At 37.5% G+C, this 288,358-nt stretch overlaps 13 protein-coding genes and 1 long non-coding RNA gene across 31 annotated transcripts in view; 6 read left to right on the plus strand and 8 right to left on the minus strand.

The window, feature by feature from the left end:
• The first annotated feature begins 9,291 nt into the window (after window positions 1-9,291).
• Window positions 9,292-44,055, plus strand: sev (receptor protein-tyrosine kinase sevenless). Of its 2 annotated transcripts, none has more exons than XM_011639346.2 (20): window positions 9,292-10,740; window positions 21,234-21,293; window positions 28,132-28,191; window positions 28,345-28,435; window positions 30,896-31,128; window positions 31,498-31,737; window positions 32,617-32,764; window positions 33,125-33,621; window positions 33,903-34,192; window positions 34,474-34,827; window positions 35,076-35,379; window positions 35,614-35,937; window positions 36,097-36,698; window positions 36,837-37,493; window positions 37,750-39,167; window positions 39,298-39,726; window positions 39,893-40,116; window positions 40,298-40,771; window positions 40,993-41,356; window positions 42,197-44,055. In XM_011639346.2, the coding sequence occupies exons 1-20, from the start codon at window positions 10,588-10,590 to the stop codon at window positions 43,084-43,086; spliced, it is 7,812 nt and encodes a 2,603-aa protein (XP_011637648.2). In that variant the 5' UTR covers window positions 9,292-10,587; the 3' UTR covers window positions 43,087-44,055. The 2 variants fall into 2 exon arrangements, with proteins under 2 accessions (XP_011637648.2, XP_011637649.2); XM_011639347.2 differs by having other exon boundaries at window positions 9,293-10,740; window positions 39,896-40,116.
• LOC112552675 (cAMP-dependent protein kinase catalytic subunit beta) lies at window positions 28,805-30,586 on the minus strand. Its single transcript, XM_025218407.2, has 2 exons — window positions 30,260-30,586; window positions 28,805-29,711 (listed from the first exon to the last, which is right to left on the minus strand). Exons 1-2 carry the CDS (start codon window positions 30,584-30,586, stop codon window positions 28,992-28,994), a joined length of 1,047 nt encoding a protein of 348 aa, XP_025074192.2. The 3' UTR covers window positions 28,805-28,991.
• On the minus strand, window positions 44,015-45,873 carry LOC105427567 (smad nuclear-interacting protein 1). Its single transcript, XM_011639349.2, has 2 exons — window positions 44,674-45,873; window positions 44,015-44,411 (listed from the first exon to the last, which is right to left on the minus strand). Exon 1 carries the CDS (start codon window positions 45,565-45,567, stop codon window positions 44,674-44,676), a length of 894 nt encoding a protein of 297 aa, XP_011637651.2. The 5' UTR covers window positions 45,568-45,873; the 3' UTR covers window positions 44,015-44,411.
• Window positions 45,874-47,796: 1,923 nt separating this feature from the next.
• On the minus strand, window positions 47,797-59,311 carry LOC105427563 (uncharacterized). The gene is made up of 3 exons (XM_025218403.2): window positions 53,243-59,311; window positions 48,731-51,906; window positions 47,797-48,092 (listed from the first exon to the last, which is right to left on the minus strand). Exons 1-3 carry the CDS (start codon window positions 53,324-53,326, stop codon window positions 47,924-47,926), a joined length of 3,429 nt encoding a protein of 1,142 aa, XP_025074188.2. The 5' UTR covers window positions 53,327-59,311; the 3' UTR covers window positions 47,797-47,923.
• LOC105427562 (methyltransferase-like protein 25B) lies at window positions 59,307-63,049 on the plus strand. The gene is made up of 8 exons (XM_011639344.2): window positions 59,307-59,491; window positions 59,677-59,786; window positions 61,047-61,314; window positions 61,407-61,555; window positions 61,682-61,987; window positions 62,259-62,412; window positions 62,480-62,592; window positions 62,669-63,049. The coding sequence occupies exons 1-8, from the start codon at window positions 59,375-59,377 to the stop codon at window positions 62,943-62,945; spliced, it is 1,494 nt and encodes a 497-aa protein (XP_011637646.2). The 5' UTR covers window positions 59,307-59,374; the 3' UTR covers window positions 62,946-63,049.
• A 683-nt stretch (window positions 63,050-63,732) lies between these two features.
• Window positions 63,733-225,906, plus strand: sm (heterogeneous nuclear ribonucleoprotein L). 2 transcript variants are annotated; one of them, XM_011639537.3, is made up of 11 exons: window positions 63,735-64,220; window positions 87,228-87,271; window positions 89,633-89,702; window positions 124,177-124,262; window positions 125,637-125,733; window positions 169,039-169,102; window positions 204,252-204,344; window positions 206,786-207,084; window positions 207,810-208,033; window positions 211,320-211,579; window positions 212,496-225,906. In XM_011639537.3, the coding sequence occupies exons 1-11, from the start codon at window positions 64,158-64,160 to the stop codon at window positions 212,633-212,635; spliced, it is 1,440 nt and encodes a 479-aa protein (XP_011637839.3). In that variant the 5' UTR covers window positions 63,735-64,157; the 3' UTR covers window positions 212,636-225,906. The 2 variants fall into 2 exon arrangements, with proteins under 2 accessions (XP_088932068.1, XP_011637839.3); XM_089075942.1 differs by lacking the exon at window positions 204,252-204,344 and having other exon boundaries at window positions 63,733-64,220.
• Window positions 225,907-228,870: 2,964 nt separating this feature from the next.
• On the minus strand, window positions 228,871-259,476 carry stum (mechanosensory transduction mediator stumble). 3 transcript variants are annotated; one of them, XM_089075938.1, is made up of 9 exons: window positions 258,575-259,476; window positions 249,965-250,018; window positions 249,028-249,410; window positions 246,802-248,563; window positions 232,784-233,047; window positions 231,719-231,959; window positions 231,115-231,241; window positions 230,801-230,995; window positions 228,871-230,430 (listed from the first exon to the last, which is right to left on the minus strand). In XM_089075938.1, exons 3-9 carry the CDS (start codon window positions 249,392-249,394, stop codon window positions 230,303-230,305), a joined length of 3,084 nt encoding a protein of 1,027 aa, XP_088932064.1. In that variant the 5' UTR covers window positions 249,395-249,410; window positions 249,965-250,018; window positions 258,575-259,476; the 3' UTR covers window positions 228,871-230,302. The 3 variants fall into 3 exon arrangements, with proteins under 3 accessions (XP_088932064.1, XP_088932065.1, XP_088932066.1); XM_089075939.1 differs by lacking the exon at window positions 258,575-259,476 and adding an exon at window positions 256,594-257,171; XM_089075940.1 differs by lacking the exon at window positions 258,575-259,476 and adding an exon at window positions 250,768-250,859.
• Window positions 259,477-260,922: 1,446 nt separating this feature from the next.
• LOC105427560 (uncharacterized) lies at window positions 260,923-269,049 on the minus strand. Of its 2 annotated transcripts, none has more exons than XM_011639342.3 (4): window positions 268,531-269,049; window positions 267,037-267,432; window positions 266,784-266,867; window positions 260,923-266,181 (listed from the first exon to the last, which is right to left on the minus strand). In XM_011639342.3, exons 1-4 carry the CDS (start codon window positions 268,546-268,548, stop codon window positions 264,139-264,141), a joined length of 2,541 nt encoding a protein of 846 aa, XP_011637644.2. In that variant the 5' UTR covers window positions 268,549-269,049; the 3' UTR covers window positions 260,923-264,138. The 2 variants fall into 2 exon arrangements, with proteins under 2 accessions (XP_011637644.2, XP_011637645.2); XM_011639343.3 differs by lacking the exon at window positions 268,531-269,049 and adding an exon at window positions 267,953-268,207.
• On the plus strand, window positions 268,218-278,218 carry LOC148936629 (uncharacterized). Its single transcript, XR_016139011.1, has 2 exons — window positions 268,218-268,577; window positions 277,575-278,218. It is a non-coding gene; the product is annotated as an uncharacterized LOC148936629 (long non-coding RNA).
• Window positions 270,158-280,118, minus strand: LOC105429907 (uncharacterized). Of its 4 annotated transcripts, none has more exons than XM_011643160.3 (3): window positions 279,961-280,118; window positions 278,288-279,000; window positions 270,158-277,919 (listed from the first exon to the last, which is right to left on the minus strand). In XM_011643160.3, the coding sequence occupies exons 2-3, from the start codon at window positions 278,735-278,737 to the stop codon at window positions 277,563-277,565; spliced, it is 807 nt and encodes a 268-aa protein (XP_011641462.1). In that variant the 5' UTR covers window positions 278,738-279,000; window positions 279,961-280,118; the 3' UTR covers window positions 270,158-277,562. The 4 variants fall into 4 exon arrangements, with proteins under 4 accessions (XP_011641462.1, XP_011641461.1, XP_088932070.1 ...); XM_011643159.2 differs by having other exon boundaries at window positions 279,888-280,029; XM_089075944.1 differs by lacking the exon at window positions 279,961-280,118 and adding an exon at window positions 279,727-279,841.
• Window positions 280,119-280,644: 526 nt separating this feature from the next.
• Ak6 (adenylate kinase isoenzyme 6) lies at window positions 280,645-281,911 on the plus strand. Its single transcript, XM_089075954.1, has 3 exons — window positions 280,645-280,859; window positions 280,985-281,136; window positions 281,273-281,911. Exons 1-3 carry the CDS (start codon window positions 280,817-280,819, stop codon window positions 281,612-281,614), a joined length of 537 nt encoding a protein of 178 aa, XP_088932080.1. The 5' UTR covers window positions 280,645-280,816; the 3' UTR covers window positions 281,615-281,911.
• Window positions 281,611-283,713, minus strand: Hsc20 (iron-sulfur cluster co-chaperone protein HscB-like protein, mitochondrial). Of its 10 annotated transcripts, none has more exons than XM_089075949.1 (5): window positions 283,230-283,368; window positions 282,798-282,880; window positions 282,502-282,602; window positions 282,108-282,364; window positions 281,611-282,022 (listed from the first exon to the last, which is right to left on the minus strand). In XM_089075949.1, exons 2-5 carry the CDS (start codon window positions 282,856-282,858, stop codon window positions 281,893-281,895), a joined length of 549 nt encoding a protein of 182 aa, XP_088932075.1. In that variant the 5' UTR covers window positions 282,859-282,880; window positions 283,230-283,368; the 3' UTR covers window positions 281,611-281,892. The 10 variants fall into 10 exon arrangements, with proteins under 10 accessions (XP_088932075.1, XP_088932076.1, XP_011641470.2 ...); XM_089075950.1 differs by having other exon boundaries at window positions 283,204-283,344; XM_011643168.3 differs by having other exon boundaries at window positions 282,693-282,880; window positions 283,204-283,344.
• Window positions 283,714-284,098: 385 nt separating this feature from the next.
• hook (hook microtubule tethering protein) lies at window positions 284,099-287,676 on the plus strand. Its single transcript, XM_011643162.3, has one exon. The coding sequence runs from the start codon at window positions 284,099-284,101 to the stop codon at window positions 286,187-286,189; it is 2,091 nt and encodes a 696-aa protein (XP_011641464.2). The 3' UTR covers window positions 286,190-287,676.
• Dhdds (Dehydrodolichyl diphosphate synthase subunit) overlaps window positions 287,343-288,358 on the minus strand; it is a 3,107-nt gene continuing 2,091 nt past the window's right edge. The window contains exon 5 of the mRNA XM_011643170.3: window positions 287,343-288,358. This exon is cut by the window's right edge and continues 376 nt beyond it. The gene's annotated coding sequence lies outside the window, so the exon portion shown is untranslated.

The raw sequence follows: 288,358 nt of genomic DNA on the forward strand, positions 1-288,358 counted from the left end.
GAAGGCCCTCCCCATTATCCTCACCAATTTTGATTGGCGGTCCTCTTTTTTTGCACGCATGTTTTAATTTATTTTAATATTTATTAATTATATACAATTAACAATTTTGGTACCAAACAATACAATACAAAGTTATACATTTTTAATGCATTATTTACAATTAAAGAAATCAATACAATAAACCGAGAATATATTTAAAGAACAGAATATAATAGATAGATTTATATATATATATATATATATATATATATACACATATCACGAAGTTAAATTCAGAAAAGAAAATTATTAAGCGTTTAAAATACCAACCGAATGTTATTCATTATATTTTGTTCTTTTTATAATTAATAGTTTAAAGATTTACAAATTTTTAAATTATTAAATTAAATAAATTCTTAAACTATTATCTTACCTACTCGAATTTTTTAGTATCCCTACCTACCCGATTAAAGATTTTATATCCCTACCTACCCTAGTATTATATTTAATTAACGTTAAATTAATGTTTAATTAACATTTATTAATTTTTTATAATTACATTTAAATATAATTGTATAATATAATAATAATATATAATATATATAATATATAATATAATATAATAAAAAAATATAATAATAAATATAATTCTATGATAAATTTATTTAAATAAAATTAATTAAATTAATAAAATTATTTATCATAGAATTATTAATGTTTAAACTATAATATTGCTTTATTTGTTTTAATTCTTTCCCACCCAAATTCTTACTCACCCAAATTTAAATAGAGCTATTAGATAATACTATAGTACTGTCTGTAGATGGTATTACAGAACTATCTATAGATAGTATAGTACTATTTATAGTGCAGATATAGAGAGCACTCTATCATTCCCCGTCAATTACGTAAAATCGCACGTATAAAAATCTTATTAAGTACTTTTTTGTGGTTGTTATATAAACTAACTTTATGTGACTCTTCAGGCCAGATTGAACTTACCTTTCGTTGCTTCTGGCCACGTTGCTCCATCATCGACTTGGCCACATAGCCAGAACTTCTGGCCACATACAGAGATAAGGAGGAAGGAGATACACTTCTTCAATTACCGGCTAATTATGCCGATAGATTCTTTATTCAACGCGCATACGACGATCGTACAATTGTGTCGATCGCATTAATAAAATATGAAATTTGTGATAAAATCTTATAAAATTTACATAAAATTTTGGAAGCTAATTTAATACCGTGTTTTCGCATAGTATGCGTAATTAGTCTTTGATTTAAAATAAAGAAACTCAATTACATTTGATAAAAAGAATTTAAGAAAATTGAATAAAAAAAATATTGCAAAAATAAAAATAGAAAACTAAAAATAAAAACGATTGTGATCTACATAATTAATATATATATTCAAAGAAAAATATATTCAATGAAAAGAAAAAATCTAAGGCCCATATGATTCGTCCATATTATTCGCGTACGATCGAAACAGTTTATTTAAATCTCACCACACAGAGAGAATGATTTCTTTGGATTTAATAAATTTTATTAGATTCAAAGATATTTATTTTTTTAAATAGTCGGGCCTCGAGATTTACTATGATTTTTAAGACATAGTAATTCAACTTAGAAAGTCATAGTTTATACATAACATCATTTTATGTCTGCATTTATATTGAAAAATATATATCATAAAAATATTTAAAATGAAAATTTAATGCTTTTGAAAGATATTAATTTAACTAAATTTCTTTTGTGCTGTTTCCATTATTGTTAAATATTTATTCCAAAAATTTAATAAATTTAATAAAATCTATATATTAATATATTTCCAAAAAATACTTAATAAATTAATTAAACTATTATTTTTAAATTATCTATATTATTTGATATGTTACATATGTATTTAATTTCTTAAAACAATTAAATTATATTATAAAAATAATAAATATTAAATTATACTTTCTTGCGAGATTATTTGATAATTTTTGAGCAATTTATACATTTCGCAAATAAAATATGAAAAACAATAAAATAATCAAACATTGATACAAAAAACTCTATTTTCTGAACTCTTTGTGTTTGTACAAGCATTGTAATAAATCGATAAATAGTGTAATACCAGGATTAAATATACAATCCCAGACTGTTTAAATCTATTCATTTTAGGGCAACAAATCTGTGAAAACATATCCAATCACAATACTTTAATAATAAATATATAAAAATAGTCTAATATAAGCTTCACAGATTTGTCACCCCAATGTAAAAAATTTGTCACTCACCGACCCGATGCGCAACAGCGGAGTTAATCTGCAACGTAGCTACGATGAGTCTGTAACAGACAAACAGATGCAAATTATAATAGTGTTCGAAACAATAAATATTTTAAAAAGTAATTCTTATGCGTATAGTCTATTTACTTTTTTATTAGATATTTATTAAAATAAATATATAATTTTTCAAAAAAGATCATTATAGAAATAAATTCGTATAAAACTTGACATTTTTTGCTTTTCTTTTCGGAATTATAAATTTTAAATTATTTAAATTTAATGATCCAAATAAATGAGAAAACAATTAATTTAATATTGACAAGAAGTATATACTTACCGCAAGGTTGCTCCGCCGATGCCCGATGCCTCTCCTAGGCCTCCTCCTCCTCCTCTCGGAGGTGTCGGGTCGTCGGATGTCACTGCAGCACAGGACACTCACGGAAAAACACTCGCGAATTATTATAACCGCGCGCGGATTAACTTTCAATAAAAGTCTTTCGCGCGATACTTGACGGCACTTCGCGTTTAATTGTTTAATGAAAATATCAAGTTCCGTCGGTCCAATCAGCACCCGAGTCGGTGAGCTTTTCGAGACACACCTCCTTCGGGTACTTCCTCAAGCAAAGATTAGGACCGAAGCGGAAGAAGACGAATCAACTGACTTGAATCCGACGTCTCTTGTTTCTTAGAAATCACGTCTAAAATGGGCATTGGCTCAACCATCGCATAGCCAACGTTCAGGTCGAATCACCAGGACGGATACCATACACGTGATATCAAAAGTCACCCGGGCTATCGAGAAGGTAGATGTGACGAGAGAGAAGGGTACCTATCGCCGATCTAACAATCTAGACAATCGGACAATTGGGATCCAGTCTCTCGGCACACGCAATAACCGCCCGAATTAAGTTCTGATCGAGTCAGATTATATTATATATATGCGATTTGTTTAGGAAGGGGAAGGGTAAAGTATCAAGGAAGAGAAAATAAAGTTCGTTGACGATTAAATAATTGCACGCGCCACATGGAGCGCTTTCACGACTCGTGACAATGCTGTGTTGAAAATAAGAAATCAAGCGACGAAAACAAGTCAGCCGATTGAAATCTTGCCGATTGAGACCGAACCACTTGTCGAAGACAGAGCGTGTTCTCAATCAACCATTTAATGCAGGTTGCAACTGTGCGAAACACATCAAGCGATAGCGAGTAACATTCACAGCCGGCATCACCAATGCGCCGCGGCGCACGTGGCGTGAAGACGTAGCCGACTACGCCTCAATGAAATCCCGCACTCCCTGCACCCCTTGACAATGCAACTCGACCGATTCGAACTATGATATTTCCCCCTCGAAGGGGAAAAATCTCTCAGTTCGATCACTCCCGAAGCAAACGCGCGACGCGACGAACTGGTTGCAGTTCGTTCATTCACAATTAAATCGGCGGCGGAATGTCGGTTAAAAACCGACGATTAATGCGTCAAATGCATTAATTAAGTTTGCCACGTAAGAGCCATTTCACGACTCGTGGCTATGCTGTGTTAGTATGTTATTAATAACATTAATATTATTTAACGTTAATATTAATGTTACTAATAACAGTGCAATGAGTACTGGTTAGCTTCTTCGTCTTTGGGGTGTATACCCAAGTAGCACAAGTTAATCGGTAAACCATTTCGCCGATTAATAGTACTGCTTAGATAACCCCTCGGAATACTGAGTTCCTCTGTCACGTCAAGGCCGTACTCTTTAGAGGGGTAAATGTTTACAAAAAAATCATGAACTTCAAAGAAATAAGTCACTTGATGTATATATATATATATATATATATTTCATTAGAGAATTATTTCGATATGTAAATATTTTATAAATCGTTAATCAGATCGATTAATAAGTATTATTGTATTAGCTATAAGATAGAGCAACGTTTGATATCATTCAGTGCCAAAGAAATGCGAAGAAATTCGGAGCAGCGAGTTTTGCTATCTGCCGGTACGAACGCCGATGAATGAATGATAGCACGTGGACCGCTCTATTCGCGCTTGTAAACACATGACATACTAGCCGCGGCGCGTAAACACAACTCAAGGCTATAACAATACAACAACTACGACTACAATATTCAACAATTACGAACAAAATTACGAACACAATTACGAAATATTCAACAATTACGAACAAAATTTATTTTCTACGTTACATCTTTCGATAATGGACCTTTAAATAATATAATTGTTACATTTTAAATAATTATTGAATAATCTGTATCGTACAGTTGCAATTTCATTTAGGATGCGTTCGTTTTCGGCGCTCACGCACTGTAGATATTATATTCTGTCTTTGGCCTGTAATGAATAATAAAGATAGAAGATGGTACTTATAGCGCGTGAGCGTCCAAAGCAAACACACCCTTATAGACTCATTATCATTTATTTAGCATTACAATTTATTTTATTTAGATAGATATATGTATATTATGTATATTATTTGTTACAATAAATGATCGTTATACGTATTACAAAATAGTATGCAAATTATATTTAAATCTGTAGACAGTTTAAAATGCTCAACGTTATAATATTCGGATTCGAAATATTCGGATTAGACTATTATTAAAAACCCTTCAAGGTATGCAGCTTTTATTATTTAACATTAATACTAATGTTATTAGTAATGATGTAACGAGTACTTTGTTTCTTCATCTTTGGGGTTGCGGAATCCCTCGGAGTACTTCCGCCACGTCAAGGTCGTACTCATCGGAGGAGTTTATCATACAAAAAGTTACAAATCTCAGAGGAATAAGTTATGCGACATATGTACGTAGTTTATTAAAAAGGCATTTGTTTTGATCTGTTTGCAAATCACTAATCAATCGTTAATGTAAGTATTTAGCGTTATATTTGTGTTGATACAGCAATGTTTGGTATCACTCAGCATTGAAAAAAGTGCGGGACGGAACGACGCGCACCTGCTACCCGCTCGTGTGAATGGTGATTAGTGAATGGTAGCACGCGGAGGTACACGTAAAGGTGTAAATTACTACATTGTCGCGAGACGACCTCAGTGGAGAGGTCGAGGAATTGGCGTTTCGGGGGCGCGATGCGAGCAGATCCAGAGCGCAAGCTATGCTATGCTGTGTTATGAGACGATAGCACAGATTCGCGGCACGTTCAGTTGGAAACTCAATGGCGGTTACAGGTTACCTAGGGGCTTCCTGCGGAAATGGCCAATATACACCTCCGACCTCCAACTCACTCAGCGCCGATCGCGCTTGAGCGCGAGCGTACTCGAATCGCGCTCCTGTCGTACATACGTATGCATACGGAACCCCCGTGTTCCCCCTCCCCTCCCTTCCCCCCCCCCCTCCCGCCCTGCGCGTACGATCGTCCCGCCGCTCGCTCGACACGCACTCGTTACGGCTCATCATCGTGATCTATGCGCCTACAACAAACGCTATATCCTTAATCCGTTCTAGTTAGGTCAATCCTACCGCGCGTGCTAGGTTGAAAAACTAACGGCGTTGTCCGTCCGTCGTTTCTCCCTCCGAGGAAAATTCTCTTGTCTGTAATACGATTTTAAAATTAAAACTTCTGTTGCCAGTTTGTTTGATATTTAAACAAAGGAAATAATTTGAACAGCCACTTATTTGATATTATAGTGGAACCCTTCTTTTATTAATAGACGAATTACAAAAAAATTTATCTTTTATATATATATATATATATATATATATATGTATATAATATTACAACAAATTCATATTTGTGTGTACATACACACATACACACACACACACACACACACACACACACACACACACACACACACACACAGAAATATAAATTTGCTGTAATATAAAATTAAAGTAAATAATATTCAAATGCATTGAAACCATTGTTACTTTAGCAAATTAAGAAACAATTTGGTATATAAATATCAAACATTAATGATTTGTGTTCTTGCAAAATTATATTTAATAAACAAAATTAATAATTGATAAAAGTTGTAACGATAGTTGGCACAAAATACTTTGCACAAAATCAATGCATCAACAGATTACAGACAACAAATCTAATCTAAGCGTTGTAATTATTATATTCTGAATCTGTGATAAAAAATTGATAATTATTTATTACTGATGTCAAAGTTTTTTTTATCATTTTTTTGATAGAAACTTTTTTTAGCTTGTGAATCGAAGTTGTGTAGACAAATAGTATATATTTCTGGACGTAGCAGATATATGACGTACCTAGACCAAGAATTCACATATGTCCCGTCTGCTGTGAAGTCAAGCAACGACCGAGACATTAACACGTTAAGACATTAACGTAGATCTAAGCTGGACTTTTTCACATGATCAGCTCACATTCATATCGCATAGCTTTCCTCCTTACACTGGTTAGTCGTTGTCTTTAGATTTGAAAAGCTTTTATCTTGGCGTGCCTCAATATTTTATTTATTAGCACACTATGTGTAGCACACGAGATAGACTTACGACAAGATTTTGATATTTATTTATTTAAAAAAATATTGAATTTACAAATATAATTGCGTATATATGCACAAGAAGGATATGAAATGTTTTAAATACGAAGAAAGCAGAGATATGGAAATATAATACAAATTGACAAAAAATTTTAATTTTTCTTCTTACATTCATCTTAACTATTTTCTTTGATGTGGCTTTTTGATTGTTTTTATTCTATTATTTACTATATTTTAATAATTTATGTATTATTATTTATTTGTTATGTAAAACCTTTAGTTTATTTATTTCACAACTGAAGAAGACTCATAGACGAAAAATATACCATTAATCTAACTTTCATAATAAATTGGAATTATTTGCATTTCTTTACTTTTATTCATATAAGTAAGAAATATTACACTTATTTTCATAATAACGATGAAAAAATTATGAAAAACTTACAGATTATTATAAATCGCATTTAAAAGTAATATAAACAACTTTGCGATGTTTTAAAACCTAGATAAAAATAATTTAAATAAATAAATAAAAGTATGTTCTAATAGAAATGTAATTAAGAAATAATGATAAAAATATTAATTTTTTATATAAGTAAATAAATAATTTTTAATTTTTAAATACTTTAAACATTTAAAATTATTTATGTAAAATTCAGTGCAGAAATTATGCAGTTGTTCTGTAAATAAATTTAATTTTATTTATACCACCATTTCATTTGTACTCTTAGTAAAAATTCAATTTTTATCTGCAAAACTAATCTCTGTAATCGCAATGAAACTTGATATAAAGTATCTTGAATACTTAAAAGGTTTATAATTTTTTTATTATAAATAAAAATATGTGAAATATATCTTTAAATCTTTTTTTATTGCTTTACTCTTTGAGCTTTAAGAAATGAGCTTTTAATTTCCTTTATTGTCTTAAATATATATGCACTTTTCTTTTGCCAATGGCGTTTTCATAAAGAAAGTTTTTTGAAATCGATGAATACGAGTCAAAGATCGACTCGATCATTTAAATATGCGTTCTCGAGGAAGCCTTTCATCGTGAAGAAAGAAGCGTCGTGCTGTTAACAATGGCATCACAAATACTGACTGACTCTTGTTGTCCGCAGATTTAATCTGTCGAAATGAATCATCATTTTGAGCTCACAGCTAACAAACATGTTCACGAGAATAACAGTCGATGAAGAACTAAAGGGTTCGCAGAAGTGCAAGACCGATCCTAAATTCATCGACATTAATAGATATTATAATTCTTCTTCTGTAAAGCGCGTCAAAAGCAATGAGCAAGAAGAAAGCAGCATTACAGCTTACATTGCCACTCAATAAAATTGATACAAAAATAAATATTTTTCTAACATTTAACATTTTCCTAAAAATTAAAAATGTAAAAATTTTCTAATAAAAATACTTTATTAAATGAAATTCACAAACTGACAATTCGCAAACTCAATTGCATCTCTTCGAAAAGGGGCTTTGTTTCAGAATTACAATTTTTTTTAAGACAATCGAAGTAATGTCATTAACAACTCCTAGGCGTTAAAGCGCGCGTGTACATAGATTTTAGAGTGATGCATTCTTTCCTGAAGGATTCAAATGAAAGAATTTCGTTTAACGTTTGTTGAGCGTTCAAATTTACTTTGTATCGCTGGCGACACGAATCAAAAGAATAAAAATTACCTTCACTCAACAATAAGATATATGTGATATTAAATATTGTTTCAAAACATTAACGTGTTACCGAATATTTTTTTAGAAAAAAAAAACTCTTTTAAAAAGAGATTTACCTTATATTATAATTATCGAATTGCGAAAGAAATGGACTCTATGTTATGTCGGAAATCGATATAAAAAAAGTAATTTTCAATATTTTAGGAGAACAACTTTTATTATTTGTGCTTTCGAGCTTTCGTTTTGTAAAAAAAATAAACAAAATATAAGTAATGTGTGTGTGTGTGTGTGTGTGTGTGTGTGTGTGTGTGTGTGTGTGTGTATTAAGATTTAATTTTTGGATACATATTGATTTAAAATCAATTTTTACAACTTAAGATACAAATTAATGGTAAATCACGAAGGATATTAACTCTCTATAACTCAAATTTCTTTTTGTACTTAAAAAATACATATTAATTAACAAATGTTTTTAAATATTTGCAAATATTTTATAAAACCAAACTTCTGATACATAAAATTCCTGATTTCTATTTATTATAAAATCAAGCTACTTGATTACCAAAGAATAACAACTGTAAAATGCTGTACTGCATTATGCTAAAAACAGAACAAGACTTAATAATATAGATGAATATATGACTTCAAATTTACATGATATTAAGGGAGGGGGGGGGGGAGAGGATTGAAAGCGTTTTTCCCGGTTGTCTTCCGTATCTCGAGTGTCAATTACGCTTCTCATAGAGATTCTCATAAGATAACTATTGGCTGCTAGCTAGCTAGGGGCACGTGCGAATGGATGAATGAAAGTTTACGAGGATAGTAAGAACAGGTCAATCTGCCAATTGACCAGTCAGCCAGTGGACCGTACGAACTGATGGCAGAATCCTCCGGATTCGTTCTTCTCTTGTGCTCCCGGCACCCACACAAAGAGCGGCGGAGTACCTTCGCCGAGGAGAATTGACCGCAAACGGAGTGCAGGGCAGATAAGGGTGCTCACACCCGTGGTGGGGGATGGTTGACTCTGGAGTGGCCATTCGGAGTCAGTTGCTCTTATGCTCGCCAGCCACGAACAGCGTGATCGCGTTGCGCGCCGCTCGCCTCGAACCCGCGTGACACGAACGTCACAGACCGTGTCGAGAAACGAACGACGAGAAACGAACGGCGGATACCAAAGCCAAACACGTGTGGTGATGCAACAATTGCAACAATCGTACGCGGTAATTTTTCGCGAGGCAAAAAATTTGAAAAAAAATCGGCGTCGGATTGACAGCGAATCTTTGCACCTGAATCGACGAAGGATCAAAAAATTGGCTTTGGAGAACATTTTACAGTGCTAAACTCGTAGATCGAGTACGTGGACTTTGTGCCTGGTGTCGCGAAAGTTTTCGATCGACGTAGTTTGCCCGAGCGACGATCATTGCCCGTTTCTTATCGCTCGATCGTTTTGCTGTTCGAACATCAAAAGAAACTGCGGAAGAGGACTGATTATTCTGGCGCGTATTACTACCTTTGGTGCAACCGGATTCACGTGCGTCATCAATATCCAGGAGAAAAACTTTGTAGTTATTTGCTTATCGATAGCATTCCATAATTTGATCGTGAGAAAGAGATCGTGAGAAAGAGATAATCTTGGAGAACAACATCGGGAGATAGAGATTCGCTACTCGTATGAACCGAGTGCGTGGAGAACAGTTTTTTCCCGATAGCTTGAGAAAAATTAACAGCAGCATCCGCGCGTGTGTGTTCGCCACGCGAACAATTCCACGCTCTAGACTTCATTGTCATTCAAATAATTCGATAACAACGTCTATTTACTCACGATAATTGCGCAACCTGTGCCCTCCTGGGAGGCCCGCTTGGCATTGTCGTTTCGTTTTCCAAATTTTTAACGGAAGTCGAAAAATTTGTTCGCAAACTTCCGACGCATCTGCTTGATGCTCGGTACGTGATTCCGCGACGGCGACGGCGATAACGACAACGGGCGTCGCGACGCATCTCGTAGGATCCGGCGAGAGACCATGCAGAGGCATCGATTCGATTAGCGAATCCACGGATCATCGAGAGGATCGAGGGGAGCGATGACCATCGTAGGATAGGATTGCCGCCGACAGGGAATCACGCGGAAGCTGATCGAGCGCAAGGTTCTACCGGGGGGGGAGGGGATTATTATGTTAGGAACAGGATTATGCTCTCTGCTGAAGGTGTTGGTGCTGGCGGGAGCGGCCATCGCGCTTCTGCCAGAGGAACTGGAGGACCACGTCCCTCCGGTCAGTCTCCAGAAGGAATGCGCTTCCAAATGCCCGAACTTGGACCTCACGCAGGTAGGCGTCTTTCTTTGTGCGATAAGACAAGGCTAGATATTAGTGCAAGTAAACAGTTCGCTTCTATAACCGAACAACGCTAAAAGGTTTCTCGTGTCAGGAGGATAAAAATGTAAAGTTTGAGGAAAGTAGTCTCTTTTTGTCACTCCCGGTGAAAGCCGGGAGTCGATTCCGCCAGCATAAAAAATATGTTAAATCGCGATCTCTAACATCCGGATAGGTCTGTTTTTATTGAGATAAGAAATTGAGCGAATGTGCATTTTCGCGCGAAATGAGAACTGACGACAAATAACTGATGAGAATTTTGATAACAAGATGGCAGTTTTATTTATTTGTAGTGTATATTAAAAAAAAAAAAAAAAACCGAACTAAACGATAAGTTACAATGTTTTGCGATTACGAATTGATCATTATATTTTTAGTCTATACCGAATATTTGGTCGCGTTTATCAATGTTATTTATGATTACTTAATCATATCATATTGTCTTACGAAAAAAATGCATGTTTTACTTTAGATAATGTATAATTTTTTATTAATTTAAGTATACTATAAAAAAATTAATTTCTTTAAGTTATCATACAAGCTCCGGTATCTACTTATTTTTGAAAAATTTAGATATAATTTTTTCAACAATTTTATGACCATTATCACAAATATATTCTTCAACTTTGTAGACATTTTCTCGGTAAAAAATAGTAAAAACGTTTTGCGCGTTTACCAAGTGCTTTCCACTTGCCATCTAATCGGCTTTCACGTCGAGTGCGAGTATCATCGTTGACGCGATGTGTTAATTAATGAGGATTGTTTAAAGAGCGTGGCGCAGTTTGCGGTCCTCGAAATTTATATCACTGAGTCGATTTATCGCACCGGCGACCCAGTTGCATTCCTCAACGATGCAACGCACGTACGCGCATCCTTGCCGTCGTGACGCAATTTTTTTCTATCGAATTGCCAATTTGACGAAAGCGTAAGAAAATCGCGTACTTTGAATGAGCAGGCTTGAAATTAACAGAATCATGACATTTCAATTCGTTCGAATACCGATACCGTTGGTCATTCTCATCAAACACGTAGATCTCTTACAGCATTGGCATTTATTAATAATTAAATTGTTATTTATTTGTCATTTATTAATAATTAAATTGTTAAAATGTTAACAAATTTTTAACAAATTTCTAAGCAAATACAATAGTAAGAAAGGATATTTCGTAAAATTATTTTAATATTCTTCTTCCGAGGAATATATTTTGCCTTCCGAACGCTTTTTAACGATGCTTAAATGATATAAAAAATGAAATTACAGTTGTAAAATGTTCAGTTTAAAAAGAAAAGATGCATTATCGATGCACTTGATCCTCAGCATCCCCGGTTGTGAGTCGCGCGGCGACGGCGGCGGCGGCGGCGGCGGCATGAAAATGGCTGTGCGCGAGCGGCGAAGGACGTATCAATTTAAGTCCACTCTCCAGCCCGACTGTACCATTCATTAATTAACTTAACTACACGACGGCGCATCATGGCAGCCCATAAGCATAGCGTCGAGGATGAAAGACGAGCACGTAACGGATACAGGGCCATCTAATCCCTTTCTTTACGAAGAAAGACGAAAAACGTTCGTTCTTTCGCGCGCCGCCTTCATCGACTTGAATTATTACATATTAATTATGCGAATTATATGATCGCATGTCATATCGCGCGTCGCAAGCTCTACGCATGATCTAAATTTCTGGAAATCTTTTATTATTTCTTAAATTCAAATATACAATTTTGATAACTTTTAACAAAAAAAGGCTATTTATATATTTATTAATTTTTATAAGAAAATTATATATATAAAATGAAACCGTTAATAAAGAGCACGGTTAAAATTTTGGAAATGTGATTTGTTACATTTTTTTGTAATATGTATTACGTTGGTTTTATGTGATAATTAATGTCGTAAATGAAAAACACAACTTTTTAAAAAGCCAAAATTATACACATTTGAACTTTCCAAAGAGATATTATTTAAAACAATCAAATATTATTTTTACTTTTAAGCATCGAAGTAAATCTGGTCCATTACGATAGCGTGTGAAAGATCTGCGCCTGAAAAAGGTTTTAATCTGTGCGTTTGACAATCGAGGAGAACGGAATTGGTACCAATTATCAATTTAACTCTCTTCAAAAAGATCGCCGCCAACGCTTCTTTTGGTATCAGATCATCGCTCAATTTTGTGCGATCTAGAAAGACTCTACTCACTCATGTATCGTTTAAAATTCCTCGCGTATCAATTATATCAGACAAATGGATACTTTTTTCTCTTTATACATTATATAACAATTACTAAGAGACCCATGAACATATTGTTATTAAAATAAAAAGCAACGCATTTTTCGTGCAATTACAGTGCGTTGCAGATTTTGTTAAGTTCGATTTTGTCAAGTTTTCTCCTTCCAGTAAGCGCATGGAAGAGACTTTGTGAAGACGGAGCCGGCAGCGGCGTACGTACATACATATTACGAAAACATGCGAACGTGCCGACATGATGAGATATGCTTGAGGCATAAACAAATACATATACATTATAAACAAAACAAAATATAAAAATCCAGTGTTACAATACTGAGCGCGCCGCTTGAATGTCGCACAATTGGTTGCCGCAATTGGCTTTGTCAAGTTCCAGCTGACTTGACAAAATCGGCAACGCACTGTACTGACAACGTTTAACACAAAAAATAGCTACATAAAAAAATAATCTTAAAAGATTGCAAGTAAATAATAAAGAATACGTCTACAAACTAATTTTTAATTATTAAATTGAATACACAATTTTATGTATAGCGACTCGATTTTTCGTTCTTTCTCGATGAGTAGATACGAGCTGCGTGTGGAAGAATTAATTTTTACTAATTAATTTTATGATAGTTGCTCGATTATAAGTCATCGAACTCGTCTCGCAACCCTTCCTCGTCTGCGTGCTAACAAATCAATTATCCCGCCGTCGCCAGATAAAGGGAAATGTGGTCCAGAAAAAAAGAATCACTTTCTTCGATCCATTATCTACAGTGCATAATTCATTTTTTTACTGCGTGATTGACTTTTCCCCTTTCGCCTTCAAATGATTGAAATAGCGTAGCAATGTGATAATAATCTTAGCTTTTTCTTTTCCAGGTAGAAACATGAAATAATAATTTATCGTTTCTAATTATGGTTCTTATGATGTTTCATTAAATTTATATTAAAAATTGAAAGATCAGTACTAAAAAAATGTATAAATTGGGAAAAATTTGTTTTTTTAAGAGCATTTTCAAATTAAGTAAAAATAAATATTTTTGCCATCTTTAAGTTATCGAATGTTTAACCTTTGTGATAAATATGAATAAATATAGAATGTTTTAATTACGCAATACGCTATATCCTTATTGTTCATGTATATATATTATACAGTAATATTATATGCTTGTAGCATTATAAAATTGTGTTAAATGTTAAGTATATAATGTGTGTGTGTGTGTGTGTGTGTGTGTGTGTGTGTGTGTGTGTGTGTGGTGTGTGTGGTGTGTGGTGTGTGTGGTGTGTGTGGTGTGTGTGTGTGATGTGTGTGTGTGTGTGTGTGTGTGTGTGTGTGTGTGTGTGTGTGTGTGCGTGTTTAGCGCGTTTTTAAGAAACATAAACATAATTACTAACTTTAAAACGTGAGAACGAGGAAAAATTTTCTTATATAAGAATGACGGAATGAGTTTACATATTTTATGTTGCTTAACCTTGAAAAATATTAATATTCTAAAATTTTTAAAGCAGTTTAGTCGATTAAAAATAATGAGTAAGTTTACTCGGTTAAAAGTAATGAGTAATGCGGCGCAAAGACGCCGCATTATTTACTAAATACATGAGTATTAGTAGTAAAATTCTTATCTCTCAGGGTGATGTTTAGAAGATAACCTTAAGCTTGCGTAACATCCACATGGAATATTCTTCAAGCGTCATCTCTTGAAGAGCCCTGACATTCTAATCTCGAATTTACGATATAACTCTTATTTTACGTAATAAATAATTTATCGTTCCTCGATATCGCACATGATTTGTCTAGTTGTAAGTCTAAATATATCGACCTTAAATTTAAATACATTGCATTATTGTAGGTATTGCCTCATTGCCTCATTATTGGAGATAACTGATCAAAATAGGAATGTATCTCATTATTTATTTAGAGATTACCATAAATGAAAGCAAAAAAGATTCTAAACAATCTAAATAATATTAAAAAAATTAATTATTCAACATGCGCGATCTTGTAATAGAAATTAATGAATTATGTGTACTTAAATATTAAATATATAATTAATTAATATTAATTTAAATTTTTTATTTTTATATTATTATAGTATTTAATAATTTTAACAATAATGAAATTATACAACAAAAAAATATAATATATAAAATTGTTAAATATTATAATATTATAATATAAAAATAATTTAAATTAGTACAAATTTAAAACACAATAGTTATCCACTGACATGATCTATTTACTATGTACATAATTATTGCATATTTACATACTTATCATGCAATACATACTTATATTATGCATTACATACTTATTATGCGTATTTATTTATGTATTTATTCCACATATTGCATTAACAGTCCGTAAACAAGTCTTTGAATACAACTTACTTTGATATAAATTATAATAATTATAATAACAATAATAATTAATTATAATTATAATTAATCAAGAGATAGATAAAATTGATACGAGAATTTAACAAATTTTCTTTTTTTGATTAAAATTGCTTTCTGCAAGGATATATATATAATCTTCCCAAAATAAATATTGGCATGAATAATAATAATAATAATAAATAATATATTCCTATGTTCCAAATATGACATATTAAGTGAGATTTTCCGGATTTTCGCGCGACGAGCCTGATGTTACGTCGAATATGCAGGATCGTCCGGCATGCAACATTATATGTGTAGCCATATACAATGAACTTCCTGCCGGCCACATCCTCTCACCTACAATGATAGGGGTTCACCTCACGACATCGATAATCGTGCGAATTTCACCATTAATCGTAACGTAAATCTGGAGTATGGAGACTATTTACATTATTAGTCTAATTTCATGCACAGAATTTATATTTTTGTATAAAAAGATATTGCATAAATTATTTCCCAATTGACGAAAGATAAGAGAATTTGAACATCAGTATTTTCGCGAATCGAGAAATGTTGTGCGAATTAGACTTTTGCTAATCCAACAAATGAGCGTTGGCACGGTAGAACATCTTCCCAATTTTATTAATTAGCTCTAAGGCCAAAAGTTAACTTAAAAACTTCAGCTGCAACTCGTTACCCGCTCGAACTGGTCACGTCTATCGTATATATGTCAACGTATATATACGCGTTTTAATTGGAATGACGTCAGTTGAGAACGGTTGGCGCCGTGCTTCCCAGGATTTGTTTGCATTAAGAAACATAATGCAAAAGAACAAGCAAAATGTATTTTAACTATAACTATAAAGAACTATGAAAAAAATTGAACCATGAAACGTTCATTTATAAATGAGGAGAGAATATTTTAAATTATTATTCGACGCAGTCAAACATTTAATTGATTAGCCCCCAACTCTATTGACATTTATCAATAGAATAGGTGCAGATCATTGTCAAATGACTGATATTTTAATGGAAACATCTCACTGTTTCCTCGGATAAGAATCTGTGATCTATCGCAGGCAAGACGTAACGGATCGTCAATTCAACTTTTATGAGGGTTACATATCTCTACAAAGTTTTTTCCCTCCGTGGTAACTTCACGAAAAACGTCCCGAACTTTAGTAAAATGGATGTGGGTGGACCCGTATGCAACTGCAGTCGGATGCATTAGAGCAAATACCACGGAAGATTAATCGCATATAATGGGAAAGGGGACGACAGCTCTTTTCTCAGAAACTCCTCCGTGATAGGGTGTCTTAATATTTTACATTAATAATTATATTAAGAGATCACCGCCGTTCAGGGAATGAAAAATCGCTGAGCGCAAAAGTGCATTTTCGACGACGGCATGTTTCGTGCGATCGCATTAGGATTAGCGATGTAGGACTGCGATGTACTTAAGGTCAACGATAACGCAGATTCTCATCTCGTGCGACTTAAACGAGGTCGACCGTCGCGGCAACGTCATCGTCGATTTTTATTTCACTCCGTTCAATTCACGTCGCGCCAACGTTGCAGATTTCATTCACGGGAAATGATCGCCGGAATACAATTTTCGTCGAGACGCATTAGTCATGCCAGGACGCATATAAACACCTAATCGCTTCCACAATTCGAATCGTCGAATTGACTCGAGAGGAAGGGTTCTCAGTCAGTTTTTCGTATCATAAAGCTTGTCTCTTTATGTGACTATAAAATAATAATTCAATATTATATATTACAATAAAATCGGCTTTGTGATATTTTCTGATATTTTGAAAAACAGGAGTTATCTTTTACACTGCGTACAACTTTGTTGTTATATATGTATATATGTGAAGATAAATGTATTTATTTAAATTTTATTTAAGTTTTCTATTCTGCTTATCAAATTGCTGCGCAGATAAAATAAATGTAAACGAGTAATTATTTTGAATTTTAACATGTGAAACTTAGATAATATAAGTATTAAATAGTATAATCGGGAATAATTAAAATGCGCGTGATGATTACGAAATCGAAGCTGGGAGAACTTCCTGGTCGTTACATTAATAATTGCAGTTTCAACGTGATGTCCATTCTTTCAATTTCCGACGTAATATGAGAATAATTGACTTAGTTCATAGAAGAAAACGTTTGCGTGCATTTGAATGATACTGCCGGCGTCTTTTTAACAAACAAGAAATAGGAAGAATCTCAGAAAATGAGATAACGAGCAAAGCGGTTTCAATCGCCCTATTAAAAAAAAATGCATCTACAAAAAAATCACAATATTGCAAATGAGAAGATTAGCGTTCAATTAAAAAAAAAAAAAAAACTTATAACATATTCTTCTCTTGTTTCGAATTTGCTTATTTTTTTCTTCTAATTTACTCATATATTAAAAAATATTAGTCTTCTTATTCTCTCAATTTCAAAATTTTTTATATTTTTAAGTATTCATGCGAATAATATTTCATGATGACAGATGAATGCTTCACATTTTTTCACTATGGAATCCGCTAATATTCAGGACCTTGCATCTTCGTCCTTCCTTTCGCATCGGCGATTTGATCGTCGAAAGCAATGCTCGATCTTAGGCTCTGTTGTTCCAATCGAGTGGACCTCGGCCGGTATACATCCAACACCGTGCGACCACCGTGCACGTTGGTGACCGCAGAAAAAATCCGACACCTTTTACCTTAAACTTGAAACAACACGCCGCGCGCATGCAAAATAACGTCATGTCCATGTCGTATTATTTCTACGACGGATATCAAGTGGCCAACGTTCCTTTCAGACCCATCGTAAGAGCTATATTTTGAAGATTTTCCTTGAATCTCAGCGGCCTTCTTTATTATAACATTATATTCTGCGATCTTCCACTTTTTTAAAAATCTATATTTTCATCTCCGCTTTACGAGTAAAGAAGAAAGATAGTTACAACAATAACAATCTGTCAGATTTATTCGTTACAATGTTGTTTATTGGCATTGTTAAAAATTAGCAGACAAGATAAGACAAGAAATTCATACAGCACAAATTTTGCATATTTAATTTAAATATATAAATATTTGAACTGAACAAATTTAATCTAGTTTAGTAGGTAGTAATTTAATCTAGTTGAAAAATTTAGTCAAGTTAACAACTTTTTTTCTCAATGTAAGGAAATCTTTTTCTCAGAGTAGCTATAAGATCTGCGCTGTATGGAAAGAAACAAAAGTCTACGATACGAATGTAGGAACACAGGTAGAAAAAACAAATGAAAAAATAAAGAAAAAAATAAAAGAACAAGAAACAAATGAAAAAAAAGAGATGAACAAGTAAACATACAAGTATGCATACTGTGTATAATTATAGGTAATAAAAGGAAGGGAGAGAGTATTTCTTAAAATGTCCAAGAATGTTCATGGAATCCTAGCGCCATTCACTGAGTAGCGAATGAGCATTTCCGTGTGGTAGAACTTTCCGTGTTCAGTACCCGTTGTTATTTCCGTCTTGAAGATTATGTCGGGTCAGCGGCGGGAAGACGCAACAGTTGGCCGGCGTCTTCGAGCGTGACGAAGACGTTGGATATGACGGAAGGACGTACGGAAGGACGGGCACCTATGCATTAGCCGATTATCTTAGATCAGATAAAACCGTTCTCTGGTGAACAGGTGATTTGATGTTTCTTTTTTTTTTTTTTTTTTTTTTTAAATAAATTTCGTTAGAACTCGCAGTGAGAACGGAAGCACTCGCGAAAAAGAAGTCGAGTTAACGAGGGATCGCCCGTTTGGAATTAATTGAAGAGGGAAACTAATCACGAAGGGAACTAATCACGAAGAAGCCAAATCATTCCGCCAAATTGCTCTCGCGATCGAAGAGAGCAACGTTTTCTAGGAATTGTTTGCCAAGAGAAATGATTGTTCTATTAACTGCTTTCTGCAAAACTTCCTTTTGGATGAAAAACTGTTTGACATGCAACGCAGAATCTCAATTATCTTAATTAGAAATCAAATAGAAAGTTTTGTTAAAAGCATAAGTATAAGTAAAAGTATAAATTATACATTAGTACATAATTTAATACATTAATGTAGTAATATGAGTAAAATTTTGAAATAAAGAACATCGAATCAAAATTAAAAGGGACAAGAATTAATTTGTAAATTTCACTTATCTCCTCGTATACATTATCTATATTTCATATTTCATTTTCGTATCGTTCTTGTTCTTTTTAAAAAAGTCCGAAATAATTTGCGATGTGGTAAACGAGAGAATCGACGATTAGGATTACAATTAAATTGGTGTGAACTTGACGCGATGTCCCTGAGATACGTCAAAGATGCATTGCAGAAAACGAAAAATAAATTCAGCAATGAGATATTTAATAAGATAGATAAAATAGATAGAGCGTTGAAGTGCGGCGACAAGAGATCTCTGGATGACGTGCAAAGCGGGGATTGATTAATCGAGTGCAAAGTTAAACGACGCCGAGAACATACTTCCACGAGACGCAAAAGCTGCGAGTGGAATGAAAAAAAAAAAAAAATTCATCGTAAAATTGATACATCCACGAGAGAGGCGAGATAGTACACGAAAACACTGTCTCTCCCTCCCCTGGTTCACCCCTTATCTGTTGAACTCGCGTCGATGCTCGCTGGTTTGTAACGCGCGAGAAAAACACGCGGCGGAGAGCCGCACACACGTACGCGGTTTGCGATTATCGTCGTTTCTGCGGAAATTTCAGTTCGCGGCAATTCTGCGACGTGCGCATTATCCAATTACGGAAATTCGAAGTTGAGCGTACTGCATGTGAGACACACCGCGCGGCTGTACCCTCGCGAGAGATGCACGCATGTATTTGCGCGTGTCTCTTTTGCGAAGAATAGCGAAGATACTTAATTTTAAAGCCTGAAGCCGTAACGTTTAATTTGCGATAAATCGCGTTTTACGTAACGGCACTCTGCTCGACCAATCAAAAATTACGTAAATGAATATTTACGACTATCGACGGCCGCGTAAGAAAAAAAAAAAAAAAAAAAAAATTTGCCGCGCGCAATTTCAGCGCATGTGATATTTCTGTATTTGAAATTTATATATTTTTTTTTCGTCATTAATTAATGACGAAAATGGAGAGATCGAGCTACGCGTGAAAAATCCCTCGGCGAGCGTTCTCACAGCAATACGAATTTATATTCCGCAGGTGGGACTCTATGAGTTAAAATGCATTATGATAATTAGATGACGATTAAACAAATCAAACGGCCAAAATTCCCATAGTGGTGACTACGGCGACTACGGTTCGCTTCGCACCCCACAACGATACACTCGCGCTTCCCCTCTCCCTCCGCCGATCTCGACCACTGGGTCTTTTCCAATTACTCTCGCTTCCATCAAGAACCGGACGTGCACCTGTGCCTCGGAAATGCGTAACGTACTACAGGTGCAGTAACGAGCGCGCGTTATCTATGACGTTGGCAGGGAGAGGGGAAGGACCGAGTACCTTGGGGACGATTATATTCGGCGATTCATTCTGGCCGCGTCAAACGCACGCACCGGGGGGAGGGAGGGGGGAGGGTGTCAATTGAACCGGATGGAACAGTTTAACGTCTTTTAAAGACGGCAAGCGATTCAATTTATTTCCCTACGCGTAACATAATCGCGCTCCGCTCACGCTTTCGTCGCGTTCAACATCTCTTTTTTTTTATCGCGTTCGTTTATCTCGGAAGGCAACAAATCTAACGTACCGCAGAGATTTTCGTTTAATTTTCTAACGATGAGACTCGTAAATTATTATTATCTTGGTACTTTGTTTAAAAGAGTGCGATCTTGATTTCAGAATCGGACGGACGACCTGAGCTCGGAGGTAGGATGCGGCGCGAGATGCAAGATCGATCAAGTAAGTAACCTCATGTCTAATCATTTGCATCAAACCTCCGGGATGTATGTATGAACTCTCTTTAGAGCTCTGTGTGGGGGTATCAATCCAATTCGCCCGTTTGCCGCTACCATATGGGATGAATTCAGAATCATTGGCTTTTGATCAGTAACAAGTTGTATGACTTTATAATTATCATATAACAAAGGGAATAAACGGGAATGTAATCGGGAATATAAGGGAACGAAGTTAGATGAAAGGGTATCGGGATATCAGCGGTCAGAGGTCTGACATCTTTAAAAGGGTATCTTGTTCTCTTGTTCTCTTGTTGTCTTGTTCTCCACCTCGGTGACGTCTAATCGCATGTGATGATCGCGACGAAGTTCGGGGCAACAATCGGTGGGATGCGCGAATGACCGGTGCGGACGTCGGAGACAAAAATGAAGGGACGGCGGTCCCTCGCCACAATGAAAGTACTTCCGCTGGTGCCCCCAGGGGGCCCCGCCGCTTCTAACTCGCGGCGACGGCGGAGATGGTCGAATGGCAAATAAAAAAAAACAACGCACGGCCGATGAATGGGACCGACGTACGAAACGTATCGCGCGCGACGAATGAAAGAATGGCCCGGGGACTCCCTGTTTCTCTCTCTCTCTCTCTCTCTCTCTCTCTCTCTCTCTCTCTCTCTTTAGTACGGCTTCGTACTGTTAAATTGGATCGCGTACAAGTGCGACCTATGGCGGATGTCGCCAAATTACCGTGCGACTCCGGATTCACTCTCTCGTGCTTCATCCATGGCACTGCCGCTCTCTTTCCGTTTCTCTCTCGGTTCCTCTCCGCCCCGAAACGGAAGTGCGAATGGGGAAAAACGGAGAAATTGGGAGAGCGACTGGAGCCGCGCGCGTGTCCTGTTTCCGGTTTAAGCACGGACGGAATAAATAAGTTTGACTGATCCTCTGTCAGCATTTCTAAAAAGAGAGATCAGTTAAACTGCAGTTAAAGTTAACGGCCAATAAAGAAGACGGATCTAAATATGTACTAATAAATCAAATCTAACGAAAGCACAATTATTCCGTTGTAGAGAAAATTTTGGACATTTGGTCTTTTTATAAAATTAATAGAAAAAAAATAAAAAGAATAAAGAATTATAAAAATAGGGATGTATCCAGAAAGCTACATGTCATGGTGATCGTAAGAATTGAATGGAAACGTAAAACACCTTGTACTAACAACTAGACTTAGCCCGATTAATAGAAATTATCTTTGTCTCCTTTGTCATTAGCTCAACATTTAAAAGTCATCAAGAGTATACATTCCAATGAGAATGAAACAATGAAAGGACCCTCGAGGCGCCGGAAGGATATCCAGCAACGCGTGTCTCCAGGATAGGGAACGAGCGGGGTAATTAACCCCACGAGGAGGGGACAAAACAGGATTCTGGCGTGCCTAATTGTCGTGTCTTCAAAAAAAAAAAAAAAAAAAAAAAAAAAACGCGGTAGTCAATGAGTCGGACTTGTTCGTGTCGTTCAGGATATCGCACGCGGCACAACGTTCGTTACACGCGTTGCGAAGCGAGGCTTGGAAAGTGAATTACCGCGCGAACTGCGCTTAAAACGATTTCCTCCCTCGGCTCGTTTCACGGTTCGTAAGTCACCAGTAACGCGTACGTGTAACGGATTGGGGCGACGTAGATGGAGGAAGACGCTTCGCTGAACTAGCTGATCCTAGTTGAACATTTACGCGCTTCGGCGCGACCCATTTTCAGCCTTTGTCTATCGCTCTTTTGTCTTGCAAAGAAATTTAACTTTTAATAATTTATAATTTAATAATTTAGATAAATTCGATGGTAGGCACAAAGTGATACATGAAAAATTGTGTAATCTATATATACATATATACACACACACACACACACACACACACACACACACACATATATATATATATATATATATATATATATATAGATTACATAATCTTTCATGTATCACTTTGTGCCTACCATCGAATTTATCTTAAATTATTTTTTAAATTTTTATAGAAAATTACGAAAATTAATTTAAAAATTACAACGCCTAGTTTTATTTTATTTGATTATAAAAAGCAAAATGTTTATCATAAAAAGCAAACTATTTTCTATTTTTATAATCCAGTGCGTAGTTGATTTATCTAATTAATCGATATGTAATATACCATAGCCGTTTGCTATCGCTCTCGACGTTCACAAACGGATTGACTTTACGTCTCTTCCGGTAATTTCACAGGTCGATAACGACGAATTAATACCACTGGAATTTCTTTTGTCCAACGCCCTCTCATTTTTTTGGTTCGTTCTCGGATATTAATGTAGCCTTGCATCCCCTGCTCGCCTCCGGAAATATCCGTCGATGACTACTTCCGATTCCTACGGACAGCTTATGATTAATAAATTGCAACCGTTAATCGAAGTAAAACATATAAAAAGAATGCTTCTTGTAGTACAATAATAAACAAAACATCAAGATAAATTATACAAACTCAGAATGGATTTTTACATTATTAAATTGAAATCTACGAATACAAATTTACTTAAAATACATATTTCAAACATTTTTCATGCTTTACATGGCATACTTTAGCTTACGTATCGAAAGATACACATAAACCACAAACGAACGATAAACATTTGCTTCCGTGTATCGCGAGCCACGAAACCAGACGGACGAGTATGTTTGTCTGACGTGCACTAAAGTGGAGGACCACTGACAGCGAGATATCCATACAAATGTCCTTTCTTGATAGTGACTACTGCCAGAAGCCACTTCGACTTGAAAATTGCTGCTGTAAATGTAAAGACTGCCAGATGCTAGAGATTGTAACCCACTACAAAGTAATAAGTGGAAAGAAAACTTTAAAATACTTTAATACTGTATAACGGAAATTTTTAATAACAATTATTAATTATTAATAATAATTATTAACCCATTATTATTACTTTTAAAAATTATTGAAATTGTATAGATATTAATATATCCAAGAATTGTTAAAAAGTATCAATAAATAAATATAAAAATCTAATCTCTTATACTACAATATGTTTTTTAAATATTCCAACAAGCTGCTAAACGTAGATGCAATAAAAAAATTACCAGATCAATGCAATCAATGCGAGACAAGACAAGGTAATCTATTAATGTCAGAATGTATTGAAAGATCTGACATCGGTAATTGGTTACGCGTAAATTAGCAGCTCGTTATAAAGACATTACTTAAAGAAGACTGTTCGAGGCGCCGTACTCGTTATCCTTTTCTCTTTTCTACTCGTCTATGGTCGCGAAGCCAGACTGAAAGTAGTAAATGGGGTTAAAGCGAAACGAGGAGAGGACAGATGCTCGTCCGTGATAGGATGAAGATCTATGGGGAGTCGTGCGTGTGGAGGGAGGGCCCAGCTGGGGGCATAATACGCTGAGGATTTAATGAGGAAGTGAGAAATTAGCGGCCGCTGAGCCGAGCCGCTCGGCTCGACCATTTTCTACTGTCTGATAGTTTTGTCAACCCCCCCTATTGTAGATGGCTAGATCGTTAAAAAAAAAAAAAACCTATGTTTGAGGCACGTCGAATTAAAGCGCCCAGATGTTCGTTTAAGCGAATTAAACTTCGGGATCTCATGCATCCTCTCGTAGAAGACATAGGGTACATATTTACATTCTCTAAGAAAGAAAAAAAATAAAACTGATAACGATCGATCTGCTAAAAAAGAAATTGTAAATTAATCGGAATTATCAAAAAGGGCGAGGAGTCGTATAACGATGATTTCGTCGTGGCCGTAAATTAGATATTTTATAGATAGACGTTAATCAACAATTTTTTTCAATACTACTCGCGCGATAAGGAGGCGTAAATAAAATAAGCGCTTTATATTTCTGCGTGGACCTTAAACAGAATCGCAAAACAAATCTTGCTATCAAATATGTAATATGTAATATTGTTTGAATATTTATATATACATACACACACACACACACACACACACACACACACACATCAATTAATTGAACGACTTAAATTATTTTGGTAAAAATCAATAAAAATAAATCCATTTTAATAATTTTTTAATATATTAAAATTATTAAATATTGCTGAATTAAGTATTTCTGCGATTAACAAAAACAATGTTAATATTTATGGCAAATTAATGAGTACGCTTTGAGTTATGTGAGATATGACACTCGTGTCTCGATGATTTACTAGGATTGTCGTAGAGTTTCACCGTCAAATGATTATTAATAACATTTATCTGCCGCTGAAGGTTCCTTTCCACAGACTTTTCGACGAGCTGACCTATGTGATACCCTTAGACACCACCATATATGCACGCGTTATTATGATCATTATTATAATACGACGTCTCGAAAGATCGTTCACAGCCCGCGTTAAAGACTTGCAACTTTTTTAAATACAAACATATGATAGCAATTGCTTGTTAAAACCTTAATATGTTCGTAAAATATATATATATATATATATATGTTGATAAAAGAAACAATAATATTAATTAAGATTCAACAAATCTGTTGTCGAAAAGTTATCCGATTACGTTTGGATTTTTAATTATTTAGACTTTTAATCCGCGATTATTTAATCCGCAATTTCTCTTTTATCGAAAATATATGGAATTTCAATATTTAGATGATTATAACTTTGTCCAGAGAATTCATAAATACCTCGTTCGTATATATCTTAACAGCAAATGTGTACATGATGTAAGACAGCGACAAAAAAATATCAGTTGAGAAACAATGTCATATCTCAATCCGTCTTTTTTTTCTTTTTTCGTAATTAAATTTTATTCTTTGAGTGTGGTTATTGTATTTTTCTCAAAAAAAAACAACAGAACTGGCGTTAAATTAAAGTATTTAATGTAAATCAATTTCCAACAAAGTTTTAATTAATTTGAATAGTAGAACTAGATCAATGATAGGAATACGTTACAATTTTGTTCAAGGAAATTAGGTTTCTCGTACGATGTGATTTGCTTATTATTCCGCAATGCCGAGTGCAGTATTATTTATATGCGGCGTCTCTCGAACTAAAGCGGTATGTCAGTCTGCCAATTGCTAAATAGCACCTCTTGTATCCGGACATTAAAATAGATCTTCTGCTATACATTACAAAATTACACTTATTTATTAAGACAGATGAAATTGTGGCACTGGAATAAAAAGAAAACTACAACGGCAGAAACTACGAAATTATCAAAAATTCATTATGTAGCACAAGTTCAAAAAAGTGACGGCGATGATCGAAATGTTTCAAATGTTTATGAATCTATCAAGACTTGCTCTCTCAAGCCACTTGAAATGAATTGCTTCTGTGTATTTATACTACCAGTTACATTTGAATGCATTTTTATTCTAATGTTGTCTTTAAAAACTCAACGGCACTTATATATATAAATGCCTGTTTGAAACATTACGAAAGAAATTTCTCACGTTGAAAAAGAAAAAAATAATCAGCATAATCCAAAGCAAAATTGCAAGTAATACAGTAATATTAAAAAAAAGAATCATTCATCAAATCTGCTTTTCATCATTAATTCTTTTCTCTAATTAATAATTATTTCTTTATATGTGTATATAGTAATTTTTTAAAACTCACAAATTTTAGAAAAATAAACAAATGAAATAAAGTTAATATATCAATAAATGCGTTAATATATTGCACGTCGTCAGATGTTAATTAAATTGATTTAAAGTGGCTTAGAGAAGCTTTACATTTTTATTTGATATTAAGAGGGAGGGATAGGGTTTTTCTTTTTGAGATTACTCTCAAGAGAGTTTCATGGTCGTATGAGTTGCATCGATAAACCACAAGGTAAACAACGTGCATTGACGCAGTTGAAGCTGCGCCGTACGCGTCCTCGGCTACCACTAGCTTGTTGTCGACGACAAATGCCCACATCCTCTCGCGCAGAAAGTTAATGCGTTAAACTTCAGTTCGCAAATCCATGCTCGACATGGATGGTACCACGCAACGAACGTCTTATGAACGTGGGCGTTACTTGAGACACGTGCCATGCAGCCCGAGATCGGACGCGGCCACGAAAAATTACGGTTTCGCCACGCAGCCGCACGAGTTATGTCACGTCGCTCCGGATAACGTGACCCATTGTTCGGCCACTTCCGGAGCTGTATTTTAGCGAATTGTAGAAAACGCTCGACGACCTTCGATGGGAGGATGCGCGTCGGACAGACTCGATTTTCGACAAATCCAACATCCAACACCGCGTGGAGTGATTCATCCGAGACATGAAATGTTCAAGACGTGAAATACGAACGTGCGAGATGACGAAACGTTGTAAATCTTTGCGAAGTATTAAAACACTTGTCGTTTTAAAGAAGAACGTAAATTCTTTGAAGGTTTGTCCTCTGAAGATTTGTTAAATTAGACGTTGCGATACGATAATAATAAGATAAGTAAGGTATCTTACTCATGCTCATCACCTTTCAAAAGACAATTCATATTGTCTTCAGTATGACTTGTATAAAGATAAAATTTTTCTCGTATATTTAAAAAAAATATATTATCTTACGTATTATCTAGCATGTAATTAAAACGAAACCTATTCACACGAGAACAACAATGTGTGTTCGAAAAATTAAATTAGATTCTCATAAGACGAAATCAATGAGAAAAACACGATGCATTTGCTGGATTTGGTGTTTTACCGGAAAGAAGATCAAATATGTGCTATGTTCTACATTTTTGATACAGAATTCTTGCGAGATGTAGAAAGTCTGGATTCGCTCCTTTCTCGAATATGTGATATTGTCTTTATTGTTTTATTTTCTTTATTTTCTTATCTTTATGCTTATTGTTGCAGTGTACGAAAGGCTGCGAAGCATGGGAACAGGCGCTCGAGACAAGCTGCCAAGCTGTTTGCGTTAGTATCGCTGCCATTTTTATGATATTTATTATCGAACTAAACTTACATAAAGCCGTATTAACGTAGTTTTTTTACATAGCTGTTTTATGTAATGTTTTTCTAATTCTGAGAGAAATAAATGCGTAACATTAGCTCGATGTATGTTTGCAGAACGGAACGCAAGAATTGCTACCGCCGAAGGAATTATACTGCGTTTTAGGCTGTCACGATGCGTTAAATCGTTATTTTCAGCAGCTCAAAGGTAAACCACGTCTTTCACGCGATAGTAATTTATAAATTATAAATTGCTCACACAAATTATCCGATAATAATATACCTATTATGTAGGTATAGAAAAATTATTGCTGAATAGAACATTTTTATTTATTATTAACGCAAGACAATATTTTCTCAAACTTATAGTTAAATGTCACTCTTAGAATGCAATCAAGCTATGTTTATATAAAACAATAAGAAGAGAAATAATATATATATATTAACGATTAGAAATAATATATATATTAACGATTAGGTATTATATATATATATTATATATATATATATATATATATATATATATATATAATACCTAAATTCTTAGAAACGCGTATAGATTATGTGTTATTATCTCTATTTCTTTCTCTCTTTTTAAACTATGTTTCCCATATTTGAAGAATTATCGTCAAACTAAACTAACTTTCTAAACTTAAAAAGATAGTTAAATATATTTCCACGCGTGATATATAAGAATTATCTTTTATGTGATTATTTTCAATCTCTGATCTTTTTATATTTTTTTATGTAAGCGCCAGCTGTTTTTAGAAATTCTCGAATTCTTTATTATACTGATCAAAAGAGGAGATCTCAAGCGGTACTTCATCATAAATGTCGAAATTGCTTGTGTCACCGCTATTACTGCACTGGGGAATGAAACTCGGTTGCACCTTCTGATGATAGATCTCGATCCAGTTGATGGACTGGAACCAGCGATGCTTCTTAATGTCCATGCTGCCCTCCTTCAGATTGCCGTATCTTCTTGTCAGATCCACCTGCAAGATGTTCTTCAATATGTCCCTCAACTCCTCACCGAAGTGATGCGCGAACTTGTATTTGCCCGCGACAATCTTCTCGTAGATCTTCATGGGATCGTGCGCGTAGAACGGCGGATATCCCGCGTTCATCTCGTAAATCAGCACGCCAAAGCTCCACCAATCGACGGCCTTGCCGTAACCTTTCGACTGGATCACTTCCGGTGCCAGATAGTCCGGTGTGCCGCACAACGTCCATGTGCGACCGTTTACCATCTTGCAGAAACCGAAATCAGTCACCGTGATGTAGCCGGAATTCTGTATCAAAATATTTTCTGGCTTCAAGTCTCGATAGATCAGGCTGCAATGGTGCAGATATTCCAAGGCTAAGACAACTTGAGCAGCGTAGAATCTTGCCAGCGATTCATCAAATTTCCCCATACGTCTGAGATGAGTGAACATCTCGCCACCTTGAACGAACGGCATTACCATGTACACGTACGAATTATCCTTGAAGATTAAAATACAACACATTTATGTCTTACAGAAATATTTTGAATGTTTATTAAATATACACAGAAAAAAATTAGTAAATTAAGATAGATATTCTCATATATAAGCAAAAATATTATAATCTTCTTGGAAAAATTGTAGGTTTGATTAAACTTGTGTTAGTGTAAATATATATATATATATATATATATATATATATATATATATTTTTATGTATAAGTAAAAATATTATAATTTTCATACAGAAGATTTTTAATCTTGAATTGAGCAAAAGTACTTACTTGTGTATGTCAATACAAATTTAATCAAATCAGAAGATTATGAGATTATTTCAATTTTCTAAGAATAATATTTTTGAATTATAATATTCTTGCTTATATAAGAGAAATTTGTCTTAATTTAATACTAACTTTTTTTCTGTGTAGGAATAGACAATTTAATTTTTTTTAAAGACAGTTTGTCAAAAAAAATCAATCTGCTTGATGTGTTCCATATATATTTATAAGATTCAAAGGATCAATAATATCGCTTTTAGCGATCCTTACCTTGAAGAAGAAATGCATAAAGACCATAAAAGGAAAGTTGATGCACTGTAGAATACGCTTTTCGTTACGTGTATGGTCTACTTGCTTCATCTTCACAAGGTCCGTTTTATCGAGAATCTTCATGGCATAGTACGCGGATGTTGATTTATGTTTGACGAGAACAACGCGACCGAAGGCACCGGCGCCGAGGGTTCGAAAACGATCGAAATCCTCTAGTTTCGCATTGTTATTTACTTTCGTCTTCCACTTCTCCAAAAACGTCTCTTTTAGATTATCTAGAATCTCGTTGTACTCTTTGAACATCCGTTCTCTTTCGGTGTCGACCATTTATGTATTGGGTATTTAAATTTAATTCTTCAATCTTCGAACCGCAGGGTTAAGGCGACACGAGATGACAGAACATATCGCTTTAACATTGCTCTGTTTATGATGATCGTATATTGTTTTTTATGATGCAATTGCGAGCATTGCGTTATAGCTTGCTTTTCTATATTATCACAATTAAAAATTAAATTCTCTTCTAAAATTGTTTACACGGACGTACAAATACGATAAAAATAGAAATATCTACTGACTCTTTTTGTCATTGTATAAAATTCTCTATAAGCCATGCGAGAAAATCTTTTTGACAAACAGCGGAAATTGGCACTCCACCGGCGCCGGCGTTGGTCGCGGATTCCTTGACGGCGACCTCGCTCAGTCTCGAATGGAAAGGGGTAGACATAGACAGACGCGCCGGAGGCATTTCATACCTGGTTCAATGGAGATACGAAGAATTAGCTGAGACATGGCAGTACTGTCGGAATCAGTCATGGGGCGAAGGTGATCAAATATTAGTCGAGAATTTGCAGCCATACACCAAGTACAGGGTATGTAAAAGTGAGGAAAAAAAACATGAGGAGAAAGAGACGAAGATATTATATCTGAGATAAACCGCAGATAAATTACAAGCAGAACGATCTTTCTTATTCCGTTCGCTGTATGTAATATAATGTAATAATACATAGATCTAAGTGAATCAGATAGAATTAATGAAATAAAATAAAATGCCCATAATGAAATAATTCCCAAGAGATTCCATCCACGCACATTATAATCTTAGACCCGACTGTAGACTTTAGGTGAAATGCACTTAAACTGTTGAATCGTTTCTCTCCCTGTGGGGGGTGTAACGATCTTCACTGGGGGGGGGGGGGGGGGAAAAAAAAGAGAGAAAAAAACAACGCTGGCGTTTGCAGTTTCGCGTAGCGCTGCTCCTGAAATCGTCGCAGCACAATCCGGAGCCGATCGTGTCAGCGCCGAGCGTGGTAATTTTAACGTACGCGGACGGTCTACCGACATCAGCACCGGTAATTGTAAGAGCGGCGGCGGTAGACAGCTACCGGGTGTCTGTGTCTTGGGAACCGGGCCCATTCCCGAATGGGCCACTTTTGTCCTATGTCCTGCGTCTGCAAGGGGTTGAACACTCGCAGCTTAAGGTACACGCCACGCCAGAATCGTATATATATATATATATATAGAGAGAGCTTAGAGACACTTTTTATCCTACAGCCAAACTATATTTTGGCATGTGAAGTTTCTTTCACGTGCCTCTATGTATATACGAGCACTTCTTCTTTTCTTGTGCACCGCAGTTGACGCGTTCGCGATGTGCGTCGACATCGTTTTGCTTTGCTGTAATATCTAACTGTTGTTTGTAGAAAAGCAATTCGCAACTGGTTCTGCAAGGTAGACTCCGTTACCCTGTACCTCTGAAGAGAATTCATTGGCATTAATTGAGTTTTAATCGTAAATCGTGACATTGCAATGAAAATATGTTGCCATAGCATTACAAAATTAAAATTTGATAAATATTCTTCTTGTTATACAATCCGAAAAATTAAAGATTGCCAATGAATTTTTTTGTCGCTTTTTACGTGTCGCGTACTAACATTAATTTAAAGAGAATGCACGCTTTGGAATATCAAATATTGTTAGTGCATGTGTATTTAATAACTTAAATTGTTTTAAAAGTACATTATTTAAATAATGTACATTTTATTTACTTGGTTTAATTATTTTATTTTGCGGAAGAATCGCATGTCGGAAAATCTTTTCACGAATGTGATCGCATTTTTAAATTTTTGGTATTAATTATACGTTTGCTGCTTTAATAATGAATATCTGTCGCATCTATTTGTTACTTATGTTAATCTCTAACATCAGTTTGACAACTTGCACGAACCAGATTATTTGCGAAATCACAAATTTCTGGCTTGGCGTTTTTTTCTATTTTCTTAATTGCATATCTATTTCCTAGCAAGAAATTTAATAGGAATTTTACAAATGATGTAATATACGTTATATTTTATCGACAGGATATTCCAGTCTCCGAGAATACCGATCATTACATGTTTCAAAATCTCGAACCTAATCAGAATTACTCTGTCAGTGTAACTATGAGAAATAGTGTCGGCGAAGGTCCACCTGCAATTACCAATATTTGTACCTTCTCAAAACCTACTAGTACGTAAGAAAACCAATATATTTTTTAATTTAAAAATATCTACTACACGAGACCGTGACGATAATTCAATTTCTCAAGAAAATAGAAAATTTTTCAATAGTAAAAAGAATTTCGTTCTTTGTAAAAAAAAAACACACACACAAAGAATAGAAAATTATTCGAGATAAAAATTGTCAGTCTTACTATTTTAAATTGCAAATTTTAATCTTTTTAATAGATATTTGGTCTATTTTTATATTGTAAGTTTTAAAAAATCAAAATGCTGACTACCGATTTTCAGACTTTGTAATTTATCATCTATAATCAATGAGATCAAAATTCAAGTTTCGGAATGATAAATAATAAGATAAATTTTTTAGTCAAGGACACGAAACAACCGAGTCTTATCCTGAGTGGTGAGCACAAGATCATGAAGCAGGGTGCCAATATGTTGGACGATCCCAGCATCATTTATCAGACCAACGATGTGATTCGCGGAGTTGCGATACATGTGGCGTCCGCTCAGCTATTTATCTCCACTTCGGAGGGTTGCGTCTATCGAATTTCAATCAACGAGCAATCCGCGCCGGAAGTTATTTTGAGCCCCGGTGGAGTGAACTTCAAACCTTTGAGTCTTTCCATCGATTGGCTGAATCTTCACCTGTATATCTTGGGAGAAGTTGAACATGCGACGACAGTGTGGCAGATAGCCAGATGCAACCTGGATGGCAAGAGCTTGACGGTGGCCATGGCTGGATTTTTAACTCGACCCTCGCACATCGAGGTTGATCCTTACAACGGATACCTTTTTTGGGTCACTAAAGCGGGATTGTTTAGATTAGATTTGGCCGATATCAGCAACGGTGTGAAACACGAGGTATCAATTATTTCTATTTACTATTGTGCGTTATTATGCGAGGCTTTTTTATTATTATTATTTTTATCAAAATTTAAGAGTGCAAAATTTTTGCATATTTAAAACTGATTTAATATACCTTAACTGTTTTAATATACTTTTACAATATTAATATTAATTTTTAATTTTTTGTGAATAAAATAATTTTTGATGAAGCTTTGTTACAAAGACATTTTGATTTGTTACGACAAAAATAATGATTATCTTTTAAAAAAATCGTTTAATGGAACTTTTTTTTCTAGGTTCAACCATATTTAATTCTCGACGATGCTCATTTAGGTGCTTTTATGGTAGACCATACGAATTTTCGATTACTTGTCCCTCATCACACTCAAAACACAGTGATATCCGTATCGTTGGACGGTCGCGAGATTGTTAATCTTCGTCCCAATACGCAAAAACCGAAATTCAATAACGTGGTTTCACTAGCCATGGCAAATGGATTATTTTATTGGACTAGTGGTGAAGAAGTTCTTACCGAAGTCTATCATTCTGGTCAAAACAGATACTTCCACAATTCCTATCCAGACAAGTAATTTTCTTTCTAAAAGATTTCAGAGATTTTTCTAAAAAAAATTATATTAGAAGTTTTTAAATTTGACTAAGAAATTTAAAAAAATTAATTATAAATTAAGCATATTTTAATGAAAATTAAAATAGTAAAAAGTAAAAAACTTATATTTTATATAATTCTTTTAACATGTAATATCTGCATGTATATTATTTTCTAAAAACAAACTGGTACAAACTCTTATAATATGTTTGTTAAAATCTGCATTAATAGTAACACTGCGAAAATATTTTCTTCTTCAGGTCTGACATCTTCGTGAGCGTGACTGTGTTTACGAACGCAAGTCAGCCCGTTCCTGTCCCAGTGAATCCACCCACAGGAGTGCAAGCTGTTCTGGGGGCGGAAAGGGCTAAAGTTTCCTGGCAAGCTCCTCATCTACTGGGCGGTCAAGGAAAAGGCGCTTGGCAAAATTGGTCATATGAGCTCGAAATCAAGGACGAATCTACCGGCGAAACTATCTATCAGAGAGGTATTTCCGGATCATCTCACACCGTTCATAATTTGCGAGAAAGATCAGAATATTCGATCAAAGCTGCGGCCTACACCAGCGCCGGTAGAGGACCGTGGTCTACGGAGTTTCGAGGAAGAACCTTAAGGTAAATAAATAATTTTATTTGGTTAATAAACTTAATAGATAATAAATTTGATTTATTGAATCAATCTGATCAAATTGATTTTCAGCACTTTTAAACTTTTTTTAAAAGAATTACATTTTTTATACAATGTTCCTCTATTATATATCTTTTTCTAAATTTTTACATGTGCAAGATTTATATATTTACAAAATATTTTTTATTTTGCGCAAATTATTTTAATTATTAATTAAATGAAAATGTACATTTAGAAATGGCTCACATGCGTCTATCTTATGGTCATCGAACGAAGGGATTTTAAGAAGTGACGTAACTGGCGAAAATATCGACACGCTAGTTAACAAGGCGACTCTGAAGGAGTCCGAAAACGAATTTCATATCGTCGACGTTAGTTGGTATAAGGATGTGCTGTACATTGTAGGAAATAATTCCGCTTTGTATCGTTATAATATTAGCAGCCATCAAAAAACGAAACTCAACATACATTCGGTAGGAAGTGTCGCCGTAGACTGGGTATCGAAGAAGCTGTATTGGGCAAATCCAAAACAACAGATAGTAAGAAATTATTAGTTTAACATTTTTAATTTAATTTAATTTTAATTTAATTCTAATTTAAGTTAAAATTAATTATTAAACTTTATTTTTTGCATTTTTCAATCAGATTGAAAACAAGAATATTTGAAATAGAATACGATCGTTACTCAAATCTTTGATAGTTGTAAAATTTTCATATATATTTTTTTATATTTTATGAAGTAATATATAAAAAAAAATATGTTCGTTGTATAGATAACAAGGGCAAATCTGAATGGATCTCAACAAGAGCCAATGTCTATCCTGGCAATTGTAAAGGAACTCATGATTGATTCTCTCGAAGCGTACTTGTATTGGTCTACTGGCCACGCCGTTGAAGTTGCACGATTGAATGGACAAGACAGAAGATATTATCATTTGGATGAAATTTTTAATGGCAAGCAAGTGATGGGATTAACTCTTGACACTGAAAATAGATATGTCTATTGGATCGTACGAAGTTACGAAAGTGGATCCATCGTCTATCGTGCTCCTACGTCCGAAAGAATTCCGATGAATCATAAAATTATTCCGGAAAAGGTTACTTTATGCATTAATTTTTACAGGTGTCATTATTTTTTTTAGCAAATAATGAAATCATAAATCTCACGCGCGTCAAAAATTTCAATTTATACACCTTAATAAAATAGATAATTAAAAATCAAAGCAATTATATGAATAATTAATTTTTAATTTAAGGTTTCTGTTTTGCAATATCCAAACATGCAAGGACCTCTGTGTTATTTTTCCGAGCATCTGCTATGGCTGCAAGACGATAGAAACGCAGTGATCGGCGATCTCTTTGGCCAGAATACCGCTGTGATCAACGGAATTACTCTGTCCGGTTTATACATGGTAGCTGTTATGGATCCCGCGCTTCATCATTATCCGAAAAATCTGACATCGGAAACCGTGGTAGTTTTGCCAAACGCGGTCGATTTCGATAGTATAAGAGTCGAAGGGACCTGGCGGAACTTCAACATATCATGGGATCCCGTGAAGAATATCAACTACGGCACGGTTTTTTATGAAGTAAAATTCGCGGATTATATTAATACGAATTCGAATCCGGAAATCACGATCGAAACGACAATGTTTTACAACAATTCGGATCAAATCGTGCCCTATTCCGTCCTGGAAGTCACCGTGAAGGCTTTTACTTACTGGGAAACGGCGCACCATTCTCGAAAGATCTTGAGATCTCCGGAGAGTGAGCCGAGTCAACCAACGTCTCCCAGAGCATTCGTGGAATTTTACAAAAAACTTCTAAGCAATGATATCGACATTTTTACGATATTTAGGTACAAAATTTAGATCTGTAATGCAGATTTTCACCGTTTTAAAGATATACATATATATATGTGTGTAAGGCTTTACTTTGTTACTAATTTGCAGGAAATAGATACTAAAGAATTTAATTTGTTTTTTTTTTTTTAAAGATGGAATCAACCTGAATTTACGAACGGAGTGATCCAAGGGTACACGGTTCAGTGTTGGTACATCGATAACCAGAAGGAAATGTCAATCTGCGACGATTACGGCATCCCAGCTACAATATTGGAGTTTACGGTGCATAATTTAAGCCCCAATACGACCTATTACTTCAAGGTACGAGCGTATACCAAAATCGGTGCTGGCCCTTACACGGAGCCGATTAGTGTATCGACCACGTATGAGAATCCGGTGCCTGAATTACTGGTCGCCACAACGGACGCCGTGAGGATATCAGATCTTGACAGGGAGGCCAACTATACGCTCACCAGGCACGTCGCGACGGAGGTCAATTACTTGACAGCGGAGAACAAAATTTACTGGATCAGCGAGATGCGGGAGCTGGTGACGTCGGATATGAACGGGGCCAACGCAACGAAAATACTTGCTTTAAACAATACCGCGCACAGTCTCTGCGTCGATTGGGTAGCAAGAAATCTGTATTGGGTGGAATACGAATATAATAAAGACGAACCGTGGAAAATCAGCAGCAGCTACATCATGAAACTAGATTTAATAATGTGGCAAGCAGGCACAGTTAAACATGAGATCATCGTGAGGAGGGGAGGACGCATTCCGATTTTAGATCTTCTACCATCTTTGGGGTACTCTAATATTTATTTGTCTAAAATATCTCTTTATAAATATGTATTATAAACATATTTTAAAATTATTTTTTTAAACTATCGACCTATATATCGACTAAAATGATAAATTAATAATAACATTAAATAATAAAATAGTATATAAAGTTGTAAAAAGTATATATAGTTTTGTAAGAAAATATATTTGTTTTAAAAGAAAACAATTTGTTTTAGAATTGTAACATAATAATAATAGAATAATACAAATATTTTCCAGATTTTTATATTGGATTGAGACAAATGAGGGAGGTACAATAATGCAATCGGATCTGAATGGAAAATATGTGCAGTACTTTTTCGGAAACAATGATAGCTCATGTTCTTGTCCACACAGACCGTCATTAATATCCACGCTAACGGTTGATAAAACTGACATTGAAAAACCGATGATGTATTGGATATCATCGGATGGACGTTTAAATGTGGCTGATATTCACAGTTGTTCATGCAACGTGATATTACGAGCGAGCTTTAAAACTGCTGGTCTCACATTTCTCACAGTCGACAAAATGAACATTTACTGGTCCAACGAAACAAAAGACCAAATCTATTTCGTGAGAAAAGAGCATTCTTTCGATAAGGAAAACGCATCGCCGGAGCCGGAGCCGGAGGTAAAAAGCTTCTACCTGCCCAACGTACGTCGGATCAGAGCCCTGAGCAAGTCTTTGCAACCCTATCCCATCGCGAAGTGCCTGATACCTCGTCAAACGGGCTACGTCGTCGAGAGACTGAGCGAAACGCCGAACAGTATCGTCGTCAGTCTTCCGGAACCGAATTCTGAGCGTGATTGTGAGAATTACAGTTTACCTACCACGCTGTACACCATCCAGGTGTCCCGCTGTCCGAGGAACAATTCCGACAAGTGCGAGGTGACCAGAGTGCAGACGTACGAGCGGCGTCACGAGATCCAGAATCTGATGCCATTCACGGAATACACGCTGAGATTGGCGCTGAGCAATTTCTACGGTAATCTGCTGACGACGAAGCTGGAATTCGGGGCGGAAGTGGTGCTGAAGACCACCGCGGGCAGACCCAGCAAGCCGGAGAACGTCACGGTGCAGGTTCTGACGCCAACGTTGGCGGCGGTCTATTGGATGCCGCCCAAGATGCTGAACTCCGCGGTGGTTCATTACGAGGTGCACTGGAGATCGATCCTCCTGCTGAACGGCATGCGGCAAAAAGGCGAACAGTTGATCAAAGAGCCCGAGCGCACGACGGACGGCAGGTTTTTCACGACGTTGCAGCCGTTGCTCCCTGGACAGAACTATCTGGTGTACGTGCGCGTATATCCTGCCAATTTCAACGATTACTACAACGAGAGCCTCAGCCAGCTCATCCGTATGTACTCCGAGCCGAACAATCTGACGGTGAACGGGATCACTGTGAACAGCATGAACATCTCTTGGATTCCGAGCGTTAATCTAACGGTCGGTTATATGCTGGAGTACAAAGACGTCGCGATGGAGGAATGGCAAATTGCCCGAAATATCGAGGTGAAGGAGGATCAAGTGATGTATTACATAGAAGGTTTACAGCCGCGTACTTTGTACAAGTTCCGCTTGAGACTGAAGTACCCTGAGTATAAGGAGGACTTTGTATGGCCGTCTGATGGGAGATTCACATTCCAAACACTTGGTAAGCATGAAAATATATGTTTCGATATTATTACAGAAATAAAAGGAACGGGAGTTAACAAGAAAATTTCAAATAGAGAGCAAATAAAGAGAATTTGAATTATAATAATTAATTAATTTATATAATAAAGGTGACGTCCCGAGCGCTCCGGGAATGCCTACGATAACGAGACTCCGAAATTCTGTCTATCAATTAAATTGGGAACCCGCGCAAGCTCATGGCTCGCAGGTGACTCTGTATCGTCTGGAGGGTTTGGTCATCGACGACAATTATAAGGAGAACGATGCGAATAACGAAAATAACGAGCATTGGAATTTGTATTATAACGGAACAGACAATTATTGGATAATTCCCGGAGACGTGGATCAGAAATATCAGTTTCGCGTGCAAGCCAAAAATGCCTATGGTTTCGGTGCTTGGAGTAAATTAAGCGCGATCGTTGATCTGACAGAGTCCACCGGAGGGATATTGGCTACACAACAGCATCTACCGCTGATGTTAGGCCTGATCGCCTCAGTCGTTTTTATCGTAATGTTGGCGGGCTCGTGTTACTTTTTCCGTAAGTATACTTTTTTTATGTTTTCACCACACTTTTAATTGCAAATTAATTTCGATAGAAAGACAGATTGTTAAATTAAACTTATTAATGGAAGATAATTTGGATTTAATTACATTTACGTGATAATGCGCGATCAGACGAGTGTAACGATTGTAACGTTATCCAGCAGTGTATCGACAACATAAAGAAGACAAAAAGGCAGTTTTGCCTCCGATAGTGTCCGATGTCGAGTTAGCGACTCTCCGCGAAATTCCTCGCGGGAACTTTGTTCAGTCTAACGCGCTTTACGCCTCTACGTTGCAAAATGATCCGGATGATTCTGCGCTGCCCAAAATCAGACAAGAACAAATCACACTGGCAAAGTTCTTAGGTAGCGGGGCATTCGGAAAGGTGAGATCTAATTTTAGGAAAAATTTTGGCAATCTACAGAAATACGACAATTAGAATCAAGAGAAAAAAATAAAATTGTTACTTTTTGTCATGTTAAAACAGACTTAAACGCAATAAAAGGATACTCTCATCGATATCAAAATCTTATTTACAAAATTTATTAAATCCAAATATTTTCCAGGTATATCAGGGCATTGCCAAGGATTTAGAAGGATCGGGTATAAAGACACCCGTCGCCATAAAGATGCTGCGAAAGGATGCTTCTTCTCAAGAGAAAACGGAATTCTTACAAGAGGCCAGGCTTATGAGCCATTTTCGCCATAAACATGTGCTGAGATTGCTAGGCGTTTGCTTGGACACGGATCCTCCGTTACTCGTGCTGGAATTAATGGAGGCTGGTGATCTGCTAAGTTATCTGAGAGAGAGTCGGTCTTTGCAATTCACAGATCCGCACGCTTTGCGTCTCCAGGATCTACTCGCCATGTGCGAGGACGTCGCACGGGGCTGTCGTTATCTGGAAGAGTTGCATTTCGTGCACAGAGATCTCGCATGTCGAAACTGTTTGGTATCCGCGAGGGATCGCGAGAATCGCGTCGTGAAAATCGGCGACTTTGGATTGGCCAGAGATATTTACAAGAATGACTATTATCGCAAGGTACAATACAATATTTTGAGAAAGATAAAGAAAGTTTTGTAAGTTCTGTTCCCCCCCCCCCTTGTTTATCTCTAAGCGCAAGCGAAGTTTAAAAAACAATAATTATCTCTGTTTATTTTGAGCGAAAGATAAGCGAACGTTATTGCATGATTTAACGCCTTGTCTTCTTTAAAGATAAATACGATTCGAGTTAAAGAATTAACTCGCTGTTGAAATTTCAGGAAGGGGAAGGTTTGCTTCCCGTTCGTTGGATGGCACCGGAATCCTTGGTGGACGGTGTTTTCACTTCGCAGAGTGACGTCTGGGCGTTCGGGGTGTTAATGTGGGAAATAACGTCATTGGGACAGCAACCCTATCCTGCCAGGACCAATCTAGAGGTGTTACATTATGTGCGTGCTGGCGGCAGATTGCCGAAGCCTCTTAACTGCCCGTCAACGTTACACCAGCTGATGTTGCGTTGTTGGAGCGCAGCGGACGCCAGGCCGAGCTTCAAGATTTGTCTCGAGAGTATCATCGTCCTGAGAAGTCATATAGAAGACGCGGTGCTGAACCCTGTGCACGCTGGGCACTTCCTGGCACGCAGAGGTGAATTACTATTAATTTTTACTTGTGCGCATGTGACTGCTTGGAGCAAAGAATTTTTTACAAATGAATAGAATTCTAAATAAAATTATGCAATTTTTTACTCTCGCATTATACAAAACAATATAACCATGAACCATTCGTTCCGTTATCAAGTGCATAAATTGTTTATTACGAATTTGCATATAATGCATCGTTTGCATACAATAAGGTGCGAAATATTTCATTAGAAAAGCACACGTATATTTACGCATGCATCCAAGAATAAATAACTGGCAATAAATAAAAAAAATCATCATTACCTCATAAATTATATGAATGCCTCAAAATGAAGAATGTACGAAGAAAAAAAAAATAAGCATGTTTCTCATACATTCGCATAATTCGACATTGTTAAATTATAAAATTCGTTTTTCATCGTGAACTTCAGCTCTAAAATGTACTGGAATATTATTCTGCTTGAATACATATTGATCATTGCATGGCTCGTGCTTGCAGGCGTGTCTAACATGGCTTACTTTGCTGACGAGAATCAGAATCATAATAATTCAGGTAGGTCTTAACAAACATCATCTGCCTACATTGTCATTCTACCATTTCCAGAAGATGTTATTTCTTTCATTCTTCATCGAGCATATTTTTCCAATCATTGCATTTAACCCGTTACGCAATACGATTCGCAATCTCTGGGTATCTGCAATAAATAGAAATCATGTAACAAACATCATATACACACGTACGAGATCATATGATATATAAAGTAAAATTCTTAGTGTTTTGCATTTCAGTTACGTTAAGAAAGTTAACTTGTTCACTGTAAATCATAATCTTTACTTTGTATAGGAAATTCCTGGAAATCTAGTAGCTCCGAAGGAAGTCGGGACATGCAACCTTTTCTGCAAAACTCGAACAACGCCACGCTCAGCCCACAATCCAGTGAGGCTCCGAAGTATCTAGAGTTATTAGCAGACAACGAAGATGTTGTTTTAAGGGAGAATCCTACGAATGGCTACGAAGTACCTCGTTCGATCCACATCTCGGATCAGAATCTAGCGAATATAAGCAGCATCAGTTGCACGAGTCACGATCGGAAGAGCAGTCTGCCTGTGGAAATAACGGAAAAACGCAAGGAAAGTACAGCGGAGGGACAAAAGCAGTCCGATAGAAAGCTATATAAAAGATCATCGATCGCTAGTCTAAACTTGCCAGATCGAAAGGGCACGTCGATTTCGGAGATACCGGAAAAGTGCAACACGTTGGACGGCTCGAAATCGGTGAACTCAATCGCAAGGGCAACTCTGAAGAGGGATTCTTTCTCGTCTTTGAACGGCCAGCGGAAGTACAAGACCAGCTTGAACGAGCGAAGAGACTCCGAGGTGAGCATCGGGAACAGGAGCTGTAGCTCGCACAGCCTGGCGCCTTCCACGCGTCCTAGTTCGTCCTTGATCAATTCGCAGACGATCCTACCCACGTGTCTGAAGGGCAACGTCATCATGACGAATGTCGCCGTAAACGGGGAAGTGCCTTCGAACGAGAACACTGTGGCAAAGAATACGTTGCCGAAGGTTCAAAGGACTTCGAACTTGCAGAATGGCAAGGCGAATATACCACTCGTGATAAACAGCGCATTGCTGAATCTATTACGCAGGCAGACGCCCGTCGTCGAGGACGGCAGCAATATCGTCACTTATACAAATATAAATGCGGACGCGGTCAAAGTGAACGGATCATAAATTGTCGAGCTTTAAATTAATAGTAGATTTTAAACATTCGTATGAATCATAATATAAAGACGGCGAGATTCATACGAATTACTTTTGAACTTGAACGACATTAATCAAGGCAATTAAATATTCCAATATTTATCAAATATGAGAATAGATTTCACTCATTTCATACATTATACGTACTATTTTTGACGCAATTTTTTAAGTGATTCGTACAGTAGAGTTATTCTTCTTTAAAAAAATCCAGAATTGTCTTGTAGTTTGGTAGAAAATTCCTTGATATATAGTCGCTACGATTTTGCTCAAATTTCTTGTTTCTCTTCGTTTGTTTTTTTTTTCTTTTTATTCTAAAGTGATGCCTTAAATATCAAACTATACACATTCATTAAGCTTATATCATTAATGTCAAAGTATTTTGTACCTACAGAAAATTGCAGAATATGAGGAGCAGAGTTGAGAATATAGCTTTAAACTGCCATTTTAATGTACATACATAAACTTTTATACTCAAAAATTTGTTACGCAGATATGGCAGATCCTTTTGGGACATATGAATTTTGCAACTTTAGTGATGATCATGAAACTGTTATTTAATGTAGGAATATATTGATATAGAAAATGATAAATATGAAATATATATATAGAGTTTAATTTTATAATTATGATTTTAAATAACATATTTATTGAATCTGTGAAGTTTTTCACTGATCATTGTACAAATTTTATATTCGATGATAACTAAGCACAAATATGGAAATCAATATAAGAAATTGTTAAGTTTTCTATGTAGTTTTAATGATACAAAAAATGTAATTTTATTGCTAAGATAAATTAGAATGTATATAATTTTATGAAGTTTATGGACTGACTATACTTGAAATATTTTCAAGTAGCTTTATAAGATAAATTATGGATCAGTGAATGTTACAGATAATAATTGTAAATAATATATTACAAATAATATACAAGATTAAACTTTCAATTATTTTTAACCTACAAAATACATACACGATATACTTTAAACTCTTTTTATGTTAGTCACAAAAAATATGCAAAAGGAAATAAGATCTATGTTCTATTATGTTCTCAGTTAATCCTAAATTTACATATTTTCAAAAAATTTACTATTTTATACATATACAATAGTAATATGGATTAAAAAGGATTTCAAGAAAGATTTTAAAGATTAAGAGGATTTTGTATCTACATATATACTGGAACTTGCTCTTCACCATATAGATACCCTTTGTTTCTCTTGATTTTTACAGCTTGTAATTTTTTTATCAGTCTTCATACATAGACATCTCTAAACATTCTTTAAAATTAGATTCCTAAAATTAAAAAAATACAAATTTTAATTTATATATTAAAAATAGTAATACAGAGCCACATATAATAAGAAAAAATTAAAAAAACTATTATTTTGATATATTTGTCGCCAACACAAAAAAAAATTAGGCTTTTTATAATTATAAAATATCTGGAATAACTTTAAATCTTTATTATCTATATCTTATTTTATAGTGTCTCTATTGTATTCCTGTAAGTATATAATACAATAATGATAATATAACAGGGAAAGTATAGATTTACCTAAGTTGTACTTGTAAGAGGTACATCATCATCGAAGGAATCATCTTTACTATGTTCATGTAACAGAACATATTCCCTGGTACTAAAGCCAAATCGTATCACATCTTTTTCCAATAATTCATGATATCTCCTTGGTTCCAATTTTACATTATTTACAAAGGTACCATTTGCAGACTCTAAGTCAATGATATATGGTCGTATTCTTCGACCCTCAATACCTCCTTCCTTTTGATAAGATACCAGGCGATATTGCAGAGCGGCATGTTGCTTAGAGCACGAGGGATGATCCAGAGGTATATCAGCTACTTTACGATCCCTACCCATGAGATATGCTGATTGTCGATGAATGTACAATGTGGGCAATGCCTTCTCGCCTTTAAAAGGATACAATCTCCATCTACGTTTGGGTTTCTTGGCATCCTGTGGTTCCGAATATTTTATAATCACACCATTGACAGTATTCATGTCCTCTGTCAATTTTCCTGACAGTTCAAAGTTGGGCTTATCCTTATCCTCTTTCACAGTCGGCTTTCCCCAGTCCGCGGAAGATTCCTTTTTTATTTTCGTTTCTTCTGGACTTCTCCTCTGTTTCTGCTGATCGTTGCGTCTTCTGCCAGAATCATCCTTCCTGTCTCTACTCCGACTTCTCTCGCTCCGTTCCCTATGCCTGGGATGACTGTTCTCTCTCCTCGACGGCGATCTCTCGTGCTTCCTCTTCTCGCTCTGCTTTTCATCGTCCCTCCTGGAGTGATCGCGTCTTCTGTGATCTCTATCTCTGCTTCTCTGCGATCTGTCCCTGTGTGCCTCATTACTTCTATCGCGCCGGTTCTCCCGATTATTTTTGTGTGTGTCTCGTCGGTCGATATTGCCGTGACTCGACCGCCAATTTGACATATTTCCCAAAGTTTATTCGCGAATCAAATCCCAAATTGATAAACGAGCGTAAATCGGCGATCCTAACCTAACTCGCTCGATTCAGCTCGATTATCAACTCGAATCGCAGCGGAATCGTAGCGAGTCACAATATTGCACGAGCGATATCGACGATTTCACAGCGAGAACAATGGCATGTAAATTTTCGTGCGATTTGTCAAAAAAATAATCCGACTTCACGATTTTACCGCGAGTCAACAATATAATTTAAAATCACACAGAGAATCTTCCGACACGCCATAAGCGTCAATGTTCGTGGCGCTCTCTGATTTGAACATTTCGAAGCATGATTTCCGACTAGCCGACTAAAACATGCCGTGTGTTAGTGATAAAACATGAAAGCGGCTAAATCCCGGTTTTTCTCGTAAGATCATCAAAGTTCTATATATTATGTCATTACTATTGAATTTAAAAATGCGTGATTACATGCCGATAAATTTGCATTCTGGCGCATATCCGTATTGCATCTATAATTCATGGTTCAAGAATATATTTATATATATATATTTATATATTTATATAATTACTTCCGCATTTTTTTTATTGATTAAAGTATTGATTAACATAGTATATATATATATATATATATATATATATTTATCAATATATTTATATTTATATATGTCATATAGTGTGAATATTACAAAAAAGATTTTCTCTTTTAACGAAGTAATTATATTAAAATAAAATGTTATGTTATGTCATGTTCTTTTCATAAGATAATTAAATATGAAAAGAATATTGATAAATACATATGTTAATGTTAAAATGAATTAGTATTTTATTTTCCAACAAAAAAAATTACGTGAAATTGGCACGATGTTCAATTTTTAAAAAACGATAGTTTCAATAATATTTTTATGCTAGTATTCATAGTTTTATTTAAGATCGTCTTAAGTAAGCTTGTACGATTACCTTATTGGTTGAAATATAATCTTAAGACGATCTTAAATATAAGAACTGACTATGAATATCGCCCATAGTCAGTTGTTATATTTAAGATCGTCTTAAGATAATATTTCAATCAATAGGATAGCTGTATGAGTTTATTTAAAACAATCTTAAATATAAGAACTGACTATAAATACCAGCCTTAGAGTTCTTTTTAAAGTATAACTCTACCACTATTATAAAACCACTCTAAAAGGAGTTAGATAAGTTTGAGAAGTTTTTATTTTAAATTTAAATTTAAATAATGCGAAGATGTATAATTATGTAAGTATATTCTTGACCCATGAATTATGAATATAGCACGGACGCGTACCAGAATGCAACTTTATCAGCAATCGAAAAATGGATATAGTTACAATTTAGAATATAGATCCAAATTCAAAAAATATTGGCAGTAATATACACAGGATATTTTAACATTCCCACGAAAAAGACCGTGATGGTCATTGTCAGGTTTCTCTTTAGTACGCTAATGTCTCGACGCCAATGCCTCATATTTCTGGGAAAGCGAGAAATTTTTGATTAGCTAACGTGTCACACACTTCTTATACGCGTTCTGTGTGCGAGAGTTATAAAAATATATCTCCTTTTTTATTATAATAGAAAATATAGAATATAAAATGCTTTGCGATACTTTATCTTCTGTCAAATATGATGCTTTCCTCTGTTTTATTATTCTTTTTCTTTTATTATTTTAAATTTTCAAAAATTTTCCACAGATTTTAATGTTATATTACATAATTTTAATTTAAAATATTATAAATTTTAAATATAAACATTGTAAAACATTTTTCTTATCTATCTATCTATCTATTTGGCAACTTTGACTGTATAAAATGCACTGTGCAAACATAAAAAGATTGCGTTTTATTTCGTATAAAAAGTACAAAATTATTTTTATATGTACATAATAATACATAGTTGGAATATCTACAAGGATACTCGAAATAATTTGCCATTTTTGCGATATTTCATCTCACTCCGAAATCCTTAAACTCTCCTATTTCTATCCAAATCACATAAAGGAATGCCTCGTAGCGTTTGAATTTGACATCGTGGAAAATTCATCGCTTTTTTTTTTACACTATTTTTCATTGATATTCGCATAGCCAATATATTGATCTAAATATCCGAGTTTTTTTTCCTCGTCACGAAGCAATAAAAAGTTTAATTTGATTTAATCAAAGCCACTTGAGAAATATGTTACATGTTTACGATACAAAAAGAGACTTTTTTATCCCCCAACAGGATCTTGATTATTATTAGTGTGTTGCAGAGCTCTATGAAAAAGGAATTTCTGCACTTCCGGCCATGGATTAAATATTTTTAAATATTTCAAAGAAAACTTTCTTTACGAGAATTTAAGTTAATACGTCGAGAAGGTAGAGTCGTCAATGGAATCAGTGCCGTCGGAGTTGCTTTCGGCAGCGTCCACGAAGGCCGTCGAGAGATCACCGGCCAGCTTGCTGACGGAACCGGAGGTCACATCGTACATGAAGATTTCCTTGTCACCCTGATCGTCACCGTCTTTCGGCCTAAAACATTGCAGTGAATCCAAGTGAAAGCGCGCAGCCTCATGAACTCCTTGACTTTCAAGCAGATTCACGAGACGGGCATTATAATACGTGACAAAAGAATCATATCAAAAAATTAATAAAGCGTATGGTCAATCGGCTCGTACACGTAAATAAAGATAAAGAAAAACGTAATTATGAACAATAGTCGTTATAATGAAATTAAGAACTTGAGAAGAAGAATTTAAAATTAAAATTATTTGCAATCGGGTGACAAACAAAAGAAATGTAAAAGATAAATTTAAATAGTTAGATTTATACAAATTTAAAAAATAAATAAAGATAGTTCAGAATTACGCACTAACAAAAAATAAAGACATTTTTTTTTTGTTTAATCAGTACACGATAATCGTTTTAAGTAATTTAAAAGTAATGCTTAAATTTAATATTATATTACATTATATTACATTATCAACACGAGTATAGACGCAAAGTGATGTAATATATCAATTTTAGAAAGCGGCATCGGAAGAAGCGGCGGAAGAAACTAAATGTCTAAAAGTGCCTGAAGCGTTAAAGGAAAACGAATCACGCGACAATCCTATTACGTGCACGCGTTACCGCGTAGGCGGATGGTCGGATGGCAGGATGGTACTTACATGGTCACCAGGAGCACGACGGATTGCCTCTGCGGCTCGGTGCGGCTCTCCTGCTCGAGCCACTTCTTGTAGTTTTCAGCGGTAGGCTTCTTCATGAGCTGCTTGAGAGTGTCACCGGCGAGAAATCTGACCGGCTGCGCGTCGCCGCCGGCCTTCCTGCCGCGCCGCTGCGATTCCGCGATCTCCCTCTCCTCGCCGGGAAAGTCGTAGTCAACGGGCGCCAACACCACGACGCTCGAGATCTTACGGCCGTTGAGCTCCGGCACGTCCGGTATCGGAAAGGACGCGCCGCTCACTTTGAGCGGCAGGTAACGATTGTACTGTGCGGTGTCGCCGCGCGCTCCCACGGTCACCGGTTCGAGCCGGGTCGCGTCGTCCCGTATGTGCTGCTCCGCCACGGCCCGGCCTTGCTCCGTATTCGGATCGAAGCGTACTACTTTCATCTCCACGCCGCCGGGCCGCAAGGTGGCCTGCTCGAACTTGGTCGAGTTGCCGCCGCCGGAGTTGGCGGAGGCGGTGATCGCCTTCTTCGTCTGCTGCGTCGTCTTCGAAGGTGGCCTTTTGACGATCGCCGGCACGGGCTCGCTGCCGGCGGCAATCGCCGCCCCACCCCCGGCACCATAAAAATTCGCCAGGGCTTCCGGTGGCAGTTTCTCGATCGGTATATCGCCAATTTTGTCATAATCGAGAATCTGAATGTCGGCATTTCCCAAAATACCGGAACTCAACAGCTGCTCCCTGATATCGTCCGGCACCTCGTCCGGCAGATTCGCGATGTTCTCTTTGATCTTGGCCGCCTTTTTCGGAGAGAGCGTCGTCGTGGTTGGCGCCTCAGTGGTCGTGGTGGTCGTAGTTGTGGTAGTCGTCGTTGTAGTCGTCGTGGTCGGTAAGAATGTTCTAATAGTCGACGGCGAGCTGAAATCCTCAGAGGGGCTGACTGGCGTTGCATAGATCTTCTGCGAGGGATTGTTCTGGAACAACGGCCGACCCCATATCGAGTGCTGCTGAGAGGAAGTGGTCTGCGATCGTTGTGGCGATGTCGGAAGATTCTGCGAGAAGAAGTCCTGCGGGCTATTCTGATAAGATTGATGCTTTGTTAGTTGGTATTGTTGCTGTTGTTGCTGTTGTTGCTGTGGACCGTCAGAGATAAAGTGATTTGACGGATTTCCGGAGAGTCGCTGGGAATTGGGGAGAACGTTAAGCGACTGCGCGGATACAAACTGATTCTGAGAGAGTTCGGGTAACGCCGTTGGTTGTACCAACGTGGGATTCGGTGGGAACGGGCCGGGATGAAGAGGATTCTCTCGGATCGCGTAATGCTGCTCCAACTTCGGTACAGCCTTGAAGATTTCACCCGCCGGTCGTTGCGGTGATAATTGAGGCGGTAATTGTGGTTGCAATTGCGACTGCAATTGTGGTTGCAATTGCGGTTGCTGAAGCTGCGCTTGATTATATTTGAGTTGTGCGCGATACCGTTGTTGTTCCTGAAGGAACTTGAGTTCCTGTTCTTGTTTTCGTCTGCGTTGCTCTTGTAAACGTTGCAACTCTTGCAATCGCTGTTGTTCCTGCAAGCGCTGTTGCTCTTGTAATCGCTGCTGCTCTTGTAATCGCTGCTGCTCTTGAAGTCTCTGATGCTCTTGTTGCCTTTGATGTTCCTGCTGTCTCTGTTGTTCCAACAGTCTCTGTTGCTCGATCTGTCTCTGCTGCTCCAGGAATCGCTGATGTTCTTGATGCCGCTGCTGCTCATGCTGTCGTTGATGCTCTCTTTGCTTCAACAGTTCCTGTTGTCGTCGTTGCTCGTGATAACGTTGCTTCTCCAATTCTTGCTGCTTGAACGGAGGTAATGACTGCGGTGGAAGCTCCGCGTTGAAGCTATTCGGTCTGGATAACAGTTGCTGCGGCGGCTCCGCATTAAAGTTACCAGGTCTACTCGATGGCGGTTGCTGCGGTGGTTCCGCATTAAAGCCACTAGGTCTGATCGGCGGCGATTGCTGGGGCGGTTCCGCGAAGTTATTCTGTGGCAATTGCAACGGCTGGGTCTGCAAGTGAACACTTTGATGCGACACCGACAACGCGGGCGGAAATCCCGGTTGTTGCGGGTGATTAATGTTAACGCGATGCTGCGGGAGACCGAAATTGTTGAAAGGCGCGCGTTGCTGCACTTCCGGAAGGCTTTGAATCGTTATAGGATGTCGCTGCAATGGTCTCGATGGAGGTAGCGGTGGTGGTGGTGGTGGTGGTGGCGGTGGCGGATTTCTCAAGGATTGTTGAGGCGGAAACGCCTGATGATGCGGCAGTGGTTGCTGCTGCTGTTGCTGCTGTTGCAAGAACGTTGTCGCCTGCGATTGCGGCGGGAACGAGTTAATGATACGCTGCTGCGGGAATGCAGGCGGTACTCGCGGCGGTGGCACTGGTGGCTGCAACGGCTGATACGGTCCGTGCTGTCTCTTCGGTGCTCCTGGCGACGTCGTCGGCTTGCTGATATGCTGCTGCGTACTACCTCCAGGCGTCTCTAAATCGCTACGTTTGCTGTGACTATTAGGTGGCACTTGCTCGGTGCCGAAGGTCACGCGGATGCCGCTGCTACCAGAGTGGTACACCTCGCTGTCGGGTCGAATAATAGCGCGCAAGGTCGTCGACGGTTCCGGAGGTGGTGCCGGTGTCACCGTATGTCTTGGTTCTTCCGTATACGGCACCGAGTTGTCTGATTTGATTTCTTCGTGCTCCTCCACCGGCGTTAGCGCGGGAATCGGTGGATCGTACACGACGCGAGTCTTATCTCCATAACCCTTCTTCTTTTCGTATTTCACATAAAAAACTTGAATAGGTTCCTTCGTCGGTCGCGGTTGAGGAGGAAGAGATGGTGGCACCGGGGTCGGAAGAGACTCGTTGGATTCTTTGATAATAATCTCGATGATTGGCTCAGGTTCTGTCGGGTAATAGCTCAATGGGGTTTCCTCATACAGATCATCGTTCTTCGGGCTCGCCAAGGGATTATATAATGGATCTCTCTGAGAGTATTGCACTATCGGTTCCATTTGCACGGCATACGGCGGCAGACGACCACCCTTTCGCAGGTGCAAGGTGAGCTGCTGACGTTTGTCGCGATTCTTCGACGATGGACTCTCCTCCTTGGCGATGGTTGCGACGACGAGGAGCGTCGCCGCCAGAAATGTCTGAAAAAGAGATCGGCGCGTGACACATCCTTTTATATCGCTAACTATATTTATATAAAATTGACATTTGTTAAATTTTTTAGTAATATGACAAATATGATTTTTTTCAGGCATTAATTTGAAATAGAGTCATCTTTTCGACAATAAAATTTTCTCAGAAATGGTACATCGATTCTCGTAATCTAACCGGTTGACGATGTCAGCATTTCAAGCTGAACATAGCATTAACATAGTAGACGAAAATATAAATATAAGAAGGGAGATTCAACGCGCTCTGATAACCGAGTAACCCGTTTAATAACCAGAAAACTCATCCAAGACCTTAACGGGCTTCGAATCGATTGGTATGCTAGCAAGAATCGAGAAACAGTTAGCCTGATAAGTGATTCCCAGTTGTAATCGCGTTCTCGATATGGCGAGGTCGACTCTTGCGACATTTCTCGTTTCTCTGAAATCATTCGGTTCCCAAACTTCTACTGCCGGGAGGCTGTGAACTTCCGTGTGCTCGGCTGATTGTCTTGTCAAAATTAAATAACGTATGTATCTATTTTCTTGACTAAACATGCATTACAATAACATAAATATTTAATGAATAAGTAAAAACTGCTTAATTTTTCTCACATTTTAATTCTTATTTAACTAAAATTTTTCTAATATATTAGAAATGTTATATTTAATAACAATAATTTAATATTCTTCAATCAAATCAATAAGAGTACTACTTTAAGACTATCGCATTAATTCTATCGTGATCAAATTAAAACGTTACTCAAATTTGGATCGTTAATTAAGTTCTCATAATTCTAAAGATATACATTGCTATGCAATGAATTAGAATACGCCTCGATATATCCTCGATGAATCCTTTAAAGTCCATCGAGAAGTGGGTGAAGGAGAAAGAGAAAGAGAATCAAAGTTTAAGACCGGCGTCGCGTTTCACCTCGAGAATTCGGTGCCTCTCTCGGTGCTGGTTAGCATATTCGAATGAGGCCCCCGGAGTGCCTCTTTTTACTTGAGACGGCCGCCTCGAGCGCCGCAAGGCCGACCGAGAGAAAAGCGATTCCGAACGATGAGACGATGTCGCGATTGAACGACCATCAATCTCCGCGGCCGACGATTAGCGGCCGTATCGTTGCCGGTCGCGTCTGCCGCGATTTATTAGCGCACTTTCCCCCGCGTGCGTGAGAGCCGATACGCTCGCTGATTACAAATGATAGAACACCGAGGGGGGTCTCGGGATCGCGAGCGAGACGTCTATTACAATGAAAGTACAAGCGCCTTCGTCAAAACGCATCCATCCGCCCTCCTCGCGGATGCGCCCCCCCGTTATAATTACCAGCTTGGCGAACCGCATGCTGCGATCGTGCTTCTTCGTCCTCTTCCTCGTGTCAGCGTGGGGCAGATTCATATACACACACATACACGTCTCACGCCCGGCCGATTCCTCACGTTAGAGGCGGCTGACTCGCGACATGACACCGCTCGAGACAATCGGACGTGCCTTGGCTGAACGATACCGAGCGGAACCTCGCATGGAAACTGAGGACAGAATCGGACCCAGGGGCCCGTTTCTCCCTACTCGATGCCACCACCACTGGCGGCCACCGCTCTTCAAGAAGCTCCTCTCTAATATCGAAGACGGTGGAGCAGCACCTTTCTCCGGGGTCCCCCTCGATGTACGCTCTCGCCTCGTTAGTGTTCGTGTCCGTCGTACACGTGGAGGCATATGTAAATGGAAGCGGTGGAGGGGAAAAAAAAAAAAAAACAAAAAGAAAGAAAGAAAGAGAGAAGATGCGCGGCATGCGATGCATATCTTCCTCGCGCACGACAACTTTCTTCAAATCCGTCCCACCGCGCGATCGGGCGTAGAGGGAACGATTATACTAAGCGTCCTCACTTTTCCGCGACCTCCAAGGCCCATCGAAACCGAAACTAGCCTTTCCTCCTCTTCTCAACGAGGACTATTCGGTGAAAGAGCGTGATGGAGTCTTAATGCCGCGAGCCCCGAAGGGGATTACTTTCGCTACGGTACTAAGCTTCGCTATAAGCCATGACTTCCTCAAGATAAGTGATCGCTTCCGATCTGTTTAGTAATCCTGTTGTCCATGAGAAAGGATATATCGATCGATTCGGATCGGATTACTATGCGAGTCGCACAACAACTGATTGTTCGAACTGGACGTTCTTCTTGCCCACGAACGGTCCTCTTGATGAACGGATGCAATTAAGGCGGCTGCAATTATAATATCATTAGCATTTCTAGTCTCCGACTTTAATACGGGCCTTGCCTCTTTCGGAATAATCATTGCGCCGACTTTCGTGAACGTACGCAGCAGGCGACTTGCACGTTGCATTCTCCGAAAACGATGCAATCTTCGTTGATTTCGCGGAGATACAAGGGCTTCTTCTATTCTTCGTGTAGAATGTATTTCACAATAGCGCACGATATTATGAGCGGATTGATAAAGCGGATTGATCGCGCGATACAACGTGCGCAACTAATTTTTTTCTGTTCTCTTTTACATTTTAAAAAATATATTTTTAAAAGTTTCTTATACATGTGAATAATTATATTTTTCAAAAAGTATAGTATATAAAATAAATTGCTCTTAAGTATATAATAGAAGTTGCTCTTTCATAAATATTACTTCAAATAGCATGCGATATCTCCCGCGCACAGAAGCCTCTTACAGAAAACTCCGTGTAACGCAAGACATCATTCAGATCTTCTTACATCAACGTATGACGGATTCTGATTCTGATCTGATAAATTACACGGAACATTTTTCCGAGTGTGATGTCGAAGCTGCGAGATGTGGTAAGATGTTCTCGCAAGAAATCACACACAGGAGATTGTATATAAGTCATGTTCGTCGTTGCGAAAGGCGCAGATTCAGTGGAGCAATTGAACGAGATGACCCGCTAGAGACCTCCCCCAGTTGCAAAAGTGCTCCGCAAACGCTCCGCGGGCATCTCGTGTTTCGCACTTGCGCAATCCGCTTCGTTCCAGCTCGGCCGGATCATCAGAGCCGATGATTTTCTATCGTCCCTCTTGACCCTCTTAGAGAGAGGCCGGCCTTCGATACCACGGGGGAGCGGGAAGGAATCGGGGAGAAAACCCTCTCACGGGACCGATGACAGGCGAGTCGCATAATTTCGAAAGTTCGCGAGGGAATCCGTGATCGGAGTCGGATTTCTTTTTTTCTCGCATTTCCTATATATATATATATATATATATATATATCGGCACTCAATCAATTTCGGCACTAGCCGATGTCCGGCACCGGGCGATTTGAGTCTCCGGGCGTCGAGATTGGACGTCGCTTGTCCTACTTGCAAACTTTCACTTACACGTTGGCGTAAGAGGCTGTCCAAATAACAGCCGGCAGACTCGAAGATGATGAATACAGGATTCATCCGTCCACGCGGGACGGTCAGTGATCCGCGAGCCAAGGCGATATTTCACGCTGACTTATCGCCACTTCGCCGGGAAAACGATATCGTTCTTAGACGTCCTCCTAAGCGTGTATAATTTCGCACGCGAGAACGATTTATCACTTTTCCGCGGTACCACGATGGATGAAGCGACGGTATATTTACCTCTAATCTGTTTCTACTTCGGTGAGGAAGCTCTTTCTCCTCTTTTTTTCAGAATGTGACAAACGTATATCATCAACGTCCAACCCTGTCCAACTTTCTTCTGATTATAAATTAATTATTTAGTTTCCAATATTCCAAAATAGTTTTATAATTCGATCATAAGATATAAATCTCAGAATCAATTAAAAGTAGCTACTTTTAAAAGTAGCTACTCGGAGTAAAGCTTGAAGAACACGAGCACGCTATTTTCGAAATTTTTATCCTATTTCCAATTAAATATTAAAACAATACAACTATATTTGATTCGTCTAACGATTGAAATCGCATTATCTATCGATACACGATATATCTCGTCGAGTGTTAAACACCGGAAATGTTGTACAACAAGAGCTAAACATCTGCTTAGTAGAAAAACTGTGTTTGTGGAAACGATACTTTCTAATCCGTTTCCTACAATACGACCACCACAATTAACTTTATCTAATTAAATACTTATCGTTAAATTTAAAATTAGCTTTTGCAGAAATTTGTAGCAACGCTTCATCGTCGCGCAATTTACACGATTTACGTGTTACGTGCAGGTCTTATGTTATAAGTTACATCTAATTGCATCTGCTATCGAGCCGTGTATTCAGGTGCGAAGAGCGTGGAAACTCCCTCCGAAGCCGGGAAACGACGTCTGTCACGCGGTCTCCACGATTGCGAGACTGATCCCCGTAACAGCAATGGCAAAAGATTGCGAATTTGATTCTCCCAGTTCTCATGAAAGTGCGAAGGATACGATCCTTCTTGTAATACGAGCGCTAACTACATACAGTTCTTCGAGAGCAGTCCGCTCATGAGCAATAACGTAACTGTTGAAGAGTGAAAGTGGTATCCGTAAAGTGGGACGCCACGGGAATAGCGCTCGCTTTTATAATTAATAAACAAAGCCTACCAACAATTCTCATCGTCCATGCGACTTTGCATTCAATGCGACATTTTTTTTATGAGACCTTGTCGAGCGCTGTTATCCATCTCCGGTCGATGATCGAGACCTTTCTCACGCTCGCTTTTTATTCAGGAATCTTGCGCGACGGTTACGGAAAATAACGATCCAATTATGAAAATTCTTTATTTAAGTCATAGTTGTTAGAAATTAATAAAACGCTTCAGGACGCCGTTTTTTAAATATTTGTACGCATTCTGCTTGTAAAAAAAATTCAAATCGTTTTACATGTTAAAAAGTGTATTTTTTCAACAGCAAATAAGACAATTGACCAGCCAAATTCGAGCAAATAAGGAAATATAACAAATAAAACAAATTAGTCATATAATATTTTAAAATGTTTTTGATAAACAGATGATTTTATTATAGATTATTTAAAAATGTTATTTATTTTGGTTATTTATATATTATTGTTATCTGTTCCCTTTTCTAATTATATCGTGATATATTATATATTAAAACGTTGATTACGTTTTATTATCTTCTTCTATTTTATATGTTCTACGGTTTTTTCAATTTTATTATATTGATGCTAATAAAGACTACATTAAGTTCGAAACATTAAAAAAAAACATCTTAAAATATTATCTCAAACGATATAAATGATCATTATGAAATAAAAAAATGTTTTCAGATAATTCAAAAAGAATTCTATAGAAATGTACATTTTAACTTCTGTGACATGTCAAATCAAAGTTCTTTTTCTTATTTGTAATAAATTTGAAGAGAGTCGCCGAATCCACGAATAGTACATAATAGATGAAAACGCGGTTGAGTTCCATTTCTCGTTAACTAAAAATCATACGAGATAGAATAAAAGGCTATACTACATTTATAAGATTTTTTAATCACGTTCTAATGTGAAGTAATGATGAAGTGAGCCCAGAGATCGCATTCTTGATAATGCTTTGAAGATAAACCTGTAAAATTGGTTCTTGGGAAAAATAAAGTTGATAGTACATACAATTTCATTTAGTTCTGTGTAACAATTAATTTAGAGACATAATATTTCTCTGAAAGATATATTTGCTATTCGTTAGATATACCATCTAAAAACTATTTCGATTTCATTGCGAATTCTTACATGTTTATAAAGATTATAAAAAGATTTCTTTTTGTATTTGAAAAAGAACTTAGAACTGACATAAAAAATGAAATTTTGTGACTCTTATAAATATTTTCAGAAATTAAGATCAGAAATGAGATGAGAGAATAATACATTTCATAATTTAGGGATTTAAAATAAATTATTTTTTGAATTTTCTATGCTATGCTATGCTATGCTATGTAACTATGTAATTTATCTCATATATGTATATGTCTTCACTTATTCGCTTGAATTTGGTCTGCTAATTCTCTCTTTGCTGCTACAAAACAACGAGCTTACAATTTTATTTACTTTTTACTTAAATATATTTTTTTCTTAATAAGTTTCAGAACAGATTTCGAACGAAAAGCAAGAAATAAAATTACCTTGAAAATAATAGCAGCATTAAATTATCTTATAAATATTATTTTTTAATTTTATATTGTGATTCAATCATTTATTTATTTCTGATTATTCATAGTTTCTTTCATTTCTGCGTTCAAGTAGTGTGTGTGTGTTTCATTTTCAATGAACTGATCATCAGATCTCCAGGCTGCTGATCTGCAGTGACCCAATTCATAAATGTGGAAAATTCTCACTCGTGTTTTCCAGCGTGAGAAAAATATTTTATAAGCTACAAGAGAGTTGCATGTGCATTAATCCATATCTTAACTAATTAAGAAACAGAACCGACCGAAACCAACACGTGATATAATATATCGTAATTTACGCGGTGACATTTATTTTCAAAGAGATTTATAGGACAATAAACGTTAGTGCGATTTTTTTTTTTAAATTGGAATTTAAAATGCCAGCTTCTCCATACGTCTCAAGGAGAAGGCTTTTAACAGTCGATGTCCGGGTGTTCGCCGGGACATCGACTGTATAAGCGGAAAACTGCATAACTGCGTTATATAATTACATACTGCGGGCCGTATCAGACGAAAAATTGCCTGTAATTGATGTTACGCCCGATGCACTTTCTATTTCAGGTGCAGCGGATTGGCACTTCGCGCCCGCCGCAATCGGCGCCGAGAGTCTCTTCAGATCGAGAAAAAAGAAAAAGAAAAGGGAAAGAAAAGAAAATCGCTTTCCATTATCTTCTCCAATCGATTAAAAATGTAAGATAGCAATTTTCCGAGTGCCGCGGCGTTATCACGGTCAATTTAATAAATCATAAAGAAGCGTGAAGAATAATAAGCATTAACTTTCTCCTCGACTAAATCACTCGCGTCACCACTGACGTGTTTATATTAGCAAGGGCCCCGGCTCGTGCGAGTCGTCACAAATGGCTGTACGTTCGTTACTTTTTATGAGATTGTAATAAATTGTAGGTGCCCGCGTATTGGAAAATTTGTAAATACTAACGCAAAATTCATGCTATACTTTCCATTTCATGTACAATAAATCAGCCATCTTTCATATGTCCATGCGTGAGAGTGTGCGTGGCGCACGCACATTCGACTTTCTAATAAATAATTTCCGATAATAATAGATCAAAAAGATAGGAGATATATATGGACGATATATATATATATATATATATATATATATATATTTATAGTTGAATTTTAACACAATCTGAGCAGAAAATTATGATTTAATAACATGAATTCAATAACATAACAGCATTATTAGCATAAATGGATAAATAAACGATAGAAGAAATAAATTTGCATATTTAATTCATAAGTTTTAACGATTTTTAATGAAGAAGGAAAAATATATCGCCTGCCCAATCAGCGTGTCACAGAAAGCCATTCCGATTACACTGTCCACTTCGAGACACAACAATGGCCGCTCTCGTCGGTACGTGCACATGCAGGACTTGCTCGAAGGCTCGAATGACAATCGAGAGAATCTTCAACTTATTAGACGCATACGGCTGGTTGTTAGATTCGTATGTGGTGGTACGTAATTTAATAAAGATAGCCTCGGTGTCGCACAGCATTCCGAGCTTTTTTTGCCCCGCATTCTCTCTCATATGTGTAGTGGTGGACACACGTAGTACAATACATGTCTTTCGTCTTTCATCTTTCACTTTATTTCTCATGAACAACGTATCGACCTCAAAATCTGGCGAATCACATTGCAGGATTTCTTCCAAGAGCAACTATGGGAGAGACTACCGGACAATTGGAAGACCGTTCTGCAAACCGTGTCACCCGAGGAGTTTGGAAAATGGCTAGCCGGAGACATCTCATGGTAAGTGCATGATTTAATCTCGATTGATAAATGCCAGAGGCATTATTTTACCGATTGAGTAACGACTATGAGCGCAAATTAGCGATTAATTCAACACCGATAGAATTGCTTCGAGCAAAATTTCTAACTGTATGATCTTTTTCTCCGTGCATTACAACATAAATAACAAAAAATTAATTTTATCTGTTTCAACAAAATAGCAAAATTATTATTTGATAAAATAAACAATTAAGACTCTGCTCTCTCGTAGTCACATTGGTTTTACAACGAGAAATGATGTTTTATAGGCGAGAAATGATGCGCATAATTATAGATTGCAAATTTTTTGCGAACTATATCTATAACTATATCTATAACTATTATTTTTTCCTTGAAAATCATAATAGTTTTGTAATCTTGAAATCTGTAAATTATGCAGCAAATTGAAATGTCTCTGGGCGTGGTCAACTTGATGCTACAAATGCTTTGAAGCAATTTTTTGATTGGCCAATTGATAAAAATTTTTATTCTGATTGGTCAATTAAACTTTTTGAAGTATTTGTAATAAGATTTTGACCGTATTCTCTGTCCAATAGAATCGTAAAATAATTCCTGAATTAACAAGTCATATTTCAATCATGTTCAAGTGGCCATAACAATTGAGTATGACTGAAAATAATTCATTATTTTAAACATTATTTATATTATATAGATACAGACATCTCAGTTTGTTGCATATTTTCTAGGTTTCAGGATTACGAAACTTATATTTCTCAGGAAAAACTGAAGAATAAAGATATATTTATATCACAAAGAACTTTCTGCATGTCATTCTTGTTTATGACATGGCAAAGTAGTCGAAACTTAAATTGATTGGAATTTGATAAAAATTATTTTAATTTATCAAATAATATCCATATGATTTATTTTTTTTTATTATATAAATAACTATAATTTATAATAAACTATATTATAAATTATATTATAAATAAACTATATTATAAATTATATTAAAATTTTTTTATTATATAATTTTATTATATATTATAATTATTAGATGAGTAAATATTTAAAAACGAATTATAGATTGTAATTTTATTATAAATTCTAATTTATTTTGTTAGTTGAGTTAATTGATTTTGAATTAAAGTCTCGTTTTGATGATTTCGTTGATCTTTTTCCTAAGACTCGAATCTGACGCAAGTACATTATAGAAATTTGGCCGTGCAATGTATTTGTAAGCTCATTGTCTGTAATTTAACAGTGTATTTCGTCTTTTAGCTCACGCATATGGCCGTTGTCACTGCTCGCACTCCGACAAGCTGCAAAATATTTGCAGCTAAACAGAGATCATCGAAGTGATGAGAGTGCTTGGCGATGTGACAGAGGAAAGAAGTTTGAATGCAATTCGGAAAATTTTGTCTTGGAAAATAAAAATAAGGAACCGCACGATACATCTCATCAAACATCCGCTTTAAACAAACATAATAATCTCTTCCTGAAACATATCAAAATAAAAAAACAACATGAGATACAACAGATAGCGCGGGTATAAATTTTGAAATATTAATTTAGATTAGGTGCGAATATTTAGAATTCCTCTAAGAGGAATCTTAATCTTAATCTTTTATCTTTACACAGATTTGCGCGGATTGCGCGCAAGAGTCCAACACAAAATGCATTGTAGATGTGGGAGCGGGCGTGGGTCATCTAGCCCGATCTTTAGCGTTTAAATATGGCCTACGCGTGATATGCATCGAACAAGATGCATTATTATCACAGCAGGCCAGGTAGTTTACCGTTAGATCATCGGCTTCTTTATTTCTTTTTTTAATCTTAACAAACTTACTATATTCATTACCTATCATCTCTTCAATATTTTTGCTATTCGAAAATTAGTTTTTTGAAAATTATAGGAAACGGGATAAAGAACTATTAATATCCCTATCTAAACATTTGCCCGACTTGATAGTAGATGTACCGCAACACGTATCAATTAGGCTGGAAAATAATAACTCCGATCAATCAAAGACAGTCGAGGACATGCAACAAATTTTCTACGATAACTTCAATTTGAATGAAGAGAAATTCAGATTTGGCATTGTAGGGCTGCATCCATGTGGAGATCTCGCAGCCACGTTACTGAGACTTTATACGTCTCGATGCGAGACAAAATTTATTTGCATCGTGGGATGCTGTTACATGAAGCTGACACAGTCGCAGTACGTCTGTGAGATACTATAAGAGTTTAGATGCAATGGATGGGAATAAGGAATAAGAAATTAAATATAAAAAATTTGGACAGAAAATTATTTTTGATCAATAAGAAAACCTTGATATTTCTTGATTGTATATTGAAGTATATATCGAAATTTAATTTTCTGTTCCTAATTCTCTTTTAGTTTTTAATTTTTTTATTCCTTTTATTATGTCTGAACTCTAAGCGTCATATTTGCGAAATTACGATCGCACTAAATAATGAAATGCATTTAGATATACAAAGGATATTTTAAATGGATACCCGCTCAGTAAATATCTGTCGTCATTTGCAAAACATAAATTGTCCTATACAGCCTTAGAAGTGGCATGCCACGCTATTGAAAATTACTGCGACAAACTGATGACTGGGAATTATGAAGATTTAATAGTTGAGTATTATATGCTATATAACTTATATAAATTTATTACTATCAAATTAAACAATTTCTTTTTAGGTTCATGCATATAGAGCCATTCTAGAAACTATTTTAATTAAACGAAACAGCCACCTACGTCACACACAAGTGAAGAATGTTAAAGTGACGAAATCTCTTTCAACATTTCAACAGTTTAGTACAATTTTTTCAATGTGATATTTCAAGTATTATTGTAGGAATAATCGATCGCGCTTGTATTTGTTTTAGATACTGCATGGCCGCAACCGCAGATTTCGAACCAAATTTCCGGCCTGAGGATTCAGATTTTCAAAATCCGCAACTAAAGCTTTATCTAAATCAGTGGCAGCAGATCGTGATATTCGGAGCGTTACGTACTATGTTGGCGCCATTAGTAGAGACTGTAGTATTGTTGGACAGATTTCTGTATTTATCTGAACATAATTTGTCTCCCATATTGAAGCCTATTTTTGACGCTAGATTATCTCCTCGCAATTTTTTACTATTTTCAATGAAAATTGAATGAACAATCGTTTTGTTAATTATATCTAAATATTTTTTATATATTTCTTTATAGAATAAATATACCGATGAGAGGAATTTGCTCCGATGATCTTAATCTTGATATAATGTTGTTAACGTTATGATCCTAAATAATGTTCATGATCCTAAAAAGTAAAATTAGCTTTGAATTTTATTTTTAAAAGCATATTTGTCATTCCTTTCAACAGTTGTTAAACCGTGTTTTTTCTGCCTAAAAAAGTCTTCACCTCACATGCCTTGTATGGCTACTTACTGACTGTCAGGAAGAAAAAGAATAACTTATGTTCATTTTTTAAAATATTTTTAAAGCGATCTTGTTATTTTGTTTTATCTATATTTTTTTTATTAAATGGCATGCAAGAAACTTTAATATATATCATTGTTCGCGTATCACGATTCCAATGGCTGCATTCAGCAGAGAAAGCAGATCAGTGAGCGTTCAGCAGTGATTCTTTATTATGATTGATTTCTATACTTCATTCAACGAAGATCTAAAGGCAAGGCCAATCATATTGAAAAATCACTGAGCGCTCACTGATCTGCTTTCTCTGCTGAACGCAGCCTATGGCAACGTAGACTCAAGAGCCTTAATGTTACATGAAAATTCAATAAAGTTGCAACTTCCAATAGGAACAAGCGACACGCTGCGCGATCGAGTAATAGGTCCAATCGGAGCATGACTCTCGACGGGAACTCGGCGCGCGCATGACGATGGCTTAACGATGGCCACGAAAAGGCGCTTTGTGGCGCCACCGGTAGAGCGCGTCGCGATAGCCGGTCACCAGTTCGCACGAAACGTTGACGTTCCTCCGGCGAGATCCAGTTTCCTTTAAGCCGCTCTCGCGCGTTTGTCTGTTCTCGTCGCGTCGTGCGTCCTACCGATTATTATTTTCTCCTCCTCCCCCCTTTCCCGTCCGCGCGCACGAGATCGTCGGCACGGTGTTAGAGGTATCGCGGGCGGTATACACAACTCGCTCGTGTCGCCGTCGTCATCATTGTCGTATCGTCGTCGTCGTCGTCGTTGTCGTCGCTGCCGCCGCCGCCGCCGCCGCCGCCGCCGCCGCCGCCGCCGCCGCCGCCGTCGTCGCCGCCGTCGTCGTCGTCGTCATCATCGTCGTTGTCATTGTCGCCCTTGCCGTCGTGCAGCGTCAAGTGTCCCCGAGTTCAAACGTATTCGCCCAGTGTACAACGGAGAATGGCATTTAACGGAGACGGCCCGCACTCCAAAAGGCAGCGGCTCGAAGAATCCGGACACAGGGTGAGTGCGCGCGGCAGCTATCACGCTATCACGCTGTCTCTCCCTTTCGCGTCTCGCACCGTCGTTCCGGCTTTCCGAGCGTTTCCCATCGCGGCCTCTCCTCACCCGCTCGTCGACGACACGACGTGCATTACCGCGGCCGCCCGCTCTCGGCTCGCGGCCGCGACAACGGGGAAAGAAGCCGCGTCGCCATTTATCGGCGTAATGATCGCGACGCGATGCGCGCGTGTTCGCCGCGCGCCATCGGAGTTTTCGTAGCAACGCGCGGGGCGCCATTTACCCGCGGGTCCCGACATACGGTCACGGCGTGTAATCGTATGTGCAGCGTGACGCGACGCGACGCGACGCGACGCAGCGCGCGTCGCCGGTACGATCGTTCGCGATAACAATGGGATCGCGATCGCTTCGCCGGTGACGACAGTCGCGAAGCGTTTCGACGCGACCAGACAATCGCCGCTTCGCTTGGCTATCGGTCGCTCCATTGAATACGAGAATATCGCAATGTCGCCTCCCCCTTCCCCTTTCCCCTCCTGCCGCCGCTGCGAAAGACGAGGGGACCGATAATTCGCGGGTTAATATGTCCGTCGATCTTTTAAAACTCCCGGGACTTTATTCGATCGAGTATCGCGTCGAAAAGAATTATATTAGGTTTGTTTTTTGTTCCTGCATTAAAACTTTTTATCTCACCTCTGTCAAACTTCAAATATATATTTTATTTCAAGTACGACGAGTGTGTGCTGGTTTAGCTACAAAAAACAAACCAATTATCTCGACATTCGAGATTCGTAGGGAGCGTTATTTCTTCGTTACTTGCGCTTCCGGATTCAAATTATACGATTTTTTTTAATAATGCTAATAAATAAATCGAGATTTGCGAAGATTTTTATATTTTTTAACAATGAATTATGACGTTCTTGTCGAAATAATTAACCGTTTTGAACAAAAACGAATTGAATTCTTTTTATCGAAAAGAAACGTTTTTACTACTAATGTATCTTGTAGTTATTTTTTAGTTACCTTTACGTATAGCAAATATGATGAAAGAGGGAAAACACCCTCTGAAAATGCCACGAGATCTCGAACGATCTCATAAATTTGATGGAGAGAATTTTGTTGTTGAAAGTTGCGATCGGAAAATAGAAAGCGACTTCTGCACGTCAAACGGTGCGCTCGATTCAATTTTCATCTTATCTAAAAGATACACGTACACACAAAGGCATATTGTCGCATATTCTTTTATTCATGTATTCTTTCGCAAAACTGAAAGTCAAGTTTCTCTTAACCAAGTTTTTCGCAGCTTGTACGAGTAACAAACAATGAAGAGAGAACGATAAGCTATTATCGAGAGTTACATTTAAATGTGCAAACAGATAAAAATTTTTTTTCAATTCATTCTAAGAAAAATAAATACCGATTGATTTTTGCTATCGAAAAATTGATCTCAGATTGGTTGTGAAAACATCTGTAATCTATTATGAAATTATTATGTTGTGTGTTCGAGGAATTCGCTATTAGCGCATTTATCTATCACATCGTTCTATCTTTATCACTTATTAGATGTAAATCAAGAATAAAATGACGCGCTAATAACGTGTTTCCCGAACGCTGTAAGCGAGAATATTTTTCTTATATTATTTAGGGTGGGTTGTTCCATCTTTCGATAAATCTCCACTTACTCTCACTCTTTCGCGTTCTCTTTTTCTTATTCACAGCTTTATCCATTAAATTCCATTTATTCGAAAGTGGAACAACCCTTAGAATGATATTAAAACCGACCCTTAGAATGATATTAAAAAATGATATTAAAAAATGATATTAAAAAATGATATTAAAAACAATCATGATTGGGTTGCCATGCTGTTTCGTATTTTAATTAAAAATTATTGTAGATTATTTATGAGAGATAACAGAGTTACGTATATACAAGAATTTGACTTTTACGAAGTTTCGTATTTATTAGCTCGCTATATTCCACGTATATCCGTATTTCGATATCACTTGAAATATTCATTAGCGCGGTTTACCTTGTTTACTCCCACGCTTCGTTATGCATATAACGGACAGAATAATTTTGCTTTAACTAACGTTTCCCGGCTTAGCTACTTTGTAAAAGCTCTCAAAAATTATCAACTCGCGTAAAACTTAACGTTACAGAGAGCAAAGCTCTTGTGAAATCTATTGTCGAGTTTAAAATTTAATATTGTATACGGACATATTTATCGTACGGCACGAACGCTAAAATCGCGAGTACAATCCGAGTTGTCAGACTTGACTTCACGACTTGTCCATTACGCCAATCACGCTAATCACTAGTATTCGCTCATTGGCTCCGAAATACCCGAGTTTTCGGAGCATGACTGATGGGAGCCTCGAGAACTCCCTCCCCCCCCCCCCCCAGCCATGTTTTCAAGACACGTCGGCGTCGCGAGGGCAACCTGTTATCTGCCACATTTCTCGACGATGTCGGCAGGACGCATTATTCTCGTCACTAATGAATAGTGCGAAGATGATGCACGTTCGAAACAAAGCTTGCACGCGCGCTACGATGATCGATAATTCCGGACGCGTTATCAGCGCGCGGTGCACGGACATCGCGACGGACGCTCCCTCGAGAGATAATCGTGACGAGAAATGTCGCATGTATACGAGCCTCTCAGAAATCAAATCATTGGAACGCGATTTTATTTTCAAACATTTTGTCTCTCGAGAGTCGATACACATGATCATAATTTTTATCAATTTCCCGCGTTTTTTTATCTCGCGCAATCGATCGATTTGACTTTCGTGGGGCTCATACGGAAAGTACGGGAGCTTCCCATTTATTTTCGCGACGTAAAATTCTCGTACTATCGATAGCTGATAGCCACGAAGAATTCATGTGGTTCGTACTTCATCAAACACTCTCTCTCTCTCTCTCTCTCTCTCTCTCTCTCTCTCTCTCTCTCTCTCTCTCTCTCTCTCTCTCTCTCTCTCTATCATCCCCGTTTTTCTTTTACGTCTTTTACGTATAATTTATCTTTATTTCGCGACTGTGTATGATCGTCAATTTTTCCTGCGCTGCGTTTTATCGCGCGCCTCACAAACGTGTTGAGACGCGATACGTGCGTAAACGCTGAGAGGGGTTCATCCCCCTTCAGCACTTTGCAGCTTTGTCCACACGTCGAGTTTCGAGTGCATCTCGTCAGTGCGACAACTCGGGCCGCGCTCGGCAAGTAATCGAATCGAGTTTACGATCCGGTTACACGAATCGACTTTCGTTCGCGCCGTTACTGGGCGCGACACGGGGTCAATGGACCTTTTATGTCAGATGCAACTAGTCCATGTATATGCACCGACCGTATTGCGGATCGAATGTATAGATAATAACGTATACGCGGAAAATAAATATATCATTCGCTCTATCGCAAAATCGAATGAAGATTCAGTTGCGCCACGCTTAGAGGCTCATTAGCAGTATGTAAATCCTTCGTTTGCACACACATCGGGATATCGAAGAGAATTCTCGAGTAACATAAAATCATTTCGTGTAAGATCGAATATAACGTTTAATCTTCAATATTTAATCCGATACGATAAGCCAATTTTTATGCACCCTTTTAATACTTTGTTCTGAAAAGAAAATACATTTCTAAGAACAATAAATACGGTTTAACCGGTAAATCAGGTTATTATTATATAGTTTGTTACGCAAACTAGATCGCTTATAGAAGCTTAAGATAATGCATAGTCCGCCATAACATAGCTTTAAATATAAAGGTATCATAACGGTAGCGTTATCAAGGGAAGATTATGGACTTGCATAAATGTATTAGATTACTAACTTGTGTACCCAGCGGGATCAACAGGGATTTGCAAACTATTCATCTATTTAACGCTTCCAATGAACTGCTTGTTCTGTAATCTCTTCTGTTATTTTCTGTAAAAAAAAAAAAAAGCGAACTTTATATATATATATATATATATATATATATATATATATTTTTGTAATCCTAAGAATACTTAACATTAAAACGTCTATCGTTAGCTCGATATTAAATTAAACGATATTAAATAAGTTTTAAATGGATCTTTTGTTTACGACTAAGGATTCACCTCTCCAGAATTATCCAAAATCGATGATCATCATTTTATTTATTCTATTTTTATCCAAATTCCTCTGCTCGAGAATTTCGGCGAAGAATAATTCGAATGCAAATCGATAGAATATAGCGTTATGCTCTCGATCGTTAGTCTATGACTTCGGATACGCAAGCAAGATCATTATTATATACTACTATCTCCCGATCTTCCTCAGTTACCGTTACTATCGATAATCATTGGGAAGATCGATGCACACGTAACGTCTTACGTATGCATGTGCAGATCTGCTGACATTTGAGTGCGCCACGTGCTGTTACACGCGCATTTGGTTTATCGACTCACGGCTTTCCGATCACACCGTGTCGTTCTAGAATTCTCATCTTTAACTCTACGACACTCGCAGAGTGAGAAAGATGGATCGATCGCCGATAGTCAGAGAGAAGTTCTATATTTTGATATTGAAAGAAAATAAGTCTAACTCGTCGATCCCGTTTACTTTTTTTTATTTTTTTTTATTTTATTTTTTTTTTAGAATACGAGGTTATGCCCCTACTTTGATTAAACGCAGATGATTTGCTCGTTACCGCGGTGACCATTCTATGAGATATTCTACGAAATTCTGATAGAATTAATATTTCTGCTGCCGTTTCCGATTTCATTTTTATAAATATGGAATGGAAATATAGAATAATTGCTGCAGTCTAATGATATCGCTGGACCGATAATCGTTACAACTTTACGTATCAACCTTTTTTAATGTGTTTAAAAATGGCTTGGAAATCACCTGAATTAAATCGGTTTCTCTATTGTCAAATGTTGATGATACGGGAATTCTGACACGAACTGATTGTCTCGATGTCGTTCCTGCTCCGTTTATTAATATTTCATCTCCCCTGATATCGCTCGAAGTTATAATTCACTCGGCGTATAGATTGACATTTCATTATTATTTCTATTTGAATAATTTATCAAGCAATTGGAGAAATAGAAAGAATAATTTTATCGGGACGAGTAGTCGTGTGCATGATTCACCGGAAAAGAAAACACGAGCATAGTCTTTCATTACCTCCAGTTATTTTCCACGTTCTCCAAATTTTCTTACCGCGGTACATTTAAATATTGATCTTGTTCTATAATTGTTTATTTTTGCGCAGCAAAAATATTTCTCTTTCCCCAAAATTGATGCCAGCTCGATAAATTCCTCATCTTCCGATAGCCTCATATTCATCTGAAAAAAGAGTGGCGAATAAATATTTGCCACTGCGACCCTCGCGTACTCCGGAGAAGATTTGATGTCGATCGTTCCTTGCGAGACATACGGAAACTCGCAGTGTTAGCACAATCGGACGAAAGTAGATCGTGAAGGCAAATTTACTTGCTCGAAAGCTTGAACTTTGGCATAAACCTCCAGAGTGGCAAATCGATTCTCTTGTTTAAACTCACTGCACGTTATATACCATTTTAATCTTCAGTCTGACGTAAAATGATAGCGTATTAAATTACTATTATCTTTCTTTGTATTTTTACGATAATGATCTTTAATGCATTTTGCTTTCTTCATATTTTTTTCGATACTTGGTATTTTTACATGGAAAAAAAAAAAGATTTAAAAAATGACCACATTTTATAGACGTCCATTATTTCTTGAAAAAAAAAGAGCTCAAAAATTACATGAACATTAATTAATCATCATTAGTTGCAATTAAGTCTGTTTGATACAAGTGAAAATTTTATATGTAAAACATATATTATACACAAAATGTGGCATATATTATACACAAAATCATATCTTTACACGCAGGTTGTCATGTTGAGCCTTAAGATAGTTGACCTTGTTGTGTGCTTTCGATCATTCAACTAATTTTTTTCTGATGAAGAATCGCTTGACATATGTATGACGGAAGCATAAATTTTCAATGCGCCGTATGTGCATGTATGTGTGTGCGTGTATGTATTTGTAGCGGGTAGTCACGATATTTCTCTGAAGCGAATCCGCTCTTTCGCTCTTCGTCGCCAGCTTTTGCGAGCGACATCATTCGGTAGTAGCTGCGTTTCGCATATAGTCGCAACTTTTTCAGCTGTCTGCGCCGCTCTTCGTATCGTTTTACCTATTCGTCGCATGTACAAAATATTCTGGGGGAATATGCTTCCGGCTTTCGCGCGGATTCGTATTTGAAGAACTCGGAAAAAATCAATAGCAGACTCGCCTATCTCTGAATAACTTTTGAATTTTTCCTGAATGAAAATTTCTTTCAAGTGAGATTTAAACTACTGGTCTAGTGTCTATTAAAAGATATTCTGGGTCTTTGTTTTAAAATAAAAATACATTTTTGGTCTCTTTCTGATACTCTGGCTTTTGTTTTTCTTTTAGTTCACAATGCATTAAGTGAGTAAAAATACACATATATATATTTTTTTTTTTTCAAAGATATTGAAATGCATTAATCGTCATTACTTATTTGTTGAATTAATTATTTTATGTTTTAAAAGATATGTTAAATAATATATCTTTTTATAATTTAAATGACAAAAGATGAGCACTTGTAATTTTACAATATCACTCACGTTAAATTTTTAGAACAAAACGTAAAACACTAATCAAAATTCTATTTTATCCTTTTTTTATCCGATTATCCAGTTGTTTGTGTTCAATTTTATATTGACTAATACAGAGAAAAATTTTCATCGATAAGCAGCGAATCCGAAGAACAAACGTAAAAGTAAGCATACATATTTTGACCTTATGCTAAAGCTTCTATTTCTGGAAGTAGCGGCCGCGTTTGAACACCTGAACGAATGGGGGCCGACCTCACATTTGTCACATGTTCACTCTACCCTATCGAATGAATAAAAATACGATTACCCAAAGAGAGGGATGGTAACCGTATTTATCACTTGTCCGCTTCTCTCCGCGTCGAGCGTTCAGGAGGCATCGATATCTAAAAGTAGCGGTCGCGCATCTCTGCGCCCGAGCGAAATCGCGGTATCGGTCAAGTCTGCCAGCGCGAGGTCTGCCGTCTCTCAAACTCGACCGGTACTGTTCTTTCGTTTTACAAGCTTCTCGGTGTGTGTCATGACGACCGAAATATCTTTACTTCGAGTATACTCACACACGTGCGTTTCGTGCTACCAACGACGAACGCCGAACAGCGCAGCCTCAAAGTAACTCCGTATGATGATGTATCTCACGTGGAAAGACCGATGCTTCGTCACCGTGGCGAATGTTTGAAATCGGAGTACACAGAGCGAGTCTCTCTCTCTCGCTTTGTGCATTCTCACTTTGCTCTCGTTAATCCGCGATGCGAAACAGCGTTGGATACTTCTGCCGAGCGTGGCGCGATTTGCTTGATTTCCGTGCACATTAATTCGCCACGGTTGCAAGACAACGAATGGTTACATATTTTCAAGTGCTTCATTAATGATCTACTAATGATAGAGTTTAATTAAAGAAAGAAATTAAATTATGACTTTGCTAATAACACTCGATGAGGATATATTTTTTTGATCGCCATATTTCTCGCATCATTTGTAACTTTTATAATATTATTAATTTTTTTATTAATTTTCTGCTTGAAAAGTTTGTTGGACCTTTTAAGGCTTCTGATTAATCACCGCAGTCGAATCGTGACCGAGGAAAGACATAGGTTTTTTTACATCATTTGCAAATAAAGAGATATTTGGATAAAACAACACTTGAGATCGCTTTAAGACATTTGTGAAAGTGGACAAGAGTGAACGGCAAGAATTCTATTGCAACTTCTTACTTCTTACTTCAAAACAGGATAAATTAACAGGCATGAGAAGTGATATGTGACAATGATTGTCAATGAAATTTTTTATTGCACAATTTTTTATCGCATATTCATTATTAATTGTGCAGATGTGACTTGTCTTTACTTATCAAATTCGTAAAAATGACGGCGACTAAAGTTACTTTTAAGTTTTAGATATAAAAGTATATTTTTTTCACTTCTTTCAATAGCTGTCAAACCGTGTGTTTTTCTTCCTGAATAGACTTCATTTCACGCATCTTTTACGGCTATTTATTGACTGTCAAGAGAGAGAAGGATAATAGCCGTCCATTTTCACAAGTGTCTAAAAGCCATCTCAAATGTTATTCAGATATCTCTTTATTTTCAGATAACATGCGATAAATTTTACTGTCATTTTTCACGTATGTCACGATTTCAATATAACTGCGGCGACTAGTCAATTATAAAAAAAATTTGCTTTGCAAAAACTAGCACAATTAACACAAATTATCACAAAGACTACAAATTATTATCAGACTGTCTAATTGAATTATTACGAATGTCGCGTGTAAATATCTTTGGTCAGTAGTCCGCGATATTATGACGTGCATTCACGAAGGTATGAAAACAATGCGTCGAGCGCAAATAATCGAAATGATACGTCACGCATGAGATTCTCGCGAGAGATTAATGAAGTATCCGTCGGCTGCGGAGGGGCGACAAATTTCCCATCACGTGGAAATAATCTCGCGTTCCGGAGCTACGAGCGGCCCAATAAATTCCCAGCCTACTACCTCTCGTCTCTACCGGAACATCGCATTTGGCGAACTCGTGCCACGGAATTGCAAATGAACGATGACTCGGGTGCACGCGCGCGCGCGCAAACCCACCGTTTTCTCGACGCAACGCAAATGTGGCTTTTACCCTGCTTCGTTAGACAAATGTCCCGCTCGGTTGCCGCAGGATAAGAAAAGGCAATCCGTACAGTCTCGCGTTTCTTCCGCTATTAGACGATGCATCTCGTGTTGCTAACGAGAGCAGAGTCAACTTCGGATATTGGGCTTTGATAAATTTTAGTTTATTTGTTTCCCCTCGCGAGAACGAAAAATTGCCATTTGTTATTATCGTTATCGGTTGAAATTGAACGCTGAACGAAATTTTATGCTGAAGACATAATATAGTGTTATATAATGTAGTAACAAGTTTGCAATTGTGGAAGTTGCGGTAGCCTTAAAGCCTGATCCTGCTGGTGTGTTGCTCAGTCAGGGGTCTTTTTAATTACGAAGGGTTAATCTTTTGCGGGGCGCATTATGTCTGGATGTAGGTCATGTTAATTGGAATTATTTGGAAACAAGCGAAACAGGACGTATATCCTGTTATAAGGAACAGAAAATTTAATAGTAAAACGAAATTTCATGGAAATTTATTATATTCATGAATTTTAATAATTTTATTCATCGTACATTTTTGATATTCGTAACTGGATCATGAAGGAATTTAATTGCTTAACGATATTCTCTATTTTTTTTTTATACATTTTTTTATACATTTTTTATACATTTGCTATGAAATGCTGCTGGAAATGATTGGTCGTCGTTAGAATTACTCAAGAATCTAAATTCGTTACGTAAGATGGAAAGGAGCGTATCGACACAGGCTGAAATCACGCTTTTGCGCGAATTGCGTGAATTTCGTCGGACACGCTATTTCGAGGCGGAAGTACGTATTTTTTTTCCGCGCGCCTTCTCGTTGCTACATTTATTTCAGTACTTTACGCAGCCCGAAATAACCGCACCGAAATAAAGTCACTCACTCCCATTAACGAACCGCATCTTTCAAGACCAGTTTCTTTAAAACCGGCATTGCGCAACGATCGATGGCGTGTAATCGCCGGAAATCTGTCTGCTCCTCTTTCGTCTTCATTAAGAAAATTTCCGGCAACGATGAGGTGGATACGTTTTATTAATCATTCTTAATTTGAAACGTTAATTAAAGACGAAAAAAAAATTTTCTGGCGACCTCAGTCACTTTTCTGTATATATATATATATATATAAAACATAACGTGGTGTCACGCATGTCTGTCCATCATGATCTTCTATTGGAACGTTTCGAACATGATGTATCGGATTTTTTTTTCTTTCTTTGACGATGCGCACAGGGCTTTAGCACGTTCTTAATCCGGCTTTAAACATCGAGACCGGCTTTAAAATCGATCGATGATCAACAGCACAGCGGGACAGATTTTACATTCAGCGGCGTTCGCTCGTACAGATCGTGAAACGCGAGAGCCAGATGTCCGTTTGTAATCAATAGAGGCGCTCAAACTGCGATATGGCGTCGAGAATTTTAATCGCGCGGGACGAGCGTGTCTCCGCATGCGAATTACTCGCTCGAGCATTTCCGCGAATGCAAATCTGATTTTGCCGCGTGTCCTACATTCGGGCGTCTTCTTTTGATTCCAGTCGCCAGTGTCGGAATCAGATGCACCGCCCGCAGCAACTTGATGCATCTTTTCAAATTTGCAATTCGATTAGCATGCGTAAGGCGAAATCTCTAGAACAGATAGGACGTGTAGAAATGGGACTTTGTCTAACCTAAATATGCGGGCTGAAAATGTCCTAAAAGCCTGGAGGTCAAAAACACTGCGTCTTTTTACGCAGATTACATTATTATCTCTTCTTAGTTTCCTTTGGCTGTATACTTTTTCGATATCTTAACGGATGATTAAACTACAATACTGGTGAACTAGCTTGCATGAATAATTGGATGCTTTTTGCGCTTAATAAGCTAAGAGGCAAACTGCTTTGAGCTATCGCATAAGGTTAATGAGGCAATATATACTATGATAACAAGATGTAGCATTGTTTTTTTTCCCTTTTACTACGTAATTCAATGTAATTTTTTTGTGATTCGGTTGCAGAAACTTCAAACACAAGACGGATGTTTTCTTATTACGTATCACCGCGTACGATTATTCAGATTATACGATTATTAGAATCTTTCGGAATTCACGGGCGGCTCTTTATGTCGCGCAATTGTATAACTCTTGACATTTCGGGTTACAATCCCAGAGAGAAATTGACGTTTAAGGACAATTCGGTATCGCGCGTGTGTGTCTCGGCCGTATCGCGGATGCTGTGTAATGTCTTTTCGTTTCCGAGAAATCCGCACCTGACGATAGATGTTCCCGTTACGGAAGGCGAGAAATTGCGACCGTTCGCTTATCGTCCGCCGGCCGCGATATTTCTGTCATTTCACCGAGAAGTATTGCTCTTCCCGCGGAAATCATCGCTTAAACTCCTTATCAATGGATTCTCATCGGCACGAAACAATCGAGTCGACTTTGCAATGCCCTCGTCAGATGCGCAATATTATTTCCGCATCGTTCGTTACGTTTAGCGTTTTCCTTCGCACTTCGAAAAGCCTCGCGCGATTTTCCCCCCCAAGACAGAATAACTTAAAGTTAACTTAATAACCTAAAGTTTCACATGAAACTCGCGAATTTGCGAAATGTTTCACCATTGAGCGTGTTGTTCTATGAGCGGTTTGAAGTTTGATAAGGTTTTCATAAGCGAAAAGTTCTTGCGCACCACTATTCATGCCGTTATGAGGGAGATGTCTTTATTAATGGCGAGAGATGACGGGCTTTTCGCAACAAATGAATTAAAGAAAGATCACTTCATAACCATTGCGATAACAATAGAAACGAAAACAATAACTAAATTACATTACGTAACAGCCGAGCGAGTTTCACTGAAAAGTTCTTATTTCGCTCCTTTACCTTTTCCCATTTTCATTAGTAAGGAAATGTGAGACATAGAATCATTCACGATAAAAGCAGCGAATTGTAGTTGCAAAGTCGTTTCAAGAAGAGAAACCCAAATTGCTAAAAGTATTTTATTTTAAAAGTTTAAAATTTTATATGTTTTACTTTAATTTTGTTATCTATCGAAAGGAACGTCAATCTAAATCACCCTGACGTCGAAATTAATTAAATTAATTAACTAGAGTTTTTCAAAGAAATAAATGTCAAACCTCAAAATTAATTATAACGGCTCAACATTTAATGATTGATGATTTTAATAAATTGTCTATTTTCAGTTTATTTTTTTCTTTATTTTAAATCTTTACAACGATTTAAAATTCGCGAAGTGTATCAATATGCAGACGGCGTCGTATTTTGAAGATGTACACGATTTAAACGTCGTGATTCAACAAGGATTCGCGCGAGGTGGAATCGTGTTAGCTCCGATATCGGATCCTGTATTCTGCGCGAAAATTGCGCGAAGACTCTCTCCTTTCTTCTCTCTCTTTCGTCCTCCACGTTCGTCCGACGTCTCCTTTATCGTCCCGGGACGAACGTGCGCGCGTTACATCATACAAGTTTGCTCCGCTTTCAGGGGTATTGCATTGCGCCGTCTCGGATGGACGCAGCCAAATAACAACCGTGTTTATATCCGCATCGCGGAAGTTTTCGCTTCTCTTTCGAAGCGCCGCCAGCCGCGAATCGCGAATAATATCCATCTACATATTTATGCGACGTGCGGCGCGCAATCACCGCGGCAGCGGAATGCATCGAATTTCGAAAGAACGTACGTCGCACTCTCGCGGACATACAGCGCCGCAGGTGCCTCTCATTCGATTGTATTAAATTTATATATTTGTCGACTTTTTGTCTTTGCATGCATTTTTTCAATAATTTTTTGTTCCTTTTTTTTTCACTGTGCCATAAAAGATTCCATCTTGTTGGATAAATTGAATATCCTCTGCCGTGATTTTTTTTATTATTGAAAAAAAAAAAACTTAATGAGAAGATTTTAATTAAGTTTAAGAGATTTTAGTTCTGAAAATTAATTAAAAAGAAGAACGATAAAGATACCAAGATAATTACTGTGTTGTATCGAAAAAACATCCGCAGCATCCAACACTCGCAGAGAATTCTCGAAAACGCGAAGAGCAATCCACTCCCACGTGCTGAAATGAAATTTTTTGGTGGAATTATTTTTGGCGGCGGCGGGATCGGTCTATTATTTTTCTTTTTCTTTTTTTGTGTGTGTGTGTGTTTAAATCGCCTCTAGCGATATGTAGATTATCGCGAGGCGAAACCCTGAACTCCGTCATCGTCGTATCTCGTTATCGTCTGTTTACACGAACGCCTTCTCCCGGATGAGGCGAGGCGGGGCGCGGCGCGTGCACACGGCCAACATCGCGTATACACGGTGTGAAAATTTACGGCATCGAGTTAAACGGAATTAAGGCCGCCGCGAGAAGTTGGAGCGAAATTAGAACGGCGAGGCCGCCGCGCCACGCCGCGCCGCGCGCGTTCGGCACTTAATGATATTCGCTTTTCCCCGTTTTCGATTTTCCGTCGCACCGAAACGCGCCGTTGCGTCACCGAGATTTCCTTCAAAGCGAGATACGAATGACTGATACTTCGAGAGAGACACGATTAATTGTAAGATCCACCTTACGTCAAACGCGGACATATTTCTCTCGGACACGTGGCGATATTGTGAAAACAATATTTTTCATATATTTTTTCTGATATGTTGTTGTTTTAAAATCTTGACTAAGAATAATGATACGAAATAATTTTTGCAGCATGAGGAAATGAATGATAAAAAAGGATCGTGATTTGACAAAATTTAACGGAATTAAAAATTTAGTCAGCAAACGCACTCGTATTACTTTCTATGTATCAAATATCCGTAAATTAAAATTGAAAATAAATTTTTATTGAAGGTTTTCAATTAATTATACAATAATAGATAACTTTTTGTTATCTATATCTTTCGTTCTTATTGTTTTTTGAAAATTTTTTTTTAATTCTGTAATTTTAAAAAGAATTTATTTTGTTAAAGATTACCGAAGATTACATTTTTGTTACATTATAATAATAATAATATAAATACTACTATAATAAATATAATATTATAAATATTTTACATATTTTATATTTTTCAGAGCAATTTTATTTTAATGAATATAATTGTATTGTTAATTACATTACAACAATTATAATTTACAATGAATATAAAAGATAAAAATTAGACTAATTGCTAGAATTAATATTGATTTATACAGCAAAATTTTGTAATATATGATCTTTTATAATGTGTTTTTTAAAGACTATATATGAAAGAATTAGATAAGCGTTAAATCTGATAATACATTCGCCCGCTTCGGAGATCATTATCGCAATTCATCTATATTTCAACCATAATCTAATTATTGCGTCATAACAATCTAATAATTGACCGAATTATCATTTCACCGAACTACGCAAACACAGTAATTTAATAAAGCTGATAATAATAACGATATTATCATTCTATAATAATCCTTTGAATTGCCATCGTTTTTTAATTTCGTTTATTTTTTCCGTTATATTTTTTTCACCTTTTTTAATAAATTTTTTTACAATAAATATTATTATAGTAATATTAAAATTTAATGCTTTTTCCTTTAATAAAACGAAGAGATATTTACCTTTATAAAAAATATCTTTGAAATGTATGGATTAATTAATTTATTATGAAAATATTTTTTTTACTCGATGAAATACTCTCATAATTAATGAAATCAATAATATTGTAAAGACGATTTTTTATTATTATCAAGCTTGCGAATCATTCGCTTGCTTTTTGATTTCTCTTTACAAAATAATTGAGACAGTTGCATGCTGACACATACAACAAAAAAAAAATATATATATATATATTTGAACATAGGGCATTGCATTTTCCAATGTGTTGCAAGTCGGTCAGAAGACATGAAAATAGAAGGTGCATCGCGTGTAGGGTTTAAAAACGCACAATACACTGTTGGAAAAAATGTGTTGAATTTAACATAAATCGCATGTCCCAAACGGTCCACTCAAAATTTTGTGTTAATTTAACATAATATGGATGTGTTAAATAGTAACACCGACACTATGTTAATATTTGAATAAAAAAGAAATGTACTCTTGATCTTAATTTGAAGTTAATTGTGTGATACAATTAACATAATTTTTATGATAAAATAACATGTCGAGACGCGTCAAAATTCAAGACTGTGCCGAAACCACACAAAGAATAATAACAAGTCATCCCCACTCCTGTTATAGAGTAAAACCAATATTTTTTTTTTGTGTAAACTTTAACATATTGAATAAATACGTACGAATTGTGTTATTTTTAACACATTTCTTAAATTCTCATTTTAATAATTTTACATTTTATATTTCTTAAGGTCAGTCAACATAGTAGACATGTGTTTTAAATTTACATATCAATATGTAGGTTATTTTATTTAACACAAAAATTTTAACAAGGATCAATTTTAACACAAATACAAAATGTTTTTTACTGTGTAGAAAGGATTGACGCGTTTTCGCGCAAACACGCGGCACGGATGCACGCGAGGCGTGTCTGAAATATTTCCGAGCGGTCTTAAGAGCCAGAAAACATCGTTCGACGACGGACGGATTCTGTCTTGTACATCGGAGCCGGCCGGCATTCGAGAAAAAGAGAAATTAACCTGGTCCGGCACGCATGCATGTTGGCGACGCGCATTGTTCTGCTCTAATAATTGCGTTCAAAATCAATTTGCCGTGACGAAATAGTCTCGCGCGGTTGGATATGATTTAGAATCATCCAAACTGTTCGTTTAGCGAATTTAGGCTTGCAGACGAAGCGGGTTTTCTTTGTATTTTTAGTAATAGCAGCGATCACCTTTTTTTTTTACAAGCACAAAATTTAAATATTTCTTTTTGCCCGCAAATTGCATTTGGAATTGACTTATCGCGAAGTTTGGAGGTCTAGAAACAAATAATTTAGATCAAATAATTTGACAAGCTAAAGTCAGCTTATATAGACAAATCTTGTGAACGGTAGAAAATTGGTTCCTACAGTTGGTTCATAGAAGAACGAGTGTAAACGTTCCACGATCTTTGTCTTACTCTTAAGAATCACGATCAAATTTAAATATCCGGATAAAAACTTGAATTTCGAGAGAGAGAACAAAAATCTCGATAGGAGCTGAAAGTTTAAGGGCGTATTAGAAATCGCGACATGACACGCGACAAGGAGCGCAAAATGGTGGTGGATTAAAAGCGCCGCGAAATCGCGGGAATTTTTCATGTTACGACCTACGTAAGAATGCTGGTGGTGTCTTTTTGGGAGGGTAAGTTCGCGCGCTTCTCTATCCCCGTCGGGCCCCGGAAATGTGAGAAGACACCAGCTGCTCGGTTGCGAAATTAACGCGAAATGCACGAAAAGTTTCGTCCTGCCGAGGATGCCGACGTGGCGGAAGGTCGGTACGTAATTCATAGCCGACAAGATAATTGGGGCAGCGATTGCGCGCGCGCACACACACAACACACACACACACACACACACACACACACACACACACACACTGCGCGTGCGTAGGGAATTTGCGCGAGTAGTCGACATAACCGTTTAACCAGTTTGCTTATGCGTTTTCCAAGAAATCGCATGCTGCATATTAGCGTTTACCCCGTCGATTCATTAACTTGTATTACGTTCATATTACGCTTTATTACGTGTTAATTCACCTCCGAGAAATGCATTACATTTGAACAAATATGGCAGATTGATAATATAAACTAAATAATAAATATTTTATGTTTATGTACGCGTTTTGTACAGTTAAACGCGTACTATATACAATCAGTGAGTTTCAATGTGTAATGAGTTTATTTGTGTAAAAGACACGAATATTGAATAACTTTGAATAATATTTAAACGAATTGAATAAACACGTAAGTTTGTTAGTATTATTATTCTTAGGAATTATATCATATTTTATATCGCTTTGCGTGTTAAGAATAATTATTGCATGAATATGAAAAGTTATCGAGAACTTTTTTAAGAAAATTTTAGGTTCTTAAAAAATAATTTTTTAGTCCACGTTCTTGCGTAAAATTGAAATGCATAAATATCGGCGGTTTTCTTATATCAGGAATTCCAGACTTCTTTGAGGAGCCAGAATCAAAATTCGGAAGATGAAATACTAGATATGAAATACTAGAAATACTAGAAATGCAGAAATCAAGGAAATTGCGCAATTTCGCGATTAGTCATTACGATTGAAAACGAAATTCTCGAAACGTGAATCAGATAGAGTGACACGCGAGTATTTGTATCTCGTAAGTTTTACAAAACATCATTGCGAAGTGTGAAACTTCTTAAAGCGTCACTTATCGGAATTTTGATAACACATCCGTGAGAGCGAGCGTTTCGAAGAAGACGAGAGAGGATGCAAACTTGCTTAAGGTTTCTTAGTAAATTTCATTCCTTAGGAAAGTTCACATTGCTCTTTTGTACTCGCAGATCTGAAAAATTAAAATTAAATTAAAATTAAAATTAAATTAAATGTTAACAATTCTTACAAAGGCGAACGTGGATTCTCCCATCATACGGTTACTCCCTTTTTTTTATACATAATTAAGTGGAAAAGTTATAGCTTCCCTGCTTACCTCCGTCTAAATCAAGAACATCACAAGATGGGAAAATTACCCTTCAATATTAATGTTACTTTTCGTTGTTTGCTTTTTATCGATAATCTCCCGGTATAGACGAATAGAATAAAATATCAGTGAAATCGGTGGAGAATCGGTCAAACTTCGCTTAACTCTAATTTACCTTAATGGAAGCGATTCTGTTTGCTGAAGTGATGATGTATCATCGCGAACCACTCGATATTTCGTAAATTGACTGAACTGTCGTTCGAACAATATTGACATACACATTGGCGTGTGTGTATGCGCGCACGCGCGCGCGCGTTTACGCTATTAGAGAGTCTATTCTCTTCCCGGTCAATGCTCTAACCGATCCGGAGTGGTGGCTAAAGCAAATCGAAGTGAACCTCAGCAGACGGATAGGTCGCCGCTCTACGGTCGAGGAGAAAGTCAATTGGCCGCTTGCCAGCCACGTGCTGATAAAGAGATTACAAACAGGAGCAACGTCTCCGCAACGAGCTCTTTGCGTTCCTGCGTGTCCAGAAACGAACAAGTTGTCGGCGATATTGCATTGCACGCATTCTGTATATTTTATCTTTAATCTGGTTGTCCAAAGACAGCCTAGAGACTTTTACGTTGGTTCCATTTGAAATTTCAAATAGAAACGTTGACGTTCAGGAAATCGTTATCATTTAGAAAATGATTATCAAAACTTGACGTTCGCTCGCGATGCACTAAAGTGACATAATTTTTTTTACATATCGCTCATGCATAATCGATTTCCTCGCAGGAATGTGTAATTGCGTTTGAGAGAATGTATTCGGTCTCGTCTTGGAATTTAAAAAAGTTACACAGTAATTTTTATGCAGATGTTTTACATAAAGGAGATCGCTTTGGCGAACGCTTTGTATGCAAACGCGATATAATAAAGATAAGAAAAATTTGTTGTTAGATATAAGAGAGAAAAAGACATAGAATAATATAAATATCTAAATAGATTACGATTCATGATATTAGTAATTTTTTAATTATTATAAAATTAAATTAAAATTATTATTAAATTAATATAATATTAATATAATATATCAGATTATTTGAAATAAGCAAAACTTGGAATTTTTTAATAAAGTAAATGTGATACTGTCGTACTTTCTCATATGTAATATATAAAAATAATTAATTTTAGAAAGAGAAAATGTTCTTGTATTATTATTTTTTAAAAACAATCTACAAAACTTCAATGCTCAAGACTATTCAACTGTTGATAAATTGGAGAATGCTTTATTAAGTTGAAGCGATAAGTAAGCAGACGAGATGTCTTGAATCTTATCATCTTTCATTGTAACATGCATAGAATGCGGAGAAAATTGGCCCAATGTCTCGTCTTCTCGTTTGCCGAACGGTCAACTCGATAGTCATTTGACAGATGGACATGAGCCGGTGGAAACGATCCCAATTTTATATCGGGGACACATGACACGTTTCAAAGATGTCTCGGATCTGGGTATTATGTATTTAGAATAATAAGATCCTGTCGCAACAAGTGTAGATGTATCAAAACGTTTCATTACTTTGATCATTCATACCAACAGCAGATTTGTTGTTAAAATACATAAACGTGCAAAAACGCAGGACAGTGGCAACTGAATTAAAAAATTGTATATCGCTACATTTTTATTCTAACTTTGCGATATCCTCGCGCAAAAAATTATTTCCCTTATCTACTCTGATATCTAATAATTATTTCGCACACACTTTTCCTCTTTTACGACTTAGAAATTAGAAAAAAAAATTTGGAAAAGAAAAAAATGAACTGCTTTCTTAAAATTATCATTTTTGTTGGAGTGTCAAAAACGTCAAAAACGAATTCGATGTATTTTACTGTGCGTGAAAATATCTTTTGTCGTTCTCTGCCTCTTTGACCGTACGATAGATCTCGCGTGATCTCAGCCCAGCGATTTTTTTCTCCGACGACCAGCGCGGCACCCATTCAGCGCGAAAGCACGTGGTTGGTCGCGCGCCAGTGGGCAGTTATGTTTATAACAACGTATGACAGATCCCCGCGGTATTCTGCCTCGTAACGGTGATGCTATGCGTAAGCTATAGGACGTTCGTGACGACGGAGATCTCTTGGACGCGGCGCATCGGACATTACGCAGAATCGCCCCTCGGGAGACTCCCCGGCCGGCTTGGCCGTCCGCCCGGGCGGATTCTTACCGCTTTCGCATTGCGTTCTTTTTCGGGGGCCGTTCAGCCGCATTTCGCAAGTCACGGACGCGACGCCGCGGCGACGAATAATTAACGAGAACGATCGTCGGCGATAAATCATTAAGCGGGGCGACACCGCTCGAATTGTTGACTCGCTCGCGAATCCATCGCCCAACGGTGGACGCGCATCGTTCCGGCTGGATGCTTCCCTTCTCGGGATATTACGGGATTTATTGGAAGTAGATCGGTCCAATCCGCGTCTCTATAAACGTCAGGGGTATTATGGAATTGTTCGGAATAGATTCCGAAATTGTTTTGGTTGCTTTTCCAGATTTCTATCATATTTTCTGGGAAAAATAGAATAATCTCCATCGGAATCTATTCCAGACAGTTCCATAATACGTACCCAGATGTAAACGCGGAGTAAATGTAAAACTGCATTAAATAAAGAAGATGAGAATGTTTAACGACAGTTTATAGTTTCGATCATTAGGCATTTTCATCTGAAAAATATTATTTTCTTTCCGTACGATTTAACTAACGTCTAGTATTCTGTATGTTTTACTAAAGATGACATTTTTAATTCATGCTGCGTGTTTTTATTTATACTCAAGATTCGTAATTGTTGTTGGGCGACAAGAAGAATAGACGCTCATTAAAACCGCCGGTTCCATTGCGTGTTCATTATTCAATGAAACGTCCCTGTGAATGATATGAAGAAGAAGATACAATGATATTGCTCAGACAATACGCTACTAATAGCTGTAATACTAATAACAAATATGACGAATGATGTGTGGTTCGTAATGAAGTTGACAGGAAGAATTGATAGATCTAACTGGTAATAAGAATTCTATCAATTCCTTGTTTGATGATAAATATTCATGTTTAACACTCGCATTCTCTCGACAGGGGAGAATAAAAAACGCTCGTTAATCTCACCGCGTATTCCTCACGGTTTCATTATTTAGCTGGACACTTCGCGAACGCGATACACCTCAAATGTCTCTTGGCTTACGCGCAAAACGTAGCAGTCACTTTTACCATTCAGGCTAATTTCGTAACCGGATCATTAGCGACGCACAGATTCATGCACAATTGCGTGAGTTTCATTACGTCTCTTCTTTGTTCGCGTTTTGCGTCGTCGTTGCCTCTTCTTTGTTCGCGTTTTGCGTGCGTCGTCTTGTATTGTAATCAGCACTGTAATATTAGCGGAAAATCGCAAAAAAATATAATTTAATTTTTATAACATTGAAAGATTAAGAAATATCTATTAGGGCTGTCGTATTTATTCATTTTTCAATAAATTTTTTCAATCTTAATTTAAGATGCTGATTAGAATATATTTTGACTACACGAAATAAAAGATTTATTCTGAATTTAGAATATTATTTTTATAGATATACAATGATTGAAAGCATAGAACAGCGCAGTGCATAATAAGTTTCGTCGAAAACATTTATTTCTTTGCTTCTCTCTGTTTCCTTACCTACAAAACCAATACTTCTTATTAATCTATTAATAATAAAGTGAAAAAAATTAATGTATACGAAGAAAAAAAAATAACTGCATTTATTTTTAAATTAAATCATCTGTTTTTCGGAGAGCGATCGTATTTGCAAAATCAGTTTTTTTTTTTTATCTGGAAAAGCGTGCTAACTTCTATTTGAAAATTTTCCCGTTATACCTCGCGGGATTGCCGCAATATGTAAGTTGTTTTCAACCCAGATTTTACCCAGAGTTACCAGATAATGTGGTATTGATAATTGGATCCGTGAATACTCGGATTTCATTTGTTTCGCGGTTGCGGAAAATGCGAATGAATTATTTAGCCGCGACAAGCGACACGTCACTCCGACGTACAAATGCGCCGCGCTTCATGTTTTATTCATCATGCCCACTGCGCATTACGCGATATGAAGCGACTAGACGCTTAGGGATTGACATTCGCGCGCGGTTTCACAAGGCGGATTATGTTCGGGGACACACACAATGGCGAGCCATGTCGCAGAACGGTATGAAAAATAGATAAATCTCCGCTATAATTTCGTCACAAGTCTTCGTATTGGTATTTCCGCATTGAAATCCAATGCTCGAACCGATATATTTCGAGATCTACTTCTTAAAGGAGAATACTTTAGATCTTGGTGAAGTTATTATTCTGTTTTCAGACTTCCGATATTATTGACATCAAGAGAATTTCGACAATTTCTTAAAGAAAGAGTTATAAGTATCAGAGATGTGTAAACAAGTTCGAATCGAATCGAATTGATCCACAGTGAATTCGATTCGAGTCGTTTTTGAATCTGAAAGATTCGAAATCGAATAGCTCGAAAATTTTGAATCATTAGTTCGATTTCGAATCAATCGTCTATTTTGATCGCTTCATTTATATCTCCCACGCAATAAATTTTGTATCTTATATTACTGTGCATGCTGGAAATATTAAGCACTAAAATTCTGCTATGACTGTTGTGAGCTGTAACTAAAAATATCAATTTACTGTTATAAATATTTTTAGAATTATATAAATAATGGATGCTATATCAAATCAAATACTAACTGTGTGTAAAAATTTATTTTATTCAGTAATATCCGTTTTAATATTAATCTAACATGCATTAAATACAATCAACGAATGAGTTAATAGATGATTAACGAACTCTTTCCACACTTCCTTCCAAATTTGCTATAAAAATCATTTTGGATGTCGTAATCATTTAATAATATAAATCCAGAAAAATTTGATTCGAACTTCGTATTTAAATCGAAAAGATTCGATTCGATTCGACCTTGCAAATGCTTGATTCGGCATTTTTAATAAATATTAAAAATATGAAAAAAATAAAATATAAAAAAAAAATAATAAAATATACATAACGATATACTTAACGATGGAATTTATACTCGGACTTATTAGTTTCACTGTAAATTATAAATAGTTAAATATTTCTCCTTAACTCGAGAAAGGGGATTGCGAATTTTGCTTCCTTAATTATGCGATCCAGATTGGGTCTCAAGAATTTACCTAAGCGGTCAATACGTCACGGTCCCTAAGATGTCCCGCTGGCACTATTTCCGTCGCTTTGGGTGCCATGGGTAAAAAGACGCGTGCCACGTGTATTAATAGACTGACCGTGCACGACACATCCGTGATGACGTCACCGCGCACCATCGAAATTCAGCCAAAACCGCCGTGCAAATTTGTCTTGCGCGATTTCCTTACGATGGTAGACGGTGGCACGTGTTGCTACAAGGTGAGCACACAGAAAGGGGAAACCGTGTCGCTCGGGAAATCCGTACTTTCGACTTGCGAGTAGTTACGAGATAGTCGCATTTTCGAGAGAACTTGCCGACCGCACGGTCTTGCGCAGATGGCAAAGTGAATGATGTCGGTCGGACGAAGCGAAGCCATTAACGGCGTTTCTCCACGCGAATTTATTATCCACGATGAAAAAAAGTTATTAACCACGTTGCTCGTTTCTTTTTTTTGTTACAGAATCACGAATATGGCGGGTACGGAGACGAGCCACGGCGAAAAAGGTGAGGACATCTGCATACGTTTATGTTTTATTCGCGCGAATTGATAATTATTTTTTGTATGCAATACGAAACCGATTGTGATGATTGCACGTGCATTAATAAAGAAGTGAGAAATTAAACTACAAAATTGGAGTACTTTCTGAATTTATATATACAAAAAAATTGAAAATTATTAAAATAGTAATTTCATTGTTTCGTCCATTGAGATGCTTCAATAGTCAAATCAGCGACGACCGGCGGCTGCTATCTTATCGCCGACAAATCGTTTATATTGTACAGTATTTTCTTACGTTGTAAAATTATTATGATCGATGACCATCGAGACTTTCACTCATGCATTGTTTTGAATTCCTGACGGGATTATCAATCGTGCACCATCGCATTTCTCCGACTTGTTAACTTTCGCGACACTTGCGATGAGACAATGAGCTCTGCGATTCATGGCGCCATTCGATCGTCTCGTATATCATATTGCATAAACAAGTTATTGAAATCAATCGCAGGCAATTCGTTCACTCGATCGTTCTCAATAAAACTGTCGATGATAACATGATTTTATATAATTTGTATAAAATATTGATATTGCAGTTGATTTAAATTTTTACTATATTTTTTTATCAATTTCATATTTTATATTAATTTTATATTTTATATTTTTAATTTTATAACACGATTTTCCTCAATTAACTCTTTTATTCCTCTTTGAATGGAAATGCAAATGTGATTCCAGGCTCTCTCTTCCAGATTCTTATTTGTGCGCTATTATATCAATGACACGCCATTAAGAGAACGTTCGAGCGTGGAATTGGATGCCTGATAAGCGCCAAGACGCAGTTCTATACATTTCGCGACGGCGAAAATTAATTAAAACGACGCAGCCGGTCGTCACGAAGTTTGACCCTACTGCCGCTGTCCTATAGTTCAAGTTCTAATAATAAGAAGTTAAGTCGAGCATTAAGCGTGATTCAATCCAGCGGAGGCAATCGGATAGCGAGCGATATCTACTTCACGAAACTCGCGATAACTCTTTGGTAAAGTGAATTCGAGCCGGCACACCGTTGAGTGGTCGCAGATGCAGATATCGGTGTTAGATAATCGACAAGACAAGAGTCGGGAACGATATAAGACCGAAACGATATTTATCTGTTATTTCGCGAATCCCATATTTTCAAAATCTACGATCTTTGTTCTCAACCGAGAGAGAAACGCGTTTTGTGCGTGAACCTTTGAGCTTTAGATTTCTTTATTAAAGGTATTACCGAGAAAGAGGTTGAAGCACTATATAATTGCAGATGCATTTCTGTCCATTTCGAGATATCCCATACAAATAATAAGCCGCATCATAAACACGAGAGCCCGATAAAAATGAGCTACGAATAACAATGATCGTGACAAGTAATTCAATTTGTATCGATCCTTAGAATTGGATGTTCCATTACAACAGCGTTCTCGCTATTTTGCTTGTGGAAAAATTACGGCGATTGATTTTTATTGCTGGGTGCAAGTCACGAAGAAGAGATGTATATACCAATATCAACTGTGAAAAATGTATCGCGCCGCGTCCATCACCGGTTGGTTGCTTTGCTATACAACACGTGAGCATGTCAAATCTCGGCTGGAGATTACTCCATTCGCTTTTCTCTCGACCGAGAATGCGAGATACCTATCTTCCTACTTCTGACGTTATAATTCTTTATGATGCGCATGTGCAATCCACGTTTTTCACGGATCAAAAATATTTTTTTAAAATTATGAGAAATTTTGTATAAGGTATTTCTATGTATAAATGTGAAAATTGTATGTATAAATATGAAAATTATTTATACAAAATTTGTACGAGATTCATAATTAAAATGTATATATGCGTAATAATATTGTCTATAAAATTAATTTATTAATATCGACATTCGCGGACAAAAAAGTATGACAAACATTTTAATTTCATGAATATGATGTTCAATATCGAGATAGTGGATGTTATTAATGGAGTTTGTGGAAATTAATTTTTTTTTTTTTTTTCAAGTCTGCGCGAAAAAACGAAACCGAGATAATAATTCTAGTTTCAACGGGTGCAATCAATGCGATTTTGCACCGCATCAGCAAGACGTCCGTACCGCAGTCAACGAAGAATGAATTATTATTTGGCGAACTAGTTTTTGCGAACTCGGCGATAATCCAGGCCTCGTTTTCGAGCAGGTTTCCGTAATTGAATTTTCAAATAATTGGAGCGTCTCTTAACGAGGACAAATGATAGAAATTTGCGATTTTATCGATCGCGCACTTATGCTTTAGGGCAAACTTTAGCAAATAAAGTCCCCTGTGCGTTCGCTAGAATAATACGTATGTCAATTAATGTTTCAGAGAAGACAATAATAAACCGAACCACGTCCTCCTCTTCACAATCATCAATCCAGTTTACCCCATCACTGTGGTAAGTGTCCTTCATCAATTTATCAATTTACGCTGGCATGACTAAGCTTTTTGCTTTTTTATTTTATGTCTTCACAATTTTGAATCTATAACATTTTGAATCTATAAGGAGTATGTATACAAGTTACATAATAGTTCTGTCTTGTGTCTTGAAAATTCTCGTACAAATAGGAAAACATAATATAATTCATAAATTATTTCTTACTTGAGGATTAAACGTTTTAAGAGGTAGTGTAACAAAGCTGCAAATAATGCACAAGTCGCAAATGCACAATAATTGTTATATATGTGGTCCACTTTTTGTTTTTTTTTTTTGTTTTTTTTTTTTTTTTTACATGTATTAATTCATAGTGGCCAGAATGGAAAAGTGGTGCAATTCCGCGACGCGGACTATAACGCGGGATTGAAAATATTGAAGCCAAAGCCGCAGAGAACAAAAGTTGGCAGCACGTCAGCCTCGTAGATTTCACAGGCCGTCGCACTGCATTTTATTTCTGTTTTGCGCCAATAATAGATGAGCTTTGAGCTCCTCCCGTTTCTCTCCACCGCCCGCGCCGGTGGTCGGGTCGATGTCATTCGACATTGTTTGCGCTGCTTCTGTTCGGGCGCTCACATAGCTATCCGGTCACACAAAGCTCGTTTTCTTGCGCCTCTCCCGCGATCGAACCGCTAATTAAAAAGTCGATTGAAGGCTTCTTGCTTGCGCGATAATCGAAAGTGCTAACAATACTGGCACTACACATCGAAAGCGTGTCTGCATTGCAGCGCGAGTACAATGCTGCTCTTGCTTTATATCGTTCTGAAATTATCTTGATTCCAGTTATCAAACTTGGAGAACTTTTACCCGCATTAATTGATAACAAAAAAATTATCAATAGCAAAAAATGTTACGTTATTATCTTGTAACGATAAAGGAATGGAAAGGAAAATTGTATCGTCTCTTTACGCGAGTTGCATAATAAAATCGTTACGTATAAATTGTCACGAATAAAAAGGCTAACCTGTCGGAATTTTAAACCGTGCAAAATACGAGTAGTAATACGAAGTATCTGCTCTGTTAATATTTATTATAGAACATTACGGTATTATTACGATACGGTTGTATAATGGACAATTCATCTTTTGAAAAAAAATGCGATAAAAATGCGGTAAAAAGAAAAATTAGTATTTTGCGATGTGTACAAGTACCCGTTAATTTCAAGTATACCCGAAACGCGACTTCATATTCCATTAACGGCTCATCTTCTCAATTTAATTAAAAGCTCATATAGCTAAAGCTTCCTCGAAGGTTTAAGCTCTCAAGCACGCTCTTAGCTCTTTCTCCGTCCTCGTTTCCTTTCTCTGGCATCCTCTGTTTTTCAGTAAAGCAATTATTCGTCTAACATTCTACAGTTTACCTCGTCTTGAAAATCGTATAACAAATGAATTGCCATATCTGCTATCCATTAAAATAAATTAATCGCTGCATTTGCCTTCCTGTTTCGCGGATTATTTTTTATTTTCTCTCCTCGCGAGGACCTTTGTATATTTAATCAGCAAATGCGTCGATCGATATTTCATTTTATTCGAAAACATACCGCCGTTTCGATTTCCGGCTTTTTCATCCACTAGGCAAACATTTATCCAGCGAAAACACTCCGTCCATAGGCGTATTTTACTGGACGTATTTGTGAGCACTAATTGAAAAATTGTTATTTTCGTAAAGTATAATAAATTTTTAGTTCGACGCGCATAATCAAAGACTTTGATCGTGTATATCAACGTAACGGTGACATAGTTGCAGCTGGAAGTAGTCGATGTAAATCTAGGTTATTATGTTGGACTGCCAATATTTCGTCGACACATGGTTGGCGTTATAAGCGAATTTGCTTTTACGAGGTGCAAGGCAAATTGAACTAAATATCATGTTTATTGCGGAACTTCCCGGATAGAGCGCCCGATACGATCGCCAAACGGTCTATATTTGTCATTGCGACGTTTATTGATCCGTTATCGAATTATATTATTCTCTGTCGATTTGTCTAGTATAAATTAAAGGAGCATTTTAATTCTTAAAATTTTATTTACGCGCCACGTAAGAGAACGCTAAGAATTAAAAACGAAATAATATAAAGTAAAAATCAAGAGGAATCAAATGAAATGTCAAGGAGCTCCTGGTTATTATTATTGCTCGTTAAGTATCTCGTGAGCATCTTATTTATAAACTATTCGTAACAAGAGCTTGTTTCATTGTGACCAGGTTACACCTGTTGGTGTAATCCTGCTCCGTCCGTTTGAGATCGTAAGACGAGAAACCGAAGTATCTCTCGCTCCCGCGACTCCCGCAACTTGCATCAATCACAGAGATGTGACGTTAATTCGGGTTATCGCGATACAATATTGCGAGCGTGTCGCGCTACGGTTGCCAATATTTCGCGCCTGAAGTGGCGATGATGGCGTTGGAAATGGTGCACCTCGTATCTATTTTATCGCGATGCACGTGTGTGTGTGTGTGTGTGTGTGTGTGTGTGTGTGTGTGTGTGTGTGTGTGTGTGTGTGTGTGTGTGTGTGTGTGTGTGTGTGTGTGTATGTGTGTGTGTGTGTGTGTGTGTGTGTGTGTGTGTGTGTGTGGGTGGGTGGGTGGGTGGGTCGGTGGGTGGGTGGTGTGTCACGAACAGATAAATGTCAAATGCAGCTAACGACGTATTCTTGCGTCGCGTCGCAATGAACTGAGTATGCGGGGATTCTGAGTAACAGATTTCATTTTCGAACTCTCGTAATATAATTAAGATGGAATCGATTTTCCTTTACAACTTTAACGACAATTTATACATGCATTTGATCCGTTTAGTTGCGATCGAAACTTTTCTAATACACGCCACTATACCAACCGTCTTTCTTTTGCTCTTTATATTGAGTTAAAATTTTTTTTAAGAGAATTGTAATATATTATGTTTTTTATTAATATTTGGACGTTCCTTTTATATGAAAAAAAAAGTTAAAATAAAATTTGTTTTACTATTCACATAAAATGAATGCGGAGAATGCAGAAAATTTTTTATTTATAACAATCACAAATTTTTTAGTTATAACATGTAACAAATATACAGAAACGCGTTATTAAGCATTGAATAAAACTCGATAAATAAACCTGGATAAAAGGACTCGATATTACATTGCAGCGCAATGGGAAAGGACGGATATTTCGAGATGTCTCATCGAATCGCGTGGGAGAGTTGGAAGAAACATTGACCTTACAAAATACAAAAGCTTTTGTGCGGGTCCGGGATGTATATGTGTTCAAATGTAAATTCGAACGCGGCATCGGTCTTTAAATAGTTGCATCGCGCGTGTATGCAATGTATGTATGAATTGTATTGAAATTCGAAATAATGAAATAAACATCTAACGAAATTGTCTCAGTTTGTAATTGTTTTATAATGTGTGAATTTAATGATTATATGTAATTTAGGTATTGAAAAATGTGGATAATAATTTTATGTATAGATGCATATTTTTATTTTATTAAAAATTATATTGGAAATATTGGAAATTTTTTTCTAACTTTCTTTGCCAACTTTTTTGAGTGACATATTCGTAAGTTTGTATATTTGACAGATAAAAAAATTTATTTACATAACAGATTGGATAATTTTTAGCAATATATGATTTGATCTATTAAAATATTATTAAAATATATTGGATATTAATTTTTATAAATATTTTTATTAAATATTTTAATAATATTTGTAAATTAATAGTCTTGCTTAAGAAAATTAGTTATGTTGCATTTTTGAAAAAAATTTCAACATTATTCTTTTAATATTGAGTTTCAACAAAATTACAAAGGCATCAAATTTATATCTACCGTAACTGCAAACATTCTATGTTTTCTGCGTTAAGTCGCGTGTGTCTGAATATGTTTGTGTGTTCAGCAACTTGTTACATAGAATGTAGAAATAAATTTTCACACGCTTTGACTTTGGCAATAACATACACGATGATGCGCGACAGTCTGCTGGATTTAGATTAATGAAGTAGTTATTTCAAGATTCTCGATTCCGATTCTCGACCCGGAATTCGTAATTCGATCTTGACATATGTTTCTGTCTAGCTATCTGGCAAAATTGAATGAGAATATAAAAAATTATTTTGCAGTGTATCACATTTCTTCAACGAGTTAACAGTTCAATCCAACTGAAATGTACAAAATAATAATGAATTAATCGGAAATCTCTTCAGCGGAAATCCGGATATTGATTCGAAGACAAATCACAGTATTTATAGTGTTATTTAGCCGCGATGTGTGAAATAAAGGTGATGCTTTTATTGGTTTAATTACACATTTCTGAACAAATTGAGATAAATTATTCTGCATCACGATTTAATTATTCGAAAAGCCACGATGCGAGTGATATTAATTTATATTTTATTATTACCATAACTTCATCTAATTTTAGCGTTGAAGAAAAATCAATGGGGGAACATACATATTCCATAAAAAGTGTTGCATGCCATACTGGGGAACAATAAAATTGTCGGGTGACGAAGTACGCCATAAACCAGCGTTATCCAAATTTTTCTCGACACGTAAAAAACATGACATTTTTATAGCAAACCACTGAAGCTTTAAAAGCCTATTTTACTTTGAAGAAAGAGTACTCTCGCTAAAAAAGATAAATGACACTAGTCACGTTGCTATAGAAAATTTAGGAATAATCCTAAAAAATCTAGTTCTACACATCCTAAAATTTTTTACATGTGAAGAAATATTTGAAGAGCATTATTGTCTCTCGGAGATTAATTTTTTATATATTGTTGTTATTATGTAATTCCCTAAAAACAAGTGTTTTAGATGAGTTTACACGAAGTTTTGACGCAAATCTCACAATAGATTTAAAATATATAGCAACTTAGACGAACATAAATCGATTCGTTAGAGTTGGCTAAAAATCTCCTGAGATTTTCCTATGAGTGAAAACTTTTCGGCGACCTGTCTTTGCTTTGGGACATTAACTTTAGCCTAAATAACTTTAACCCGACAGTCAACCGGAAATATTTCGTTGTTGAGATGTCGTCGTATGCACGATACTCCTGAGCTTTACGCGTGGATTTGCATCTTATCGTCACATAATTTCTCCGTTCACGGTTTCGCGTTCGCGTCCGGATAATTTTCAGCAAACAAACTTGGGGCGATGGGACGGTCACATATCCCGAGATGGAGTTCTTCCTTTCCAGAAACGACACGTGGAATTATATTCCCACATGGGGCGACGGTGCGAAGTTTCGCGCCACGGTTTTGGGGCGCGACACGCGCGTGAACGTCTAACGTATTTAATAAATCGCGACCTACTTCTCTTGTCTCCGGAGAGAAAGTCCGTCTAAATCTCCATCTCTCCCGTATGTTCCCATTCTCCCCCTTCCCCCCCCCCCTCTCTCTCTCTCTCTCAATCTCCGTCTCTTTCTCTTGCTACGAATTCAAAACTAAATCAAACATCCCCATTTTTTTCAGAGAACATCTTTATTTATTTTCGCGCCTTAAAGTCTTTACTCCCCATGTGTTTATTTTGACCTCACGAAAGAAAGATCATCATACGCAAGTTTCATTTCAATTGCATTCCTGCGAGCTCAACGTACTAGCTGTTGAAAAATTTATATGAATGATAGGATTGTTGGAGCGAGTCGAGAATCCAACTCAGCCGTTGGTGCAACATTTTTTTGTCTGAAACACTGTTGCACGCATATAAAGCCGGTTTATTCTCGCTGTCATTATTTCAAGATGCCCATCCGTCTCATGGTTCTCGCATGCATTAATCGCGATATTTTGAGCCGCGAATCTACCGTAGCGCAATGTCTCAAAATAATATGTCACATTCCTACTATCAAGAATAAACTCGTGTACACGTCGGCACGCACACGTGTCACAATAGTCCGACGCGCGTTCTTCTGAAAGGTATTTCTATGCAACGTGTTTATAAACGTATCCGGGAATGTCGCCGGTACGTTCTGCGGAATGATTCATCTTGGAAATCCGCCGATCCATCTTTCGTATGTAATGTCCCGAGAAAAATGCGTTTCTTTAATTTCCTGCTTTCTTACTTGCGGTTTTCCACCGCAATGAAATTTATTTGCATTTGTTGAAGATGTTACGAACAAATTATTTTGATTTATATGATTAGCTGAGATTTATATGATTAAATAAATAAGGTTATTGCACATTATTTTCATGAAAAAAGATTTTAAAAGTGAGAAAATTATACATATTTTTGAACTAATTTGATTTGTCGACTTCTGATAAAAGAAATAATAAAGTGATAAATAAATATTAGAATGCGTTAAAATAAATAAAAGTTAGTAATTAAATAATAAAGTGATTATTATGTGTCTGGATGTTAATCATGCCGTTAAATCTATATACAGGTTCGACGTGGCGCAATTTAAATAGAAATTTGAACGTGTGTGTGTGTGTGTGTGTGTGTGTGTGTGTGTGTGTGTGTGTGTGTGTGTGTGTGTGTGTGTGTGTGTGTGTGTGTGTGGTGGGGGGTGGGGGGTGTGATCCGATTTCTGGGGGAAAGAGCGAGTAACATTATCGTCTAGTTTTGATAACCATTCGACGGTCATACTAAACGCAATGAACGATGACGTCTGCAGTACAGTTGCATGTTATTGCTCGGATCATTGCCTACATTTAACTGTATATATTCATTTTGCTAATTAACATCTGTACCGTATCGTATCTCCAAATTGATATGGTTAAGTCACAAACTGGTTTAGCCATTTTCATTGAATTTTCGGAAAAATGCAAAAACTGTCTCTCGCCTACCGACATGCAAAAGTCATGAATACTGAACGCACTACATTTTGTTTTATCTCACATGTGAACAATTAAAAGAGCATGTGTGTATTGTTTTAATTCTATCTTTTTTTGTAGAACTTCATAAAGATTTTTTTTTTCCTAAGATAAAAAGTCGGTTATATCTTTCATTAATTTTATTTTCATTAACTTTTCTCATTTTCTCTTATAATTATAATACATGAGAAAGATATTCTTCTTATTTTCATTTCTTTCTTCTTTTAAAGTTTAATGTGAAGTCATATCGCACATTAGATTGCACCAAGTAAAAATTTATAATCTAAAATCACATTTCTGATATCAAGTGAAAAAACTGTATTTTAGATTTAGATTTAAGAAGACATGGAATCCGAATGTAATTTAAAAATTCAATTAATGATCTAAAAAGATATTATAGTAAGTTACTATAGTAAATTACTGTAAGTATTTCTCAACATGTAGTAAATATAGTCGAGATCTGAATTATTGTATGTGTCGCAATTTAAGATAGGAGTTATTTTAATATATAGTCGCAGGCTTGTCTAGACACATTGTACTGTGTCCAAATAATATAACAATAGTAGTCATTCTAAGACTCGGTATTATCCTGCAAAATCCGAGAATACCTCTTATTTCAATTTTATCTTTTAGCTTAAAATATATAATTCTTCAACAGTCGAAGACATTTTTAGCATTTTTTCCTTTAAAATATATTAATATAGACTAACTATAGACACTATTCCCTTAAAATTATTTTAATTTAAATATTTTAATCACATTCTTCATGTTTATTCTTCTTTACATCGCTTAATGATTTTTGCATGGCTTTTTTGATTTTATTACAGAAAACTTTAGTGTTTCAATATTACAATCCATCTTTTACAATGCTATTAACTTTCCTATACTTATTTTTCTTCACACATTTTCCAACTCTCACGATAATGTTAATGCACGTCATTAAAAAGTGAAGTGTCGTCAAGGAGGATTTGATACGCGAGATTTGATAAAATAGACGATGAGTATCGAATTGTAAGAGAGAGGATCTTAAAGATACTTGGTGTCGTATTCTCGGATCAGTTTTCTAACAGTTCGAAAGTGTCGGAGAAGCGCAAAAGAAAAAAAAACATCATCGAATGATAGGCTCTAACGCTTTCACATTTCCTCGCTCGACTCACTTCTGCAAACAACTTTTCAAGATATTTCAATGTCTGTAATGTAAGATAAATTACATTTCCATGCGCGAGACGCTAATTCATGAAAATATAACTACCGCATATTTTCAAAAAAAAAATTTTCAAGAGTGATTTTTTCAAATAACAATTTTTAAATAAAATTGTATTAATATTATACTTTTTTAATGTACGAAATATATTTATATACATATATAACGAAATAATAAGTTGGATAGTAACGTAATAGTGGGATAGATGACTTAAATATATTTTACATAACGTGGCTCGTATCGCGCGACGAAAGTTATTCCAAGTGCAGAGATATTTATTCGCGATAAATCATTACGAGAACACTTGCTCCGTGAGAAAATCGCGATGCTTTTCGCATAGCGCATTTAAATGGACGATGGTTCTGCCGGTCGTGCCATAAATCAATCGCAGCCGGTGAGAATAATTCATCGGTTAATTCCGATCCAGGGAGCCTCGATCGAATTTCGTACTTGATTGGCAATGTCGAGCGAGCTGCTTTCCACCGATTTTCGATTTGCATAATTCCATCAGGTTGACACGTGTGCTGCAATTTCTAAAATGGATAATTTCTAAATCCGTCGAGTGACGTTTGATTGCGTTAACAAAGCCTTGTTAACTTCATGCTCTTCGTGCTTGCAGTATTGATTTAAATATTACAGCAAAAAAAGAAGAAGGAATATAACGGCGCTTTTTTTTCTTTGTTTTATATAAAGTTGCGGAGAAACATTTGTAACGTTGCAGTTACATTGTTACGTTTCTACGGTAATTCTACAGTATATCCAAACTTGTGGAGCGCATGAAAGCATTGATACATGATCAGTTTTTTTTATATGCACATACATCTCTCCTTTTCAGTATCCGCTAACGTGAAACAACGTGTTTTTTGTGCGGAGAAATTTGCAGCTTCGGATATTTAGCCGCGATAGCTGCTTAACAATGCACGCCAAAAGTTTCGCCACATTTCGGACGGGTAATCCATTGTCGGGCGGAGCAGATAATCCATTGTTGACCGAAGTCGAGTGGATTCGGATCTCTTTCTCCGGATCGATCATTCGCACACAGTCACGGTCTCCGGAGGCGGAGATAGCCGGTCTTCTCTTCGTTTTAACCACTCTCACGGAGTGGCCGCGATGGGGTGTGGTTCGCGAGTAGAGTAGGCGAAAGTGGTAGGCCGTGTTTGAATCCATCAAAGCCTGCTCTTTTTCCGGCTCCAGCCGATAATCGATAGAAAGCCCTAACCCTCCCCTTCCTCTTGAGCCATCCACGCCGGTCTCCTTCTTCACACATCCCCAGGTCCTTCGTCGTCGGCGCGCGCCCGGAGGCGTCTATCTAGCGGCGTTTCTTCTCTCGCGAACATCCCGTAAGATTCGTCATAAATCCAGGAGTGCTACCACCCACTATCTCGCCGCGCCGCTGCATGATATATCGTGATAACTTTTATTTACGACTCTGTACCCTTCGCTCCGAAAGAGGAATTGCGAGCCGCGCTGTAAAAACCGCGCGGTACTCTCGCGATTCTTATCGCGGGTGATCGTCGGTGCTTTTCCCGTTTCTCAATTTACAGCTATGACACTCACGATATATTTTTAAAAACTTCTCTTAATTGCCCCAGCAGTTAATTCACCATTAAAGGTAAAAGGTAAAAATGCGCTTCATCTTTCCAGATATTTATACTACAGATTATACAACTTGTACAAAACTTGTTAATGTTTGTATGTATCATGTATAAAGCGATATTTTTGTCGAACTTTGATGAAAAATATTTCTTTTTTAACTTCTTAATTACAATTATAATTTATAATGACTATTTTCTTTTCTACATTATATCACGACTTATGTAAAGAATTTTTTTAAAGATTTATGTGTAAAGAAGAAGGACATTCTTAATAAAAAAAAAAGAAACGATGATTAATGTAAAATTATAGTGTGCTAAAACCAGTTTTGCAACTTTCTAGGATTATTATTGATATTTCTTCAGCATATAATTTAATATTATTAAATATTGATTCGTAGAATGGTATTACTGTGAATTTACATAGTTTTCATATATTTGATGGTGTCCTAATTTTGTCACAGGAAGTCGATACCATAAATTTGGACCTGCTCGGAAATGAACAATTGTAGAGTGTATCAAAGATTCAACTAAACTGTATGAAACGTTTTTTGGGAATTGATATACGTTGAAACTCAATTTCGAAAGATCGTGGTTGGTGTAGAATCTAAAATTCTAGCACTCTCGTGAAATATTTTCAAACGTTTCAGCTAGAAAGGTATGTTTTGCGCTTTTTGTAAAGAAAACATATTGCAGAATTTGTAGGACGGAACCTCTGCTATTCAATGTAGGGCGAAAAAAAGTTTGTATTTTTTTCTATAACATATTTGTATTGGGATTTTACTGTATCTTATCATTTAATCCATATATTCGGAAAAATTATCGATTGATACCAAATATATATTCAAAAATCATTTTTGCATGAAATTTTAAGCAACGGTTGTGATATAAAATATTTTATTACATTTTCATCTTTACGATTTTGTTATATTTTGTTTTATAAAGTTTATAAAAACATAGTATAATTATGACGTTTTTTAAATTATTATTATTTTACTAACTAATAGTTAAATCTAAATTTTTTGTATTTTCTTTTCGAGGGCAAATGTTTGCAATGCACTATTCCGCGACGATGCAGACTTGCAGTGAAATCAGCCGTGAGTTTTCCGTAGCTCTCGACGATGAGTCCGCCGCGTCTCTACGAAATATTGATTTTTTTTTATACACTACTATCGCCGTGAGTCCGGTGACATTAATGGCGGATTGCCGAGTGTATGGCTGGACGACAGTTCGAATACCATCGGAAGATGCATAACTGTTTGAAATTTAAGTGCCGTTGGTGTTGTGACAGGTCCAACCAGCCGGCACTCATGTGTCTTCGTGACGCCGTGTCAGGTATATTATCGGACGGATTATGGACTCTCATGTGTGCGAGTATATGTGTGCGCGCGCGTACACACACACACACACACACACACACACACACATACACATACACGTGCGCGCGCGTACTGCGTGTCACTGCTGAATTCGAAATGCGATGGATTATCGTGGTATGGGCGCAACGCGAACTATCTCGAACTGTTGAGATCGCTTATTCTCGAAAGTCGATCTCGAAAGTGATGCAGCTTCGATCGGGGAACTATTTATCTGTAACGACCCTTAAATAAATTGATCATATGTAGAAAGAAAAATTAATTTTAAATCAAAATTACAATTATTCTCGTATATAAGCAAATATATCATAATATTAGAAGAATTTTAGTCTTGATTTGATAGAATTTACATCGATGCAGATATAGATATTCTTATATATAAATGAGAATATAATCTTATATACAAGATGTTATAATCTTTATATACAAGATTTTTAGTCTCGAATTGAGTAAAAGTAATACAATAAAACAAATATAAAAAATAAAGTAAATAAAAATAAAAAAACAAAAAAAAATAAATACAAATAAAACCAAGAATACTATTTTTAAAAAGATTATAATATTCTTGCTTATATATATATATATATATATATATATATATATAAATAGTATTCTTGGTTTTATTGAATTTGTATTTATTTTTATTTACTTTTATTTATTTTTTTATTTTTTATATTTTATATATATAAAAATGTCTGTTCTGATACTAATTTTTGTTTTGGCGTGTAAAGGCATACAGTGCATTTTAGAAAAATATGCTTTATCGATTTTTAAACCAATACTTTTATTCTTATCAACCGTGATTTTTTTACCAACTGAATTTTTTCAGCATTGAACACTTTGATAAACTTTTAAATCGCAAGTTGTTTAATATGAAATCCACTTGAAAAAAATACCCTAACCCTAAATATTTGTACGAGGTAGAAGACAATATTTGCGTTGAATTCGGTAAAATAAATCGCGCACGGTTTTTAACGTTTATGAATTTTAATCTCTTTTTCAATAGGTTTGAAAACAAATTGATCAGAAAAAAGATGAAAAATCGACAAGTTTAGTTACAACGCTAATTAATTTTGTTACGGCACGCATCGTTATATCGACACCAACAAGCGATTGTTAATTAACGCTAATAAAATTCCTTTGAACATAATTTTTTTTATCGTTATACATCGCGCGCGTTTCTAATTGCGTCATTAGCCGTTCGCTGACTGCACGCTGTAATTATTATTATTGCCATTATTATCTTCCGATACATTGCTTTAATTTAGATACGCACAGGTGTGTCGCGTTCGTTACCGAAATTATATTGTCAACGAACGGTAATAAAGTCCTGGCTGGGCGAGATGCTTTTTCCGGCGGTCATGTCTCTCGCGAACCTTCCAGCCTGCCGTGTTTGTCGCGTGGACGGTTATTATTGTCCTCCGATTATTATGCATATGCAACGTAGCATTGCAGCGGATTGCAAGATCCGCGCGTGTCCGTTGCGTGGACGCGCTATTGTGCCCGTAATTGCGTCACGCGCGCGATGTATCTCGCAAATTGTAAAATATGAGAAACCGCTGGAAACTATAGACAAAGGTCACAGTTATATTTTTCAAGTAGATTTCCGTTAAAAAAATGCGGTTTACGTGGAAATTATTTTCCTAGCGTATATTTTCGAGGAGAAAGTTTTGTAAATATATTTTCTTTCCACCGATGAGTTATAATTGCTTTGAGAAATTGCTCTAAAATTTAAATTTTTATAACGACGAGATATCTGATAAATTTGTTACACTAGTAGTTTTTAATTTACTATATTATTTTGTTAATATAAGCTACCGAGAAAAGCTTTATTCTCTCACAAGAAGTATATTTTTTATGAAGAAATCGATTTTTTTGTCGCGAAAATGTAAGTCTCCTTTATGATATAATTATTATGTAAGAAAAAAAGGGAGATTTCTGTCACACTGTAATAGTAAATGAATTATTGTGTAAAATATTGAAATATATAAACGAGTAAAATAATGTTACGATAAAATTGAGGTAAATTTATCTCGTGCTTTTAATTAAAAGGTATAATAAATGTGACGAATGGTATCTCACATTTATATTGACTACGCGTCGCCAGCGCTAACAGTTGGTTACCGGTGTGCCAATCTATATATAAAACACGCGAGATTAAGCGCGGTACTAAATACGAATGCGGGAGCACGTGGTTCCGCATTCTGTGCCGCGGCGAAATAGTCCGCCACGTCTCATTCCGCGCTAAATCTCAATTAAAAACAGATCTGCATTTGTGACGCTGCAAATTTATACATCTCGGTAGACTGGACTAATCTTTTACACGCGTGATATTCGTTCAAATTCATTCCAGCTTCACGCACCTCGTGCGTACCAATTCTTGGCGATCTTTTGAAAATCTTACTCTCGTTTCCATCTGAATGCGTTTCTCGTCCGACGTCTATCCGGTGGAAGAAAATATAAAAATTTATTAGAGAATAATATAAATATTTATTAGAGAATTTACTTAAGTAAAATCCAATCAATATTAATCGAGGTAGAATTAAGCCTCAAATTTTTTTTTTTTATTTTGTTCAATTTATTATTCAAATTCTAACGAATTTAGTATTGAAACTTTTGAAAGATACAAATCTCGTTTGTTAAATTTCTTTTGCCAATCTTCAAAGTTTCATCTATTCAACTTGTGGCGCGCTACAATGTGAAATATGAATATATTCATTGAAAAGTCAGGCGCATATGAAAAGTCGGACGCACAATTTTACTTTTATTTAAAGAGAAAAAAATCTAATTTTCTTTTTTTTTTTATTCTCGCGTTCTAATGTCCTTTCTCATCATTCTTTCTCCGGCCGCGGTTCGTGAAATTTTTTTTATCGGTGGCGATGCATTATCCGACGTCCGGGACAGTGAGCGCGTTGTATATCAAGGGAATTTTATTATCACAGGGAACGGAATATCAACTGTACTTTGAATTTGGACGATTAATCACAATCGCCTGACGCTGCATACATCGCCTATATACGCTGCTTTTCGTGCGATATCGATCCCCGACAAATGCAGCTTGATCGTGTAGGTGGTGGCACGCCGTTTCGCTTTCAGACTCTTAAAGGATCACATGGCTACTGGAACACGAATTTCCAGTACCGGATTATGCATAATACGAAACCAATTTTGTCGCAATTAAGGAGACCTACCGAAAGGACGATGTATTTCACATTTCAGAGAGAACTATTGTAATTCAAAACATAATTATTAAACATAATGGTTACTAAAATAGTACAATTATATTTAGCTCTCTCTCTCTCTCTCTCTCTCTCTCTCTCTCTCTCTCTCTCTCTCTCTCTCTCTCTCCTCTTTTTGTTAAACGTCATTATTAGTCAAAAATAACAAGATGAATTACATTGAAAATTAAAATTGTAAAAATATTCTATTATATAAAAATTTAAGTTGTGATTATATAAATATAAAATCATATAAAATCAACTTAAATTTTTATATAATAGAATATTTTTACAATTTTAATTTTCAATGTAATTCATCTTGTTATTTTTGACTAATAATGACGTTTAACAAAAAGAGGGAGAGAGAGAGAGAGAGAGAGAGAGAGAGAGGAAGAGAGGAAGAGAAAATATCATAACTTATGCTTGCAATTTCCGGGATTTTCCGTTAATTATACTTGCAATAAATGCAGCCATTCCCGCATCCCCTATCCCACATTTCGTTCGTCGATGTATGCAAATCTAAGCAGTGAACCGTATTTTGAAATCGTGATAAACGAGCGAGAATAGGTTTTTGCACACGAAAGCTAGGTCATATAGTCTGTTATCTGTGTTTTCTGCAGAAGAAAAACTTCGATACGGTAGTCACATTTTACTGTCACCTAACGGAGAAAATGTGTTTCGCAGGATAAGACTTATAACTTTTTACGCGAGGATAATAATTCTTCATTTCCATTTTTACCAACGATGTTTGCATCGTATATCGTTATATTATAAAGCGACTGGAAAGATTTTTATTTATGATTGAATTATAGTCGAGCTTAAGGCTCTTTTACAAAAATGACATACCGTGACATTTTTTTCTTGATTATTTTTTTTTAATAATTTTTACACTCTCTTCGTTATCAACGGAATTATACGTTGTCACGAAGGGATGAAACTATCTCCATACCAGTTTTATGGTGACATAACGCATCGCGAGTAATGTTCGCAAAGGTCGGTTTATTAGACAACTCATGATATACCATTTTGTGTTAGCAACACAAAGGGAGAACTGTAACTATATGTTCACAAATATGTCCCGAGTTATCTTGCGGCGGGCACATGTGAGTCGTGATTGTATCTTGAATATTTTATACTCCCGCTGCGAATTACCGTCGTGATTTATAGCATACTAAATAAGTAGAAAATATCCGTGCTCAGCGTCACGAGCTTTTCTACGATCGACGAACAAAAAGATCATGCATAAGGAATTGGATAAATTGTTAAGATGTTTCCTGAATTTTTCCAAACGTTCTTTGATTTTGTTTACCTCTCTTCGACTTACATTGAGTCACAGTAAAAAAAAAAAAATATATATATATATATATATATATCCATCACCATTTGCTCGTTAACGCGTTACAGTAACGTAAATCCACTTTATTTCGTAAATAAAAACTCTCATAGATTGAAAACTGGAGGAGCCAAGAGAATTTCTTTTTCACACTTACGTGATTGCGCGCGATATCGTTCGTTTCGGGATAATACATACGGTGTGAAAAACACCCGCAAAGCAGCTGCCTTCGTAGATATTTGAAGCGCAGCATTCTTCAAATTTCATCGCGAACGTGTACGAGCCGCGAAATAATCTGAATGTTTCAAGATGTGTGTCTGGCAAACATATTATGGATAAAGGCGCGCGATTTGTGCCGCTGTATTTTTCATTCGATGGGATTTTCATTTCGACCAAAGGTCAGAGATCATATACGAATGGCGGGTTTTCGCCGATTAACAGCACTGGATTTTTGATATTTGTGCTCACGCTCGAGATATCCGATAATCGAATATTGGAAACTAATAAAGTATACCAAGAAATATTGCCGAGGGACGTGATTGAAATGTTTTGCTTCGGCCGGCCGCAAAGTGAAGATAATTTTTATAACCGGAAATATAAGAACCATCATCCCTTTTTGAAATCATGAAATCGCACGGGTGAAATGTGCAGTATCGGAGAACGGGTTGAAATTTACTCGAAGAGATTTAAACGTACGAATTCTCGATCTCATACGAAATATTTCAATGAAATTGGAAGAGCTGTCACTATAAACTAGAGTACTCGTATTGAAATTCTTTTGTATCATTTTTATCAAAATATCAAGCAAAGCAGAGAGGAAGGAAGAAAAAAAACTACGAAACAGAAGCGAAGACAGCTTGCTTGGTTTGGAGGCATTAATATTCCCGAAACGCTTCGAGGAATTTTTGAATCGTGATAGATTCTCCGCTCCTGGAAACATATTACGGCGAAAGATAACGCGGTCTTCTATCATCGCATTCACCCACCTGTTCGACGTATCAATTTTATGCAGATACGACCGCGGGAGAGTGTTCATGGCTTTCACCGTTCTTATCCGCAAACTTCTTCCGTGATGCATTTTGTTGGCAAACTGCATTCTCGCCGGCGCGAGTAAATCTTCGGCAGAATCCACGGTTTCCGCGAATTTAACACGGCACACTCACACACACACACACACACGCACACGCGCGCGCGCGCGCGCGCGCACACACACACACACACACACACACACACACACACGTCACGCACTGGGAACGTATTTTATTACATCTCGCGTACATCTTACTTGAGTGTCTTTGTGCTAACATTTAGATGCCGCTCTACGGCGCAATTCTAAGTGTAACTTTGCAACCGGCGTTGCAAAGAGACATCTCGCTCAAAGAGACGTCGAGGCTTTGCGTTGCGTGACGTCAGTCAGACTTTAGCAAAAGCAAGCTCCTCATGATTATGAGGACACAGACATGATGTACATACGGAATGCGCGCACTAGATATGTTCACCATTGTACGCTCGCGATGGTATACAGCTCGGCGATATTTCGCGCCATATAAATTCACCATAACGAAATAATTATATCAGCGGTATGCTAGTTGAAAAGTATTCACTTTGGGAGATGAAAGTCAACGGAGAGTGGATATGTGTGATATGTTGTCACACAATCGGCCATAATTTTTGCTTTTTTTCATATTACTTGTGAAGAAATTCTCGATATTTCGTGCGGCAATACTGCAACAGAACTGGAGAAGATTTCATTGTTATACAAAATAGCGAGGTAAATGCAGTTTGTATATAATATTTCTGCGACTTTGATGGAAAGCCGTACACACTTATTTTGCTGTTTGTGAAAACGCTCGACGTTGCCCGGTGGTATCATTTAATAAAACCGGGTTTAAGTGCGGCGAAGCACGCTCCTCGGAATATTCATAAAGCGTTGCTAGCAGCGAGATTCGCGGAAAAATACAGATGTATTATTTGAGGACAAAATGCAGCGTGCACCGGAATATTTGAGCCGCCATTGCGATTCTAGTAGTTGGGAAAAACGAATTTCCGTTAGTATCCAGCAAATGGCTTTTGCAATTCACATTACTAATTCTTGTAATTTTCTTGTGTGTAATTGAAGAGTATTCTCAGTTTGAATCAATAAAGCGTCAGAGATTTTTATTTTATTTTATAATTAATTTTAAAATAATGTCCATCTGTGATAAGTGAGATTTTTTTTTTGAACATTATTTATATAAAGTGGAATCTTTGGTTTTCATTAAATTCACGAATACGAATATATCTCAATTGCGCTCGAAACCTCACGCTGTAATTCAAATTATAAGAGCCATTCTTCGCATTTACACGCGCGTCAAGCCACGATTTAGGGGCTTAGAGAAGCTTACGACTTATAGCGTAAGTTACAACGTAATTAACTTGCCATGATGATGCAGCGCCGTTCGTAATTTACATCCCATGCGCCTTATTTAAGCGCATTCCGGAGCGGAAAAAGGCAACAAAGTTGCGCACTTATCGAATCGTGTTCTTGAATTTGTGAGCGTTTCTAATTTACATGGGAATATTCCGCGCGATAGTCGGCTTTTTGCGAGGTCGCTTATTGCATCGGCGATTCAGGCCGAAAGTATGAATGTTTTCGGCGGTTCTGCTGCCGAGTTTTATGGACAATGGCGTAATTAATTCGCCGGGCAAATAGAACGGGGCGAGTAGTACACTCGCCGCGAGTTGAATTTACCTGTGACCTCAATATAACACGTGAAGAAATAAATTTGTTTATATTTACAAAATTCACAAGAGCATTTATCATATGAATAAAAAAAATTTTTTTTAAATAATAAGTTAACTTTCTTTCTCCGACTACGCGTAACAAAAGCTGGCATTTATAGTCGTTACGTGAATTTTGTAAAGTAAAAAATGTATTGGGAGAGATACGGAGTAAAGTTTTGTAACTTAATACATAATAGTCACATTTTTATTAGAAATCAATTGAGGATATTCCATTGATTGTAATAAGCGAGATGATTATTCCCGTGAAACTTGATGTTATTATGATGTTATTAGCGTGCGAAACACTTGGCAACATCACAAATGCGATGAGATAATTAAACAATTCACGTTTATTAAACATTTATGTTTCAAGTGATAATACAGTTACGTTATCAATCTATAAAGATTGGTAGACTATGAAAAATTAAAATAGAATTGGCTTGTTTATTATACAGATGTAATAACTTCAACGCGCATAATTGAGATTATGATCGCATGTATTAATTGTCAGAATAGAATAATTGCATGCACGCTTCGTTATATTGCATATTGCATCGCGAAACTGCATCCGATTAACGATTAATGCGAAAAAAAGCGATATCACGAAGCTCTACAATCTATTAATTTTATCAATTAATAATTTTATCAATTAACAATGAAGGAAATCTCGTGCAGTAGAAAATTCTAATGAATCACCATACAAACGATATACCAAATTTGTTATGCCAAATGCTATAATAAAATACAAACTTATAATGTATGATTGTATTTATTTTAATTAATTATTTTATTTTAATTAGCTGCACTCAAATGCAGCTCAATCTAAAGTCCAAAGCAAATCATGTTCGTACCAACGGAAAAATTTAAAATACAACGCGAAACTTTATATTCGACTTTAAGTATCATTGGAAAAATTATTTAAAAAAAAATTACTTGCGATCTTTATTCTTTGTCGTTCGATTATAAAATGGGTCAAGCGTTAAAATGAAAACGTTAAAACTTGCACCGGTAATCAATACATTTACCGTCGTTAAGTCGCAGGAGTTGATTGACTGCACGAGTTGACAGTTACTAATTGTTTATAAAAAATAATAAACATTTCTCTGGACGATATGCGATGACACGCACAGCGATTCATACTGCTTCTTGCCTCTAACTCGAGTTTCAGGCAAATGTTAATGTGGCGCGGTTTTGTGTACTTATAAAACGCGCATACGTACTATCAAAATAAACATCAAGATCAGAGTCAGCCTTATTACTTTGACAGCGTGTCTGCTATCCGAAAAAACTTAGAAAATCTAGAATTCTCAGAGAATTGAAAATTCAGAGAATTCTCAAGGAATTTGAAAGATTGAAAATGAGGGAATTTTTGTGAACTTATTCTTTTTAATATTTTATTTTTATTTTATGATAATTGGGACTTTATCGATTGAACAATAACAGTGAACGCACACATTTTAAACGTTAAAAACGCACTGATTTTGACGATCAATATTGAAAATAACGATTTTGTTTAATAAGGATGAATATTTATTTTAATAATTTCATAAAAGTTGAATTTTGTTAACAATTATATGCATTATATAATTTTTTGTTTGTAACTTTTGAAAATAAAATTTGAAAATTTTATGCAATATAAAACATTTATTTTTTATTTAAAATCAGTTTTTTTTTAAATTTTTCACACTTAATATTATTGAAACACACTTATTGAAACTCAAGTGATTCTTAATTCTTTTAATGATTTATGAAAAATATTAAGGATTTTGCACAATAAATATATATTTATTTTAAAGATATATTTAAAAATACTTTCGTTATCTGGAATTTTTAATAAATTGTTTCGAAAACCAGGAATTATCAGGGAATTTTTTTTCTGGATTTGAATAAACTCTATTTGATATTTATTTTTATTTTTATTTTTTTATTTTTTAAAATAAATATACATTAAATATTCCATTGCATTTTCGAGTTGATTAACAATATGCAATTGATATAATTTTCTCGGCTCCTCCTTCGAAAGATGCGATCTGGCGATTTGCATATTATTCCGCGTTATCGATCTCGGAACGGTAGGCGAGACCGACAAACAAAAGTTCAAAGCGCGATGCGGAATATATACGGTGAATTTGAAAGCATTATCGAGAAAGTAAGTATCGAATGAATATCGTGAAATGGCAATTTGTATTTTCCATTCTCCATTGTTTCATCTCCACCGATCCATTCTAAGTAAATTAACGCGAGATATCGGCGATATGATCCGGCAAGTAGCTTAGGTACGAATCCAGGCTAATAATCGCTTATCGTAATAACTGTTAGATGCAATGGCGTTTGGTATCTCCTGGTACTTGACGCGATCGCATTTCGAGAGATAAGGCGACAACAAACTGAGTTGGCATTACGCGAATGATAATACAGCACGCAGTGGCTTTGTCGGAAAAACAAACATCAACGTGGCCAAACAATCAACGTATTATGAAATAAACGTACGCTAAATATTTTATTTTCTGTTTTAATTTAATTGAATAATTTATTTCGTGCTGTTTTATTTATATGTTGTTTTATTCGCACCGTTTTATGTCAATGGTGTCGTCTATGATTAAATCCGTTTAGTAATAAACAATTAAAGAAGCATTTTAAAACAAAAATATTGTCATATAAAATATATATTTTTGATTTTAAGTTTTTAAGATGACAAAATTTATTTTTTTAGTTTCTGTCTAAAGATTACATTTCATTATGTAATTAGAAAGAATTAGGAAGGTAGTAATTTCCATAAATATGATAAGCTTAAATTTTTTGTTCACTTGTATCTTAAAATAAAGAAAGATAATTTTCTGATTATTTGATAAAACATGCAATTTAATATTTTTTCGTCGAAACAGCTCTCTGATTTACGATATTTTCATCCCTCCAGTAGATATTATCATTTTTTTTTTTTCTTTATCATCTTATTATTCTCAAGCTTATATAATCGCGATTTCGCACTTTGTCACCGGTGACATACGTCACCTCGTATTAGGACGGTAGATAAAACTCTTATTTCCGGCGACAACGTTACGAGCCCTTCGAAGGACTCTCAATCTCTCTCCGTTGCAGTAGCAAGGTCGACAATTTCCCATAAACACACACGCGCACATAAAATGTGGGGGATGTATCGATTCTCTTTCAGCTGTGCGACTTTTAATATTTATTTATCTCAAAACTATCGATATAGCGAGACCTATATAGCTGGTCCAGATATAGCTGGCCGGGAGTTCGATACGCGAGTTTGGAGATAGGTATGATGGATCTATGTTCTTGTAAATTTTCGAGAGAGTTAATCGCTGCGAAATTTCTAGTCACTTTGAATATAGTTTTGAAGATAAGCATTCGGCAGATCTGAAGATAGCCTTTAAATATCAGTGCTTTCAAAGATTTAAAGAGAGTTTGAAAAACCCTCCCTTTTCTTCTCCCCCCCCTCCTTCTCTTCCTTTCTTTCTCTTGAAAATTTACAACAAAGCCCCGTCAGAATATATTTTAAGAATTACAGAATATATTTTAAGAATTCACTTCAAATTTTACGTTTTAGAATATAAGAGGAAAATTTATGGAAATTTTATGTAAGTTAACAACACGCAGATTAAATTTGCATTTAAAAGTAATGAGTAATATTTATGCAACTATCTGAATTTTCATGAATTTAGAGTATTCCGTGTTACTGTTTATATTATAGTAATACAAATAGCATACTGCAATCTGGATTAACTCTACGGTTAATTTCAGCTTTTTCACGAAAAACGTATTTAATCTTGCCAATTTTATATAATTCAACGTTTCATTCGGTTTTTAAATCCTACTTAACCCAATTCGTAGAGTAAAGCATTTAAGAGCCACAATAACCCTCTCTGGGTTTGTGGTACGCAGTATACGCGCAAAGCTGTCTCATAAAGATAAATCAGTATCTCGCGATGCGACAGCTGCGGTTACTTCGGATACAAAAGAAGAAATCCATTTAACTTCCCGCAAAGAAAGTTGATGCAAATTTTCAACTCCGTGGATTAGCAGCTCCCCCGCCGAGAGATTCGCGCGCGCGCATTAAAACCTAATATATCTTGCGATATATAATTCTCCATGACCTTTAAACTTCTCTATCTCGTAATGACGCGTTCTTCAAGCGAAATGGGATCGCGCGTTTAAAATGCATTGCGTGTTTGAACGGGGGGGGCGAGGCGGGGCGGAGGTTTACGATTAAAAGGGAACAACATCGGGTCGGATATCGAACGTCGATGACACTCTCGTCGATCGATAACCGGCGAGGTGAAGCTCTTTACAACAGAGCGCCCCGAATGATCAAGCGGGATGAAATCCGGATTTTCGGAAAGCTATATGGAGAGGTACGGGGAGAACACCCTACGTGTTCAACCGCCGCCGTTGTTACCACCGCTCGTTAAATCCACCATCGTGGGTTGCAACTTCCATTACGCAAAGCATCCGCTGCATTGGAAGAGCAGGAGAGAGAGAGAGAGAGAGAGAGAGAGAGAGAGAGAGAGAGAGAGAGAGAGAGAGAGAGAGAGAGAGAGAGTGTATGGTTGCTTTATGGGTATTTCGCGGAAGGGCCCGCCCACCCGTTTTACGGCACGCGATTATAATCGGCCAGTTGCTACTTGTTGAGCAACAATTTCGTTCGTCTGACGCCCAACGCGGTGGATACCGAAGTAGCTAACTTCGCGCAGCCGTTCGTTAACTATTTCCTATACTGCATCATTAACTACTCCGAGCTGCAAGAAGGAATTTCCTGGCGCACGATCAGCGAAATGATATTCTGCGCGTTAATCTTAAGAGAGAAACGATTTGTTAATATCGTGCTAAAATTTTTCTACTTGTAAAAATATTTTAGGACGATATTGACAAATTTGATATTTTTTGTGTGCTGATATTAAATAAAATATATATTATATATGAATTTGGGAGGGAGATTTTGTTGATTTTAAATTTAATTATTTAAATATTTATTGAAATAGCTTTGAGCTGCTGCTGTCGTAAGTCTGTTAAAAATAACGATATACTTCGTGATGTAAGCAGTTAGTTCCGAATTTATATATTATAAAAATTTAATAAAAAAATTGTCAGACTCCTGAGATCGAGCTCGCCAAGTCGTTGCGTTCTCCATTCTAATATTTGAAACTTAGCTCGGCATATTATATTGTATTGTTTAAAATATATATGATTTATGAGCCCTTTTCTGAAAACATATTCTTGGAATGCACGTTTCTAACAAGATTGTTGATTTTTACGGCCCCTGGAACGCACGTGAACGTGCGCGAAAGGTCGCGGCAGTTAATTTATCGGCTTTCAAAATGGCCAAGCGTTACACACGCGGCACGCTTGCTGTTCGTTAATTATGAATTTTTAGTATCGCGGAATTAATGGAAACGCCGAGGCGAAGTAATAATTGTCTGTAGTTACCGCTTGTTGGACAGCAAAGCCCACGGCTTCCATGCAGTTACCGCGATAACTTCTTGAATTTCTCAGGCCATTAGCTATCCCGTTAGCAGGCTATTAATTTGCGTGACACGCTGAATTAGGATCCGAGCGGGATCCAATTTAGAAACTCGGATACAAAGTGGTACGTAGGCGAATCTACTCGCCCATCCTCTACGCGCAATTCCTGCGCGCTCTCCTCCTTCCCGCGAAGCCTTTGAATGCCTTTAAATCTCTTTTCGTTTAAGCCGACCTAATTGGCCCGGGGCAATGGAAATCGACGATATGCCAAATTTGCGACGGGGTCGTATCTTGCGCTGGCCTTAATAGGCTTGCCTCCTCCCCCCCTTCCCCCCGTGTACGAGCTCTCGTATTTGGCGATACGAGGGTTTACCTCTTTGTACGACCTCCGCTCGCGATAAGGTGCACCCGATGTTACTCCGAAATACATAACCGGCTCTTCAGATAAGCCTGTGCGCCTCCTCTCTTCCGGGTATGATACAGCATTACCGTTGGATGCATCGACACCGGTTACTGGATGGCGTATTGTTGCCTTCGAAGGATAATGACGGTCCCATACGGGTTCCTTTTTTTTCCTCACGACACGCTCGCGTTTATCGTGACGGTACGATTATTATTATTTTTTTTTTTCCTTTTTTTTTCATTGAAAACTATTTTCATTTGTGTATTTCGCTAAATCGCGTGTCCTACATTTTACCGCGTTGTATTTCAATGAAAGGTCATACGGCCAACTTAGAGTCGACTCGGTTCTCCTTTGGTGAAAATAGAGAAAATCGAGAGCAGGATCATTTATTGCTTTCCAAGCTTTCTCCTGCTTTGATATTATTTATCGAACGAACTCGACTTCTTATTATTACCGTAATAAAGATAAATACAATTGAAAGAAAAAAAAAAAAAACTAAAAGATTTTACTGTATCTTCGTAAGTTTTATCTTTCTCGAAATTTGAAAATTGTTTATTACTATTTGTTTGCATTACTAGATTCGCGTCGTTCTACGAATGATTAATCGTATGGGACAGGTGGATCTTTCTCAAAAACACATGTCGCACAACGGCGGAGCTTTCAGAAGTGCACAAAATAATGTAATGCCAGGAAGAACGGGTCTCCCATGGGTTTCTTCTAGAAAATACAAAGCAGGTCCTCCTTGCAGCACGGACCCACGTCACTCTGGAGCTTCCGCTTCTCGACTTTTTTCCTGACCCGCGTCACGTGCCGCTCGTTGGAAAGTTTTCCATATTCTCCTTCCGCTTGATACGACACGGAACAACCTTCTCGCGTATGCAGGCCAAGCGTTAGAAAAGCATCTTCCCAGGAATGGCTTAATTACCAGAAGGCTTTGCTCTCTATATCCGTGAGATATGTTTATTAACAAATGCGGTCGGTTGGTTCGCATGGTCTTTAATTCCCAACTCCTAACTTTTTACATTACTTTGCGAAATATCTCCAGATGCTCGGAACTCTCTTTAAACTTCTTTTGCTTTTTACGACAATTACCGCTTAAATTATCGGTGTTCAATAGCGTTTATGTTATATGATATTTTATGTTATCATGAAAAGGAAAAAATACTAGGTTTTTTTTCTTTCTCTTAGGATTATATAAATATAAATCAGGAATAAGCATATATATTGATGCATTAACTGAGATATTTTTCATAAAATATTTCCGAATGTTTGAGATTCTTTGAACGATCTTTAAATATTCAAAATGGTTTAATTCATCCCAGATCAGAATTTCCCTTGCAAATATTCTTCTGGTAAAAAGATTTAATAGGTCAATCTTCATTCAGACTCATTCCGCAATCTGTAGGATCTATCCATATGATTTAATATCAAAATTCCTCGATTTCCGAATAGCCAATCTTAAGTTATTTTCTTCTGCAAATATTAGGCCGCTGAATATGAAATGTCACATTTCTAAAATTTGTGTCTGATCTTTGTATAAAATGCCCTTACGAAGCAAATATTCTCGAGTAATGGATCACTGCGTGTCACGTGAAAATCTTGGAACTTGTTGAATTTTCTCGAAAAACAACATTGAAAATGCGAACGAAATCCCGGGGGAGGGGGGGGGGGGAATTTGAAGAATGGATGATTACAGTTATTTTATTATTTATAAACTTCGCGTAACTAACTTTAACGTAGGTTGGCTAATTAACGTAAGTACTTTAACGGGGAATTAAGTAGAGATTTACCGCGCTATTTAATATTGAAACTTGGCAAATTGCGGAATAAAGTCCCACGAAAGCGTGAGAACGCCGTATTTCACCTCTTTTCGGCAGGCGATGCCGCGTACATCAAACGTCGCGGCGGCATCAACGTAACTCTACCTTTTCAATTTCCCCGGAATTATCCGGAAGATCGTAGACGTAAAACCGATGTTTCACGTGCAACATTGTAATACCTTCAACATCGAAACAATGACCGCCGGACGAAATGCGCTCCGTATATAGCCCCGTCGAGAGAGACTCCAGTGATTCCGCTTACGGCCGAAAAGTAGTGAGTGCGCGTTGACCTTAATCGTTTCGCCGTGTGTACGTGTGTACGTGTGTAGGAAAACGAATGATTACGGCCAGTGGCATTCCACTAGAACACTAAGATGAAGTCTTACCTTCTTAAAGGAGCAACAGGGATCTGTGAAATTGGGCGCCACGCGCAGACATAAGAGATCACTTTAACCCCCGTATCGCTTGCGTGGGGTGGTTAAAGTGATCTCTTACGTCCCTGAATTTTTCTTGCATCTTCGGTTACTTTGGATAAGATAACACGACAGCTACATGCTGAGTTATTGAAAAATGTTATGTAAAAGAAGGTTCAAATTGTGTATTCATGAATAAATAAATATTCTGTAATATGGATTTTAGATTTTAGTTATAAGTGGTATAAACGAAATTATTACAGAAAAATATGTCGGATGTTGTTTTTAAACATGAGATATATTTCTATAACTTAGCGTTATTTCTGTTTTTATATATTATTACTTGAGAATTCTCCGTACATCATGTCCTTTAAATAAATTTTCACACTCATAAATATATTTTATAATCTTTCTCATAGCTTCTTTATAATTTATTTTAGCGCCTCTTTTTATCGCGAAATTTTTTAAAATAATAGGCGTAACATTTTTAAAGTTTAAAGTTTTACACGTCGAAATATGTTACGCGGAATTGTCACATTTACTGCAAAATGTATATGGAGATGACACGAACCGTGGAGTTTTCCCATCCGGGTTGCTCGCGTGATATTTTATATTCGTAAAAGAGAGACGAGGACGGAAAGGGATGGGAAAGGGTAGCGCGGTAGGTCAGTTATGACGCCAGATTTCAGTAAGGCCGAAAAAATGAGCTGACGTTCCCGGCGGCATTCCGCCACTGTTCTCAACGGAGAGAAAAAGAGAGAAAAAGAGAGAAAGAGAAAGAGGCTTCGTCTCTCGCCTCGCACGACACCCATTTGTCTTTTCCTCGTAACCGACACTCTCGTCTTTTTCTTCTCTCCGCGGAGCGCGACGTGCACCGCCGCCGCGGTCCGCGATACAAACGCGTGCGGAAGAGTAATGCGTGCGAGACGGCATCTCGCACTTCCCGGGGATCGTTCTCGCGAGGCGATATCCCGTCCGTATCATCCGACGAATTTCCCCCGAGAAATTGGCAGCAGAAATTGAGACTTCTTTCGTCGACTATTGCTCGCCCCGGCGTGTTCCCGGCACTCGCATTTCGTACACTTTTGTATCCGCGCCTCTCCTCCTCCCTCCCTCCCCTCTTGCTCACATGTTCAATTAATGTCCCGTGCTGCTGCTCCGAGAGTTTCCCCGCCGTGCCGATCCCGCTAGATTTTCCAAGTGGATCCGCCGGAAATTGGATTTTCGACGACCTCCACTGTTCGAAAAAATTACTCGGAATGAGCGCAATTTAATTTCGGTTCTCTTTAAATAAGAAATAAATAAACGTTCCTGTTGCAGCGGGACAAGCGCGTATCACTCCGCGCAAATAATTCTAATTATACTTTGATGCTTATGAGTCACGATTGATAACGTAATCGAAAAATCGATACGCATGTTCATGGATACTCCATTAACTTTTTACGAACTGCTCCGTGCCGATAAGCAGCGCGGTATTAAAAATCAATCGTATATCGACGTAAGCATTAAGATACGCGCTTGACTATTTTAATAAAGGCAACATTTCGTCCTTGATTACATGAATGAATATTTGATCGAAATACGAAAATGGTACCTCCAGTATTTTTACATAGGAATCACGATATATACTCTTTACTGTTTATTAATGAAACGTTAATGCAATGTGAACGGTTTTACGACGCTAAAACAGAATATTTTTGGAGTTTATTTCTTTTTTATCATTCATCCTCCACGAAAATAGCGAATTCGCTGATAAAATGCATCTTGGATCTGTAAAGCGTAACATCTGATGGGTTTATTTACCGTCAATATTCGTGAAATAATCATATAAATTACTGTGAGTTGAGAATTTACAGTTCGAATTTAGGGGATGTAGGTTGTTACATGAAAGTTTGCGAGTTGAGAACTTGGAGTTTAGAGATTAGAGACGAGAGTGTGTTAAGATTGAAATCACGAGTTGAGAGTCAAGTTTACCTATGTACATCAGAATTTGAGTGCATTTAACATTTGCAATAATTCGGGAGATTTCAGTTATTATATTACAATTGAATCCTTCGACACAATACGGGACAAATGTTTTATACAAAATATCCTAAAGAATTTTATCCTAAAATCTTATTCTAAATCTTTATTCTAATAAAATTGTATCCTTTTTAGGGTTGCTCTTTCGCTAAATCTCTGCTTACTCTTACTCTTTTCCTTTTCTTATTCGCAATTTTGTCCGCTAGATAAATTTATCCAAACGAACAACCGCCCCTAAACATATCCTAAAAAAATGGAGTGGCTCGACATTTTATTAAACCTATATATATTTTTCCACCTACAAAACTGTGTACAGCTTTTGTCGAGTAAAAAGATGTACGAATATATCTGTCTTTTTTATGCGTCGCGTTTTTGTCATTCTTTAATTCGTCTGTCGTGTCTGTCGTCGCGCAAGTGCTACTTATTAGACTTACGCGCGAATGTATGTACCGAATGCACCCCGACGGAGTATGCCAACATTGCACTCGGGGGAAATACCCCAGTTTTCAGATGCATCCCCGGCGCGCGTTGTCTTTGTATTCGATTGTGATCTCCTGCTCTCATGTTGGGCAAATTGATGTCGTAATTGCGGGCGCTTCATCACTTTTTCACGCGCTTTCGGTCTCGCACGAATGGGATTGGGGCGAGATTAGAAGCGGGACATTACGCTGCCCGTAAATTCAACCCCCTTACATGCCCCCAATGGCATCGAAAGATCGTTGCGCGGCAAGATTCTCCAAAAGATTTTATCGTTTTTTTCACGAAAATTCGTCGAACGACATCCCCTTCGAATCTTCGAAGGGATGAAAGGTTCTTCGCGAATAGTGTCGCTTACATGCGGGTCCAAGAAATGTAGCTTTCTTCCTGAAAATTTATCCGCGCAATTTTGACGTCTCCCATATAGTCGAGATCTTGCAGTTTTAAATTGGGGAAATCTGTAAAGATAAGAATAAAATTTGCCATCATTTATTTTGATTTACAATGCAAATTTTGTAAATATAATATAATATAATTTTGTAAATTTATCTTTATTTCTGTACGCGAGTTTGTCATTTTCGTGAAATTAGCGAAATTTCCGAAATTTATGACTACTTTGAAACTCTCTCTTCATTTCGTCATTTACGACGTTTATGATGCATTAATGAGTGCTGTGTTCCACGATGGACATTTGTTTCGTGTCCCATTTAATTAATACGCGACATCGCCGCGGCATTTCTGTTTTTTGCGGTCGGCGGATCGAGCTTTGAGGTGGCTTTCGCTGCCGGTACAAAGCGAGCATTATGCCCGGAACCATCTGGCATCGAGGAGGCGAAAGAGCTGGGAGTGGAATATTTATCAACAACCCGGAAAGAGCGGCGGAATATCTCGCGGCGAGATATCTTTCCGTCGGAGAAACGTCGCTATAAATCACGGGCTCGCTTTTCAAAGTCGATTGTGTTTTATAAACGAAGAACGGATTAGCCGTATTAACACGCCCGGAGATACATGGGAATACCGATGAATTAAATAAGACGATACGGCATGCCTTTCACCCCCCCTCTCCCTCCGCATGCGCGCGCGCGCGCGCGCGCTGATTGATGCCCTCCGACGAAGCAGATCTATTATTACTGTCTGACCTGCTCAAGAACGAGGATTAAACCCCTCAGCTCTCCTACCGGCAAACTGCACTGTCATCTGATCCGAGAATGCAAACGCGGGACTCGTCCGTAGACCCCCAAGCGGATAATTCCTGTCTGCACTTTGTTGCTTCGTAAATACAGCTTGCGTCCCCCTTTCGAAGTTGATTCTCATCATTTACCGTCCGCTGATCTAAGAAACACAAAATTCTTGTAAAATAATAACAACGTCTACATTTTATCATTTGTATCATTTCCTCAAGACATCTATCCATTATCGAGAACGTTTCTTCGTTTCTAATATAATTTGTTAGCCAAATAGCCGACTAGTTTATGAAATTTATTATTCCCATCAGGACTTTAATAGGACTTTCTTTATCCCGTAATACAAAGCCTTTAGTCGTTCCGGATATATCGATTCTGACAATGCTAGAAAGCGGTCCTCCTTCGCGCCTGACGTTTTTCCATCGCGAGAACGCGGCAGATAAGCTTCGGTAAATCACGTTTGCACCGGCACGCGGCGGTTCAATGCAGCTCGCCCGGGCGAATGCATCTTCGCCCGGGACAAAAGGATTACGTGCTCTTCTTATCGCGATCTCTCGCGCGAAGCTCCGCTTTATGCGTCGCGGAAGTGTCCGCTCCTGAATTTATACCGTTGCCCGGTGGTCTCCCCGAAGGATTTCTCCTGCCGTCACGCGGCATCGTATCTCTCGCATGGCCACAAAAGGAGGGTCGTCGACCTCGAGGACGAGGCAACACCCCGGACAATTAGGTTCGAGTGCACGATTCCCCGGCGGTGGCGCCTGATTTCGCTTCGCGAAAAAAAGAAAACAAAGAGTCAACGCGAGCCGAACCGGACGACGGCGCGGCGGTGGTGACGCGCGCGAATTCTCGCTCCTATTCATAAGCCAAATCTGAAATGCAACGGATCATACATATTACATGGCGCACGTTGGATGCAGCGGCGACTGGCGCATAAAAATTTACCGGCCGTTCGCGGATACGGCGACGATTTTACATAATCCAGTGTATCTTGAGTTTTTTTTTTTTTTTTTTTTTTTCAATTAAGCCACGAAACAATTTAATTATTGTTTCGATTGTTCGATCGTTTTTACTATGTTTGTTTGTTTGTTTGTTTTGTTTTTTTTCTGTTTTTTTTTTTTTTTTTTTTTTTTTTTGAGAAAATCGAAATTCAATTTTTATTTTACCATCGCTGTGTAATATTTTATACTCGCGCAAGAAATCAAGCTGCTCTGTGAGTCTTGCACGATCACGCGCAGAATGCGTACATTTAATATAGAATTAGATTAACGAGCTCGAGTCGCATGAATGATTAACAGAAAGATCCCGAAAGCCAGGTTAATTTGTCTTTCTCCCGCGTGTGAATTGAATAATTGAGACAAAATATTCCTCAAAATTCGATATGTTCGAATTTCGAGTAATCGAATAATCAAGTCTCGATCGTGTTTGAGCGGATGAAAGATCGGTCTTTAATCCCATCTCATTCGGGGATTATCGTGAAATTTATATGATCACCGTGGCGTGATCGCGCACGAGACCGTTCCCCTTTCGACCCTTATTCAGACGTTGCAGATTCCGTTCCTGCACGATGGCATGACTAATGCGACTAATCGCGAGCCATGATATAATACATACGTACGTCGGCCCGTCTCGCGCATTCAGACTGCAGCATTTGAGCGGCGCGACGAACTGTATTTTTTGCCGAATAAACGGCGTGACTCACTGGACGGACGGACTCCACTAGTTGCGTGTTTTCTGGTCTAGTCGCGCGGGAAAGAGATGAGCTGCCGCGACGGAGAAGTCGCAGGGAGGCTACTTTGGCAGCGAGCCACGTCGTGTCATCGCTCATGCCGTGGAAACTCGAGATTTCTTCGGCTGGCGTCACGACAGGTAAACACTCGTCCCGCTGCTAAATGCTCTCAATTATCGACCATCTTGAAATAAAATGTGTCGCGGTCCGTCCACATCCCTGCGCGACACTTAACAGCCTCCTTGATCGCCAGCGTCGCCAGCGCCTAACGATCGCAACTTATCGCTGAAAGACACTCGACTCTGTTGTCTTGTCTGTCTGTCTGTGTGTGTTTTATTCACATTTTCCTGTAAAGATGCGCGTGCGCGCGCGCGCGCACACACACATACACACACACACACACACACACACACACACACACACATTCGAAAAGTGACAAAGAACAATTAATTTAGCCACGAAGAAGATTAAGAATTACATGCTGCTTGATGTTGTAAATTATGTTAACATTATTGATACAATGTTAACATTTTATTGGTGTAAAATGGTAATCTTCCACGGTATGTCCTCGTTACTTGCGCCATACCCGTGATTAAGGATTAAGGATTAAATTAGAGAGTGCTAATTGCAATGTAAATCACTGCCAGCCGAACATGTTGCAATTCTGTTTTCTCTCTAATTTATCCTATAGTCTGTCCTGTGTCTAGTTTGCTTAATTCCGAAGTAATTCTCTCAGGCTATACGATGTTTGATAAATCCGTGTCACATGATTATTTTATTTAAGTCGCACAACATTGATCATTATGTTGAAATTGAATACTGTGAAAGCATGATATATTTTATATATCAATTATTAATAGATTTGCATTAAATTAAAACAAGATTCCACAAAATATATTTAAATTTCAAATTATCGAATTCATTAATTCAATCACATTATCTAATAATTGAATAATTAAGTTTGCTTTGATAAAAATGTATGCAGTTTTTCTAAACATTCATCCAGTCTCTAGTATTATCACATTCTCATTTCTTGTTAGTTGTACGCAATATTGCATAGAAAATAGAACTTGATAGAATTTTATTCAGCGATCAACGGTTTTTCTGAAAAAAATATAAAATATGTGTAATTTGTGTAAAAGAAACTTGTCCAGTTATTATCAGCAGGCCTGTTTATTAATCAATTAAATAGTTTATTTATTATTTTTTTTTTTCAATAAATGATTTGGGTTTCGCACATTTTTTGTACACAGTAACTGCAGATAAAATGTTACATTTTGATTAGGATTTCAAGTAGGTTATTTTTCAATTACTATGACAGAAGTTAATATAACTGTTCAGTAATTTCTCAAAAATTAAAATTTCTAAATTTTGCCAGAGTAAATTTTTGAAATTTTTTTATTTTTCTATTTCTATTTTTATTTTTCAAATTTTTAAATTTTACCGAGGTAAATTTCGAAAAAATTTTATTTTTATTTTTATTTAAAAAATTTTTAAATTTTACCAGGGTAAATTTTTTAAATAAAGGATATTATAATTAAACTCAACTAGAAAGAGATATTGTTTATTCCAAGTTTTGAATTGCGATTGTGAGGCGTTTGATGAGGGCGAAATGATGTGCCGAGTGAAAAATAGTTGCGGTAAGATCGATTTTTTTCACCGAGGAAATTCGAAATTGTCGATACGTATATCGCCGTGTGTAACCCGTGGATGGGCTCAAATGCAGTTTATCATTTGTCTCGCGTCGCTCTCTGACCTCTCGATTCTCAACCATGCCACGCCGCGGAAACTTTCTGTTTGGATCTGTTGCGAGTATCGTATGAGGGCACTCGAATTTATACCGAACGACTCGCATATGTTGTTGCACATTGGATACCCTGGAGAACGCACCATGTAAACTTCGTTCGATTTGCAGCGCATGATATACGATGTGCATCGATCATGTGCCTGAAATAGGTTAACGGAAATACGAGGTGCTTCAGAACTATCGCCGCTCCTCTTAACGACAGGTTTCAATGACGGACCAAGAAGAATGATGATTGTTTCGACGTCGAGACGTTAGCGATTTTTGAAGCGAGTAATTGGACAGTTTTATACTAAATTGCAAGTGCGTGTCAATAAATTTAATCGATATTCGTATATAATTGACAATGGACGACGTGGAAGAAAGTGAGATAACTTAATCGAAAGGCTGCATAAAGGTTTAAAAAAAAGTAAATATAAATTTATCACGAATGCAGATAATTGTAATTAAATTTATTTAATTATTTAAATATAACGGCATTAACAATTCTTGTGAAATCTGACGTTACTTTTTCCTTTTTTCTTTAAGTAGAGGTTCTCCGTAAAACAAAAAACGTGCGTGAAATGTTGATTGAAATATTTTATTTATACCTCTCCTCTAAATTCTTAGCTCGCTCTGCATACGCACTTCTTTTTCGGTTGCTTAACTTGGAACTCGAGATGTGTTTAATTAAAGATTAATATCCACATATCTCGGCTTTCAAGCTCCCTTCGGGGAACTCACCCGAGAAACGATGCACCATCGCCTAAATCAACAAAGCGCGGAAATGTTCTCCTAAAATATCCTCATGCGCATCTGTTAAAGTTCATTCCTCTTTTCTGTTGCAGGAAGTGTTGCACACTATCAGCGCGCCCAGTGGGCAGGTTCAGCGCATCGTGATCTTTAAGAAAAACGGCGTCCAGGCCATGGTTGAATATCCTTTGCAATACATCTCGCTCCGGTCTTTATTGCGCGCCGACGATCGCGAGGCTCCTCGATTTACGTATCAACGATTCTCGGAAGAGAATACCGCGTAATTCTCAATAAATTAACACTTTGAATTCAGTTATGTTCGCAGTAAATCGTCGCAGTAAATTACGTTGAAGTTGAAACCGCTAATGCTCCCGTTTGCTACGCGCACTACTGTTTTACAACTGCAGATGTTCCGCGTTGCGTAAAGGATTAATAAAATCGTTTATTATATTGCCGCTTGGGTTCACCTCGTCGGAACTTGGGTTAGTTTTCAACATCGACCGAAGTATCTCCGTTATTCTAAACTTTACCGAAAATTTGAATTTTAAAAATGTAATTTAAATTTGTCAAAGAACTGAGATTTTCGCGAACGACAGGGCATTTTATTTTAAAACGCGCGAGGGAGAAGGGTGTCTTTGGGTTTGACGGTACATTCGGAACAATGCCGCCGGGAAAGGATTTATTTTACGCGAGTAAAACCGTTGCGTTTTTCCGCATGAATTTGATTTACACGATAACTTCGGGGCAACAAGCGCGTCGAGCACGCGAGAGTCAAGGGTCACCTTCGGCGAACTCAAAGCCCGCGGGATCAACTCTCCGTCCGACACGCTTTCCTAAGCCGGGGAAACTTTGTCAAGACATGCACTGCCATTACGGCGTAATGAAGATTTATGACTGGGATTCGGGATGACGAGAGAGACTCGAGTCTTTTCGCCGCAAACTCTTTCGCCGTGCATTCTGTACGCGAAAAAATCCGCCTTGACTTCGGGAATAGCATTTTCGGTGAATCTCCGCCTGAGTGGAATACATTCCGGACTACTATTACGATCCAAATAATAGTCGAGCCGCGTCCCGCGTGACTATAAATTCGTTAGAACTTTGCGTTATATCGGATTTTATTGCCGTTTATACCTAGGCCGCTTTACGGGAAAGTAACAGTTGTGAACTTTGTGAAATTTCCATCTTGTCAGAAACGCTTCTATCGCGTAAAATTTGGTGAAACGTTATAGTTCATATAATTTAACTTGTGTGGTCATTTTACTCGAGGATATCCATTGGATATCTTCTCATTCTTTATTTATAATGCTACTAAAAAAATATAAATGTTTTACATAAGACTGAGTGATCTCAAACTTGATTATTAATTATTTGTCACACGAACAAAAAGGTAGAAATTGTATGACAAATTTCACGTGTTACTGTCAAATTTTTATAAATGTGAAAATTTTATAATTTGAATCAATTTTGAAATTTATATGTTTATTTATTTATTTTTTTTTTTGTACAAATCACTACAAATTAGTATATATTCTTAACCGATCGTTGTGGTCATCACGTTCGATTCGGTGGAATCAGCAACCAGAGCAAAGGAAACGCTACATGGAGCAGATATATACTCCGGCTGCTGCACACTAAAAATCGACTTTGCGAAGGTGAGTACGTCAGCAATCTTCCGCAATTATCTTCCTATTTTGAAAGAAAATTTTATGCGAATTTAGATACGAATTTAGGTAAATCTTGAAAAACGAGACGAATTGCTTTCACCGACTTTACAAAACGATGAAAAACCGCTTTTAAAATCGTCTCGAGCATTTTTATAATATTACTCGCGCTCACATGTTGGAAAAATCTATTTGAACAATTCATTTTGCATAACTCGTTATCAATTCGAATTAGCAACACCACGAGTGTTTATGAGATAAAATTCTACTTAATATTTGCAATTCACTAGCGGCATTTTGTTTAAGTACAGCGATGCGTTGATAAAATCGATTTAAATGCACTCACGGTATATTTATAATGATAAATCATACATAACTGCGTGAGAGACATAAATTATGCTAAATTATACAGGTTTCGGAGCTGTCGTATTTTCTTTCCAGCTATGAATTATTTGACGAACGTAAAATTTAATCTTTCGTTAAATTTAAAATGGAATCTAAATACAGAATTACTAAAATAAAGTAGAACGAAGGGATTTAATTTGATATTTATCAAGATGTTTTATGTTAAAAATTAAAAAGCCGCGACGGTTAATGGCTTTTGATTGAATTTCCTTTCATAATAATACATTCCAAATTTATCAGAGAATATTAATAGCGAAATATTGATTAATTTGTACCGAATGTTTCCATGAGAGTATTCAATCTGTTTAAAAAAAAAAAAAAATCTCTTTGATTTGTATAATTGTGATTTAATTCAGAATGACTTAGAGAATTTATTGACGCTATAACAGCTTCATATTCACTTGAGTGAGACGTGTATATCTTGCACGTGACAAGCAAAGTACGTATATATTTTTCACGCGTGATATAATGATGATATAACGACGAGACGATGCGTTTCTATAATTACGCGGCTCTCTCTCGTCGTTGTCGTAGATTGAATCTGAGTCAGCAAAAACTTAAATCGGCAATTTAAGCAACTTATCGTAATCAATGCACCCGACACTGTCGTAAATCTTGTAATTTAACGGTTGTAACAAACGAGCGCGACACAAGATGGATTAACCGGTTTTTATCTGATTCTACCTACCGCGCGCATTAGCGTGACACGGCAAACAGCTGCACTCTTTCACGCCTTTGTCGCGACTTTCACGCGAGAGGAATTAAGCCCCGTTCATACACAACGCCGCCATTGAACGAGCAAACATATTCCTTGCCTAAATTGCCCCCCGAAGAGAATCACTTTGACTAATTTTTTTTAAAATTACTTATCATATTTTTTCGAAACTTACACGACTGACTACTACAGGGTGTTTCACAGGTGGAGGTCAATCGCACGGAAGGTGATTGGGGGCACAAAAACAAGAAAAAAAAGTTGGTGTGAAGAAACGTAGAGATGCGTTGTTTTTTGAATTATTTCGTAATTTTTATGTTGAAATTTCAAATTGCTTTGTTTTCGAATTTTTTGTGGAAAAATTAGAAGAAGAGATGAGTCTTTTATGAGTTTTATAATTAAAGTTAAATAAAAGTTGTAGGCTGCTTTAGCGTTACACAGGATGCACCACCATGTGGAGATGCTCGCTTGACATTTCTTGGCGGAAATCAGGACTCCATAGTTGTGCAAAGATAAAACTCATAAAGATCATTTCTTTTAATTTTAACAAAAAAATCAAAAGCAAAGCAATTCCAACGTAAAAATGCGATAACTCGAAAACAATGCATTTTACCTCAAATCATATCAATTTTCTTGTTTTCGTATTCCCATTTATCTCCCGAGTGATCGACCTCGACTTATGGAACACCCTGCATTTCGATCAACGCGATCAACTTTTTTTCAACTTTTTCGTCAAACAGTAAGCTCGTATGCTTTATAAATCAGTTTCCTTTTTATTTGCACTTTTCCGTTAGGCGTCGTCAGCTTTAGCCCCACAAAGTCATGATTGGTTCCCGCTTTTTGCAAGGGATGCGATGTCAGCTCGCGATAGAGATGTTGAAAGGAACACCCGGCGCATTAGGCCCGTGGCGATGGTGGTAGGGAGAGAGAAGGCTGATGCCGCGCACAAAAGCACGTCTCTTCAGCGTGAACACGCTATTGTGCCTCAGAAAAACAGACGAAAAATGAACGGCGGAATATTAACGAGGCGCAACATTACACAATCGCTCGCTAATGAAAACGCGCGCCCCGCATCGGGATGCATCGAATATCGTTATCCTGCGAGTTTCAATAGTCCGGTGCAACGGTCTTCTCACGTTAGTTCGTGCTGATAAAATATTTTCGAAAGAAAGAAGAGAAGAATTCATAGGAAAAGAATCACGAAGGAATTTCTACGGAAGTCTGTATATCACTTGCCGATAAAAAGAGTCCCAAAATTTAATCAGTTTGAAATCCATTTATCTCTCTAGTGGGAAATGTCACTTTTTTTCAACGTTCCTTTTTACCTTTTCAACTTCAGGACTTCCTTTGTCCCGGACTAACTCCCTTTAAAACAGCCATCCGGTTTCTTCTTGCATAACAGAATTTAATTATGGCATAGCTCAAATAATGATAACGACAACGGTCAGCGATAACATTATTTTCTTGCTTGCTCGAGCAGGCAATTCGGAATTACTTCGATTCGCTGTTATCCTGCTCGATCGCTTCCTTGCCATCGACCGTGCGAGTCATATTGGAAAATGTTAGATATTTATTGTCGAAGGCCACTGTATTTTCCATTGGAATATCGCGCGCAGCTGCTTCTTCTGCAAGCTTTGGTAGTAACTTGAAATCATAAAGTATGATTAATCGACACCTTGATTTCTTTATAACGGACGATTTGATTTTTATTTTAGAAAAATTAAAGATAATCGTTTAATACAAAAATATTTACAATGAGCAAATATAATCAGATTACACAATTTTTTTCTCGGGAAGAAACGACGTTAAACACGTCAGAAGACATCAACCGAAGCAATACATAATAAATCACAATATGGTGAACTCGAAACTCGTTGTTAGATAAAAAAAAAAAAAGAAGAAATTATATAAATACCAATGATAAAAATTTAATAAAGCCGGATTATAATTCGGAGACAACTTGTATAATCCGAATAATATAAGACAAAGTCGCGGATGGAAAACGTCGCAGAAATTTGTCGGCAAAAATTTGGAATGGAAGGTATGCGCATACCAGAAAAACTCTAGAGGCGACGAGCTCATGCTAGAGCGACAAGCGAAAATAGAGTCGAAGGCAGAACCGAAAGCTCGAAATTGGATTTCAAGGCGGAGCCTGTCACAGGGTCTTACCCACTCCTTATCTCCTCATTGCCAATGGAAAGGTCTGCCAAATAGCTTGTTGGGAAGCGCGCGTCGGAAGCTTCCGTACGCTACGCATGAGCCACGTGAATCATGCGACGGATCTATGCGGATCCGCACGCGGGGATTCGATATCGCAGATGTATCGGATACATCGGAGGAACATATTTGAACAACTCCCCGTACTCACATCCCCCGCAAATCCCCCAAGCGTCGCGCCGACCCGCGTCCGCGAGTTCTGCCAAGAGTTCTCCAAGGGAGCTTTTCGTAAGAACAAACGTGGCCAGAATGACAATGTCGTATATCGATTACGATGCCGATCTTGCGGAGATTGCTCGGCGCATCCGCGTATGGAAATCTTCCGCGCGTTTAGAAAACGCGTGCTCTCTCTCGTCTGGAAGTTCAACATTCGCCTTTGAAAGCTACGGCGCAGCACTTCCCGAGCCCTTCCTTTTTTCATGATACAGACTCTTCTTTTCCAGAACAATCGATTTCCCATTCTCGCAACTATCATGAAGACTATGCCAATCTGTGGTGCGCCTTGGTTTCTCTTTCTCGATTTTTTTTTTTTTTTTTTTTTTTTTTTATAACTTTTTAAACATATGCAATTTTTTTAGTGAACATTTTTTTTTTTATATCTTTTCTCTCTTTGGAATTTGTTATTCTTGCTCAGGGACGTCATTAGTGATCTCGAAACATTCGTGGAATTAGCATGTTCCACCCATTGTTCCATTGTTCGACCGCCTTCTTTCTCTTTTCTTTTCTGAAATTTCTCCGCCTCGAGTTTCGTATTGCTGGCGCTGCAACTCGCATGATGTGTAAAACGTGCTTCCCCTTTACTCCATAACGCCCATGTTATCTCCGTGCTTCTCCTTTACTCCATAACGCCCACGTTATCTCCGTTCCTCGAGAGCAATGCAATATTCAAAGTTTCATTATTAAACTTTTGTTCGCCGCGAATCGGCGAAGAAACGAGACTGTTTATCGAAGTTGAAAAAGCCGATAGAGTCATTTGTTATTTAGACGGCAGTGAGTCGTCGATGTAACAGCTGTACTTTTTAATTACCCCATTTTTACTACGGAGCGTGAAGTCAGATTAATTTGAATGTCACGCGGCCGTTATCGCGCGACCGTCGCGCCGCTTCCGGGAGAACTTTAAACCGAATTAATTCCTTCTCGTCGCCGTATCATAATTCTCGGGATAACGATAAGACGAACGTGGCGCGAATCGCCGCGGCGAGAGGTCTTCATTCGGCGAGTACCTCGCAAAGGATGTCGACAGGTTGACAAAGTTGCTGCCGGCTCACCCCCACCCCCTCTCTCTCTCTCTCTCGCAAAACCGTTCGCGAATTTATCGCCAGGAATTGAAAGTATTTACCCACCATCGGGGGCGACATTAACGACGTGACGGCGCGAATGCGCGCGCCCGACTCATGTTTTACGAGATCCCCTAAAATCCAAAAGAGAGAGAAAGAGGAGACGAGGAGCGCGAAGAAAAAGAACGGCGAGAAGTGTCGAGTTCATGTAGAATATACGTCGGGACGATTGCCAACCCTTTAATCCGGGATTTCTTGATCAACCCGACTTTATGTCAACGCTAATTCGCTTAAACGTTGATTCGTTTTTTTTTTGTTGTTTTTTTTTTACAATTTGACTCCTTTTACTTCCGACGTTACAACTGTCTGGGTATCTGAGAGTCAGCTACATCGTACAAATTTTTACCCTTTGCTAAAGTGCACGCGAGAAAAATTTTAATTTCAAAGTGTATTTGCCACGCATATCATTAATGCTAAATGCGAAAGAGAATAATGTCCCCCTTGATTACATCGTACGAATTCTATTTTTTACTTATTTGTTTTGCATGACGTTGCGGTTCCCACCCGCGCAAATGGAAGAATGCAAATTTCGTAATTACTCATGGGGTATTACTCCATGTCGGACACTTCTTTCTGTATGAGGGAAATAACAGAGCACACTGCAGAAAACGAAGGCATAAAAAACAATTACTGGCTAGGTAAAAAAGGGCGGGATTTTGAAGATAATTTTCGCGTAATTTTCGGCAACTTTGTGGATTACTACCGTGGTTTCCGCGCGTTAGAGTACGCCATTGCAATCTTAAAATTACATTTTCAGGCAAGTGAATACGCCGCATTTCACTCATACCAATGGATTATCTCACTACCCATACTGGAGAATACCATACCGCTTTTGTTATATTTCGAAAAAACCGCGGTAATCAACATTTATATTAATTAAGGCTTCTTATCTTAAAGAGGCTGTACTTATTTTCGCGCTCGAGTTTTCGTTTAACGAAGGAAAATCCTGTTTTATATCGAGTCTTCTTTTTTCCACTTTGCTTTGTAAGAATATTAACAACCATTCATTTTGAAAACGTGTCAACGGACCGGTTTTACGCATATATTATGATACATTTTGGGGCTTCCGCCGGATCGTTTGTTATCATTATTGTAATTACTCGTCATTAAGTTCGCTACATGTTACATTGTAGCGACACGGTGCAACGTTTTAGTTATATCTCTTCGTTGTTCCCGCTGTTCTTCTATATGCCCCGTGTAATGGGCGGCAGTCACTGCATTTTATCCCCGTCTCCCGTATGCGAATGCACGCTTTTACTCCGAAGGCGGACATTATTGTTATTTCTGCCGTGTCATTTCGCGTGCGAATAACTACCTGGAATTACGACGTGAAATTGTGAAATTGCCGGATTACAAGTGCCCTAATGGAACGAACCTATACGCGTCGCGCCTGTAATATCGCAGTAATGTAATGCCATACTGTTACGCTGTAACCGCGCCGCGGTTGTTATTATTCTACATTTAGCCGTCACACCTTAACGCTTTATCATCTAATGCACTTTAACCCTCGGCTAATAAGAGCATTTAAACTCTCGTACGCAGCATTTTTGTGGAAATTTTTTCGCTCAAACAAGATATAAAGCCCCCAAGGGCTAAAATTGAATGTCGCGTAACGGGGGAATTTTTTTCTCGGATAATTCAATGCCTTGATAAAGCATGGAATAAGAAGGGAGGATGTGCGTCACGGCGGGGCCCGAACCAGTCGTGAAAACTCGTAATTATTTTGCGAAAAAATACCACCTCGGCCAGGAATCGAATCTGGATCTCCTGCTTACCGGACAGGCATCTTATCCCTTCGACTACCGAGGCATGTGATGATATTTATCGCAAATAACGTGTTTAAAATAACACGTCAACAATACAATGATACACACATATATATATATATATATTACGATATACATATATACATCTATTCTCTCGAATCCCCACCCGTACTCCAGAGAGATTATGGTCCTATTCTCTCGATGGATGCAGGTCGGACTACGGCGGCGACACCATCCAACGCCATTGGCAAATATACAAATAATCCTCCTGGAGCACGACAGGAGAGATTGCATGGCTCAAGTCCCCGAATGGAGAAAAAACCAAGGGAGGGAGGGTAAATTATGAGTATGAATAAAGATTTCACATATCCGTAGATTTCCAATCGTCGGCCATTTAATTTAGGAATTTGAATTTTGCAGGGAAGAAATAATCACGCGATTTTACGTGTCTCGTGAAAATGACAAACTCGTTAGCCGGCGTACTGTTTTATATGTTAATATAAATGCAAAATTATGTAATTATGTAGAAAATGTCATTATGTAATGTGACGTGATGCGTTTCTGCGCGTTAAATTGGATGCTTCACGTGGAAATTTATTAACGGCGCTTATTAACATTATTAATTATAATTGACTTTACCGATCGATATAAATATTCTTTATTATAAATGATCCAATGACTGAAATAATTATACAAATTAGCTGCATACGTTTCTACTTTAGGATCTCGTTCCAATGAGCTCGCTTCCACGAAACGAAATGTTAATTGTCCCCTTTTTACGGGAATTTTGAATTGCAAATTAACGGGAAACCGGGGGAATAAAAGAAGGAAACTTTACTTTCTAAGGCGCCGACGTCATTCGAGCCATTTCGGCCTTACGATCGCGACATTAAACGCCGCGTGAATTCGTTCCTCGTTAATATGCACCGATTAATTCGGTCACGAGTTATCGGTGTTAAATTCCGAAACGCGGCTGGCATGTGTCAGTCCGCGTGTCGGTGTGCGCGGGATGTCGGGAAATCTTACTTTTCGCTTTGAATTGCAAATTGCGCCGGCGAAACGGTCCGATTGCTCGTGGTTCTGCCGCGGATACAAGACGGAGCTTGGAAGTTTCTTCCGCGGGAAAAAGTATCCGGACTTGGTCGATTTGCCGCTCGCAGAAATGCGCATCATCAATCATCCCTCGTTCTCTCGACGACGAGCAACAAATCGAAAAATTATCTTATCGCAATAGCGAATCGCCGCGGATCATATTCAAATCGCTCGAAAATTCGAGGCTATTTATCCTCTCGAAAAAAAATTCGATTTGTTGATAACATAATAATATTTGATGTTGATATTAGAACTTCTTTTGACCTTTTTTTTTTTTACATTTAAATAAGCGGCATCAATCAGTTTATCTTTGAAGGCTCGGAATAGCTTAATTTATCACTGTCTTTCGAGAAGTGATTACGTCTACTTTAAAAGAAACTTGAAGCTGCTGAAAGATTTAAATTTAAATTTTTGAAATACAGCGAATATACGGAGCATCTCGGTAAATGAATCCGCCAGCTTTTCACTTGTACCGGAAGATTATTATATTTGATTTTGTCGTTATAATTAGAGTAATAGAAATTCCGTAGCATATATTTGCTTTTGGCAAATAACCCTTACACATTATTTGTATTAAACTCTTGCGGTTGGGTAATGGGAAGAGCCGTAAATTACGTGTACAGAGAAATTCCGTGAAATTATTCGGAATAGTACAGAGTAGCAACTCTGAATTAGATTTCTGTGAAATTAAGCAAATTTTATTATCATTTCGAATGCTATCTGGAATTGAAGGATGAGCCTTTATATATGGATAATATAAAATTATATATGCGTTATGGTAATCATAATTGGAAGGCAAATCTTCTCTCTCTTATTTCAATGTGCATAAGCGCCCAACGATAAATGTTAAGATTACATTGAATAAAATAGCATACGATTACTAGAGAACCCCGCCATGCTATATGCTGCTTTACTGCAGCTTTTCTAACGCGTAAATACGTAAAGATACGTAAAGGTATAAGCTTAAGAGCACTAACGGCGAACCGGATGGTGCATTACATTTCGTGGTACGTGACATAACTTGACACACTTTTACGTATTGCTAAAAGATAAGAATAACAAAAATATTACGATTTTAATGTCAGTTGTCTTGAAGATTAAGTTCAGTTGAGGAACCTTATCAAAATGTTAAAGTTACAATAATTCTCATATTATATGCGTGAACAAAATTAGTCAATAATAGTTAAGAATTTACACAGGTCAAATCCATAACTGCATCTATACACATACCAATTTGTTATCTATTATTGATTTTTATAACTAAAATAATAGAATGATGAATGATTTTCATTATACATTTTGACTAATTATACATTTTGAATTTTATATCTAGAAGTTGTAATGCAATTATTACTTGATATTAACAAATTGATAGTTGAACATTTTAATTGTTATATAAAGAGTTACTCAACTTTTGTTAAAAAAAAAAAGTTCAGAGAATTATTCCACTTATTTAAAAAAAAAAAATCATCTATTAAATCTAACTAGTTTGACAACGTCATTTTGTGATCGGAAACTAGAAAGTAATTTATTACTACCATTATTTTCCCGGAAATTTTTACATTTTAAAAAGCGTAAAGTCATGCGATTTTATTAAAGCGCAAAAATAAATTGTCATTTTTTGTGATAATTTAAATTCCATCTTCTTGACGTATTAAAATCGCGAAGATTTATTGAAATATCGCAATGAAATATCGGAACGTAAAAATTTGGGAAAAGATCTTGATATAATATTAAAGATTATCAATTATAATTTTTAATTTGCACGAATTATTCGACGTGAGAACGGAAGTATAAATTTTATTCTTGAAATAAATGTTAATGTACATTTATTGTCATTTGAGGCCACAAGTAGCAGAATTTTCAGAGCGTGAATCTGTTTTGTACGATACGACGAATATTTTTCGACTATTTGTCACAAATCATGCCTGTTGCGACATACGGCAATATTATTGCGTACAGAAGGTCACCGCCCTCGCTTTCACCCCCTAGACGCAGAACGATTATTGTTATCCGTGCGACAAGAGTAGCTGTGTGTGTGTGCGTCGTACTGTTCTTTAAAACATGTTTCTCATGAATCATAAGTTTGCCGGATTAATTCACAAAGCACTTGTCGAAGTGAGAAAATCAAAGCGAATATTTCACGCGACTCTATTATACAAATAAAAATTAAAGAGAGGAAAAAGAAGATGAGAATTCTGCGAGCTATTTATTTTTTTGTCGATAGGTAGATTTGAATTGATACAATGCGAATACACAAAAAAGGATAAGGTGAAATAATTCAAAATTAGATAAACCGACTCGAGTCAAATATGAGAGTGAACTGATTGTTTAAGAAAAATTTTAGTGCTTTTCTTAATATCTTGCTTGTCTTAAATGAATATTAAAAATGAACAAAAAACATAATTTAGTTTTATAACATTTATAAAATCAATTTAATCATTATTGATAAGAAATGAATATAATAATAAAATTAATTGAAGAATTTTATAATCACGATGAAATAAATTTACAATAAAGTAAAATAATTTTAATATTGGTAGAATTTTTTTACAAAATAACGGGAACTCAATAAATAGTTGTTGATTATAATTTCGAGGTAAATTTCACTTTGTCTTTGAATCAAATAATTTTCGATAAATATTATTTTATTTTGAAAACCAATTTTGTAGATTCATTTTCAAGACAACACCATCACTTCATTAGAATACAATTCGGAAATGTTATATCTTTTATTCTATTCATTAGTTATGAAAAATAGAACTCCACTGTGTTGGCAATACCGCGTAATTATTTTAGTTTCATCATGGATTTAACTGTTGGCTAAATCTTTTAGGATAATTTATTACGGCGATCTATTATTTGATTTAATTTCTATTAATTTAAACTTGATAGTATAACTAAATTTGCACAATTCTGGAGACTTAGTTCTTTTCTTTGAATTTTTTTTCAATGTGTTTTGGTGTTGGCGGTGATTTAGCTTAGCATAGCTTGGAGTTTATTGTTTGTTTCTCGCGACAATACCCGCCAAGGTTGTTGCGAAACACGCGGCTTGTTATCAGTCGGGTGGCGAGAGTCGAACAGATAACGTGTGTCGTTATTTCTTGAAACACGGTCGCTGAAGTATCAGGAGATTCCGAATGCGATTATTTTCGATGAGCAATCGACGATTATCATATCGCACTTTTCCTACTATCAATCATTTGCGAACCTTTTTAGAGATTTAACATTTACTAAAAGCAGTTATTTTTCGTGTTTTAAAAAATAAATCTCAAAGCAGCGTTTATAGGCGAGAATGATTTCTTAATATATCTCGATTTAAATATATTGTGCTTAAAATTCTTTGTCGAGACGAATGAGTGTGAATTGTCAAATCAGATAACTAAAGTCGTACATATTTTTTCGCGTTATATTTTCGCAGCGCAGCGAAAATGCGCCTCGCGTGCGATTAACGCGTCGAGAATGCCGCGAAAAGTACCGCACAGTCGTCATGTTCCAGTGATTAGTGCACACGCGATCGTAATTAATGTTTCGCGAATAAGTTTGAGTGCTACGAAGGAGAAACGAAGAAATCTAACTTAATCTGAGAGAAACAGAAAGAGGAAGACGAGGAGAAGGAAGACGAAACTTGGAAAGGCGACGGTAAAGTAAGCAGTAATTTGTATTATTTATAACATGTTATTTATTTATTATTATAACATGTACTATTTATAACATGTTATTTATCTGAAAGTTTTTTAAATATTACGTAATTATTCTGAAGATTATATAGTTATTTTAAAGACCATAATTTGAATGTCTATATGTATTTGCATTTCATAATTCAATGTAGTTTGCGACGAGTTAAGTTTGCTCTGTTATTATGCGTTGTATCGATGACATTATTATTTTGTTAATTTATATATATATATATATATATATATATATATATATATAATAGATTTATATAAATGAAAATTATATAGAATATATATATATATATATATATATATATATATATAAGATGCTAATCTAAGAATATAAAAATATTGAAGATAAATACAAAGTTTCGTTGATCCATTGTCTCAAAATGAATAAACTAAATTGATATTTTGTCATGGGATATTTTAATTTTTATCAATTTATTTACACGTAAATTCACTTATACGAAACTCATTAATGTATCAGCCAAATGGAAAAAAAATATTTTACAATTAAAGTTTAATAAAAAATAAAAATGATAGAGTGAATTGTTTTCGACAATTGTGTGATAAAGACGCTATCATTCTTCGTGATTTTTGCCAAATACTTTAGATATGTTTCTTAAAAAGACTTGAGAATGAACGATATATTAATGTTTTTCAGATTAATTAATTGCATTATGACATTAATTTTTTGAGTTTATTGCTTATAAATAAATAATAAAAAGGATAAAATGATCTGTAAAATTACTGACATCCATCTCCAAACTTTTATTCAAATTCCTTCGTGATATTCATATCTTATGAACCAGAGATTAGGATTGAAAATTAAGATATTTACATATTATATATGAAATAAAAATAGAAGGATTTATCTGTGCGCGGTATATATAGATATAGTTAATTGAACAATGAAAATTAATGTTAGATAACAAATTGGTGCAAACGCGATTATGAACATGAATACGCGAACTTCAAGTGTCATTATTAAATACTTTTAAGAGCACCTTACATAATTTTAAAAACGTGTGTTTTATAATGGACATTAATGAAACGCGTCCAGCGTGAAACACGCTGTATACCCGACACCTATAAAAAACTTTTGTAAACAGCGTCATAAAAGTTCTCGGTACACTTTGATTTTGCATTTAATGGTTTTGAATCGCCGCACGAAAGCTCACTCGCTTCGATATACCGAGCAACCTTTGAGCTCACACTGTTCACAACTCGATAGAGGGAAGATGAGAGTTGTCGGCTGTTACCGGAGAGTGGAAGGTCGATAACACCGATGAACTTTTTATGAAACTTTAATAACAGCGGGGGGGGGTGTAAATAAGTTGGTTTCTTGCGCGGCATCTCGGGCCGGAGATCTCTCGAGCTATTAAGAAACTTCTCGATTGATATCGAAGGCCCGCCAAGTGCGAGGGATCGCTCGATGATCCTTCATCCCAATTAAAGCCGTCGATGTAGCCGACGTGCCTCGCCTGCAATTCGTGCGGGATTAATTACCTACGTTGATTAAAGCTCGCCGCGGCAGCTCGCGACGTTTATTGGCCGATCGTGTTTGGCCGTCGGAGTCTGGCTAATTTATTTCTATAATCCTGTTTACGGATATTCCGCCTGTGTTACCCAGTACATTGCACTTTGCTCGAAAATAAAAATTTATTTCCGTACATTCTATTATTTTCACATGCGCTCATCAAACATTTCTACATATTATATATATTTTTTTTAATCTTCGCCCAGAAAATTTCAATGTTTCTCTGCTGTGAAACATTTTAATACTTGCGTTTAATATTTGCCCGGACATTATAATTAATTACAGTTGAAAAATAGCAGATTTTAAATATTTTAGCTGATGAAACATTTGAATTTCTGTATAGTTTGCTTTTAAAATTATTAATTACTATCATCAATTTAACATTCATTTACTTGCGCGATAAATAAACGCGAAAAGTAAAGTATTACTAAATTTTTTGCAATAATTGAAATACATAAATTGAAATTAAGATAATCGTGAACAAACGCAACCATAATTTTTCATGAAAGTATAACTGTGCATTTTAATTATTTCGGCTTTTTTCGAATTTGAAAAACGAAAATTGTATTTTGTTGTAAAAATTGCCCTATTAATTTAATTTTATATTTTTGGGGTTATAGAATACAGCACGATTATTAGATTTATTTTAGATTTAAGGCAGCACCGCCTTACGTCATCACGTCTACGATCGTATCAATTGCATATGTGCGCTCATTGTTTCCATGGCTGTTTGGAATCCGGTGTTTTCGAGGCGATGTCAGCGGAAAATTAACGCGAGATTCGTACGTGTGCCTGTTCGAACGTGACGAGCGTTATGCATAATAAAAAGAGAATGGCTAATGGCAGAAGCCGACACGCGTAAAGCGGCACGAAATGGCGATAATTAAATTTTCCTCCGCGCGCATTTCTGTCATGCGATGATTACGCCTCGAAATGCGTTCGCTGGAAATATATTTTTAATGCGCTTTTGTCCTCTCGCGGGGCAATTGTTGAATTTTTAACATTTTTCTTTTTTACTTTACAACGTTATTAATGATACGATTTAACGGTCCTAACGATCTCGCGTTTCTTTTATACACGAAATGCTAATTTAAAACATCCGGGTATAATTAATAAATTTAAAAATAAAAAATTTAGAGATAATTAGAGGTAAATAAACAAAAATATATATATATTTATTACAAAACTTTGTCTTAAAGAAATAAATAGTTTTTCAGCGAGTTAAAGTACGAGAAAAACTTTGAACAAATCCGAACTCTTTGAGCAAATATTTGTAATCCTAGTCTACGTGATTTCCGCTTCTACTTTGTGGACCGTGATTTCCTTTTCTTGAAAATGTCGACCGACGAGTTGTTTTTCACTGAGAAGGATGGATGGTGGCTATCCACTTGATGAAACAGCGCTTTCACGTGGAGATTATTCGAGAAAAATACGCAGAAATAAAAGCAATCGCGTTATATTAATGCCTTCTAATTTTACATCGAAATTCGAACGAAGCATACGTTCTTGTTAATTGTTAACCCGATAACGTAATTACAAACTTCATGAATATGATATTTCTCGAATATCACTACTACGGATATCGGGAATTGATAATTAGGTTAGGAACAGAGTTAATAACATAACGTCGATAAAACCATGTTTGTATTAACATGATAATTTCTCAATTTTTTTTCGACGTGATATCGAACCACCGAGGAATTAAAGCTTCATCTCGCGTATATATTTCACGTAGATTGAGACTCGAGTAGATGAAAGGATCGTCCGGTTTTTACTTTAATCGAGAAATCATGGCCCACTTCGTTGTTATCTGTCATAAGTTTTACGGCAGTCCGTGGATAATGCCACGACAAATCCAATACATTCATCTTACAAAGCAGATAAGAAGGCATACCGTGCGCAGTCGGGCGGAGAATTATTGTAGCGCTTTACTGCGGCCGCGCGGCGCATTGTGGGTCGGCTCACAAAGCCGAGGAAAAATGCATTTTCGCCGCGCGCACGGATAGACAGCCCCGGTAATATCTACCCGGGAAAGATAGATAGCCCGTGTCGTGTTTCGCAGTTTTCGTACGTACTCCACCGGATCTCTATCCGGAGTTATGCACGCGAAATCCGACTCCGCTCCAGTTCCGTAAATATTTTATCCAGCCGTTTCGCCGTTTAATCACCGCCCCCCCCCCCCCGTTGTAAGGTCCCCGTAATCGGCCCTCGTTGTAAAGGCTATTAAAAACGACGTGATTTTCTCTAGAATGTCTTTGCTCGTGCGTTATAATTTATGGATGCGCGCGCGCGCGCTTCAAAGTTACCACGCAAGATTTTACGAGCGCGTTTTCCCGCGAGTTTCCTTTCATGGTCGACCCACATAGTCCATCGGGGGTCTCTCTCGCGCTAATTTCAAGGAACGCACGTGAAACACCGTGTAAGTACGGACCGTATATAATTTTCGGGAAGTCTTACGGGTAGTTAATAAAGCCATTAGAGTCCTGCGAGTTGCAATTTAAATTTATGGCTGAAAAGTGTAATTTAATTATAACAACGCAAAGAGATAGTATCAATTTTGATTTAGCGATATTAATTGGCAATTGTTTCGTTTCGCTTTACCGTAAAATTTAATATAATGCGCGACATGGTTTTCCATTAATATATATTACACCACTTCCGTTTCGAGTTATTTGGGAAATAATTTTGTTAATATTGCAGATTATATTATGTAATTTGAATATAAGTATCATCAAAACCGTTGATATAGCGATGACAAAAATTTGAAAATTTGTATTATGCGAGAAATGAAATATTTCTCTATTTATTTATATATATATATATATATGTGTTCAATAACGCCTAAATCTATATATAATAAACAATGAATTAGAATATCGGCGAAAGAGTTTATGCGCCATAGATTTGTTTGATTTATTTCCTGCGGAAGCGCAAGCACAAGAAAATAATTTCACTCCGCAGACTGGCAGGTAGATAAAAGAATGTTTCATCATTTTCTCCCGATATTTCTCTCCCGGCGAATAGCAATGCTGACCTTTTCACGAAGTATATCGCGAATCGCGGAATGGTTTAATTTCCACCCTACGCGAATTCCAATTTTAATTTATGACGCCCGTTGTCAGGAGAACGAGCCGTTTGCGAGGAGAGGCCGTTTCGCGAAAATAACATATTTCGCATGCGGTGAAATCATCTCTATGAATCGCGGCGCAGGTCAACCGCGTATAATTTCGGGTCACAGTGGGATCGACGAAGAAAATTTCGTCGAGAAAATCTTTAAGAGAAAGCTATCCGGTGGGAGGGGAGTGTATAAAGTAAAATCTCCAGAAGGATCGTCTGTAATAAAAAAAGTCTACGGTTTTGTATAACAATACAAATCGAAAAGAATCTCGGTTACGTTCGATTTCTACGTATATTTTGAACACTGTAGCGAAATTGTAGAAATATAACAGACTGTTTATTCTGTACATATTTCACAAGACAATTTTGCACTCCGGATATTTATTGTCCCGAATTGTAGCTATCTGAAGATATTCTTTCCCAAAATATTTTATATTCATATGTCAAATCTTGAAAAATCACAATAGCAAGATAAGACAGATGAAATAATATCTGAAAAGTACACGGAGGAATAGAGGAAAAATAAGGATGTATAAATTCATGAATAACACATTTTTCAGAGAGTAGTGTATTTTTCCGATTTTGAGCGTTGTGATTTTTCAGTATTTTGCATTTTTTCGACGTGTTATTCCTGAATGATGACATTTCCGAACAATATATTTTCGTTGTGCCGCTCCACTTTCCCGATTGCCGGCTCTTTTTCGGGACTTGACGTGTCTATAAATCACCAAATCACCAAACATGAAGTTCTTTGCCTCTCGATATTGCGGATGTACCTACGGATGCGGAAGACTAATAACTTACAGTAATTAAAGTTCGCCGTTCCATAAGTCTCGCTTTCAAAAGATGCTCAGTGCGCTGCTTTAAAGTTTTCAGCGCTTTTGTTAAATTTACGGGTTTACCCGTCATAACGCAAACGGCTTTACGGAGATTTTTTTTTTGCCTTAAGAAAGAAAGCCATAAATTTGTTATGCAAATTATTGTACAACAAAACTGATTAGTAGCGATGAAATAACGGTGAATTGAATCAGGCTTTAAACTTAGAAATACACTTGAGCTTTATTACAATTTATTACATCGAAGATTCTGCTAAAATTTATTAATTAAAGTTGTAGAATTTATTTTATTACGTTTATTTATTGTGTATATATATATATACATTATGTATAAATCCGTTGAAATAAAGTCCACTCCATTAGAACACTTTTATTCTGAAACGCAGGTATAATTTTACGAGGAAAGGGCAACTTCCTGAACTGTAGTGTTCTCGGTAAGCTGTTCTCGTCCAATCAAACGAGCGCAATATTTTATTTCCATTATCCGGAAACTGCAAATATAATTACGAGCGGACGAATTCGCGAGTTTATTCTGCAGCACGTCGCCGCAGTTTGACCGAATCAACGCGATCCGCTTGGAATACGGCATGGCAGTGCATGCGAGTTGCAGAGAGCGTTGTTTCGTGTCGCTCTTCTTCGAAAGCCGGTCACGTACGTATCGATTGCCAATCGAGAGATGCGCGTCCGTCGTCCTCCTCCGCCATCGTTCGAATCCTTCTTCGCATTTACCTTTCCTCTGCCTCTCGAACGTCTCGTCGAGAGGCAACGGACTAATTTAAATACTTGTTGCCCCGCAACGAGCGTCGCGTTTTTTTACAAGAAAACTTCGCTCGAAGAAATCACGGCGATTGAGATTCAGTCGCTTCCCTCGCGTTGCCCAAATGTGATGCACGAGATAGATTATTAAAAATTGCAAGGCCTTGCTACCCGGAAAAATCTAGAAAACCTAGAATTCGGGGAATTTACTTGAAAGATCAGGGAATTTTTTTTTTAAGTTAAGCTTTTTCTTATATTTTATCTTTGTATTATTTAATCAGTTTTTCGATTGAATTGTTAACAACAATAGATCCATCTAATTTAATCAAAACACACTGACTTTACAATTAATCCAATATTCAATATTGAAGATGACTCTTTAGATGCAATTTTGTTTAACGAAGACGGATATTTATTTTAATAGTTTTCATTTATAAAAGTTGAATTTTATTTATGCATTATATAAGTTTTTATTTGTAGCTTTTGAAAATAAAGTTTGAAAATTTTATGCAATATAAAATATTTACTTTTAGAGTTTTTACAGGTTTTTCAAACCTTTTTCAATTTAAATATTAAAACTCGAGTGATTTATAAACTATAGTAAAATATAGTACTATTTTACAAACTTTTATGAATGAAAAATAAAAGATTTTGGGTAAATATAAATATATTTATATTTGTAAGATATATTAAAAATATTTAAAAATATTTTACTTGGAATTTTTGACAAATTGCTTTGAAAATCAGGAAACTCAGAGAATTTTTTTTAGCAAATACCCTGAATAGCCAACTTTTTAAGTTTCTAGACTATGTTCAAATTATTACCATCTTTTTATCTACAGATCCTCATTTAATAATGGAAATGAATTTCTCGCGGCAAAAATATCGAGAGGACACAATTATACGGATAAAGACTACCGATTGGTCAATACGTCTAATACATCCATTCATATTTTGCTATTGACGCATATTATAATAATTTAATTCTAATAATTCACGCACTATTCAGCATTATTCTACGTAACCAAATCGTGAATTATAATTTTCATAATTAATATCGTTCGAACAGACGCCATAATTAATTTCTGTATAGAAATGCCGGATATAAAATAGAAACCCAATCGGACCCTTGAAGCGAATCGAACTATCAATCGCGATTATATCATTAGCGTTCGCACTACGAAACAAATGGCGGGATGCGAGACGGTCATTAAACAGCGGAGACGATTATATGCGGCATCGACCGTCCCGGAGATACAATGGACGGGGCACGCCGGCTGCTAAAGGTTATCGCCGGAATAAAGGATTCCACCGCGACGTTTTGAATCACGGCTCCGCTCTCCGGGCCTTCCGAGGTGGAAGCGGCGCGCGCGCGCGCGCGCGCGAGGTTTCTTCCGCTCCTTTCATTCCCGGCACGTGGCTTTGTACTTTTGTTCCTCCCGGAGTTTGCGGCAGTTCTGCGCGGGGTTTCTTCCGCTTGGAATCGCGCTTGCAGCTCGCTAATTGGCGGGTCCGTCATCGGCCGCGCACGTATCCCGATTATACGTCGCGTGCGTGCCCAGACAGTCGAAGGGATTTGCTCGCGTGTGTCGAGATCGAGAGATCGGGAGAACGACGGTTTCCCCGGTCTTCCCGTCTCCGGGAACTAGCACTTCGTGACTTGACGTGCCCGGAATGGAAACGCCTCTCACCGCGAATTTAAAGTCGCGGAGTCGCGGAGTCTCGTTAGCGTGGCGAGAAGAGAAAGCGCGGGAAGGGGGGGAGGGGAGGGGAGACACGTCGTTTTCTAAATTATTTTCATAGCCCTATTATGGAAGATTGTGCTGTGACATAATAACGACGTTGTAGGAGCGACCTCACTTGCCGCGGATTATAAGCTGTGTATTTTTCCTGTTATTCGGATAGTTCTTCGTTAGGGAAGAGAAATGAGATATTGCAGCGTCCATTTTTTGCAATCAAGATAAACGTGTAATTAACTTACTTTGCTTAGGGGATGCGATTACGTCATGTTTTTATTAGACGTTTTGAAGTAAAAAAGGGAAGCGCATTATGCAGTAAAGTCATTATGCATTTTCCTGGGACAGGTTCCTTGTTAAGCCTCGGGGAAACGTGCGATCGCTCCGGTACGAAGACGTGATACGGTCCTTAATCGCTCGATAGTCAAACGTTCTTCGTTCCAGGGTAATTGATCGATCACCGGGTAACTTCATCGTGGATTAAAACGGGGCGTGGGTCGATCCATTACCGTAAACGACCAGCTAGCAGAAGCTATCTAGAATAAACGACTATGCCTAGCGGACTGGCGCTATATGGGCATAGTCATTTATCCAGGTGACTACGGTACCGTCGATGCTTCATAAAGAAATTTGCACGTTATCGCGCCGGTGAAATTTCACGATTGCGTCTTCTGGACGACGAGTGCACCGCACGAGTGAACTGGTCCGGAAAGAACTACCTCGGCATCGCACTTGTCACGCCGACTGCGCTCTGCGACGGCACTTCGAATGCATTCGAGACAAATCGAGCGACGCGATTGTACATTTGTCGACTGACTTGATAATACAGCGAGTACGATGCTGAAAGCTTTCGGCGGTAAAGAGACAGAGAGAGAGAGAGAGAGAGAGAGAGAGAGAGAGAGAGAGAGAGAGGGAGGGAGGGGAGGGGAGAGAGAGGGAGGGGAGGGGAGAGAGAGAGAGAGAGAGAGAGAGAGAGAGAGAGAGAGAGAGAGAGAGAGAGAGAGAATATGAAAACTTCGATAAGATATATTGTGCATAGGTATGAGCAGCAAAGTACAGTGCGTTTCTTGATGACGGCGCTTAATTTCCCTAATGCATTTTCATAGAAATTAATTGAGGTCTCTTTGATGGTATTAATTATGGTATATTACAATGACCGATCGATTGACCTAATTGTGCAACAACGTATGATCTTTTTCTCACTTGTTTATTACATTTGTAATACGTTGTTTGATGCGCGAATACCATTAGCGAAATGGCCGTAATATTTTTTTTTCATTCGTTTGCACGGTCGAAAATAATTGTCGGTTCGTGTTCGGAAAATGTCGGTCGACGATAACGCCGAGAGGCATATTCAACGTGACATCGTCCATCCTGGATATTCCCTAAGGATTCCCGCCTGCCTCTATGATATCCTAATGTAGTTAGTTACGGTCTCATTAGAAAATCACACGGTCGAAGAATTATTACTCCTAATAGCGTTTTGAATAATGAGATGAAAGGAGTGAAGTGATTCAGCTGAAGTTAATTTTATAGAAGAAATAATTAAAAGAAATGAGTAGATCTAATAAATAATAATTAAATGATACATCCCATTTATTTTATTATTTTAAATTGTAGTGTATTTTTCAAAAGACATTGTTTAATTTTACAATTAATTAAAATGGTCGCAAAGGAGTCGTAATTATAAATAATCGTGAATTATTCACTAATATAATTATTCATCCCACAAATATCGAAAGGAAAATTAAAGCTTTATTATTAGGAACCAGCGAAATATATTTTGCTGCTATATTTTCATGTTAAGGGCTTATAAATAAACAATACTAATTATTCCTATTGTTAGTAATATCGGCGTGATCAAGCAGCGTAATAATTCGACATACGCGACGATAATACCGCTACTGTAATTCGGAATGGAGGTAATCCTGTAAATCGTCGCAAGCCAGAACATGTTCCCGTTCGTGTCCCAGCGGTACACCCCCCCCCCCTCCTCCCCGAATTCCCCGCCGTGGCATCTCTCTCTCTCTCTCTCTCTCTCTCTCTCTCTCTCTCTCTTCCTCCCTCCCTCCTTCCCTCCCTCGCGTGTCCGGAACTTTATTAATGTTGAACACAGGCGGAACAGGTATCTCAGATAATGAGCTTAACCGAAACCGATGTCGGCACCAACGATTGACACACTCGCGCGCATGTTTCCGGAATTTTCCGGTGATTTTACAGCGTAAGCCCGCCGGCGGCGGCAGCACGCGAACGGCGGGGTCGCCCGAAACCGCCGTATATCCGCCGCTTGCGGAAGTTGCATGTGTTCCCGGCAGGATTGACGTCAAGCAATTGAAATAACGAATGAGCCCGTCGCTGCTCGTCCCGTCGACATTATGCATTACGCCAGCTCGGCGATGTAACTCCTTTTGCTCTACGTCTCTGTTAATCATCATTTATAGTCATCTGTGTTTCCTCCTTGTGACAATTCGTTGATTTATACACTTTTATTTTTATTCGCGATATTTGCTCGCGATAACACCGTAAGCATCGGTCTTGAGATAACAGTTGCGTTATAAAACTGTGGATTATGTGAGGAGAATAGGGGGCTTCGGGCTGAAAAGTTAAGAATTCAGAGTTGAAAATTGCGGATTTAGAGTTGAGAATTGCGGATCGAGGTATTAAGAAATTCGTAGATAAGAGCGGAAAATCGAGTTGAAAAGGTGAAAAGCCTGATATGAACGTACTCCATTTCTATTAAGCTTTTTATTTGCGAATTTTTCGATCAGAATTCTAGTTTCCGGGAAAATCGTCGTGTACGCGCCTCGATCTTATGGCGACTGAATATGGGGACCGCGTTCACAGCTCTCTTTTCACGAATTAAATTGCGGGAACGTTTGCCTTCAATACACGGGAAATCTAATTTTCTTTTACTCCCGCGAAAGGTCTTCGACAGCGTTTTGGTACGAGGCGAGTGATCCGGCCGGGCGATATCGAGTTTCCCGAAATTTGGTGGGAGTGGGTATAAAAGTTTCTGAACTCCGAACTGGTTTTCGATGTCACAGTGTTACACTGACAGATTTTACGATCGCATCGTGCACTTCGAGTTTCAGACACTATTACTGCGCCATTCCAATTTATGTCCTTTGATACTTTGGTACATCGACATCATTCTTCCAGACGTAAGATTTCTAAAGGCATCTCTGATCATTCTCGTCCATTCCGGCAGTCTTTTCTATCGATGAAAAATGCAGCATATCTGATATTCGATTCGAAATATTTTTTATAAATAATAATTTAAACGTATCCTTTAAACGATATTATAGTTATATCATATCTGATCGATAACGACGTTAAATTGCAAATTTGCACAAATATTGAATGCTGAAAGGGAAAAAAATTGTATTATTCTATTTCGAAATAGAGGTATATATATATATATATATACAAATATGTACTTACGATATTTGTGCTTATTTTTATTTCGAGATGGAACATCGCAAAATAGTTCTTTCTCTCAAGATTTAATATTTGTGCAAGTTCCCGACGTATCTGATGTATCGATAAGATACGATCGCACACGTACACTTCACAGTTCCGGGATACGATAATCTTTCTATCGAAGTTTAATTCCGGAAGTTTGCCGGCTCGATTGTTAATCTCATGGGTGATCGCCGCCGTCGTCTCGAATGGACGATAAAAATGCCTTGGAAAAAGTTCGGACTCGAGTGACGAGTATCGCCTTCGATACTCCCTTTAAAAGGATCCTCGGGGAATCACGCCGGTCCGGTATCACTCTTTGATCAATCTCCATTCACTCGAAACATTGAAAACTCCGCGATCTTCTTTCCATTCGGCTGTTCAAAACATCCCGTTACGTAAGGTATCCGTAAAAGAAGATTGCATCGATTCGAGGAGGTCGCATCATCATTATCATCATCATCATCATCATCGCGATGAAATTTCGTTCTTGGCTCTTTGGCGCATTTTACGTATAGTCACGTAGCAGGATGGCGTACTATGTGACCGGAATAAAACGGATCTCGTGTTTACGGGAATTTTCTCGGTCGATCCCTATTCGTCGCAGATAATTTCGCCCGAAGACTCGACGTTTGAGGTATGGATTTAAGTTTAGTATATCTTACATCATGTTACGTAACATAACGTCTCTTACACGCTATCTAACTGTCTTATTTTTGTAGGAAGTTACAAAACTTTCCGACTCCAACCTGATTCGAAATTGAAATGAACTCCGGACAAAATTTTGAACGTTTGTAAAATTTTGTCAGTTAACATCGTGACAAGGTTTAAAATTTTGCGCATACTTGTCCAGTCTTCTCTTCGATTGTTTTACATGAAGCGGTATATGTATTCAATTCGTCGGATTGTGCTACTGCGGTTTGAAGAATTCGTTATTTATAGCGACGGGGGGAGATTCCGGTACAGAATTAATAACGGGAATTCTGGCACATCTCAGCCGATAGAGAGCAGGACAACCCGCGTATGTTGTATCCATTTGTCTATCCAGCCACACGATCTCGCAGAAATCATGCATCGTGATGCGCAGGGCCGTCTTAAAGCACGTTAATAACAAACGAACTTTCGACACTTGAAAAAGTATTTCAAACGCAAACGTAAAATTTTATAGATAAATAGCTTAAAACAAAACGGATACACAACGGAAGGGGAAAAAAATGACAGAATATTTTGGCTAAATTCACGATAGGACAGCAAAAACAAAATTTATTCACGAATACCAGTTAGAATCGAACGAGCTTTGACTCGCAGCTTTTATTTCCGTGGAAAAAATAAAGAGAGAAGAGTTACGCTGCAGTCTTTGTTGACCACCGACTGGTGGGTTTGTGAGAACGGCTTTGAGTATTCGAAGGCGGCCCTGGCGGTACATGTACGAACATACGTAAGCACGATTGCTGTTATACTTGATGCGAGCCGCACTGGTGTCGGGCAGTGACGGATATAGACGGAGTATTTCAGACACGTGACGTTGATATGACAGAGACGGAGCCGAGCCGACGCGCGGTCAGCTTATATACTTCATTTGCCAACGATTAATTGGTGATACTTATGACGGATATACGATACCGTCTACTTCTAATGCGAATCAGCCGCCACGTAGAAATATTTTGAGACGCTCTCTCTTTCTCTTTCTTTCTTTCTTTCTTCTCTCTCTCTCTCTCTCTCTCTCTCTCTCTCTCTCTCTCTCTGTCCAACGCGTCGGAATTTCGTTGCGAAACGTCGCGATCGAGGCGAAACGCATAGGCGGGAGGCGTGTAAAAGCTACATTCTCATAATTCTCCGACATAATCTCTCGTATCGATTGTGAATAAATTTGTTACGCATGAGAAGACCGTTGAATAGTTAAACATTTGCACAACAACGTTGCGAGCGCGAGAGAAACGTAAACGCAATTAGCGCGAGTGAAAATAATTCGGGGAAAGAGAAAATGTCATACGTCTATGTATGCATGTATGTATGTTTGTTTTTTTTTTTTTTTCCGTCGATAAGCATTCGTTAATTAGTATATATTCGCGGAACGCTAATTAACGTAAACGTCCGATGTCACGAAATCGGATTGCCATTTAGATCCGCGTACTCTCTATAAAAGGATGAGGGCGAATTAATGCAAGGCTTTGCCATTCTTATCAACTTCGACAGAGAGAGAGAGAGCTTCCCTTTTTTCTCATTTTGCGGCTCTGCGGGGGATTAACTGACAGTTTCTCCGAGCACTTCGCCGAGATCTCTGCTCCCCGCTCGAGGCGTTATTGCGGGGGCGACGAAAGTTTGCGAGGGCGAAGTGGTTAGAGATCACCGAGCACCGAGTGGTCGTCGGCATGTTAATCGGCACGACAATGGACCTCATCGGCAGATTTCGCTATTTCCAGATTGACCTACATCCATCGAACGATTCTCTCGCTACCGGCATTAATTGGTCCTCTTACGTACGTACTCCATCGTAAATTCGGCATTTCCGGCGCGCGAGAAATCGACGTGTTTCCCGAAATCGAATTTGAAAATTTAATCTACGATTTAATCCGCCATCGGAAGTGCCATTTATTCTATGCGCGTTATTTCGGTAGCCCGAAAAATTATTTATCGACGTCACCTTGCGGCTTAGAGACGAGTGTCAGCCGCGAGGATATTCTCTTTCTCTTGCTGTCAATTGGAAAATGACATTGATATTTTTAACTTTGAAAATATTGTAGCAGCGCTAAGATTAGTTAAAAGTGACTTGCGGAAGTATTAAATTATTTAATATTAAAGAGACGCGTAAAGTGCGATAGCGAATTCATGATTTGTTTAAAGAATATTGAAAAATTTATATTATGTATGACGTTGTGCAAAAAGAAACCACCAGAAATTTAGAAACTTCTATAGGTTTTATCGGTAAGCTGTTTGCCAAACATATGTTTAAGTCTCTGAGCTCGGTCAAAGACATTAATCTTCGGAGTTAATATTTGACAAGAGGCTGATGCAAGAGCGTAGTCTTTTTCGCAAACCTCGTGATGTTTAACATAACACCAATCAATCATAAAAGACTGATATATTTTTTCATAGAAAAATATAAAAATTTGTTTTATTATGAATAATGCTAATCGAGATTATTTATATATTTATATTTAAAATATTGTTATTTTACTCGTTAAAAACGTCGATCAACATATATGAAAAAAAAGCGTCTGATGAATCTTCTCGGTTTTTTTTCCTTTTTTTTCTTTCTCTCCTACCCCTCCCCCCTGCCCATAAATCCTTGCTGACTCATAAAGTCTCCTAATTTTCTCGTAAAAATCGCAAGTTCGCCACGTTATGCAAGCATACAAATCGGACATGTTGTTCATCGAGAGGGTGGAGTCGCGTTACGTAAGGATCAGCGGAAAACAATTTCACTCTCTTCCTCCCTCCCTCCCTCCCCCCCCCCCCTCTCCCCCCCTTTCCTCGGATCGATGCACGGTGGCATTAGACACGCCCTTGGTCGAAGTCGGGTTGCACGATAACGAATCTCCCGATGAAGGTGCGACAAGGAGAGGAACAAAGAGGGGGGGGGGAAGTCCGCTCTCACGATCGTGAAGATTTCCGTGGGCGATCGCAAAGCGAACTGGCTTCCGCGTTCGATCGGGCCTTCCCTCAGCGAACTCCGCCCCGCGGAGAATGCGTTTGAATCACGAAACTCTCTTGTAGCCTGTTCTGAGTATTTATTCTGTTACGTAGCACTCGATGCCTTTATTATCTCTTTCGATCGTTGACTCTTCTGGCCAAATATTAGTTTGGGTTTTAGCGCGTTATTCTCTTCTAGATACAATACAAGACATTTATTTTTGGAAGAAGCACCAAAAAGATTAAATTATAATAATTGTGTGCGAAACAGACAGAGACGAGATGAGAGAAAATACCTAAAGAAAAATATTTATTTATACAGCCAAACTAAATATATGTTTGAACATGTCATTTGATATTTTTTTTTTTTTTTTTATTTCCAGAGCGATTGATTCGGCTATTTGATTGGTTTACGTAAGTCATTTTGCGAAAAAGTGAAACTATGACGGTAGCCGATTCTAGTGGCAATTTAGTTAATTAACGGACAATAGTAGCGCCAGCACGCAATTCCGCCGGTGATGTCGGACAATTTTTATTGCCGGCCAAACGTTGGCTTGAACAAACGAGAAACGCAATTATCGAGGTCGGCGCGTGTAGGCAGGTGGAACGTCCGTTTCCATATGGGACTCGTCGGCCGATTCAAAGTAGACACGCTCGGAGACCGTTCGCGGGGTCAATTTGATGGAACCGGATCGACCGCACCGCTGCGGCGAACGAATCGGGCGGGTCCCATTGAGGATTCAAAGCGATTTTATTGGCCCGTTTCGCGATCTCGTCGCGGAAGTCGGTCTACGGGGAAACGAAATGTTCGAGACCGAGCGGCCCGGACGAGCAAACGCGTGAAACTCGTTACGGCGAGCGGCGCCCGAAACGGCGCTTCCGAAACGAACTTGGAGAAAAAAAGATTACGACGGAGTGCCCGGCGTGACGGGCGAATTGGATTTTGTCAGCAACTAGTGGCCGAGATTCGCCGACGGATAACGTGATAGGAAGCACATCTCGCGGCGAATTTCGCGAAGTAATTAACCCACATAGCAGTCACAATGGCGCTAACGAAGATTCGGTCGTCGATTCAACCGATGACGTCGACGCCGCATCGGGTAATTAATTTCCTCGGCTGCGGTGGTTCGGGTCGCGGTGATTTTCCTTAGCTGCGCTGTCAAAGTTAACCGAAGACGTCTTTCGAGATTACGTCCAGTGAGAGAGCAGTGTAAGTTGAAATGTGTCCGTTAAAATTCGATTGAAATTAATTCAAATTTTAAATTAATAAATTTTCGATAAATATGTTTAAATTTTAATTAAACGTCATTTTTTTTTCACAAATTTGAAGTACATCTCGGTACATGTGGTAGAAAAAAAAAAGTGTGATATCTTAGTAGTATTTTACGATATTTATTTAACAGCAAGCAATAAAAATGCATAACTTCCAAGATTACGCGAAAACATGTTGTGTTACGTTAACGTGACGTTGTCGCATTAATAAATATTGACGTCGTTAATTTTCCGATTGGAGGAGCAACGCGGGACGCAGTGGAAAAGTTTAAACTACGTTCGCCGCGACATTGGCCCGTAAATAAACACGATGTAGCGCAATTATAAATGATTCCCATCGCGATGCTGCAGCATGACGCGTTTCAATTTCCGGTCGATTCCGTCGCAATTAATGTCCACTGTTGAATCGCGATGCGCGAGCGTCATGAAATGATATTTTGGAATAATAACGATAGAAGCGGAATAATCTTGACGTTATTAATTTCCGGTCTTGTACAATATAATCCGGTAATCGCGATATGTGTGACCGAGAGATAGATCTCGTCTATCTGAATTCATGTAACGTGCGCTCCCGCAGAATATTTTCTATATCACGTTTTTACAATTCACTGCGTGTCCCGGCTCATAGTTTCTACACACCACGTGTGCCCAGGGTGGTACCGGAAAGATCGACGTAATAAATTTTCTTTGCTTCGCGAGAGAGATACCGTTCTTCGTGCCGATACGACCGGAAGAAGCGTGCTTTAGCGCAGAAACGTCGCGCCATAACTGCGCGAGGTGCATCTTTGAAATATCCCATTCGCGTTTAAGGGCGAGCAACTTTTCGCGGTGAAGAACGCTATTTTCCTTACGAAAGCTTGTATCTTGGCTCGTTTATATTTTATCTCGTTATTTCAGATAAAAAAGCGTTGCGATGACCTGAAAAAGGGATCGTCTGTGCGTAATTGCGAAATATAATGTTTTTAACAAATAATAAATTTAATAAAAATAATGTAAATATAAATAAAATGTATGTTTTTTTTTCTGATGGATAAAACTAAACTGCTTTAAATTCCTTTGGATGTCAATGCGCAATTTAAAGTGGGTAGTTGTATATCGAATTTTGGAACATAAAATAGAAGTGTGCAGAGACGATGGCGCCAAACTTTTTAAAATAACTTTTCTGCAGGATTATATGTATAGTAGAAGAAACGTGTGCTTTGAATCTAAAATAGTTTTATGTTTTTCTCACTAATACTTTGTTTCTCGAAGAACTATTAACGTGAAATGAGGACTCATAAAAGATATATAATATAACAAAAAAGCTCGTAAAATTCTTTTTCTGGATTGAATAAGACTGTTTCGAATATAAAACACAGCCACGCATTATTGTGAATTCAAAATGTCACGAGCAATAATTTTTTTAATTTTGATTGTTTATCTAAATATTACCATGAAACCTGTAACATACGAATAATTTATCATAATGAAATTATGAAAAATTCTGAGATTAAATATTTTTTCCATGATTAAACTTTGCAAATTATATTCTATATGTAATATGTTTTTTTTTAATTGAAATCGTAATGTCCGCCTATTAATTTTAAAGTTCGGAGAAAGTTTGTTTAACTGCACAAAGTGGAGTCGAATTACGTCGTGGCATCGGCAATATTGCCAGATGGTTAAACATCATCGCGTGCACACGCGCGTGTTGGACCTGGCCGAAAACGTTCACAGATCACTAAAGTTCGCTAACGACCCATAACTCTTTCGGTCCCCTTTTACCTCGTCCCTCGAACTACTCCATCCGTGTGCACGTTTATGTTTGTATGAAAGAAACGACGGTTTCACATTCTTGCCGGAAGAGGAAAAAGGAAGGACGCGACTGTAATGGGATTCGAATGCGTGAGTGGTACTTGTTTCAGTTTCACCTTTGTAAAAAATTGGAATTGGAAGCCACTTTACAATCCAATAACGTATCCCTCTCGAGTGTAATTGGAGTGATGTCAAGGTACGTTAAAAGAAAAAAAAAAACTCTGAAAATGTATCGGAATAAAGTATATGCATAAAGTTTTTATTAATCCGTTGAATAAGGTATTTATTGGTCATACAATATGTTCTGATGTATCTGAATTTAATTATCGATAGATTAACGCTTCTAGAATCATAGCTACTCTGTGATTCGCGATACAAAGTTAATTATCTGAAGTTTATGCGGGAAAAACGTGTGATAAAAGCAAATATTGTAACGTAGAAATCAGTTATATTTTATTTATGTATACAATATTTATTTAATTACTAAATATTTATTTAATTACTTGTCTTGTATTGGGATGTTCGACAGATAGTAATAATATTGGATTTCTTTTAATTAAACTTTATTACATTTTACATTTATATTTAATTACAAGCCGTTATTTACTATAAACAGTTTCTCTCTGTAAATGCGATAATTTTAAAATATGCAAAAAATTCTGATCGCTTGGTTACAATTCTCGCCCCAGTTGACCGCATCAATTTACCTCGCGTTAATTTCGAATAAATTCGCGTGTGCAGGATAGTTAACGTTATGAAAAATATTTTCTGGCTATAATCAGTTAATTAAATCTTTATTGAACAAACAACGGACAAACGGACGAGAATAAGTTATCGGCGTATCTTCATCGTGACGATCAACAACGCCGACAGATCGCGGATGCCGAGACGAGCTTTTCCATCAATTACGAGTGTGTTCGAGTGTTATCGTTTTTTTCGTAATTGGCATTTGTTCTCAAGAGGCGGAACTGATTTTATGTGCGAGTGACGTCAAAGAAGGCGAGAGAGAAGTCTTTAGGGAGACAGTCGCAACCCGAAAATGCTCGTCGATGAAGTCCTCACGAGCAAACGTCGATTGCTTCACTCTCTCGCGTCATGTTCCCGCACTTGTTTCAGAAATAGACATTGTTGTCGACGACGTGCTTCATTAGCATATTCTTCCTGCGCATCTCCGAAGGAGAGTTCGCCTCGGCCACGTGCGTTCTTCATTTCTCTCCTTCGTTAATGAAGTCATCAGAACTTTGAGTTAGAATAAGCTAAATTTTAACATCAAGCTCAGAAAATTAAAAAGTTGCAAAGATATTTAATGAAATTAAAAAAAAAAGAATTGATTCTAAATATTAGTGAAACCAACGAAAATTTGGCCGTTGCGAAAACGCTTCGTATATTTATGAGTTTATTAAGATTTGGATTGAAATTGAAGTTGCATAAGAGAGGAGCGACGCGCTCTCTCGTTACTGTCAACTTTGTATTAACAGTTGGCATAAACTGTAAAAGAAATTTAAAAGGAAAAAAAAAAGACAATAAAAGCGAACAATGTATCTCTCTCTCTCTCTCTCTCTCTCTCTCTCTCTCTCTCTCTCTCTCTCTCTCTCAATTGTTTTACGGAGAAATCTTTTATCTTTGCGTAAATTATATTGCGACAATACCGCAGCATACCGATCTGGACGCAAATTCGTTTATATCTCGTAAATGTCGCTAAAACGTTGCGTAGCATAAATTACGATGGTATTGCGTCCACGAGAAATAGAGTACGAGCTTAATACGATCGTAAATTCGCAGTATAACGAGACTAACGAACATCGATGGTGGTTTTAAAACAGCTCCGACGATGTTATAACATACGATATGCCAACGTCTACTGGGTAGATTTCGGCGGACAATATAATAACATTATACAGAATTATAAAGAAACATATCGCGAATAAATGCCAAGTATGCGTGTACAATTTGTGCAACAATTTATGATTAATATTTACCACTTGGAGATTAGATTTGGATTTCGTAGCGGAAGCGATGTGCAGTAATGTAAAGTCAACTGACGGAGAAGTTGCTCTTGAGCGGTTTATATTTGTTCTCCAAATTTTCTTGTTTACGGAGCTTTACTTTTGCTCGTCTCTCGTGAGTTTGGCACCATCTCAACCTTGTGATTAATGCAGTGCGGCCGTGGCTATCAGCTGACAGTCAGCCGCAGATCAGAGCTTCGGAATGCCGTTCCTACATACGCGGCGCAATGAACGCGACGCATTCGACGTTTTCGAGTTAACGTTTGTAATTAGATAGATAGAGCGGTGGTTTATTTAGAAGCCAGCCTGGTCGGTTTGGAATTTCAGTACACCCCACGCACGATGCAGCAAGCGTTACAGCTCGAGCATATAATTTGATTGAATGGATAAGCAGGGCATTTGAAAATCTGGGACACGGATCTTTTTATTATTGCCTATCAAGATAAAAGTTGCATGGCTAATCGAAAGTTAGAATCAATTTCACATTCAGACGTCAATATGACGTGACGTGAATATCGATGAAGCGGTATTACGCATGGATATTACAGATTAATTATATTCCGATACGTTTGTTCTTTTACATTATATTTCAAGTGCCTTTCTGTAATTTTGATTCTGTATGATATCTCGAATGTTATTAAAATTTAAATTATTTTGAATATTATCTTTTGATTGAGTTTAACGATTTTCTGAAACGATCGCTGAAATGATGTCGAACAAATCCTCCATTTTATTGATACCTCAACGTTAAAATAGTTTTTTAATTCAACTTTTATAGCTGAAACTGTTAGATCTCGGATTACCATATATTATCGAGAACCTTGCGGAACTTTTTACCGCTCGGGATTTTTCAAGTTCTTCGAATTACATGGAGTGTGGGCGAAATGAATGTCGACTCTTTCGATGAAGTTCTAATTTTCGCGCGACTCGCAATTGCCGAACGTCGCGGACGTTGCGAAATTTTGTGTCATCGCGTAAACGCGAGATCGCGAACGAAGAGAAAGACATCCCTCGTTTTTGTATATTCACGGTAAACGTTTAATATTTACGCGTCCCATTCGCATTTCTCCGTAACCCACGTTCTTATAAATAAATATATATGAATATTTACACGCGTATACCGCATGCAGTGCAACGGTAGCGCGCAAATAAATGTGCATCTATGTGTGAACGTTTAGATTAAATTTAAAATATGCAGGCGAAATTCCATAGAATGCAAAATAAACCCACACACAATGAGCGTGGATTTAATGAAGCGATAGTTTTTACTTTTTCCATTCGTTTTATGAATAATAATTTTTGCATATTGACATCATTTTGTTTTGCTAACTTTAGAAATTTTTAATAAGAGTTTCGTATGGGAAAATGAGGGGAGGGGAGGGGTAATCGACTTTCAGATTTGATTATCGATTTAGGAATGCAGCTTCGGGCTGCGTTGAAAGTCTGTTGATACGTGATTCGCGATAAAAGCAATTGTTCCAAATTTATATATATAAATTCAATTAAGAAAAATAAAAAAATTATAGGATATTTAAGATCCTCCTGTCGAGCAATGCTCCATCTATTATCTTATTGTTTTAAAAAGTTTATTTTTGTTTCTTTTTTGGTATAAAAGTGAAATTCGATACACCTTCACGATTTCCATTTAATTACAGCAACGCGCGATAATACCGACGTCACTCGCTTTAAAGAGGTATTCCAAGGTATTTATGCATGAAAACCATTAATTAGGACAAGGTAAAATAAAATGGAATAGGACTTAATCAGCTATTAATGTATCGCGAATCGGTATTATATAACGTCAATCGTTAATAATTGGAACATCCACTGTATGATGCTCCACATGCATATTAATTTTCTCGAAACACCATGATTGAATACCAAAACGCCGTGTCAAGGTTCTCGCCATTTTCTCCCCGATATGCAAATTTAAGACTATATTAATTATAGTCGCGTATATATAACATCGTATTCCGTTTCGCCGGTCCATTAGGACGACCGATGGATAGCACGCGATATACGCACGTATTACGTAGCAATATCGCCACGGGGCATAGCCAGAAATTGTAGTAATTAATACGGCCACCGCTAATTCGCGAGCCGTTAACCGAAATAACGCGGCCCACGTAGCCGCGTTTATGACGATACCGCTTTCAGCGATAAATCGCATTTGCAGCTTTGACGCAAACAGAAACGTCAACGTCAGACGAGAAATGAACGCGAGTAATTATCATTTGTTCTGTAGAACGTCGTGCTTTCAACCGCACGACGGAGGAATCCCCCAGAATCTTTTTGCGCGAAAATTGCGCGTGGAAGGGTTGTACTTCCTCCGGTTCCAAAATCATGCACGGTGCTGTTTAAATGTCCCATTCGGATTCCTTTTTCTTCATTTATCCGGCGGTAACGTGAATACCGATTTTTTAGCAGACAGCGAACATTGAAATGAAAATCGCGAGTGACGTTAATATTTAATATCGAGCTGTCCGTAGCTGCAACGAGATTTTGTGTGTGTGTGTGTGTGTGTGTGTGTGTGTGTGTGTGTGTGTGTGTGTGTGTGTGTGTGTGTGTGTGTGTGTGTGTGTGTGTGTGTGTGTGTGTGTGTGTGTGTGTGTGTGTGTGTGTGTGTGTGTGTGTGTGTGTGCCACTTCTGTCATACGTAAGTAAAATAAAGATTTTTCGAAATGCAAACGTGTGAAAACTTGGCGCGCGTCGCGGGAAGATTTTACATCTTTATGCGTTATTCGGAGTTATTCCGATATTAATAAATTATTCGACAAAATAAGATCGTTAAATGTGTATAAATGTACGCGAGATTAGTTTTACGCGTGCTTTATGTCTTGCGTGTTCCGTTCGCGCATCCCCGGCCAGTTTTCGTTCATTGATTACGAGGACGGTATGACGGCGTTGAGGGACGCGCGTTGAAATAAATCTGGCCGCGATTTCGACAGATTCCGGGATCGCGCGCCGTTTCCACGTGGGCGACTTAATTTTCGCGAATACACGCGTGCCGTTGAATCATAGTTGACGTGACTCAGGCCGCATTGCTCAAAAGTGCGTTGCGACCGTCGGCCGATGCGAAAACTGGCCGCGGGCGTGACAAATTTGACAGGACTGACAACGCGGCCGGGCGATTTCCGAAAGTTGGCGCGTCTTAAAATTGCGGAAACGGTTTTCATCTCGTCGTTTACACAAAAACATGCGTTTACAAAGCTGCACGCTCCTTTTTAAACACTTGCCGAAATCAAGTAAGAGCTTAAATAGGAGAGTTCTTTGGTTAAATAGAAATTTAAATAGGAGAGTTTCTTTGTAAATAGAAGAGAAGATGGTATTATGGCTACCCATTTACATTTTGTACAATAACTTTGTCAATAATCAATATTGAAAACTTAACGATTATATTCACCAAAGTGTTATTTAATAGGTTTTAGATTCAAAGTTATGAAATGTTTATTTACATTGAGTATTTATAAAAAGTATAGCGACACTGCATAATATCGAAGAGGGACAGGGATGTTAATATGAGCCATCACAAAATTAAATTTAAGAAATTGATTTTGTTTAAAAAAGACAATATTTTATTATAAAATGATTTGTTTAAAATGAAATGTTAGAAAAATCAATATAATCACGAAATGTTAAAATAGATAGAGATAGATGTTGATTTATTTTAATTAGAAGATCACTCACAGACAAATTGCGAAGAGGATAATTTTTACAAAATAAACTTTCAGATTTTTAAATTTTTTGACTAAACTTAAATTATTATCGAAGAATTGCTTTAATATGAAAATCTCGAAAGTAACTATATAACTAGTACGCTTAGAGAATCTCGTTATATACACATACATAATAATACACTCAAGTTTAAGAAGAATAAAGAGATACGTGTAATACTAAAATATATTTTGGAAGAGTTTCAAAATACTCGAAAATAAAAATGCCTTATAACAAATGTTTAATGGCTAATTGTGTACTGGCATATTAACGCTATTGCGTAATGACGGACTACTAAATAAATGATTCCTTAAATAATTACTAGAATTCGTCATCTAATATTAAAAATATTACGAATGGTTATAATACACGGTCCACAATACATCTTCTCCTTTATCAAATTGAGAAACGAATGTTTACCAGAGAATTTACAGTAGAATTTTAGTAACAAATGGCGAAATTTTCATCAATAGAAAATCGCTTGTACGTAAATTGAAATGTCAAAATGCCGATGGCTTTCAAGTTATGAGCGGTCGCAAATGAATGACTTTTCGCGAGTTTGGCTTGAGGGATATGGACGGATGACAGAGTTTGGTCTTTATTTAACTTCGAATGCTTTAACAGATCTGTTTGAGAATCTGATTGAAATCCGTTAGGGCGAATACAGAAATAGCAAAAGATAATAAGTAGATATGATGTACGCGGGTGCAGGCAGGATGTCGCGAGTACTTGAGGCGCAAATAGCAAGCAAGTAAATTTCTTTTTCGCGTGTCGCGCCACGGATACTCGGCGGTGCTGACAACCGAAATTAGACGTTAAACCGCACGCTCTCGCTACGAGAAATATGTGACGTGTGCCATATTTACGATTCTGAATCAGAAATAGAGTTCGAACAGCAGCCTCGCGCGTACGAAACGACAATTACGCGAGAGAGTTTGCGCCATAATATCACTGTTTACATCAATTACGCGTTTAAAACCTGCAGCAAACCTGTGCATGCGGTTGTCGGATCGAAAGCGATATTTTATCTTAATGAATCTACAACACGCGAGCGCGGGAAAATTTATTAACGCAGAAATTTTACAGAAATACGGATTATCTTTGAGGACAATAGGAGTCTCTCTCTCTCTCTCTCTCTCTCTCTCTTTTTATTCTCTTCATATATTTCTGGTCTTATGCGATGAATGCGACTCCAGGGCACATTTCTATGTCGATCGTACAGATCTCGTTTCCGGGCTTTTATTACTCTTTAACCGCGGATAGACCTCCGACACCGATGACGTTGCACCAGACATGTAGAAAAAAAGAAGAAGCTCCCATCGCGGAAAAGTTTGCCCCGCGGAACAAAAGAGGCTGCAAGCTCGTATGTTTCCACTCGCTCTATCTTTCTCTCTCGTTCTCCTTTTTTCCTGGTTTTTTTTTTTCGCCGAAGTAGCTCACGGGGGAGAGATAAAAGCGCATCGGTACCGTTCGCAGTATCGGAGGCGAATTTTATGTATCGCCGCTCGTCAAGCCTGCCAAGCTGTCAAGGCTCGAGTGATGGACACGCTTAGACATTTTTATCGCGTGCAAATACGCGCTGCCGCCATCGGAAGTGTGCTCGCGATTAATAAATAATATTGCCTATCAGGAACGATGTTTACGAGCCGATCATTTCTTTATTTCGTATATAGCCTCTCCTCCATTACTATTATTTATTCCCCGTACGTTCGTTTGATGCGTCGTAACATTAAATATTCATTTTTCCCCGAATTAAAATTTTCAGGAGAACGCGAATTCAACGCAAATTTTTTTAAGCTCAAAAATATGAGTGGAGAATCACGTTTTGGCGAAATATTGTATAAAGAAAGAGAAAAGACTTAATACCATTGTGTGGAGCATTTAATTCGCGGCGTTGATTACCTCGTCCGTTCGCATCGCTGAACGCGTTTTTCCGCAGGGTCGAAAAAAAAAAAGAGAGAGAAAGAGGGAGAGAGATAAAAGGAAATCGTAAAGGACTGGAGAAAAGTTATCGGAGTTTTATGACGATGGCTACAACGAACGGGGCAACGAAATCTCACTCGTTCATTCGGCTCTCAACTCGCGTGCGTTTGTTTTATGTTCTTCGACGCTGCGAAACTCAGTGGCAGATTACGCTTGCGAGTCTTCGCGAAGCGGCTTACTTGGCGCGGTATCATCTTCCTTTATTCGACGGAGGAATCACGAATCCCCCCTGCCGGCCCCCTGCATTTCTGCACGTGCGAAATGATCGTCACGTTCCACGTTGCTTACGACGAAGTAAAAAAATACGCGCACCCACGGCAATTTATGTTTATCGCGCGCTCGGAGTTCGATAGCGCCGAACAATATTTTAAATATTCTTTAATACGATAGCATTTACATTGAACGTAAAGGTTGACGGGCCTACTTAAACCTCAATGCGTATGTAAAATATTAAATTACGTAACAGAATGTTATTTTCTTTACGCTCGATACGAATCCACGTCTGATTGCAAGATATTTCCAGAATTTTAAATAAATTCTCAAATGTTTTTTGCCCAATACTGCGAATAATAATAATAAAAAAAAAAAATATCGCAAATATTAAGAAAAATACAAAATTATCATTTTCAATTGTAGATTCCTCTTGCGATGGAAAATTGGGATAATGACGTTAGTTTGGAAATCTTCATTTTTTTCACTGGATATTTTTTCGGAGAGGGGGAATCTTTTAACAACGAGCTAAAAGCGGGTCAAAAGCGGCTATGATATGTACAACGAGAACGGAACGGAGGTATCGGAACGATCCGTTTTTGCTCTCGTCGACGATCATAAATCAGTAACGCGCCGTCTGATTCGCGGATCAATAAGAGTTCGGTTGGCTCGTTACGAGAGCGACGTTTCAGTGCGAAACAATAGTCCATGCTTTCCGCGTTTTCCGTTCCGCGGTATGAATCCGGCCAATGGTGCTATTCCATAGATTGCAGCAGGGGAGACCTGCCCGATTTTGGGACGTGTTATTCGAGCGATTGTAGATGAAAAGAAGTTTTATGAGGGAAATGCGTTTGATTCGGATCTTCACTGTTCAGCAATTATATTCAGCCGTTGCTATCAGGCATTGTGAACAGAAATTCTATATGCAATTTCTCTTTTTATTTCTATTTTTATGACAATTATCAAAGCTTGATGTGACTATCTCGTTTATCTTTTTTAGGGAAAATTACAGTTTTAATATAGTTTTTACTTTCGCCTGTCGGCGCGTACAATTTTTTCCACATAATCTCATGACGCTCAGCGTAATGTTATACCCAAGGTGTATTTTTTTTGAAATGTTTACAGAATTAAAATTTTAAATCCTTTCGAGTGACATCTCACAGATTACTAAAGTAAGTTGTAAGTTGTGCGCCGATTATCCTGAGCTTTTTTTCATGAAAGAGATTACGCCGCGATGCAGATTTTAAATCTCTCATATATTTTTTAATTGTAATTTCAAAAAGTGAAATTCACTGGAATTTAAGCGCATAACAAGTTTTGACCCGCGCCGAACTATTAGCGCTCGAATGTTGTGCCGACAAGTATTGATTAACTATTATTAAGAGATTAAGATCGATGGAAAACCCTGTGGAATATCGTATGTAGGCCAGCTAAATAACTCACTACACGACAGTTTGTATTGACTCGCGAAACGATATTCTACACAAGTCGGAAAAGCTTTCTCGCGTCGCCGCAATCTACAGTTGCCAATTGCAGGTTTACATTTCTTTCAAGTGTACTCAGAACTGACTCGCATCATCCGGAATGAGATAATTTGTTAGCTAGCTCTTTTGAGTTTAAAAATAAATTTCTATTTTATTGCGCTATTTTATTGCGCGGCTATTATTCGTTGTACACAGAGGGAACGATTTCTTTGAATTTAATAAATTTTATTAGATTCAAAGAAATTTATTTTTTGAAATAGTCCAAACAAATCAATTATTGACTGATTCAATAAATTCGATGGTTTGATTTTTCAAATAATAAAGAGCTTTATTTTAAATGAAATATTTGTTTAATAAATTGTTTGAAAAAAATAAATTTTTCATCATATGTTTCAATAATATTAAAGGATCTCTTTCATTGAAACAATATTTAATCTAGCCAAACAAAGTATTATTTAGGTCCAAGATAAATTTTTTTTAAATAATAATATTTTTTTTTCTATTAAACAATATGGTCTAACGATAAAATAAAACTCTTAATTCAACAAAATGATGTTTAACAAAAAATTATGTCGTTTAAATTAAATAAATTCAAGTGAAATAAATAGAATTGCTAAATCTAAAGAAACCTTTTTCTTGGTGTATAATTCGTGTAGAAAGCGAAGTCGACATTATCTCTCGCAGGGCATCGTAAAGCATCGATTCTAAATCGGCTGCACTAATGCGCCAGCGGGATCCACCCGCAGTTCTCAATGCTTAACTCAACGTCCCAAATCCAATAAGAAGAGGCTCGTCCGTCGTCAGAAACGAAATGAGGTGCTCCAACGAGGCGAACATCTTCTCTCTCTCTCTCTCTCTCTCTCTCTCTCTCTCTCTCTCTCTCTCTCTCTCCCGTCGGTGAAATTAGCGTTTTCGAGTCGCTTGAATTATTCAACTACGCCCGCTACATAGCGCCGCCTTATCTTCCGGCTTTAATAATTTTCCCGGTCGTGCTGCGTTTGTATATATGTGTACGTGTGCGTGTACGTGTATGTGTGTGCGGCACGCAAAAGTCTGCCCCATTTGCTACTGCATATCCGCCAGAGGAGTTCAGTTCCTCTTCTGAATTATGAATATGGCGAGTGAGAGAACACAAAGGTCAAGTCTGTAGTCAGAAGATAGGAAGATAGGAAAAAAAAAAAAAAAGTTAACTTTTCCTTAAAAGTATTTTATGAGGAGGCTTATTATTCAACATACGTAATGCAAAGTGTATAAACATACTAAACTGACGATGATCCATCCTAATAAAATTTCTATGCGTAAAATTACGTTCTATCTGCTTATTACGGCACAAATTTTTTTCACGAAGGTTAACATTTCTCGTATTAAAATTTCGCAGTCGCGAAAGAAAATTCTCGCAGCCACTTACAAGTGACGCAATGAGACAGAGAGAGAGAGATACGAAGTTACTTTCTATGTGGATTAATGTCGGGAATGGCTAACACCGAGGCGAAGTAAACGGCATTACCTCACCTCGGCGCAATAAAGAGGAACTAATTTCGCTCTTCCGGGCGGCGCGGGTGGATGCAGGTCAGCCTTCTGCATTGCATGCACACAGGGGAAAATGATTAAGCCCGAAATATAGGGGCAGCAGCAGCTACATCAGGGTTGTATCCTGTTGAATAATTCTCGCGGCGACTTCAAAGCGACTTCAACGCCGTAGGTTAGCAATCTAAGCTTTTGAAAATTTCAACGCGACATGAAGAGGGCTTTGAGAATATGTTTCTCACGCAAACCTTCCGAATATCCTCGTACAAAATAGCTTCTTCCTCGAATTTAACCGGTGTGTTCTCCATTTCTCCGGAAGGAGGAATCCGCAATTAGTATTAATAACGCGACAATAGCGGCACGTGCAGAGTTCACGTGAAAAATCATCGGTTTTCTGTGAAGAATGAAAATAGTATTTTATACCGTCTGCTTGGAGTGGAGCACACGTGTAACTGTAACTCCCTGTAAATTGCGGCAAGATTGCCCAGAAATTGCACGTGCAATGAGCCGCACCGATCGATTGCACGGAAATAGAACCTACCATAATACGAGAAACAAGGATATTTTCTGCGGTGCAGAATGAAATTATTGAAAGTAGCTTTTATTCTAGATATAAATGTTTTGAGGAATAATATCTGAAAATGAAAGCCGATATGAGAGAAAAAAAATAATATAATTCTTTCGTATTAATGAGATTATATATATATATTAGCCGTAATTTTCCAAGAGAGAAGATTTGATTGATTGATAAACTGTATAAATACACTATAAATAAAGATTGAGATAATCAATACGATTTCAGGTTATGTAAAATATTGTAATCGAAAATATAAAAGTAAAAATATAAAAGTGCGCGCAAAAATCATTCTTAAATATAGATGAAACTACTAAATTTAATATTTCAGAAAACTCAGATGACAGTGAATTTATCGAAGAAAAATATTTTATAAAATTTAAAAATATCTGTATAATTTTTTATTCTTTTTTTTTTGTATGACATTGAAAAAAGTGATTTTTGTTAAAATCTTGCAGCTTCCATCTCTCTCTCTCTCTCTCTCTCTCTCTCTCTCTCTCCCTCATAAAAACGAACTATGAAAATAGAATGGTTATTTAACATCTTGGATAATAAAGACGTGTTAGCGCGTATTCGGCGCGACGAATAGCTTTCTTAAATATGATTAACTCGAAAAGAATCGCGCATTGCGCTCGCCTCGCGACCTAATACAACTACATTAAGACGACATCGTCTGGTTTTCTTTTCTTGGTTTTTTTTTTTTTATAATAAATCCTTTTAACAGAGCCTCTAGCTTCGTTACCACAAGTAAACGAACTTCGACCACATCTGACAGCCTGTTCTATTTTCTCGGCTTTTCTTCATATTTTTTATTTCACCAATTCTTTCTAATTGTTCCAAATTTTGACGAGAAAAGGAGAAAAGAAAATTTGGAAATATTGAGATAAAGCAAAATGTAATAAAGTTATGTTTAAAATTTTTTTCAAAAGTGATTAATAATTAGGATCTAAACAATGTTTCTTACCTCTATAAAATGCCAGTAAGCTTTTCTAAAGAAAAAGAAAAAAGAAAGAATAATGATCAGGAAAAATATTTCCGTTAATTTTCCTATAGTTTATTGCATCGAATTAAACGCACGCCTTCATGAAATGCATTATTTTACTTTCGCACATTTTATCTGATATTCGCGAGAAAAATTGATGCGAACCGCAGATGCGGTTGGAAATAAGAAAACAAATTCACCGAGCGAACGTGGAGGACGAAGATATATATTTCCTTGACGTGACCTATAAAGCCTTTCTCTTGAGATAACGCTCCGAAGTTATCATTCGAAGTCAACGTGTAACTTTATATGGTGGCTATAATGGCAGGAAATGTAATTGTAAAGCTCGTCTCAAGAGCGCGAAGCCGTGCCTGCCTGCCTGCCTGCCTTTCTGCCTTGCCCACCTGCAAAAAGGTGGAATGTGACGACTTATTGCAGGCGGGCGTTAACTTTTTCCGCTCGGCGCGGTTGGTAAACGCAACTAAGCTGGATCGCTGTATCTCTCCTGTCTACGCCGCTTTACTTTCCCTGCCCTGGGTTTTACTCGCAGAATTATTATCGCAGTAGACGACGGCGAGATATACCGGGAGCGGTTATTCAGCCTGAAGCGTGACGTTTTTACGATCGTGGAAAGCGTCCTGAAAGCGCTCGCGTAGTCGCGAGTATGTATATACCCGCGTGTTATAATGCACTCTCGAACGTATTGCGAATTTTTTTTCCGATGACGAGAGAGAGCGAAACTCCCGACAAAAGGATCGATCGCTTGTTACGCCCGTATAGTTTCCGAGGAACTACGAATTTCACGGCGATTCACCGGAGGCTCTGCGAAGAGAGAGAGGGAGGGAGAGACAGAGAGAGAGAGAGAGAGAGAGAGAGAGAGAGAGAGAGCTGCTCTATTTAACACCTGGGGATTCGCGTCGCTTAGGCTAATCGAATTAGTCTTGCATGCCCGAGAGATTCGCCGAAGTATTCATTAGGCGACTGAGAACAAGCACGGATTATTCGTTGCTGTAATCGAAGAGGATATGAGACGATACACAGTACCCTCGAAAATTGCGATATTGAGTTATGGATAACTTGCTATTCCTCATTCAATGGAAACTCGATATGAAACTGTCTCAATAATAACGTTACATACTCATCTGGTTAGCTTTTTGCAACAGGGTTACAATGTTTGCATGTAAAATTCTCGTAGACCAATTTCTCTCTCTCTCTCTCTCTAATCGAAATTTTCGAAGAGATATCAACTTCAATTAGCAAAATCGAGTTAGTAACAGCATTGAATTAATTTTTTTATTTCTGTTTTCTCTCTCTCTCTCTCTTTTTTTTCTTTTTTTCACATTCGTAGGTTTTCAATTGAGGCACATTGTTTTCTGGTGTGCGAAAAAAAATACAATTTACGCGTCGATTTTCTGTGATATTTGAAGCCACATTTTAAATACCGTTGTCTGTTATCTTTTCCAGCCGACAAAGCTCAACGTCTACAAGAACGACGCTGAAAGCTGGGACTACACAACTCCAACGTTGGGTGAGTCTCTCGTTCTCTCTTTCATTTCCCTCAGTTCTTTTTTTATTTCCTTCTATCGGTGTTATGTACGTGTAACTTCATAACATACACCAGTCCCCTCGCGTGTCCCTTGACATGCGTTTCAGCAATCAACAGCATGAAAGTGCAAAATCGGACAAGCCCGCTTTTTCGAACGTCAATAAGACACTTTTTTTTTTTTTTTAATATCACATTTCATTTCTCTAAATTCTTAGTCATCGAATACTTTCGGATCGGAATTTTATATATATATATATATTGCAATCATATATTTTTGAAATACGATTCTGATGTAATATAATCTTGCATTGTATCCGCAATATGTATCTAATGATTGATTGAGTTTTGATAAAAATTAATACAAAATGAAATTTATATAAACCAGCCAAATTTTCGCAGCCAGCGATAAATCGCATATTTATTGAAAGTTAAATTTCGTCGAAGAAAATGGGCTTGTTTGATTCTTGTATCTAGCTCGTCAGTTGAATCGCATTCTACAGAAAGAGGCCAACGGCATTCGACTGACTTCTTCCTGCAGAATCCAGTTCAATTAGCGACACGTACCATTGCGAAACGCACGGAGGATCGTTCCCGATGCCGAACGCGTCGTGATTTCTCCCCTTTTTCAGTTCTCCATTTGTGCCGCTTCTGTACCTCGTTACGCACGATGGGGAAAGCTTAATTGGATCAAACGGTATCCAGACGCGAAAAGGCTTCGCCAACATGCGGCCTTGTTCGGAAGCTTCGAAAAAAATCGTTCTTCGTAAATAGCACTTTATTTTTTTTATTTGAAAAAAATATTCAGTGAAATAATTTCCATGATTCGTATAAAGTCTTATAGTGATTTTTTTTTCTTTAATAGATTGGAATTTTCTATTTTTTTATGAATCCAAAGTAATAGATAACTTTCGTTCCCATTAAGCTTTCATTGCGCGAGAGAGCAGGCTGGAAAAAAAAACGCATATCCGAAATACGATCGGGTATCCGACGGTTTTCAAAATGAGAGGCCGATCCCGAAACCGCAACAATGCGATGGGGAACGATCCTCGAGCTTGAAATTCGCTCGACCGTTCATACGCATGAATTCGTCGCGGACATTCACATACCACAGAATCCGAGAATGGAGATCTATTCACTCCGGAAATACGAGACGACGAGGGAGCGTAGAAATAATAAAAGTGCGTAATTTGGACCACCCGACGGAACGTATAAATATCCCGAAAAGCGGCGAATTATCCGCGAGCGTAACATAATAAATATATCGCGTTACAAGGATATTAAACGAATTTCACGCGGCGAAGCACCACCGCGAACATCCAACCCGCTGGCAACACATTCCTCGAATTGCGAGCGTGCACACGGGCTGCATTACCCTCGAACGAAATGCAAAATGCATTTGCAGCAAGGTAATTATATTTTACTTCGATACCCAGGCACTCCTTTCACGTTTCACGGGTAACACGGTATTTCAGCTCGTGTTGCCCCTCATCTGCCGACTCATTGTCGCGACATTATCCTGTAAAACTAATCCTACTTTTCCCCCGTCCCGGTGTGACGAGCGACCTTGCGAAAAGGTGAATGCGGAATGAAATGAAGTTGGGAACCCACGCCTGCGAAATTATTCGTGCGAATCACGATTCACTGGCCAGAGATTAAATCGCTCGCCCGAAGGCGCGAATGCGCGAGAGCAGAGCGCGGCCTTCGCGTTTGCAAAAGAGCGGCCGTTTAGCAGCTCAACGCCGCTTGGTCGTGACGCGTAAATTATTTCGAGTTATCTTGCGACATTAATTACCGCGTTTCTTTCTACCGTGGCTAATGAAGATTACCAACGCCACGTGCGAGGCGCCGAGCGCTCATCTCGTAGCATTAGCTCGCCGTTTTTCAAGAATAATCGCCCTCCACCCCCCCCCCCCCGCGGGGGTGCTGCGGCTTCGTCGCGCGAATTGGAGCGTCAAATAGCAATTACGCGAAGACAATTCAACAACGCGAGTTTATTTTCGCGAATAGAGAGAAAATGAAAAATCTACTGCTGAAATTGACTCGCGGAAAACAAGATTGCTCCGGCAGAGAAGCGGCCCTGTATTAATTTCCATCTTTGTAATAATGTATGTTAATTTTTGCATTTAAAAAAATGCATGAAATGCATCTAAGTCTTATTATCCGTCGTGTCGAGTGAGATAGTATTCGGACAAACACCTAAAGAGGACAAAAGTAAGGTTCGTTAGGCTTTACGATGAAAGAAATTAGAGTCGAGAAACACACTCGATTAACACACTTAAATATATGTAATTTCTATTTTAGCTAAATAATAAGAAATATCTCTAATATTACTTTTTTCATCTTCGGAGATCTGTGTCAAAAAATTTTTGACACAGATGTCGCTTACATCTGCGGCTTGCGCATTTCGGGATTAGTGTCGGGATCGCGAAGTTTTAATCACGATTAAAACACAACCCCATAAGACGTGAGGAAAGTGAGTGACGAGCTTGACAGTTAACACGTGAACGCGCATGAGACTCCCGTATTGCTGCGAGCAGCAATTAGCGAAAAGCAATTGCCGGAATATCGCGTGCCAGGTACAAATCCTTAAACAGGATTTCGGTCGAAATGACAAGCAAGCAGGGCACTCGAGGAATTCGCCCCAATTACGCCCCGTGGCTTGACGTTCCGTCACCAGCAGGCGCAATCGACGACGTACCCTTTCGACTGCACGAAAGCCCGAGTCCTTAGAGATGGATTTCCGCACTAATTGGCACTATTTTCGGACATAATGATGAAATTCAAATTGCTAAGAGCTTGATCCTACAAGTATCCTCATTACATCGGCCATATCCCCCCCCTTCGAGGTCGTTCTCTTTAATAGGATTAAGAATCTTCCAGACACCATTGTCATTTCTATTTAGATTCTGAATAGGCAGTAAATCACGAATATAGAATTCAGAATTATCCTTCGAAAGACTCTGCATTAGGAAAGTTATTAAATAATATTGAAATATAAATAAATTGGAGTATATCTTTTTAATGAATATTGATTTTTCGACTTAATGATTCAAACTAAAGTTTTCAATTTAACGTGTTTTTTGTTTAATACTAAAACTGTTTGCTGGAATATATATTCTCTTAGTTCGTTATGCTGTAAAGTTAACCAACTTCCATTTTCTCTAAATATCTTTTATAAAAAGGTTATAAAAACTTTCTTCTTTATTCGCCGTTCGACGGTGTTTCAAATCGGTTTCGCAGTAAAGCTTTAGAATTTAGCTTGTGAGTTGACATACAAAAAGCCTATCAAATGCATTTCCAATATATCCATCCGCGCGACTAGATGAAACAATACCGGAACTTGATAGATTGTATCAATTCCTCGATAGCGAGTGTCTCGTTATCAATGGGAAGGAACTCGATTACGAAATCCCTCCCCCCCCCTCTCCTGGGGGACTCGCGTCGACAGACCCCAGTCTGCCGGACTAATTGCATCGGAGATAGGTCAGGTCGATCGCAGTACTTCTAACCTTTTGCAGACTTGCATCCGCATCTCGCGGATGAAAGTTTCATTAGGTCTAGAGGCGATATCGCGGCGCTTATCGCAACCTACCATTTCCGCCAAGGCGAAACGGCCGTGCCGTTTTTGCCCACGCTCGAGATGGTGGGCATCACCGAGTATCGATCCGAGTACCGCTCCGTTGGTCGAGTCGTTTAAGCCGTGAAAGTGGCATAAATCAAATTCTGAAGGGTAATCAGTTAAATATCGGATATCAATGAGAACATAAGTATCATATATTATGTATTCTAGCCCAAAGCGAGTAATAGATAGCTCGGGCATTCATTTCAGACTCCGAGTTTCTCAGCGAGATGGAACGACGGTAGTTACGAGCATGTACGTGAGCGAGCGATACCATGGTATTAACGCCATATTTTTAGCGGTAAAACGTTCGAAGGAAAATAGTCGATCGAACGGTCAACTTCTGAAGTTCGGGAGTCGCAAAATACGCGCTATATAACAAACGTCGGCCGAAACTCGAAATAAACTGGCTTGCCTCAGCTTTGTATTTTAATCAACGTGAGAGCAGCATTGTGCAACAACGGCGCGCCTCCTTGCGATTCTCCGGGCGATTAAGATTCGCGATTAATCTGCTGCCTCTGTGTCGTCCGTTCAATTATACCCGCAGAAATAGCGTTCGGCCGGACGCGATCAATCCCTCCCTCCCTCCCTCCATCCCTCCCCGATCGCGTTACTCCCAATTTTCTGTCACCGCCGATTCCGATTTGGCAACGACAACGACGACGACTACGACCGTCATTGGCTCCACATTCGTTTCTCCGTTTCTACATGCATATAAATGTCGCGCACAAAGAAGAATGTCGTCGATGTCGACGTCGAACGAACAAAGCCAAGTTTGTTTCGAGACAGTGGGCAAGCCGATGCGACTTTATTGCGCGTAAGGCGCGCACAATTAAATAAACAAGTTAACGTTGTCACGGCTGCAGTAAGGCTCTAAGGTCCGCCTTTGTCACGAGGATTGAAACTTCAATGTTCAACGAAGAGACGGGAGCAAAACGAACCCCGCCCCCCCCCCTCCCCGAGCAAGCGAGCCCGTCTAATAGATTTATTTTAATGGACTTGTTTTACGAAATCCTCGGCTCGCGTTGAATAAGTCCTACCCTCTCAATCCGAACGTCTCCGACGGAGATTCCGAGGTCCGCGAGGGAGTGTCCACGTGTTTGTACTCTTCTCTTTTCTCAAAAAGTTACGAGCACGCACAAATGAAGGTATATACTTGCTGAGAGGCGTCTGCGCTTAACGGGGAAACGTCTTGCTTTGTCATCCTAATGCATTCATTCATAAGAAATTTACGAACTTTTTAATGCATCTCGCTTACTGTATCTATAAAGCGGTCCGTGTTTTCTTTATTTTTTTTTTTTTTTTTTTTTTTTCCCACGCGACTTTACGCGACGGAAGTTCTTCTCCGTCTTAGTAGTTGAAGAGAAGAAAAATTGAATTATGTTATCTCTCGACATTTTGTCGTGACTAAATTCTGCTTTCGCTACGTGGTGCGCAATTAAGAGAGTACACGTATATATATTTTTTTGCACGAATAAATTTAGACAATGGACCGAATCGATGAATGTGCGAGAGACGCACGTGCAAAAACGTATTGTATTAAATTTCTGTCTCTCAATAGCGTTACGTGAAAATAATTGAAGTATTGATACGCGTGCGGTGCGCCTGCAATTATATGTCACCTTTCTCGCGTTAAACGTGACTGTGAAATATTCGCTGCGAAATACAATACGTGATGTTATCATCGCCGCCTTCGCGTGATTAATTTCAACATAGCTGGCACCAATATTCTCGCGCAGTTGCAGACTTATTACAACTAGGATAAATTTCTATGTATTTATTATTTCGGGCCCGCATTACACGTGATGAAGTTTATATTGTGAAATTGTGCCAACTCTATAAATTTCCAGAGTAATTACTTTGCACACAGGATGACGTTAGCAGACATTTCTGTGCTAATAGCTTTCTCGCGCGTTACAGCCTCCAAATTAACAAACTTTCACGCTAATTGTTTCTGATGCAACGGTATCGCGAAATACATACCGTTCCATATCGGACGGATTTTGGCAGCAGCCAGTAAATCTAAATATATATATATATATATATATCTTCGAGATAAGCGTAATTGAAATTTTGAAATTTCTGGAAAATTGAAATGTCTTTCACCGCTGAATATAATTCCATATAATTGTTTTCCAATTTTATTAAAATTATATAACATTTATATATCATACATTTTGAATTGAAATCCAAATATGTTAAACAGTGTTTGTTAAACAAATTTTTGCCGTTTAAAAATTATTTAGCTTCCGCAAATTGTCTCTTGTGTGATGAGAGTTAAAAAAAGAAAAGACGCTTTGACGTGAAGATTAAATTATTTCCTCAGGTAATCCTCGGTATCTTAAACAAGATAAATTATATACGGATCTTGCGATCTCGTCGGTAAAAGGGGAACCGAAATATTCCGTTCGCGAAACAGGAAAACCAGTGTAGTCGCGTCTATCGCGTCCTAAGTATAAATCTTTTGCCGAGAAGAGATTTAAGTTTGCGCGATGTCCCGCGAGGCCGTGCGACTGTCCTCGATCGGAGAACGGAACCGGAATAAACTCGGCTTCGTGAAGCGTGGTGAAATAGAGACAAGGCGGAATGGATTGATCCTTTGCATAAAACTTTAAACTCCAATTCAGCGATTTCTCACTAGCTGGAACGGGGGACGTGTAACGTTCGGAACAAATGGCGCGAAAAATCGGGAAGGCTTGGCGCGAGTTTAATGCCGCGAATCTTTTCTCTCCGAGGAGAGATTTCTATAACATCAATTGGATAAAATAAAAATGGTTATCGATTGATGCGGACATTGATGCAGGCTGATATTGAAAAGAATGGACGATTTGGTATTTTTGAACGCTACTTTGAGAACTCGATCAAAATAAGAAACAGAAAGGGAATATAAACAAGTGTAATTGTCATCGCGAGTGAGATATTTCTTCAAAAAATTTATAATTTTTTAATGATTCGAAACTTGCAGAAAATAATGGAATTATAAATAACCTGTGTATTATATGAAACTTTAATTATATCGTTGATTTAATGAACTGGTTTTTAGTGGCATTGTTATAATATGCTCTTTCTCTTGTTGTTATTCTGTTTATACTGTAAATAATACTAAACAACGTAAATTATATCTTGAAACATATTCAGATACTGTAATAACGATGCTGAATACAATGTCTACAACGGTTCTCAAACTGTCTTCTGCAGAATTCTATTTTCATAACATGAAACTTACATAACAAAAATCCATCATTAACATCAATTAAAAATAAACAGCTCTATCCATACGATTTAATAAGACATTTGATGTCATGCCAAGACTTTTCTTAAAAATTATTGGAAACATTTTACACACATCTCTGTAAGATTTTTTTTTTATTATGGTTTTTTTTATTATGGCAAACGGAAACGGGACGGGCAGTCGTTGCTGTAAAAAAATTTTATAAAAATTTATAAAAATGTTTTTTTTTTTTTTATAAGATGCCTGCCTGGAGAATGGAAGATCCAAATTTGATTTCTGGTTGAGATAATATTTTTCACAATATTTATTTCCTGTGGGGGAGATAATAAAAGGGATCTTAATTGATATTAAGATATTTAATTATCAAATTGCTGTAAAAAACTGTACATTGTAAATTTATTAAAAATAGTGGCACGTGATTGGTGATATAATTGTTTGAATTCATTTAATATAGAAATTTAGCAACCGAGACAATTCTGCTTGCCGAGGAATTAATTAGCTGATGATTCTCTCAGTTGCTTTTTTTTTTCTCTCTCATTTAAGTGAGGAAAGAGTGTGTCGGAAATGCGGGTCAATTGCCGCCGCTCGAGCTGACGGAAACGGCTGCGTTGATCTCATCGCGACTCGCATGCGGGTGCATCGGAGTGCAGCGAGATATGCGACGTACGCGTTATGAGTCGACTGTCCGCGCCTCTCGAAACGCGCCGAATATCCGAGTACGAAATACCTGTGTCATGAGACAGACGAACAAGTCTCATCATAAGCGCGAGGCCGCCTGCACGTCAGCATGCACTCCGTTGGAGATTTATGAGTTCGCCGGTGCTCATGAGAGACGAGCATGTCTGTTGACGAGCAGAGTGTCGTCGAGGTTGTAGAATCTCCCTGTGCGCAAACACTTTGAGCGCTACCAGCCGACATTTCGCTTCGCGGGGCGATCGTTTAGGCACGGCGCGATATTAGGCGATCGCTCGGGCAGATCGTGTGCATGTTGGTAGGTCGCCCTTATCGTTTCCCGCACTTCGCGCAAACGACTTCGTATCGGGATAAATTATGGCGCACCCATTTGAGCAAGAAGTCTAATTAATTTCGACTTACGATAGATCCAATGCTGCGACCGTAAATGCTGAATAAACTAGCGAACTAGTTAATTTGAATGTCGACAGTTTCCAAAGCCAGGAGACTAGTTTTAGATTTTGTTGAGATAATACTCGAACTAATTTGACAACTCCACGAGTCGCGTGAATAATTTATCAATTCCTGAATATTAGTTTAGATATTTTAATATAGTTTTTTTTTTTTTTTCTTTTACAAAAGTGATATATTCGTTTGTGAAGACAAGAATATTAGTTTAATGATTTTATAATTAGTGTGAATAATTTATCATGCTGAAACAGTTATTCGAGCAAAAAGTTTAATTAATTTCACTTACAATAAATTTAATGTTATGATACTATAAACGCTGAATAAAAAAACTACTGAACTAATTTGAACCCGTTAACAGTTTCAAAGTTGGGAGACAAGTTTAGGTTTGTTAAGATAATACTTCAATTAATTTAACACAGCCTTTTAAGTAGTATAAACTGTCATTTTTTGAATTTTATTTTATATATTTCCACGTTGTCTTTAGAGAAATAATGTTGATAATGAATATTAATTTAATAATTATACGAGTCGTACGTGAATAATTTGTTGCGCAACAAGTATTTTGTATTACTAACGATCTCTTTACATAAGCAGATTAAATACTTATTATTAATGCGACATACGTACACGTGCGCAAAATGACTCTCTTGTAACAGATTTTATCGATTACAGTTTGATATTATTTATTACATTAGAGCGGAACACAGTTCACATATCCAAGTGAATAATGCAGTTTGGTAAGTTACATAACTTATGCTATCTACGGTGGAATCTAATTTTAGAGCACTAATCTTCTTATTTCACGCATTTCGTAACGAATTTCATCACGTTAATTGGGTGACCAGCTTGAAATTAAACGCGGCAGAATTAATATCTTCGTAACGCCGTGCTATAATTGCCGCGAGTACCAACCAGCCTCGCGACAACTGAAATAAATCATCGTCTCGGTGGCTGGCGAAAGTCATTATGCTCTATGATTACTACGAACGCTTAAGGAAAATAAACCCTTCGGTCGCTAGCCGCGACATTACATTATCGTTTTACCATTATCGTTTTACGGCGAGTAAGACGACAGGAGCTTGTTTGCTCTGAAAACAAACGTCGGTAGCTATCGCATCGAAAATAATCGTGGCCAAAGCTTAGCGGTTATGCCTTCTGATCAGAGATGCCTTCTACGTTTCTAAGCGACTCGCATCTGATTATATTACGACAAATTTAAATCTCAATTGATTCCGTTTCATCGTGTTGCATCACTGAACATTTTACTGTCGTTACCGTCTCTGCACAATTTAAAATCTAATGCACAGCATAACTTAATATACAATTTAAAATATTAGACTTTATTTATATTTAAAAAGAAACAAAAAAAAAAAAGATTAATTTCCCAAAGGCGAATCGATCCCCGGCGATCGCACTCTCGTCCGTTCTTTCTTTTCGTATCATATCTGGCGATTTTTGTAGTTTGCTCTTCCTGGATCTGGTAAAATGTAACGAGATCGATTAGAGACGAGTCGTGCCAGCGATCGGGTTATCGACCCCGGATCTGATCTCATTCTCGGCGCTTCGATCCTGAACGCTGACGGATCTATTTGTCCGAGATGAAGCAGGTCGTGACGTCGCGTGCGCACAATGGGACTGGTATTTCCGTACGAGCATCGACCTTCCAATAAGAAGCATCGTCACTTCAAATTAGAATTCCCGGGATGGTGCACACAGCGACTTCACGGCAGATTTGCAGCAGCGTGCCCAAGTCAGTCGCGGTTCCCCGTTCTCTTCGGATCACGTGCAGCAAGTCCTCTCTCTCTCTCTCTCTCTCTCTCTCTCTCTCTCTCTCTCTCTCTTTTTTTATTTGTTGCAAATCAAATAAAGAGCCTGTGAGCGCAAAAACATCCGGACGATTAGTATAATTGTTAATTTTATACACTTTCCGATTGAACACTCCTTATTTTGTGTTTTCTTCCGATGATGTTCCGGTTTTGATTTTAATATCGAATTTCTATATAAACAAGTCACAATTATTATTTATTTATTTTCTGATTATTATCGTTATTTCGCGAAGTTACGTGCACTGGAATGCAATTATTCAAGATAAACTAAAGGATTAAAATAAAACGAAAAAAATATAACTACCAATTATCAAACGAAAACAAAGATGTTATCTTATTTTCTGATGTTGCTAAAATTTCGCTAAATACCATGATATAATTACATAAATATTGTAATACCAGACCGATCAGATTGCTCCAAATTTTATTTTATTTATTTATTATAGGCAGAGATAATTTTCAAGTGATTTACTGTTTTAATTCAATTTAAAATATCTCGATTAATCCAGTGAACGTAATCTACAAGAGACGAAATAGAGAAGTCATTGCTGATATGAATGCAATAGCGATTTTTGGTGTTTCTACACTGGCAATAACTGTCAAACGGCTGCATAACGGCTTGTCAACAATGCGATAGATTAAACTATGCTAAATATATACTCCGTTCTATTCGGCGCGGAATGAGGAAGACACAGGCGCGTTATGGTGAGACAAATCACCAAGGAGTTCCTGATTCCGATCAAGATCGGCGACCGAACGAGAGGGTGATTAACGAGCCCTACCAAAAGTTTAGACATAGACTAACACCTCCCATTCGAGTTTGAATTTGTAGCTCGTCCGACCGACGTCACGGTACATCTCCGTCAGACTGTCCAGTCAGTCAGATTCTTTATTCGTTTTCCCCAAAGAGAAGATAAAAGGGACGAGATTCGAGCACGGTGACAAAATAAAAAAGTGACCCTGAATAGCACATGACGGTCCAAATTCTATTCTGAGCTTGTCGCGCGTTCTCAAAGCGTTCGCGTCATTCTTGTATGTTTGATACTATCAAAATCTTTACATCTTACCATTGGGATTTTATTTGTTAATGTATATTGAGAGTTAAAAGGAATATTTATATTTTATGCGGTGAAGTTTATCATCAGGACAGAATGCACGCAGCAAAATTTAATTTTCCTTCTAATTATTAGGATAATAATATAAATCCCTTGTTTAATCTATTATTTATAGTTATTTAAAATGTAATACCCACGTGAATTATTTTCAAATTGTCAGCTATCGTTAATTAACTATTTTATTTCATTTATAAGACGTATGTAGTTTGAATTTCATTTCTCTATTGAGTTCTCATAAAGAACATTGTATTTTTGCCTCCTTCCGTGAGTTTCGACGACATCTTCGATTTTAGGAAGAGCATTCTATAACTTTTTCAACGTACCGTAGCACATCCGAGATATCAAACATTTAACAGTTGCATTCCGCGCGAGTGCCGACCACCGATGAAAGTTCTTGCCGTCATCCGTAGCTGTTCGCCGTCACAATCTGGTCGGTGCAAGAAACCTGAAACTAGGGGATGGCATTACGGCGCGAAGTGACCACATTCCATGATAGTTTGTGCAATGTGTCACTTCACCGGCACCGCCGCCATTTCAACTTGGCAAGTGCGGATCCGATCTTCGGCCAACCTACCAGTGTGAGAGAGAGAGAGCGAGAGAGAGAGAGAGAAGGGGGAGAGAGAGAGAGAGAGAGAGAGAGAGAGAGAGAGAGAGCAGCCTGGTATCTTCGTCAACAAGCGCGAAGCCCACGCGTTTCTCGCGCCGGCCCGCCGAACTTTCGAGCAAATTAGCAATTTGCCAGGAACAGACTCCACCTTGGTCCCGGTGCGACGATTGGCGCAACCACCTCGCGGTCGAAAATTAGGGACCGCCTCTACTCATCGTTTCGTGTACGTCACGTTATATACACAAGTGCCTCTAAGCAATCATCCCTCCCTCTCTCCCCCCCCCCCGCCTCCTTCACCCCCTTTGATGGACGCTGTTATATACATGTCGTTAGTCTATAGACTCATACACGATTGGCCTGAAACTTTGATCACAGAGGCCAAGACTTTATGGGGAAGTCTTCAACTCCCGTTACCTTCTCCCGTTACTCTCCGTTATGTCTTTAATATGAATCCAAATCTCTTCGATTTATTGAAAAAAATAAAGTTTGATAATTCTATGGTGTTAAATTGTACCGAGATATTTTACAATTCACGAAACACGATTTTTATTCCGTTCTTTTTATCGGGGGGTTTTTTTTTATCTTATACTCAGATTTTACTGCGAAAAAGTTACAAGCTAAATATTATATTAAAAGAAAATATTATCAATTTTATTTCGAGAAAAAATATAAAGCAACGATTTTTAACGGTCTCGTACGAGTTATATCTTACATTTTAAGTGAGATATTTCCTTAAGTTGGCAAGTAGCATTAGAAACTATAGGAATTAAATATAATATAATGTAGTTCTGGTTGACAATTAGCTTCCTCCGGAAGCAACTGACAAATCAGAAACGAAATCGCAACAATTCTCACTAATCTTTCATTGCGATGAGCCGTTATCAGGTTTTAGCACAATGATCTTGCACATAATTGCAATCTCGTTGTGGGAATAGCGCTGCAACCGTGAAAGACGTCAGATTTGTTATTATTACAGCAGTTTGCTGTTAATGTAACCACACAGCTTGTTTTTGCGATAAATGGCTGTAAAACGCAATATTATAAACGCAAATGGATAAAAGGACGTGTACTGTAATCTCATGCAGGAGAAGTTATTTGACGGCAGAAATTACGCTTTTTGCGCATCTCGCAAAATCTCATCCAATAGAATACGTTTCTACAGGATTTTATTCATTTATCGTTGTTTTTTTGAGGAAAGCATGAAAAGTTTATAACATTTGTGCTCTTCTAGATTAATATGTATTGCAATAATCAAATTAATTCTTGAACGAAAACTTTTTATCAACATTAAATTATATTATCGAGATGATTTAAAGTTGAAAATATCATTAAGAGTTATTTAATTGTCCTCAATTTTTATTGTTTTTTTTTCTATCAAGTTTTAAATTAGCTTTAGAATTAACTTTTATTTATATTCTGGTCTAAAAAAATGTTATGATGGGTAGCATCAAGTATCAGGTTTACCGCCCAATTTTCATTTAAGAAGGAATTCTGGATTTATCAAAGAATTCCTATAAAAAAAAATGAACCAGAGACACTCTATTTTTTCCGTAATTGGATCATTTAACACTTGGCTTGCGTTTACACTTCCAAGTCATCATCTATGTCAACCGTAATGCTCAATTATGTTGCCTTGAGGCTGATATCGGCGCTCGCCAGGCGAGTTTATCAAATCATATGTACGCAGTTTTCCTGGTAATTGCATGGAGCATCAGAGAGATAAGACTTAGTAAAGAATAACGATCTAATTTATTGCGACACAGTTACAGAATCTATTGGTGACACATGAATTACGCTCAGTCCTTATATTTTTCTTTCAGTAATAGCTGTAGCATTTATCGAATTTACTCATATTTCGTTAACGTAATTGCAAATCTTTAGGAAATACAGGACGGGAACTGTAAAAAATAATTCTCATTACCTTAACTTTACAAAAAACACACACACACACACACACACACAAGAAGGGGAAATAAAAAATAAATAAAAGGATAATAATTCTTTCCTTTTCTTTCTTTCATCGTGGAATGTTCAAAAATATGTCATATGTCGCTATAAGAGTAATCTCGCTGTACGGCTATAATATAATAAAATACTATACATTCTATCTTTACATTAGTTTTTATCGGCAAGAGTTCTCCGGAACGAGTTCATATAACGGTTATTATCGCTGCCATTTTTGTTCATTTATATCTGATGATAGATCTCATAACTCCGTACCCTTAAGGTACGGAGATACCGAGCCCTAATTATCCGTAGGAACGGAGTTCGAGTTAATTTCACGGGTGAAACCGCGAGGGCGAACCCGAATCGTGTCGATCGTGGTATCGCCAAGAGTTGCATGGCGTGCCGGAAGTTCATCGTCGCTCGGTGGCGGCCAGACGCTTCCAATTACCGGCCTCGATGGCGTCAAACGCTCACACTTTTGCTCGCGGCTTGTCTTTCGACGAAAGTGCCTGGCAGCAGATGCCATTTCGTTCCATCGTATCGCAATTTCCGTGTCGTACCTGCACCGTTCAGAGCGCGAAAACCCCGGCGCTCTCTGTTCTCGCGTAGTTCATTTCCAGGGTAGAACACTGTCAACATCACCCCCCGCCGGGAATGGAATTTCGCCGTCTTCTCTCGCGATAAGAGAATCCGACGATGATAGCCCGGGATGGACGGCGCTTCTTTTGACCCGAGCGCTAAATTACCGGGGCGCGCAAAAATGAGAGGATTAGACGAGGCAGACGACGCGTTTTACAGGTTTTAATTCTTAATTATTTTATGGCGGAACGGAATGTATGCAAATAAATTTTAAACTTGTTGAACTTTTATCTAATCGATGTTATATTGAAAAAAAAAAAAAAAAAAAAAATTCGCATTTAGTAATTGAAAACATTTTTCAATTATTTGTGATATTTAATATTGAAAATACTGAAAAGGTTTGCTCTGCCTAACATTTGCATAATAAAATAAATACAATATCACACAATTAGATCGCATAGCGTGTAATTTAACAAATATTCTCTCGTGCGAGAGAGAACGCGGCGGCGCTTCAACTAAATCAGAACAATACAATAAATGTCATGAAGCGGTGCGAGATGGAGAGGCGGAGACGTTCACTTTTGCACTTGGTTTTATTCGAACAATAAAACGAGGTCGGAGCATCGCACCTACGCGAACACGTCGTCGTTTCCGCGAAATATTCATTTTCACGCGACGTCGGACGTTTCGTTTCACCGCGAAATCGTCGCGGCGCGTTCAACCTCTCGTATCATACGTCGACGGAAAATTAATTGGGCGATATCAAACGATATCCGGCAATTTTCTAATTAAAACGGCGGCGTGACGGGAAAAAGGACGCGGCTCAGCTGCGACGGTAGTTCGGCGGGTGTCGTCAAACGTGCGTTCTCAGTCACAGTTGCGAGGAACATCCATAAATTCATAGTTTCGGCGGGAAACCACCTGCAGGTCGGCCGTACATCATGTCCACCATTCTCATGCATTACCCACGGGGGAGAGATAAATTGTGCCGGAAAATAAAATTCTCACCTCCTTCAGGACTCATGATTTTAATTAAATCCCGCCCCAGCGAATAATTATTAAAATAAGTCCGATTAGACGCGCTGCGCCATAAAGAGGAGAGAATACCGAATTATCTTCAATGTGATTTCGATGCGAAGTTATTGGGGTAAATATTGGGCTAATCAGCCGAAATAGCAAAGTGATTAATTAAAGAAGGATTTGTAAAGGTAACAATTATTAGTTAGCCGGTTCGTGTACCTCTAATTAAGACTTTTACTAATGAAATGTATATCCATTTTCGTTCAAAGTGGGGCTACGATATTCGATATGATAAATTTTCAGAAGTAGTGGATACTCTTTGTTAAACTTTTAACATGAAATTCTATTTGAAAGCCAATTGAAACGATTTGAAAGCGTCAGTTTTATCAAACGAAAATTACATTTTTATTTCACGTCGAGTGAATGATGAAAAAAAAAAAAAATAACGGTTATAGGACCAATCGGGTTTTAAATTTCAAAGCTGTCTATTGGAAAAACCTACCTACTTCAAGACTTACTTAAATTAATTCTAGTCGTTCCGACTGCGTTGCATTTTGCATTTTGAAATTTCCGAGTAATCGTGCGACGAGAAACGGTATTGTTTATATCTCGAGAAATGCAACTGTCGAAATGAATCAAATATTCGCTGCAATATTAGATATCGGATGAAAACGCAATTTCGGGTTGCACGCAGAAATGCAGTTTTACTTTCTGCAGTACGGTAAAAGGGACAATTTAGTTTATGTTAGTTTATGTTAGTTTATGTTAGTTTGACGATCAGTCACGGATTTACAAATGAGCAGTTAATTGTTACGATTGTTTTTGTTGTCAGATACATTTAGGTAAATAGTTTGTTTGTAAAATAGAATAGAAATATTCAGTCGTGCAATTGCTCAAAAGGAAACTCTCATTAAAATAACAAAAAAAAAAATAAATTTTTCATATCATCGATATATTACAAAATTTTATAAAATGTCTATGATTGTCGCATTGGCTTAAATGAAATATCTTTTATCTTTTTTTTATCGTTTTTTATCGTTTCTCTACAGATAAAACGATATTTTTTTAACAATGGAAAGAATTTATTCTACATTTATAGAATATTCAAAAATGAAACGAAATTTTAATAATTTTATTTAACTTATTTAATTTTATTATTTAGTTTTTTATAATAAGAGTAACTGAGGAGATTCTAGTAACTGAATATAATAACTAGTTCTAGTAACTGAATGATTCTGAGTAACTGAATTATTTTTTTCAATCTTTTGCTAATGGTTCATTTATTTCCATTCGCAATCGTAAAAAAAGAATGATAAAGATTTCAAGCTTAACTTATTCGTATACAGAAAATGTAATAGATATGATTCCCGTGGAATCGCTGGATCGGAAAGAATTAATTATAGCCGACTCATCCTCTCACTTTGCAAATGAATATTTGATTACTCCAGCAATTAGCGTTCTCACTTCTCAATGTTATGTTTTTTAATGATACGAAGATTTTCGTTCGGCAAATAAATTAGTGTCGCGAGTGACTGAAAATTTCATACCGCGACAGAGCATTTAATTTTGCAGAATGATCGATCTTTATTGTATTGGCTTTACGCTATTTCGTTAAGCGATAGAAAGGATTTTAATTAAATTAATAGTAAATACCTATATTAATTAAGCTAATGGAAGTTTTCTCGCGTTTTGGCAACCAATAAAAATTAAAAAGGAAATACGATTACGTGAACGTGTGGCAAATTGCTCATATTTCGACAATAATATGAAAATATTTGCATTGAGAAATTATATTGATAAAGTGATAAATTTCAATTTATATATATTTTTCCCTCATTTTTCATAATTAAATCGACGTTTCCACATTTGGTGCATTCTTTAATTGCCACTATTTCCTCGTTACCATTGTGCAATTTGCAATTATCGTTACTTTCAATGGCGATAGATAATTATCTCTATAAGAGTATGCAAAACCCCATGATTCAGAATACCATTGGTACACGTGTACTTGGTACATTATTAATGCGTGATATTTGTTTATTGCCTTGAAGTTTAATTCGCGAACGTTTCTTCTCGGTCTCATTCGCAACTCAAAGATAATCAATATCAACAATTTTGTTACGTAATCTAAAATCTAATCTACAAACTTGTCGTTAATAAAAAAAAAAAAACGCGAAAAAAACCAACACAAGATGTCATCTTTTACTTTATTTATCTTTTTTCCAAAAATTTTTGTAATATTTATATATATTTAATATATTTATAACTTACATATTTTATACATTTCGAATATATAATATTTAATATTTATGTATCCACGATATCGTCCGTAACATTGATATTTTGTCTGCAATATATTCTCTTTATTTCATGCTATTGTAACTTTGTAACACGGTTGTTTTTATACTCATGGTACGAATACGCTGCTAGTACAACGCAATAAATTACACATTTCGCACGTCTTTATGATACCACCGTCGATTTCAATTATACGATCGAGCCTCGGTCATCGAAACTGGACGTTTTATGACGCCCATGCGGCTTTATCGTCACATCGAATGCATACGAACGCAATAATAAACATGCGCATCGAAACGCCGCTGAAAAAATATAGGGCCCGAAAAAGTGATATCTTTGCATTTCCGGATAACGTCATCGCTCACGTTCCGATAAATAAACTTGCGCGCGAGGGTTCCCAAATCTTCCTCGCATTCCCTTTTAGAAAGCTCCATCGTTTGAGAAAAATCTCTAAACAGCTCATCACATTTCCTTCAACATTTAACTCGATAAAATTACATTCAAGATAGCCAACATTTACGAAGTAACTTTTTATCTCTCTATTTTTATTTATTGATGATCTTTTCTAAAATTTCATGGAACTTAAAATGCTATGGAATTTGGAGAGATCAGTACAGTATAAAATGAAATAAAGAGATTCTCTCTCTTTTTTTTTTTTTTTTTTTTTTTTTTAAATTTTGACGTTGCCATATAAAGGCTCATCTATCATGAAAAATATTAAACTTTCCAATTGAGTTCTTGTCTCCAAATATTCGAGAGCTGAAAATATGCGTATGTATGTGCGTATATGAATATAAAAATTTTTACAAAGTTAACCATTAGAGCGAGTTTTCCTGTCAAAAATTGCTTGATATCACATATCAAAAGATTTGCAGTCTGAAACAAACAGTGACAGAAGCCAGTTTGCAGTCACGAGTCAATCCTATTGTATCATGGATCAATAATGGAATGAAATTTTTGTTGCAAGCAAATAGGAGCGTTTGTCCGAATTAAAGGGAAACATTGCCGTGCAATGTGTAAAGTAGCGAGGGAATATTTTATTTGGACCATTGTCTTGAATAAAAGCTATTTGCATCTGCGAGAAATTTAATATTTCACCAATGTTTTCCTTACAGGTTTAATCCGCAAAATTCTATTTGAGGTATACCATTTCACTCTAGCTTGCTCTTATCACAGATAATAATGATTTCGAACAGAAATGTCCTTTTCATTTCTTAATTAAGTTCCCCATCTGGAAATGGAGAAAGGTTTCCAACTTACTCGAGAGACGAACGTCGAATTTACGATCGTAAAACGAGCGAACGTGTTGCCCGCCGTGCGTGTCCAATAATATTCTAACTTGATATCGATTTCGCAAATGGAAGTTCAACGGCGATTTTCCCATTTCAGGTTGATTGACACTCTAATTCGTATTCCGCCCGCGTATCCCTCCTTCTGTTTCCTTTCCACGCGTGTCCATTCATAATGCAACGACGTTACTTCGCATTATCGAGCCGCGACTAAATTTCGCGCGAAGCGTTTCGATCGGGTGGTCCGAATAGTAATGAGAGCGACGACTCGAATATACCACGCGTGCACAATTAATTTGTTTACATTGCGATCGCTTCGAATATCTATGCGAATTAACGATCCGGCCTGTCAGTGGCCGGTCGTTGACGAATTTTGCGTTCCGCCACGCGCGTTATTTCTCTCGACGGACGTTTACTTTAACGTCGACGTCGTCCGACTGTAAACTCCACGTCAGCAAGTCTTTTTATGGTCCCGGCGCGTTTGTTAAGTAGACGTCCGTCGATAAAACCCAAGAGAGCATTCGAGCCAATCGCAATTGACTTTTGACGACAGTCGGTGGTTTTTTTTTTTTTTTTATCGAAGTTACACACCGTGCACTTCCCTGACGGCAAACCGCCTGCCGGATTGTCGACATTTCCGCAATGTAACACGCTAGTTTTTCGATGTGCAGTGTGCAGAATAAAAATGGCGTGTATTCGAAGAGTTGATCGGAAACTGGTCTAAGTGTCAAATAGTGAAATTGAGACGAAAGACAAAGGATTACGATGACAGTCGATAAATTATACGGAAAAGTCTCTCTAACGAAGGTAAAGTTAATTTATATCCAATTGATATTCCATTACCGAATACATTTTTCTTCATCGGAAGATTGTAAGATTTTCTTCATATTAATTATAATTCAAACGTCATCTTGATTTCCCAACATTGGCACTTAGATCAGATTTATCGGAAGTATCTAACACCGTAACGATTCAACGTGCAAAACCATAATTCTGCTTTGGCTTTCTTTTGATGTTCAGCCAATAACGTTCAGAGATTGCGTCTTTCAATTTTCAGCAGATCGGTCTCTCTCTCTCTCTCTCTCTCTCTCTCTCTCTCTTTCTCTGTTTCCCTCTAAGCTTGGAGGCGAGCGTCTCTCCGCTCCGATAACTTTATTGTCTCAAGGCAGAATTATGATTTTGTGCATCGAGCCGCCGGTAGAGCTTCCATCAACACTTCGATCCCCGAGCGTAATACGATTGCGGCATGCCGCAAACGCGACGCATGCACACGCACACGCACACACATACACACGCGCGTGCGCGCGCGCGCGCGAGCAAAGTTCTCCAACGGTCGTTATATAGTGGTTCGCCAGTGAACTGCGTTAATACTCGTGCGAAAACGTACACACAAGCAGTGCCTTTTGCCGTTACGCCACAACACCGAGCGCAGCACGAGCCACAAAATCGATCTCGATCCCTCCGAGCGCTTAGAACTCCCGTAGTCACCGCAGGCAGACAAGCGCGAGACAACAACGAGAATACAACATATCTTCTCTCCACATCGAGACATGCAAAGACACCGAGCGACAAAGACAACAAGATCACATACACCGAGATCAGGAGCACACATACGTCGGATAAAAAAAAATAATACATCTCTACTAATAATGGCCGAGCACGAAACATCGGCAATACACTTGGCCCAGGGAAAATATGCATCCGGCCCAGTTCTCGAATCGATCTACATCGACACTCTATCTACTACTTACTATTACTATTAATACTACTATTACTACTACTACTACTACTATTACTACAATTACAACCACATCGAAACAATATCAATCATCAGACAAAGAAGAATCATGCTAATCTCCATCGCATTAACATCCCCATGCGCCAAGATGCAGTCTAGCCGACTAATCATCAAGACAGAACACAACAGATCGATCCAATCAGTGAGATCGAGCGATTGTTCTCTCGGTTCCTTTGTGAGTTACATGATGCGTGAGTCTACCCGCGATTCAACGAAAATATAATTTTTCCAGCAGAAGTCGATCACGTCCTGATTTTTTTTTTTTACTTTATGTAATACTTGCAATTATGAATCGATAATAATTATGAACTCATAACAAAACAATTTGAAAATTTTAGAAAAAGTTTTTTTTTTTATTAGACAAAATTGAAGAGAGTGACATATTTAATATGATAAAATATTTAATTTGGTAAAATAATTTTATTGCCATATGTGTCAACTGGATTCTTGAAGAAAACAACCACACATAAAATTATAATATTATTTTTGAGACATAGATAATTACAATAGGAGTTTTATTTAGAGTAAGTATCAAGAAAAATAATGCACACATATTCAAACTATCTCTTTATTTTCGTTTTCAAATCATCTATCTTCCACCTCTTTCTTACTTTGAAAATTTATTTTGTTAAAACGGAATATCGAAGATCATGTTACGTTTTGTATAAAATTAGATCTATATATGGTAAAAGAAATTTTATCAATTTCATCGCGCGATTGAGAGTAAACGAATAACGAAGTTAGCTGTAAAAGTTGGCCGATGAGTAAGGAAACGTAATTTAGAATCTTATGACATTAATGGCGCATAAAATATCCGGAAGCTAGGTCGCCCTAGCGGGAGATAAATCGATAATTTTCTTAAACATTATCGGATGAGTTATATCTGCAGTGCCATCATCTAAAAGCGTCTTATTATCATCTATGTTTCATCGATAATTAATTCTTCCCGATAGATATCGCATCTGCACTTCTCGCTTTTTCATAAAGAGAGATTTCGTCGAAATAATTGTTAATTATTGTTTCCAGTAATTTTATATTCCAAGTGTTTTTCGTGTTAGAAAGTCGGTTACGATGCAAATTAGTATCTAACGTTAATTATCGCTTCTTTCTAACGCTCGCTTTAATCGTGGCCTACCTGCGCACGTGTTGCTCGCTTGCGCTTATGCAGTATTCAAACGAGACGAGCGCGTTCTCATCGGCTTCGCGCAGTGTGCAAATCTTAGAGAAAGCGTAAAGAATTTTGCCTGGAGCCTCGTAGCGCCAATTAGAAAAGAATTTATATAGCGGTGTTATCGTTTTAATGCTCGCGAGGAACGCTCACAAGTGCGTTTTTCTGTCATCCGCAGCAATACTTTACGTACTCGCCCTCTATCCTCCTCTAGATTTACAATGTGCAACGTGCCGCAAGGCGCAATGCCAATTTTCCAATTGTAAAGAGTAGCGAAAGTACATATTCCGATAGCATTATTTCCCCTCTTTTTTTTTTCTCTCTTGCATAATAATACTTAGAGTCTTCTCTTGTTCTTTCTGTTTCTTTAATACTTTGGCACACAACGTATCGTACAATGCACAAAGCTGATCTCTTACTATTAACGAAGCAATCTCTTGATAGCATTTTCTGTAGCAGTATTTCAAACTCTTTTTATTCTTGAATTCTTTACCGCACTATTTACATGAGAGACACACAATTTTTTATCGTAACGAATAGTTAGAATACTATAATAGACACTCCATTTATACATTGATATACATCTCTCTTTTCGTACGTTTTACCTTTAAACGTGTCTCCACGGACGTAATGTGTCTTCAGGAGTCGTTTCCTTTGAGCCGCGGATACCAAGAGCCAAGTCTGTTCTATGTGCGATTCAAGAAAATGCTTGAAAGCGATAAAAGTTAGATTCACAGCGATCCTCTTTTTCATTTTCTAGTGATACTTTTTCTCGAATTCTTTCCGAACGTATAAACCTCCTCTATAACAGTCATCGTTATTTCACTGCAGCACTTGGTAAACGCGCAACTGGTAAAGTTGAGAGGATGGCTATTCTTCATCCAGTAATGTCTTGCTTAGTGACGGGCGCTTAAAAATTTCTCGCCACGACGTCATCTCTTCTCTCGATACCCTCGTGAAAGTTCGCGTCTGGTTTTCTTCTCCCTTTAAAAGTTATCGGGAGCTCGCGCGTGCCTTTCCGCTTTCGCAGCGGGCAGTTCTTGTTCGAGTGGCCTAGTTTAATGATTGAGATTAGCGATCGAGTTTAACGAATAATATTGCGTGCGTGCGTGTCTGGAAAGCACGATAAATCGCGTACCGGAGAAATCGCAACGTGTTATTCTCGCCAGTACGTACACGTTTTCCTTTCTCATTTGTTTTCTTTTGTCGGCCTTTTCACATATTCGCGATAGATTCGAATTTAATATTCCCTTCGCGAATATCTGATGAGAGGTCGTCATTTACTTCATTAGCATCGTATGTTTCAAATTTTAGCTTCTTTGTAATTAAACTCGTAAATTGAATTCTACTAGAATAAAATCCAATATTCAAATCCAATATTTGAAATGCGTATTATATTAAATTTAAGTTTTTACTAATTAATAATCTTTAAACTAGACATTTAAAAAAAATCTTTATTAAAGAAAAATTATTTAAAAATGGAACATATTCTATGAAAAATTTTACAGAGAATGAAATTTTAACATACGCTGATTTTTTTTCCTTTTTTTTTTTTTTTAATGTTAGAATCGGGAACTCTTGGCGAAATTAAATTTTATACAAATAAAAACATATTTACGTTTACATATCGAATCTGTCCCGTTAATCTGTAGCATTTTTCTGTACAGCTGAACGAAACGATTTCGTTTTTCTTGTGTAAATTAAATGGCACAAATCAAATGGCCAATTTCGGTGAAACATCTGTGCATTATTATCAGAAATCGTGATTCCTGGCACGATTTTTCACTCGGTATTGCTCTGCTTAATGAACGCGCGATCGTGCCATTTCCGTTCTCAATGTGTCATTGTTGAATCAATATTGTCAAACAAGCAACCCCGAAGCTGGACAAACGTTTGGACAAGCTCGTCACATCGAGAATGCACCCTCGCGAAATCGCTCATGCACGTAGATTCACTGCGATTAACGCTTTCCCTCGAAAAAAGTATCGTGAATGTAGGTATTACGTGAAAAAGTATCGTGAATGTAGGTATTACGTGAAAAATGTCGCCAGTATTAGAAGCATCGTTAGTCAAGTGTTGATACTCGTTTGATCAGATTTACGAAAAAAATATCGAACTTTACATTTTTTTTTTATTTTCATAGGCTCTTCTCGTAAGGCCGCGCGTTATAAAATTCGAAACAAAAGCTGCACGCGAAATATTATTTCCATGATAAAAAAAACGACAGATACTATTATTACATATGCATTTAAATACGGTGTCTCTTTGATATAATCCCAGACAAAAAATATTATTTTTCTTTTTTATCTGTGTGTAACTTGAGTTAATTCATTCAGTCTCGTCTATCTAGAAAATGCAAATTATTTTTTATAACAATAACGATCGGAAAAGAGCAATCTTCTTCAAATGAATAAGTGTCACTCTATTCAGACTTGTCTAATTATTTTATACAGTTCTGCATCAATTTCACGTAATAATTCTTTAGAATTGCTACTTATCATGGCTAATGTCACGAACCGTAGAAATTGAAATGCAGATTTTATTCGTTTCACGATCGATTTCCCCCTTGAAGACTAGGTCCAAGTAATCCCACCAACGTTATTCGCCAACGGGTAACCTTCTTACGTGACACAAAGCGTTTATTCAATTTTTTTTCTCAAGAAGCTTTTCCCCGTGCTACGCCTCCGAGCTGTGCTCCCGATGCCGACAGTGCCGCTTCTTGACGACGAAATAAAATCGGGATACAAAGTAAACCAGAGTGAATAAGGAAATGATATTTTCTTTGAGCGAGCAAAGGAAGACTCACGCATCCCGTATACTCGATAAAGGAAAATATACTTGATGAAAAAAATAGTCTGAGAGAGAGAAAGAGAGGGAGGGAGAGGGGGAGAGAGAGAGAGAGAGAGAGAAAGAGAAAGAATGTATGTGTCTAGGAGAACACAAAGAAGTAACAAAATAACAAAACATCAACAACATGAACAACAAGCACAACAACAACAACATCGACAATAACAACGATCGAAAAATTTTGAGATCGGACACATCGTTCTACGACGATAAATATATAGATATGTACGTTGGTGCCGTATATACCATACATATACATAGAGACAAATAGCATCCACATAATACGCCACACATCACGCCGTAGATCTGCCGGACCCTCCACCCACGAACCAACCAACCAACCAATCGACCATCGAGAAACCACGAAAAATCTTCCACCCCCCCCCCCCCGGACAGCAACGTCGCGGGGATAGTACACTGATAAAATATAATATGCGAGCCATGGGCGCACGTATATGTATACGTATACGCACACATATATGTACACGCATACATATACGCACACACGTGCGCGTGGGGGTAGACTGCTAGAAAAAAAGATATATATATGTATAATATATAAATGCCATATATATACGTCTATATCTCTCAGAATAATGCTCACCACCACAACGTCTTGCAAGGGCTACCAGTGCACTCACAGACAAACATTCAAATCGACCACTGCCTACCGCTCGAAAAAGAAAAAAAGTACCTACCTATACGTGTATGTATACCTCATAAAGTCGGATACATAGAAACAGCTCTCAGAGAGGCTCCATGTATATATGTATAAGCGATCGGATCGAGGAAGGTCGAGATACGAAAAGGGATCCCTAATATGCACGTATATCGATATATATATATATATATATATATATATATATATATATATATGTATGTATATATGTATATATGTACATGGCGATAGCCGCCACCGGAAACGTTGCTCTCAGTTAATAATGCGAGCGAGATGCGACCGAGGTTGAGTTGCATCGCCCGTCCCGGCTAGCTAACTCTGCTTAACGACTCGTTGTTCCCCGGTCTGATTTATAGTCCTGATTATACAACGTAGACGGAGGGAGGACAGGCAAAATAAGCAGAGCTGGCTTGAATCGGCGCAACCAGTCCCGAGCGCTCCTGATGACTGCTTCGATGATATCGAACGAACGGGTTGGTCGAGTCGTAAAGTAAAGTGACACAAATGAGACGGCGTATCGTTAATTGGTTTCTTGATGTCTTCTTAATAATCAGAATTTAATAATCAGAAAATAATGTTTTTAGAGAAAATCAATTCTTATAATTGATGATTAAAAGAGGAAGATAGATGAAGATGTTGTTACAGCTTGTAATATCTGAAAATTGAGTTATTTTTACCATTGATGAATTATTTCGTTATAACATGTAAATTAAGAAGTTAGAAGTTTTAATTATCAATTTGATACGTCGATATTAAAATTAAATTTTTTTAAGTCAATTTTAAGTTTATTTGATATAATATTTTTGTTTATCTTTTTAAGAAGATGTTGATTATTATTAATATACCAATTGATTATGTAGTCGGTTAAATTAAATTCTCAGATGTCTGAGTGCGACAACTTTTTCCGGTCTGTAATAAAGATAACATAGACAACTATCGTGAATTACGTCACACGACGTTATTAAAAAGTCCAAGGAAATGTCAAGCGACATGGGACGATGGCAAAAGTCGACTCGACTAGCTCGCTCGCTATTTGATGACATCATCGAAGTTTCATCGGAAAGCACTTGAGCATATCTTTCGCATGATGGGAAGCGTTTCTGGTCGCCAACGAACGTCACTGTGCCAGCCGTACATATACATATATACGTCTATACATATATACATATGCGCCCATGCGTGTATGTATGTTACTCACACGACTATTCAATCTCTCTTCTCGCTTGTCACGCACACGACCGAAGAGGAAGGGGTCGGCGTCGAGATCGGCCGGCGGTTAAATCCTCTCGGCGGAGCCCCTTCGACGGAATATATAAGTAAAAAAAAAGTCTCTATGTGTATAAAACAACAACAAGTACATATGCGGATTCGTAAAACGCACACACGCAGCCGGAGCCCCTCACCCCCGTCCCTCCACCCCGAGCGGTGGGAAACCGGTGATTACGGGAAGGAAATTGAGAGAGGGAGAGAGAGAAAGAGAGAGAGAGAGAGAGCGAGAGAGTGAAAAGGGGATTGTTATGTTGGAATGTTTGTCTGTGTGCAGATGCAGCCTACTCGTTGTTGACTTGATGGTGATGATGGATTCTCACGTGGAACGTGGAGTTCAGGGCCCGGTGGTGAATGAGAGGGGGCTTAGGCAGATCTACGGCTTATTTCCCCCTCCTCCCTACTACTACTCCTACTACTACTACTACTACTATCTACGGAGAGTGAGAGTGAATACGCGGATGGATGTTCGGAACACGGACGAACACGGATCCGTCTGTCTCTCTCCGTAGTTGTCTCTCGAGAACGGCATGACAGACGGCTCGCAGACTCCGCTGAGACACACGCCACGTGTCGCCGCGAGACCGCACGGTAAGTTCAGCCCGTGTTATATTGTTCGTCCCTTCTCCTAAAACGCCATCGTCGCGCCAGCATCGAGTCGCCGAGCGGCCGAAACTACCACCGACGCCTGACCTCAAGATCGTCTTGGACCACGTCTTGGACCACGTCCCTCCGTGCCTACGCCAGTAGACCGTCAACGTCCGTGATGTTGGCTCGCTGGAAACCGCGAGGTATCGCAAACCGCATCTCCGGAAGTAAAGATGAGCGTGATGATCTCCCCGAGGGTAGAGATCGTAGAGATCCCAAGTGAGAGATGGACTGCTACACGTTCGTGCGATTGAAATAGCCTTCCTGCAGCATGGAAATGACTTTTTGTGAAATTTAACAGAAAAAAAAAAAAAAAACTTTTTTCGAAGTTTGTATAGGCGTTTAACGGTAAATTCGCTGCCGATAGTGACGCACGTAGTGTTCATCGTTTGACATTATAAATAATAGAATAAAAATGCGAAATAAAATATGGGAAAATGTGAAACGACGTTCATGAGGTAGTCAACATATGTTTTCTTATTTGTACGCGATATTGACTACTTCGTAAATAGTGCAGTTACGTTATTAAGTATTTTTTGTTTAGATTGGCGAAAAATGTATGATCTACGTACTGAACCGAGCAAAAAATCTATACTTTACAATTCAAGAATTTCTTAATTTTATGTAATATATGATTTATATTGTATTCTATATTTATATTCTTATTCGAATGCGTTTTGAATTTTATCATTTTGTCATTTTCGTTCGTCAAATATTTATTTCGTTGGAAAAAAAGACATTTCTTTCTAGTCTTTCATTCTTACTTTTATGACCATTTTAAAATTATAACCATTTTAAACCATATAAACCATTTTAAAATTATAAATAAACAAGTCTCAAATTCGGATTCATTGCTAATTGCAAAACGATAGTGACTTGTGTTTCTCTCGTCGCATTTCGCGTTCTGATAGGCATCGCAGGTCATGATTCGAGAACATCACAGGGTAATTCAAACGTTAGGCTACCACACTGAAACTATAGTATAACAGTTCTATGTGCCGACTGTAAACAGCGCCGACGGCGCTGTTGACCACAAAGGGACTAAATTTATGCTTCACCTGGAGACGCCTTCATAATGATTGTCATTAGACGGGGGACTCCGGACGCGAAACACGCGGAAATGACCGTTCATGGCCAGTGAAGTCAGCATGTGCAGTAATACTAATTAATCGCGGAAGCTCCCGGCTGTTTATGTTGCTGGTTGGTCACGTTGCGCAATTAGCGAGCTTCAAGTGCACGCGCGTTCCCATAGCCTTCCAGATGGACAATCGCTGTACAATGCATCGCAAACTTCTTTAGAAAAGAGGCTCTATTTGCCTGCGACGACGAAATGAATGTAGCGCGGACGAAATGAAGTTTGCGAAAGTTGCTCGGGGAAGTTTTACAAATTTATTATTAGAAATTGAATGTTCCATCGCCGAGGATGGTAAGTTGTACATCGAACATTTTTCTGTCGTTTTCTGTGTATTATTCTTATTCCCTGTAGCGAAATAAAATTGATGATAGAATTTGTACATTTATAATGATTTTTGTCAGAAATTGCGTTTAGAATAAAACATGTGACGTACTTTATATTTTATTGTTTATGTAATAATTTTTTGCGTTAGTGTCATTAATTATGATGGCTAGACTTTTAAATTTATACCATTGAAATTACTAAAAATTTTAGAAACTATATTTACGATAATTTTAGAAATAGTGATAATAAAAAATGTAATTCTAATAGGCTAATCGAGCCACGATATTCTAAACGAAAATTCTGCATCGACCATTTAGTTCTAGAATAAAGTCGAGCACTAGATTACAACTTTATGTCACATAAAAAGATCATAAACAAGATGAAAGATGTACTGAATATTTCATGAGGAAGTACAGAATCCTTAGACCACGCTCGTGAAATATAAATAAGATATATAATTATATTCAATTCACATAATATAATTCAGTCTGCAGAATATGTTTTCGTAGTGTGCATGAATTGTTAAATGCAACCAATATTGCGGAATAGAAAGTAAAATAATTAATACGAATATTCAAGATCAATTTATCAAAGAGAACTATCTAATCTCGCGATCACGAATATTTTAAAAAATAGAACGTAACATTTATGTATTTTTTTTTTTTTTTTTTTAAATAATATAAATAGATATTAGATTTCCTGCTTCAATTGTAACGCGAGAAATGCAATATCATAGACGAGAGCATGCACAACTCGAACATGAGTTTAAGTTAATCCAATTTGCGAATAGGCAACCCAATTGTACGTTTGTATGTTTATGTTGAATAGATCGCGGCTCCGAAATATACGTTCTCGGATTAAGAACGATCCCATTGTCGAGTGATTAACGAGTTTATCATGCAAGAACATGTTCAAGCGATATCAGACATTCGTGTGCGCCTAATGACACAATAATAATTGCGGGATGCACGTGCGCGGGGCGGGCAGTAAATCGATTTTCGCATCAGGCGCGGTATCAGCAAATGGCCCGAGATGTAGATGCAGTCGAGGCAATTAGTGCAATTATTAATGCATTCGCAGTTTCTGATCAACGCAAGTAGATTTGCATACGCATTGCTTTGAAGATAATCGTTAAGCCACGTAAAGTGGCATGCGGAAGATATCTCAATATCTCGTTTCCTTTCGAGAGACATATTGATTTTTTGATAAAAAGAAAATCTCTTGATTTCTTCCTTTTAATTTATCGATTGCACTTCTCCGTTAGATTGACCTTTAACTATACCTGTTGCACTATAAATACCGACTTTCTGAGAAAGCCGTCAAATATTTACTTTGAGGAGGTAATTCGAACTCGTGATAATAACTTTGTTAGATTATCGTTAAGAAAACTGTAATCGAGCACTCGACAAATATTGTTTGTTACTTTAGTGGTATTGTCAAAACATTAAAAAACATTTCTTTTTCTAAAATAATCGTATTTGTATTTTTTAATAGTATTAATAATGTTCAACGTTATCCTTATATGTACTTATATTGTATTAATAATGTTAACTATATAGCAGATTTTCGTTTATTTTATTCCATTCATTTAGAAGTGTATTTAGCGGCGCTAATGATATTTCTCATACTTTTCTCTTTATAAAATTTTACATTGCGGAGAAAAGTGTATTTATCGTTGAAAGCAATTTTTATGTATACACTTGTAAAATCGTTCTTCACGCTGCTGATCGCAGCTTGGCGTGCACATGCCGAGTGCCATTTATTGCTTAAGTCGTTCGCCTTCACTTTTCACTGCAATCGGATCGCTTAATAGAACTCTGAAAGCTTTTCCAGAACCCCCTCCGTGCTATTTCTCTTCCGTTATTAAGTTGAAAATTGATAATTCGCGTAACAGGAGGAAACTGCTACGGAACACCGTTACGTTTTACGATCGCGAGCTTATTACGACGTATCTAATTTAAAGAGCGCTCGTTTTGCGTCTTCTAAGCTTACAAAGCTCTCGAATTTTGTCACGTTTTTTGTTTCTCTCACAGAGTAAATATTTCAGTCAAATATGCGAAACTGGAAAAATCATTTTTCGTCATGGAAAAATGGCTATGATTTGTTACAACATTCTTTCTTTGATTGGAAAAGAGATATATGTGGATTCAAGTTACACTAATATTATATTAAATTTAGCTATTAAAATATATATTTATTCTGACCCATTTATTCTGACAGTCGTATACGATAAGTAAGAACATTAAAATATCTTCATATACGGTTGTCTTAATTGAAGAATTATTATATTATCCTCTTTCTAATGTACCCTCTTTCTACAGAATAAAGTATAATTGAGAAATCTATAGGATATATTTGTACAGCACTCAGAATTTAGTTCTATTACAGCTATAGAAAAGATTTCTAACTTGCCAGGAATTTTCACATAAAATAAAGTGTATGTTATACTATGATGTTTATTATTTGATACGATTATGAATAATTATAGATAAAGCTTACCAAATAGCTTTCTCAAAGCATAAGATTCTATTCCTTATTTACAAAGATAAATTTTAAATAAAAGTTTTTAAGATACATTTCTAGGTTATTATGATTATAAGAGCTGGAAATAATTATTATGGTTGTAACAACCATATAGCTGCCTACCCTCATTATGGGGCAATTATATCAGATCATTTCCAAAGTACTAGTTAACTTTTTTGTATGGGTATGCAAAAAATAACATTCTGTTGTAGCAATCCTAAATTTTTTTTCATGTTGTTTTAAAAAGAGATTATAATATGTAACGACAGTATTTGATATTCGGATTTGCTTCTCGTTTCATCTGCACCATGCTGAAGAGATTGAATTTTAATTCTGAATAAATAATCTCTAATAAATATATATCATCTCGTGGGGGCGTTTGTTCATCGTCGAATAATCCCGTCCTCGTTCGAAATAATCTGTACTGTAATCGTTTCTTCCGGTTACGTCCTTCGACCGATAATACCACCTGCGCATCGACGGAATTTACGTAGTACTACAGGGTGTATCGAATTTCGTATTTTACTTGTTTATCGCTTAATTCCACTGATTTTCAGTACCGTTTCTTCTTAGTGCAACAATTTGATTAAAAAGATTTTTTGTCATATTTTTAAAATCATTTATATTAAATATTTAATTAACTTGAAAAATCTTGAAGAAATTTGGAGAAACTGGATGAATAGGATTCTTTATTTTTTTTCTTTCCAAAGAAAAATTTACAAAGTTTATGTTTATTCAAGTCGACTTATCAGACAAAAATAACTTAACATTTGAATGATTGTTATAAATAAAACAAGGAGATATTACATCAACATCAAGTGAAAGAATCCAAAATGTAAAATTTCAATGAAATTAATATTTATATCGTGTTATTTTTGGTTTCTGATTTTAATGTGTAATGATTGTGTAAAAATAGATCACGCGATTACGTATGAGAATTTAATCGCTCACCCTATACATTTTATGGGGTGGGTGTTGGTAGTCTGCATGGCGACACTAAAGGTCGATACCGGCGCGCGAATCCTCGTTCGCCGTCATCATTTTTCCCTCTCTCTCTCTCTCTCTCTCTGTTAGAGAAGCGAGAGGAGGGTTCTGTTCCGAAACGATCGCCGAAAAAGGGGGGGTAGGAAAGAAGAGGATCTTCGATAGTTTCTCTCGCGAAGGGTTCTCGCGAAGCGATGTCGGGGGGGGGGGGAGGGGGGGAAGAAAGAATCGTAATTTCCCTATCACGCGTCTCGTCGGGCATAAAATTGCAATTTCATCCCCGACGAACAGCCCGATGACCTACGAGTTCTAATATCCGCCTGTAATGATCGCACGAGGATATCCCTCCACGAGCGACGAGACGCCGTTACACCGGTAATGGCATTTACCTTTACGATGCGGCGCTCGCGGTGAAATTGTTTTGGAGATTGAAATCCCGCACGCTGCGCTGGACCGCCGTTGGTTTAATCCGACGGCGTACATCCGCAGTGGTGTTATTAATTCAATGGCTATGATAGATCGCTTGACGTTCATTTGATCTTGAGATTTATGAGGGAAGCCCCGCATGCAAAAGAGACGTTTAGTACGAATTTAGTACGAATCATATTCATGGACGGACGGATCAGATATTACTTTCATCTTTTCTTTTCTCTTTCAATATCTCCGGATGATAGGATTCTAGGAAGAGATTCTTTGAACCTTTTTTATAATGACAGGCTTTAATTAAGAAAAAAAATGCGTGATTACGTATAATGAATAATTTAAGATTAATTATTTGACATTAACGTTGATAATTTAATGGAGCATTCTTTTCTGTCTTGGTCTTCTCCAAGATAATGGGGAATAGTGATTTAGTTCTTGCAACGAAATTGTTGTGGAGAAAATTGAAATTCTCGTCGCCGGGACTGATTTACCCGACGGCAGATATCTACGGTGGTATTATTAATTTACGGACGGACGGAGTCGCTCGGTCTGATCACTCGAGGGATACTGAGAGAGAGAGAGAGAGAGAGAGAGAAAGAGAGAAATTTTACACAAGATCTACTCGGCGGAAATGTAGAAGTCCCTTTTTCGCAAAAGGAGTACGAAACATTCTTCATTCGGATAAGTCGCACAGGATCATAAATGATTCGAGCTGTCTTATTCGCTCCAATTCCAGGTTGTCGATAAGGTGTTTTCGCGTTCGCCCTGGTTCCTGGACGAAATTAAATTCGTTAGTCATGTCGTCGTTTCGAGAATCACGGCTCAAGACAAACACGGCGAGGAGGAACTCCGCGTAACTCCCCGCCGGTATCCGAAATCGCAATTTCCGCGGACCTTTACGACTCTTGCAATTGCCAATATCGAGCTTCATGGACTCTCGAGGCGCAGCCCAGGTGCGCTGTTTCTCGAGTTTGTTGCGGAATACGACCATTCTCTCGGCCTCTCGTTATTGAAAAACACACGCCAGCTGCCGCTATCCCCGGCCGTCTGAATAATTCGCGCGTCGTGTAATTATCGAAAGTGTCGGGGAAGCACGGTCGTCGGAAGAATTTAACGAACGACTTTTTATCGCGACGCTGCTGGAAGCCCGTTGATTACGCGGAGTGGTCCGTAATTATTATCTATCTCAAACTTTGGAATTGCCTTTATTTTGGAATTGGCTACATTAAAGTAATTTGATTACGTTATCGATTATGTGATTTTACATATATTTAACAAGATAAATCATTTATAACCGTTTATAATTTTATTTAATTTTATTTATCAGAGTTATTAAATTAAGAGTTATATCATAATTATAATCATAATTTCAAAATATATCATTTGTACCAAATAATTTATTTTTCGCGCTGAAATATAATTAAATATATAATTCAGATGTCAAATGATGTTATTAAACAAAAGTGCACACGCTGCTGCGTATCTACCTTCCAAAGGAGCGGAACAACGCGCACCTTTGCTCTTCGAATCTCGCGATTCAATCTCGCAATTAAATCCAACGTGACGCTACGTCCCACGTAGTTATACGGCGGCATTAGCATACTGATCTTAATTAGCAATTAATCTGCCGGGATTCTGTACGTCCACAATGGAGTGGTATCGAGCTCGATCCGGGAGGGATCAAGGAGGGTTAAGGCGATTGCTTTCCTCCTCGGCGAGGGCCAATCAAGCGGCCCTGATGCGGCTCGGGCGATAGAGAGACGTTCTATTTCAAACGAAGACGCGCATCCTCTGGCCAGGTTGATGGCTGCAACCGCGTCGAGAGCAGACGTGGCGATATCGAATGTTCGGAAGGGAGAGAGAGAGAGAGAGAGAAAGAGAGGAGGAGGCTTCTGGCTCCGATATAGATTGCTCCGCTGCAGCAACAAGCCCGATATCACTCGCGCACACGTTTGGTATATGCTCTATTACCGAAACGTCGCCGAAACTCCCAGCGAAAACACCATGCGTGTCGCCATGCATATGTAGATGTAACGCGATTTAATATAGACCAATCGCAGAGCGCGATGTATGCGAAGAGCCGAACGCGAATTATCCGGAAGGCGGATTTCGTCACGTCTCTCCTAAACAATCGGGAAACCTATGACGCATTCCGGCTCGATCTCGCGTCGGAAACTTGATCGAGACACATTGTGCTCAAATGTAATTTGCGTTCATTAACGGAAAATGTGATTACCGCAGAGTGAATTGTATTGTACTTAGGACGTAAGGGAATAACATTAACGGTTAGATGTTAATTGGTAAATCGATCTAGTTATTCTTTAATCGCGTTCAGAAGCGTTCAGAAGCACCTGTGTCCTCCAGGCCTATTGTCTTTGAAACGAAGTACGATTGCGACATATATATATGTATGAACTGGTTTATACTTAAATATTAATACGAAGCTCCACGTATTCTCTTATATATATATTTTTTTTCCCCCTGTTTCCGTGCGCGACCACTCGGCGATTTCCCATCGGAAATTTGTCGGAACTACCAGAATAAATGGCGACATTTGACTCGTGGCATCGTTTGTCTCCTCGGCGGCCCCACGTGGGACGACAGCGACGTATTCGTCGAAGGTGATTATAGTCTCATCGACGAACTGTCGTTCTGTTGCAGGATCGAGCACACACAAAAACGACGCGACAGGAAATGGAAGGCCGGCTCCCCTTTTGGCCGAGCCAAGATACGGCGCCGCGCCCCAACCGTACGGTGAGTACCTGTCTATTTGCCCGTCTGTCCCGGCCCACCGTCCTGTCTGTTCGCCGGTACCTAATGGCCAAATTAAGCTCACCAGTTCGGAAAATAGATGGCCGGGACGATCGCAGGTTTTTCGCGGACACGTGTAAAGAATGAGAGCGGATTAATCGACGGAGGGGTCGACGAAAGTGTGGAAAACGACGGCGCGACGTTCCGGACGACGTTACCGAGAGGAGAAAAAAATGTGTGTCGGACGCGTTTGTTTGCGGCGCGCATGAGTGAGAGAATTATTTATCCCGGAGAAATCCTCTTCTGCAGGAAACACGCGCGTCGGAGTTGCGTCGGAATTCCCACGCGAGGAAGGATTTTAATTTCTTAAATTGAAGAGATTTGGCCGGGATCTCTTTATGGGAGAGCTAAATCGCGGAGCTTGTTATTTCAACAGACGTTTAAATGTTAAGGGACCGAGCGCAAACAGAGAAATATTATTTTCTCAGAGAAATATCGCGAACGATCACGCTTACGACCCAAGCAGCATTTATAGTGCGATATAATATATGCAAATTTAAGAAAACTTCCGAGTCGACTAGCTGTAAAAATAAAACAAGTATTCTCATAAAATATGAAAGCGGTACGTTTGGAAAAGGTTTATTGGTAAAGTGTACAATATTTGCATACGAAGAAACTTCAAGCTTCAAGAAGAACTTGATAGTAAATTGATTTTAAATTAGCGTAGAAAATATTAAAAAAAGATTACACGTACATTTTAAAAACTGTTTTCAATTTAAATCGTCAGAAAAATTTGCTCGCGAAAAATTTAAGATGTAAAAATTAGAATCTGATACAGATTTTACAGAAATTGTTTCTCATCTTTTTCTATATTCTTAATAAATGTATAAGCTATTTTCAGAACCTTTCATCCCTTAGTGTCACGAAAAAGAAACTCTTATCGCAAATACGTGACGTAGATTTAATGCAAGAGCGAAACTGTCACGTAACAGCGATGATAATACGTGACGCTGTTGCATCGGCCTTCGAACTGTTGCAGCCAAGAGCGGCAGCGGCGATAGGCAGCAATCTTTGGTGCGTGACGTCTAAACTGTTGAGCACCTAATATTGACCTCGAGAAAATAATTTCTCCGATATGTAGCTAGCTCTAAAACTGTCGTCGTAAGTCAACTGCGACCGCAATCCCATTGCGATTTTGACGGGAAATCGATGAACTGCACTATAATGTAGCTGTGCCTGCAATCGAAACCTCGCTCCGAGTCTCGTTGCGCGATAGTTGTAATCCGATAGTGGAAAACATTATCGTAACTCACCGCCGCGCGGCAACACACTTTTCCCAATAGCCCCCCGACATTCTGAATCGACACCATTTGTCGCAACATTTAATACTCGGCTACACACGACAAAGCATTGCATTACCATTCCAATAGAGCCGTCGGCTCGAATTACTCCGACTGAAGGCTGAACTGTTCGCTTTGATTTTTTTTTTTTTACTCTCTGCTTTTTATCTCTCTCTATATATTTTATTCGTCTCCTTTATGCGGAAGCAAATTTTCGAATTCTACGAATTTATAAATAATCCTGTAATGCGGAGTTGCTTTTAAAGTATTTCCCATTTTAATTGCTACTACAGAAATTAATTCCTTAATGGTGAATGATAATTTAAATAAAGTTAATATTCACAATTTAAAAAGCATCACTTTTCAAATTAATTTAATATAACAAAATGAAGAGTTTATACTCTATCTCGTATACACAGAGACAACGATTTCTTGGGATTTTAATAAATTTTATTAGATTCAAAGAAATTTTTTTAACTTTAGTCCAATGAAAAATTGATTTGATTCAACAAATTCGATTGTTTGGTTTTTTAAATAAAATATGTTTAATAAATTGTTTGAAAAAAAAATGCTCTTTATTATATGCTTCGATAATACTAAAGAATCTCTTTCTTTCATCGAAACAATATCTAGCCAAACAAAGTATTATTTAGTTCAAAGATAAAGTTTATTTTTTTTTAAATAAAAATCTTTTTTCTATTAAACAACATGGTATTCTCTAAACGAAACAACAAAACTCTTAATTCAACAAAATGTTTAAATGTAAAATTATATTGTTTAAATTAAATAGATTCAAGTCAAACAAAAATAGAATTGTTAAATTCAAAGAAACCTTTTTCTCAGTGTATAATTTATAAATACAAATTATTGGTATTTATAAATACAAATTTGTATTTATAAATACAAATTAAGAATTATCACAGAATTATCACGGAACCGATGAAAAGAAAGCTGTACATCTCTCTAATACAAAACTTATTCTAAACTCGATTCACGAGCGATTTTGGCGAACGCGCATATCCGTCACGATTGACGACAACGTAGAACCACCGGCGGTGCCTCGCACGCGTCATTTATCTCACGTGTCCGCATCTATGATTCCAGGCTCCACGCCGCAGGTCACCTTTCCCCCGGGTGCCGGTCACGATCGTTACGAGGAGAACTTCAACGGGCCAGCGACGTACGCGGAGCCGTACGTCGAGCGTTACGGCATCAAGAGCGACTTCAGCGGACGCGAGCCGTTACATCCTACGCCACCTCGGCCGGGCTACGTGCCCACCCTGGGCCAAACGCCACCCTCCAGCACGCAGGGCTCGGTCATGATGGTGTACGGACTGCAGCCGGACAAAGTCAATACCGACAAGCTCTTCAACCTGTTCTGCCTGTACGGCAACGTGACGAAGGTAGGTGGCCCTCTTCGGTCCTTTTGTCTCCCCGTGCGAGGCTGGCTCTCTCTCTCTCTCTCCTGGACCTTTGTGCGGCGCCCGTTGCGCGTGTTTAGAGTGTTAAGTGTAACGAGCTGGTCGTATGCGAACAAAAGGTTCGCATGACTTAATTATCGCCGCAGTTCCCCGCGTTAGCAGACGGGTAGGACGCCCCATTGACGTCCCTTACGCGGCGACCTACATCTGCGTTTAAACGAGAGAATTAACTGACTAACTCCACGATTTTACTATATATCTGATATTTATATTACATTCGACAAGATTTAGCGAGAATTCATATTCGTGCGTTTAAACAGAATTTCGCGTTACCGCTGGTCGGGTATAAATGATCTCTTTATCAGACACGCGGCTTTTTCGTCAAACATCGAGGAACGATGGAACGGTTTGAACATTGAAAAATGTGCTCTCGCCAATTTTTTATTAAATAGAGTCACAAAAAAAAGTTCGATGCAAATTTCCACGTCGTAGACGTCGAGTTCTCTTTTTAAGGATTACACTTTCGTCGTGTCTCGTAGTACGAGTACTTTGCATGATGAGATTATTTCTCGATGTAAATTACCACCGACGAAGGGATCGATCGCGCTTATCGGATTGCACGTTTCGCACGTACGCTTTCCATCTTCCGACGAGCAACGAGTTCTCAAGCTCTCTGTTTTTTTTTTTTTTTTTTTTTTTATCGCCAGGTTAAATTCCTGAAAACGAAGGAAGGCTGCGCCATGATACAAATGGGAGATAGCATAGCGGTGGAGCGGTGCCTGCAGAATCTGAACAACGTCACGATCGGGACGGACGGTAGGCTGCAGCTCGGCTTCTCGAAACAGGCCTTCCTCTCGGACGTAACCAATCCTTACATTTTACCCGACAAGACAGCGAGTTTCAAGGACTTCACGGGAAGCAAGAATAACAGGTAAGTAACTTAGGCGCGCGCGTCAACCCCCAGTGTTTTATTCTCCCGTCATTTTTCGCTCAGCTCCCGCACCTCCGTCGTTGAAGACCATTTGTCTCCCACTCGATCCTTTCTCCCATTCTCTTCGCCGCGATATTTTCTCGCTCTATATGAGGCGCGAGGAAAGTATATATAAATTTCCGTCGCGAAGGTGTACCTCCGAGTTTTCTCGACGACTGTTTCTTTCCTCGCCATTTAATCGCGCATTTTATCTGCGAACTCACGCGTGACAAATTCGTGCTGCGTGAAATGATCCTTCGCGTTTAACGCGCTAGATTTCAGACAGGAGAAATAATTTTATTACGAGGGTTGGTAATTAATAAAAATTTTATATAATCATAAAATTCGTTTAACGCCCTAACTTGCAATAACTTTGATAACATTGACATGGACAACCGCAACACCTCACATTTTGACATATAATATAATTTCGTTATATTAATTCTACTTTTTCTTGCTAGAATTGGTATCGATTTTTTATTTTTTATCTTTGATTTTAACTTAATTAGATTGCTAAGTATTTTAATTAATATGTTCATGCGTTTGACTTTTAAAAATAAAAATTTTACTAGACTCTTTGGTAGATTTGAAAAAAATAATTTTAATAATTTTAAATAACGAAATCTACTTAACTAAAAGCTTCTTATAAATTGTTACATTAGGATTTATTAAATTTGTGATGTAATTATAATATAATTACACAATAAATTTGTAGATTCTGTTTTAATGATTTTCACTGCAACGAACAAGAAGTTATACGCCACATTTTATCTTTTTGACATGTTCTATTTCTACATTTTATTCCATCAGTTCAGATATAATTCGCATATATAATTACACAGTGATGATTTTGTTTCTGATTTTAGTCATGGTCTCTTATTTGCCTTATAATTTATTATTTTTATGTTTCATATTTATTATACATTTCGTTACTAATTTATTATTTTATATCAACTGTGTATTGTCATTTATATCATTTTGTTTAATTTTAATTTTAATTTTACTGACTTTTCTTATCTATCGGATTATGTTTTATTATATTATAATACTTCACATACATTATTTCTTTCTTATATACAACATTTTATTTATATAATTAAAAGATTAAAAAATATAATGTTTATACATAAACATTATATTTTTTAATCTTTTAATTAGCTTATAATTTTTTACCATAACTCTTTTACCTTAACTCTTCTTGTATTTGCATATATCGAGCTTAACTAATTTATCAATTCCTAGATTCTATTTAATCAATTGTTTAAAAAAAAAATTGCCCACTTCTTTCGTTATATATTACAACCGATAATGGTGAAATGTATCGGAATATCTTTTGCTTCCTTGCGGGATTAGATTCCTGCCGAATGTATCGATAGACTTATAATAAATCGACGCGACGACCCTTTGCATCGAAGTCATCGATCTGCGGAAAGTACGGGCGTCTCGATAACGCGGTTTTTCCGCTATGTCGATTTATTCTCATCATCGTTTCTCGGATCTTAGGGGAAGCGCACAACGCGGGACGCGTATGGCGCGATCCGGCAAATTGCGACGGCATTCGGCGAGAGATTAAACTCGGGAGACTAATTAAATGAGGACACGTAAACGAGCGTGATTTAAATCTCCCTTCGCTCCGGAGAACGTTGAAAATCTCCGAGATCTCCTCCCCTCCCCGTTCTGTTCGAGTCACGCGGCCTTGTCTGGTCACGCTCCGGGAAGCGGACGCGCTCGAGCGGAAGAATCAAATCTAGAGGTTGAATAGGAGCTAACGACACCACCGCGATTTCGTGTCTGGACCAGCGCCTGCCTCACGGTCATTCGAAAGCGCATGCCTAATGATATCCGGCTCGCCGATTAAATTCCAGTTTTCGTTCGATTGTTTGCTGCCATGGATTGCGAAAAGTGAATTGTGAATTGTCTCCGCGAGCCTTTTTACCACGCGATAAAAATCACATGGTCGGGGAGAAAAAAATTCAATTTCTCTTGTATATATATATATATATATATATATATATATATATATACGAACAAAATTCCGAGGACAGTATAAAACCAAAAAAGCTATGCAACAAAACTTAATTAACAGCTGGGTTTGTGAGAAAACGCTCTCTCTTCTCGCCTGATACTCATTGTCCAAGGATGATAATTACTCGACAACGGAGCATCACAGTGGCGAACGCGCTAGCGCAAGCGATTTATTTAAATGAAAATTTTCGAAGTTTCCCTGTGAATTCACCTTCTCTTTTCCTTTCTAAAATTTTCCCCTTTTGACTTTTGACGTTAAGTCCTGGCGCCTCATTCATTTAATGCGATTCTGAAAGAGCCAATTTAAATTTCGCTTAAGGATGTCTCGCGGCAGAGCAATTCATTAAAACGAATAATTTAACAAAGCGAAGAAATACACGCTGCCGCGTGTTTTTAAGAGGCGAGGGCAGAGTAAAAAGCGCTCTTTCGGCAGGAACGAACGGTTTTGCACCGACGAAAAACTTAATCGCCCGCAGGGAACGGGCGTCTCCTCCTTGAGCACGAGCGAGCGTGAGCTCTGATTGCGAAAAGTCAATCACAAGAAGTTCCCCAACGCTCGCGAAAGACAAACTGCACGCCAGAAACGTTCTACGAGGATGTTTCCCTCCTCTTCCGTGGAGATCCGCTTTCGTTCGCGTAATTGAGAGACCGGGATGTAAGCTGACATTTTTGTTGAGAATAAAACGGTACCGCACGGAACGTGAAAGAGAGCAATTCCATACTTGGAACAAGTATATTCTCCCCGAGGCTTCATCAAAGCTGTCTGTGAAGAGAGAAGAAGTAAAGAGAAATGTTAGGATATTCTTTGATTTTCTTCCAATATCACTTCTTTGTGTTTCAAGATGATGAAACATCTAGCTATGCATCTGCTTGCTTTTAAATCTGGATTTATACACGTACACGCGCGCGCGCGCGCGCGCGCGCGCGCGCACACACACACACACACACACACACACACACACACACACACACACACACACACACATATACATACATCAAGCGTAAAAATTGAAAAAAAAATATAACTTCTGTTCTTCTATCTCTTTGTAAATTCTTAAATTATTTTTGATGTATATATCGTTTTATTTTTATTTTATTCATGACGCAAGATATAATTAAAGATAAAATAAACGAATGCAGAATGTGTTACATAGCTAATCAGCGGAATCCACTTTTTTTCAATCGAAATCTACAGCGCTCGCTTTTCAATGTATCATTGCAGATTCCTGAATCCCGCAATGGCCAATAAGAACAGAATACAACCACCATCGAAGATAGTCCATTTCTTCAACACCCCGCCGGATCTGACTGAAGAGACGGTGAATCGCGTATTCGTGGAGCGCGGCATCGAGGCACCGACGACGGTCAAGCTGTTTCCCCTTAAATCTGAACGATCGTCATCCGGCTTGATCGAATTCAGCAGCGTCGGTATCGCGGTGGCCGCAATCATGGAGTGCAATCACACAGCGCTCGAGAACAGCAGTAAGTATCCTTACACACGCGTACGATCGTAAAGCTGAGATTTCTCTCGCGTAGCGTTTCTCAAACGGCCGTGGAGGAGGATTTTATGCGATTATAATATTCCACGGTTGGCCGGCACAACTTTATCGCCTATTCGTCCGACTTGGATTCGGATTTCACTTTCCTCGTTCGGATTTACGGTTTTATCTCTGGCTACAGCGAGATCTATCTAGTTTATGCTTTCCGAACTTCAAAATCTTTGATCCATTTTATATTGAGAGGTAACGAGAGATGAACCATTGTTATATGTCGACCGGTAAAGGTGAAGATCAATCGGATAAATATCCAGTCGTAAAAAAAAAAATTCCTTGTATATGAATGTGTTTATGGTTTCTGAAATGAATTATATCGATTTGTACTTTATTCACAATCTACAACTCTTCAATTAATCTTTTGTTAATCTCATCTCATGCATTGCCTCAATTCTTACACGAATCATTGTCTCGTATCCGATTTTAGGAAACACATTCGAAATTCAAACGAATTAATGAATTAATTTTTAAAAAAATTTATATAGATACAGTTTTTGCAAAGAGAATTTTAAAAATCTAAATTTTCTCAAACTAAATTTTTTTCTCGTATCGCAACTTCTATTACTACATTTTGCTTTACATTCGAATAAAAAGATAAATTGTAGTTGCTATGTCATAAGACAATCGTAATCAACGATCAGGCTCGGAATATAGATCGAGAACTCATTTAAAACTTTAGATTCTCCCAATGATCTTGTTGGACAGTGAAAGTTGTCAAAGTTGTCGAGGAACTTGAGGAACGCTGTTTGACACGGGTGATCTCGTCGACCAGACAGTCCCTTCGCTAGCAAGTTTAGCGGCGAAATATTACAAGGCGGTCCCCTCGCCACGCTTGTCTGTTGCAGACGGCAAGTTCCCTTACATCATGAAGCTCTGTTTCTCATCGTCTCGTACCATACCCACAAGCTTCCCACCCAACAGCGGCAGCGCATCGAGCAATTCCGCTGGTAATGGCCACGTCAAAATGCAGCAGGACTCGGAATAGAACGGCGAGGTCCAGGGCCAGCAGCGTCAGCGTCAGCGCCAGCGCCCCTCACTCGCCGCCCTGCACCCGTTGTGTGCCCCCGCGACGGCGGGCACGGCCCTGCACCCAGCAGCCGCAGCGATAACGCTGTCCCCAGTCCTACCGCCGCCGCCACCAGTACCGCCACCCCTACCACCACCCACTTGTCTCCTGATAGCCACCCCAACTCTCTATCCGACCGTACCGCCACCGCCCCCACCCCCATTGCCCACCTTCTGGCCCTACTGATATGGCGGGCCCATACGTGGTGGGTGAGACGAACGCACGCGAGATCGGCCGAGGATGGACTCTCCGAGGACGAGAAGAGTAATCGGGAACGTTCCACTTCCCTTTCGTCGCGACGGCGTTTATTTTCGATCGAACTTGACGGACGGTAAAGAGACGACCGGTCGTTCCGCGGCTCTCGGTCCACCGGGTTCGGAAAGGGTCGCGTATATTCTTGGACACGTCACTCTCGGAGTCTTCATCCCGTCGCGGTCGAAGGCTTGGAAAAGTTTTCGCCGGGATACGATGTGTAACTCGATGCCTAATAGTACCGTGTCCCACTAGAGAGACACGTTGTCAACGTGAGTCGGACACGGGCATTCGGCATCCAGCAAGAGGTGGGGTATATAAGTGCAACGACACGTCGGAGGGAACGTCGCGGCAGAGTAAGCGTCGGTACTGTTGAAGTCCCAGAAAATCCTTCACGGCCGGCTGGTCACGATTTTCCCGGCGTCTCGCGGGGAAGAGACGGGTGACCCGTACGCGCCGCGTTCCAATTTTGGAGACTCCTGTAAATAACTCGGAGACCAGCGACCTCCGACGCGCATACATATCAAAGGGCTTGGAAGTAAATCGGTATGTTTTGCGAGGAACCATGCGCGCGCGATTTTCGCAGAAGCTTTACACTCGATAATTCGATATTGAGAAATTTCTTTGAAAGAAGGATCGTCTCGTCGGGGCTCTGTGAATCGTTTCGTGAGAGAAACGGTTCAGAAGAAAATGGTCTGAAGTGTTGTATGAGAGAAGAAGGTAGTACTCCATTAGCTAAGAGAGATAGATCGAATGGGACGGCTCAAAGATAGCGAGAAAGCTGTCTCGGAAAAGAGAGACAGCTCGCAGGAACTGAGAGAAATCGTTTAGGGAAGTTTGAAGACGTCTCTCAGAGGAAAGTTAAAAATACGATCTATCGGAAAAGAAATGGTTGAGAGTCGATAGAATCTTTGTAGAATGACTGAAAGGAGATGGAATTCGTTTCCTGATAGCCATCGAGAAGGTACCACCGTAGATCTCTGCGATGGTGGACGGAATGGCTCGACGACGGTCCAACTTCTTCTTCGGAAGAGGAATTGTCCGAGGTGGATCGAACCTCTCAGAAGAGGGGCAACTGGGAAGATCGAAGAAATCCTCTCTCGGAAGAGTGCGAAAAGTGCGAAATCCCTCATGGTTGTTCGTGAAGCAGACGGGTGGGCGCTGCTTCCACGAAGCCCGGACGTATATATGGCGGCTCGGCGTTCTCACGACCGCGACGAGACCGCTCTCTCGTTCGTTCGTTCGCCCGCATCTACGATCGACTCATCCAAACTCACGGCGCGCGCGCGCGAGCGTGGCGCCACGACATTTGTTCTGAAGCCGAGCCACTCGGCTCCTTGATGACCATACTCTGTGGGATCCAATAAACGAACCGGAGACTTCTTCTAGCGAACCACTTATTAAACACGGGAATAGAATTTTAGGAGAGTATTCAAAGGAATGATCTGAATCAATTGTGCTCCGAAAAAATTGGGCGACCTGCGAGAACGCAGCCATCCGCTTTTGAGTGTTGTCACTGATAATGCGCTGCTCCAATCGTCGTGATAAGTTCGGCCCGTGCCAAGCGACATTTTTCCTACTGGAAGCTTTCTCTCTCTTTTTTTTTTTTTTTTTTTTTTTTCCCCCGACATTTTAACACTCATTCGGATAACCTGATTTTGTAATGCAAATAATTTTGCTATAGAAATCCCAAAATGTCTGTAGAACTTGCACGTAGCAATATTTCAAATGATTAAAGGATTTGTCGCGATAGCGTTGTAATCCACATAGAGCAACTTTTGCATGTACATTTGTTGCAACTTTTGGCATTATTCTTTAATTGTATTGTCATTAAAAATCGCGAAGGTTTTTAATTGGGCGAAGGAGTCATTGAATCTACAAATTCTTTAAATTTTAAGATTCTTATATTGCTTTTACTTTGTGGCTTACCATGTTATTGCATTAAAGGTTTATTTAGATTATTGAATCTAATTGCAAATTTTATTTTTATTATGGTATGATGACTAAATCAGAAATTTATTATGATATGAGAAATAAATCAGAAAATCAGAAAGAAAAGAAATTTTAAGAATAATTACAAGAATAATTTGTCAATGATAATTATTATATGAAATAAGCATGTCTATTTAACAGATCTATTTTGTTTTTATTTTTTTGAAATTCATACTCTATTAGCTTTAATTTAAACATTGTAACTTTGATTCTTCATAATTTTGAAGCGTAGGAAAATAATGTAGCATGTTTTAAAAAAACATTTTTAAACGAAGAAGAACAGTTATCTGTTTCGCGGAAAAGAAAAAGGTTCATTTGCAAGAATGGAGTTATATCGATTCCGGTTACCCGGATAAGAGTTAATTCCACGATTGAATATGGTTCTTCTTCATGTCTCTGATTTGGGCGGCAACGCGAAAGTCCTTCGATCGCTCCTTTGATTTTTTTTTTTTTCGTCGCGCGGGGGTCCTTCTCGTGGGTCCTAAACGTTAACAATAAAGTCGTCTAGACTGCTACCAATTAAGAGGATTAAATCGTTTCCACTGTTCTCACTTACAACTCCGCTTCTCCAATTAAATAAACAGAGGAATTCCCCGACCCTCCCCCTTTCCACTTCACTTGAAGCTGTAGTGTTCAGATTGCGACGAGACGACGACACGGTATCGGGTGCTCGCACGCTCGCGAGCGTGCACGCACACGCTCGACCGGGCGTCGCGCGGCACTCGTACACCTTTTGATCAGATCGCGGACTGCGAATTGAGAATTTTATATATCGAAACAAAAAAAAAACAAAAAGAAATAAAAAAGCACGTACACGTAATAAGGAACAGTGAAGTCGACGACACACAATATATTAGTGTCCCTCGGTAATATTTTGTCGGGCCGAGGGGCGTTTTTATAAGAATGGTTTTAGATCTCCGAACAAATTTTGCGAAGTGAACCAAACGACTACTACTACTACTAAACTAAAAATAAATAAATAGACTCTTTGACTCTCGGCCATACGTAACGTATAAGATAATAAGGGCCGAAACGCGCGCGCCCTTGAGAGATGCGTGAAATATCAACCCGCCGTTTTATCCATTGTCCGTGAGAGAGAGAGAGAGAGAGAGAGAGAGAGAGAGAGAGAGAGAGAGAGAGAGAGAGAGAGTGAATGCGAGAGAAAGAGAGGGAGAGAAAGAGTGGGAGAGGTAGAGAGAGAAAGAAAAATCTAATGCAAATGAGAATATAATTTAAATAAGAATACAAAGTTTATATTCGAGGCAATATTTGTTACAATATGACTAGGGGATAAGTTGTGTGTATTTAAAAAAAAAAAAGAAAAAAGAAGACGGCTTCGGCCGAGCGAATGCGCACGAGGACCCGATCCTCGGTGACGATCGCCAACGACGAAGAAGACACTGAAATTGTTGTCGATCGTAAGAAACGACGTATCGACGCGGGGAGGAACGCGCGCGAATTCAAAAAAAGAAATAAATAAAAAAAAAGGTACTAAGCTAAGCGACGCGCGTCGAATTCACCGCGCATCGCGTTCGTCGTTTCGTTATTCGCACTTGGATTTACAGTTACGTTTGTGTTCCAACGATATAAGTATAGATTATTACTTTATCTCGACCTTCCCCCTCCCCCCCCCTCACCCCAGTGAGGGCTACTCTCCGAGGAGAAGCATAAAATTGTTTTTACATCACATTCTTATATTTTTATTATTATTATTAATATTATTCTGTAAGTATATGTGTAAAATTAGGTCTCCATAGAATACCTACACATTATGTTTTATCCGAGGAGCTCTTCAAGGTTTTTGATTTAGTGAAACAGGACCTAAAACATAAGGCAAATTAGACGCTAAGCAGTTTAGAACGTGTAACCATATCATACAATTTTGTAGATAAATATATAAATACATATACATATATTTATGTGATGCGGAGTACGGCGTTTAAATCAAGAGTGTATGTCGTTGCGTACTCGATACCCACTCGTGGATAAATATTCGAGGTGAAATATTGTCCTGTCATATAATTTCTCGAGATTGAACTTGCAAGAATCTTACAAGAACTCGAAAGAGTTACTAAGAAATTCATCCGATTATATAATCCTAATTTTGAGAAACATTCGTGTGAATGTTTCTTTTCTATTTTAAATCTCCAGGCCATTCGGAAAAATTTATAACAATTATAATAATATATAATCTTTTTCATTCAATCCAACATTTAAATTTTCCATATAATTAATAAATGTTTGTCATTATTTCTTTTCTCTTCTGCTTTCCTTCTTAATAGTGTATACAATAACTGGATCAAAAGAGGATGACATGAAATCACTCGCGCGTATCTTTTTAATTAATATGTTTTGTTGGAAAGAGAAAAGAGAGAGCGAGAGAGAAAGGCATCTTCGTTTTCGAGGAATTGTGTAACAGTGGTATATTGTTTTTTGCGGCATCTCGACGGAGCGATATTCGCATAATGAGAATCCCGCTCCGACACGAGTTTAATAATGGGGCGCGTCATGAAAGAACGCGCGCTAAGTCGAGAGATCGAGCACGCATAATCAAACTGTCGCTTATTTTCTGACACTTTACCCGCGCGCTAAGACTCTTCGGTAAAGTAAGAAGACGTAGAACGTATTTACAACGAACGCTCGCTTAACACGCTCGTCCCGGTCGCCGCATTTTCGATCCGGCGCGAACGCGCAAACGGGGATGGAGTTCCAGGCGTGTCCTCCCCCGACGATCGACCTTTATATTTAACCCTTTTCCGCTAAGTAGAAAACAAGATGAAAAAGAAACTCAAGAACCAGAGACCGAGTTCTAGACTTGGTGTTATTAGACGTGGCCGACGGTCCCCACAACGTAGGCGGGCCGGTAAATGAGGGCCGTAGATTATAGTCCGGAGAAGATAAGATAAGAGCGTAATCACGAAGAGACTAGATAATTTCGTAGTTCGTCGGAAGACGGAAGATTTCTTAAGGGTAGCAGCCGCTTATCCCATCGTGATAAAATGATCGGTCGGATGGAAGGGTTAAATCTAAAGCGACACATACATAAAAATAAACGATATATGTATATATATATATATATATATATATATATATATATATATATCATTTCGAGTACTGTGCATCAGAAGATGAGACGAGCTTCGTGCAAAGCTCACGGTTTGCATATCAACCCTCGACCGGAGCACCCACAGCGGTGTTACAAAAACTGACGCTGCAGAATTCCCGGGAAATTGCATCGTACCATATATGATTTTGCGGGAATATTACAAGCGGGAAAGTTACGACAGTGCTCGTGAATAAGTTCGATAACTTAAAGATTATTCCGCGGTTATCCCGTAATGACCGCGCCACCGGGCAAATCTGTCAGACGAATTTTTGCGTAATTATCGTGAAGAAGTTTAGTCCTGCCAGTTCGATGCGATAACCAAATGACAATAGAAACGATACGCTCCCTAATAGGACTAAATTTTATGGTGCTTATGCAAAAAGAAGAAAAGATATATTGATCAGAAAAAAATCAGTAATATTATGTATTTTTCGTGATTTTAATGATATTAAAAATACTAAGCTTATTTTTTTATCTACTATTTATTTGAATTAATGTGTTTTTGTTATTAAAGATAAAATTTAAAAATACTTTCTGATTTTGGTATTTCATTAGACTAAAGAAGGTTGAATCGAGGAAGAGTTAGAATATTCATGAATTGCATTTCTTAATTTTTATTTCCTCGAAATAAAAAGGATAATTGATCAAAAATTAAAAAATTCATGAATCCAAAAATGTTTTTTCAATGCATAAAAGAATTAATTCAAAAAATAAAAATGGAAATAGATACAATCGCTTGGTACTTCTAATTAAATATATCGAAGCTCAGCAACGAGAGAGCTAAAAGGAAAATCTTTAAGGTTTCAGATGTAATTCTCGGGAGCCTGCCGCAGCAGTTAAGGATTGAAAGGACACGTAGATATACATAGAAAAGACATACATTTATGATGTAAGATTAATCGCGCGTCTCTTTCCAATGGACGGATGTATGTATATAGCTTTTACTATTTTTCTTTTCTTTTTTTGGTACGAAGAGGACCCCCCCTAAAAGTAAGTTCGCGTACTCTCTCTCTCGCGCTAAGTGTCACGCTTATAGTGGATCTAATTAAATTTAAAACACATCGCGATGGACGAGAACGCAATTAACGCGTTAGTCGCGGAGTAAATAACAATACTTTATGTAATACGATAGAGTCCGGGGTACTCGCGGACGTCTTCTGATGAACAGGTTCTAAACGTGTACAAAAATCAAATTGTAATTTGGTAGCCTGTAGAGATCCTGTAAACGGTACAGTATTCCAGGGTAGAGAGATATACATAGCACTGTGTATGTAAGCACGACTACATGTTATTTCACGTACGTACACACATACACGCGCGTACACACACCGAACTCGAGGTTGTAAAGATGAGCCATCTGTGTCGATAATTAATTATAACTTTGAGAGCAAGCTACGGATAATAACTGGTTCTAGTTCTTACTAATACATATCCCATCTATATGTATATATTTGCAATCGCATGGAGAAATTTAATTGATTAATTATCGATAATGTAATTATCATTATCCTTATTATTAGTGTTATGATTATTTATAGCCCGCGGCGGTTGCGAAAGCCGGGGCCGAATAAGTATGTTAAATGGACGTTGCGTTTAAGGCGTTAGGTTAATGCTCGTTAGTTAGATACTTAGATGGTTAATGCAGCGTAGGTACATATCGTTAATATTGTTATTAATTAATGGTATTGCGAAAGGGTATTGAGACTGCGCTTTGATTTCTTTTGTACACGAAGAAAGAATTTCGTGACATTTTTCCGATATAGCTTATATTTTATTTTTGATCAAATTCATTCTTTTCATTTACAGATTTTTTTGAATGTTCGAGTTTTAAAAATTACCCGATTGAAACGTGCAGAATATCATTTTGATTTGACAATTGAAATGATTATATTATGCGAAATTAGAGCAGGACGAATTCGATATGTTTCTGAAAAGAAGAAAAATAGCATTAATTAATTCTGATTAAATCAATCTAGAATGAAGCTGAAATTATCAAGACGGCATAATTTTATAATTTCAAAGATCATCCTGATGTAATTAACTGCGCCGAAATTATATTATCATCCCTTAAAATATATTTTCTAAAAATGATACGCAAAATTATCTGTAAGCCCGATTTTTTTATTTTAATCAATACAAATATATATTTTATTTTAAATAATATAAATAATATAAATTATATATTTTAATTATTACGAATCTAAATGTAAAAGAATTAATTTAAATTGTAGAATTTTCGATAAACCGAATCTTCAGGCGCGACAGATCGTACAAAACAAGCCAAAGCGCAATTTAGCCTTTCCAGCAATCCCTAATGAATCCAAGTATTACCGGTGACATATACCTGCTCCTACATATCAGGTTTTAGACATCCCGAGCACTACCATGCGCCATATCAATGTTTCTAAGTGTTCCCTTCGGTGTGTCCCCTTCTCCGGCCTTTCGATGTCCCAAGTGAAAATTGGGACACGCCGATTATCGATTACCCTTTTTATCTCCCATATTTCTTCTCCTCCTCCTTCTCCTCCTCTTCTTCCTCGCGTCCTTATCTTGTATCTCCTTTTTTTTTTCTCTCTCTTGTTTCCACCCACCTTCCCTAAACTCGTTATTGTACATCTGAGCCGAAAGGGTCTCTAAGCTCTGTCTTCCCATCGCTGCGTGAAAAAAGACAAATTAGATGTAATAAGATTTGTTGACTGTATACACATTATTATAACGCATCGATCATGTGCATCAACAGCATACACACCCCATCGACACTCGCACACGACACCCCAGTCTACACTACGCCGCGACGGAGAACACGAGACGACAGCCGCTGCGTCAGGATAGTCCACGCTGGATCGCCAATGCTGAGATCGCAATCACGTCCGAGATAGTTCGATCGCCTCTTTCGTCACGTAGCAATTTTTAGTTTCCGAGTTTCGTCGTAAGAAGAAGATTGTCTGACCTTTTGACATTTTAACTGATACGCGCCTCTTCGAGCACACTGCGAAAGACAATCGATATTTTGTTTTATTGTGTTTGTTTGCTTATTTTTAGAATGTATTTTCCTCTGCATTGTAACACTTCAGACATGAGATCGCATATTTCAACGGACGATAGGTTTTATTTTCTGCCAATTTTTTTTAACGTAACAAAAATTTTAAACAAATAGACAATAGATGGCTTCGGCAGACTGGATCTTCGTGTCGAATAATTTTTACTTTTCTGAATTATGTGCCGTTAAATCAACAATCTTGCAACGTAGCCTACTCAAAGCTAAATCTAAATTCATCCCTTTTCTATTAAATCGATAATCAAATTTGAAATCGATTAATCCCCGACTATTAAAAATTATTTTATTACGAAAAATATTACTCCAGCTAGAAATTGAACCTGGACCGCTCGTTTAACGCGCGGGTGTCTTATCCATTCGACCACTGAAGCATGTGATAATATTTATCGTAATAACATTTAATAAGGAAAGAGTGAATTTAGATTTAACTTTGAGTAGGCTATGATGATTGCAAGATCGTTGATTTAACGATACGTAGTTTGCGATAAGCATTATGTTGAAATTCAGAAAAGTAAAAATTATTCGACACGAAAACCCAGTCTGCTGGAAGTCATCTATTGTTTATTTGTTTGAAAATTTTTAAATTTTAATTCTGATCGCGACTTACTTGGACGAGAAATGATCAAGTGATCGCGCAAGTGTCACGGCAAAATATGAATATCTTAATTTGCGAATCACGACGTGAAATACAACGGAATTTAGGTAATGCACCTTAAAAAATGTATAGCAAACATGATAAAATAGCTAGAAGGCCAAAATGTACTATTGCGATTCTCAATTTGAATTTTCAATTTCGCAGCTTAACTCCCTTATTCATTTGCCCCGCCGATTGGCGGTGGTACAGGTCACAATGCGCGTTATTGCGGTCGAGAAAGCCACAGAAATTAGTACCGAGACTTAGATTAAACAAGTTTGCGAACTCCTATTCCGGGAAGCTTGCGCTTAATTAATTCAATTAATTAAGTCCGACACGGAAAGGCGATCGCGACAACTAACGAAGCCGACGAGCCAGGCAGAAATTCGCGACCCGTGCCCGCGTTCTCCAGTCAGGTTTGCTTTGGTTGCTCATTCAGGGAACGTCCCCGTCGTCGTTCCCTGTACGATCATAATTTCGAACCTGATCGTCTCAATCAAGTATTGACCATAATAGCCTGTCGTGCCGCAGCGCGCTGTAGATATCGTAAGCCACGTCGTGGAAAACGATTTATTGACATCGAAGGACACGTACACACGCTTGACGGAGAGGGTACAATAACGTGCAATAATGACGCCTGATGGGCGTGCTCTTATCACGTATTTCGAATTTCTTTCATTTTCCAAAAGACGTTCGCGCCGCATAAATGTATTGCGAGAAACCCGTGGCTTTCGCCTTCAATCCATTTTTTTTTTTTTTCACCGTATATGTATACATTCAGAAATTTTAAAAGATGTGACGTAGGTTCTTGTATATGTCACTTTATTGGTACAATAGTGGAAAGTAGAGAGAAAATCTAATAAAATATCTAAGAGATAAGTGATTGGCTTAAATTTTAATTTGGCAATATATCGGCTATCAGGGGGAAAAAAAGTAAATAAAAATGAGAGAAGTTTCGAAACGTGACAGAGCTTTTCACAGCTTTCGGGCAACATCTCTGCACAAACTTGTACGCAAAATCGACAAGAGACACGTACACCCATACACACGGAACACGCTCCAAAAAATGTGGTTGCTCCTAAAAACGAAAACAAAAAAAAATTAACGATGTAATGTGTATATTAATACTTGTATGTCGTACGCTCTAATGTTGTTTGAAGAGTTATTTGCGAGTCAATTATCTGTGCCTAGCAGCCCTGTGCACCCTATCAAATGTACTACCGTTCAGATGAAAAAAAAAAAAAATATCGAAACGAAGAGAGAACGGAAGCGAACGAAAGAGGGAGAAAGAAATGCAAAGACGAATTCAGGCAACACGAAAAGAGAAAGGATAATAAGAACAAAAAAAAAAATACAGAAAAGAGATATGTATAGTATCGAGCAGAACACGACACGACACGTGTGTTTCTCACAAATTGCACCCTGTATACATAGTTCGCACAATGATCTGTTCCTATTTTGGAATCAGTTTTTTCGAATTTGCCAAGAATGTATATCTACAGATTCTATATGAGAATATATATAGAAAAAAAAAAAAAAAAAAACTGGACATGAAATATAAAGTATTGAAATCTAGTTCTGGAATTGTTAACCCTTTCGACCAAGCATGATTTTCCGGGGGGAGCGCCGAAACGCGGTATCGACGCTGTCACACCCCCGGAAATCGATCCCCCATTCAAGCTGCCCCCCGGGCAGCCTAATAGAAGTTTTTGTTCTTTTACGCGATCGAATGTGCGATCTCTGCTCACGTTTTGCGCATCGAGAAATAATTTCATGAGAGAGAATGATTGTTACTTTTTGTGGGAGAGAGAGAGAGAGAGAGAGAGAGGGAGAGAATGAGAGTGGAATTGCGTGGAATACGCACGTGAGGGTGATAAACGTCTCGCTAGAAATTGATTACAGGATTAAATCGGATTGAAATTAATCGTTATTAATATGTTATTTTCAAGATTTTTAAATATATATATATATATACATATATATATATATATATATATATACTTGAAATCAAGGAAAATAAAACATGTGCTACATATACATTTTATTATATATTTTTTAATAAAATAATGCTCCTTGAAAGATGAAATACTAAAGTCCTATTACAAAAATTTTTTGAAAATATTGGCATCGTTTTATTTATTAATTATTGATTATTAAGTATTAATCTCACTGAATTTTATTTTCAGTAACTTTCAAACGGTTACTGTTAATTTTAATCCGATTTACTCTCTGTTCGCGAGATGTTCCGAAAGTAAAGTTCTCATCTTCACGTGATAAATACACATCTCGTAACAAACTGAAAAAAAATAAGAAATATGGCCGGACGATTCAGCGAAATTAATATTAAAAAAAATGTAGGCGGTACAGTAGAGATACGTCACAGCGCGGAAACGTGTGGCGAGTATCGCGCTTCCCTTCTGGCGCTCGTCGCCGACGGGAAGCGATCACAAAAAGAAGCCAAGGGAAAGAAGACCGAACGACATTCAAAAAACGCATGTACACGAGCTTTGCGACTCAAAACTCTGCTCGCAACAGAAATTGATATAGATATAGATATATATACACATATTATACCGTCACACACTGAACACAACAGCACAACCACAACCACAACCACTACCACTACCACTACCACTACCACCACTATCACCACCACTATCACCACCACTACCACAATCCACGCACATCCATATATATATATATATATATATATATATATATATATATATATATAAAAACATATATATATATATATAAACTATATATATATAAACATATATATATATAAACATATATATATATATATAAACATATATATATATATATAAACATATATATATATAAACATATATATATATATATACATATATATTTATACATCTATATATTATATAAACTATATTACATCTCTATGAGTATATATATATATATATACGAGAGGACACTTACCGGTACACGCTCTAGGAATATATATGGGACGCCTGTATGTGTGTCTAAACCATCATCTGCTTCACAAAATTCTTCAACGATCACGCCGCTTCTCGCTGTATCGTGGATTTGCGTAATCATTCGTGTAATTATCGCGCTCGTAACTCGTTTCGATCCGTCGCATTGACGGATCCTTCAGCATACGCTTTCATCCTTTGACGATGCACTGGTGCGAATTGTTTCAGAAAATGATAATTTGCGAATCCGTCGATTTACATCGTAGCCGACAAAGCCGTTTGCCAGTTTGTTTCGATATGATTTCAGCACGATAATTAATTCCTCTGTTGTTAAACCTTGCATTAGTTATGCACGAAAAGCACTGAAGGATGAAACTTGGTGCGCTTAACGGATATCCATTAGATTTTCATTGGATCGACATGATTTGCAATAAGCGCAACGCAGGATGAAAGACGATCTTTCCTCGAATAGTTCCTGAAACGTTGCACGGAAATCGCAAGGGAGATACATTTTCGAGCGGCCGACAGAAGCGAAGCAGCGGGCGTGAATCGGTAACATTAATCCCAGAAGTACCAAGCTTTCTCTTCTCATATGCGCTAGCCAGAGATGTATCCCTTTTCTTTTTTGCCCGTGACTGTCAAAGCGAGATGTCTCTCTTCTGAAAATCTCGAGGTTCGCTTATTCGCGTATTTGCATCACAAGAATTAATATTGACACATTTCCTGAAATATATCGAGATCGAGCTACTCGACTCGGAACTCATCTCACAATTTTACACGAACTTGGTACTTCTAGAATTGACAAAAGCGACAATTTTGCAGGATAGATCACAGTTAGGGAGGAAGAGAGTAAGAGGGAGTAGAGAGTAAAAACTATTAAAAAAAAAAAAAAAAAAAAAAAAAATATATATATACACACTCATCTCGAGCGCCGCTAGTAAAAGACATGGTAGGCTATTATTACCGCTAAATAGTCGCTAGCCGATAGTGATGTAGCTTATTCTTTAGAGTTATTTTAAGTTCTTAATTATACGAGAGAAAAAGGGAAGGAAGTGATTAACTATAAACCGACTACTATCGTATCACATTACACACTGTAACACGTCGATTATAATGACAAGAATATTTACCTGTGCATATTGACATATTATGGAATCACATCATTAAAACATATACTACTCAATATATATATATATATATATATATCCAGCGTCAGCGACTCGATTCATTGACACCCACACCATATACCATGGCATAATATTGATAACTCGGAAACAGGGCAATCATTCTCAAAGATCTTCATGTATCCCGTCTCTCTGTCTCTGTTTTGCGATACACGATGTAAATAATTACGTACAATTTTAATGCAATCAATTTTTAATAACAAACTACAAAGAATGTAGGAGACAATTTTATATATAAAAGGCCAATGACATATCGCAATTTTTTTGCATACTGCAATTTATTTTAATCAGTTTGAAAAATTGAGCTATAAGAAAAAAAATTTTAATTAAATACGTTTGTATTTCGGGTTTTTCATATCAAACATTTCTACGAGAAAAAATTTTTCTTAAGAATTTTTAATGTTAATCCGGCATTAAATATTTTTAAATTTGATGTCAAAACTCTCCGAGAGCAAATTCTGCTCAAAGTTAACGAATGTAAAACATTAATTAATGATGGTTGCGCTATTTTCGAGATATTAACAGAGCAGGTAAATAGATTTTTGGCGGGTGAATTGTATTAAAATTTAACTCGCTTCATTGGTTTGACATACTTCAACTTACTCTACCAACTCTGCCTCGTCGCTAAACAAATTCACTCTATCTCACATACATAAATTTCATATATATATATATATATATACACACATATATATTTAAAAAAATGTGAGTTTTTAATTTTAATTCAACTCACCCCCAGATATCATTCACCTGCTCCAACTATACTATATACTACTACTCAAAGATACATTTTGCGGCGATTGCGTAATTGCAATCGTTGCGAAAAACAGCATTGCCAGGAAAGTCGGCAACGAAATGTATAGGGTACTATACAATTACATCATGTATTATTTGACAAAGTAATTTGTATATGCATTATCATATATTTTAACAATTACACACTCTCACGTGAGTGAAATTGTTTCGAAAAATGAGTGCATGCTTTGCCCTTTTATTTTTCTGTAATCCCATTGGATATCGCTTTAATTTATTTAATGAAACTCATATAAGTATACGTTACGATACAATTTAATTTCACGGAATTTAATCCCAGCTTAATTTCTCTATGCATACTTTTCGTTCCTTTGAGTCAGGATCTTACGAGAATTTCCTTCACGATTAATTTAAGCGCTTGTGAAAAAAAAAAAAGTCTTATATCCTTCTAGCTTTCCATTACAATTACAACGACATTTGATACAAAATTAATTTCTTGTCCGGTTATTATATACTTCCCGCGCAATTTCCTTTTCTTCTTCGTTATCTGTATTTGTCAATTATTTCAAGAAAATTCTCTTCTCAAGGAAAAATCGTCTTCATTAATACACGTTTCGCGCGTGCTCCTGTAATACGAACGGCAATCGATTACCAGAGCGTACATTCTTTCTCGATGAGTGCACTCGATCTCCACGTTATAATCAACTCGAGGCAAATCTAATCTTTCTTTTTTTTTTTTTTTTTTTTTTTCTTTCGTTTGTGGCGACCGCGGATCGATCCGGACCGGGAAATAATAAAAGAGGGGGTCGCGCGATTAAAGCTCAGCGGTCGCTCCTCGTCTCCGCGCGAGCGTAATGCATAAAACCGGCGCGAAAGTTTATGCAATGTGGTCGCGATAAATTGCGGCCGATAAGGCGCCGCGTATATCAACCGCATAGCGGTGCGAGCACACGCTCCTCCGCCCGATCGCCTCCGCAATTTTCACGAACTGTCGGCGAAATTCACACGAATTCACGCGCGGGCGTGTCGGATCGCCGCGAATCTCGCACATTATTTCCCGGAGAAGGGAAACCGAATGCCGAGCGTGATAACGGCAGCGCGTCCGCGCCGCTAATAAGATATATTTAACGACCGACACTCGACGGTATGAACGAAAACGAGCGCGGCGCGCTTTGTGAACGCTCGAAAATTGATCGCCGGCGTGTAAAATGTCAGAGGGAAAGAGCGTCTCGCGCGCGCGAAAAGGGAGATTATTTTCAATCTCTGTGAAAATAATCGTTTCTCGAAAAGAGAAAATCGTCGTAAAATAACACGGTTTAACGATGCGAATACGTCGCTTCTTTTCTCCTTTCGGGGTTTTCATCCCCGTCGATCGGGACGGCGCTTTACTTTGAACGCTCGTTTCACCCCTTTGCGATATTTCACTCGTGAAGAAGCCTGGTGATGTGCCTTTATATATTATTACTTTATATTATTATTACGTCGCCATTTCACTGAAAGGAATACAATCTCGTATCAATCGAACAGGACTCGTAGATGAGAAGAATACTTATCGAACAGATCGATAAATAGATCGGAGCCTGCCGCTCGGGTTAGTAACACAGATCACATGGACCACATCTTCATATAACCAAAACGCATAACCAAATAACGCGGCGAACGCTGCCGGCCTTCGACAAAAACAAAAATAACGCGATCTTGATAACAGCCGCTTGAAATAGAGCTGCTTGGGCATGCGATCGATTTTTGCATGCTTAAAGGTAGTAGTTTCACTAGATCTTCCGCATTTCATGAGCATGCGTACGTTTCTCTGAACTTGTGCATCTTGCAGCGTCGCGATATCATCGAATGATGGATGACACGATAAATTCCGCCAAACGAAATATTTTTTCTCGCAAATCCACCCTTCGTTTACCGTCGTTTATCTTATTACGAGGACATCTCCTCTCTTCTTTTTTTTATCATTTTACACGTGGAAGAAAAACTGAAATGATCTAGTCGCGTGACGTCGTTTCAGCGAATCTTTCTTATAGTAAATTCAATAAAAATGTATATTAAAATTATATTTAATTACATTTAATTATATTTATTGGAAAATATAGAATAGATGTATTAGTTTGGCAGATAAAGAATATATATATATATATATATATATGAGGATGTAGAAGCGACTGCAGACCGGAAGGAAGAAGGGGGAAAGTACAAGAATTCCCAGAGGCAGGGGTTGCGTTAAAAATTGACGTAAGTAATATATTTTTTCATATTTACAAGAATTATAAGTATAAGTTTAATCGGATAGTCTCCAATATTCGTACATATGCGTGTGTATGTTGCGCTTGTAAAAATATAAAGCGCGTTTTTTCAAAACGTAATTATCCCATCGATATCGTTTTTAAAACTGTCCTTAGGGACTACGATAATCCCATCCTGAAGACCCCGAGCTTAGCTACCGTGTATAAATCTAATGTCTACTCGTACACCAATGCTCCAGATACTCCAATTCAATATCGTGACGATTACCGTCTATGCAATCCGTTTTCCGATAGATCATCCTCATCGACGCAACGAGTACATTTTGAAAGAACGCCTCGGTTAAAGATGCTTTCACTGAAAGCGAGTAATCTTCAAAGACGTCTTCGGATTCTGATAGGCCACGAGCCGTGCGCGTACAAACGCCAGCTTTACAAAAATTGAACCTTTCGTCGACGAGAACGAAAGTTTTCGCTGCGTAGAAAAATGCAGGGCGCTCGCGAAGTATCTGATATGCCTCATTTAAGTCGATCATGTCGATCCTTGATCCATAAAAAAGAGGTTTCGAAAATTTTCAGGGATGTTGTGAAATTTAAAATTGTCACATTTCTTTATTAATTCTTAATAAGACAGCTTTGAGCTTCTTTAATTCCTTTCTGAAACTTTTTCCTCCAATTAATAATATTGTTAATTAATATTGCTAATTATTTATTGCAATATATTTTTTTATAAATAAAGAGAGAGGATAACGTGTAATGTTAATTTAAAATACAATTTAAAAAGTTACTTTCCAGTGCAATGTACACGTTAATTCTGATTTCAGAACACTCGAGTAGAAACTTTACAAGCACCCCGCAAGGAAATCTCGGCGATACTTTCTTTCGAAAAATTTCTTATTGAAAATTGAAAATTTTGATGCAATAATATGTTAAGCCACACGAGAAGAAAATCTCTTGATACGAGATTCCTGGCTTATACTTAGAGATTCTATTACTAACTTCGATAGAAGATTTTCCTTTCCTTTAGAAGTATAGCGAGGAATGAATGATGGAAGAAAAAGGCACAGAGGTAGAGATAGAGCTTTAATAATTCACGGACTTTTTTAATTCCGTGTCCAATTTTTTATTCCGTACGGCTTAACATGTTATTGTCGTAAGCTTCTTAATTAACTCGATCGCAACCGAGGAAAGTTCTTATCGACTAATTGTTTTCACAAATATATATCGTCTTCACAAATATATAACCGTTTGTACAAGATGCTTATATTCGCAATAAAATTTTATTCGTACGAACGATAGCCTTCATTTCGGAATGATCGACATTAAGCGATACGCGAAGACTTGTCGAACGAGATACAAAATATCTTTAGATAACCGGAGGACGATCGCGCTTCTATCTTCATTAAAAATGCATCATCGCGCCCTCTCCATCCCTCGCAGGGCTTGACTCGGCACACCGGGAGGTAAGGGAGCTGCCTCACCCCCTCTGGCCTCAGGGTCGTTGTTGGCGGCTTCCGAAGCCTTGAACCTCTTGTATTTCCCTGTAATTTGGTACGCTTTACATGTCGCGTCATGCATTCCGGAATGTTATTACATTCCACTACAAAATTCCAGAATTCTAGGATTTAAAAGAAAACAAAATAAACTAATAATAATCTTCTACAAATAACTTGCGATCAATTTTAAATAAAAAAAATATAGTTTCTCTCTTAAAAAAAAAAAAAATATGAAAATCACTTTGTAAAATCTTATGATCGTAAAATTAGAATAGAATAGAATTAGAATAGAATTACTATTTTGTATGATCAATTTTAGATAATATAGTGCTTATTGCAAATAAAATCGAATATTTATTATCAATAATTCGATAAACGATGTAGTTTTATCAAAGTTTTATCATAGAATACTTACTAGCCAAGCGAACCATGGTGACGCCCCACCAAATGCTCCAGCCCCATCCAACGAGGCAGAACAGAACGGTAAATAATTGGCCCACGCCCACGATGAGATTGACGATAAATGCACCAAGTCGTGATTTCACTCCGGCAACGGCAGAGAATCTCGGCTGTCCGGTGCACAGATTGAACAGACCACTCCAAACGGTTCCTACATGATATCAGTTAAATAGTCAAAGAATACTGATTAGTGACTGCTTTGATACTAAGGAATAAACCATTTTAAGGTTCAAGAAATTAATTTGTTATTTAATAATTAATTGTTCATACCGGTGCCCGGCAATAGAACGTTCCAGACTAAACAGAACCAGGCGAGGGGAACGGGTAGACAAGGAATAGCGCCACGCATGACAGAATTGTGCTCCACCAACACATCCGGTATCTTAGATTTCGGTTCCTGCAAGCGCGTCAAATTCTCATATTATAAATAAAAAGTCTAGAAACGATATTTAAAACATTATAATTTCTGCCGAGCGAACCGAGCCGTATCTCGAATAAAAAAAAAATAATGCCTAATTCAGAAATAAGAAGGGAGAATGTGCGTCGGCGGGGCGGCCCGACTATGAACCAGTCGTGAAAACAAATTAAAAAACAAATTTAAAAATATTAATTCATCCAGTTTAAAACTTTCTATCTGTTTTATATATATCTGTAATAGAGAACATCTAGAAAGTAGGCGAAATGTTCTGTGCGTAATAATGAAAAAAAAAAATTGTACTTTTTATGTTATTAAAATCATAACAGCAATTTTTATTTCGGATAATTACAATTTTTTTTTGGTAAGGAAAATGACAAAGTGCAAAATGACGGTTTGTTCTCGTTGACAGATGTAATATAATATGATAATTGTACATTCGTATGCGCGTCCACATACCTCAGACAGGGGCGGTGGCGCTACGCTTGTGAGACTGTGCTTGGCACGTGTGTTTCTTGTGCGTTGTTGCGTGTCCGCGCGTTTGCAGCTGCATTTGCCGCTGCAACAGCCGAACATGCGACGACAGATCGCACCGCATCTTCTCTCCGGCGGGCAGCAAACGGCACGCTCGGCGGGGGCGACCCTCGATTTTCTCGTGCAACATTTAATCTCTTGGAATCTCTCTCGTAGACGAGCACATCTGCCAGAGAAATATTTGTGCGATGAAAATATTCCGGGTTCCTAAATTTCGCTTGACATACAATGACTCTGAGTAACTCTGACAATAATAAAAAATGTGAAAGATCTTGAGAGGTATCCAAAGTGACACGTTTCTCTTTCTAAAAGGTACCTAAAAGATTAAAGTGCTTCTTTCAATAAGCGTGAATTTTTACTTTAAGAATACTTAGCGAAGGCGTTAAAATATTCCAAAACTGGAACTAAAGCTCTAAAGAGACAAATTGCACCTACAAAAAGTCTAGAAACTGGAAACATAAATATATATATATATATATATATATATATATATATATAATAGCAAAGTAGAGCAAGGAGGGTAATATAAGTGGCAGAGAAAATTATATAAAACCGAGTCCAAGAAGTTCTAGAAGCAGGTTTACGGCTAAGTAAAAAAATAATAAGTTACGGAATGATGTGAAAAGAAGTGAAAATCGATAAGATATCTTCGTAATATCTTCATAAAATAAATAAAATCCTTTTTGCTATACATTTCTTTTTCATATATTTTGATACCATTTATTTATTTATATAAAGCTTAATTTTAGCACAACAAAGTACCCTTCTTGACTCTCATATTCTCTCTTAGTTTTTGTTCTTGTTTGCTTTTGATATTCTAGAAAGTCCATTATTGATCTTTGTTATATATTTTCTGCTTTCACCACTTAAACCTGTTTCACTTTCTCGATATATAAAAACATATAATGCGAATGCAATTACTATTCAATGGGACAGTGTGCCAAGTGAAATTTAAATTGATCAAGTGAAATTTAAATTATTAAACAATACCTGCATCGCGCCTTTAATTTCGACCAGCATGTGTTCGTTGCGGGTGGCGGTGCATCCGGCGTGGGGGTTGCAACAGGCGATGGGGTATTGTTGGCCACCGTCGTCCTTCCTTGATTCCTGGTCCACAAAAGACCCTTGGGATCCCTGCGGCAGGCCAGGCATCTCATACCGGAGCAGCACTTACAGTATTGACTCAAGGACCTTCCCCAACGTGCCAACAGTTTTTCGCTATCACGTTGCTTCTCGTTACTCGATGCCAGGACACTACAAAAAGTCAAGGCACATCGTTTATTAGAACGAAATTTTTTAGAAGGAAATTTATAAAAGACACATATATCCAATTTGGAAAAATTATTATACGTCTTGATCATATATCCACTTTATGCATTAGTATATATATTTATTTTTTTTTATCAAATATTAAGATAAGAATGAATGTATAGTAAGTAACCCCTGATCCATATTATAAAAGAACATATGATTATTAAACGTACTTAAAATTATATGTTAATTTTCTTAAAAAATAAAATATTTGTATATTTCTCACTTAATTTACTTTATGCGGCAAGTCTGGCTATTTATTCCTGAAAAATTATTATCGATTTTACATTAGCTGCATAGACTATTAGCACCTATATACACCTGTATACATACATGAGTCATGTGTAAAATGTATAGTAATATCAGAAAGTATTGATTACGTTAACTAGATGAAGAACGGATTATTCACGAGACATAATATTTAGATTGCTCGAAGGCGCAAATTTTTCGTCGAAATCGCAGTCTGCCTGGCTACGGTAGGGTAACAAATTTTTGACAATTCATAATTTGCGTTTCCAAGTTTGTCTCAAAGTTAAATAGACTACAAGCTATCGTGCATAAATGCGCATTTAAAAAAAAAAAAGGGCAAACGCCTATTTACTGGCGAAACGTGATGTTTCGTGACTCGCTGGCCCACCAACGGGCCGGGCGATCGACTGAAGTATGAAGCTTCGCGCACAAGGGAGGCTCATCAGAACACAAAATCCTCACCACATACCAAAGCCGGAGGTGCACCCCGAAGCCGCGCAGGTCCCATCCCTCTATCCGCGCACGTAATCGCAATCGGGGAAACCGCTTACCTCCACGCAACTCCTTCGCAGGATGGGAAACCACCTTCCGGACACTTGAGCGGCGATCGGTGAACGTCGATGGCGCGATCGCGGATCACGAAGTCGCGGTAGACACGCGGTCGACGGCAGACGGCTCGCGGGTGGAAAATCAGAAACATCAGGCGAGGAGTAAGGCCGGGCCCCGAGAGAGCGGCCGGAATGGTGATCGAGCGCGCGAGAATTGATGAGGGCGGAGAAATCGCGGGATCGCGACGGCGGGTTCGTAAGCTCAACGAGCGGCCATCACCGTCGGCCGGTCTCCGGCTGACTTTCGGTCAGTGATTGCGGGTGCCGCAGTCGCGGCAGGACGTGGCCGCGAGGGTGGCAGGCGAAGGCGCGAGGCCGGCCGCGACCGGTCACGCAAAGATTTTCAACCACCCTCTCGCGTTCCCTCCCCTTCCCTCCCCTTCCCTCCCCCTCCCCCTCCCTCTTCCCCCGTCTCTGCCCTCGTCTCACCCGCGAACTGGCCGACTGGCTGACCGCGAAATCGATACGCGCGACACGAACTTCTTTACCTTAACCGGCCGGTTTTCAAGGCGGCCGCGGCCGATTTTCACCCCTCCCCCCCCCCCGGCGCGCGCGTAACGTCTCGCGACGCGACGCGACGCGCGTGTCGAACGGTGGCTACACGACATTAGAGCTACGCTTGTAATTCGTCGTCACCTTAACCCTTAAGCGGGAGCGAGCACTTTCGCTGATCGAAAGGAAGGCGATTGCTGCCGGCATTGATTGCGTGCTTATTTTAGAACTGGGATCGCACTTATTCGCGTACAAAGTTGGAATAGTCTTAGGTGACAATAATAATTTTGTTTTATACAATGAAAAGTGTAAACATTGTTTTTTTAAGTATTTTCCAAATATGTTCTTAATAATGAAGGATCGATATTGAATATATTTGAGAAAGAAATTTAGCAACATAGATTTTCAATCTCAATATCTTATTAAAATGATATCAAAATTAATATTCTTTAAAAATTAGTAAAATTAACTTGTCATGGATATATATATCAGTTAGATATAATTTTTTATATATAAATTTTATTCGATATTTATTCGATTTCTAATTTATTATAAATTATTTATGTCATTATATTTGTGTCATTTCTTTTCTTATTTTGTGTCAATTATATATTTTATGTTAGGCTTATCGTTGTTAAGTTTTCAACATGATTGTTAAAGAGAAAAGAAACTTTATTCCTTCGAGGAAGAAGATTTCTTGTTTCGTAAATTGCGATCATAAACTGGTAAATATCAGTAAATAGTAAAATACTTTAACATTAACAGCCAGCTTCTGCCACCGACAAAAGATATTATATTATTATGCGGTGAGAAAATTATGCGGCGAGAAAGTAGATAAATTGTGTTACTACCACTAGTCCAATGCATTTGCATTTTATTTCGAAAATATTTTCACGAGAGAAATTTTATGAACACTTAAAAAATCCAACGTTAATGGGATTACAAATATTTTTTATTATTTATCAAAAGAGCTCACTTATCATTTATTCATAATAGTAATCATTTAGTAATCAACCAATTAAATACAAAAAGTGAATAAGAGCATCCTAGCAATTTAGTTGCATTAGCAATTTATAATATGAAAAAATGCAGCATTTAGCGATATTTATTTTTGTAGTATTTATAATTCGAATTTTTTTAATAATATATATTTATAAATTTAAAATTTTCCATAATTCTATAATTTTTACAATTAATCGATATCTAAGTATATTTAATTCTTTTAAGTACTTTATTATTGAAATTTGTTACACTATAGAAATTTTTTTTATATATTTACATTTTTGTATATTTGTCATTCGCATTTGTAGTTTTTATCTCTGTATCTTCAAAAAATTAAATTTAAAAATACCCTTGTTGTGGTCTTATGCATTGTCGCGTCAAAATAAACTACCACGCTTCTGCAAAGGGCAGCCTCAAAATTTATCCACCCTAAAAAGGATTAACCCTGGTGGCACACTAAAAGCACGCTGGTTGGCCGATTACACAGGCTGCATCGCGAATTACGACACGCTCGACAAAACCATTAAAAGTTGCACGTGTCTGAAAGTTCGTATTCACCATTTGCGCCGCTGATTAAAGAGGCGGGACGACGGGGCGGAGGCGACGTGCGGAGCAAAAGCGGCGGAAAGTTCGCACAAAATGCGGTGTGTCATTAAAGCGCAAATACCGCGATCTACTTCGACGTGGGTAATTTTGTGCCCTGCCGAACACTTTCCCCCGTAATTGCGCCACTAACGAGAGCGGAGGATCCAGAAAAATCCGGGCGCATTATCTTGGGAATCAGAGCGTTCCTCCCCGAGCGTGGCTTCCGGTCGGTCTCTGGAGATGCGCGTTGTACGAATGAAATTCACCTAATTAACGTTTGCCCAACGACGAGTGTTCTCCCCTAATTTAACTAATCGGTCAGATCGATCTCGCGCGCATTACCGCAAACAATCGCGCGCCTTTGTGTCCGGGAAATAATGCGTGCTGATTCACGCCACTTTTGTTTTCTCGCGTTTCCTCACCGTTGAATTTTCCCCGCATCCTTCTCTCCTTCGGCCTTCGGATCTCGATCTAAATGAATGAATCTCTGATGAATTCGGTGTTAAAACGTTTCGTTTTGTTGTACGATTTTATAAGATGATTGATGTTCCCGAGAACCGTCCGAGTCCCAAATGCATACACGTACCGAGATCTATATCTGACAAAAACGTATTAGGGGAATTGCAAAAATGATGTGGCGTTGCAATGGTAATCAGGTCGCATGCGAGCCGGGCTCTTTCCGAAAGATAAACTCGGGCGCAACAGAGTGAATGTCATATTTCAGATTTACGGCGATAGGATTGTTTCGTGTCGCGCGCGAGCGGCATTATCATTCGCACAAATTTTAATAACTGTCGTAGTAATAAAACAACACTGTTGGAACACTCGGCTACCGTGTGCCGTGCCGCATAAATGTACAACGGGAGCACAACCTTTGAAATTTTTCTACGCACGTAAACGTAACGAGTGGGAGGTCACAAAAAGGGCGCGTAGGGCGAGAATTGATTATAGCTCGCATGGCTGACCCTAATGTTGACACGCGTTTCGATAATAAGCGAGGCTAATCTCATCGGAGAACACTTTTGCCAATATACAAAGCAACAATCTGGTCGGATGAAAATCAATATTTGATCATTCCATCGCGCAAATAAATGGAATATCTGTCACTTTTTCAATTTGAAAGAGCAAGAATTTACGGACTGATAAAAATACCGAGTGAGTTATAAATTCCATTACATCTCCACAATATGCGTACATTTGAATTGCGACAGCAGCGTGACGAGCAAAATTAATAAATGAAGTCGTAGATCCTTACCAATAAAACTGTGTGTTTCTCTGCATATTTTGAATTGATTTCTTAATGTGTTTTGCATTCAGAAACAATGCAAGAGCTTTTTATCGCAGACGCTCATTTTAATAAATAAGCATTACGGACTTGATCGAATTTTTTAGTATATTTTAAAAAATTTTCGTTTAACAATCTTACTAAAAAATTGCAAATTTCTATTAAGCAATAATAACATAAGAAGAAGAAGTAATATTAGGAAACGTTGATATGCTCAATTTTGTGACAGAAAAATGTATTTATCTGTAATATAATCTACTTGTTATTTTCCGACGAAATTCTCGAATTATTAATGCAAACAACCTCTGCAATTTCGTGCTCCTAACTACCGCGACATGCAAATAAAAACGCGTGCAGGTTTCGTTTATTTATAACTCGCACGATGTCATCTACGAATTAAAAATAGATTTTTCTAGCGATTAATATTAACATGATCGATGCCCGGATGTGAGAACGATGTTACCAAAGTGTAACATGCAGGGGACAAATTGAAATTATTCAATTCCGCAAGAAGGCAAGCTTGTTTCCGATACGGAAATTAAGAATATTAATCTTCTTACGCAATTGTCAAATTTTAAACGCAAATAAAGCCATGCAACATGCAAATACATTTGCCTTGTATCGCGTAATGATTTGAAAACTGCTTAATATCGGTTTAACATTGCAAATCAATGCACCTTCCTGCCATACGTCCCGTTGTTGGCCACGAGGATAACGGGATGTAATTAACCCAATCTGCGGGGGCGATTAAACCGGACTGGAAAGGTAACGAGAGAACGGGATTCGAAGGAGTTGAATGTATAACGTGATGCAAATTACATTGAAATTTGTTTCGCTCGATCTTTAATAACGCATTCTTGCATCTAATATTTTTCGCGTTGCACGACGTATACCGTGAACGTTTTCCGCGCGTTATCAAGAATCGGCGGCTCAATTATGTCGAATTGTTGGAAAATGGGCTGCTAGTTTACATAAAAAAATGCAAACATGCGTTAATAAAGCAAGGGAGAGGCACGCGCGATCGTATTGGGATTAAATGGCTTACCTAAGGGCGACATAATAAAGACGGGAATATACAATTACAAAAAATTTGCAAATTAGTAAGTTCAAAAGAAAAAAAGAAAACGCTTCGAAATCTTTTATGTTTTTTTTTTTTTTTAAATTGAAATCAGGAAATTTATCAGCCTATTTGCCTTGCGAAAATTACAGCTCGATTTTACAATTCAGTAGTACAGTCGACGCGACAGTCAGACAAAAAGCCGTCGGATTAAATATTTATTCCTTGCCGTAGCTACTAGATTTTAAGGTTAAGATTTGTAAGATAAAAAATACAAAATTTTTCAGTTTTCTTTCGCTACGAGCAAACAGGATATATATATTTCCTATGTCAAAATCGTGAAATGTATTTAGAAAATCAATAACGCATTAATCAATCGTGCCGCGCATTTTCATAAACATCTATATTTGGATACACATAAAAAGGTACGTGTACCTCGCTGCTTTTTAATATCGCGTATGACTCAACGGATGCGGATTAGCTATCTAAATCGGATTATCGCGTGATCGCGAGAGCACGTGTTCCCTCGTCGCATTCCTTCGAGTCTACTAACGAATCACTCGTCCAATATTGTCAGTCTTGACGGATTTCTTTCCTTCTCGGTAAACGGCAAACTTTTTCTATAAGATACATCTTATGCGCCGCGCGACTAAAAGATGATGAACCAAATGAGCTAATCGATCGATGCCTTGATCGGAAACTCGCCAGTCACTTCCGGACCGGGGGGAGGGGGGGGGGGGTTGGTTTCGCCAACAGATTCGACGGATCGCCCAAATCGCACGTGCCAACGAGGGGGGCGGTATGACCGAAAATCGACGTAACGTGGCAAGTGACCGGCGAGGCGTCGCGGCGCGGCGCGGCGCGTCGCGTGCGGCCAAGGTCGACCCGCGCCACCACCCGTATTTCACTCGCTTCGCCTGTGTGTTCTCGTTTCTCTTTATAGCCACCACGACACCTCCCCCCCCCCTCCCGCGCGAGGGCACTTCCCCTAATTCGCCGATTGTCGCTCGCAGAAGAAAAGAAAAAGATCCGCGCGCCCGGCCCTTAAAACCGCCGTACAGCCGACACGTGAATTTCTTGGTCTCAAATTCGATCGACATCGATCGTGCAGCTGGTGTCAGAATGTTAGAGACTTGTTTTTCTTAACGGCAAGTGCATTGTAGACTTACTCGCTATTTATATAAATTGAAAAATAAAATAAAATAAAATAAAATAAAGTAAGGATGAAATGAATAATTGTTATAGATAATATTTTTAACAACAAGAATATTGTAACATTTTAGTAATTATTATTATTATATATCGCTTTTGATTTATACGGGGATCAAATTGTAAAACAGATAAAACAGAAAAAAAAGCATCAACCATCATGATTTCGATCATATAAAATTGAATAAAATTCAAGAGAATCCCATTTAATGGAAATATTTAAATATTAGCAATTAATGACTTACTTATGTATCTTTCAACTTTATTGGAAATAAATTAAAGCGAGAATAAAATAGATAATTATTATATAATATTTTTTACAACAAGAATATTGTATACTTTGTAATTATTATCATACATTGCGTTCAATTTATACAAATTATAATTATAAAGGATCAAATTATAAAACATATAAAACAGAAAAAGCATCAATTATTCTGATCTGATTATAGAGATTTAAAAATTAAAGAATCTTATTTAATGAATATATTTAAATGGTGGCAATTAGTGGCTTACTATGTATCTTTTAACTTTATTGGAAATAAAGAGAATAAAATAGATAATTATTATATAATATTTTTTTAACAATTAAATATTTTAACTAAAATATTGTAACATTATAGTAATTATTATTATATATTGCATTTGATTTATACAGAGATTAAATTATAAAACATACAAAACAGAAAAAGTATCAACTATTCTTATATGAGATTGAGTAAAAATTAGCGAATTCTATTTAATGAAAATATTTAAATGATAGCAATCATTAGCTTACTTATGTATCTTATTGGAAATAAGTTAACTTCAGTTTTTTAATTTATGAAAACATTCTTTGAAATAATTTAGGCGCGAGCATAATCATAAAAAGTGAATAAAAGTTGCCACGAGTAGTAGTTTAATCACTTAGATATCGCTGTGAATTATTAGTGAGATTTACTGCCTAACGGCTGGCTATTATGCCATTAGTGTGCAAATTTGTGGTCAGCAGTTTACTCCACGATTCTCAATTAGACAAATCACTCTTCGATAACTTTTGATTCTGCACCTTATCATCTTAAATTAGCTTCATTTTTCTTTAGACAATCTGAGTTTCTTGAAAGCAATTTTTCTTGTACACGTAACATAAAATGGAGATACCTTTTTCCTTGTGTAAAATATTTCCATTATCGATTCTTATTTATAAAAGAAGTCTAATCGATTCATCAAATTGCGAAAAACTTATGTAGAAAATTACAAGAAATTATTACATAGCTCATTGTAAAAAATTAATTCACTTTTTAACTGTCAATTATTTTCAAAAGTATTATATTAATTGTAACTTTAAGGCAAGTAATGAAGCCACTACACAGCATTTTAAAGAGCCGAAAAAGTAATGAACATTTCAGCTTTGTGATGATGAAATTCAGGCAATATAGAGAAGGGATGTACGATGAATATCATACAATTTTCTTGCGTTGCCAGAAAAATACGAGGAGGAAATCGTTCATAAAAGAAGTAGAACACCATATTTTTGCGGTGAATGATCGTGCATTGCATTTTCCATGGCGCGACATATCTTCGTGGCAAAAAGAAGTTTCAGTGTTCAACAAAAGTCAACGAGAGATCGTAGGCGAGTTGGCTCGCGTGCGAGATCAATCGTCAGATATAAAGATGGACTTTCGTACCTATATCCTTGATTTTTTTATCTAATTCTTCGGTCAAAATTATTTTTCTTCAGTAAAGAGATTTCTAATCTTTCAAAGTCAGATTTCTTTTTACTATTTTTGGCACATCGCTTATAAAATAACTATAAAAAATAGTTTCTATATTCTTTTTAACATAGTTTAGAATTATTAAGATTTACGAAATGTATTGTTTTAAAATGTATTGTTTCAAGTTTATATTAATTATAAGAATTCGATAACACTACTCTACATATATTTTGCTATAATATTTTTTTTTAATTATTTTAAATTTTAGACAAGGTTTTTTATAGATTTTTTTGGATGCAAAAACGATGTCGTAAGCTAAATTTTTCCACCACGTCAGATTTCCCAAACAATTGAGATTTAATATGAGAAAGTGGTTTTTTGCAATATTTAAAGAAAATTTTTTTATAAAGTTAATGAGAGATGTCTTGAAATTGATCAGAAGTCAATGTGTATAGCTATAGCTATAGCAAAAATTTGTGCTGTTTTAGCAAAATTCTGTATTAAAATTCTTCATAATAAAATATCTATACTAAAATATCTATACTAAAATATCAAAAAATATCAAAAAAAATATATTTTAGGGGATGAACAATGTTCATGACTTCTAGTCAAAATTTCAAAATATCGTTAACCTTTTTTTATAAAAAAATCTTTAAATGCAAAAAAGCCATTTTTGCATATTAGCTGTAAATTGGCATAATTATTAAAAAAGTCTAAATATACTGCGATTAATAATAAAACAGCGTATTGCGAAATATACGCATATGAATTATTAAGAAAATCAATTAAGATAATGAACTATACGAATAGGCAGATTTCACGAATAGGCAGATTTCACGAATAGGCAGATTGATTCATTTATGCTTTCCCGTGATTCTACACAAGAGCAATAAATTCCAGATAATTTACGATTTTTAGAGTTACTCTTTTCCTTCGCATCAAAGTGACGCATTCGTTCAAAATGTGCACGCAAAGATCAGAACAAAAGTACATAAGATAAAGATCTTTGTGTATATAAGAAAAGACAACTACAGTAACAAATACGATAGGAAAATTTTATAATTTCATTACGATTAACTCGTGAACTCGAGATTGCAGAAATCCTTATTATTTTAATAAGAAGATATTAATATCGCGATTGCTGCCAAAGATATTACATTTTCGAACGTCGCGACCCGATGGATCTTCAAGCCGAGAGGCATGCAATTATTCGAAAGATCTCCAGGAATTTATTTTGCGAGATTAAGTTGTGTTCGTAATACGGCGTTAACGGTGCTTATAGCACCGTCACGCTATTGCGGTCTTGTGAGTCACTGGAACGTAACGTGGCCGGTATAATAATATCACACGAAATTATTACGACGCGAGAATTTCTCGCGCAGAAAGAATTTAATCTCCGTGCAATTACGGGAATAACAATCGCCCGCGAGTTGAAACGGCGCGAATTCGGCGTCGCGACGTTGAAGAAACCGATCGGCACCGATCGGTCCTAATTGATCGACGCACGCAGATGTAACGTGTGGATGTAAAAAATAATGAATGAGGTGCAACGTACCTTCCACCGCGGATCTGGCGCGGCTTCATTAATTATTCATCAAAATCTAATTTTGATGATGAAGGGGAGGAAAGATTCATATGAATTGATTATTCAGAAGCTAGGTGAAATTGAGTTTTGAAAATCTTATCAAGATCATCACAGAGGTAATTTAACATAAGCGAAGTTGAATAATAAAACTTGTCGGTGTCAGAAAAGGTGTTGGGCCTCCTGCAGAAAATTTCTTTTTTTTTTTTTCTTGCAGGATTACAAAATACGCGGCATTTTCTAAATCTTATATTTTTTTCCCAAAAAATTCTTTTCAATTCGCTCTCAAATATTTAAATAGAGATATTAGAAACATTATTTCGATATTCGATGCAATCTTTATATAAATATATAAAATTAATGGAGCGCACAATTATATTGTACTATGATTTTCTTGCGATATGACATTCGGTCCCTTTAGGGGGGTAAAATCTCTCGAATATTCGTCTGATTATCACCGAGATAACGAATGTTGATTCTACAATATTTTGAAGAGATCGTCGACAAGTCGACGGATGTGAAAAGTATTTTTATTAAAGCTCCGCGCCCCGCGATGGCGGCCATTATGACGGCGAAGAAGGATGGTTCGAAGATTCTAATTTATTATCCCCTTGAGCTAGCCCACGGTGGCTCGTCGATGTAAATCCCACCACGATCGATAGACACACCTCGGCCGCTTCGGCCGAAGGTGGAGGTTTATAACTAGTCGGGGTGAAGGAACTCTTGAATCTTGCGCGACTGTAGATAGGACGAGGGAAACTTCCTTCGGCCTGCTCGTGCCTTGGCTGGCGAAGCGAAAACTTTCCGCGGAAGCGCGTGCGTCTTTTCACGGGCGCCGCACGTATTCCGCAATAATAAAATCGCGTTATGCCAGCCGTTCTGCGAACGCCTGTCGAATCATCACTCTCCGGAAGTAGCTCTCGAGATGCTCTGTTTTTTTTTTCTTTTTCTTTTTTTAAACGACTTAACCGCTTTGCATTTCCCGGCAGAGTCGGCGCATTTGCAAATGTCGACTTACAAGGAGAATTTAGAGATCGCGAACTTCGCCCTGTTTACCGCGCGACGGATAGGGATCCGGAGTTCCGAAAAACTCGAAGAAAGTCTCAAGGGAAAGCAAAAAGAGGAAGAGATTTTGAGTGTTCGAGTGACTTATGCTAACAAGTCGAGAGAAATCATTATAGTATATAAATAGTATCCGCAAAAGTGGCACAAAAGCAGAAAGCGCTTAGAATTATTATATTAACACAACAATTTCATGGTTTTAGAAACGAAGGGTGTATATAATTTTTAACGCTCGCGTTTTCTCACATTTTTTTATAATTAGTTTCAACATCGGAATAACCAGGATTATCGTTGAAATGATCGGTCTTAGATATCTAGAGAGATTTGCTTAGTTTTCTCCCTCTTTCTCTCTCCAACTTTCCTGGAGGAGAAAAAAAGATTGATTGATCGCGACGAAAGGCGAATGTCCATTTTTTGATGAATTCGCCGACGAAGCGATCGTCATAAGTCGACAAAATTAATAATCTCGTTGGGAATCACTCAGAACTATCTAAATCACGCGAGCGCAATTAAGTTTAGCGGCGAATCCGCCTTCTTACGAAGCTGGAAGCGAGCTTGGTAGCATCGTGGAACGATGAATAAATAACCGCGCAGTAACGCAACGGCCCTGCGATTTACTTTGAGATACCCACGAAATTACTGCAATACTACACAGTACGACGAGTGACGCGATCTATCGTGTATGTTCGTCAGAAACTCGATTTACTTTACGGCGGTCGCCGTAAAGCAAAACATACAGACTCGGCCAAAGCAGAAAAATTTCGTGTATTGAAAAGCGCGAAAAAAATTTTTGTACGGGATTACAAAGATGTTCAGTCCGATAATGAGCCGATTACATATAATAAATAATTCTATCTTTGATATTCATCATTCATCCTTATACGTAAAATATCAGCAAAATTGCAACGAACTGAACTCGCTCGCTTTTGTGTGCCGAAAAGCATGAAAATATTCTTGAAAAAAAAAAAAAAAAAAAAAACAAACAAACAAAATTACAACAATGTTCAAACCAATAACGAGCCGATTACGTAAAATGATTCCATCTTGATGTTCGTCATTCATACTTGTATATAAAACATTAAACTATTACCTTAGTCTCACACCGCATTTTCTTTGAACAAAAGAAAAAGCAGATTAAAGTGCGATGAAATATCTAAAACATTCATTGCAGCGTTTAATTCGTGAGCAATAAATATGACAGACTCATTATAACTTAATGAAAGCGTCCCGCGCGCTTACAGACAAAGTTGTGTGTAATGCGGCAATACGCAAGGCTGTTGGTTGTCGGATTGTTATTATGGCGCGATGAAATCATTTCATGTCGTAGAACCGCAAAGCTTTAAAACAATCTCAGATTCGTATCGAAGAGAAATTTCGTCGGAACAATCGAGCGAGATGAATAAAAGCGAGCGTAATTTGAAAGCTGAAACCTGGTAATAACCTATCCCGAGTAAATAAGCACAATTCTACACTACTCGCAGAGCTTAGCTCGAGCTCTAAGCTTGGAACCTAAGTTCAGAAATAGCTTGTGCTCACACTTATCTTAGAGGAGATACTTTCGTATACTTCTCCAAAGAAAGTTTCGGAAGGGCTTTCAGGAAAAGTAAGTGGCTCACTCGAAGAGTCTCCGGCGGATAAATTAAAATCGAGTATCGTGTCGGAATAGTTGCACGTGAAGGTTTGAGGAGCTTCGAAAGGAGATTCTAACGGTCACTGCCTACTTTTTTCGCGTAAGACAATCGCGTCACGAAAGTTGTTTTAATTGAGAGCGATGCCTCGTTGCCGTGCCGTCCGATTTAGAAAAATTTCATCCTCTGATCTATCACGGTTGTTTAAAGCACGATTCAGATTAGGCTTGCAAGGCAAGTAACTTCAAATTTTTTATCGATTGCGCGGGAAAAAATAACGTGAATTTTTTAACAGATGAACTCACGCATATAAATTTCAATCACGCTATTCGTACGAAACAAAGAAACTTACTAAATTCAATGATGTCCAGTTCGTTTTGTCATCAAAAACTCGTGAGAATGTGTACTTTTATACGACGTATTTCAACGACATTGCTTGACAAGGTGTAATTATTGTATAACAAATTAACATTATTAATCATCTACACATTAGGTGTATATTTTTTAGCTGCGTGCTATTAATCTCTTTGACGTTGATTGCTCTTAATTACAATTTAAACAAAACGTGCCAACGTCATAAGTAGAAAAGAAAATAAGTTTAAGTGAAAAAAGGAAACACAGTTAAAAAGTGCATTTATATTTAAAAGTGTATTCAAAGTTTAAATCTTGGCATATTATTAAAAATGCTTTAGCAAAACGTTTTTCTGCAAATAACTCTAGTAATCATAAAAAAATCATCTTTCTATGTTTGAAAAGATTATTTTACAATCTGTCCTAAAAATTCCACAGAATGAAAAGAAAACTTTTTTTATTATAATTATTATAATTTTTATTTTAAATTATTATCTTAAAATATTCTTGGAATTCATTTAAATAAAATCTCTTAACATTTTGGCAATATATTCGTCTGCAAAAAAGTGTACTTTCAAATACGAGCTACAATTTTTATGTATTTTCGTGTTACGTAACTGAATACGTGGGCGTATGCAGGATTTTTGTCGGGAAAGAGGGGATTTATCAATTTTGTTAACATATAAATAGCAGTCTTTTGCATTAACGAATTGCTCATTTAAATATGTTAGAGCTTAAAATATCTCCTCGTTCCTGATTTTAAATGAGAAAAATATTAGGTTTTGTAAATCATAACTTTAACTTTAATTTAACTTTTTTTTTTAATTTCGGAGAGGTTTGAACTTCCCAACTCCCTCTTGGATACGCCCAGAGCTAAGTATAAAAAAACTCACGCTGGCTCTCCGTTCTGCTCGACGCGGACGATGTTGCCGCTGAGGGTCTCGATCTCCTGTGATCGCTTCACCATATGCAGGCCCGTTTTCTCCCTCGGCGAAGACATCCCCCTGACCGTATTCACGCTAACCCCCGTGTCCGTCGACCTCACACTCTCGATCGAGTCCGTGGACACGCCGGTGGATGATTTCAAGGACGCGTCGCTGCCGCGATTCTCGTTCCTCGTTCGGGTCACGGCGTCACTGTTCACATTTGCGTTCACTGCACCAACCCCGGGACTCACATTGTTGTTGCTCTTCGCCACGTTATTCGTCGCGTTGCCGCTTACTGCCGCTCCGTTATTCGTCATCGTCCCCGCCTGCTCGGCCGCTTTGACCTTCAAGTCGTTCTCCATCACCGTCGGCATCTTGTCGTTCGCCGGCACCTCACGACCGGCCATCGTCTTATTGCCCGCGGAACCGTTCTTAACTTCTGCCGAAGTCATCGAAGAGCCTTCCGATTCCTCCGGAGCTTTCCCGTCATTTGGCCTGGATCCGCGAGTATTTTGATTGTTTTTGCCGGAACGCTGATTGGCGGAAGATTGATTGCTGGAACGCTGCTGCGCCGAACTTTCGTCGTTCATCTTGACGTTTTTGACGGATTGACCGACGCTGCCGTTCTTCGAGTGACCTCCGGTGCTACTTCTCACGCCGATGGGAGAATCCTTTTTATCGTTTCCAGAACCGATCGCTTGACTCGCCTTAACCGATTGGTTTTCGATCATCGGCGAGGATTTCTGGCTGATCGATGCCGCATTCGATGCCGGGACGGGCAACGGCGATTCGCTCTTCGATGTGGGAGAAATCGAAGACTTGGATATTCCTTCGGGCTGATGTTCTCTCTGTTCCACGAGAAGGGCATTCGCGTCGATGTGCAATGGCTGCACAGCCGTGGTCGTCGTGGTATTCACCAGACGCTCGCTGGATGTGCCGGTCGCCTGTGAAGTTTGCTTCAGAAGATCTATAAGAGCCACGTCGTCTACATTGCCCGAGTTCCCATCCATTCCGTTTTCCTTCGAACTCAGATTTTCGGATGATCGGCCGTTCTGAACGGACTGATCGGTTTGCTTGTCGCTGCTGCCTTCCTTTATAATCCTATCCGCCTTTCCGGTGCTCTCCTCGGGCATGAAAATAAACCTGCCGGTGTTCGACGAGCCGTTCACCTTGTTTGTCTTCAAGGGAATCTTCGACGGTGAAAGGAGACGCTCCTTGCTGGGACTTCTGCTCTGACCGTCTCTTCGAGTGGCGGCGGCATTGTTCTTCTGCGACGACGTTCTTGACATCTTCGTGGGAGATTGTCTCGTGGTGTCTTTCCCTCTTACGTTCGATCGAGAGATCGTCTTCTCTGGTTTCGTCGGGGTGCCTTGAATCGGCGAGAGTCGCGTCGATCCTTTGGTCATCGGCTGCCGACGCGTCGTCGTCGAGTTACCGTTGAGGTTGCTGGTAGAGTTGGAGATGAAACGAGCCTTGGTCTCAGTGAGGTTCGTACGACTTCGGGAGTCGGACTTGTTCAGATGTGTCTTCGAGTCGTTCAGCCGCGACTTGGAATCGGCCACGTTCAACCGACGCGAGTCCGAGACGTTCAGTCGCGTTCTCGAATCGATCCGGCGACCGATCTTTGGCGATGGTGAACGCTCGTTGACCTTCGTCAAGGAAGTGGACCGCTGACGGTAAGTGGGCTGCGGTATCAGGCTTCTTCTAGGACTGTTCTGTTGCGACGACACTGCAAGAAACGGATGATTTAAGAAGAACCGTCATTGGTCAGATTACTAATCTTGACTATGTGAAGCAGATTTCATTACTGATTAAAATTACTTTATACAGTGTCGTATATTCGGCGAACAAATTTCTATCTGTTTTCTAATAATAATAATAACATTTTTCTTTTAATTTTTAATATTGAAATTTCTTTAGCGGAACGGCAGCTCGTTATTAAATTTTAACCTTCAATATATTAATTTTTTAAATAAATCTTTCGTTAATGCAAGAATATCACATAAAATAGTCTGGAAAATTGCATTATTTATAATGTTTTTTACACATTTTTATTATCTGAGAGCTCAAAAACAACATTTCACGTTAGCTTCAAGAATTATCAAGTTTTGTCTCAAAATTTGCAAGATATTTCAATATTTTCGAAGTTTAGAATTAGAATTTTCACAACTAGATAAGAATTTGTCAACGTACCCCTCCGCTCGACTTTGCGTCGACGTCCATCCCCGACTACTTCCGGCGATTGCGGTCTCGACATTGAACGAGGGGGTGGTCCTTTGAAGCCACGTCCGCGGAAAGGCGAGACCCTTCCTGTCGGTAAGGTGGACGACGCATCGCCGGCTTCCGGACTCGCCGGCCTGGACTCGGCGAGTATCACAAAGCTGGAACGACGGTGCGCCCTACCGAAGGACACCGATGACGAGGCGACCTTATAGGGTTCGGGCGCGCGCGGGGGTGGCGGCGCCGCAGCGGAGGGCGACAGGTACATGTTGTCGGCCAGTACCCGGAAGGGCGGCGGGCCCTGCCGCGCGACGTGGCCGTCATGATCGGTCCGTCTCATTCTTAGGAGGCCCTATCTTTGAACAAAAAGTTAATACAAAATTAATACAAAATTGATCTAATCTTGTGCATTAATCCCCTGAATGAATTTGTATTCATGCGTATATCGTTGGCAGATCTGCATGATTAAAACACAACGATTGATAAAAGATGAAAATGTTTCTGATTCATCACATAATATTCGGAGGTAATTATGGTTTTGTATTATTATTTGAATAATAATAACAAGTTAAGGCACAATCGCGAACATCAATATTCTATCTAGAAATTATTATACACAACATATTATGTTTATTTAGATCGCATTCGCGGTGAATGCATAGCTGCGTTCAAAATTCGAGGATTAATTACCGTAAATTTATTCGATAATGTGCTAAATTAATGTTTGCGTCTAAATGTTTTTGTATGATACTGTTTCGTATAAATAAGTATATGTACAATTTGCGCGGTGAAATTACTATTTCATTTCATTCAATCTGATTCCATTAATATTGATATATTCGTGTAATCAGTATGTTTAGTAATTTGTTCTACATCTAATCAATCTAACAGTAAGCTTAAATTTTCGTACCTTCATGCAGATCGCTGAACCGAGAGGAACGCCGAGATCCACCGTTGTTTCCACCTGTAATAAAGAATAGAAATCTTTATTGAGAAGGAGAGAGTGCGTAACCATTGTAAAAAATAAACGGAGAAATTTTTATTTCGATAAAAGTCAAGATAGCACAACATCTGTTCCGCATAGCGAATGGAAAATACAATTGCAAAAATAGAAACGATCGTCTCAACCATTCTCGATCGATCGATAACTCCTAAGTCATGTGAAAAGTTTAAACACATCTTCCACACATCTTCCACACACACGCACACACACATACACACACACACACACACACACACACACACACACACACACAAAATTTTCCTCTGGTGCATTCGCTTTATCTCGAGACAAAACGACGCTCATTCGTTGTTCTAACATCCACTGTTTCAGCATCGCGTTTCGATTTATTGGCGAATTATATTGACGAGGAATGGATCAAATATACGGCACTTCAGATTTCCATATAGTACCACCCTGTCGGTCGCGGTTTCGCGATTTCGTCTTCCAAAAAAAAAAACTCATCTGAATGAGTTTCCTTGCTGGCGAGCTTCCTTTCGCGAGACGTTGATGGGCGCTTCTCTTCTCTTTGCGGACGAGGAAGGACTCGGTTCGGCGCGGTCAGCAATTAACGAATGCGCGCGTATAACCATCCGTTCTGTGCGGCTTGGCACGTGTCCGGACAACGAGAGTATCCCCCAGGGGATACGAGGAACGCGCTTTATTCACGCTCTCGTAGGCGATCGCCTGAGCGAATTCATTTTTACGCTTACCGCTGAACTACATTCCCGATGTGGCCGGTGCATCGTCTCGTCTCGTCGCGCAACGTTGCATCGCACCGTAATAAAGAAGTTCCGTACGCCGACGTGGCTTTCCAAATCCACAACAGAACTCATCAGGCCGACTCACCAGGTCTGAAACCGTCATCGAAACGCTCTCGAAACTAAAGCGACCCCGCGTTGCGCGATAACCCGCCGATAAATAGATAATTTTAGGCCTGAGTCTCGCAACATCGCCGCCGAGAACTGAAATCGCGCATCGAAAGCTTCTGCCGTTTCTGGCGAGAAGACTAGACTTTAATTGATTTTTAATCGGAGCTTCAATTAAATTCAATGGAAGCTAGTAAATGCTCGAGAATCGAATACTCGAGCCACGCGTCTCTTATTCCGTCAACCGCGATGGAGTAATATTTTATTTGCCCCAGGTCGAGACGAGTGGGAAATGTCCGAGGTGTAATTCATCGCGTAGAACATCTCGGCTACAACGGCGAGTGAGTGATTTACAATCGTCGTTTCGTCCGCGAATCAATGGAGGAGCGAGTACCGAGCATGAATGCGCCGTAAATCGTAAAATCGCGAAGCGGATTCGAAGTGGGACTTTGCAATGTGCATAAGATGGTGGTTTCCAGCGTGCGATTAGCTGCCTTAAATCGTAAATAGGAAACATGCATAGGCGCATAAACCGAATCGGCCTTTAATTGAGAGATCGAAAATGCGGAAGGATTACAGATGCGAATATTCTTAAAATCGAGTAAAGGAAAAGATAGGATAAGATGACAATCTAAAGGTTTTATCGATTTGTTCTGATTTTCATGGTGATGTAAAAATAATCAATTTTTTTATAATTAATTAAAAGTTTTATCTATGTATCATTTGTAGAAATTAAAAAGGTTATAAATAAATTAGAATTTGGTATAATTTAAATTTTTTTTTAAGCTGTATCAATTTTGTCATCTTGCTCTCATATATGAGTAAGATGTCTTTTAGTAATGAAAATTAATTTTTTTTATGAAGAAAAATTAATTTTTTTACTGATTCTTTTATATTATTCTATTATTATAATGCCATGAATAATATAATAAAATATAAATGAACAAGAAACATTATAATAATGTAACTTTAATAAAATAATATTTAAATAAAAATAAAAATAAAAATTATGTACAATTATTTAACATAAAATAAAAATTAAAATTCGAAGCAGAACAAAAATAATTATTTACAAATATGTAATTTTTGATATGACATTTATTATCTTGCTCTATGGTTCCTAGATTTATTTATTTAAACAAATGTTGCAATATGAAAAATGGAAAATAATAATAATACAGTGTGCATTTTCAGATATACGGTTATAGAGAAAGTGAAAACATAATTGTAATTTCTTACGAAGAAATACTATATTACATATAGGTGTATTTAAAGCATTTTTTTTTATTATATTATTTATTCGTAATAGATTAATGTCAAATTATAATAAATTATTTATTAAACATGTCTAATAATAAGTATGACAGCACTTGTATTATTTGTTATTAGTTTAGAAAAATCAGCAAATCATCGTTTTACCCTCTTTTCCCTTATCTGTTACTTGTACCCCGATAATTTAACTTTATTTAAATCAACCTTGTTTTATTTGCTTCTTCTCTTTAGGCATAAAAAATATCTTATTTCGCACAATCAGAAAGAAAACACTCGTGTTTTCTGTAGGAGTATTTGCTGATTTGCGCCATGGATTTCGCGACTTGATAATAAGTTCGCGATTTCCATAATTCCACATCCGCTTATACTCTGATGCATCGTGCACTCTACGTAATTAGCATCATTAATAATTGCACATGAAGAAGGCATAGAGTACGCAAAGCCTGAAGCAATGCGGATCTCTGGATACACACTTTCGCTCATCATGACAGTTCCTAATTGTCTCGTTAAATTAAAAACGACGAGGTGCCTGCTATTATCTTTACAAAGATTGAGATCGTTACTTGGCTACGGCGAATTTAATAGAAATCGAAAAAGAAGGAAATATTAAGATTTGTTCAGCCACATGATCGTATTTCCCGTTATCAATCGAGCAGTTCAACTTATCGTGTTTTTTTCTTACGTTGCAATCATTATCGTAATAATCACGAAACGTGAAATTGCTAACGTTACTTTTCGCATTGCACTTAATGCTGGAGATTTTGAAAGACGGAAATTGATTTTATCATAATTAGTATTGTGAAATAAAACTTTCGCTCCAATTAAATCTCGCTTCTTTATTTAACAAGGAATTAAGCGTCGAGCGTAGTCAATTTTAAGTTTTTTTTACTTAATCCAAAAATTACGCTTATTTCACGAATCGATGGAAAGATTAAAGAATTATACTCTATGTCAAATCTGCGAAGAAAGAGAAAGAGAGATCAGAGGTCAACATCTGCAGCTTATTTCGTGTCTTTAATTTATTCTGCGCGACAGGTTGCATATTTGTAAATTCACGTTGCATGTGTGCGCACTATTATCATTTAATGTATTCTGATTAGCTCATTTATGAATATAAACAGGTCTATATTTTCGATATAAACGTTCGATATGAACATGTTTATTTCATTACACTTTTCTTATCTGAAAAAAATTTGTTTAATTTATCACTATCATTTTTTTGTCTTTGTGCATTGTGTAATTGTGACTTTCAAAAAATACTCCCCCTGCGCAAAATTTTACGTGCGTTACGACGCAATCGTGTAATGTACTATACATATTTACGAAACTTATACTCCCGCGATATCGTTTATCATACAACATTTACTTTCGCTCGTTGTCCGAACAACGTAACTGTAATATGCAAAATGTAGAATCGACCTATAAAGTTTGTTTGAATACTGTACTTTTACGTAACGCGCAAATTTGACCTTTAGTCACTGTTTGAACACCCTAATCGATCACGAGCCCGACGCTTAAATTTAAATAAGAACATCGCGCGTGTAGAAGTGACCGCCATTACGATCCCGAACGTAAATTACGAGCAGAAGCATGTAAAACAAGTTATACCGAATATCCGCCATCAATCGTGATTGCGAGCGCAATGAAACTTCCGAGTTACGAATATTCGAAAATTATGGACCGAACTAAACTCTTAATTCGATTGTCCAAATAGAATTAAAATCTCAAACTTTCTAAACGTATGATTTAAATGTCATTTATCTATCTATTTTTTGAATAATTCAAACAAATGATAATGTTCAAATATTTTTGTTTGCTTTTATTAAAATTGTATCATTTATCAAAATATTAACAAAAGCATAAAAATTTTATAAATTATCCTACTGATATTTCTTTTGAATATCTACGTAAAGACTAAACACAATTTTTTTGAATCATTCGAAAATTATTTAATTTTTTAAATTGCATTGATTTTTTTAAAAATTAAATAGCATATTCAGAACATTTATTTTGTTTTAAAAGTATTAATTTAATATACAATTAATTATTTTTTTATTTTATTAACGTTTAATTTATTTGATATGTGTAATGACTTGGAATTTTTCTATGAATTATTAGTTCTATCTTTATTATTTGATTTTAAAAAAAGAATATTCATAACCAAAAGTTTTTATCATCTATTAAAGAAATATATAATTTTATACTTTAATTTCTTTATAATTCAAATTTTACTTATTTGAGGTTCAAAATAGTGTAAATACAAGAAATATATATATTTTTTAATTATGATAATTTTTTGTTACTATCGCATAATTGATACATTCTTAAAATTTTTTGTTACGAGATATGAAAAGCTTCATATTTTTAAAGTCTACAAATTATTTTAAGCTATAAAGCGGATTAGCAAAATATTTGAATATATATATTTGAATTTGAAAGATTATTTAAAATATTGCTTTAATAATCTAATAAAATATTGCTCTAAAAATCGATCAAGCCCTATTCATTTCGAAGCAGTATTCTGCTGTTATGAGCGTATTCTGACAATTTTGTTTCCATTGCATTCTAGAAAACTTTTCTTCTCACGTTCTAGTGACCGGTAAAGCGAAAACAGTTTGGCGTGACGAATTCACCGCGACAAAATCGAGGAAGAGGCGCGCCAAGCCACGTCCTTAATTAACATTCGTTATGCAATACTAAATTAAATAGCATGCTTGTTGTCTCGCTTTCCAGACGCACAACGGCCGCGAATTCACCGCTGTTGCAATCGCGCAAATCGCACAGCCGATCGCGAATCGACTCGCACCTCGCGAAGAAGAACGAAGAATGCAGATCGTGGCGCGTACCCCCCAGGGTCAATGACCCCGGTTTTACACCTGCGTTAACGACTGAAGGAGATTCCGGATAGTGGGACATTTGCGTAACAATCGATTCTCCCGCGGATCTTAGTAGGTCGCAAAAACAATGGAAATGGTCCTTTCCGTCATTAAATATTTATCAATCTTAAATTTTTTATAATTATTATAATTATTATAATTATAAATATATAATTTAATTTACTTAATTTAATTTAATTCAATAAGCACTTAAATTAAAAAAAAAAAAATAAAATTTGTCCTTATTACCTGAATAACCATACAATAACAAAATATTTTCTTTTTTAGATTTTTATTTGGAAATTGATTTTTAATTTTTTTTAATTTAAAACACAATGTACTGTATTCAAAAAATGTAAGTTCCGTTAAATTATTTTAGAAAAAATAATGACATTTTCGAAATATGTATGATTATAATTTCTACACACAATTTTCTAAGATTTTTAATATATGTTCGTCATTTACTTCGCGAAACTTAAATTATCTTTGGAAAATCTCCTTGCTTAGATTTGGCAATACGTATATTCTTTCAAGATCTCACGTACATTTCACTTTCAGCGTTAAAAGTACATTTTTTTCTAAGAAAGAAGGTATTAATCCTATGCTGTCTCTAACGAGTTCCCATTTTGTGTGATGTCGCAACGACAGCGCACGTAACGTTACTCCATTTCGAGATCCCACGGCAGTAATCAGGTATTACCCGCACTGGGAAACGATATGTCCGCCATATAACAATTAGTTAATACAGGACTATAACGATCGTTTTGCTCGAAATAATCGGGTATTACGCGAATGTTACGCCGCCCGGAACTTCCTCGCTCTACAAATCCAAGCGTGCCGGTTTTCGATCACGTACGAGCGATTTCTCGCTCGGTACCTCGACAATAAACAAGCGCGTGCATGCGCAAGTTGGATAACGGAAGCCTCTCGGAAACTCGAGTTTCGCAAATCGCACGCCCGCGCGATTTTCGAAAGCGCCGCTCTTTTAAATCCAGGTTTTCTACCTTAATCAATCTCGAAGCCCGAATTAAATGGGAAATAAAAACAAAAATTAAATCGCAGTTCAGCGAGCGGCTGAACAATAAAAAAAAAAAGTATAAGATCGTGCGAAGAAAAGGTAACGATTTTTCATTTTTCCGTATTAATAGAACGCTTTTGAGATGGTACAATTTGAGAAAGGAGAGCGTTGACTCGCGAAAAGAATAAAAACACGTGTAAGATCGCGTCAAGGAAAGATGCACGTTTAACGATTTTTCATTTTTATATTAATAAAAACGATTTTGAGATAACGCCAATTTGAGAAAGGAGAACGTTGACTCGCGAAATTTCGCTTGATTTCCGCGATCTTACCTCGGCGAAGGAAAATCGTGTCTCTCGGGGAGAGCAGCGCGAATTACAATGAGGCAAAATGAGAAGATTAGCGTTCTAATCTCTAAGAATCGTGAAATATAAATTTCCGCGCGGGCGCGCGTGGACAGGCGCGTCGAACTTCTCGCGTGCAAGTCACTATCACGATTATTACCTCGAAGATGATTGCTGGAGAATATTCAAGGCCGCGTGGTCATCGATAAACGCAGCCTTACGGTGCGATCTTAAAATGCGCCCCGTAGCCTCGACGTCAATTTGCCTCTTCGATCTCACGAATCGTAAACTTTCGGAGAAAGACCTCGATCTCCGCGCGCGATCTTCTTCTTCCTCTCGTGATCCTTAACTATATTTAACTTCACTTCTGAGATGTAAAATCGCTTCTAAAACGCATGCTATTTTCTTTAAACATATTTATTCGTTACTTAACTCGCTAGACTGACTGAGTTACATGTTTCGTATTATATGTAAACTTGTTCTATAGAGAGATTCGATTGACAACGCGAGCGAGCGAAGAGTTAATTGTCCTCGTTGAAGTGTAAAACAGTCCGGCATCCATGGATGATCGATACTTTCCTAAGAAGATTTTTCGTTCACCCGAGGCGCCGCTTCCCCCCGTATCGATCTGATTCAAATTCAAGTACGTAGACCGCGAGCGCGGGGCCGGTCGTGTAAAACTTTCCTCGGCTGAATGAACGGGGCGATTCACGCGATTTTTTTAATCTGATTCAGCTTGAATTCTTTTCTCAGCTACGACTTTCGCGGCCCGCGGAAAAACTGTGCCGATCTCAATCGCCCAAGGCCAATTAACTCGCCGGCGATTAGGATGCAATACCGAACGACGACAATTACACGTACCTTACACGTGGAAATTATGGGCACTCGAAATTGGGGCACCGCACGTCGCCTCGAGCGGCGCTCCGCAAAAAGGCGCGCGAATTAAGAAGTCGCGGCTGCTTAATTGGCAACACGTGGCGTCTAATAAAGCGCTCCAAGTCATTACCCCCACACAATTAATCTCGCCAATCCATCGCGCAATCTTCAGCAATCTTGGAATTAAATATGCACGCCGATGAAAGTCAGTACAATGGATGTAATCGCGTTATGCAAGTTATTATGTCACGAAAGACAAAATGTGGAATAACAGATGGGGGAAGGAAACTTTGCATCACAAGTCGTTTAACAAAGTCGTTATTTTTCTATCGCAGGTAAAAATAAAACACAGCGAATACTTTTGCAAACCGTTCTCACAAACCGTTTTTTCCGGCGTGACGTTAAGTGTTACTCTCTTACAACAATTCAGACACGAATCGTGAAAAGTCGACGACGAGGGGGGAAAATTACATACAAATTACGTACGACGAATACAAAGGACCGTTACATTATTACTGAAAGGAGAAATTTCATCGAGTTTCATGTTATGTGACATGTGTAATTAAAAGGGAAATAGATTCCCTCGGTGTTTTTTTTATCAGTTTGCACGCGAGTGTTTCCGTGTCTTGCTATCGCCATTTATTAGCATACACCATTATTAGGCGACATACATCACCCGGGAAAGAAAAACGGACCACACGTACTCTTTCCACTTCGATCCGATTCGCGCGATTCGTTCCGCGTTCGTGCTCGTTCGGACTCGCGCGTACGGATCTTCACGACGGTCGGAGATCTAGAAAGAAAAGCGGGGAGAAAAGCCCTCGTTTCTCTTCGCCACGTCGAAAGTCATCGGACACGCATCGATCAATCGACAGGATCGTTCTCCAGATCCGACAGCGGTCGCAGGCCTGAGTGCATCTCAGAGAAGAACGAGAAAGAAACGTACAGAATCGGGCACTGGGCTCGTAAGGGGCGAATTCTTCCCCCGAATTATTCTGAATCATTCTAACGTTTCTTCAATCTCGAAGACTCATCGGGAATGCGAATTCCATCAACCGAGAATCGTATCGACTTTTCGATAATTTGAGGACGTTCGACGAGATCTTCTCGGAGCAGATAGAAGAGAAAGTCGAGTGGCGTTCGACTCCACCCTTTTTTTTTTTTTTTTTTTTGGAAAAAGAACAACGAGAAAAGTGCCGGCCACTCGACCCGCCATCCTACTCGCGCCTCACAACGCGGAGCTGGCCGTCGCGACGTCGTCTTACCTGTCTCGCGGGTGGACGGGGTCGCGGGTTCGCGGGGCTCGACACCATTTACGGCGGCGGTGGCGACGACGGTGGCGGCATGCACACGATGCGCGCACGAGGGTTGTGGAAGCCCCGAGGAAGGATCGCGTCTTTCTCTCTCTCTCTCTCTCTCTCCCCCCTCTCTCTCCCCCTCCGCCTTTCCTTCGCCCGTCGCCTCTCGGCCTCGAATCTCGGCACCGCGCGTCCTCGCGCGAACACGAACGCGTCCTCACTGGCGCGGGTTCGCCTGCCGCGACTTATAGCGCCTGCCGGCCGCGGGATACGCGCCGAAGGTGGTCACTCGGGGAGGCGCGGGCGCGTTGACCAACACGCGTTCTCCATCGCGTTCTTCACGGTGGAAAGTCGCCGGGGGAGCCTCGACTCGTCTCGGCACCGTCGCGGGGAGCCTCGAAATGAGAAAGCGAGGCGCGTTCCTCATGAAATCGACTTCTACCCTGGAAGAATGTTCTGATAGAGATAACGGTGTTCTTTCTCGTGGCAAGAATTTTGACACCTTACTTTATAATTAAATTTTCAATTAAAATTTTGCCAATATAGAGCTGACATCAGAATGGAGATATTTGTTTTTCTTTTGCCTGTAAAACTCGGTTCGCATAGAGATTCTAAACACGTGTGTTTAAAACGTGTGTTTTTAGAAGATATATCTTTTTTAGATGTCTGTTATTCCTATTTCTACTGATATAGATTAATTTTAATCTCGGTTTAACTTACTATTATCTTTTTGTAATTACAAGAATTAAAAAAAATAAAGAGGAAATTAATTTGAGATTAAAATTAATTTACATTATTAGAAATAGACATGAAACATTCTATAGATATGAAACATTCTATATTTTTGGTTTATATTACAAGATGCTCTCAATATATATTATGAATTATAAAAAGTAGGACATTCTTAATATATATTCGGAATGTATGTACTTTGATAAAAATATATTTTATATGAAGAAATTTTAGTATATTTAAAATAAATAAACATAATTTTTCGAATTTCGAATCAGATGCCACAGGATATTAAAATATTAGTCCAAGTGATAAGTGTAAAAAAATACAATTAAAAAATAGTTGCACCCAATGTTTGTTGATTTGTGGCATAAACTGAAAAAACTGGAGTTATAATTTTTATTCTATTTATTTTATATATTTTATTTTAAATATATTGAAATTTCTTCGTGTATTAAAATATATTTGGCGTACTACGGATTCTCAAAAAATTGTAAGAATATGTACAATATATACTTTCGCGAACTTTTTAAAACTTATTTATGCTCTTAGAATATGACGTCTTCAAGATATTTTATAATGTTTTCTGGAATGTTTATTTTCAATAAATTGCAGAATCTTCCAAGTTTCCATATGTTCCAAGACTTTTTCCGAGAATTTTAAAAAATTTTTAAATATGATAATTGAACTGACAGTTGACAATTGAATTGACAATTGAAGTTACAATCTTCACAAAAAGCTTCGTAAACGTTATATCTTCCGTTTTCTCTTTTTTAATTTCATTTCCTATCTTATTCCGAGTGCTTTTAAAATGTTACGAAACATTTGAAGAAAAAAATCATCAATTATATCAAAATTCCGAAAATGAGATGTCAACTATGCAATAAAAGAAAGAGAAAGGGAAGGGGGAGAGAGAGGGAGAGAACTGGCGCGAGTTTCGCACGCAACACCTACTCGTTCTTGCACGTCCACCCACGTGTTCTCCACGTCCTTCCGCCTTCGCCCTCGGCCATCGGGGCTGCGCAGACCTTGCCAAGAGTGCGGCTAGATAGCGCCGGAATACGCAACATAGTACATAAGCCGTCGCATTTATAATCGAACCTCTCAGTCGGGGCTATTCGTTCATTCATTAAGCGGTTGGCCCCGAATTATTGGAACATTAGCTTGATTGGACGAGGCTGGGCACGGCACCGTAATACAGGATCCGCACCGCCTTGCTTATGTCATCATCAACGAAGCGGATGCCGTGCCGTCCTTAGTCCTTACACGCGAGCAACGCCGAAATCGAATCCTTCGAGAGGACCGGGGAAACATTCTTGGAATACATTTATATTCTTTAAACGTAATCCACAAAATTCTCAAACTTTAGACAAGATTTTAAAGACGGGAATTTTAATTTCTAAAGACAATACTCAAAGGAGAGACCGACACATAAAATTAATTCCAAAATATATAAAATTGAAATATATAAAAGAAAATACATATGAATAAAAATATTCTTAGGCGTTCCTATGTACTCAACAACTCAACAACTATTAGATTCGAAGAATAATGCGTTGTGTGCCAAATATAATTTCCAACGATTTTTACATGCATCATTTTTTTAAATATATTTTATTTATATATATATATATATATATATATTTACAGTTTACGTGATAATTATCGTCACGTTGAATACGTATGATACATTAGACTATGAGTAAATGGTACGGCTGTCTTACACGGATTATTTTATTGCGAGGACCGATTCGCGTATCTTGGCTAGATCTCGCGATTAACTTTAGAAGTTAATCCGATCCTCTGCGAGCCAGAGATCGTTCACATACGAATTGCTTACACGAGGAATCCCACGATCCTACGTCAGAGACGATCGGGACGCGTAAAATGATTAGCGCGCACGTTAATTAACATTAGTCACTCTCACATAGTTTGGGAGTTAGTATCGCGAGCATGGAATCGGTAATTACAAGTCCAATTAATTTAACGCCTGTCACTCCGGAAACTCCAAACATGACGCAACGAGCTGAAAAGGATTAAATCAAGATATGTGCATTAAAGAAAAATTATGACTGACTCGCAAATTTTGATAACTTGTCTTATGTCATTTCTACATAAGAAACAGAGTTTTGTTTTTTTTTTTTTTTCGCAAAGTAAGACACTCGGATATCTCAACACTTCGAATATCTCTACGGAAAGGAGTTTTTTTTTTAATTGACGATATTAAAGACATTCAAGAATTAATGATGCGTATAGGAGATAAGACAAGATAATTAATTGAAAAAAAAAAAAAAAAAAAAAAAAATGGAGATTCTTGTTGATATGACTGATGTAAATAGTGAGGCGAAAGTAAATTTCGTAGTCTATTAATTTGATTAATAGTTATTTGCGCACCTTCTTAATTTATCGCATGTTGGGAACGACTGACAAAGCAAACACGAGATTGTACGAAATGTATCACATATCTTCTTCTATTTCTTCTTCTTCGCGTAACGCACTGTTAACTGTTTCTGAAGGTTTGCACCTCGGATTTTTGCGCAGCGACGCACGTCTCTCTCGGTGGCTCGCGCGATCCTTAATTTACATTACAAAAAGGTCAAGTTAATATTGCACGGTACTTGAGAAGCCATGAGGTATATATTGTCACACACTTTGTATCTGCGTATCCTCTTAAATAAACGACGTCACGCTCCTCCTGATCATCGGCGCGTTCGACTAATACTGCTGAAGAACCCACGAACTCGTTCGCACCGACGAACGGTGCGTTAAAATTCTCATCCAGCAATGTAGATAGATAGCCTTTAAATCCGTGCAAATCGCTGGGAATTAGTATTGCCATGTGAGGCCTCCCAATTCTGAACCCACAAAAAATGAAAAAAATCGAAGTGTCCCGGCGATTCTCCCGGTGATTCTCTACATTCTCTACATCCACATCTAGTAGCACCAGACTCCTTCCTCCATTTCTCTCGAATAAGAAGATAAATATAATGAATCGGATAGAAATTCATTTAGTTCAATTTTCTACTTCTCCAACTAAATTTCTATCTGTATTACGAATGAGATCATGATAAGGGAAGAACGAGATTAACCAGAGCTAGTTAACTCGGATTGCCCATGCAACTGAAGCTAAGTCATTAGCTGTACGAAGCAAGATGTCGTAACGAAGCAAGATTACGTATTCGCAAGTAACGCGCAGGCAGAATAACGAGCTTATAGATCGACGTTAAATCAGACGAATGTTCTTCACGGGACTATCGTAAAACATTCTTGTAGAGCGTCGTCGAGGCTACGATTACAAAAGCTGTTGAATCGCTTGAAAGCAAGCTTCTTCGCTGTGTACAAATCAGTCGAAATTAAACTTAATGCGTAATTTCTTAATCCTCTGAATCTTGATTATCTTATAAAATCAGATACGCGATTATTCCTCGTAATAATCTCCATGCAAACTTAACGTAATCTCTGTTAAATAAAGCGACGCACGCATTACCGTGGGCATCGATAATGCGGCAAGAAATTACTAAATTACACTGGTACTTGGTATCATTAGATGGACTGAAACGACTAACTGATCGTTTAATCCTCTGCACTCTATTATCATTCATAGCATAGAGCGAAAGATCTCATTGCGACGTTATATAAAAGCTGAGTATATTAGGAATTGCTTATTTATATTCTAAATATTCTAGCACTTGCATATATTTGCGTCGCGAGACAATTCGGCGATCGCTATTGTCATAGCGAGAATAACTCAGAGTGCAAAGGATTAAAATGTCCTTATCGCAGCTGGCCTAACTTTGGTATGACATAAATGTAAATACTTGATACATTACGAGGTAAAATTAACATCGTCAGTCATAGACTTCATAAAATAATGTCTGCGGGAATGACATATTCTCTCGCAGAGGGAGTATCGTAAATCAATTATAATATTGTCGTCTCCATGCTTTTAATCCCGGGCATGTTTACATTGCGAAATCGGGAATAAAAGTATATACATATGTTAACTACCCATTTTCTTTATAAAATTAATTATCGATTAAATATCATTAAATACACTGACCTTATAATCCTCACATGAGTGAAGTTAATTTGCGTTTAATATCAAATAGTAAATTTTATTTGCAACACGGACGTTTTAATATCACTTTAATAATTAAAAAACATTTTGACTTTATTTACAAATTTTAGAAATTAATAAGTTTAATACAAGATTGAATAAATTTATGCTCAATAAAATAAATATGCCTCAAATTTAAGTAAAGCTAACAAAACTATACTTATGTACACTACAAAAATGATTAATTATTAACCAACGTGCTAGAAAAAAAAGACACATGGTGATTTTACAGATAAATAAGAGCAGAAAATCACAAATCAACGTTGAGATTTAACATCCTTATTTTCGTGGCTACGAAGAAAGGAAATGTTTATAAAATCATAATCCTATCTTAAAATAACGGCAGTTTTCTGCGTGACTCAACGTGTATCGTTATCCCAAAGTTCTAGAATTGTTAATTATATAATTGACGTTATGACCAGACTACCGTGTTGCATTTAATTTTATCTTAAATTTTCCTACATTTCACGCTTTGAAAAATCAACATATGGATCTCGCTCATAAACACAAACGAAATCGATTTATTTGCAGCGACGCGTAGGACTTCTTTACCCTATGCTACTCATCTTGGTACAGCCTTACTTCGATATAGTTACAAAAAATAACGCTCTGTTATATCTTTAAAGGAACTCCCTGTGCTTGATATAGTCGATTATCCTCGAAGAACTCGCTGAAATACATGTTAAGCTTTTGATCCCGCTTTATCTTGGATTCTCTGCGCATGAAGCCTCTTATGATCCTTTCTGTATTTTTCGATCGTCAATTCGGCATTGCTGGTACTTGATAGACTCAATGTCACCGGATCCAGGCTTGCCGCTAGCTTCAAATACGTCTCCTCCATCTCCTTCGTGATCTTCACCTCATAATCTAAATCATTCTTGTGAGTATCTTTCAAGAGACGCTCATCCTCGAATGTTATGAGATTTTCACTCTCATCCTGTTCTATGCGCTCTGATAAAATATTAATATCGATGAGCTCGTTATCTATAATCCTCTCGCTATAATCTTCAACGTTCTTAGATGACTTTTTCGCTGTGTTTCGAACGTTGTGAGTCAAATCACCGATTTGCTCCGAGGATTTGCATTTCGTAAGATCACAATCATTAGGATATATGGATGAATTGTCATTCGCAGCGTTCTCGACACATTTGGTCTTATTGCTATCAAGTGGCGCGGAATTTTCCACACACATCGACGACTGTACCCATTCTGCCACTCGTTGCAATTGATTGTCTTGCAGTAACACTGGTGGCGAATTGTCTTCGCTGGCGGTTGACGTCGAACGTTCTGAATCAGCTCGAGATGCCTTCTTCGTATGCACCAAAGCAGTGTTGACTTTGCCACCATCGCTGCCGCTGCTATATAATACGGTCTTATAGTGGCCAGCGTTGTCCAACAGAATATTCTTAGAACCCGGTGTGACTCGAACTAAACAGTTCCGTGGACCAGTTATGCGATTCTGACTCGAAGACTTAGCGTTCGAGTTGAAGGCACCACCAGTCAACGACTGCGTAACGTCACTGCAACTGCTGGACGGATCGGAACTAGAAATGACCATGCTGTCACTGCTAAAGCTCGGACTGGTCGCTACCTCCGTCTGACTGCCGTCATTGTGATTCGCCACGTTGTTGTCCGAATTCTTCACTTCAATCAGAGTGAATTGTGCGTTGTTCCGCATATCCTGCCGCTCCACCGATCTGTCGTTCTTCCAATCGCGATCATTGATAATATCAAGCTCGATATCATGATTCGCCTTGTATTTGTTCTCCCTCGAGGAGTATGTCTCGGACTTGAACTTTGTCCACTCGTTTTTCCACAATCTATCATTGATAATATCAATATGCGTCTGCTCTTTGTCGCAGAGCCGATTATCCGTATGTGTTGAATAGCCGGTATTGAAATGTTCAAAAAAATTTCTCTCACTCTTATTCCAATAATTCACGGTGGATCTATTGTCGATCGAAGAATCGCACTTATTAATCTTCAAAGATTTAGATGTCTTATCAATATTTATTCTATTAAGATCATTTAATCTCGAGAACGATGACGAACGCTTATTTTCGTGACTCTGGAACGAGTTTTTCTTGTTCAAACTGGCCCTCGTAGTGACGCTATTTTCCTCCATTATATAGTCTTGCCCGTTTCTATTGCTGTTGTTAAAACACTTATCTTTAATGCATGAAGCTTGCGAGGCATATTTAACATAATCACCATTCATATGATGGCGGATCTTGTCGCCGTTTTCATTGATCTCGTAGAGGACCGTATGCATTGTGAGATTCGACTGGAGCTTATCTTTGCTTTGATACTTCTCGTCATTCTGTGTACTCTCAGGCGCTTGTTTTTCGGCGGTGTAAGTATAACCTCCGGAGATTGGGAACGTATCAGGTACGCATGTTTGCGTTTCTGCATCCACTGTGAGAATGCTTCTATGACATGTACAGGTGTCGCAGTGCTTGGCGAAGATCCTCTCCTTTTCACGATCCTCCAGTACCTTCGCCATAATTGCCGCCGACACGATATCCATCGGTGGCTTGCTATCGTCGCTATCGTCATCGCTATGCTTTTCCACCGTAGGTTTAGTGATATTGTACACCATCGCTGTCGGTGGAAACGTAGATATCGGAACGGTAATGCTCTTCACATCCGGCTGCGTTACATCCTGCGTGGAACATCGCTTTTGCGCAACGTATGTTCGCACTTTAGCCTGCACCTCGGAAGGCAGCTGCAATAATGACAATGTTAAACCTTTTTTTTTTATTTTAGCGATAGATTATATTGTATGTTTAAATGTTATTTAGAAAGCACTACCTTCTCTATTAAATTAGAAAAGCATTTTTAAGCAAAATCTAAATGGTAAATAATATATTTTTACTATAAATAATATACTTTATAGATTGTATTTTATATATATATATATTTTTTTTTCTGTTCTTTATCTTAAAAGCTTACAACAGAAATATTAATAATATCTTAATTAATTTTATCTAAAAAAGCCAGGATTTCTATATTATATATATATTGTTTCCCTTTTATCATACTCAGAAAAGATGTAAATATAAACAGAAAACGTGAAGGCTTATGCATGCGCATGTGCAACATTGTTGATGCGTAAAATAAAAGATAAGATGTTAACGAGCGACGTTATATAAATACAAGTAAAATGTCATTGTAACATTTAAGTTTATTAATGCCAACGCATAAAATTCACATAGAAACTAAAGCGAAATGCACAACAATAAACAAAGCGTAATTATAACTTTTAAGTGAACGATAAAACACAAAATTTATATTTTTTTGACAATGTGATATTATGTGTGATCTTACCGAATCATATTTTTGACCCACAAAGTTAGAAGGTTTGCATTGTAGCAATTGAATAGCCAGGCTAACATCGTTTCTATATTTTTCCTAAAAAAATAAAAAATATATTTTTCTCATATGTATATAAATATAAATTAATTTTTATATATTTTTCCATTTATATAATAAAGATTAGTAAAAATAATATCAAAGAACATGAATATAAAAGAACATGTAGAAATATAAATACTCTAAAACACAAGAATAGAATGCTCACATTATCTTGAGTTAATCGGTGTATTGTATAATTTGCATCAGCTAATCTGTGAGACAGAGTCGCTATATCCTTTGTGAAGGCACCTTTCTCCGTCTCGCATTTGTCCACTATTCGGAGCAGCTTATCCTCCAGATTTTGATTGACTTTTTGAACTCTCTTATGTGCCTCATGCAAACGCGAATACTTTTCTTGCCATATTAGCAACTCCTCCTTCATGGAAGCAAGTTCACCATTCGGAAACTTATCGGCTTCGTTTAAGAATTGCGTCTCCATCGTCACAATGTGATTGTCCCTTTCGAGTAATCGTTGGCGCAAGTTCTCTATCTCTACATGTAGATGCATGTCACAATGTTGCTGACTATCCTGGCTGCAAGCATTACACTTACAGCCGCATTCCTGTGGATATTACTTGATAAGTCCACAAATATATGCTCTTGTTTAAAAACAATATTGTTAATTAACAAATATAAATCTTGATGTTTGCATTAAGAAATATATTACAATATATATTACAATATATTATTTATCTAAAGGAAATTTTTAAATATCATTATTTTGAATAAAGTTTTTTGAAAGTAAAATTAGATTTCAAATATTCCAAAGATATTTTTGAAATATATACATGAAATGTAATTCTTCTATTTGTAAAAGAATATTTGTTCTATAGATAAGACCTTCTTGTGGAAGGTCTTGAGTGATTAGTTATGTATTATCTAAATCATTTTCAGTTATTGCTTTTTCCACTGGGCAAAGTGTTCTTTAAATAACTTAGTATATACATTTTGTGAAATCTTTAGATAATGGTAAAACTTCAGAAAGTTTTAAAAAGATCATAAATAAAATAATTTTTACATCATTTCCAATATGTCAAATGCTAAGATAAAAAAAAAATCACATTATGAATTTATGAAATTACCATTAATTACACTGTCATTTGAATACACTCAGCAAGTCAGCTGTTATATAAAGCTGTTACTATTATAATCATCAACTATATTGCAACAATTAAATTGATACAAAATAATATAAATTATTCTCTAATTCATTGACATCACAAAGAAGTACATGACATTTTGTGCAACTCTGCTCGTCTCCCTTTATTAATCCAGCGCATTGATATACTAAACTACACAACAAAATGAACAAAGAAACATAAAGCAGACACTCTCATAAGGAAAAGTAAAGATAACCGAGAATATACGGAACTTCGAATGCGCTTTCCGGGAAACACATTTCACGGTATTATCACGCGTGGCACACGTGTGCGTAACTCTCGCATTGACAAATCTCGCTCAAGGACGTCTGTGCGGGAGAGCAAAGCGAGGGACAAATCACAGGAATGAGATTCAGCTGAACTGAACGCGAGAGCGTTCCCATTGTCCAGTCGAGAGGGAAACCTCCGGTCGAGTCGTCTGTCTAGCGTCAGCTGTCGCCACGTTGGCAGTCCACCTGACGTCCCGTCGCCGTCAGCGGGAATCCTCCTCACGAACGTACCTTGCACTTCTCCGCCATGGTGATCCGCCGCGCTGGAAGTGGTGTCGGTAATAATGCAAAAATATCGTCCGCGATGCCGTTGGCGCCTCATAACCCCTTTCCTTCCTCGGCGTCCGCGCGACGTGAGTGACAGGGCCGTCGCCCGCACGACGACGACCGACGACGGCGGTGGCCTGTGCGCGGCGAGGGGGGAGTTCACAGCGCGAGCGAAACGCGGCGGTGCATTTTCCTCTTCTCTTCACTTTACCGCGAGAGACGACGAGTGTCGCGAGAAGACCTACCCGTCCCGTCGTCGTCGCCGTCGTCGCCGTCGTCGTCACCTGTCGCCTCTGTCGGTCGGCACGAGCCAGCACGAACGTCTCCAAACAGTGCCGTATTCGTAGAATCTTGGAGCCCCGCGTGCTACGAGATTGAATCTAGGGGTGTACGATTAATGTCCATCTTCGCCAATGTAGATTAATCTTAATCTCGGTTTAACTTGCTTTTTACCTTTTCGTCAGTTCACATGTTTACCTTTCTAATTTTATTATCACAGTTTAATTTATTCTTTTTCTTAGAATTCTTAAAATTATCTTAGAATTAAAGAAATGTAAAATGTAAATTAAATTGAAATTAAAGTTAAGTCTAATTGCATGAATAAAATAAAGTTAATTAATTCAATCGATAATACAATTCACAATTTTTTGTTACATAATTCATTATTTCGAGAATCTAATTTCTTTCATTTCCATATGTTAAACAAGAGATTAATATTTGATCCGTGTAAATTTGAATTAATGACAAGTTAGCGAGTTTTTGATCCAATCGCTTGTAATAACATTTCTAACTACATAAAAGTCATTGTTTCGAAAATCTAATCTCTTTTTATTTCTTAAGTAATAAAAAATTGCTCGTATTAATGAATGATTACGATTAATTTAACAATTTAAATAAAATTTCTAGCTTGTCATCTCAAAAATCTCTTTTTTCATATGACAAACAAAAAAAAGTTAACAGATTAGTAGAAGCAGTATTAGATAAGTTAATCATCGATTAATTTACTGAATATTTCAACCAATACAATCATTTACAATAGAATTTTTAATAACTATATAAAATAAATCTTCTACATCTTTCTACATCTGGACTTTTTCTTTTGCATTAGTCATACCAAAAAAGAAAACGAATAATCATATATTTATGTTACTATGTTTTGTTAAAATATTATAAATGTTATTTCATTAATCATCGATTAAATGAAATTTGATTGGAATCACAATAAGGACGATATTATAAAATATTAATGACAACTATTGTATATGAAACTAAATTCAGTGTGCATAAACTAATTCAAATACACATTAAAGTACATGTACAAAGAAAATATTTTTAAAAAATATATACAAGTTGCATTAATATTATTTAATGATAAACTTAAATTACTTTAAAATTAAATTACTTTATTAAAATTATATAATTAATTATTAATATATTAACATTGCTATAAATGTGCGAAAAAAAAATAGTCTGCATAATGATGCTAAATGAATGGTATAGATTTTATAAACATTATAGAATGAAATATTAATATCTTTTTTTATATACATGGTGAATCGCACAAAAACGGATAACAGCAGCAGGCGCAGGCTGATTTGCAAAAGTATTTATTAAATGTGTGTTACATCCCCATACATGATTTATTTAATTATAAGTCGTTAATGGCGTTAATACAATCATAATAACATTAAATGTTCACGATAATGTGTCAAATAGAATACTTGAGAAATCGTCGAATCAAAGTGTATCTGTATGTGCTCGAATCTTATAGAAAAACTGTCACATCTTGAAGTAGGACCGCGAATACATCGGTCGGGATTTATAATGTAGTAGAAGTTAACTCTGTCTAGATATACAAGTTATTTGATCGTAAGCTAATTTTACTATTTTACTGATCATCAACGTTGAACCAATGTAGCTTCCATCCAGATTTGAGAAATATATGCGGGATTGCCAAAAGTAGTGTAACAGATTAACAGTCTTGAATTAGATTAGTTTTGTTTTCGGAACTAGTATTCCAACGTAAAAACAAAACGACTTTGTCCTGAAAACAAAACGATATTATTCTATCTGTTTCTGCAATAGAGGGAAACGATGCCATACGTTCAAACACAGCATATTCATCCTTCCTACTTGACCGCGCGAAAAATTTCACATAAATCGGCCGTCATAATTTCAAGCTAGTTTCAATTTTTAAATTATTTATTTTAACAAAGTCGGATATATCGAGTGTGTAAAACTATATTTTAAAACCGTAATTTTAAATAAGTCAGATTTGATTTATCGTCGTAAAATCGTCGAATCTCGACGTCGAATAATTAAATAATTAAAACGTGAATTATGTCCGACACAAAAAAAAAGGAAATTATAAACTAGATATATTGTCGAATTTTTTATAATAAACAGAAAAAAAAAAAATATATATATATATATATATATATTACTCGCGATAAATAATTAAACTCTTGTAAACATCTTTCATGAACAATCCTGTGGTTGCATGTATACATTCATATAATATTTATGTATATATACAGAGTGCGACAATGGTCGAGCGCTTGTTCTGATCAGATAATAATCACTACTGACAACAATGTTTAAAACTCTGGCGCAGACTGCAAAAACAAAGGCACCACAAACGCGGCTTGATTCAAAGCGATGTATCTCCTTCTTTGTATATAAATTAGATTATTTCGTCCGCTATATAAAAAGAATTTGTATAATACAAATGCGTAAGCAATGTACAATATATATAAAATATAAAATGTGTGTGTATATATATATATATATATATATATATATATATATATATATATATATATATTTACACATTTGTGAGGTCCTAAAGTAAAAAGTAGTAAACGTTATCATTTAGATTGCAATAGAGCGCAGTTAAACTTGCACTACAATATTTTCGAACGATGAGATTAATAAATTATATTATAATATTACAAGTAAAAGTTAACAATATGATAATTATTCAATTCTTGAGCCAAATTATCATATCTCACAATTATTAAATAAATCATCATTTGATTCCTTTGATAACTCTGAAAGATATTCGTTAAGCTCATCTTGGAAAATATCGCGGTGTTACATTTCCCGTGCTGGTCCCCTCCCCTAAAAAAAAAAAAAAAAAAAAAAAAAAATAAACATTCTCTACCCGAGGAAATGCTCTGTCTCCGAATCGCAACGTGACGCGGGTTGTAACGCCTTCGATTTCGCAGACCGCGTTAGCAATTTACGCTACATCGTAAAACTACGTACGACAGAAGAAACCCTTATCTAGTTTGCTGTGCAAATAGCGTCGACCGTAGCCGAAGTTCTACGCGACTTCGGATCGTCACTTGGCGAACTGCAGCGAATATGAAGCCGCCGACATGCGGCTAATTGAGAAATTCCAAAGCGCTACATTTTACCTGGCCACGTGAAACGGGCGCGTTCATGGATAAAATTTGATTAATAAGCAACGACGAAAACCGTACATTCTTCATTTAGCTTCGATTATAAAATACATGGTGGTGGTATTTAGTGTCAAAAGACGGAGGTGTTGTCGGCGTTTCGAAAATATGTTGCTTCAATATACGACATCACAATACATAATATATAACATGACAAAAGTGTATCTAACAGAGTCGTATTGTACCTGAATTCATTTTTGAAAAAAATGCGCAAATCGGCGTATATAATGCGAATGAGAAGAACCGTAAAAAGCAATGATTTCCTTCCTTCTTTCAATTCGTCATTTCTAATCATTCAACATCACGTAATATCTTTATCTTCGAGCCGTTAATACAATTAATACATATTAATACAATATCATTAATACAATTCTGCGATTTTGATTAATAAAATATTTCCTTTTAAATATAATTGCTAATGTTAGTACAAAAATTTCTTTTAAGTACAAATAAATGTACATCTTTCATCCAAATTTATCAAAAAGATCATAAAACTACGTATTTCCTTTTAAAACTTACTATTTACAAATTGCATTAACAGAATTTCTTGATGTTCCGTGACGTTGAGAGAATTTTCGCATCTTTAATCCAAATAATACATCACGTCGATTCAGAATCAATTCATTCTAATAATCGTTTGTTTACCGTGTTTTATCTCAAAGAGTTAATTAGGAGGAAATCGGACCGTTTCTCTCGACATTCGCCCAGCATCATTGCGTAGTTATGCAAGAAGAAATATCCTTATAACCGTATGACACAGCAATAGAGGGGAAATATATATATATATATATATGTATACGTTTATATAGTGTTCTCTATAATACCCTACAATCGAAATGATCCAAACATTAAATACGTTCTTCGATACGCGACAATTCGGCGAACACCGTTATCTTATTAACGTCTCATTAGAAGAGGACTCGGCGTGTCATGGAAAATGTGAAATACGATCTCGCCTCCGTGAGAAAATGCTCGACGATGGTAACATGGTATAAATCAACGAGTCACATATGTTGCTTGGGCGAGGCCCCGAAAAGGCACCGATGCTCCCGTAACGCGATAACACTTTGAATCCACCTTGATCTACGTGCGCGACACGTGGCACATCGTTCGACCTGCCTGCGCCTCGCGCGACCGAGATCCATTTACATCTATTATTCGTTTTCTTTCGGCCTGCCTCTCTCATTTTCAATATCACACGCGTCACACGCGCCGTACAAACGCAATTCCATTTAGATTATATATACATATGATAAATCGAGCCGAAAGTAAAACGCAAAATAGAGCTGTCAGATTCAAAGTGTTAAGTGTCTGGCGAAAGTAGGGTGTAAGTACAAAGTGTGCTGATGACAAAGTGTGTGTTTTGTGTGCTGATCGCAATCCGTCGGATCTGTGTTGCCGTGTTATTAATGTTCGTTCTAGTCCTCACCTCACGCATCGCATTCCAAATTTTCTAATACAAAAATGTCGCTTCTCATGAATACGCTCGTACGCCGCGCGTTTTACTGTTTACTGATTCACGCAACGTGGCTCTCGCACGTACAAAATAATTGACTATAGCTACTTATCATTAAGAAAAGGTACGTTGTTGTGTCGCATTCGGTTTCGCAATGTTTTCTTTTTTTTTTTTTTCTACATGTGAACACAGTTACAAAGTTTGGAACATTTCAAATGTTGAGCGTCTCTCTGTCTGTCTCTCTCATATATATATATACAGTATATATATATATATATATATATATATATATATATACATATATACTTTTTTTACGCATATATGCTCATGTACATGTGCATATGTATATATACAGAATGTACATACATATATGCGTACGTATATATATGCAGATATATATATATATATATATATATATATATATATATATATATATATATATATATATACGTATACATATGCACATGCATATATGTGTATATATTGCATATATGTATATAAGAATATTAATAAAAGAATATGTCCGAATGCAATATTGCTTAACTCTACATATATATGCTGTTAATTAATATTTATAAATGTGTATATATATATATATATATAATATAATTTATATAGACTTTACATATTCCTACATAACAACAACATAACTCTTCTGAATAAGTTTTAACAAATTGAACACAAAGTTCCTACGCTAGGGCAGATTACATGCATTCAGCGAACATGCATTTAACTAACTGTAAAACGTGAAAGTTACAGAATCGCGCTACACACGAGATGACCCATTTCACATCAGCTTCTTTCATCGTAACAGAGGCACCATTTCGCCGCGTGAACTGTCTCAATTTTATCTTTAGTGCAACAGAAACTAAATTTTCTCGTACACCGCTAAGCATAGGATATACGAGAAATGAATATTTGTTTTACTTTTTCTTTAACATTGTTAACAAATTTATTTAACTGATTTATTTTTGGACATAGAGAAATGGTGGCTACATTGTAATCTATTGGAAAGAAATTGATTTTCATCTTGTTGAACGATAATCAGTTTTAAAATTAAGGGAAAGCTTAATATTTGTCACGTATAATGAAATTGCGGTACTTGCTTACGTGAAACAAAGCTGCGAGAAGATATTATGATGAGTCATCCTATACGCTAAAATAACGTATTCTATTTTTTAACAATGCATTTAGATTAATCTTGATCATTCGTGTATCCAGCAACAGTGGTACCAGTCCATATTGGACTATTTTACTATGCGATATTAAGTATAACATATTCTCCATCCCCAGTGAGTCTGTCGTGTTATTAAAATGATTATTTAAACGCATATTATTCCTGCTAATCGGTTAGTACAAAGTAAGAATGCACCTCGTGCCTTTCGGAGATTTCTCTTGCAATTATGAATATTCACAATGTCGTTTGTTCACGTAACAAAAATTGTTCCTTCGAGAAGTATTGCATTTTATTCGTTGCACAAAAAACTGTACAATGCACAACGTTAATTGCACGTCTCGAATCGAGCCCGTTTGATTTTCGGCGTTTCAGCTCGAGATCCAAAGTCGAGTATTCAAAATCGGAAAATGAAGTTATTGATAGCAAAACAATCTTACAAGACAGTTTACAAATTTAATTTTCAATAAATTTTGCAATCTCAAGTCTCATTTCATAATCTATAAAAAATATTAATATTGTCTGAAAAACATACATAATGAAAAACTTACATAAATTTTTATTAAAAATAATTTCTGATAATTTTATCTGTCTACATATAGATATGGACATAAGCGTATGGAAACTTACAAGTTAGACAAAATCAGTAAACTAGATATTTATATACTATTGGCTGTGTCCATTATAATTCGAGAAATATACGTATATAAAGAGATTTTATGTGTTATAAGATCGATTACGCATTAAACTTAATTAGTTATCGCGACATTAAGATAAATGTTTAATTCGGAATTAACATATTGAATACAAGAAATGTATCTCGAAGGAACAACTGATCTTACAGAATAAATCACAAATCAAAATTGCATTTTTTGACATTGATATTTGTCATTAATCAATATTTATGCATAATATATATGTATATATAGTATATAAAGATAACACCATAATGAAAACAAGAAATACGTGCATATTATATGTATAAAGCTAACATATATATATTACTGATAATATGAATCTCATAAATTCTCAATAATATATATATATATGAAAGGCCGAATGTACATTGACATGACATTGATATTGCATAAACATTTTAAACGCGTTAACTCTGTGAAAAAGCTGAATATACGCAAACAACATTAAATGAGTAAAGTTAAAAATAAATATAATATAATTTGTAAAAATAAATCTGACACGTTCATCCGTCAAACATGACTGATTGCATGTGGCAACGCAATTGATTTGAATGTCGGCGCTGGTTCGTTAATTCAAACAGCGACATTGATCATTGATGAAATCTCAATGGCGGCAGTATCATTCGATAACGAGCGGATTTTTCTTTTCCCCAAGATAATAGAAAATTAATAGAATACATTCGCGTTGTTATCCCCGCGCGGGAGGACAGAACGAATTTGTTCTCACTTTGTTAAACGATATAACAATGTATATATAAAATTAAAATCAAATTTTAGCAAATCAGAATATATCGGAATTGTACTGAAAATCACGTTTATCATTCAATCATACTCGATTGTAATATATATATATATATATATATATATATATATATAAAACACACACACACACACACACACACACACACACACACACACACACACCACGCACGCACACGCACGCACGCACGCACGCACATGAAATAAAGGGTAACTTTTTAACACATTATTCAGTTCTAGGTCTACTAGCTAATATGCAAATAAAACCTACTATAGAACGAACATTAGTCGGAACAAAACCGGTTATTTATAGTCTAGTTCAAATCAGACTATAATGGGACGAATAACGGGAATAATTTCAAGAGTTTTAAAACTCGATACGGACGTTTCTTCCGCCATGAAATAAAGTTTCAAATATTATCTGTATCATTTTTTTTTAAATATTTTCTCGGTGCAACGTAAATCTTTTCAGATTATATATAGTAGCTATGGATATAACATTCTGTACCGCTTTCGGAAGTTTCGCTGACTGCCGAAGGAGGTTCAGTAAATTGTTTAATAAACTTCAAAATATTAAGCATGAGTGAGAATACGTTGTGTAATAAAATAATAAATAAATTATAAAATATACTTTATTTCATACCGAAAATAATCGTATCAAATCTTAAAACTTTCAGAAATATCCCGAGCATTCCTCCTCTAATTATAAACTATTAACGCTTAAATAAATGGCGTCGCCAATTCGATTATACAATTTTAATAACGGATTGGACAACAATAGAGATGTAACAAAATAGAAATGTAACAAAATAGATGTGTGATTCACTGATTTTGCAATAACATAATAATTAAAAAAGACAAATAGATTTTTTTCAATTCCTCGATATACATATATCGCGTATTTTCTGAATAATGTTTAAGTTATTTCAAAAACTTGATCAAAGAAATAACTCGTCATGATATGACACCTATTTCCATTTCGCGCATATAGTAATGCGTCGTTTTACTATACTAATTAAATTGTCCCTAATCTATCTTTTTTTACAAGCAACCTTGCATCCGGAGTTAAACATTTATTACTCCAATTTATCATTATATACGTAACATGTAATAATGCGGTACCTCTCGTCATAAAAAATCGTAAGCCTTAGTCGTATTTCGAACAAGGTCATTTGTAATTACAGGATGGATAATTTTCGTCGCTCCAAAAACAACGCGTTAACAAACCTGTTCCCAATATAAAAATGTATACACATTCATTACCTGCATTTACAAACATATATATCGCGAATATATCTTAATTAAAATTTCTTTTAATAGTAAATTCTGGTGAGCGACGATTTATCTTGAGCTAAAACTATAATTTACGTATTTACTGAAAAACAATCACATATTTTTCTTTTCAAGAAGAAACAGGTTTCTTAACTGTTTTCTTAAAACGAATCTTTTTATACTTTAAGAGCAGCTTTGGGAGACCAATGGTGGAAACGGGCGGGTCCTGCGGGATAAGAGGGCTGATGTACCCATTTATTCCCCCGGTGTCCTATAAAGGGCGGCGGAGAAGGGCCACCGAGGAAATGCGGGGGCATTATATTGTACCATGGCTGGCTGATTGGATGAGGGCCGTAACCCATGTTGAAGGAATGACCGAACCAGGAACGATTTCTGTTCAGGTGCAGCCTGGGACTGTTCAAATTGCGCCTCTTACCTGTACCGTTATTGCTATGCTGTTGATTTTGATTAGCGATGCTTAATGGTTTTGATTTTGGCTGTTGTTGTTCTGTGCTTGCGTTTAGAGGGGATTTCTGAAACCAGAATTACAAAAACCAAAATTAAATAATCGTATAGAAACCAGAAAGATAAAAATGTAAACACAAAAATAAAAAAAAAACGGAATATAGAATACAAACTTATAAATGGCAAATATATAAAAATAATTTCAAAGACGTAACTTTAACTCTTCAATTTGTAAGTCAATAGTTCTTTTTATAATTTCTGTTTGGCATATCAATAACAGATTCAGAACATTTTGTAATTTATTTATTACGCAAGTATTTTGCATATATTTGAATGTATTTGAAAATAACACAAAATGAGAATTTAGATATTGAGACTACCATTTTTCTAGATATTTTAGAATTTGTTTTAATGTCTTTATCAATGAAATGCTTACCTGTATCTTGATGGGCCCCATGTGGGCTTGCTTCTCATTTTCTGCATTTTCATTATGTTCGCTTTGGAAGATGGGTACAGTGTTCTCTTTGTCTTCGAATGATGCCAGCGTACAATACGATCCTTTACTCTCACCAAATCGACAGCAGACCTCGTTAGGATCAACCCACAGCGTTAATTCCACCGGCAGTGCCAGATCCTCATACTTGACTCCAGCGGCATTCGCAGCGCTCTCCAAAGTCGCGTCCCGGCGATTGTGACCGTTAACGCGAATGCAACGATAACCCTGGCCTTTGAACGGCTTGTCCGGGAACCAGTGGTTCTTAAAGCGTTCCGTCAGCAGTTCGACCAGGTGCCGCTTGAAGCATTCCAATTGATCGGGACTAAATTTTTCGCTTTTTTCGATCAGCTGTACTAAGAACAGTACCGCCGCCCGGATCTCGTTGAGCATGTTGTTGCTGTTTTATCTCCGGATTACAGATCGCCTGAATACACCTCTCGCGATACCACAGTAACAAGCTCTTGAAAACTAAAGTACCATTCGCCCAAGTCACGGTGGAGCACATAGAGCCCTTCTGCACCGTCGCAATGCTTGAATTTCTCAAGATGTATGTTTCTGGCGTGAATGATTGAGGTCTCGATCTTCGCACTTATGCTGCTGTATAATTTTGTATATGCTATGTGACTCGTATAGTCCGCTAATGCTGCTACAATCTGTGTATAAACAGAAAGAAGAAACAATACTTTTATTATTGCTCGCACAATGCATCTCACTGATTCACCTCCAAATTTGGAGCATTTTGTAATTTGCTAGATCGGGCCAGAAGGTAAAATCAAATGAAAGTTGAATCGCAGGCTTCCTACCGAATCAACAAAAACTTTCGCGGCAATAAACATAAACGACGCGAGTCAACGTATATTCTTAATCAGAAATTAAAATCACTCTCCAGCCCAATCCATCTGGCAGCATTGTGCGACACGTGGAATCGGAGGAACCGTGGTACGCTCCACTTTCCAGCGAGCACGACGCAGGAGGGGAAAGGGGGCCGCGCACCGAAAAAACACGCAGCGCTCCAAAACAGGGGACTCGTGGTGCCTCGCCGCGATCGCCGTAGACGCGACGCGAGCCACGTGCATCAGTCGGGCTGGCGATCAACGTGGCTGATGTTGCACGATCGACGGCATCGTCGCGTCATCCGCGCGACCGATTGCGCCAGCATGACGAATCAGGTCGCAATATGTTATGCGTGCGAGCGAATTAGGTTATACAGCGGCGATGGGGCGAGGTAGGTTAGGCGAATCGCGGAAGAAGGCGAGAATCCGAAGGTCCGCGGCGTTAGCGCGACGCGTTCCCGACGACGTTCCCGACGCGATGACGTCGATGGCCAGATCGCTCCAGCACGGCCGCCGCCGTCGCGATGCCAGATCGGCGCAATTTACCGAAGTGCGCGCGACCGCGCGACTATCACCTTCCTCGCACTCGTCCTCGTCGTCGTAACGCGTCGCGATCCGCGCGGACGCCACGCATCGAAATCTACGTTTCGCGGCGCGACGTGAACTTAATATTACGATTACGACGGCGACGTTAAATTCGATCTTACGGGCGGGCGACGGAGCCTCGTTGCGTTACCAGCGGAACCACTACGTCTTCTCACTTTCTATACGTAAACGTACCAGACCCAACACGTGTTACGTTGCGCCAGTGGCCACGGAGCATGTTCCTGATATAGACGTCCGTACTATGTGACTACTCGTCCGCAAATAAACGAGTCGCGTGGATGTAAGCGCGGTAATAGTCAATAGCGTTTTCGATTATAGTATAGTGGGTTTTAATCCGGGTTATAATGTACTTCCTGCACTTGCTCTTTTTGTTCTTCCTTTTGCCAAGCATCCATATTCCAAATTCTCTTTTACCAATAAAAGCGCCTCCAAAAGTGACTCACAACCAATTAGAAGGCTCAAAAAGATGCCAATTCATGTTGACGCTCCGCGCTCATTTTTAGCGTCAAAATAGATCACGTGATCAACATTGACGCAGATATTGAAATTTGAATGGCTATTTTTGACCACGTGATCGACCTGAAGTGAAATGAATGTCAATTTTTAGCAATTTTTAGAAAGGCACCTTACGCCACTTTAGATGCACTTTTATTTTGTGGTTTGACCTACAACCAATCATGTTCAACCATTTGACAAGCTAGTTACTTTGATCGACTTGAACATATTTTCTAACCACTCAGAACAATAATCTCTATATTATAATATAACATATAATAAATAATAAAATAAATATATATAATAGCATATATATATGATTGCATAGCTATTTGATTTTCTTCTGAAATCAATTAGCGCGTGCCAGTAATCGAGAATCCAACTAGATAAATTGTAATCATGCCTTAAGAAATCACGCTGAATATAAATCATCCTATTGTTTTCCTCCGACTTCACGGCGTAGCTCAGCTGTTGAAATCAGAAACACACGTGGTCGGGATTGAACGCTATTTAACTAGTGTCGCATTTCTGCAAAATGTTGAACACACACAGAAGCGCACCTAATATTCTAATAACAGGTATCCAACGATATATATATATATATATATATATATATATATATATATATATATACACACACACTATTGCAATTATTAATATAAATTCCTGATATTATCTTGAGAATTGTTGATGCTTGATGCAGGTACACCTGGCGTGGGCAAGAGTTTGATGTCACGTATGTTATCGGAGAAAACCGGCCTAGAATGGCTCGATGTCAGTAAACTAGCCATCGAAAATGAATGCCTAGATGCGTACGACGAGGTATATCAATGCAGCGTGTTGGACGAGGATAAGGTAATTTCTCTTGTCATCTTGCATGCATTTTATTGTACTGTAAAATTTATGAAACAAAATTCTAGGATATTATTTACTACAAATTATATATTTTAATATCACATGTTAAATCTTTGTGCGATATCTTTTTTTCTAGTTACTAGACAGTATGGAGGGTCCTATGAGTGAAGGAGGAAAAATCGTTGACTACCATAGTGTCGAGTTCTTCCCTGAAAGGTGGTTCGACATCGTATTTGTACTTAGAACAGACAACACTATTCTATATGATCGTCTAAAGGAAAGAGGCTATTGCGGGAAGAAATTGGAGGACAATATAGACTGCGAAATTTTTCAAACTATTCTTGAAGAAGCGAGAGCTTCCTACAGGGAAGAAATAGTACACGAATTAACAAGCAATACATTAGATCAGTTGACCGATAATGTAAATAGAATATGTCAGTGGTTGGAACAGTGGAAAATAGATAATCAACAAACTTGAGGAGATACTTATTTCTTATCAGGCTAATTTTCATTCTTTTTATATTTACATTATCTAAATCAAGCTAATATAACTTTTATTATAAATAAACAAGTTTATCGATGCGATACAACATGACTGTACATATATACAAATTCCAAGATTCATTGATCAATATTCTGTACATACAGAAGAACACAATATAACAAACATATTTTTTTATCTTATGTGCGAACAAAGATATTGAAATTTTTCATGTAAAAAGGAATTATTTGTTTACTATAAATGCTACAATATATTTATTCTATTATACCTAAATCATGCTTTAATTTCTTTAATCTATTATCTACAGTATCATAATATTTCATTTTTATTAAAATCTTTGTTGCAGTTTCAATATCTTCTTTATTGAACGCATCTGCAACTTGTCTGAAAAAAATTGAGAAAAGCATTAGATTGATATGAGAACATTAGAAATCAATTCCAATTTACAATTATAAAAAATGAAGATTACTTGGATAGTTTATCGAGCAATTCTTTAGATTCTTTGGCGAATTTCAAGATCTTGTCTTTGTCTTCTATCGCATTTTCTATCTCTTCATTACGTTCCATAATCTCCATGAGAAATTCTGGATTCAAGTTGGTAGTGCCTTCTGGTATCGATATACCTTTTAATTGCAACATATATAATCCTCTTTTTAATGGATGTGCCAATGTACTATAAGCTTTATTTATTAGAGATGATAACTTCTCTGAGATTTGCCTTTCTTTCTATTGAGAGAATTAATTAAAATAAATTTAATTTACAAATAGAAAAGTTTTAATTATCATAAATTAAAAAGCTTTCGAGAAAAGATTGTTCGAAGATTGTTCGAAGAATAATTCTCTCTAGATCAACCAATACCTGCCTCAGATTTATTACCAAATTTGTCAGGATGCAATATCTTCTGCAATTCTCTATATCTTCTATGAATTTCTTCATTTGCCACATTGTAATTTCTTTTGATCCCTATGATATCAAAATAGTTTAAATTTTGCGGTAGTTCCTGCAATACTTTGCATCTTGAGCAGAATAACTCAGACTTATATATATAATCACAATTCCAACACTTGGGTGGACTATCACTGCAGAATCGTAAGGCTCCCAAAGCAATGGTAGGATGAACTGTAGGTCTCGATGATACGTGACACGAATATAACTTACATTGCTGCTTAATTGAACTCACTGCCACTACAGATTTTCTAATAGTTCTCGCCAGAAACATTTTTCCAAAGTAATCTTATAATCTAGTTAGAAAAAAAAAACAAATAATTTTTCAGATATTCATAAAAATTTAATCTAATATTATATATATACCAAGCTCAAAAAACAAATTATAGTCTTATCACTTATTGAACAATATAAAGTTATAAAACGATAAAGTTATCAATCAAGTTGTAATAAAAAGTTGTACATACGTTCCAGCTTCAAAATTAAAATTGAACATGAAATGAAACTAATTGATTTAAAAATTCATATAATAGAATATTTATCAATTCTTAAGCAGATTACAACTTCACTTCTTTCCTTTTTTTTACATTATTTATATCTAATCTTATCCTAGACTCACATAACTTAAGATTATCCTATCCTAACCTATCTGCTTCTCCTAAACACACTTTACTGTCTCAGACTGATCTTTTTTTACTTTTATGAAACTCATGTAATATATATATATAAACATTATCATTCCGTTCCGTAAGTATTGTCAGACTGATCAATTTTGATTCGCGGTCAACCATCAAGGAATCAGCCGTGATAGCTCGAACTCTCAACCACCTCGAGTGATCTCCCACTTGCTACGTGAAGGAAGAAACGTCAAACGGATTCCATTTGGCTGGACAGTGCCACGCGATTTTTAGCAAGCGAGACGAGCGTGGCTCAAAAAATCCTTCGGTAGAAAGTAGGTAGTGCGCATAACACGTATAGGATCCGAACCTTGTTTTATCAATGTATTTTATGTGGCTTTTGTTCCCCAGGTGTGGAGGAACACGTGGCTGGACTGTTGGATCTGAAATTGCCGAACTCGGTGATGACGGTTGGCCGAGCTATGGGTCTTCTCGTCGGCTGACGAGCGCCATGAACAATACAATTGTCGCGCGCTACATGCACGAGCCGTTGTCCGAGGCGGCCTTCGAATTTCGCGACTTCCGCCTCGATAAGGTATCGCTATCGGACCGTATCGGCGCGCGATGACAGTGGCCGTTTCTCGTTTTCTTGGTTAGCCCGAGCGCGCTGAGAGAATAATCCTCCGCGCTAGTCGTCGAAACATCCTGACCCTGGTTTGGCTCGCCGCGTCGTCCCGATTCGACCTCCGACTCGCAGGATTATGAGTTCGACCGGGAATCGCGGTCACGAGAACGACGCGACTGAAGGAATTTAACTGTGAGAGTCTCGTTACGAGTCGACGAGGAGCATCCTCAGAGTTCTCCTGTCTAGGAAGAGAATAATAGGAAAAAAAGGAGATGGGGGACTACCGGCAACAGTTAGGCTACTTGATCAAGTGGTTGGGCACCTTTGACCTTCAGGCCCCACATAGTTCCGCAGAAGAGATAAGCGACGGGGTTGCCTTAGCAGAAGCCCTGGCTAAGATTGCACCCGAGTGGTTCACAGCGGCGTGGAAGGCGAAGATCAAGACCGATGTGAGCACCAACTGGCGTCTCCGGGTGAGCAACATGAAGAAAATTGTGGAGGCTGTGATGGAGTACTACGTGGAGTGTCTAAATCAGCAATTATCTGGCTATGCCAAGCCAGATGCGGGTAAGATTGGTGAGCATTGTGATATTGATGAGTTACGCCGTCTGCTGCAGCTGATTCTCGGCTGTGCCGTTAATTGCGACCAGAAGCAGCAGTATATCACCAGGATAATGGGCATGGAGGAGACGGTGCAGCGAGCAATAATGCAAAGTATCCAAGAATTGAACTTCGAATCTCTGGTGGATGTGGCGGACGGCGCTCGGACGGCGACGGAGCAGAGACTCTACGCCGAACTCCAGGCGGCGGTGGAGATGAACCACCAGTTAGCGCAGAGATGTCACGAGCTTGATCAGCAACTTTCTCTTTTGCAGGAAGAAAAGGCTGCATTAATCACGGAGAATAAGAAATTGCAGGAGCGGCTGGATGAGTTTGAGAATCCAGAGGAGTCCGGTTCTATTCTCAAGTACTCCGGTTTGCGGAAGCAAGTAGAGACATTGAAGGATGAGCTGTTCAAAATGGAAACATCCAGGGATGATTACCGATTAAAAGTAGAGCTATTGGAAAAGGAGGTGTTAGAACTGCAGTCAAGGCAGGAGGATTTACAAAAAGCCGCTGACGAAGCGAATCACCTGAAGGACGAAGTGGACGCCCTGAGGGAAACCGCTGACAAGGTAGCGAAGTATGAAATCACGATAGAATCATATAAGAAAAAGATGGAAGATTTTAGTGACCTCAAGAGACAGCATAAAATCCTAGAGGATAAGAACGTCGAGAATCTGCAAGCTAAACTGGACTATGAGGAAGAAGTGAAACGCACGACAATGTTGCGCAATCATCTGGAAGTGTGTAAGCAGCAACTGACTGAAGCTAATCATCGGCTGGACGAACAGAACAATAAAAATGATCGGTTGGAGTTTGAGAGTAAAAAAATGGAAGCGAAGTTAGGTGCCTTACAAAGGGAGAGAGACCGGCTGATCATCGAGAGGGATGCTCTGAAGGAAACGAACGAAGAGTTGAAATGTACGCAACTGCAAGCCGCTGAAAACATGGCAAAACCCAGCGCTGACAGCACCGGAGTTTCCGGGACGGAGATGATCCCGCTTGAGGTCAAGGAGAAGCTACTTTGTCTGCAGCTGGAGAACAAGATGCTGAAGATGAAGCTGACGGGCAATGAGGACAAGTTACCAAGCGTGCAGGCGTTGCTTGAGGATTCCGAGGAACGTTTGAATACACTGCGGGGACAGAATCGCAAGGCGAATCAGAGGATAATGGAGTTAGAAACGAAATTGGAAGAGGCTATGGGCACTCAGATCAGCGGTGACAACAAGAGCGACAATGTAGGCCTGAATCAGAAGATGTCGCAGCTGCAAGATGATTTGCGAAAAGCGCAAACTGATAAGGAACGGCTAACGCTGCAGCTTGAGGAACGCGAGAGCGCTTTACAGACGCAAAAGCAGAAAGCCTTCGCTCTTCAGGAGAAACTCACACGAAAAGAGTACGAAAACGCCGCTCTCGAGGAACGCTACAAGAAGTACATTGAGAAGGCCAAGAGTGTCATAAAGAGCCTCGACCCAAAGCAGAGCAATTCATCGCCGAGTGAGGTTGTCGTGTTGCGCAACCAATTAGTAGAGCAACGCAAGATGATCGAAGATATGGAGCGTTCCATGAAGGAGTCCAGACTATTGCGAGAGATGGAAGAAAAATTGATGGTGACCGCCTTTCATAGACTGGGTCTGAATTGCCACAGAGAAGTGATGGACCAGCGGCTCGCGGCGCTTAGTTCGGGACAGGGTCAGTCTTTTCTAGCCAGACAGAGACAACCCTCGGCGCGACGTTATCCGCCTTACAACTCGAAATAAGGACACGTGCAAAAGCAGTTGATTTGACGATTAAGTATTATTACAGGATAAAATGGTAAATGATCATTTGAGATATCATTAACAGTGTGATAGATGTGATATTGTATATTACGTATATAAATTTAGGGATTTAGCAATAAATTTATTTAATAACTATTAATTGAACATTTAAATTTAATAACTCATAGCATCATATTAATATCATGTTTATCTCACTGTTACGATTGTTTCAATTGATTGTATTTCATCGATGTAGATACAATTGGAGATAATTCAGAACAAAAGTTAAATATCTTTTTTCTTTTTAACCTTGATTTTTTTTATGTAGTTTTATTTAATTAATAATATCGAAACTGTTAATGAGCAAGAACTCGATTGTAAAACCTTTTTTATATGTATCTTTAGCCAATCTTTTTGCCAGTCTTCCTGCGGTATCATTCAGAGAATCATCAAACAGAAGATAGTTTTAACATTCAACTCTAATCCTATTTTCATACATATACGGTAATTTTCTAGCTCTTAGAGATGTGCCAACACACATGTTCCTATATCATTAATGTAAAAAAAGTAATCGCACGAATATCTCCAATAGTTAGAAAAACGAATTAAATTCTTGTACATTTTGAAATTGTATCTATATCGTAAATATTTACCATATTTACCCTATTTTAATCAGGCTCAATAAAAGAAGTATATGTTGAGTAAATTGTAAATAAGATTATACAGGTATTGGAATACATATTTTGCTTTGCGACAGGATAGATATTATGCAAAATGTTGAATATGAACAAATTTTATCTCATATAATGACATTTTTAAATCATTGACAAAGAACAAGTATCGAAAATATTGTGTAGATGGACATGCAAAGTCCCAACATTTAAAAAATAATGTTCCAAAAAGTTAATTTCAGAAGTGTGACAATTATCAAAAAATTGTGTGTGTGTGTGTGTGTGTGTGTGTGCGCGCGCGCGTGTGTGTGTGTGTGTGTGTGTGTGTGTAAAATATATCCCCAAACATATAACAATTGGTTACATTGGAACTATCTTAGTTTTAAATTTTCGCGTAATTATTACTTTCTAAGATTTTGCATGCCCATCATTGTATATATCTATGTTGACGTTTATTTTGATAGAATGATTGACACTAAATGTACATTCGTAAACATTATTATTTGCTTTGTGCAACAATATATGAAACAAATTTTTGTAAATAATATATAAGCCGCTCTATAGACATTTCTTGGATTTGAACATCGTACACATAAAATTATATAAATATTTTGCAACGCAGAAAAGAACTTATATATATTTATACCTTTATAGCCGCGTTAATATTATAACTAACATTATTTATTTGATACATAACTTGTTATTCTTATTATATATTTGTTTTATAATTCTCCAATGCACATGGCAATGAAGAATAATTGGAAAACTAATGTATGGAATGTACATACAAAGATAAATAAATGCTATAATATACGACACGCTTATGGAAGCAACTGTCGTTATTATCTACATATAGCTATGATTAGTTATAACATTTCAGAAAATAAATATTCTAATACAATAGAATACTTGTAATATTGGAAATCAACATAATTCAATATAATTAATTATTAAAATTTCTCTTATTGGCAAGATTGATTGTTCGATAATTACTTAATTATATACATATCTTATACATATTTTATAAGCTGTTCTAATTTTCTAATTTCTTCATAAGAAGAAATTTATTTTATATGTCATGTTTATATGAGAGAAATAGGAAAAAAGTTATGTAAATAAAGATTTTAATTGTTTTAGTTGTATAGTAGATCGTTCACATTTACATATTTTGAAGATTATTACATTTTACATATTTATCATATTTATCTTCTAAAATATCTCATGTAACTGGAAGTATTTATAGCTTCTCCCTGAGTTTATAATTCTATAAAAATGTCAAAATAGAGCAAATATTTGTATAAACTTTTGATAGTTTTCACATATATAATTTGTCTTTGTTAAATCGTCTGACTAGTTTTTGCATATAAACTTATATATATATCCATAAATTTATTATTGACATAAATTTTGTTGATATACAAGATTTAGTTGATATTATACAATATTGATTGACAATATTGATATTATAATTTAATTAATAAATTTATAAAATAGATCA

Source organism: Pogonomyrmex barbatus, unplaced genomic scaffold, assembly GCF_055798465.1.
Source record: "Pogonomyrmex barbatus isolate J1 unplaced genomic scaffold, ASM5579846v1 scaffold2, whole genome shotgun sequence".
In the NCBI taxonomy this organism is placed as follows: domain Eukaryota; kingdom Metazoa; phylum Arthropoda; class Insecta; order Hymenoptera; family Formicidae; genus Pogonomyrmex; species Pogonomyrmex barbatus.

Bases quoted from the DNA above. Each gene is read 5' to 3' on its own strand.
- Hsc20 (XM_011643165.3), bottom strand. From the start codon at position 282,858: ATGTTTCTGGCGAGAACTATTAGAAAATCTGTAGTGGCAGTGAGTTCA. The intron at 282,365-282,501 runs GCAGGTATTGGT...TTCTCTCAATAG, and splicing joins AATTTGGTAATAAATCTGAG to AAAGAAAGGCAAATCTCAGA. The intron at 282,023-282,107 runs GTAATCTTCATT...AATTTTTTTCAG, and splicing joins TTGCTCGATAAACTATCCAA to ACAAGTTGCAGATGCGTTCA.
- LOC105427563 (XM_025218403.2), bottom strand. From the start codon at position 53,326: ATGTGTGTGTATATGAATCTGCCCCACGCTGACACGAGGAAGAGGACG. The intron at 51,907-53,242 runs GTAATTATAACG...TCTCTTTTTCAG, and splicing joins GCATGCGGTTCGCCAAGCTG to ACATTTCTGGCGGCGACGCT. The intron at 48,093-48,730 runs GTAAGTACCATC...GCAATGTTTTAG, and splicing joins GTCGTGCTCCTGGTGACCAT to GCCGAAAGACGGTGACGATC.
- LOC105427560 (XM_011639342.3), bottom strand. The intron at 266,868-267,036 runs GTGAGCATTCTA...TTATTTTTTTAG, and splicing joins ACCGATTAACTCAAGATAAT to GAAAAATATAGAAACGATGT. The intron at 266,182-266,783 runs GTAAGATCACAC...TCATTATTGCAG, and splicing joins TGGGTCAAAAATATGATTCG to CTGCCTTCCGAGGTGCAGGC.
- sev (XM_011639346.2), top strand. From the start codon at position 10,588: ATGTTAGGAACAGGATTATGCTCTCTGCTGAAGGTGTTGGTGCTGGCG. The intron at 34,828-35,075 runs GTAAATAAATAA...ATGTACATTTAG, and splicing joins TTTCGAGGAAGAACCTTAAG to AAATGGCTCACATGCGTCTA. The intron at 40,117-40,297 runs GTGAGATCTAAT...AATATTTTCCAG, and splicing joins GTAGCGGGGCATTCGGAAAG to GTATATCAGGGCATTGCCAA.
- Ak6 (XM_089075954.1), top strand. From the start codon at position 280,817: ATGTTGAACACACACAGAAGCGCACCTAATATTCTAATAACAG. The intron at 280,860-280,984 runs GTATCCAACGAT...TGCTTGATGCAG, and splicing joins ACCTAATATTCTAATAACAG to GTACACCTGGCGTGGGCAAG. The intron at 281,137-281,272 runs GTAATTTCTCTT...CTTTTTTTCTAG, and splicing joins GCGTGTTGGACGAGGATAAG to TTACTAGACAGTATGGAGGG.
- LOC105429907 (XM_011643160.3), bottom strand. From the start codon at position 278,737: ATGCTCAACGAGATCCGGGCGGCGGTACTGTTCTTAGTACAGCTGATC. The intron at 277,920-278,287 runs GTAAGCATTTCA...TTCTGGTTTCAG, and splicing joins TGGGGCCCATCAAGATACAG to AAATCCCCTCTAAACGCAAG.
- sm (XM_011639537.3), top strand. From the start codon at position 64,158: ATGGCATTTAACGGAGACGGCCCGCACTCCAAAAGGCAGCGGCTCGAA. The intron at 64,221-87,227 runs GTGAGTGCGCGC...TTTTTGTTACAG, and splicing joins TCGAAGAATCCGGACACAGG to AATCACGAATATGGCGGGTA. The intron at 204,345-206,785 runs GTGAGTACCTGT...CTATGATTCCAG, and splicing joins CGCCGCGCCCCAACCGTACG to GCTCCACGCCGCAGGTCACC.
- stum (XM_089075938.1), bottom strand. From the start codon at position 249,394: ATGAGACGGACCGATCATGACGGCCACGTCGCGCGGCAGGGCCCGCCG. The intron at 231,960-232,783 runs GTATTGTTTAAT...TTTCTCTGGCAG, and splicing joins AAATTAAAGGCGCGATGCAG to ATGTGCTCGTCTACGAGAGA. The intron at 230,996-231,114 runs GTATGAACAATT...GATATCATGTAG, and splicing joins CGTTCTATTGCCGGGCACCG to GAACCGTTTGGAGTGGTCTG.
- hook (XM_011643162.3), top strand. From the start codon at position 284,099: ATGGGGGACTACCGGCAACAGTTAGGCTACTTGATCAAGTGGTTGGGC.
- LOC105427562 (XM_011639344.2), top strand. From the start codon at position 59,375: ATGGCCGCTCTCGTCGGTACGTGCACATGCAGGACTTGCTCGAAGGCT. The intron at 59,492-59,676 runs GTACGTAATTTA...ATCACATTGCAG, and splicing joins TGTTAGATTCGTATGTGGTG to GATTTCTTCCAAGAGCAACT. The intron at 62,593-62,668 runs GTTTAGTACAAT...TATTTGTTTTAG, and splicing joins TCTCTTTCAACATTTCAACA to ATACTGCATGGCCGCAACCG.
- LOC105427567 (XM_011639349.2), bottom strand. From the start codon at position 45,567: ATGTCAAATTGGCGGTCGAGTCACGGCAATATCGACCGACGAGACACA.
- LOC112552675 (XM_025218407.2), bottom strand. From the start codon at position 30,586: ATGGTCGACACCGAAAGAGAACGGATGTTCAAAGAGTACAACGAGATT. The intron at 29,712-30,259 runs GTAAGGATCGCT...TTAATCTTCAAG, and splicing joins TTATGCATTTCTTCTTCAAG to GATAATTCGTACGTGTACAT.